Source organism: Macaca thibetana, chromosome 13 (assembly GCF_024542745.1).
Source record: "Macaca thibetana thibetana isolate TM-01 chromosome 13, ASM2454274v1, whole genome shotgun sequence".
Taxonomy (NCBI): Eukaryota; Metazoa; Chordata; class Mammalia; order Primates; family Cercopithecidae; genus Macaca; species Macaca thibetana.
The window spans coordinates 41,464,252-41,723,786 of record NC_065590.1 but is presented as its reverse complement, the minus strand read 5'-3'; the positions used below and the strand labels follow the sequence as shown (position 1 = coordinate 41,723,786).

Here is a 259,535-nt window from a genome sequence, read left to right as displayed (position 1 = left end):
CTCTTTGGTTTGCTTTTACTTAGTAGTTTAGTGGAATTCAAGCAGATAATATTCAACTTCTTAAGTTCCCTGCTTACACAACTTGAAATTCTAAAGGAGTCTCTAAAATGAAAACATCCCACAGGAAGTGATGTAGCTAAATTATGATTATCCATATTTTTAAAACAAATTACTTGTCTTTCAAATGTCTTTTTCGGTATGGGGTCAGAATCACGTGTTCCTTTTGTTAAAAATGCAGGCTCTTAGGCGGGGCGTGGTGGCTCATTCCTGTAATCCCAGCATTTTGGGAGGCCAAGGGGAGGCGGGAATCACCTGAGGTCAGGAGTTCGAGACCAGCCTGATCAACAGGACAAAACCCCGTCTCTACTAACAGTACAAAAATTAGCCGGGCGTGGTGGCAGGCGCCTGTAATCCCAACTACTCCTACTTAGGAGGCTGAGGCAGGAGAATGGCTTGAACCCAGGAGGCGGAGGTTGCAGTGAACTGAGATCAGCCACTGCGCTCCAGCCTGGGCAACAAAGCAAGACTCTGTCTCAAATAAAAAAAGAAAACCAAACAAAAAAAAAAACAGGCTTCCTTGAGCCCCACTCTGGACCACCGAATCAAGCCTGAGGGTTTGCTTGTTTTCCGACTCTTCCCCCACAACTCCCACACTCCTGTTGTAGGGGCTAAGAGGACAATCAGGCTTCAAAGTATGAACCACTCTCCTGGGCCCACACCTGCAGTGCCCTTCTTTCCTCCTCTTCCTGGGGAAAACTCCTAGAGCTTTTAGCAGATGGGTTCAGAAGTGACACAGGAAGCAGCCCTGGGAAGCCGGAACCACTTAGAGACCAACTGTTTAGGCAGTATGCTGACCTCTGTTCCACCTCCCCCAAATGGATCTTCAGTTCAAATGGATGATAAACACCTTTCATTAAAAAGGCAAATTCTGGGATGGTTAAAGCACCATCAGTCATTTACACATCCATTTGTATTAAAAGGAAGTCCAGAGACTCACACTGACGCCTAGGGTAGATTAGCGGCTCTTTGTGATTTAAGTGAAAGGAAGGTCTGTAACTTTGGCCTAAGGAGTGTATTGGAAAAGTGCATAGGTTCCTGAGGAAATTCAGTTTTTAGAGTAAGCTCACCTTGGCAGATGAGAGTTGAGTGCTGATAGTGGTAAAATAACCAAAGCAAACTGCTCATTTCAACATTCCTTTCTCCTCACTTCCAACTTGCAGTGTTCCCAGCTTCCTGAACTCAAGCTAGTACAGCTAATGCTACAAGTTTTAGCTGCTTGATACATGAAAGTGATTAATTATAGTCAGGCCAAGAAACCCACCTACCAGATGTAGCTTTACTTTTAGAGATCATGTATTATTTCAAGTTCCATGCAACTGACAAATGAACTTTTGGAGGCAACTTGTTGAAAAGTGGAAGTATTGAATTGTTCATGGTGACCAAGAGTCCATACATTAATGACTGCTATAATTATGCTTCTTATGATATCAAAACTGACATGGTCCCCTAATACAGAATGCAGTTCATAATGTAGATTTGGGGAGTGCCAGTGTTCACCACTTGTGTTTTTGAAACACATAGGTGGTATGAGGAAAACTATCTTCTGACTTTAAGCTACTATTTTTTAAATGGTATGACAACTTTATGTTTATTTCTTTTGGTTAATCTGACCAGTCTCAGAGTTGCATGAAAATGATCTTCATCGTTTCCATTTCATAGCAACTCTTTTATGCCTTAAACATTTTTTTTTTCTGTTCATACCATTCAAAAGAAGCTCAGATTTGTGGTGTGAGCCAACAAAAATCCTCCCTCAGGTGCTTCAATAACAGTAAGACAGGCTTCCTTGAGTATCCTAAATGAAAGCTTTGTTTTGTTGCACTTTTGAACAAATACGTGAAGAGAAAGATTTATGTAATGAAATTCCATGTTTTAAGAGTCTAAAGAGGATTGGATTTATGGTTCTTCCACCCCTATCCCCACCATGAAACTAGAAAACTTCTTGCTTTGGCCCAGATCACAAAAACCTTTGCTGCTCCCAAGTTCCCTGAACTGTTAGGACAAAATGGAATACTAAAGAGTACCTTAAACTCAGAAGGCATGATTTGCTAACTGGCAACCTAAACCAAATGGCAGCTCACACCACTAGCTGATTTTATTCAGAAGATAGGGCTAAAGGAGAAACTTTTCCCACTAAATTTCAGTACAGTTATTACTTTCAAGAATACACCCTGTTTTCTTCAGGCTCTGAGCTTGTCTGCTAAAATAATTAGCTGTGAGGCAGACGGGGAAAGAATTGCATCTGCAAAAGGCAGGAAGACAAGGTCAGGAGAAGAGGAGGCAGCTTGACTCACAGCTGCCCACCCTGCAGAGGAGCAGAGCTTGCCAAGAATATCCACACTGATTTATGGAGAAAAAATCAGGAAACCATTCACCCCAGATAGCTTGGATTTGTGACAATATCAGCGTAAACTATTTCCATTTAGACTGAGAATTCCGAGTCTCTGTGGTACTTCATCTTTTCCCGCCTTCACCCCTTCTTCTAGCATTTCTAGCAACACTCGGGCCAGTGATTCTCAAACTTTGGGGTGCCTGAGACTCTCTTGAGCTAACGACAATGTAGATACCTGGCCCCACTTCCAGAAATTGAGGTGACACTCTTAGGAAGGGGTCTTTTGCACTTAGAAAAACATGAATCAGAAACCAGGGAAATTTTGTAAGAATTAAGCTACAGACTAAATGATAGTAATAAAAATCTTGGTATGTTTGTCCAGAAGGTTTCACTTAATTGGGAGTTTCCTAAGAGAATGAAGGCAAAGGCTTTTCTGCCTGGGGACTCTTAGGACTCTTCGGGCTTACTCCGCAGGGTCTCACTGTGTACATTGTGAAAACTGGCCTTCTTCATTCTTGTGCCTAATCTTGCTCACAAAGGAACATGCTACCAGTCTCATCTGCTTCTACCAGTCTCATCTGCTTCTACCAGTCTCATCTGCTTCCAAAGGGCTTTGTTTCAGATCCCTTTTGGAAAAGGAGTGCATTTTTCTGCCTTGGTTTACTGCCTTTGGAGAACAAGAATGCATCTCAAATGTGTTTATTGAACTTTTCAAGTTCCTTGACTTTCTGCAGGCAGAGCCAGCCATGGTCTTCAGACTCTACGTTAATTAAGAGAGCTACATAGGAAGCAATGACAACAACAACGAGGACACAAGAAAGCAGTAATGGTCACCATTTATGAGTGTCTGTGAAGTGCCAGGCACTGTACCTTAAGCATTTGCCAGTATTCTCACTTAACACAAATAGGAATTACCACCACTTTATAGATGAGGAGACTGAGACATAAGAGGTAAAGTAACAAGAACAAGGACTCAGAGCTAAGAAGTTGTAGAGCCAGAGTGGAGCTCAAGCATCTTCCTGGCTATACAACCCTTGCTTCTCCAACACCCATTGATGGCTCTGTGTGGTGGTCATCGAGCCCTGCCCTACTTCAAAGCCTTGATCAGTTTAGAAGGCTGTCTTGACCCTGCCCCTCATCACGGGCCTTGGGAAAAGCACTTTTCCTTTGTGTGCCTTAATTTAACTCAGTGAGTCAAGTGCCCCAAGCCTGGAGTGGCTGGTGCCCCAAGTGCCATTTGAAAAGTGCTTTGATATGAAGTGTCCACAAGGGCTTGCTCTTCTGTTTATAGCAAACCATGTCCATGAAGAAACAAGTGGAAGCTCTGGGAGTGAACGAGTGAAAGGAATGTTGGCCACAGGCATTTGGATCTAGAGGAGCTTGTTGCGCTTTTAGGATTGATCAACTGAGCCTTTATTCCCCTTGGTAGGTTTAATTTTTGACCAGCAGGTGTACACTCTGGTCCAAGGCCCTGGATTTGGCTCAGAGCTTCACATATGAGTCAATGGAGTTTGTAAACTCTCCACTTGCAAGAGAAAGGCAAGAAATGGAAAGAATGACAGTTACTAAGGTTAGCAGTGGCCCCTGGAATCCAAGTGGCCCTTGAGAAGAACACTTGGGGAGGGGAAGCATTTGAATCACCTAAATCTCCTAAGAACTTGCCCTGTGTTTTGGGAACGCTCTGAGAATGGCGACTACATGAGCTAGCTCTCAGACCAGCTGTCTTCAGAGGGGACCACCTAACGGGAGGCCGACTGTAGAGGCTAAAACATGCAAGTTACCACCTAAGAGAGGTAACAACACTTCCATGCAGAACAGCTGTGTGTTACTTTAAAAGCAGCTAATTTCACTATCTGAATTCAAGGATGTTTCCCAGATCTCCATGCTGTGAATAGCAGTGCTGTTTGAGATGGCCATTATTGCTTACATCCTCCTCAAGCCAGGAGCAGAGGGAGGAGCCTGGATCTGGGTCTCCTGTCTCACTGCGGCAAGAGGACATGATTAGTGGTTAGCCTATCTCTAAAAGCCCTGGGGAGCAGAGTGTAGGAAGGAAGGAAGGAAGTTGTGTAGGATAAACAAAACAAAGCAAAACCCCAAAAAGCCGCAAGAAAGTACTTCAGATGTGCAAGAATCTGTAATTCACATACTCATGGGATAGTTGAGGGTTAGGACCTGGATTAAATGTTTTCACATGGAATGGGAATACCAAGAACAAAGCAACTGAAGAGTGGGGTGACTGGCTTGGTTTTAAAGAGTCCTGGAAACAGAGTCCTCTTATTGTTTCTGGATGTTTAGACACATCAAGGTCGACATATAAATTGTTTTAAAATATATCTGTTCTTCTCAGTCTCACATGAAAAAAAAAAGAAGGAAAATTATATCTAGCAAGTTTTACTATAAGATCATTGCTAATTTGCCTTTAGTTTCCCATGACAAGATTCAGTAGTTTGATAATCTTGTGGAAAATAATTCACTTTTTAAGAAAATGTGGTTTCAAAGAAGTGAATATACTGATAACTATGAAAGCCTCTCGAGTAAGGCAATATTTTAGAGTAACTGGACTGCTTGCTGCATGGCAACCTTCACAATTCAATGAGTTTTTTGTTCGTTTGTTTTTGTTTGTTTTTTGAGACAAAGTCTCGCTCTGTAACCCAGGCTGGAGTACAGTCACGTGATCTCGGCTCACCGCAACCTCCGCCTCCCGGGTTCAAGCAATTCTCCTGCCTCAGCCTCCTGAGTAGCTGGGATTACAAGCGTGCACCACTGCACCCAGCGATTTTTTTTTTTTTTAATTTTTAGTAGAGACGGGGTTTCACCATGTTGGCCAGGCTGGTCTTGAACTCCTGACCTCAGGTGATCTGCCTGCCTCGGCCTCCCAAAGTGCTGGGATTACAGACGTGAGCCACCTTGCCTGGGCGCAATTCAATGTTTTTAAAATAAAAAAGATTTGTCAGGGCTTATCAAACCTCAAAGATAGTTTTTTTGTTTGTTTGTTTGTTTTTCAATATCTTAATGTTCATTTAGATGGAACCAAACAAATACCTTTAAAAAGTAGGAGTGGCGGGCATTTTGGTAGGCTGCTAAATTATCTCAATATCAAGTGTACCAAGGATTACTAAGCCGAACTGTGTGCCGTAGTTGGAAGTGTTAGCCTTGTGCAGCTATTCTTGTGAGGGGCTTGGGGGCTAGCTCCTGTGGGAGCCGAGGAATTTTTTGCAGGTTTTGTTCATGTATATGTGTTAAATGAGTTTGGAGAAGATCTGTCAGGTTTAACTTGGCAATGAATTTTTTAAAAATCAGTTCATGACAATGTTACAGTTTGCACACAATAAGCACATTTGTAATTTCGTATGTATTAAATTGACTTCGTAGGAGACAAATATTTTTTTCCTCACTGGATAACATTATTTTGTCTTGTGTTAGTTACAGCCATTTGACCATAAAGTTTACCTGTAAGGGAGCTCGCGTTCCAGTCTCAAGTTAGAGAACTGTAAGGGCACTGGAGTACGGTTCCCTCCTTCCCTTTTTAAAGTAGCCCTCGACTGGCCGCGGTGGCTCACGTCTGTAATCCCAGCACTTTGGGAGGCAAGGCAGGCGGATCACCTGAGGTCCGGAGTTTGAGACCAGCCTGACCAACATGGAGAAACCCCGTCTCTACTAAAAATACAAAATTAGCCTGGCGTGGTGGCGGGAGCCTGTAATCCCAGCTACTCGGGAGGCTGAGGCAGGAGAATTGCTTGAACGAGGGAGGCAGAGGTTGCAGTGAGCCGAGATCATGCCATTGCACTCCAGACTGGGTGACAGAGTGAGACTCTGTCTAGAAAAACAAAAAAAAGAAGTGACATTTAAAAATTGCTTGTATTTGGCCAGCCAGGTGTGACGTCTCACGCCTGTAATCCCAGTGCTTTGGGAGGCCGAGACTGGTGAATCACCTGAGGTCAGAAGTTTGAGACCAGCCTGGCCAACATGATGAAACCCTGTCTCTACTAAAAATACAAAAAATCAGCCGGGCATGGTGGTGCACACCTGTAGTCCCAGCTACTTGGGAGGCTGAGGAAGGGGAATCACTTGAACCTGGGAGGCGGAGGCTTTACAGAACTGAGGTTATACCATTGTTCTCCAGCCTGGGCAATAAGAGCAAAACTCTGTCTCAAAAAAAAAAAAAAAAAAAAAAAAATTACTTGTATTTGCATGAAAATCACTGAGTTTCAAATTTTAAGTGTTCTTCAGAGTTCTAACATGCATCAGAACACAGAGTGCTATGATATTTCCCCAAGAGTATTCTGCGAGTCCCAGCTAGATGCCCTACATCCCAAGTGTGTTTTGTGGTTTAAAGAGTTAGGGAAATACTGCATAAACGTTCCCTGCAGCATATTGAAGTCTCAGAGATGTCCTACAGGAAGAAAACGCAGCCGACTTTATTCAGCGCAAGGGGTGTCTTTCTGTTTCTTCTCTCTATCTCTCTCTCTCTGTCTCTGTGTGTGTTTCCTTTCTCTCTCTCTCTCCCCCTCCTTCACTCCGTCTGTATCCCTCCCTCTCCCTCTCTGTCCCTCTTTCTGTTTTCCTTTCTCTTTCTTCCCCAACTCTTTCTCCCTCCCTCTCCCTCTCCACTTTTTTACCTCCCCTCCTCCTCCCACTCCTCTCTCTCTTCCCCTCTTCCTCACAGCCTCCCTCTGTGGCCCACCACCTGTTAGTACTATGCAAAGCACATTCTGGGAAATCCTGGTCCTAGCCAGTAGGACAGCTGTAGTAGCTATGGTGAAATTTCACATTTCTGGGCCCTGTTTCCTCCTTTGTCAACAACAGGTTTCCAGGTGCTAGGAATTGTCATCACTCACACTCCCTTCCTCAAGGGTTCGCTTTAGAACTAAGATTCAAGGATTATAGATGTTTTCAATATACAGAATAAGCTGTAGAATGTCAAACAACAGCAGATAGGAGGAGAGAGAAGACTATAACTGACAAATACATTAGACTAATGAATGCAAAGAAAACCTAGAAACTGGGAGGTTATTAGTGGACATTGGCCATGACTTGTGGCCACCAACCATCATTTGAATTCTCTTACCATGATTAGGGATTTTTCTACATTACAAATCTCGCTTCCCTGAGGCGGAAGTCAGCAACTCACCCTTCTAGCTTTTCTTGTAGCAAAGATCTGCCCATTAGACACTCCCACTCCAGAAGCAGGTACCCAGAGGAATTGTTTCCTAGCCAGGGGTCACCACAGGCCTGGGGTTTTGAAGCAGAGCTGGGCAAGGCGGCTGGTATTCAGTGCCCAGTGTCAGAGGTGTGAGTGGCAGAGACGATGTCCAGGAGGGGAGGTGGCAAGAGTCACTGCTGAAGGCCCACAGCATGGTTGGGCCTTGGTCCTGACTGGAGGTCTTCCAACTGGACTCTGCGGCCCTCCTGGAGATTCTGCAAACTCCTACATATTCTTTCCTAGTTTATTTCTGTCTAAATCATCCAGGGCAGGGTTGGCTTTGTTGCTTGCAGCTAAGACTCTGACTAATATAGGTAAATGCGGACAATATCTGGCTGGGATGCAATTCTGTCTTAAGGAAGCCAGTGCTTGGCAATGAAAGACACTGGATAGTTCCAAAACATTTAGTTCAGCAATATAGAGTGTGTTTATTCTCTCACGTGTCCAAGGTAAGAGCTCTATATGCACATGTAGCAGGGGCTCAATATTTATCAAATTCAAGTCAGCTTTCTCAAAAGAGAGGTGCCATTCATTTGTTCAGTCCCTTCATCCAGTGAAATGAGATTCTGACTTAAGATTTCCTTCGGAGCAGAAGGTGAAAAGAGCAGACAGTGAGCTCAGCTATATCCTGCCAAGTTTGTTTTTGCACCCTATGAATATGGTAGGATTAATGAAATCCCAAATAAACTTCCAGGAAAGATGAAAGAATTTATAAATGATAATGATGTAAAGTAAATTCACACTAGGGTTTTCCCCTTTCTGATAGGAGCTGAGGGTGGGGGAAAGGAGGGGACTGGTAAAGGATCAGGATTTTATTCATGCCTTCTCTGAAATAAAGCAGAAATGTTAGACACCAAGAAAGCCACTCTGAAAAGTATTTTCCTTGATCTCAGGAGACCGTGGAATTATTTATTTAATCAATCAACAAGTCCAAGATCAAGGTGCCAGAAAAATAAAAAAAATATACTGCAGGGAAAAGGCCAAAAAATAAAAAAAATAATAATTAATAGGCTGGGCGCGGTGGCTCAAACCTGTAATCCCAGCATTTTGGGAGGCCGAAGCAGGTGGATCACATGAGTCCAGGAGTTTGAGACCAGTCTGGCCAACATGGTGAAGCCCCATCTATACTAAAAATACAAAAATTAGGCTGGGCGCGGTGGCTCAAGCCTGTAATCCCAGCACTTTGGGAGGCCGAGGCGGGCGGATCACAAGGTCAGGAGATCGAGACCACAGTGAAACCCCGTCTCTACTAAAAATACAAAAAATTGGCCGGGCGCGGTGGCGGGCGCCTGTAGTCCCAGCTACTCAGGAGGCTGAGGCAGGAGAATGGCGGGAACCTGGGAGGCGGAGCTTGCAGTGAGCCGAGATCGCGCCACTGCACTCCAGCCTGGGCAACAGCGTGAGACTCCGTCTCAAAAAAAAAAAAAAAAAAAAAAAAAAAAAAAAAAAAAAATTAGCCGGGTGTGGTGTGCACCTGTAATCCCAGCTACTAGGGAGGCTGAGGCATGAGAATCACTTGAACCTGGGAGGTGGAGGCTGCAGTGAGCCGAGATCGTGACACTGCACTCCAGCCAGATTGACAGAGCGAGACTCAGTCAAAATTCATTAATTAATTAATTAAAAATTAAATAATCAACAAATATTTTAAATCCATTACCTGATATGGGCTTGGCTATCTGAGGGTTGCTGTAAAAAAATATTGAAGCAATATTTAGTTTTTCTGAACCATTTGAGAGTAGCTTGACACATCATGCCCTGTTACCTCTTAACACCTCAGTATATATTTCCTAAGAACAAGGATATTCACTTACATAGCCACAGTTACCAACTTTGGCAAACTTAACATGGATGCAATTTTTTATGTTCTACACTCCATATTCCACTTTTGTGAATTGTCCCATTAGGGCCTCAAAGCAGTTTCCCTGTCCTTTGCAGAATTAAATCCGGCATCACATACATTTAGGTATATTCCTTTTGTTTTTGTCACTCTGGAACACTTCCTCAACCTTTCTTTGTCTTTTATAACAGTGAAATGTTTGAAGAAGAGAAGCCAATTATCTCATAGCACAATCTGGGTTCCTCTGATGTTTTCTTGTGATTAGGTTCAGGTTAGGTAGCTCTGGCCAGAAAACTGGATGGTGATGTTGAGCAATGTCCATCTGTTAATGCTCATTTCAGTCACCTGGTCAAGTGTGGTCACATTTCTTCATTGCCAAGTTACCATATTTTCCTCCTTGCAATTCATAAGCAAGCTGTGGGGTGATGTACTCTTGTTTTTTGTTTGTTTGTTTGCTTGTTTTGTTTTGAGATGGAGTCCTGCCCTGTCACTCAGGCTGGAGTGTAGTGGCACCATCTCAGCTCACTGCAACCTCTGACTCCCTGGTTCAAGAGATTCTCCTGCCTCAGCCTCCTGAGTGGCTGGGATTACAGCTGTGCACAAACACACCCAGCTAATTTTTGTATTTTTAGTAGAGATGGAGTTTCACCATGTTGGCCAGGCTGGTCTCGAACTCCTGGCCTCAGGCAATCCACCTGCCTCAGCCTCCCAAAGTGACGGGATTACAGGCGTGAGCCACCGTACCCAGCCATATACTCTTGTCTTTTAAGGGACTGGGACATACCATATTAATGGAGGCTACAGAGGGCTGTAGTGAGAACCAGCTCAAACAGTCCTCACTCAGTCATTCTCTAGCCGTGTGACCTGGACGAATTCTCTAACTTCTCAGAGCCACTGTTCCTTTTCTGTGAAATGGGATAATAATATTTCCTCCCATTGTTGGAAACATAAGTAAACATGTAAGATACTTGGCTCACAGGAGACATTCTACAATGCGAGTGTGCTTCTCATTCGCCTCTGCTTTTTTTTTTTTTTTTTTTTTTTGAGATGGAGTCTCACTCTGTTGCCCAGGCTGGAGTGCAGTGGCATGATCTCGGCTCACTGCAACTTCTGCCTCCTCAGTTTAAGCGATTCTTCTGCCTCAGCCTCCTGAGTAGCTGGGATTACAGGCACCCGTCACCATGCCTGGGTAATTTTGGTAGTTTTAGTAGAGACGGAGTTTCACCATGTTGGCCAGGCTGGTCTCTAATCTCAAGTGATACACTTGCCTTGGCCTCCTAAAACGCTGGGATTACAGGTGTGAGCCACCGATTCGGGCCTTCTCTTCTGCGTTTTAAAGTTACTTTAACTTTGTGCTTTTCTAAAATAGAGATGGGGTCTTGCTATATTGCCCAGGCTGGAGTGCAGTGGCTAGTCACAGGTGCCACCATAGTTCACAGCAGCCCTGAATTCCTGGGCTCAGGCAATCCTCCTGCCTCAGCCTCTCAAGTTGTTGGCACTCAGGTAGCACCACTGCACCCAAACTTGGTACTTTTAAAGTTACTTTAAAGTCCAAAGTCAAGGACAGTGGTTTGTTGATCTCTTACTATTGTTTCTAGTGCTATGAATGGACATCAAGGATAAGCGAATCATACAATGCGACCTATGGCAAGAGGTATGAGAAACCGGATATGCAACAGACGGCCTCTTTGGAAATGGCAGGAGCAGGGGCTAGAGGCAGCAACAAAAGCATCATCTTGAAAGGCGTCTTCATGCGCAGCTTGAGTCAGCTGTGAGGAAAATAGCCAAGGAGACACAAACTATGAGACTGTCCGTGCCCTAGGGTTCTCTGCAAAATCAAGGTCTCAGGGTTTCACCCCATTCCCTGACCAAAAGCCAGGAATGTGAGGCTGAATCTGCCCTACTGCCGATTCACCGTGTGTCTCTGGGAAAACCACCCATCTTCTCTAAGTCTCCATTTTCTCATCTGCAAAATGAGGGGTTTTGACCAGATCTGTAGTTCTCAATCTGGGCTGTGCATTAGAATCATTAGGGAAATTTTTTGAAAAATTCTAATTCCTGGACCCATCCCCAGACCACTTGAATCAGAACCCAGATTTTAGAATTTTTCAAAAATTCCCCCAGAGGATTCTGCTCTTAACCGAATGTGAGAACCACAGACCTAAATAATCTTAAATAACCTTCCTAGATTTAAGTTTCTATGAATCCATGAATGGGATATTCTGAGGAACTGAGTTTTCTGATGAACTTAGAATTCACCACCAGAAATTCCTTTTTGTTTCTATTCCTATTTTTGAAAACTCTTCTAAAGTGGAAAAGTTTAAAAAATCTTGAAGGTCCTTCCTACCTTAAAGTTTCTATGACTACATGAGAAGGATATTTGGAGGAGCTAAGTTTTCTGGTGAATTTAGTACTTACTAGTTTAGCACCAAAAATTCCTTTTCATTTTTATTTCTATTTTTGAAATCTTTCCTAATGTGTAAAATTCCAACCTCCTGTCTAGGGAAGCAGGGACAATAAATTCATAACACGGAGGCCACCACATGCTCTCTTCCCTTGACAGGGCAGACATTACTAATTGATGAAGACACTGACCTTCCAACTTGCCATAAAAATCCATCTCACCTCTAGGCAGCCATAACCAATCAGTCAAAGCTGACACTTGAAATGAAACTGATTTGCCATTTTGGGTTTGGTGAATTTAGCTCAGTATTTCTTTCATAATGGGGCCTCAAAGGCAAGATTCCAAACAACCCTTCCTCCACTCCATCCTCTCCAAATACACCGGGCTGTAGGACAGGTGGTGTGGGGGCTGTGCTGAATGTATACTGAGTTCAGATAAACTTTGGGTATAAATAAAATTTTTATAAAATATGTTTTGCTGCCATTTACGTCTTTTACTTAAATTTAATACAAAGAAGCCAGTTCTAGGGAAGCAATATGGCAAGTAGAGTAGGAGCCCGGGTTCAAATCCTGACTCTGCCGCTCACTAGTTGGCACATTTTGGACAACTTCCCTAAATTCTCCTCTCTGTGCCTCAGTCTTCTCATCTATAAAATGGGGGCTAATAATAGTAGGGTTATTGTGAGGTTTGAATGAAATAATAGACCCAACACCCAGGATCTGACACACAGGGAACTCAACAAACCTTACCTATTTTCCTTGCTAATACCATACATTGAGGGCTTCATTAAGTGATTTATGGCAAATCAAAATTGCATATAGGTTAGAAGTAGTAGAAATAATAGTAGCGGAGATAATAGAAATAGCTATATTGTGCCCCATTTGCCAGCCCTTGGGAGGGAACGAGCCTGCATCCACTCCAAGTGTCTGTATCCACCCAAAGTGAGCGCCTTGACATGTGGTCTTGGGGGAAGCCTCCACATCTGGGGTGTGGTCATGTAAGCTTGAAGCACTTAGCAAGAGCTGTGGTGGCCCAAAGGGGGTGTTTTGAAAATTGTCATGTGTGCTTTTTTTGTTGACTCTGCCATTGGCATTTAGGAATGGGGAGGAAGCTAGATGTCCTGCAATGTGTCCCAGACAACGAAGAACTGTCTCATGTCCCACGTGACTTTCAAATGTTCCCCTAGCCTAAACTCACTACAAATGTAAATCAGCAATACTTAGAACACAATGATCCTGAAAATAACTTGAAAGAAGTTACTTGAAAAGGCCAGTAATTTAGAAGACCATTCCATAGATTTTTTTTTTTTTTTGAGATGGACTTTCACTCTGTCACTCAGGCTGGAGTGCAGTGGCGTGATCCCAGTTCATTTCAACCTCTGCCTCCCAGGTTCAAACAATTCTCCTGCCTCAGCCTCCCTAGTAGCTAGGATTACATACAGGTGTGCACCACCACACCCAGCTAATTTTATATTTTTAGTAGAGACGAGGGTTCACCATGTTGGCCAGGCTGGTCTCGAACTTCTGACCTCAAGTGATCCATCCCCCTACTCAGCCTCCCAAAGTGCTGGGATTACAAGCGTGGGCCACTGCACCTGGCCTATAGAGAAAAACTTAAATGGAAGAAACATCTTGTCTCGAAATGATTAACTTACTCATGTTGTGCTGGTTGCCTGCTCTATCTATTGAGCATTTCTAATTACAAATTTTACTGAAAAGAGTTTCAATACAGTAGAGAGTTTACTGTACAATGAAACCAACTGAAAATAAGAAACAGATTTGAGATTTATTTAAACAAATTTTGAGCCAAATATAAAAGAGCAAACTCATGAAATGCAAGGATCTCATAGGTTGTTTTTTTTTTTTTTTTTTTTTTTTTTTTTTTTTTTTTTTTTTTAATTTGAGACAAGGTTTCACTCTGTTGCCCAGGCTGGAGTGCAGTGGCACAATTTTGTCTCACTGCAACCTCCACCTCCTGGGCTCAAGCAATTCTCCTGCCTCAGTCTCCTGAGTAGCCGGGATTAACAGGTTCATGCCACTGTGTCCGGTTAATTTTTTTGTGTGTGTGGAAATGGGGCTTTGCCATGTTAGCCAGGCTGGTCTCAAACTCCTGAGCTGTGGTGACCCACCCACCTTGGCTTCTCCCCAAGTGCTAGGATTACAGGCGTGAACCACTGCGCCTGGCCTGAGAAGTTTTGACACAAGCATGCAATGTGAAATAAGCACGTCATGAAGAATGGGGTATCCATCCCATCAAGCATTCATTCTTTGAGTTACAAACAATCCAGTTACACTCTTTATTTTAAAATGTATAATTAATTTATTATTGACTGTGGGCTGGGCATGGTGGCTCACGCCTGTAATCCCAACATTTTGGGAGGCCAAGGTGGTTGATCACTTGAGGTCAGGAGTTCGAGACCAGCCTGGTCAACATGGTAAAACCCTGTCTCTACTAAAAATACAAAAATCACCTGGGTGTTGTGGTGCACGCTTGTAGTCACAGCTACTAGGGAAGCTGAGGTAGGAGAATTGCTTGAACGCTTGAATCAGGAGGCAGAAGTTGCAGTGAGCCGAGATCGCACCACTGCACTCTAGCCTGGGCAACAGAGCGAGATTCTGTCTCAAAAAAAAAAAAAAGAAAGAAAGAAAAAATTAATATTGACTATGATGTGGCCTCTTTCAAATCCGTCCTCATCGTCCTTTGTTTCTCATAGGATACGGCCCCCAGGTTATTTTAAGTGCTAGAGACTCTCTCCAAAACATACCCTTATCCCAGGCCAAAAAACGAGGAACCACAGTGATGCTTTATTTTGCAAATAACCCCAGCTCATTTATGACTTTGAGTCTGTAGCTTGTTTTAGTATATTATAGGTTGAGTATCCCTTATCTGAAATGCCTGGGATGAGAAATGTTTCAGAGTTTCTGAATTTTGGGATATTTGCACGTATATAATAAGATATTTTGGGGAATGGGACCCAAGTCTAAACAGAAAATTCATTTATGTTTAACATACACCTTATACAGATAGCCTGAAGTTAATTTTATATAACATTTTACATAATTTTGTGCATGAAAAATAACATTTTGACTGTGTTTTGCCTGTGACCCATCACATGAGGTCAGGTGTGGAATTTCCCAGAGTGGCATCATGTCAGCACTCAAAAAGATTCAGATTTTGGAGCATTTTGGGTTTTGGATTTTCAGACTAGGGATGCTCAACCTGTATTTCTATTTTAAATAAGGTTATTTTGTTCTTTCTTTTATATACAGATAAGTGTTCTCTGTTATTACTTGGCCTAACACTAATTTTTAGTTTTTATTCTAACGTCCATTCATACCTCTGCTCTTTTTTTTTTTTTTTTTTGAGACAGAGTCTCACTCTGTCGCCCAGGCTGGAGTGTAGTGGCGCGATCTCGGCTCACTGCAACCTCCACCTCCCGGGTTCAAGCGACTCTCCTGCCTCAGCTTCCCAAGTAGCTGGGACTATAGGCATGTACCACCACGCCCGGCTAATTTTTTTTGTACTTTTAGTAGAGATGGGGTTTCACCGTGTTAGCCAGGATGGTCTCAATCTCCTGACTTTGTGATCTGCCTGCCTTGGCCTCCCAAAGAGCTGGGATGACAGTCATGAGACACTGCTCCCAGCCTTTTGTTTTGTTTTGTTTTTTGAGACAGAGTCTTGCTTGTTGCCCAAGCTGGAGTGCAGTGGTGCGATCTCGGCTCACTGCAACCTCTGCCTCCTGGGTTCAAACGATTCTCCTGCCTCAGCCTCCCAAGTAGCTGGGATTACAGGCGTGCACCACTACGTCCGGCTAATTTTTGTATTTTTAGTAGAGATGGGGTTTCACTGTGTTGGCCAGGCTGGTCTCGAACTCCTGACCTCTGGTGATCCACCTGCCTCGGCCTCCCAAAGTACTGGGATTACAGGCGTGAACCACCACGCCCGGCCTGTTCTTTTATTTTTTTATTCTTCTTGTACAAATAGCTTCTGATCTTCTTATTTCCCTTAAATCCAAACCCATTCATTATCATTAGGCGCAGGCCTCTGGTGGCTTCATTGTGTCCTGCTGTTCAGCCATGCCTGAGCATTTATATTTTAAAGTACACGTTATTTTATTATTTGTTATCTTTTTCTATCTCTCCTTTAGGTTAAAGAAGTGATTCTCAGCTGTGGGTATTTTGTCCCACCTCACCCTGGGACACTCACTTTTGGTTGCCAGAACTGGGGGTGAGGTGCTTCTTGCATCTAATGGGGTGCTGCCGAATGTCCACACAATGCACAGGACAGCCCCCTCACAAGAGTAAAGGGGCCCAAAATGTCAGTAGTGTTGAGGTTGAGAAACCCCGTGTTAGGGTTAGGGTATTACACCAAATTTTAAAAATGTGTGGCCCAGCACGGTGGCTCACCCCTGTAACCCCAGCACTTTGGGAGGCTGAGGCACGTGGATTACCTGAGGTTGGGAGTTCAAGACCAGCCTGACCAACATGGAGAAACCCCATCTCTACTAAAAATACAAAATTAGCTGGGCATGGTGGTGCATCCCTGTAATCCCAGCTACTCAGGAGGCTGAGGAAATAGAATTGCTTGAACCCGGGAGGCGGAGGTTGCGGTGAGCCGAGATCGCCCCATTGCACTCCAGCCTGGGCAGCAAGATCAAAACTCCGTCTCGAAAAAAAAAAAGTGTATAGAGAGGTGATGTAGTCCATGAATTTCATTTGGGATGTTAAAGGGAGTTTACAAAATATTTATTATAAAAAGTTATAAACCACGGGCATAAATCAAAATAAGAAGTAGTCTGGGTAAACTTTGGATTCCTCACTTTCACCACAGCCCTTGAACTCATGTAAAGAGAAAATAACGTTGGAAAAGTGTTCTGTCCTTTCATTTCACATGAAAGCCGGAGGTCAAATGTGAAACTCCGGTGTTTCTGAAGTACAGAGTGTCCATCTTTCCAGCTGTATTTCTCCAGTGTCTTCCACCAAGCGGCCTCATTTCAGGTAATATTTGCTCTCTCCCAGTCTGATGGTGACTGATTAGGGAACACCCACGGGAGTCTAAATTGCTCACAGGATTTGGTAGAAACCACTACAGTTTCAGTCACCACCCAGCCCTGGGTCTTTATCACAATTCCTATCCTAGAGGAACACAGCTGCACGAAGGCACCAAGGACTTCCTCCTCATGCCACAAACATCCTGAGAAGAATGTCTCAGAATTATTTCAAGGTGTGGCACTTAGTGTTGCCAGCACGTGGGAGAAGCGAGTTTGTATACCGTACCATTGAGCACACATGCCTTCTCAAGATGCATGAGGAGGACTTCATTACAAGTGGCGTTAAACAAATGGAATGGAAAATTCCAGAGATTGCAAAACAAAACAGGGGTAAGCAGAGATACTCTCTTGTTGCAGTATTTGGACCCAGGTTCCACCACTTACCATGCTCTGTGGCTTTGGACAGAACCTTATCCTCTCTGTGCCTAGATGGATGTCCCGTTCAGTGCAAAGGGGATCATGACGTATGAAGTGACTAGCAGGTGTCGGCGCACAAGTTGTGCTGCTAGTTTCTTTGGGTTAATAAATCCACTTGAGGCTATACTGTATCTCAGTAGGATGGGCCCCGCCCATGTCAGACCTGGAGCATGCTTTCCATGAGTTACTTATGGCAGCTCGGTTAGCACTGGGGAAGGCTCCAGGCCTTAAATCAGTCAGCCATGTACTTTGAGCTACCTGGGGGCTACTCAATTAGGGACTGGCTTTGGACCTTCAAACCACTTTAAGAGATGGTAATTATTAGCACTTGCTATGTGCAGGTTGTCTATGCATCTCATTTTATTCTCATGAGATTCCAAAATAGAGTGCCACTGCCCTGCTAATGCGCGAGGAAAGTGGGGCCCAGAGCAGCGAAGCCACTGCCCAGGCTCACAGCAGCAAGGAGCGAAGGAGCCAGGGCAGGACTGAGCCCAGGCACGGCCTCTGAACCTGGTCAGGGCTTTATCCCCTCCTTCTGGAGAAATCGCTGCCAAAGCCTGCTCACACACCTCCTGGGCAGGGGAGGCGAGGTAAAGCCAGTCGGTCCTTCTCCGAGACTTCCAACTCACCGGACCTGGAGCTCGTCCCGCTCTCAGCCCAGCGCCGAGTCCCCAGGCCTTGGCTGCCGGCTACCACATCTGCTTGGCGAAGAAATGGGTGGGGCCCAAAGAGCAGATTTATGTAGTCCCCAGCGCCTTGGGCTCCATCCCAGCCGCACAGAATTGGACGGATGACAAGGATAAATGTGTTTGGCTCCAGGCTCCACTGAGGATTTATTTAGCACCTGCAATAATACAAAAATCACTGTGCTGCAGCGCGCCAGGCACCGCATGGGCATGCGGGGAAACGGGAGTCGGTAGAGGGGAAGACCCTCACCGCCTGCTCTCTAGCTGCTTTCAATCTAGCTGTGGGAAAGAGATGAATCCCGCAGCATCTCAGAGGAGGAGGGAGGTGGGATGTCTTTGAGATGAGGAGCCTGAGAGGTTAAGTACTTTGAGGTCACACAGCTAGTGAAGAACCAAACAAGAGCTGCCGATTTATTGACACTTAGCATGAGTTTTTGTTGTTGTTGCAAGCATAAGTGAAAAAATAAAATTTAAAAGCACAGCTAAGCAACGCAGGGGAAAAAAAAATCACCCCAAATCCCACCACCCAGAGTTAGCCACCGACACCCTCACCTCCATGCGTTTTCTTTCCTTGTGCAGATATGCATGAACATGTCTACAGTGCGCACGTCCTTATTTTACCAAGCTCGATACTGCACAGTATACCGCTCAGGAACCTGCTTATCTCCTTTCAGATGCAGATCACCTAGTTTTTTCTTTTTTCTTTTTTAGAGACAGGGTTCTTGCTATAGTGCCCAGGCTGGTTTTGAACTCCTAGGCTGAAGCAGTGCTCCCACCTCAGCCTCCCAAAGTGTGGGATTACAGGCAATAGCCACCAGCCCACCCTGCATCAGCTATTTAAATGGCTCCCCACTGCCGCTGTGGAGTTCAGCAGGGGCTGCCCGTCAGGCAGGGAGAAGGAGGCCTTTCCAGGATGATTCTCTACCCTGGAGGCAGCGTTGGGCTCCTGGAAGGAGGAAAACCTCCAAGCCAGGCCTCAGGAGGTAGGTGGGAGGATGGGCGGGCTGCAAGCACATCCAGAGGGAAAGGCTGGGCCTGGTGAGACAAGTGTTGGGGGCTGGAGCAGAGACTGAAGGGAGCCGTTTTGGGTCTGGGGGGTCCAGGGGTTGGCAGAATGTAGAAAAGGGTATGCTTTAGGGTTCCTCTAAAAGATGGAAGGAACTGGCAAGCCTTGGCCGTATGGAAAGGATAAGTCCCGTCTCTGGGTTCTTTAGGTAACAAAAGCAAATGACCCCTGCAGCTTCCCCACGCCTGTTCAGAAGGCGCTTCAGCCAGAAAAAAGGCAAAAAAGCAGCGTTTTCCCAAATGTGTCCCTGGAAAGACAAAACCCATAGAAGGGGTTCACCAGAAAAAAGGCTTTTAAAAAAAGTGTGAGAAATGAGATGTACAGTCATTCCATCTCGGAGAATCACAACGCACGGAAACTCACCTGCAGCCCTGAGAAATAAGAGATCCGCAGAACCTGGGTTTCCCGTTTATTTTCTCGGGCAGCTCTCACTGCCTATGGAATTTCCCTCGTGCTCCTGCCCAGTGATGTTGGAGAAGACACTGCAGTCACTGGGCTGGGCATCTCCCCCATCAAGGCAGCCTCCTTAAGATCACGGGAAAGCCCCAGGCCTCACTGTAGGTTTACACCCTGTGTGCCCAAGCAGCCCTGAGAGAGGGCAGAAGTCAGTGATCCCAGGTCTCTTCCAGCTTCAGCACTCTATCCTGTTTCTGCAGCTCATGCCAATCAAATCTCACTTCGAGGGAATATCCATGGAGTGTGGCAACTTGGGGCAGTCATATTTGCTGGATAAATTTACTTATTTAATTCAACAAATATTTCTTGAATTCTTACTATGTGCCAGGTACTGTTCTAGGCATTGGGGATTCCAAAGTCAGTAAAATAAAATCTGGGGGAGACAGACTACAGACAAATGTAATAACTATATCATGTATATGTCAGCTAAGGACTATGGAGATAAATAAAGTATGGTAAACAAAAAGTGTGGGTGGAAAGGCTGAGAGAGGGATACTCTGTTAGATAAAGTGATCCCGGAAGCCTTTTCTAAAGAGGTGACATGTGAGCAGAGACTAGGAGGAAGTGAGGGATAAAGCCAGGCGGAGATCCCAGGGCCGAGCATTCAGGCAGAAGAAACAGCAAGGGCAAACGTCCTGAGGCAGGAACCAGGAGGAACACGAGAACATTGTGGCTCAAGGGAATAAAAGAGGGGGAGCGTGTTAGGAGATGAGGTCAGAGTGAGTGGGGGCCAGGTCTCCTAGGACTGGAAGGTCAAGGTAAGAACTTCAGATTTTTAGTCAGAGATGAGAAGCCAGTGGAGGGGCATAATGTGAGGTACAAGGAAGAATTTCTGCTTTTTTTTTTTTTTTTTTTTTTTTTTTTTTTTTGAGACGGAGTCTTGCTCTGTTGCCCAGGCTGGGGTGCAGTGGCCGGATCTCAGCTCACTGCAAGCTCCACCTCCCGGGTTTACGCCATTCTCCTGCCTCAGCCTCCTGAGTAGCTGGGACTACAGGCGCCCGCCACCTCGCCCGGCTAGTTTTTTGTATTTTTTAGTAGAGATGGGGTTTCAACGTGTTAGCCAGGATGGTCTCGATCTCCTGACCTCGTGATCCACCCGTCTTGGCCTCCCAAAGTGCTGGGATTACAGGCTTGAGCCACCACGCCCGGCCAGAATTTCTGCTTTCTAATAGGGATAAACACTTTTCTAAGTGGGGAGAGTCTGCTCTCTGCCTTTGAACATAATATAACTTATGAAAAGTAGTTGAATTTTCATTTGATGGTTGAAGAACTTGCAAGGCCTTGGGACTGGTCATCCATTCATTGTGCAGACACTTATTCAGTACTCCAAGCTCCCATCTGCCATGGTGGCAAGGAATTTGATCTCAGTCATATTTCAAGAGGCAGGTCTTCTTTTCACCCATGGCTACATATGAGTCCAGCAACTTACAGGTGCCTCGGAAGGGAAGGGTCTCTGGTCTCCAGTCCATCATGGATAATGCAACTTTATGCTCATGGTCCAAGTCCATTGTTCTTTTCAAAGGCAAGCAGCTCTATCCTCCATAACCAACAGGGCTTCCAAGATCCTTCCCTTGGGTCCAGGACCAAAGCTCTAAGAACTCAGTCTCCTGGTATCTACTCACCACCCATTGGCAGTCGGGTATTGGTGGATGCTGCATGCATGGGTGAAGCACCGTCACCTTTCCTCAAACCTCTTATAATCTTTGGTCCAACAGACAAGTACACCAGCGTTTATGGTGGGGGAGGCTGGGCTCTGCTGGTGCAGTGGGATAGAACATAGGGCTGTTTTCCTTATGAGAAATAAATCAAAGTAGGGTACACAACTCCATGTCTTAAGTTTTTTATTATTTATTAATTTATTATTATTATTATTATTTTTTGAGACGGAGTCTTGCTTGGTCACCCAGGCTGGAGTGCAGTGGTGCGATCTCGCTCACTGCAAGCTCTGCCTCCCAGGTTCACGCCATTCTCCTGCCTCAGCCTCTCGAGTAGCTGGGACTACAGGCGCCCGCCACCCCGCTCGGCTAGTTTTTTTTGTATTTTTTTAGTAGAGACGGGGTTTCACCGTGTTAGCCAGGATGGTCTCAATTTCCTGACCTCGTGATCCGCCCGCCTCAGCCTCCCAAAGTGCTGGGATTATAGGCGTGAGCCACCGCGCCCCGCCTATTTTTTTTTTTTTTTGAGACGGAGTCTTGCTCTGACCCCAGGCTGGAGTGCAGTGGTGCGATCTCAGCTCACTGCAAGCTCCGCCTCCCGGGTTCACGCCATTCTCCTGCCTCAGCCTCCCGAGTAGCTGGGACTACAGGTGCCCGCCACCACGCTTGGCTAATTTTTTTTTTTTGGTATTTTTAGTACAGATGGGGTTTCACTGTGTTACCCAGGATGGTCTCCATCTCCTGACCTCGTGATCCGCCCACCTTGGCCTCCCAAAGTGTTAGGATTACAGGCGTAAGCCACTGTGCCCGGCCCTATTTTTTATTTTTTGAGACGGAATCTCGCTCTGTCACCCTGGCTGGAGTGCAGTGGCTCAATCTCGGCTTACTGCAACCTCCGTTTCCCAGTCTCAAGTGATCCTCCTGCCTCAGCCTCCCAAGTAGCTGGGACTACAGACATGTGCCCCCATGCCTGGCTAATTTTTTTTTGTATTTTTCGTAGAGACGGGATTTCACCATATTGCTCAGACTGGTCTCGAACACCTGACCTCAATTGATTCGCCTTCCTTGGCCTCCCAAAATGCTGGAATTACAGGCGTGAGCCACCATACCCAGCCTTAAGATTTTTTAGAAAGAACTTGCAACTCTGGGTGATGGGAATCAGGCAGGGGCAGGTTCCGACCGAGCCCTGCAACCTCACCTGGACCCTTCCGCCTAGGAGGAAGACCCAGGTCACCTTAGGAAGCAGGAATGCCGCAATGACCTGCCGCAGTGGAGATTTGTCCTCTTCTGTGTACAACATTCTTTCAGTAAAGGGTATGGTGTCAGCTGGCAGCATTGCTGCAGCACTAATGAAGTTTAGGAAGTGCTTAGCTGAAAAGGGCACGGGTGGGATAATTGAATTGGTGTCAGACACATAATGGTTTCGAGAGTCTTTTCTCCCTCATTTGATAAGAAGAGCCCTTTCCCTCACATCCTCCATAAAAGCTCAAGGAGAAAAGGATGTTCACCCAGCTATACATCAATCCTGTCTATTGACTACGAGTTTTGGGAAATCATATGGAGAAGCATACTTTTTACGAAGGCTTTGGGGACTGTTAATAGCAGGCTGGGCAAAGCACAGGAAGAGGCTACGAATGAGTGTTTTCCACAAGACGCTGCCAGGTGATAAAATATTAAAACCATTACCAACACTAGCGCTTCAAGGAATGGTCTTAATGATTCTGTCAGATATCTGGGTCCTGTGGTCAAATGGACAGTGAGTTTTTTGGGCTTCATCAAAAATAGCTTACTGGGTACCAGGTTCTGTGCTAAACTCTTAGACATTTTCTCCTTTCATCTTCACAGCAACCCAAGAGGGAGGCGCTATTGTTATCACCACTTCACAGATGCAAAAACTGAGGCTTGCCCAAGATCACACAGTTATGATGTTGCAAAGCTTGGCTTGAAATCTAAGATTGGGATTCCAAAGCCAATTCCAATGCTTTCCTTCTTTACTTCTCTGATTAAAAAACGTAAAGGTGGCCTGGCGCAGTGGCTCATGCCTGTAACCCCAACACTTTGGGATGTGGAGGCAGGAGGATCACCTGAGGTCAGGAGTTCAAGACCAGCCTGGCCAACATGGTGAAACCCTGTCTCTACTAAAAATACAAAAAAATTAGCTGGCCATGGTGGTGAGTGCCTATAATTCCAGCTACTTGGGAGGCTGAGGCTGGAGGATTGCTTGAACCCAGGAGGTGGAGGTTGAAGTGAGCTGAGACCACGCCATTGCACTCCAGTCTGGGCAACAAGAAAGAAACTCCATCTCAAATAAATAAGTAAATAAATAAATACATAACCTAAAAGAAAACAGACTACATCCATATACGGTTTAAAAAAAAAAAAGTACAAGAGCTTACAATAAAAATTAACTCTCTGTCCCACCAGATCCAAGTCCAGAGGCAACTACCGTTACTGCTTCCTTGTTTACCTTCCGACTATAGAGAATACACACATAGATGTGTACACTATGGTCTACGTGTATATATATAAAATGGGTGTGCACTGTCCACACTGTCTGTACCTTGCTTTTGGCACTTGACATTTCTTGGAAGGCTTTAGCAAAACCTAACAAAGAGAGCTGCCTGATTTTAATATGGCTGAATAATGGTTCATAGTATAGATACAGAGGCACTTAACCAGTCCGCTCCTTAGGGACATTTAGGATGTCTAGATTTTTGCCATCAGCAACTATGCTGCAACGGTCATCTTCAGGGAAATGCCCCTGCACACGTGTGTGAGCAATGCTGTGCTTTTAATAATAAGAGCAAGATGATACCCCAGGACGGGTGGGTTCACTGGCCAGGTCACTAGCTCAGAGATTTCACTTGTAGCATCGCCAAGGCATTGAGGATGGCACCAAGAAGGCCGTGCAGGCCCTTGGCTTTGGGATATTCCATATGAACGACCCTCCAGGTTTGAGATACAGACCTGGGCACCCCAGGGACATTTCTGAATGTAAACAAGAATATGGATAGCAGGGGTTCCTCTTTCCAGCCGCCATTTCATCCCAGCACCCTTAGGGCAGCCAGGAACTGTAAAGATTGTCTGTGAAGACTGTTGCCTGGGCAGATGGGGACCTTCATGCCTGGATCACCGAAGGAGGCATGGACCAAAGTCCAGAGAGTTGAAGTAGCTTGCCCAAGGCCACACACAAGGTGGGGAGGACCTTGGCTCTAGCAGACCTGCACAACAGAGGTTTGTCTCGTCTCTGGTTGGTACTAAGTAAGGCTCAAGGATATCCTGATGCCCCCTCTAGGCCCAGGGGAGTGGGTGCAGTACCAATGAGTAGTGCCCTTGTCACTATTTCTTTCTTTCCCTCCCTCCCTCCCTCCCTCCCTCCCTCCCTTCCTTCCTTCCTTCCTTCCTTCCTTCCTTCCTTCCTTCCTTCCTTCCTTCCTTCCTTCCTTCCCTCCCTCCCTCCCTCCCTCCCTCCTTCTCTCTCTCTTTCTTTCTTTCGAAGGAGTTTTTGCCTGTTGCCCAAGTTGGAGTGCAGTGGCATGATCTCAGCTCACTGCCACCTCCACCTCTTGGGTTCAAGCGATTCTCCTGCCTCAGCCTCTTGAGTAGCTGGGATTACAGGTGCCTGCCACCATGCCTAGCTAATTTTTATATTTTTAGTAGAGACAGGGTTTCACCATGTTGGCCAGGCTGGTCTCAAACTCCTGACCTCAAGTGGTCTGCCTGCCTCGGCCTCCCAAAGTGCTGGGATTACAGGCGTGAGCCACTGCGCCTGGCCTCATCACTATTTCTTACATAAATTCCCACTATTTTTTTATTAGTCAGGATAGTATATGGTGGTAACAAAATTTCGGGTAACAAAACCCAAAATTGTACTGGCTTATTACCAAGATTTATTTTTCACTTAGTCATTCACCCCCAACTCAGGGCACTCCTGTCAGCTGTCCTCCCTGTGGTGACCCAGTGACCCAATCTGCTTTCATCTTGTGGCTTGCCACCTCAATGGGTGGCCTCTAGAACTGCCCTGGGGGAGGGGCACATTGCTGGGACGGGGTATGGAGGATGCAGGCAGATCACACACTGACCCTCAAATGTCTCACCCAGGTCACTTACAGCCCACTGGCCAGAATTAGTCACGTGGCCATGCCTAACTGCAAGGGACTTGCAATGGCAGAAAGGGGTCTCCTGGATAGTCTTGAGCAGTATGTGTTTCTGCCAAGCTCCTGGGCTGGTGGGGCTGGCAAATATGGGCTGCTTTAAGCAGGGGAATGACCACAGGTCTGTGGGGAGGTTGTTAACAGTAGATTTGGGGACCAATATTAGCTTTCAGGTGCTACTCAATTGCTAATTCATCTGCAGGGGTCATTTATTTTTCCTAACCATCTTAATGTAAAACAAAACACACATACACAGAAAACCTCACAAAACAAATGTAGAGTTTAAGCTGAGTAAATAAATACCTCCGAAGGCAAGAAGAACTTAATCATTTTAGTTTTTGGACTCAGTGCTGTATTTTGCCGTAGCATTTCTAACATAGCTTTGGAAAAGTGAAGTTTTGAATTTCAGAGGTATAATATTCCACTTTTAAACAGAGGGCTGTCTAACCTCAACAGCGAACTTGCAGTCTGCCTGTGACCAAGGAGTGCGGAAGTCCTCCCTTCTCACAGTAGATGTTAGGTTGGAAGGTGGGGTTCCCGGGGCCGGCTAGCCAGTGGCCTGGGAAGCAGCTGAGAGCCTCTTCCATTTTCACTAACTGTGGACTTGGTCTCTGGATCATCCTGCTTCTTAGGCCCTGGTGCTCCAAGAGAACATTGAGTTTTCCCCGAGAGGCCACCACACCCACCGTGTGGCCCCTCCTCCCGGCCAAGCTGCAGCCTGGAGGTCAGCCTGACCCTCAGGGACTCCCAGCTCTGGGCAGAAGCCTCATCACCCCTGCCAAGGTATGTGTCAGCCTCAAGGCAGCACACAATGTTTTGGTAACTTGCAGAGGCTGAATCCTAGAAAGACCGCGTGTTCCTGGCCGCTGGACGCCAGCCTTGGTGATGCTCTCGCCCCCGCCCCGGAAGCCCGATGCACCTGCTGGGAGTCAGCACTGGGCCAGGCCTTCCAGCCAGCTCTGCCAGCACATATTTCTAGGCTCAAGTCAGACTTGGGAAAGCATGGCCCTCTCCTGGCTCCACATACTGCTCCCCCTGCACCCATGGAGCAGCTGACCCAGTTTTTGGTAGAAAAATGAAAATCTTTACCAGTCAGATGAGAGGAGAGGAAGCAAATGCCACGCTGCCCTAATTTAGCCCAGACACAACCCTCCTTCTGAGGAAGGGACGAGGAGCTTGGGCCTTCTCACTCTCTCTTTTCAGAGCATTTGGAACAAACTCCCAAAATACCAGAGGCTGAGTGCAAACCTCCTTTGCTGTCATCAAGAGGGAGGATGAATCATGCAAAACACGCAATTTCTATCATCCCAAAATACTGCATATATACTTACATTTAGTGTCATTTTACATGTGCAAGGTATTTTTTTAAAAAATTCTTTTCTCTTTCACTCCCCCCCCCCTTTTTTTTTTTTTTTTGCTAAACCAAAAACACCAGCTGTAAAACCCACTGCTTCCTTCCCCGCCAAGTCTGCAGTGGCAGGAGGCGGCGGCAGCAGACAGCAGGGCCCCCTGTGCTCTGAGTCAGGCCTCCCTCTCAGTGGCTCCCTGCCTGCAAAACAAACTTAAAAGCTGGTGAATGGGACGCAGGGGCCCACAAGCATGCTGGGAGGCCTGAAATATTTGCAGAGGCACACACTGTTCGCAGAATGAAAGGCCACTATGTAAATATCTGGGCCCGGGGTGAGGCGAGGCATTCTGAAAGTGGCTTTTCTGTTTGTCGCATCAAGCCGGCGAGGAAGCAAAGGCATTCATTCAAAAACATCACGCAGGAGCCACACCACAACTTCCTGGCCCCAGAGGGTAGACTCAAAAGGGACCACAGCTCTGAGGCCTGTGTTTCAACCTTTCTCCTTCACTGCACGTTGCACAAGATGATTCTGTGACAGCCGACAATGTCAGCTTTTAGGGATAGGCAGACAGGATCGATTTTCTCTACTTTGGCAGGGAAAAGGCTTTTTTGGAAGACACTCAAAAGGCAACCATAGTTACTGATGGAGCATGGCAAGCATGAGACAGAGGCAGCTATTACCCAGGCTTGACAAAAGAGGAGAAAACGTGGGATGGATTTTGCATCAAGCCCCAAATATTAATTCCACAGACCCGAGGATGAGTGTAGAAGCAGAGCAGGCACACCTGACACCCCTCACGGCATCCCCTTCAGATTCCTGGGAAGCCTCACAGAAACAAGAACCTGGTATCAGCTCCCTGAAAGACGACACCATGAGCCAGGCAGAATGTTCCCCAACCACACTGTCCCGGTGATGCATTTAGAACATTCTTGGATTTCACACCATCCATGTTGCCCCCTCCGAGCCAGAACGGGGCAGACAGCCCCAGGAAGGAAGGAAATAGTTTTGTTTCACTCAATCTCTGTCGGTGATAGTCTTCCACTTGGGCAGGAATTATCGTCTAGGTCAGACAGAACCCAGTTTCATCTTCTCTTTCCACCTCTCTCCAAAGCAACAAAGACTGCGACTTCCAGCATACAACAGAAAGAGAGAGAGAGAGAGAGAGCACTAGTTGAAGACACACATCGTATTTTTCAGGTGTTTAATTGCTAGAGGAAGTATCTTCAACAGTGGTAGAAAGGGGAGGGTGCTAACAGTGGCTGCTCAAAGAAGCTATGTAAACTACATTTGATTCTCTAGTTTAATCAGAGATTTTAAGAGCTGAGCAGAAGATTCAACTGTAGGCTGGCTCAGAAATACCCCAGATAATGCTCACCAGGCATGAACATCTGAGCTAGGCGGGCGTAGATCCACAAGCGGAAGCTGCCAGCACCCAAGTGGGAGGCTTAGGACAAGGCATTTGCCTTGTCTGATGGCCAAGGCCAAGCCTGGATAGAAGGCTCTCCACGCAACGGAAAAATACCAACAAGGGGCTGGAGAAAAGATAGCCTGAAGGGGAGAAAACTGCCCTCAAGGGCCAGAGGTAGCAGATCTCTCTGAACATTACTACTCTGCAAGAAACAGAGGCTCCTCTTAGATAACTGCAATTTAGTGTCCTCTGAAAGACACAAGAAGATATGGTTTCAATGGAACTGGCCTAAGAAGGAAGGGGAACAACAAAACAGTCTAAGACAAGAGATACAAAGGGAGCTGTCTAAAATAAGAAGGCAATACAAAGTAACCAAAAATAGAAGACCAGAGTCAAAGCTGCATTTGAAGAGAATGAGAGCAGTATTGACTACAAAATAGCCTGTTAACCAAAGAGAGGGAAAGGCCACACACTTTGTTCTCAGGATCTCTGTACACTCTTAAAAATCACTAAGGAGGCCAGGCACGGTGGCTCACGCCTGTAATCCCAGTCTTTTGGGCGGCCAAGGCAGGAGAATTGCTTGAGCCCATGAGTTTGAGGTTAGTGTGCTATGATTGCACCACTGCACTCCAGTTGGGGAGACAGAGGGAGACCTTGTCTCAAAAAAAAAAAAAAAAAAAAAAAGACAAAGAAACAACTATATTTTCCAAATAAAAAATATTTTAGAGAAGAGAATTACTGGCTTATATTTTGAAAACCTCTTTAATTAATAGAAGACAGCTGGATTCTCGTATCTGCTTCTGAGTTCAATCTGTTGTAATATGTTGTTTTGGTTGAAGTATACGAAGAAAACCTGATCTTAGATATGTTGTTGGAAAAGGGAAGAGAGTTTTAATAGCCTTTTGAGAGATCCTTGTAGGTAGTCTTTGATACTCTGCCAAAACTCATAGGTGATAGTTTCTTAAAGGTTAGTTGTGGGAGGTTGGGCGTGGTGGCTCACGCCTGTAATCCCAGCACTTTGGGAGGCTGAGGCGGGCAGATAACCTAAGGTCAGAAGTTAAAGACCAGCCTGGCCAACATGGCAAAACCCCATCTCTACTAAAAATACAAAAATTAGCTGGGCATAGTGGCAGGTGCCTGTAATCCCAGCTACTCGGGAGGCTGAGGCACAAGAATCACTTGAATCCGGGAGGTGGAAACTGCAGTAAGCTGAGATTGCATCACTGCACTCCAGCCTGGGTGATACGAGCAAAACTCCGCCTCCAGAAAAAGAAAGGTTAGTTGTGGAATCTAAAACCACATCACTTGGTTACATCAAAATTCATTATGGGGGCTGGGCAAGGTGGCTCATGCCTGTAATCCCAGCACTTTGGGAGGCCAAGGCGGGAGGATCACTTCAGGCCAGGAGTTCAAGACAAGCCTGGGCAACATGGGGAAACCCTGTCTCTACTAAAAATACAAAGATTAGCCAGGCATGGTGGTGTGTGCCTAGAGTCCCAGCTACTAGGGATGCTCAGGCACGAGAATCACTTGAATCCGGGAGTCGGAGGCTGCAGTGACCCGAGATCGCGCCACTGCACTCCACAGCCTGGGCGGCAGAGTAACACTATCTCAAAAAACAAAACAAAACAAAACAAACAAAAAATACTAAAACAAAAACCCAACATTCATTATGGGTCTTTCACTCTGAATGGATCTTTTACCCATGCATGATTTTTTAACAGCAATACATTGGTCATTTGGAAGATATTGGCTCTATGAATTATGTAGATTTGAAAGTTGACACGTTTCATTTTCATTATACAATATATATTTAAAAATCACATTTCCTTTGCTCTTGTCTCCCAAACTGGAGTGCAATGGCATGGTCTTGGCTCACTGTAACCTCTGCCTCCTGGGTTCAAGCGATTCTCCTGCCTCAGCCTCTCGAGTAGCTGGGATTACAGGCACCTGCCACCATGCCTAACTAATTTTTGTACTTTTAGTAGAGACGGGGTTTTGCCATGTTGGCCAGGCTGGTCTCGAACTCCTGATCCGCCAGCCTCGGTCTCCCAAAGTGCTGGGATTACAGGCGTGAGGCACTGCACCTGGCCAAAACCGCATTTCTTAATGTCACCACCAATTTCATGAAAAAAAAAAAAAAAGTCTATTGGGAAACTGTCAAGACAACAGTAGCAGATACACATTTTACAAAATTCTAATTTTTGCTTGAATGCTCAGATTTTGTCACTGACAACAAAACTGTCAGTTGTCTCTTTGAAGTAATAGGCTCAGTTTGCTCATTTTTTTGAGAACGTGTATGCCAAATACCCCTTCCTGAATAACCATACAAGATAATCATAATGACAGTCCATCACTCTTTCAAGTAAAAGTGGTGTCCCATGACAAAAGCAGTTACTTCAGCTTGCAACTCAAAACAATTGCACAAAAGCTTTACTTCAAGACAACAATACCTAACTGTGCAACAGAAGTGCTTTACATATATATTCCATTTTGTCACACAAAATATTAAAAAGATATTTTTAATATATCTTTTTATTTTAAAACTCAAGGGTCAATATGTATTAAAAGTATTTATTGCTTCATCAAGTACATTCTTTTTTTTTTTTTTTTTGAGATGGAGTTTCGCTCTTGTTGCCCAGGCTGGAGTGCAATGGCGCAATCTCAGCTCACCGCAACCTCCGCTCCACAGGTTCAAGCAATTCTCCTGCCTCAGCCTCCCGAATAGCTGGGATTACAGGCGTGTACCACCATGCCCCGCTAATTTTGTATTTTAGTAGAGATGGGGTTTCTCCATGTTGTTCAGGCTGGTCTCGAACTCCTGACCTCAGGCAATTCACCCGCCTCAGCCTCCCAAAGTGTTAGGATTACAGGCGTGAGCCACCACGCCTGGCCTGTTTCATCAAGTACATTCTTAAGTGAAACCGGCATTTTTTTCTAAGAACATGCAACGATTAGACTAGCAGAGTTTGGTAGCCCGCTTTGACTAGCGCTAAGTTTTACCCTTCGTTGTTTCTGCATCATCAATGTAAATATCAACACAGTGGAAAAAATCAAACACCGTCTTATTAAGATGATTTTAACCTCAGGGATTTCCAGGGGTCTCTCTGCAGACCACTCTTTGAAAAAGAGTACTATAGCAAAAAAAAAAAAAAAAAAAAAAAAAAAAAAAAATATATATATATATATATATATATATATATATAATTTTAAAGAGGACAAAGTTAGGAGTATAATTTAATAAAAGGGCAAGATGCAAATGATGAGCAAATACAATAAATACGGAAGACTGGAGAGTCAACCTATGAATTACATAACCCAAAGGAAGAAACTTGAACTGTAAGGAGCAGGAACAATCATTGAAGGCCGGGCATGGCGGCTCACATCTGTAATCCCAGCACTTTGAGAGGCCAAGGTAGGAGGATCGATTGAGCTGAGGAGTTTGAGACCAGCCTGGGCAACATAGTGAAACCCTGTCTCTACAAAAATAATTTTTAAAAAAATTTAAAAAAAGAAGAAATCATCAAAGACATACTAGAAAAAAATTCTGAGTTAAAAATCTGATTCTATATATGAAAGGGCTCACTGAGTTTCAGGAAAAATTAATGCCATACACAAGCCAAAGGGTTTAATAACAAGATCATCCACGTTTAAAAAACCATTACTGATGAACAAAAACTGGTCAACACTCACACAGGTCTTTTTCACAACAGTAAATGTCAAGAAACAAAGGTCATCTATACAGGACATTCAGAGGGAAATGTTGGCCAAGGATTCTGTATTCCACCAAGTCATTGGGTGTGTGTGCATGCAACAAGAAGACATTCTGGCTTATGCAAAGCTCAGAAAATAAAAATCACTTTTGTATTCTTCCTGGGTACAAAATCCTCTTGCCCTTCCAGTCAACTCATATTCACTGAGAAGATTAAAAATGCTGAGTTCACTGCTGACTTCGGACATTAATGGGAATGCCTTACAACCTTAAGAGGAGAGAACACTCAAGAAATTTACTCTGAATTCATTGGAGAACTCAAGGAAATGGATGAGACATATATCCATTTAACCAAATGTTTGGGCAGTTATCTTACCTTTTTCTAATTGGATAAAAAAGTTTTTTCATGTGAAACTGTAAAGAAGGATAAGGTAAATCTGTATGTATTCACACGCAAAGATGTCCAGGATATATTTTTAATTAAAACAACATAAACAGCTTTCAGAGCAATCAATATAGGTAGAATACATGACCCTATTTTAGTTCCCCTCCAAAGGGAAAACACACATGTACACATATACAAACACACACACACATACATCTATGTATAAATGCACAGAAAAAAGTCCAGAAGGACACAGAGTGGTTACCTTTCATGTGACAGAGGAATGTCAGGAGTTGAACTGTGTCCCCCTCCTACACCCCAATAAAATTCAGAGGTTGGAATCCTAACCTCCAAGACCTCATAATGTGCCTATTTGGAGATAACATCTCTATTTGGAGATAATAAAGTTAAAATCAGGTCATCAGAGTGGGCCCTAATCCAATATGACTGCTATCCTTGTAAGAAGGGGACATTGGGACACAGAGACATGCACAGAGGGAAGATGATGAGAACAGGCCTGTGCAACCCAAGGAGGGAGGCCTGGAGCACATCCTGCCTTGGCAGCCCTGCAATACCCTACTTTGGACTTGCAGCCACCAGCCTGCGGGACCACAAATTTCTATTGTTTAAGCCACCAAGTTTGTGGTATTTTGTTATGGCAGCCCCAGCAAAACGAGACTGGTATTTTTATATTGTATGATATTTTACTTATTTATTTATTTAGAGACAGAGTCTTGTGCTGTTGCCCAGGCTGGAGTGCAGTGGCTTGATCTCAGCTCACTGCAGCCTTCGCCTCCCAGGTCCAAGCATTTATTGTGCCTCAGCTTCCTAAGTAGTTGCGATTACAGGCGTGCGCCACCACGCCTAGCTAATTTTTGTATTTTTAGTAGAGACGGGGTTTCACCACGTTGGCCAGGCTGGTCTTGAACTTCTGACCTCAAGTGATCCACCCGCCTCGGCCTCCCAAAGTGTTGAGATTACAGGCATAAGCCACTGCACCTGGCCTGTATGACATTTTAATAACTACATATGTTACTTCTATAATCACAACCCCTTCTTAAAAAAAAAAAAAAAGAGACATAATGAGGGGGAAAGGGTACCAGGTATGATCATTACATAATAACTGCCTTTTTCCTCCTTTATAAATACACATGCTTTCCCCCACAGCACCAATAGCACCAGGGGCTGCTCCAGCTGAGGAGACGGGGCAGGCCCTGTTTTGCACAGTCACAACTGGCATCTGTTCCTACAAAATGTTAACAGGATCATCTCCCTTCATTCCATGCGCCTAGTTCAGTGCTTAACAAAGGAAGAGTCGTTTTTCTAACCATCTCACCCCACGAATTGGAAAGACCACAGGCTTGCAGAGAGGATGACTACATCGGCGGGCACTTTCACGAGCATCCTCCCCACACCCCTTGCCCCTGCCATTCACACAGATGGCCCTGTGAGTGCCTGCTCCAATGCCACAATACACAACTAACAAAACCCAGCTTGTGAGGCCTGTAAAATAGAACTCCTCTAACAATACTTTTTCCCCTGGGAAGCGTCCTGCTTTTCTGGGAGGTGTCCACCATCCAGGGGAGTGGGTGGTGGACCAGCATCAGGGCAGCAGCAGGGAGGAAGAGCAGAGGCTTGACTTGCAGGAGGCAACCCCCAAAGGCCAGAAAAGCGGGGTGGAAGGTTCAGGCAGGCAGTCCTCTGGAGACAGTGCTCCGATCCAGGACAAGTGCCGCTGAGCAGGACACTGCCCTCTGGGTAAAACTGCTCCCACAGAGGCCACTGGCTTTTTCCCAGTTGCATGCATTGGCTCCCAGAAACCCAGCCAGCCTAGTGCACTTCTGCAGCCCTCCCTGGAGCCATGAACATCCCTGGAGGGGTTGGCAAGAAACTGAAATCAAATTCAGATCAAATAGAAGTTAAGAAATAGAAATCTCAACACACAGGATGTAGATCTAAATACTCACAACATATTGATAATGCGCTTCAGCCTCCTGTGCCTTGAAAGAGGCTGTTCTCTCGAGTTCCCGATGTTTCCTCAGGGCCTCAGAATAAAAAAGGGACTGAGAAAAGAACCAGCATTTTTGGAGCACCTGCTGCGTATCCCACTGTAACTAAAGCATACCGTTTAACCTTCATGCCAGCTGAGGGTAGGTATTATCCCACGTGTTAAATCTGAGGAAACTCAGAAAGGTGAAGTCACTTGCCATGGCAGAAAGGCTGTCCAGCGACCTTGATGGAGTTAGGTGTAGTCGGTCCTCTGTATCCATGTTTTCTGCATCTGTGGATTCAACCAACCTCACATCGAAAATATATTCATTTAGGCCGGGCGCAGTGGCTCATGCCTGTAATCCCAACATTTTGGGAGGCCAAGGTGGGTGGATCACCTGAGGTCAGGTGTTTGAGACCAGCCTGGCCAACATAGTGAAACCCTGTCTCTACTAAAAATACAAAATTAGCTGGGTGTGGTGGCGGGTGCCTGTAATTCCAGCTACACGGGAGGCTGAGGCAGGAGAATCACTTGAACCCAGGAGGCAAAGGGTGCAGTAAGCTGAGATCGTAACACTGCATTCCAGCCTGGGCAACAAGAGCGAAACTCAGTCTCAAAAAAAAGAAAGAAAAGAAAATATTCATTAAAGTGTTTTAATAGAGGTTAAGAAAAAAACAAAACAGGCCGGGAGCAGTGGCTCAAGCCTGTAATCCCAGCACTTTGGGAGGCCGAGATGGGCGGATCACGAGGTCAGGAGATCGAGACCATCCCAGCTAACACAGTGAAACCCCGTCTGTACTAAAAAATACAAAAAAACTAGCCGGGCGAGCTGGCAGGCGCCTGTAGTCCCGGCTGCTCGGGAGGCTGAGGTAGGAGAATGGCCTAAACCTGGGAGGCGGAGCTTGCAGTGAGCTGAGATCCGGCCACTGCACTCCAGCCTGGGCAACAGAGCGAGACTCCGTCTCAAAAAAAAAAAAAAAAAAAAAAAAAAAAAAAGAAAAAAACAAAACAAAAAAAGGGCCAGGCATAGTGGTTCAGGACTGTAATCCCAGCACTTTGGGAGGCTGAGGTGGGAGGATCTCTTGAGCCCAGGAGGTCAGGACCAGCCTGGGCAACATAGTGAGACCTCCATCTCTATGAAAAAATTTAAAAAACAGTTAACTGGGCAAGGTGATATGCACCTGTAGTCCTAGCTACTCGGGGGGATGAGGTGAGAGAATCACTTGAGTCCAGGAGGTCAAGGCTACAGTGAGCCATGATTGTGCCACTGCACTCCAGCCTAGGTGACAAAGTGAGACCCTGTCTCAAAAAAAAAAGGGGGGGGATGGTTGAACATGTACAGACTTTTTGTTGTTGTCATTATTCCCTAAACAATACAGTATAACAACAATTCACATAGCATTCACATTGTATTAGGTATTATAAGTATGATTTAAAGTATACAGGAAGTGGGAGGTCGAGGCTGTGGTGAGCAGTGTCACACCACTACTCCAGCCTGGTCAACAGAGTGAGACCCTGTCTCAAAAAAAAAAAAAAAAAGGATACAAGAAGGAGGATGTGTATAGGTTATATGCAAATACATCAGGGACTTGAGCATCTGTGGATTTTCTATCTGCAGGGGGTCCTGGAACCAATCCCCCATGGATACTGAGGGTTACTGTTCTCTCTCTACATGTGCTTCCTCACTTGTAAGGTGGAAAAGAATCCCGTATTCCGCAGAAAGTTAAACATGACGTTGGTGGTATGCCTAGTTCCTGGCCTAGCACATAGGACACCAAAGACAAGCTATACTTGAGACAGCCTGAGGGCACCCCAGAAAACCAGACGGACAGGATAAAGCTCTTTTTTTTTTTTGAGACGGAGTCTCGCTTTGTCGCCCAGGCTGGAGTGCAGTGGCCGGATCTCAGCTCACTGCAAGCTCCGCCTCCCGGGTTTACGCCATTCTCCTGCCTCAGCCTCCCGAGTAGCTGGGACTACAGGCGCCCACCACCTCGCCCGGCTAGTTTTTTGTATTTTTAGTAGAGACGGGGTTTCACCATATGAGCCAGGATGGTCTCGATCTCCTGACCTCGTGATCCGCCCATCTCGGCCTCCCAAAGTGCTGGGATTACAGGCTTGAGCCACCGCGCCCGGCCGGATAAAGCTCTTGACTGTCGCCCACTTGTCAAGGCCACCAGCAGGGAGGGAGGGAACAGAGGCATCAGAGTGAGGCCTGGTTCAGGAGTTGGCTAGCCCAGCTCAGCCTGGTTCAGCCCTTGCCTCCTGGGACCACAGGTTACCTGTTACTCACCCTAAGCTTCAGTTGCTTAACTGTGACACAGGGATGACAGGAGAGCCCTGTCTTGCAGGGAGCATGAAGGCAAGTGAGCTTGCAGGACTCTTTCCCCACTCCTCCACGTCCTCCTCTCCCTTCCTAACTTCCAGCGTCTCTCCATGCTTCTTACCTTTGCCAGTGGCTTGGGGAAATCACCACCTCTAGGAAGAGTTAAAACTGAAATGATACATAGGGCCCCTCCTATATATCTCCTTTTAAGGGCCCTACTCCTTTCTCTAGAGAAACGTTTTTCTGTGACCCTCAAAAGACCTCATACTTTATTTCCTCCTGGGGATTGTCACTGTAGCTCTGGAGCATCCAAAGAGTCCATTTGGAAAAGGAAAGTGGGCCAAAGAGAGCTGCTCGGAGGGGACCAAGCATCTTACAGTGTTAACTGTTTTCTGCAAGAAATTGTCCTCCAAACTACACACACACACACACACACACACACACACACACACACACACACACACACACACACACACACACACACACACTCCTGGGGATTGTCACTGTAGCTCTGGAGCATCCAAAGAGTCCATTTGGAAAAGGAAAGTGGGCCAAAGAGAGCTGCTCGGAGGGGACCAAGCATCTTACAGTGTTAACTGTTTTCTGCAAGAAATTGTCCTCCAAACTACACACACACACACACACACACACACACACACACACACACACACACACACACTGAGGTTCAGCAGGGATCAGTGGAAAACAACTTAGAGGAAGTACAGCTGTTCCCTCGGAGGAGCGCTCACTGGGGAAGCCAGGCCTAGGAAGAGGGGGTGTTCCTGGGCGGTGGCCTGCAGCCTTCCTTTCACTGAGGCATCCGAGCCCAAGGAGCTGCAGTCTCCCCTTGGGAATATGACATAACCATAGGAGGAAAGGGCCTTGAAAAAACAGACTGGTGTCCACATGTCCTTCGGCACAGGAAGCCCTGTCCCATCCTGTATGTGGGAACTCCAAGATCTGCCAACGCTCTAGCATCACCCCGTCTCCAGCCAGACAAATACCCCAAAGCCAGCGATCTGATAGGATGTGTTTATATTTACACGGTACATTTTAAAGCAATGGCTACATTGGTCATACATATTAGAAACCATAAAAAAAAGTTAAGAACTAAAATGTACATCATACACTTGTATATATATTTTTTACACAGAGGTAAAAAGGCTTATTATAAAAAAATCAATACAACAGGGTTTTTAGTATACAGGTAAAGAATGAATTATGCTTCAGGCACTTTAATTTGTTAATGTGAGCAAATAGCTTGGGGGGTCGGGGAGGCTTCTGGACAGAAAATCTTTTGGTTAATGTTTTGTTACCACAGATACAAAAATAAAATCTGAATAATTTCTCTCAAATGATTGATGTCAGTATGGCAAAGCTGACTGGGAAAATACTACACACTGTCCAGCTGCAGTGTGGCAATTAGAGAGACGTATTTACATAAATGTCCCCATGGCTGTCTTTGTGCCCTTAACCGATGCCTTCGCAAACCAAAAAGTATACGTGGAGTAAGATTTGCTAGCATAACTCTTAAAAGGGTGGAAAAGGACAAGGGGTGAAAGGAGAGAAACAGGTTACAACTAAATAGAGGTGACAAACAAAAAACTGCCGGGATATGTGCGTTCTTATTGAAATAAATAGGGGCACTCGAACTGAGGTCTAAGGAAATGAACATTAGTGTTGTGCTTTGTAGAGAAGAGACCCTAGAGAAAGACCCCAAGGAGGTGCCTCTGGGTCGGGGGCAGGTGGTCTCTCAACAGCACTGGAGGCTGGCTGAAGGTTTTCTAGATGTTCTCCAGGCATGGATGAGGTTCTCTTTTCTTCCATCAATCCAGATGGACAGCTCTCTGCTCCTTTTCCAAACTGGAAAGCCTAAACCAGTTACTCCAACGAATGAAGACGTCACTAACAGACTCATAAGCACACTGGGTATTTACACCGGTAATCTACTAAAGAAACGTGATGAGCTTGCGGACGAGCTGGAAACAGCCCCAGGAAGGTGAGCACAGCTAGCACTTGCCCAGTATGATTGACAGACTGGAAAAAAGTCCCTTTCCTTGAAGACTGGTGTCCTGTGTGCAATAAAGGAGTGGGGAAAGGAAGTGGGGAGCAGGCCACGTCTTCGGATGGCCGTTACCACAGAAAGATAGTGGCAGGAAGAACAGCCGGCGTCCACAAGCCCGTCCCCGGTGGTCTCCACGAGGTTCTGATTGTACTATGCTAGGTATAGGTAACCACTCTTCACTTTTCTTCTTTCTTCAATAAGAAGATTTGGCTAATCCTTGTGACATATTAGAAAAATACTCTTTTCCAGCTATTAGAAGCCTCCTCAGAAGCCTCCTCCGTGGCAAGGCGACAGGCAGAACCAGTTGGCTGACCTAACCACCTGTGCACCTAAAGTGGCGAGTCTGGGTTTGGAGTTGCAGGAGAAAGACACTTAGGCATTGGAAGGGTTTTTACATATGGCCTTGTTTTTTCCCCAAGTATAAATGAGGAATTTGGTGATGTGAAATCGAGTCCAAAAGGAAAACAAAAACATAAACCCATGAAGAAAATGCAACCCACCACTCTTCATGACATTTAAAAATCCCCTCTCCCCATTAATATAAAATAGCCAGGGGTTGGGGGGAAGCTCCCTATGGTTTTATTCACCATAACCTTCGTGTTTCTCAATTGGAACTTGTTCGTGGGAACACTGGTTTGTGTTTGAGGAAACTATTTGGTTTGCAAAACAACAAGCAAAATTTCTTACTTCACTAGTATCCTATTCTAATATTGCTAAATTTTTAGAAGTGGTGGCAACACAATTTAAAAAATGGTCTACTTTAGGGGTAACGGGGAGGCTCATAGAAACCTGAAATCCCCATTCTAGCCCTGGTCCAAGAGGATGCAATGCAGTTTAAGGAATTTTCCTGATTCTCACAAGTTAATCTGAAGTTAAGGCTCAATTCTCAGTCTATTACGGGTGAGTGTTTTGCATCAGTGAATCATTTCAACAGATTTTGGGGGGGCAGAAAATGATGATGGGCTAAAGATAGAAACTGCAGCTTACATGGGAAATTTGGCTTTAGAAAAGTTAAAGCGATATTGTTTTGTGGTACAAGTTTGTTAACTAGCTCACCTCCTATACATAATAACTGACTGTAGGCTGAGATACTTCTGTTGGGTTTCATCATTCTCACATCCCATTTCCGCAGAACCAGATGCTTGCTAGCGACAGGCAAGGTGAACCAAGAGAAAGAAAGTCTTCGACGCTCTTGGAAAAATCAATTACAAAACCCACCGAAAATCAGCAGTTCCAACTGCAGACTCCTTTGAACTGGAAGAGGCGGGGGAGGAGGAAACAGGAAATCAACACATGGATGAGACAGTTAGCTTGGTTACAGATTGTTAATAGTACAGGAGTCTGTGGCGAAGGTTCCTTCCTCAGAACACTGTGCGAGCGTGTGTGTATGGGTGTGGCTGCTGCAGTGTGGGCGGCGGGGGGAATGGAGAGTCTACCCGGCAGCGTCCCTGGCTGGAATGGTGCCTCAAGGTACCAGGGAGCTGGGAGGTCTCTTGCCCTCCTCGCTCCTTGGAGTGGAAGGGAGCGGGGGAGAAGTTGAGGGTATGTAAGAGACGAGTTCCCCTGTGGCTGCGGATGGAGGAGGGAGAAGGGAGGGAAACTGAGTCACGCGGCCGCTTTGTGCTTCCCGCCACAGCACCTACACATCACTCCGCAGTGGTAGCAGGCCCGAAGGGGCAGGTAACAGCACATACAGGGGGCCAGGAAAGACAAGGCAATAAGAGCCATCCACCGGAGGCAAAACTTCTCGTCGCTAGTATCGCACGAGCAAGGGTCTGTATAGTCTCCCTCGGGGTCCGACATACAGTGATAGAGCATGCTGTCCGCGCACCACATGCAGCTCACCCGGCGGATGCAAGTTCTCACGGAGTCGGGCGCGTCCTGGCAGTGACCCCTGCGGTTCTCCTCGTGGTTGAACATGTCCCTGCAGTACACGCACCGCGAGCGCTCTCCGTCCTCCTTCCGCCGCCGCGACTTGCCCCGGGACGGCTGCGTCTTGATCACGCTGCCCCCGCGGCCTTTGGGGTCCTCACCGAGGCCAAAGTCTGAGGAGTCCACGTAGGGGTAGTTGTAGTCGTGCTTGGGGACCTCGCCCTTGGCGAAGCGCACGTAGGAGGAGTCCGCATCCTCTGAGGGGTCCGGGTACTTGCCCCTGACGGGCGCGTGCCGGTAATCCTCGTACCCCGTCATCCAGATCTTCTCCCGGGGGTTGATGCGCACGATCTCCTCGTCGTCGTCCGGGAAGCTCACCTGGCGGTAGGGCCTTGGCATCGGCTGTCCCGTGAGAGAGGAGACATTATTTTACAGCAGTGGCCAAAAAACCAACATACAAAAAACAAAAAAACCCCACCTTCTCCCTCCCTAGTCGTCCAAAATGCACCTTTCTCAAGAACTCCCCACGGTGCTCCGTGAAGAAACAGACCCCTCCTGAAACTACTGAATATCCTGTCGCCCAGTCAAAGATGTATTTCAAAGAGTCTCAATCCATTACTGGGCCAGGAAATCAATTTCGTGGGTTGAGACAGTATTTTCCCTTTCTGGTGACGCACTGCCATACAGGCAGGGGAGTGTGCATATGGCAGGGGCACAGTGTGATGCGTTCTCAGGAGCATGGCACACTCAGATCAAGAGGCAGAATAGGACCTGTGCCCCAGAGTATCTTCCGCCTCCCTCAGGGCCCTCCTAGCCCCAGTGTGAGGGCTACGCTGACTTCTAAAGGCTTGCAGTACTTTTGCCTATTTTTGTACAGTATGTTCTCTTTTGTAAGGCTGGCTTTTTGAAAATTGAAATAGAATAAGGACACTGGAGTGCCATACATGTTATAAGGTTAAGTCCTGTTTTACGAAACTTCATTATCCATATGTGCACAGTATGTCCACAAAGGATCACAACAGGAGATGCATTTCTCCCTGTGGGTCTCTCCTTCAAGAGACAGGGGACACTAGGAAACACAAGGCTCACTCTGTCATCTGGTTGGGAAGATAAGATGCAGACAGGAGAAGGATAGAGTGAAGGCTCCGGAAACTGTCTGAAGTTCCACTCCTGCCAGGATGTCACAAATAGTGAGAGGCCAGACCAAGAGTCACACCCTCTAGAAACCTGCAAATCTAAACTGCATTCTCCCTCAGGGTGGAAGAGGCTTTTCTCTGCAGTTAGTTCTGCTACAGGCTGCAACCCTGCCTTGTCCACAGCAGCAGACAATGAATAAATATTTATTAAGTACATGCACATAACCCTGGCTCACCCAGGGCCTCTCAGTGGAGGCAGAGAACTGAGACTTCTTGCTTTTGATGCACTTTGGGCAGGAAGGCTTTTCAGGGGCTGAGGAACGTGGCTCTGGAGTGGCCCACTGCAGTCAAGTGCTGACATTTTCTAGCTGGTACCTAAGACTCAGGTTCCCTTTCTGTCAAACTGCATAGGATTGTTTTGAGAATGAAGAGAAATAATCTACACAGGGTGTCAGCTCACAGCCTCGCTCACAGGATGAACGTGATACCTGTCGCCATCACAGTCATTATCATATTGTTATAGACCTGATCATGTGCTTATTAGATTTACCCATCACTTCCTGCCAGAGGGCAGCAGGGCCATGTCCCACACAGTTTGCCTTAATTCCTGTCAAATTCTTGGTATCAGAGTTGCCTAGATTTTTGAAACTCACGATTCAGAAGGATTTCAAAACAAATCTCGGAAACTGACACAGGCTTTATTAATTCTTTATTTTGGACAGTAAGGAAAGTAAAAAAGTTAATTTCCATCTACTGATACCATAATGTGATTTTTATTTATTTATTTATTTATTTGAGATGGAGTCTCGCTCTGTTGCCCAGGCTGGAATGCAGGGGCGCAATCTCGGCTCACTGCCAGCTTTGCCTCCTGGGTTCATTCTCCTCCCTCAGCCTCCTGAGTAGCTGGGACTACAGGCACCTGTCGCCATGCCCAGCTAATTTTTTGTATTTTTAGTAGACATGGTGTTTCACCGCATTAGCCAGGATGATCTCGATCTCCTGACCTCGTGATCCACCTGCCTCAGACTCCCAAAGGGCTGGGATTACAGGCGTGAGCCACTGTGCCCGGCCAATAACGTGATTTTTAAATAGGACATTTTAATCCCAAAATACTAGGAAGCACAATCTAAAATAATTTTTTAAAAAAGAGTCAAATCTAGTTTCATGTTAAAAACAAAACAAAACAACTAACTGCAGTTTTTTCTCATTTAAAAGCAGCCTAGTGGCCACAGCACCCCACACAGGCACCAGTCCATGCCCCATGATTTGGGAACTTGCTCTGCAAAGCAGCCACTTGGTAAATATTTGTTGAACTACTGAATTCTGAGCTCCAGCTACATCTGCCTGAGCAAGACTGGGCCTGTAGCCTGTAAGGCTGGGGGTCGAGCCAAGTCTGCAGCATTCCTTAGTCCTGATTGTGGCTCTGGGCTTCCACACAAGCCGGGAGGCCCTTTGGACAGAGGAATGCAGGAGGCAGTGTAGCCCCCTGGGTGAGAACAGGCTTGGATTTGAATCTCATTCCATCAGATACTCCAACTCTCTAAGCCTCAGCTTCCTCATCTATAACCTGGGGCGGCTAATGACTTGCCTTGTGGGGCAGTTTCTGAGGATTAAACCACATAAAGCATATAAAGGGTTTGGCAAGGTGTCTGGCACACAGAAAACACTGGATGAGGCTGAGGTGCCACCACCAATGCCACTCTCAGTATGAAGTGGGGGTAAAAGCAGGAGAGCAGGAGAGGCCTGTGGTCATGGAATTTGGCTGAATAGGAGGGGAAAGAGGCCATTCCAAAATCAGAGGCACCACCCTGATGCCCTCAGAGGAACAGGGCTCTCTGCTCACCTGATCGAGGTGATAGTGGTCCGTGGGGTATGAGTCGTGGAGGTGGCCCAGGGTATAAATCCTCCGGTGCTCACAGGATGTGGGAGAGGAGATTGTCCGAGTAGGTTGCTCTCTCTTCTGAGAGGAATTAGAAGAACTGTCTGTAGCTGTCTGTGTAGAGGGAGGTAACCAAGAGTCAATTTAAAAACAACAACAAAAACCCCATGTACCAAACCTAACATGCACTATTCAAATATTACGTATTCCCCCGTTGTGACATCTTGCTGGTCTTCCCAAAATATTGAGCTTGTCTTGGCTACAACAGGAGGACCCCTGAATGGCTAGATTGTCTAAACACAATGTGGCTGGCTCAACAGGCAGAGAAGCCCAGCCACCAGACCCTGGAAAGGTGGCTTTTTCTTAAATGTGGGAATAGTGACCAGATGCAGGGGAAAGGCTGGATATACCAGGCGCCCCAAAGGTGTGTTCTAGTTTGATCAAGAGTGGTTACCCTGGCCAGGTGTGGTGGCTCAGGCCTGTAATGCCAGCACTTTGGGAGGCCGAGGCAGGCAGATCACCTGAGGTAAGGAGTTCAAGATCAGCCTGGCCAATATGGCAAAACCCTGTCTCTACTAAAAATACAAAAATTAGCCAGGCATGGTGGCAGGCGCCTATAATCCCAGCTACTTGGGAGGCTAAGGCAGGAGAATTGTTTGAACCCAGAAAGCAGAGGCTGCAGTGAGTTGAGATTGAGTCACTGTACTCCAGCTTGGGTGACAGAGCAAGATTCCATCTCAAACAAAAGAAAACAAAACAAAACAACAATAGCAACAACAACAACAAAAAACGAAACATAAACAAAAGAATGGTTATCCCATTTGTGGCCCTGGCTGAGAGGTATTATGGCAAGCTGGGAAGATGCACAGAGGCAAAAATGAAACCCACATGTTTATACTGGGGGGAAATCTCCACCTGGGAGAGTCTCAGAGGTAAGGATACCTCTGGGGTATCTTGAGTACTGGATTTCCAGGAATAAATTTTGTATCTTTGGGGTTGGGAGCAAGACTTGGACGTCACTTTAAACTGGAAGTGAGATGGATGACTGCATAGAAGAACAAAGGCCACCTCTGTGAAGGGTGAGTACAGAGCTGTTTTGCCCACTAGAGATGTCAACTTAAGACTGGAGTCTCCGTAACCATGTCTTCGGAAGATGATTAACTATCAGTGCGCACTGTACAAGCAGATCCCACAGGCCCCCAGTATACCACCTGATATGGTTTGGCTGTGTCCCCACCCAAAACTCATCATGAATTTGTGGGAGGGACCTGCCGGGAGGTAACTGAATCATTGGGCAAGTCTTTCCCGTGCTGTCCTCCTGACAATGAATAAGTCTCAGATCTGATGGTTTTAAAAAGAGACGTTCCCCTGCACAAGCTCTTTTTCTGCCTGCCGCCATCCGCGTAAGATGTGACTTGCTCCTCCTTGCCTTCTGCCATGATTGTGAGGCTTCCCCAGCCATGTGGAACTGTAAGTCCAATTAAACTTCTTTTGTAAATTGCCTACTCTCCAGTATGTCTTTATCAGCAGCCAGAAAATAGACTAATACTCTCACCTGAGACACAACCGAGCAGGCCAGGTGACCCCAGGTGGTGGTCATACTCCACAACCCTCTGGGCCCAGGGGCTATCCAGGGGCCTTGTTAGATGCAGCTGGCAACCATCTTTAAAACCAGGGCCCCTAGAATTGCTACCCTTCCTTCTGCGTGCTTAGAGTGACATATCCCTCTACCCTCCACAATTCCCCAACTAAACAGATGAAAAGAAAAGGTTTTCCTGATATCTAGATGCTCTCTTTCTGGCAAAGCTACAGGAACTTTCCCTTGGTTATTGTTTTTTACTTGTATATTCCTCTCGTCTCATTTGCATATATATATATATTTAAATTTATTAATTTATGTATTTGAGACAGGATCTTGCTTTGTCACCCAAGCTGGAGTGCCGTGGCACGAACACAGCTCAAGTGATCCTCCTGCTTCAGCCTCCTGAGTAGCCGGGACAATAGGTGTACACCACCACCCCTGGCTAATTTTTGTATTTTTTGTAGAGATGGGGGTCTTGCCAAGTTGCCCAGGCTGGTCTTGAACTCCTGGGTTCAAGTGATCCTCCTGCTTTGGCCTCCCAATGTGCTGGGATTACTGCCATGAGCTACCATACCTGGACTTGTCTATTATTTTACATGCTTTTGTTAGCTATCATAAATCATTTTAGGGACAAGATCAAAACAAATAGACTTATAAAAGTTCTTTTTATCCTCCTCCCATTTATAAAGTAATACATACTCAGAAAAATAGCACAAGAATTTAGGAAAAACACACCTATATTTCCATTATGCAACACAAGCACTGTTAGTTTTTAAACCTTGGTCCACACGTGCAGCATCTCTCTGGGGACCCAACCCTCCTGGATTTTTCTCTACTTGGGTTTGGTCTATGCCATGCATGGCTGATGCCTGTTTCTGATCCCCCAAGCCATGGTGACTAATTTCAATATGAACACACAGTGCTCTCTGAAGCAATATAGAGAGATTTTTGACAGAGAGGTCAGAAAAGCAGCTGTCTCCATTTCTGTAATCAAGATCTAAGGGTCCTATAAGCCTTGAATCCTGGCACTGGTGTGGGGAAAGGACTTGTCTGAGGATGAGAACAAGAGAAGCCACCCTTAGACCCTTTGAGCTGCTGGATCCAGCCAAGCCTGAATCCTGATCCACTCTAGGATGTCCCAGTGATGAAAACCAATTCTCTTGTAACTTAAGCCAGAATATACTGGGTTTGTCACTTGGGTGCACTTTCCCTTCACTTTAGATTCCTTCCTGTGGCAGCAGTCCCACAGGCACCACACTCCTGGCTTCTCTCTAGCCCTTACTCCTCCCCAGCGTCCCTCCTCTTCCTCGCAAACAGCTCTTCTTGGTGTTGTATGTGTGAGTGCTAATGGTGTGCCAGGCCCTGAGCTACATGTGGACACAGTTCCTCAGCACAGCCAGCAGGTCACAGGTAAAATATCATCTCCACGTCACACACTGGCACTAAGGGACTCTGAGAGATGGGGAATCCAGGCCATGGCAGCACAGAATCACTGGCAGAGCTAGGACTGAAATGCAGCCTCCCTGACCACAAAGCCCAGGGAGATTTCTAATAGGCCCCACACACTGCTGCCTCTCACACCCAGGTAAGTCCACTTCCAACTCCTACGCTGAGAGGTATTTTGTTGAGATTAACACAAAACACAACTTCTCCAAGTCACAAGGCACACCCTGCTGTATACAAACCCAGGAGATGAGGAGATGATGTCTCACAGTACAAAGGTTACTACAGATGTCAATAAATACCTCTGAAATGAGTAATCAGGGCCCTTCAGTGTGATTCAAGTCTCAAGAGTTAAATTCTTATCCAACAGTCACGTTACAGTCATCTATTAGGTTAGACGTTACCCTTGTATCGAACATTGTAATACGCTCTCAGTACTTAGTTCTCAGAAACCCAGTTAACACATCACGGTCACCACTGTGTTAGTCATCTGTTCACCCTAACCCAGCCTATTTTCTGTGACCCATGTTTGGGTTAATAATGTGTAGAAAGTCCTTCTGAGAAATGAGGCACATCCAGCTTTTCCTAGGACTCATGAGTTGATCAGAAACGCTACCTTCTGATACTCCCATCCCACTTCCCCAACCCTCCCTCCCTGTGCAGCCTCTCTCCCTGCACAATCCGTGTAAAGCTCCCTAGACATTTGTCAGAGGATGTGAGACTGAGAAAGGCCTTATCCGATGAGGAATTTCTACAGTGAAGCAAGAAGGCCAGAAGAACTTGGGAGGCACGTCCACAGTCTACTACCTCCTGAGGGCAGAGCTGAGGGTGTGTCCTAGCTCAGCCTGCAGCCTTACAGGCCCAGTTGTTCAGGGCCATCTGAACTCCGGGAATGCTCCACTGGAAGCCAAGGCTTATTTCAGATCGATGCTAACAGACGAACCTTACAAAGCAGCTAGTGTGACCTACAAACAAAAGGAATGTACTACCAGGGCATCTCCAAGAAAGGCAAAGGGAAAACAAATCTTCTTTTACCCTCATGCACCTCTGAACTGGCTCTCCTGTAACTCTGCCCTGGTTTCCTTGGGCTGCAGAAAAGCAGCCCACCCGAGGTATGCACATACCTAATACACAAGCAAGATTCTTAAACATCTCTCTGTTATTTCTGTGCACAAGCTACTGACACCTACCAACCTACCAACCTGAGAGCTGTCACCTTCAATCAAAGACTTGGCAATCGCATGCTCCCAACTGTATCTACACTCGCCTTGCTCTCCAGTGGGGGGTCTATGAACTGTTAGGGCTTTGAAGAACAAAAGCAGAGGTCCTCTGTGACTACTCTGTGTTCGGGGACTTCAGGCTCCTAGGAGGCATGACTGCAGCATCCTGAGAGAACAGGTCAGAGTGGGTGTTTAATGTCTCCTGCTGTGGACAGGAGACATTATGTCTCCAGGCTGGCATTGCCATCTGGGCCCAGCTGACACTGGGAGGTCTTGTGCACTATGATGCAGGGAGCACAGCCCTTGCCACCTTCAAATGTATCCTCTAAAAACTCTCTTGCCTCTGCGTTTGACTCTGACTCAATGTCAATGCCTGTTACTAAAAAGATGTCCAGCTGGGTGCAGTCACTCATGCCTGTAATCCCAGCGCTTTGGGAGGCTGAGGCAGGAGGATTGCTCAAAGCCAAGAGTTCGAGACCAGCCTGGGCAACAAATCAAGACCCTGTCTAAAAAAAAAAAAGATGTCCAATTAAGAAGCGTGCAACCTAATATGAGGCACTAAACAAAAGAAATGCAGGGGAGTATTACAATGCTGAAAACAACAGGGTCTCAGCTCAGGCAGACTACATTTGAATCATTCTCTGCTAATTATAAGATGATTTTGGTCAAGTTAATGTCTAACTCCACTTTTTACATTTGTAAAATGGGGCCAAAATCTTCCTTGGGGTTATGGCAAAAATAAAATGGGATTTAAAATTTCTATTATATATGTTTTTGAGACAGAATCTTGATCTGTCGCCCAGGCTGGAGTGCAGCGGCACAATCTCGACTCACTGCAACCTCCGCCTCCTGGGTTCAAGCAATTCTCATGCCTCAGCCTCCTGAGTGGCTGGGATTACAGGCGCGTGCCATCACGCTTGGCTAAGTTTTTGATTTTTTTAGTAGAGATGGGGTTTCACCCGGTTGCCCAGGCTGGTCTTGAACTCCGGAGCTCAGGCAACCTGCCTGCCTTGGCCTCCTAAAGTGATAAGCCACCACGCCTAGCCTAAAAATTTCTGTTTTAAACTGTGACTGCTGGTATATGAAAGTTACTGATTCTGTATGTTGATTCTGTATCTGGTTGTTTTGCTTAGCTCCCTTATGAAACTAGATTTTTCTAAGTAAATCATTTTGCTCACAAAAGATAGTTTGGTTTCTTTTCCTATATACATATATTTTTATTTTGAGACACTCTCGCTCTGTCACCCAGGCTGGAGTGCAGTGGCGCCATCTCGGTTCACTGCAAGCTCTGCCTCCCAGGTTCACGCTATTTTCCTGCCTCAGCCTCCCGAGGACTACGGGCACTCACCACCACACCTGGCTAATATATTGTATTTTTAGTAGAGATGGGATTTCACCTTGTTAGCCAGGATGGTCTCGAACTCCTGACCTCATGATCTACCTGCCTTGGCCTCCCAAAGTGCTAGGATTATAGGCATGAGCCACTGTGCCTGGCCTCCTTTTCAATATTTATACCATCTTCTTATCTCATTGCATCTTTTGCCAGAGCTTCCACAACATGACATAGAAAAACAGAGGTGACAGTGCCCTGCTTGTCTTGAACCTGACTTTGATAGAACCACTTCTAATGAATTTCTATTAGATATAATATTTCTAGGTAATTGGAGTGATTATAAAGTTCCAAAAGTTTCCTTCTATTCTAGATTGCTAAGGATTTTCACCAGATATTAGATGTTATTAGATGATTTTTCTGTCCACTGAGATGATTACACAATCTTTTGTCTTTATTTTATCAATATGTAAATTAAACAGCTTTTCCAACATAACCTTTCTTTGCATGCCTCAGATATATTCTACTGGTCTTTCATTAAATTTGTCTTACTAATATGTGATGTGATGTGATGTGATTTATTTTTTGAGACAGAGTCTCGCTCTGTCGCCCAGGCTGGAGTGCAGTGGTGCAATTTTGGCTTGCTGCAAACTCCGCCTCCCGGGTTCAAGTGATTCTTGTGCCTCAGCCTCCTGCGTAGCTGGGACCACAGACACGTGCCACCACACCTGGCTAATTTTTTATATTTTTAGTAGAGACAAGGTTTCGCCATGTTGGCCAGGCTGGTCTCCAACTCCTGACCTCAGGTGATCCGCCCACCTTGGCCTCCCAAAGTGCTGGGATTACAGGCATGAGCCACTGCACCTGGCCCACTGTCAAATTTTTCTATGGTTACTATAAAAACCCACATACTTTGAGTAGCAAATAACAAACTCTGTGTGACCTGGTTTCTAAAGCCCTCTAACAGGGCAGTGAGCTGAGACAAGCCTTTGATGAGGGAGAACCCAGACAGGAGAGAGTAAGAAAAGAGAAGGGAAGGGTGTGAAAGCAGGTGTCAGAGGGTACAGAAATGAAAGTGGGCACTGCCAACATTTAAAAAAACAAGAAATAGGGACAGGGCTGGCCTGTCCAAATCCTCTACGGTAGTAAAAAAAAAAAAAAAAAAAAAAAATCCATCCCTGGCTGGGTGCGGTGACTCATGCCTGTAATCCCAGCATTTTGGGAGGCCGAGGCGGGCAGACCACGAGGTCAAGAGATCGAGACCATCCTGGCTAACACGGTGAGACTCCGTCTCTACTAAAAATTCAAAAAAATTAGCCAGGCATGGTGGTAGGTGCCTGTAGTCCCAGCTACTCAGGAGGCTGAGGCAGGAGAATGGCGTGAACCTGGGAGGAAGAGGATGCAGTGAGCTGAGACCGTGCCATTGCATTCCAGCCTGGGTGACAGAGCAAGACTCAGACTCAAAAAAATAAAAAAAAAAAAAAAAAAAAAAAAAAAATCCCATCCCTTCCCAGAAGGGTTTTTGGGTTTGGGCTGGGTGCTTTGTGGGATGTGGGCTCAGACACAGAAAGTGACCACGTTGTTGGGGAGATGCCACGTGGTACGGGCAGAGGCAAGGCCAGGTGGGCAGTCCTCATACACCAATGGGCATGGGCCTCAGAGCACTGGTCAGGGTCAGGTGGTTCCTCACAGGGGTGTGCCTGAGATGGGTCACAGCGTTCTAGATTGGTAGACCAGAGGAAGAAAAGGGGGCTCAAGTTTATCAGTGAACATCTGATCAACATCTTCAAAAAAGAACAGGCTTCCAGTGGCCGGATTCTACAGACACAGGCTGTACTTATTTTGAGAATTCAGATATTTCCCGTAACTCTGTTACAGAGTTTGACAACAAATGAGAGCAACTCCATGGAGCTTCAAAACATGAGACAGAATTTAAAAAAAATAATAATTGACCTTAATGTTATGATGGCTTGACAATAAATCAAAATCTGAGTGCAAAAGACACTGGGCTGAAGGTGCCTGGGCTAATAAACTGGCAGTTTCCCCAAGGTCAATGCTGCCTGGTTTGGGTGGGAATTGGTCTGAATGGAGAAAGCAGACTAACAGGGAAACACCTCAGGTTAAACCTGAGCCAGGTCCTTCCTGCTGTATGAGCCTTTTTTGTACAATATGATCTCTTGTTCTTGGAAGCTTGGCTACCTTTCCCTTTCTTATGGAGGGACCTTGAGTTTACTGGGAAATTCATAAAGAAGCAAGTGCAGTGGCTCACACGCCCTGGGTCCAAGAATGAGCCTTCTTCAAGTAGAAGGCCACCTCTCGGACCAAGGGAAGCTCAAGGAGGGAGGGAAGGAACCACCAGGCCAGACCAGCTGAGGAGACAGGTTGCTTAAATTGTCCATTCTGGGATGGAATCCTGGCTGCTGACCAAGGGCTTTTTGGGGACACTTTCTGTGTCTTCAGGATGAGCTGGACAGATTTCAACGTTCACATTTCGCAGGTCTTTTCAGTACTATGCGCATCCCCTCAAGTCCCCTGGGTTTTCCTGCTAAACCTTTGCTTTCCAAGAGCAGGTAGGGGCAGAGGACAAGGAGGCAGCAGTTGGCAAAAAGTGCTATGGGAAAGAAAAGGTGTGCCTGGGCTGTTTTCTCAAGGACACTTGGGATTATTATCAAGGGGCACCTGGTTCACAGCCTTCTCAAGTAGGATGCTCCCATCCAGTACATGGGTGAGACTATTAGAGGGCTGGCAATGTGTAATTTCTTCCTGCGTCTTAGGGATGGAGATAAAAGGGACAAACCCCTCCTCTAGAGAGGCAAGGAAACAAGTACAGCCACTTCATCATCCTCATGTTCCCAGGAACACAAGGGCTGACTGCAGAAATCACAATGTGCAAAGAGCCAAGCCTTCTCTGACCAGCCCGTCTGGGAGATCAATGGGCCTACATGTTTTGAATAGGGCCATAGAAAACAATGTTAAGAAATGGCTTAAGGAGCTAGAACACATCATCCAGGAATCACGTAGCACTGCTAAGCAAAAACAGCACTATACAGAGAGATTCGAAAACCTCAACTTCAGGCCAGGCCAGGAACCTTGGACAAACTGTTTAACTTTTGGGGGCCTCAGTTTTCTCATGTGTAAAATGAGGGGGTTGCACTAGATGATTTCCAAGGTCTGTTTGAGCCCTAACAATTTCATGTGCAATGCTTCTCACCTGCTCCTAAGAACATTACAGGTTAGAGGAATTTGACTAAGCCTGTTGCTTAGTTGATTCAAGAACCACGGGATTAGGACGGGTGCAGTGGCTCATGCCTGTAATCCCAGCACTTTGGGAGGCCAAGGGAGGGGTGGATCACCTGAGATCAGGAGTTCAAGATCAGCCTGGTCAACATGGTGAAACCGCATCTTTGTAAAATACAAAGTATTTTGTATACAAAATACAAAATATCTTTGTAAAAATACAAAAATTAGCTGGGTGTGGTGGCGGGCGCCTGTAATCCCAGCTACTCAGAAGGCTGAGACAGGTAAATCACTTGAACCCGGGAGGCAGAGGTTACACTGAACTGAAATCATGCACTCCAGCCTGGGCGACAGAGCAAGACTGTCTCAAAAAAAAAAAAAAAGTTACAGGATTCATTTAGATTGATTAAGTAGAGTTTCTGCCTTATCTGCAGATGCTACTGCTATTCTGAATTTTTAAAGGTAGCTAACTAGTAGTTACGCACTACGTTTGCATTATTTTTGCTGCAATCTACCGCCAAAATACATCTCAATAGCTGATGTAACCAAAGCAATATTCTTCCTTTTGCAAGGGGTTCTCATTTTATATATAAGTATTTACAACTCCCCCCGCCCCCTATATATATATATATATTCATTCCTTTCTTAACTTCAGCCTGAGTGTCTCAGAAGACTACTGGCTCAGACTGCATAAGCTACAAGATTTTCCCCGCAGGTCTACTAGGGCTGAGAAACCTGCAATCAGTCCTTTCTCCTTTGGCAAACAGGAAGTCATCTGCCATTTTGTCAACAGGTCTTTGGGAACAGGTAGCTCCAGCTCATCTGTCCTGAGGGCCTGCATTGGTTCCAGGTGTCCTCTTTCAAAGAGGCAGCAGATCAGGAAGTAGGCCAGACTTGTATTCTTTCACAATCCCAGCTAGCAGGCGGTTTGAGGCAGCTGCTGTCGGGGCTTTGGGGGAGAGATGACTCTGACCCTGTTCTAGACTCTAGGACATCATCCTCTCTCTAGGACCTAGAGGATTCTTTCATTGTGAAATTAACAACAACAAAAACCAACCAACCAGCCAACGAACAAAAAGAAATGGGGTCTCACTATAGCCCTGGCTGGTCTCAAACTCCTAGGCTCAAGTGATCTTCCTGCCTCGGCCTCCCAAAGTGTTGGGATTATGGGTGTGAGCCACCACGCCAGGTCAACAAAAACAATTTTTTAGAAGTTTTGTTTCTTAAAATTTTTTTTTTTTAGTTAGGGTCTTGCTCTATTGCCCAGGCTGGAGTATAGAGGTACAATCACAGCTCACTGCAGCCTTGACCTCTCAGGCTCAAGAGATCCTCCCACCTCAGTCTCCTAAGTAGCTGGGACCACAGGAGTACATCACCAGGCCTGGCTAATTTTTTTGAAAAAATTTTATGTGGAGACAGGACAGGGTCTCTGTATGTTGCCCAGGCTGGTCTCAAACTCCTGGCCTCAAGCGATCCTCCTACCTCGCTCGGCCTCCCAAAGTGCTGGGATTACAGTTGTGAGCCACCATGCTCGGCGTCTAAATTTTAAAGTTAGATGATACGTTGATATGAAAGAAAAGGACTCTAAAAAACCCACAGTTTAGCTTCACTGGAGGGACTGAGGGGCTGGGAGCAGGAAGGCTGGGTTTCAGGTAACCCTGAATATATACTCTGTATGAATTAGTAAAATGGAAATAAAAGTGTCTCACTGTCCACAGCTTAAAAAGATGAGATGATATATATGTAAATGAAGCAAGACACAAGTGGTAGGGCTTGCAAAATGCCTTTGGGCTTCCTGAAACTGAGAGCATTCCAAAGCTTTTATTTAGATCCTTAGACATTTAATTAATGTAGCCACTATAGGTATTACATGTTGATAAAAAGATCCTCCTCTTACAGTGTAATGTGAGCTTGAGAGTTATTGTCATTTAGAAGATAAAGGAGTCCCCACCCATCTTCTGAGACCTTCTTCTGACACCCCATGCAGTGATGGGTCTCAATCAGTAGTTGTTACGGGATGCACTGCTCCCTGGGGTCGGAGGGCTGCCCTCCCGAAACATTTTTGCTTTTCTTAATCAACCACCATAGATCAGGTTCACTAAACTCTGTAGAAGTAATTTATATTTTCAAACTATTTTCTCTTTTACTTGTCACCCCTTCCCTCCTTTGCCCCAATCCCTTACTTCTAAAGGTAAGGACACCAGAAAATATTTTTGATCAACTGATCTTCTAAAACGAGACTGAGGCTTTCAAGCAGGGACAGGGGAACCTCAGACCTCCAGCAAAGAGATGACTGAGGTCTTAAGCCAATGTACCAGTTTAAATGCACATCATTTAGGCAGCTTTTCTGCAATAAAAGGAATCTGGTATACTGACAATGTAAAACGTACTGAAACTTAGTTAGATAGCTATTTCCTTTTCTTAAGCTTCTCTGAAAGGCAGCAAGCAGTTTACGGGCTCGCGTTCTGGGAGAGCAGTGTGGAACTGAGGACAAGTCACTTCATCTTGCTGAGCTGTGGTAGCTTTATCTGCAAAAATGGAAGTGTCGATCTGTACTCACAGGGTAGCTGTGAGGACCAAATGCAGTCACGTATGCAGGAGTGCAGTGCGAAGTGCCAGGGACAGTAATGGTTCCACATCACTGTCCCTTTCCTTCTCCTCCCCTTGGGCCAGTGAATGGAGACTCAAAGGAAATATGTCCATCCCAAGAAGGCTTTGAGTCCAAAGCACAGCTAACTAAAAGCAGAATCCAGTTTAGAATGCAGGCCTCTCTTCAGACTCCAAACACAGGGATCACACGCCACCTCACCTTTAAGAAAACACTCCTTAGAAAGCCAGTCGATGAACCCCATTCATTACAAAACTGGTAGATCTGCCCTCAGCTTTAATGTTTGTTGGGGATCGAGTAGGTAGAAAAAAAATCTTCAAGAAAAGGAAGATGTTGTATTCTTGCCCTTTTGCTTCTGTAAATGAAACCTTGATAAGTACAAAATTCAACAAATTCATTTTTCCACTTAAGAATGAAAAGAAACTCAACTTGCAAATACCCAAAAGCCCATCTGGGGCAAAACCAACATTGTCTCAGTACTTTGGTTTTAACTATGTGCTCTATCCATGCTGTAGACAACACCTGAGGTGGATGGGAGGGGGCTGGGATGTCATTAGACACAACTGCTCTGAATAGCCAGACAGTCAGAAAATGCAGCTTGTAATAAACAGCATGTCAAGGGTTCAAGCATAGGGCATGAGGAAGGGCCAAGCTTTCCAGCTAGGGCAAGACATGGCTAGAAGGTGATGCTGCTACAAAGGACAGGGCATTTTTTCCTATGAGGAGGAATACTGCCTACCTGAAGAAATAAGGTATAATGAAAAACCAAAACATAACCTGGCCAGGTGTAGTGGCTCATGCCTGTAATCCCAGCACTTTGGGAGGTCCAGGCAGGTGGATCACCTGAGGTCAGGAGTTTAGGACCAGCCTGGTCAACATGGTGAAACCCCATCTCCACTAAAAATAAAAAATTAGCTGGGCATGGTGGTGGGCGCCTGTAATTCCAGCTACTCAGAAGGCAGAGGCAGCAGAATCACTTGAACCTAGGAGGTAGAGGTTGCAGTGACCAAGATCGTGCCACTTCACTCCAACCTGGGTGACAAGAGCGAAACTGTCTCAAAAAAACAAAAACAAAAAAACCAAAACAAAACACCATCACCACCACCACCACCACCACAACAAAAACATAACCCAAATACCAGCCCCTTTCGACTGGCTTCTGGGAAAGCATTAAGTGCCACACAAAATGCTGTTGAATGAGTCTTCTCAATTCTGCAAAGGATGGTATGCAGTTGGTACCATTCTAAGTGCACAGAAGTCAATTAATTATATACGATGGATGTCTGATGGTGCCAGGGCTTAATTAGGAATCCCGGTTGAGATGGGCTGCCCAAATCCAGAAACAAAATACTTTGGTGGCAGTAGAAACTTGGAAGGGGGAAAGAAAAATCAAAATCTTATATATGGTAGAGGTTTCCCATGGTCATGCTTCTAATTGTTATTTTGAGGACTTGGGCAATAGGTTCTCTAGAAGCGCAAACCTCACCATTATGCAATACTTACATGTAACAAACCTGCACATGTATCTAAAATATACCCTGAATCTAATAAAATAACAAAAAAAGTGAAAAAAGAAGAAAAGCTGCCAGACGTTGTGGCTCACGCCTGTAATTCCAGCACTTTGGGAGGCTGAGATGGGTGGATCACTTGAGCCCAGGAGTTTAAGACCAGCCTGGGCAACATGACAAAACCCTGTTTCTATTAAAACTACAAAAAAATTAGTTGAGTGTGGTGACATGTGCCTGTAGTCCCAGCTACTTGGGAGGCTGACGTGGGACAGTCACCTGAGCCCAGGAAGTTGAAGCTGCAGTGAGCCATAATCATAACCTACTGCATTCCAATCTGGGCAATGGGGGTAAGACTCTGTCATAAAAAAAAACAAACACAAAACTATACAATTATTAACCCAGGAAGATAAAAACAGCAGCGATTAACTGGAAAGCTTGGGAGATAGTGTTGGCTGCTCCTCCACCATGAACTAGCTGTGAGATCTTAGGCAAGTCACCCATCTGACTCTGAGCTGCTTCTGCAACTGTGTCTGTAAAATGAGGCAAATCCTACTTCAGTGCTAGAAAGAAGGCTGGAGCAGATGAATTCACAATCCTTTCCAATTCCAAGATCTGTAACTCTAAGCACTTGGTACATCTACTGCTACCCTTGCCTCCCAACAAGCCAAATACTTCCAGCTAACTCTCGTCACTTACCCTACTTCTAATATGCCATTATTTACCAGGTAGATGTCCTATTTCCTAACATGAGGCTGAGAAAACAGTGGCGGCCACTCCCGGGAGCGCCCGGGGCCACAGACCACCACCTCTGCTGAGTCCCTCGAATCTATCTGAACCCTCAGATGGCGGAAATCAGGATGGCTGGAACTCATGTGTCTCTCCTCACTCCTCCCTTGGCAACCCTTCCACGAAAACCCCCTCTCATTCTTCTTTTTAAAAAATCAAAGCAGTGCATATATGCCGTTTAATGAATCAAACAGTAACCCCTTGTTTCAGCCCTCCCCATCTCAGCTTCTCACTCCCCAGAAAAACTCATTTTCGATTCTTGTGGGGCTCTTTCTTCTGGTATTTCTCTGTTTTCAAAATGTCATGGTTTTGCTTCCTGATTTTCAGATGTAGATGCTATTTGAGGGCTTTTTATTATGGAAGATGAATACTTGGCTAATTTATACACCCACAAGTATCTTCCTATAAAGCAACTATTTCCCTAATCCCCCAGATTCAGGGCCATTGTCCGGCCACTCAGCACAATGGCAGCTGAAGCAACAACGCTCGACACAGACTCCAGTTGAGCCTGCTCTCCGAGTACGAATATATTGCAGCCGCATTCTCCCAAGATCACTTAGAAATTATCCTTGTCCATCTGAAGATGCTAATAAAATTTAGAAACAATTTTAGAATTCTGCAGCAGTAAATAAACTACCAGGTTTTAACGGACCAAATCCTACCCACAGGAATTTAGAAATTTGTTCATTAAAGGACCAGAAAGCCTAAAACCTCTCCAGTTCTCCATAATCAGCCAGTTTTTCTCTACTCCCATGCTCCATTCCCAATTACCTCCTTGCCCAGCTCCAAACCCTCACCCAGTCCCCAACTGCAGGGCCCTGGGAGGAAGCTGGTCCTAAGCTGGAGAGCAAACCAGCTCAGCTTATCCACAGAGCTAAACTTTTCATAGCTCAGGTTTACCTGGGCCTCCTCAAGACGTGTCAGTTATAGACACCCAACAGGGGAAACAGACTTCAGGGTCTTTCAACTCCATGCCTCTCAAGTCTCCCCAGCTCCGGAGTAAAAGAAAAGCTGTCTGGAAGAGGCACCAACAACCGTATGCTAACTCTTGGCAACGCCAAAAAACTCCCCAACACGGAATGCTGAAATTTTTTGTTCTTGTTGTTTTATATTCTTTGCATTATTCAACTTGTAAGTTTGTACCAAATGGTTCAGATGCGGGAAAGCCGTGATGCACCCATATTTAATGCCGGGGTACACCCTTGCCTCTTAGGTGTTTGTGCTCAATTGGATTCACCTCTACAATTGAGGTCCCCCACAGAGCAGAGGGGCCGAGAAGGGACCTGCTGTAAGGGAGAGAGTAGATGGGAGGGCAAGAAGATGCCTTAGCAGGCTTATCATGAGTGATGGCACTGTGGGCTCAGACCCTAACTGTGGATTGAGCAGAGACACAGCTAAAAGAAACAACACAAACCTTAGAATCCCTCAAAATCACCTACCTTTAAATAGTCCCTGAGGATAACAATAAAGCAAATGAATAAAATATGAAAACCTATGATTATTATATATACTATATCCATTCATCCAGCCCATTTCATTTTACCTATTTATTGAGCAACTACAGAGCAAAGCTTTGCTGGATTGTAGAGACTACCATGATGAATTACTTGCCTATAATCTAATCAGGGGAAGATTCATTCGTCCAGCAAATAAATTGTGAAAAGAAAACAGAAAGGGCAGGCTTTCAACATACCAAGTGCTATGGGATTTTAAAGAAGAAAGAACAATCATCATTGGTTAAGGAGAAATATAAGGAAACATGAAGGGAATAAAGAGCCCAAAACTCAGAAGGAGACTCCAGCAGGAAAGATGTGATCACACACCAAGCTGGGGTCAGTGAGATGGAAAGGAGCGGCACGGGAAGACCGCAGAGGCAACGGTGCAGGCAACGGGCAGCAGAGCATTTGCTTCCGAGGAGTGCAACACAGTTTTAGCATCCTGAGAGGTCAGGACAAGCTCGTCTGAGGGATAACCATGAGAGCTGGGAAAGTGTGAGCAGAGACAGCCATACTTTGTGAGCATCCAAGTCCAAACAGCCACTCCACAGGGCGGCTGGGGATGCCTCTTCCCGCAGGCTTTGTTAATGTAGAATATTAAGGAGTGCTTTGCTCTTGTGTATCAATATCCTGTTTTCCTCCTCAGCCACAGGAATCTCCTGAAACAGCGGGAAACCTCTGGCTCCAGCAGCAGAAACAGAAAAGCTACACACCTGGTTCCTCATGTTCCAACACTAAAGGTTTTCCCACACACATGCTGTCCCCTCAGAAAATTGTTGTCATTCTGATCCATCATACGTTGTAGGAGAGTCTTATCCTCATTTATACCCTATGATAAATGAGTTCCAAGTTCTAAATATCTGTCTTACCAGTAAGTTTTAGAACACAACCACACTTTGGGAAGCTGTCGACTACACGTGAGCTAAAGCAGTGCTCATGTTCCTGTCTCCTAGGTTCCAGACATTTTATTACCTCAGGACAGAAAATCTAAGGACAGGGAGCTCATAAAGGAAGGGGGACCTGGTTTGTAAGTCCCAATGACCCATTTTCCCACGGAATGTGTTCCTAAGAGTCAATGGCCTAATGACTGGGCTTTTCTAGGGAAAGGAGGTACTATTGTTAATAGGTCCTTGTTTGTAAACAAATGGAATGAAGGCAATTGATCACAGACACCACAGTCTACACAGAATACAAGAAATTAAGCGGTGCTCTTTCTCCAGTGAGTATGCAAGTGCCTGGAAGCAGCAGGGCTGCTTCTAAACTTTCTTCCAGGCATTTGGTGTTAGCCTAGAGTAGCACATGGATCCCCTGTGGATTAAAGGACAAAACCAGGAGGGATTCTGGCTTCCATCATCCCTTTCCCTCTCACCCTCTTCTGATTCTATAAATCACTTCTGGCAGGTAGCTGGGAAGCAGCTGCGAATGACAGGCTTGCTCTGGAGCACAGGAAGCCACCTTTAACCCGCCTGCTGTTGTTTGTCTCTCAAAATGTGACAAAGGAACAGATGTAAGCAACATGCCAACTGTTGAGAGGATCTGCTTGGAGCACTATAGGAAGCCTGTTTGGAGCCACACCACACCAGCCAATCCAAGGAAGGACAACTGAGTTCATTTCCTGAAACCCCCTCGGCACACTCAGTTCAAGTCAGATTGGGTCGTCAATGCTCAGGCTACACACCATGCACACCCCTGCTTCCACCTTTGCCCATATGGCTCCCAGGTCTTGAAGCCCCTTCCTGAACCCCATTCAAATGCAACTGAGAGGTTCAGTCCAGCCTCACCCCCAGCGAGGACTTTTTTGATCCCATGCCCCTCCTTCATCTCTCAACCAGACTACTTTTCACAGTCTGTAAGCCTCTCATGGGTCAGTCTCATTTCTGGAAAACATCTTGTGATCTCTTTGAGGGTTGGAGCCATGGCTTACATACCTTTGTATTCCCAAAGCAATGGTTTTTCAAATCACCAGTTGCAAACCATGAGTACAATGGAAGAAAGTTTAATGGGTTGCACCCAATATATTAAAATATAAAATAAAAACCAGCTTACAAAAGACACTCCTGGGCAACTGGGAAACTATGAAGTGGATATTAGACAACACTATGAAATTCTTATTAATTTTCTAAGGGATAGTAATTGTGGCATGTTTATGCAGGAAAATGCCTTATTTCTTTTATAAATTATTTTTATTAGACTTTTTTTTGGGAGCAGTTTTAGTTTCACAGCAAAACTGAGTGGAAAGTAGAGATTTCCCCTGTCCCCACACATGCAAAGTCCCCCATTATCAACACCACCACCACAGTGGCACATTTGTGACAATCGATGAAGTACACTGACACATCACTATCACCCAAAGGCTACGGTTTACATTAGGATTCAGGTGTTATACATGCTACAGGTTTGGACAAATATATAATGACACGCATCTGCCACTACAGTGACATACAGAGTAGTTTCACTGCCCTGAAATTCCTTTGTGAACTTCAGGGGATACATGCTAAAGTGTGAGAGGTGACTTACTTTCAAATGGATCAACAACAAAAATATTTGTGTGTGTTTAAGCACACTCTTGCACAGATCAAGCAAATGTACCCAAATGTTACAACTGCTCAATGTTAGGTGTAGGGTATGCAGGCATTCACTGCACTTTACATTTTTCTGTGTGCTTGAAAAGTTTTATAATAAAAAATGGAAGAAAATGAAACAGAAAAAAATCAGAATGCAGAGGATGAAATATGATTTGGTTTAGGCATCTATTGACATATGTGTCCTGGGTCACAACATACATATATTTCTTATCGTAGGTGAAGGCCCAGAATTTGAAAATGCTGTCCAGGCTGGGTGTGGTGGCTCAAGCCTATAAACCTGTAATCCCAGCACTTTGGGAGGCTAAAGTTGGAGGATGGCTTGAGCCCAAGAGTTCAAGACCAGTCTAGGCAGCACAGCGAAACCCCATTTTTGAAAATAAATAAATAAATAAATAGGAAAGAAAAAATGCTGTCCAGCGTAACTTGCTGCTCTAAGCACACAGCAGGCAGGCAATGAACTATTTGTTAATTAACTTCTAGAAGCACAGGATTTAATTGAAGCAGCAAGCTGAGAAATCATTCTGCTTCCAGTTACATCCCATTAACTCAAGCTGTGTCAAAACAGCTAAGCCCTTTCCTGCGTTAGCACATTTGGGCCTAACCTTAAGTCAGCCTTCAGGCCTTTCTTATCAGATGTTTAATTACTCATCAGGAAAGATAGTGCTGGCTTTCCCCCTTGATGCCAGGGAGGGAAGCCTGTTCACAGAAGACTCCAAATAGGGCAAGCAATTGTTCTTGTTTGCCTGGGATTGAGGTGTACCCCAGGACTAGGGACATTCTGTGCTAAAACCAGGACAGACTTGGGCAAACCGGGGCAGCCAGTCATCCTAAATCTGAGCAAAGACTTTAAGAACCTTGGACAGACCTGAGAGAGCTGACAATGCTGTGCTGTGTGGCAGATGACACCACTGCACCGTAAGCAACAGGGACAGACCCAGCCCAAGAAAAACTGTAGTAAGACAGAGATCGCTCTGATGCCGTCCAAACAGCAACAGCAAGCGCCACATTGCAAAGTGTGCCTCATGCCCTTAAACAAAACCTTTCTCTGATTATTCAACAACTAATCTGGAAAGCAAAGGACAAAGGAAACTTACTGTAAAAACGTCATCATCTCCAAGCTCAGCTTCATTATGGATGGTGGAAGATGATGTTGTTGAACCTAAAAAGACAAAAATGTCATAAAAAGTGTTTCCCAAGAGGATACATCAAATCCAACCCTTTAAAAAAGGACATTTTAATAAAACCACATTCCATTCTTTTTGCATGTGAATTACCAGCAGAAATAAGTTACCTGGGAATTGAGTGCTTTTAATTTACTTTTCTTTAATTGATTTTTACCAGGATGCTCCCTAAATTAACTTTGCCTGCTGTTGTTCCCAATTAATCTCTCAAACTTCTGCACTGGCTGCTACAGAATAAGCACACAGAGAGGCACCGTGGAGGAGGGGAGAGGCTGCCCGCTCCTCTGAGGGACATGCATCGAGCCCAGCCTCTGTAGTGACCCTGAGGTCCCAGATGTGTAGTGGGAAAAGCACTGGACAGGGAACCTCTAAGTGAGACCTGCCACAATCTCACTGTGTAAACTGTACTTAGCGCCTCTGGTCTTTTCATCTACCAATGAAGGCATTTCAGCTCAATAGCTTGTATGGTTGTGTCCAGTTCTGAATTGAGATATTCTATTTCTAAATCCCAAATTGTGGGCTCCCTTCTAAGGGGACACCTGTGCAAGGGGGTTTTCTCTTGCAATACCAAGGCATCAGTGAGTTTGCTTTATTTTTCCAAGTCAAAATTACAGCTCTTGCTAAAAAACCCTCCTTATTCCATCATGGAACCAAGTGGACTTTAAAGTTCAATGTATTTACTTGTTCACCTTTTTCTTCATTCTGGTATGCGAATCAGGTACAACTGCCCTACTTCCCCCCACCACCCTGAATAGCAGACAATAATGCATGGATCAACTTAATTGGCCAAAAGAAGAACGTATTTAAAATTGCATCAGTGACAGGTATACCAAAAGGGAAATTTATTCTCTCTCTTTTCCTTTTCTTGGTTAGATCTTTTAAAATATGCATTTAGAAAATACTTTGTTGGCTGGGCGCGGTGGCTCATGCCTGTAATCCCAGCACTTTGGGAGGCTGAGGCGGGCAGGTCACGAGGTCAGGAGTTCAATACCAGCCTGGCCAACATAGTGAAACCCTGTCTCTACTAAAAATACAAAAATTAGCTGGGTGTGGTGGCGGACGTCTGTAATCTTAGCTACTGGGGAGGCTGAGGCATGAGAATCGCTTGAACCTGGGAGACGGAGGTTGCAATGAGCCGAGATCGCACCACTGCACTCCATTCTGGGCAACAGAGTGAGACTCCGTCTCAAAAAAAAAAAAAAAAAAAAAAAAAGAAAATATTTTGCTATTACATGAAATTGAAATTAAAAGAACTGCTCAGAAATGATGAGAAATACTTAAATTTCCAATAAGAGACTGCAGGAGAAAAAACAACAGTTCCATAATATGCTCTGTGCAACTCCTATTGGTCTTTCAGGAGTTCTCTCTACTCCGAATTACTCCATTAAACCAATATTCAAGGAAAACTGGTGGAAAAAAAGCTAGATGGAATGTATATAGAGAAAAAAATTACAAGTAGGAGAATGAAATGTGGTGCAATTAAGTACATGGACACAATGTGAACGTCTATCAATAATATAGGAGCTGTTTTTTCTCTAAACATGAAAAAGCTATGTTTAATAACATTTTAAATATTTGCCACTTATGTCAGACCTATAATTTGAACACTGGTTTTTATCATCTCTTTTTGGCTATCTCATAGTTGTTTATGGGTTCATGTTCTAGCTAGACTTGTCTTACTACTGATTATAATGTTAGGTAATTTGTCTTTTAAGACTGGCTTTTTTTCTCTTCCCCCAAATCCACAATGAAGAAAATGACTTCAGAACACTTTTATTTCTTAAGCAAATGAAACACACATTCTTTGATGATTAATTTCCCCAAGATCTGAATTTGGCATTAATATGCCTTGCTTGATATTTCTTTCTTCATAGCCCTGTCTATGGCTTCTTTAATGCTCTGATTTGATATCTGGATGTGCTGCAGTGGAGAATTTTTGTGTTTGCATCTGTGGACTCTCGCCAAGTCCACTATGAGAACTGACTGCCCAAGGGCCCTCCAGGCCATGATCAGATGTAACACAATGCCTACTACTCACTTACCCATAGACCACGGCCTAAACCGAACCAGGGCTCCAGAGGTCACAGATCCCTTTCCTTTTCAGTGGCAGCCGTACACCCTGGGCCTCTGATTACAGGAGGACAGTGGGTAGGCCAGGAGCCGTCTGGGCCCGCCAGAATCCATACTCTACTTCTGAGCCAAGACAGACCAGACCAAAGCCGTTTCAATAGTCAGGACAAGGTGAAAGCAGTCAAAAATACATGCACATGGAAATCCAGAACCTGCCTGTTTGTGTTTTCACAGCAGAGTCCAAAAATCAATTGGGATTACTCCTTACTCTGAAACCCATCTCCTTTTGCCCGCATTGTCACTTTAATTACTCTCCTTGGATATTCCAAAAGTTTTGGCATCTACTGACCTGGCCCCAAACCCTCCCACAAATAAACCACAAATATATGATGGCAGACTATTGGAATTAAAAAGAATTTGGAACATTTCCATAGTCCCACTAAGAATGCAGTGACAAGTTCAATACCTTCTATAAGGTCTTCGATTGCTTTCCTTACTCCCCTGTCAAAGGCTCGGGCATCAGCAGGGCTTTGGAAAGTAAGTCCAAACTTCCTATTATCGACCTTCCAATGATGAAACGTTGGATTGGCTTTGGTGTAGACCAAGTCCTTTCTTACATAGCATTCCAATACCACCTGAAGGATGGAAACACACAGGCTGGTTACTAGTGGAACAGCCATGATGATGTCTGGTTACAGAAGTCTAATTAGGAACCATCACTGGTGGCAACTACCAAAATCCCTCCAACCCCTGCCTTCACATATCTGTGAGTCTCTCCAATTGGAAAGAAGGCTTTGCTTGGCTGCTGACCATCTGATCTTCGCTGCTTCCCACTGTCCTGGCTGTACCACTTCACCACTCTCTCTTCATCACAGTCATTCCTCTTCCTCCTGGCCCCTGGCTACAGGGCACTAAGCTGATGCCCAGGTCTTGGGTCTTTGCTGTATTTCAGATTACTGCTTTCATGTTGCGGTCTTTGTATTGATGGCCATCTAGCTTCCCTCCCCTAAGGCTCCAAATTCCAAAAGTTGAAAAATCAACTTTACTCTAAAATTTCTCCTCTTCCAACTTCTGGCAATGCCAATCCCTCTCTACTCTTTTTCTCTGGCTCAACATCTCTGTGGTTATCTTTGCCTCCTCTGCCTATCCCCTGTATTATTAATCACCAGGTCCATTTCATTTTTCCTTCAACAGCTTTTATATCAACCCCATTTCAGTTGCTGCCACACTGATCTGCATCTCTATTAACTTTATGTTTGGATTAATAGAACAATCTTCAAGTTTCTAGCAATTTAGTCTCAGAACTGGCTTTTACTGAGTTATAATGAGTAGACTGATCTTTTTATCTCTAAGATGGAAAGAACACCAATGTTATCAATGAGAACAGGAACATGCTCTGAAAACACTGAATAAATGAGAACCCTAATTCACACTCATTGTCCAGTGTATCTTCCCTGTCAAGTTTTACTCTTACACGTACTCCAGTTCTCCTTGTCATCTTCACAATTTAGTACCTGATTTCAAACTATTTTCTAACAGTTTCATGTATATTAGTCTTGTTCCCCTAACTAGCCTACAAAAAGTCAAGATTATAAAATAACTCCCTGTGTGTAACACAGTTGATAGAGATACTAGAGTTTATTTAATATTATAGATAATATTGCAATAATTTGAAAGTAAACTTCGTTCTTTATTCATGAAAAAACTCAAACTCCTTAAAATGTTTATTCCTATGGCTTCATTACAAACACCGTAACGATTTTGCTAAGTTTTAATAGCCCAATCTTGTTCTGGCAAAGATCTGCGTTTACCACAATGTGATCTTATTAATTTAGATTAAATGAAGGACAAGAGTAAAGACCTGCCTAAATTAGTATACACGTAAATTAGAGAATACCTTTAAATAAGTATAAATTCTAAGAATAGATCAAAGGAAAAAGAAGGAGGCCAGTAGAGTGGCTCATGCCTGTAATCCCAGCACTTTTGGGGGCTGAGGCAAGAGGATCACTTGAGCCCAGGAGTTTGAAACCAGTCTGGGCAAAATGGCAGGACCCCGTCTCTACCTAAAATACAAAAATTAGCTGGGTGTGGTGGCGCACGTCTGTAGTCCTAGCTACTCAGGAGACTGAGGTGGGAGGATTGCTTGAGTCCGGGAGGTTGAGGCTGCAGTGAGCTGAGAAGGTGTTGTGCCACTGCACTCCAGCCCAGGTGACAGAGTGAGACTCTGTCTCAACAAAAGGAAAGAACAAATGAAAAATAAATTAAGGGTTGCCTAATGAATGTTCCCTAACTTAATAAAAAAATGAGAATAATATTCAAATTGGTATATCAAATAGTAGTCCCAAGCAGTTAACTTTATACATTGTATTGAGATCAGACAACAGTCCCCTCCCATAAATCTATTTATGATTAAATTGCTTATTATAGCCATTTCCCCCTAAGAATAGCACAATGATTAAATGTCAGCCCAGCCCCATTCCACATTAGGAAATCCAAATAATCAAGAATTTAACTAACAAATGTTATCTATTTTAGAATTTAATAGTCTCAATTCAAAGTCTCAAAATAAACTTTTTGTATTATGAAAACAAAGACTCCTAGTTTCTCCATATTTTCGGGGTGAAAAAAATTAGTCTTTGGTTGACATTTTCTAACTCTGAAATTATTCCCAAGGTACATTTTCTTAGAAAAGTTTAGGTAAAATGACCGGGCACAGTGGCTCATGCCTGTAATACCAGCACTTTGGGAGGCCGAGGCAGGCAGATCATGAGGTCAGGAGATCGAGACCATCCTGGCTAACATGGTGAAACTCCATCACTACCAAAAATACAAAAAATTAGCTGGGCGTGGTGGTGGGCGCCTGTAGTCCCAGCTACTCGGGAGGCTGAGGCAGGAGAATGGCATGAACCCTGGAGGCGGAGCTTGCAGTAAGCCGAGATTGCGCCACTGCACTCCAGCCTGGGTGACAAAGCGAGACAAAGCGAGACTCTGTCTTAAAAAAAAAAAAAAAAGTTAAGTAAAATAGTTCAGCCACTTAAATTAAGTGAAGAGGGAAATCAGATACCATCTCTTTATCTCCTCTAAAGCAAACTTATCATATGTATCTAAGTTTAAAGACAAAAATGAAAAGGTTTAGATGCTTTAATCTTCCCAACAGATATAAACTCTGCTGAAGTTTTGGCACACATACAATTAGACGCTAACTTAAAACTTGAGAAAGGCTTTAAAAAATACCCGTTTAAATAAGATGCATAAGGAGAAAAAACGTGATTATGTTCTTGTTGGAGACTTAACAACTACACAAGAAATACATGTTGTGAGAGATTTAAGTATCAGCTGAAGCCATGAGAACTCCATTCCTACTCATCTCTCCCCTCCCTGTCAACATCTCTCTCTGTCCAGTTCCCCACTGTCAGTAGAGCAGGCATAATCCCAGTTTCCGTTTTGTGGCTTTTTACATATACACAGGTAAGTTTCTGCGTAAGGGTAACTGTGTTTAAATGTAGCCACACCTATAAGTTGTTTTTAACTTGCTTTTTATTTTCCTTAAAAATATGTCATACAGATACAGGAAGGTAAAAAGAATTGTTTAATTAGTCTGTATGGATGTATTAGATTTATTCAACCATTCTCCATACTCACGGGCATTTATGTCAACGAGAACTGGTCACCTTGAAGACAATGCTGCAATTTACATCCTGATCTATATTTCAAGTATAAATCAGAATTCTAGACAGCTTCCTGGTACTTAAAGCCTCTTCTAATGAGTCAGTGGCAATATTAAGAAATGTAGTTTTTTTTTTTTATATTAATGAGTCAGTGGCAATATTAAGAAATGTAGTTTTTTTATATTACCGAATAAAATGTATCAACATTTGGAACATCTGCTTTACTCAGTGGAGCATTATTTTTCAGGTGACCAGTGCATGATGTTACAAAATCAGGGATGAGGAAAAGATCTATTGAAAGTGAAAGATAAACCAGTGGGTTGTAATGTAACAGGGGATGAAAGGTTCATTGACAGGTTTCAGATTCCACGTGGTTGAGTTCTAGTGTAGTATCAAAGAAGAATATCTACAATTGTCTGAAAAGGCTATTAAAATATTTCTCCCCTTACCAACTCCCCTTCTCTGTGAGTAGCTGAATTTTCTTTATATATTTCAACCAAAATAATGTATTACAGATTAAAAGCAGGAGCAGATACCAGAATCCAGCTATTTTCTGGTAAGCCAGATAGTAATGAGATCTTTAAAAACATAAAGCAATGCCACTTTTCTCATAATTACTTTTGTTCTGGAAAAGTTATACAGTTATTTGCCATAAAAATGTCATTTATAGTAACAATACTGTTTAATTAAAAGTTTTAAATGTTTTTCGTTTTAATTTCTAATATGGTAAGTTATAAATAGCTGTAACTCACCAAACCAAAAGCTCTTTGAGGTCCTAAATAAAATTTTGGAGTGTAAAGGGATCCTGAGACCAAAAAAGTTTAAGAACTGTTGCTGTCCATAAATCTCTGTGTGTTTAAGTCTTTTTCTAAAGGATAGTGTTCTAGATGTGAACTGCTAGGTAAAAAGATATGCACATTTAAAATTAAAATCCTGCCAAATTGCTTTTCAAAGAGCTTTGCCAGCTCAAATTCCCACCAAATGTTATGTGAGAATGCTCACTGACCTACACATGGGCAACGCCTGGAATGATCAACCTCTTAGATTTTGGGTTTAGTCTCCATAAAGAGGTTTCTTGCAAGATTTGTTTAATCCATCTAAAATGAGATTCAACTTAGAAAATTTTAATTTACATATAATTTCTCAGGCTTGACCGTCCCCAGCTTACTAAAAAATGATCTGAATAACTACTTGTGAATGGGTGTCTGGAACAGAGACTTTTCCCATAGAAACAATGGTAGTTAAGTTCACAGCCCTCAATATGTAATGAAACAAACTCCCACGATGTGCTGAATTCTACACCTGCACTACATTGTAAAAACTGACAACACTGTTTCTACCAGAAAGAGCACTTCATGCCCTAGTTGGAATACTGGGAACTCTGATACCATCCATCCAATATATCCTAAAAATAATCTTCATCTTTTCTTTGCCATTCCACCTTTTAGAGGGGGGTTCCTCAATAACTCACCACATTTGCAGAGCTCCCATGTGGGTGCATAGTCTCCAGTGGGCACTAGCGTTGCATTAGAGAAGCTTGAGAGGCCAAAGGAAGAGTTATCATATCTCTAAGGAGAGAAGGAGAGGGAGAGAGGGAGGGTGGAGGGTTGGGGGAGAGAGGGAGGGAGACTGTGTGCGTGTGCTCGTGTGTGTGTGTGTGTGCGTGCGCAAGCATGGGCATGGATATGCTGGGTATGGGTGAGGGGAGGGTTAAATACCACTCAGTACAGGAATCCAGAATTTCCCAGAGTGTGAAACAGGCAAGGTAAGGGATGCAAAGATGGAGAAGTACAACAGGACATATGGGTGTGTGATTTAGGTACCAGTGAATATAAAAGCCCACAAGTGTGGAGTCAAGGAATGTAAAGTGGACAGGAAAAGGGGGTGGGGAGATGGAGAAACATGATGGGGGAGGGGATGAGGCACACTTTTAGGATAGCACAATCTATGTGTACACTAGCAACAAACAACATAAGTTGGTCCATGACTCAGTGGGGGTGGACAGAGGACTGGACTGCCCTAATAGTATGCCGAGTTAGTGTGAAGGGACAGGCTTGATTTTGCAAAGAAATGAGCTCAAACGCCGGCTCTGCTGGTGACACTGCCCGTCCCATGCCGAGGACGTGGCTCACTTCTTAGAGCATTGAGTTTCCCCACTACAATGTGGAAATAGTAGTATCTTCCTCCTTCAAAATGGTGTAGGAATTTAACTGAGGTTAATTTACTTAAAGGACCTGGAACAAATGGTGAAAGTTTACTATGCACTAGTGATGTCTTCAAAGTGACCAGATTAGACAAGCTAAAGGACCACTTTAGGTTGAAGTATTCTACGACAAACCATAGAAATACCAGGAAAAAGTAGCTCTAAAAATATAACCCTTCAGACAAGATAATCTGGTAAAACAAAGAATAACCCTAAAAACAAAAAGACCAAAGACGTGGAAAAAATTTCTCTATATATAAAAATAAGAACTAAAGGGCAAGCAACAGATTATAAAAATATACTTGCAGCAAATATGACAGATGGAGATTCATATCTTTATTATGCAAGAGGGCATACACATCAAGGAGAAAAATAAGGCCCCGATAAGTAAATATACAAAGGACATCAACAGATAATTAATTCACAGTTACAACTGTTTAACAAACAGAAAAACATTTTATCTCATTAGTAAGCAATAAGTATTATACATATATTATATATATGTATATTTTATATCCCTCAATGTGTTAAAGGAAATTCTAATACCGGTGGCAGCTCCTTGCACATGTATCAAAAGTCATACAAACATGACCTCCTAAATTATTCCAAAAATATAATAAACGTGGAAAATTCACACGGGTGTATTCCTAACACTGAGATGAGGGGAAGAACCTTAATATTTGACACTAAGGAGGTGGTCAAATAATGAAACATCGAACTGATATCAGCAACATGGAAAATTTCATATGAGAATGTTAGGGCAATGCTGTTTCATGATAGTCTTGAAAGAGAATGTTTAAGGCAAAATAAATGAGATACACGACTGTTTAAAAATATGGCTGGGCACAGTGGCATGTGTCTGTAGCCCCAGCTACTCCAGAGGATGAGGTGGGAGGACCATTTGAAGCTTAGGAGTTGGAGGCCAGCCTGGGCAACAAAGTGAGATCCTGTCTTTTATTTTAAAAAGTACAAAATGGGAAAATTACATCAAAGGGCTAAGGGTGGTTGTTCAGTTTTGGGGTCAGAGTGACAAGAGAATCAAATACTGGTTCCAGGCCCCCAAAACAGGCCACTAAGAACAAGGAATCTTTCTGAATCATAATTTCTTCGATTACAATTATACAGGCTGCTGTAAGGATACAATGACAGATCTAACCGAAGGGCTGGATTGTACTTAGTACTTGGTAAATGCTAGATAAATGGTAGTCATTTTACTTTTTATTGGTAATGTAGTTACATTGCTTTTTATTGCAAAAATGTTATAAACAAGAATGTTTTCATTATTCGACTATTATATACGGTATTTCCTGAACACTTTTTAAAATTAGCTGTCTTCTCCCTTCAAATTTTCAGAAATGAAATCAAATGTGAAAATAACATTTCTGTTAACCCACATGTAACATTTACAAATTGTTCTGTCTTATCTATTTTGTAAATTTTTTAAACTATAAGAAGTGCTTGCAAAAGAAGATTAAATTTGTACACTTAACACATAAAACCCAACAGATGCTGCTGTAAAGGGTCTCAAGTGCAACACTGACATATTCTTGTGGTGTCTTTGCATTTTCTCTGTGGGATCCTGCACAATCCTGCACATTCTGAATCATCTGTTGGCTTCTGAGTATACACTCCATGATCAAATACAGATAGAAGTAGTGTTCTTCCATGTTTAGGGCCATTAATTTAAAACAGATTTTGGACGTTCAATTTTCCTTCCTACCATAGATTCCTTCATAACATAGAACTGAACATTTGAGTTCCTCCACAAGACTGTATATTATGAAGTATCAATCCCCCACCCTTGGGAGACGATGATTACTCTCCAAAGTATTTATCTATAAGCATGGATAATAATTTATAGAAGTATGGGCTGGGCGCGGTGGCTCATGCCCGTAATCCCAGCACTTTGGGAGGCCGAGGTGGGTGGATCACCTCAGGTCAGGAGTTCGAGACCAACCTGGTCAATATGGTGAAACCCTGTCTCTACTAAAGATACAAAAACTAGCTGGGTGTGGTGGCGCACACCTGTAGTCCCGTTACTCAGCAGAACAACAGCTTGAACCTGGGAGGCGGAGCTTGCAGTGAGCCGACATCGCGCCACTGCACTCCAGCCTGGGTGACAGAGCGAGACTCTGTCTCAAAACAAAAAACAAAAAACAAAAACAAAAACAAACCAAAGTATGATACCACTACTTTTACTTTCTTTTTCCATGCATGTTTTATTCATTAGGGCATGAAATAAAAGCTAGATAAACATTTATTTATAAATAGCCTAATGTCAGATGGTACCTTGCCTTTGTATTTTACCTGCCACCATCCAAACCTCAATGGCATGCTCCATGAATAAACTCTACATTTTTAAAACACTGACTTCACAGCTCAGTACAATGTGATTCATAATAATAAAAGAGTACACTTTTGTTTTGAATACCTTTTTACAATGTTAGACATCTTAATCAAAGATGCAAATAAAACAGCCAAATATACTTCTAAGCATCTCAGATAAAGCGTGTGGCCAAAAGAGACTTTGCTGGAAAGGACAGTCACATTTTGCAATTTGGCACCAGCTCCGGGGTTCTAACTTTTGAAGCTTTTGCAAGAGTTTGAAGTCAGAGAAAGGAAGAAAAAAATACGTTAAGGAAGGAGTACTATGATTTAACGTAAATAAAGCAGTTGTCACTAATTTAACCCACGTGATGTATGTCTGCCATTACCAGTTTGTCTTTCTGTCGTTCACCATGGATGAGAAAGCCGCTTCGTCCATTGCCTTCAGGGTGCATGACCTTACAGACCCCGACACGACTGATCCCGCCTCCTTCCTGTGGGAACCATCCCCCGCTGGAGTCATCTCTGGTCATAACCACAGCCTTGACACGCACAATATAGCTGTCACTAAAACGACAACAACAAGAAGAATGGGGCATGACAATGGTCTAGTAGTTGCAGAACACGTTTCACAATGCAAGGTGACCACCAGTCAGCACGTTTTTGGACTTATAGAAAGAAATCTATGCCTGGAGGCAACCTTAAAAAGTGATCCCTCTCAACTTTTAGGGAAAAAACAAAACACTTAAACTCAATGTAAAAGTACATTTTTAAAAAGATACCTAGTAATTAAAAATTACTTGTGATCAAAAGATTATACAGGCATAATATTCTCCAGTTTCTAGGTGTCAGTATTGATAAATGAGTTGATTTCTATAATTTAGTATCTTTAGGTTGGAAAGACACATGCCTATTTTGGTTTTCCGTTTTTGTTTTTGTTTTTTTTTTTTGAGACGGAGTTTCGCTCTTGTTGCCCAGGCTGGAGTGCAATGGCATGACCTCAGCTCACTGCAACCTCTGCCTCCTGGGTTCGAGTAATTCTCCTGACTCAGCCTCCCAAGTAGCTGGGATTACAGGCACCTGCCACCATGCCTGGTTAGTTTTTGGTTTTTTTTTTTTTTTTTTTTGAGACGGAGTCTTGCTCTGTCACCCAGGCTGGAGTGCAGTGGCCGGATCTCAGCTCACTGCAAGCTCCGCCTCCCGGGTTTATGCCATTCTCCTGCCTCAGCCTCCCGAGTAGCTGGGACTACAGGCGCCCGCCACCTCGCCCGGCTATTTTTTTTGTATTTTTTAGTAGAGACGGGGTTTCACCGTGTTAGCCGGGATCGTCTCTCGATCTCCTGACCTCGTGATCCGCCCGTCTCGGCCTCCCAAAGTGCTGGGATTACAGGCTTGAGCCACCGCGCCCGGCCTCAGTTTTTGGTATTTTTAGTAGACATGGAGTTTCACCATGTTGGCAGGCTGGTCTGGAACTCCTGACCTCAGGTGATTCACCCACCTTGGCCTCCCAAAGTGCTGGGATTACAGGCATGAGTCACCGCACCTAGACTACAAACCCATTAAGAGGGTATTAAGTTTTCAACCCTTTAAAATTAGTTGAAAATGAATGACCAAGTTTTAACATTTTATAAAGTCAAGAATCTTATTTAGCATAAAATAGGATAATCTACTTGCAAATCATAAATTCACCATGAAATCACATATCTAGGTAGGAAAATATTTCAATTCCAATAACCCTTTACACATTTGTAGTCTTCTGTTTATGATTTTATTTCTTCCAGTCTAAAACCTCAATTTCACAATAAGTTCTTCTGTACATTTGCCAAAAATCCTTTTTCTCCCCCAGAGACCAACTCTAGCTTCTTTTCATTCTTCATCACTTTTGGGGGAAATTTATTTGGATTTTTGGCAAGGCCATTACATTCTCACTTGCTGTTTTCTTTCTTTGGATAGAATTCATTTTTACTCATTCAAACATATATTTGCATCTTGCATATGCCAGGCGTTATAACAGATTCTCGGGAAACAAAGCTGCAGAGTAACAAAGAACCCCCCTCGTTCCCTGGGCCTCAGGGAAGACGCCCTCAGCCCGGGCACTCAGAACTTGGCCCCCGCAATTGGCCAGAGACGTGGAGGCAGTGCCCCATAGCCCTGCTCACCTCACTCACCGCTAAAGGCAAAGCCACCAGATTTTCCATGACCCCCTACGGCTAACCCTCCACTGTCACCCAACTGACCTCCCTTGGCACCCCAACTCCAAGGTCTACCATTCCTTTACTTCCTCATCCCCTCCTCTGATCATTCCTTTCATTTTTTTTTTCACTGCGGTAAAATATGAATGGTATAAAATTTCCCATTTTAACCACTTTTAAGTATACAAGTTCAGTGGCATTAATTATACCCACACCGTTGGTCAACCATCACCCGCATCTACCTCTAGAACTTTTCATCATCCCAAACTGAAACTCTGTACCCATGAAAAATACTAACTCCCCCTTCCCCACTTCCCCTACCCCTTAGCCCCTGGCACCCACCATTCTACTGTCTTGTCTCTATGAATCTGATACTCTAGGTACCTCATATAAGTTCCTTTCCCTTTCCTAACCTAAATTAAAATGCACTCTCGGCTGGGCCTCTGTGGCCCATTCTCCCAGGGCTGATTTCTGTCTCCCCACTGCACCCTGCTGGGCCGAGATGTGGGTATGGTGCTTGCCACTGCTGCAGACTGTTCAGCCTCCCTCCAGTGTGAAGCTCACACCCTGACCATGCCCCCCTCACAACCCTTCTTCGGTCTTCCACAGACCTCACTTTCCTTCATCCTTTGAAGACTTCAGCAACCAGGCACACTGACTCTCCATATCTCCACCATGATCCCTGGCCCGATTCTTGATAATTTCATTATTGACTCGGAGGATCCCTCCAATTCCCTGGCCTCTCAATTTCTGGGCCTCTTTCCTTCCAATGCCCTTGTCTTACAACCAACTTTAGCTGTTCATGCCCAGGTCAACCGTGAATCTTGTCATTACCAACATCTGCAACACCTCCATAACTCAATTGTAAGCATCCTGCTCTCCGACCACCTCGTAACTTTGCAGCTCTCTCCCTCCAGACTCTAATAATTCTTTACCCTGTTGGGGCCAACAATCTATTGTTTTGACCACTTTTGCCCTCCCCCAAACGCCACATCCTCAACTGATTCTCTACCCCTCCCCTTGCTTATTGCCATTGCCTGGCATGACCCCAGTGGAGTTAAATCCTATCATCTACCTACTCCGTAACCCCACCCAGGCTGCTGAACATAGTGCAAGGGGAAAACCCCACTCTACTATGCTCATAGGACTAGTTTGAAAGCCATAAACACTACTCTCGAGTGAGTCCTTAAGTGCCACCTGGCATCCTGCTACATTTCCCTGATCTGTCCCCCAAAGACAACTTTACACGGCCTCCTACCCCCTCACTCTCAGATGATGGATGAAGTTGCTTTAGCTTCACTGAGAAAATAGACAAAATCACAGGAGACCTTTTGCCTGTGCCCACCACCATGCCTACGCTTTGTACCAGCACTCTCTCTGCCCTTCCTCCTGTAACTGTGGTTAAGTCATCCATGATCCAAGTTAGGACCAACTTCCTCCACTTAAACACCTTCTACATACCAACAGTTCCCAAATTCACATTTCCATCCAGGTCTCTTCTGTGAGATTCAGTCCAGTAGAACCAAGGGCCCATGTAAAGTCTCTACATAGGTGTCTAATATGTACCACAATCAACATGTTTCAGGTTGAACTCTTGGTTCCTGACACCTCCTCATCCTTCTAGTTCTCTCTTTAAAATATATCCAGGATCCACTTTTTACCACTTCTACTGACACTGACCTGATCCAACTGTCATCACCTTCCATTGAGATTGCTGCAATAGCCTTCTAACTGGCATCCTTGCTTCCATGTTTGCCCAACTTCACCCAGAAAATAGAAAGGTAAGTCAGATCACTCTACTCAAACCCTCCAGTGGTATCACCAAGCAGAAGTCAAAATCTGGACCTTTTATCCTACTCCTCTTCTTGTTCATTCCAGTTTGGTCCCACTGGCCTCCATATTAAGCATCCTTCTACTTCAGGGCCTTTGCACTTGCTATTTCTTCTGTTCAAACCCTACTCCTCACATACCAACTGGGTTCATTCTCTTATTTCACTTAAGTCTCTGTCCAAGGTTATGTCAGAGAGGACTTCCCTGCCCACTCTATATAAAGCAGCATAGCACCCTCTACCCCTCTTAAATCTTCTCCCCCTGCTTTGGCTTTCTATATGCTACTAAATCAATGCTTGCTCAATAAAATATCTGCTTGCCTACCAGAATATAAATTCTACAGGAGCAGAAGCTTTGCCTTTTTTGTTCAATTCTATATCCCTAGGGCCTAGAATGGTGTCTTACATGTAATATGTTGCGGAATGAATAGGGCTAAATTCACAATATAAACAGGTTTTTAAAAAAATTATCTATAGCAGGCTGGATGCAGTGGCTCATGCCTGTAATCCCAGCACTTTGGGAGGCTGAGGTGGGCAGATAACCTGAGGTCAGGAGTTCGAGACCAGCCTGGCCAACATGGTGAAACCCCGTCTCTACTAAAAATACAAAAAATTAGCTGGGCTTGATGGTGGGTGCCTGTAGTCCCAGTTACTTGGGAGGCTGAGGCAGGAGAATAGCTTGAACCCCAGAGGCAGAGCTGAGATCACGCCACTGCACTCTACCTTGGGCAACAAGAGTAAAACTCCATCTCAAAAAAAAAAAAAAAATCTATAGCTAACAGAATTCCTATAAAAATATACAGTGTTCAATACTTATTTACTTATGAACCACAATTACTAAATTGGGATCACGGTATTTTTCCATTCATAAAAATCAAAAAATCATGTAGAAGTACATATAAAAATCATAGGACACACATGTACATATAGGACTAATCCAACTATTTCAGGATTCAACATGCATATTCCCTTAGATTAAGAACCTTCTGTAACATTTATTTAGATTAACTGCATACAATTTGAGAATATCCTTTTCCCCCAATCCCATTTATTTAAAAAAAAAAAATTAAGGGTCCTATGACTTTTAATTCTCGAGTGTGCAACACAGCTTTCTCAAATCTTCTATGAGTGTACTATGGGTTCATCTCAACAGGAGATGGCCAAGGTGAAGAATTGAAACTCTGTGCACCTCTTGTTAAAACATGCTTTTACTTTTTTTGTTTTGCAGCTGTGTGCTGTTCTCTGTTTCTTTGAGGGGATTAAGTAAACATGAAAAAAGAGAAGTCTGCATTGCTTATGTTAGTGCCATAAACTTATTTCCAAAAAGTACCCATTTATTACAGAATTTAAAAATACCATACCCTTCTGTGTCCAGACTACAAGGCTGTTAACTCTGGCCTTTGCTTGCACTCTGAGGCCTCCTCCTTCCTGCCTCAATGCCTCCTATCAAGTGCCTTCTCCAGGGTATAGACTTCTCTGTGATGGGATTTGGGGAAAGGGAGGCTCAGGGGCAGAAGCCCCCTTTGTCTCCTCCGGCAAGAGCCCCGACAGCCAGCATTAACTGAGGCATCTGGCTATTTAAAACAAGGCGGGGGATAAAGTGCTGCACTAAAAGCTGCAAAGGATGTCTGGATAATCCAGCTGCATGGCTGCATGCCAACTGCTTCCTATCCATGGTGTATTTACGTTACTCAGGCACTTCACCCCACCCAGCACAGAAATGACAATGAACTTCACTACCAAAAAGGTATAAAGGAGGAAACTCTCTTCCCACCTTCCCTCCCGCTCTTTCTGGAAAGAATTAAACAACATCTGTTTAAAACAGATGCAGGGTTTGTTAGTGGGGGGGATGGGGCAGGAAGGGCAAGGGCAGATTAGTTTTAAAAATTTGCACAAGGAAACTGCTGCTGGTATGCCTTAGAAAAAAAAATGTCAAAACATGCTATCATTGTCAAAAATAACAACATTTTAAAAGAATGCTTCTGAAATTAACAACTGCTGTAATGGTGTGGATCTAGTGAAGCTCCAGCCAAGGGTCCAAACCCCAACTGAATGGAGCCCGAGTGTCTGAACTTGAGCTGAACAGCCCCAGTAATGTTATTACAAATCGTGTTGGACGGCCAGCGCTCAATACCATATTCTTTAGGTGTGTTATGGGCAAAAGTGGCTGGACTGAGGATCTTCCACTGAAATGTGGTTTCTTTATGGAAAAAGCTTTGTGTTCCCAACACGTGGACTTTTTGTAAAAACAGGACTTCCTGTCCCGGGATCACGCAATATGCAAAAGAGGCAGGTAACATCGTAAGGCAGGATAGGAAGGCAGAGAAAAAAACGCTTTCAAAACTGGATTAGCATCTCCACAGAAAAGTTTTAGACCTCAGCCTTTATGTTCTAAGTGTTCTCCAGTTTCAAAGCAGGCCCTGTCTGGGCCACGTTAACAGATGTAAACCAAGGAACTGGAGGAGATGACGGCGAGGCAGCACCGGGTCTCACAAAGAATGTGTGCTCCAGGGCCAGGCGGCCCCGAAGTCACCCAGTCCTCTCAGGAGCTGAAGAAACCTCTTTTTGAGCTTCGGTTTCCTCCTTTGCAAAATGAATAGGGGATTCACCCTGCTGGCTGAAAGCAGTGTTACAGATTCAGACATTTGGTAAATTGCAATCATCATCATTTTTGCTGAAAGCCTACCTCAGTGACAGAAACAGGTCTTTGAAACACGAGCTTCCCTGGCCACTGAGGAGTAGGTTTCGAATGCCTGCCCTTTCTAGCGATCAGAGAGTGGAGGGGCAGGGAAGCTGTCAGGCTCTTGACAGTAGGAGGAAATTTGACATGGACCTCCAGCAACTGTCATGAAAGGTTAGGTTTATAAAGACCAGGTTTAGTTGTCCACTGTAGGCATACCTGTAGAGGAAAATAATGCCGTCCACTGTCTGTGAGCTGGCCCTCTGCTCCTGCCCTTCCCCATCGGTTTCTTTCAGGGATGGAGACTGGGACTTTTACCTCCCCCATAAATACTTCCCACAGCCAACCCTTATCTGATTACACGGCTCCTTTATCTCTCCATTATGCTCAACATTAGATTCACTTCCTCCCAGCCTCTTCTCCACTTCACCAGACCTTGAGAGGGATTAGCCAAGATCCCAGCCTCTTCAGCCCAACTCCCAGACGCCAACTGAGCCAAATATAACACCAACTTCTTGCAGGGAGCCAGGCACATTCACTTTATTTTAATCACATCCCCCGCCCCCGGTCTTCCTCGTGCTTATAGATTTATACAGGCTCTTTGATTTCATCGAATTATATGTTTAAAATATTACATATGTGTGTATGAACTATATGTGAATATAAAATATATATAACTAGTTATCTTTTTTAAAAAATCAACAAAATACTTCAGTAGAATCAAATGTGTTGAGAAACTGAGGGTACTGGTCATACTTTCTATTTGTTAAGTCAGGTGGTGGTTTTGTTTTGTGGGTGCTGTCTTAAGTATCAGCTACTCAATAATTTTTTGAAAGCGGACTGCCCTGGTTTTGGAAGTTTATATATTCTGAACTTTATGGGCAAGGAAAGTTAACATAACGTAATTTTATGCATGGTGGTAACATGATTTTCTGCTCTGTACAAGCCCCTGAAGGTAGAACACTTGCTCTACACGCTATAATGGCCCAGAAAATAAGGCCTTTGTGTTAACTACCAAAATATGTACTGTTTGTGTGGTTAGGTTAGGCCATTACAGAAAACAGTGTTAACGAAAGCTCATTAATGCCCACAGTAGAAAGACTCGATCCAAAGATGCCAGATCTCGCAGTAGCTAATTTTGGCAAAGGCCATCAGCTCTTCTCTCAAACACGGATGAGCAGGCACTGTGAGGCAGAGAAGAGATTTTCTGAGCATTAAGTGTTTGTTTCATAAAGGGAACCAGTTTGCATGATATAAGAATTAGGGAAGGTGAAAAGTGGGCTAAGATCACTTAACAAAAGGCTTCTCCACAGTTATTTAACATCAGTGAAATCAGCCAACGAATACACTCAATAGAGAGTACCTTTGAAACTGCCCTACTCCAGCTTCAAAGTATCTGCTAGTAAAAGAACCCATGTACTTAAACAGGGACTAACACTTTCATGTGAGCTCAGAGTGCCAGGGCACTATGCTCTGACCACATTTACCAAGAGGACTAAACAGGCTCTTCACTGTGTCCCTGCTTTTCTGAGGTGCTGTAGCTAATCTTGCTCATGCAGAGTAACTCCTACCCTTAGAGGACTACAACATAGCAGCCGGGCGTGGTGGCTCAAGCCTGTAATCTCAGCACTTTGGGAGGCTGAGTTGGGTGGATCACGAGGTCAGAAGTTTGAGACCATCCTGGCTAACATGGTGAAACCCCGTCTCTACTAAAAATACAAAAAATTAGCCGGGCGTGGTGGCGGGCGCCTGTAGTCCCAGCTACTCAGGAGGCTGAGGCAGGAGAATGGCTTGAATCCGGGAGGCGGAGCTTGCAGTGAGCTGAGATCGCACCACTGTACTCCAGCCAGGGTGACAGAGCGAGACCCTGTCTCAAAAAAAAAAAAAAAAAAAAAAAAAAGAGGACTACAACATAGCTTTGGTTTTTTGTTGTTTTGTTTTTGAGACGGAGGTTTGCTCTTGTCGTCCAGGCTGGAGTGCAGTGACGCGATCTCAGCTCACTGCAACCTCTGCCTCCCAGGTTTGAGCAATTCTCCTGCCTCAGCCTCCTGAGTAGCTGGGTTTACAGGTGTGCTCCACCACGCCTGGCTAATTTTTGTATTTTTAGTTGAGATGGGGTTTCGGCATATTGACCAGGCTGGTCTCAAACTCTTGGCCTCAAATGATCCACCTGCCTCAGCATCCACTGGGATTACAGGCGTGAGCCACCAGGCCCAGCCAGCTTTGATTTTTAAAAATATGTTATCTTCATTATCAACTTATGTATTTTTTAAATGGCATGCAATGACTTTTAGGAATGGAACACTTATACAAACATGGTACCTAAAAGCTGTGTATAGGAGGTGGCGGTGGTGGTCTTTGCTTTACAATGACTGGGGATATAACCTTCATACAGAAACCAATTAGGCTAAAAGCCAGGGGTCCTGCTTATGTGCAGAAGCCTCAGAAGGGGGATAAATAGGTTTTCCTTCTCCACTCTGTTGGGCTCAGAATCTGTGAGTAAAGCCAGTAAGTTCTGCTGTCCTGCAAGGTCACTAGCGCCCTCTGTGTCCAAGTTCTACCCTCTCCTGAAGAGGAGGTAAGGGGCATGTCCCTCCTCATGCCTTGGATAAGCCGAGCATCTTTGTTGTTGTTCATGCTACCTAGCTACACCGAAGCATATAAATAAACCTCTCACCCACACGCTATTTTCCAGTGCACATATTAAAAGAGGCCGTTTCCTCCATTATCACGGAAGATACTGGTCAGCATATAAATGATTATTAAACTTAATAATTTATCAATCATTCTTCAGAACCAGTACTAACAAGTCAAAGTTTGCTAGGCTTGGACCTCTAGTATTTTAGTTTTCCTAATGAAATTTTAATACAGAAATACTTCTTTAAAAATAAGCTGTGAATTCCTATTTTTATAAGTGAGCAATTCTGATTCAAAATATATGCCCATACCTTGTTTAACATACGGTGCTGATTTAGCATGCTATGTGCCTCTATACTTTCCTTTAAACCTCAGTTTAAAGGAGAATATTATAGATTTAATATTTAGATAATACAGATTTAACTTATCACTGACGTTAAATCCTAATTTAAATATAAATATTTCCCCATCTCTGAGTGCTACCTTACACTTTCAGGTCACCAGAGCCAGAGCAGCATGTATACTGCACATTCTGGCACATTATCTTGCACCTGCCTTGCAGACATCCTTGGGAGTGGAATGGATGCTCTGCCCAGCTGTCCCTAGTCAAGGGTACAAGGCAGTGTGCCATGCACCAGTCTGGCCTCCTTCTTTCTTTCCTGCTGTGTCCTGTGACCCACAAGGGCCACACACACAAAAAAGGAAATGAAGCAAAGACACAAAGGAACAAAGATCAGGGCTGGAAGTTAAACACGTAAGCTTTACAGAGGCTTAGGAGCCTTTGAGGAAGTAGTTGGGAAAATACCGGCAGGCAATTAGGGATCCTCTGACATCCCCCGAGTCTGGGAGCCCTGAGTGACGGTTCTGGTGAGCTTGAAAAACCTACTGTGGCAGATGGAAGTTGGAGTGACTAGTGCCCCATCACCTTCTCAGAGAAAGCCCCAATTTTAGGGGCAAATCTGCATGGACTGTAAATAGAAGGTGGTGATACCCATGGCATTAGCAATGCCCAGGCACACTGGAAGTTACCTCATAAAATGTTGGTTTTCTGGTTTCCATTTCAGCAAGATTGACAAAGTTATATTAGACTCACTCCACTGTACTGTGTTTAAAACGCAATTTTAAATTTCACCTCTAAGTGTTTATCTCCTGTAGCTTGAACACACATAAATCCTGCACAGGGAAAAGAGTGATTTGGCTGGATTCTATCTACAGTGCTCTCATGAAAAAAAAAAAAAAAAGAAAAGTTTTAATAAAAACCTTTTGATTTTATCAATACTTATTTAATCTATCAAAAATATATTAAGGATGCCACTATATTTGTTTTTTTTTTAAACAACAAAATCTTTCCAGCATTTCAATTTAGTACTCACATTTATAAACCACAATACTACTAAATATATATAAGATGACTGACCACTTGTAATTGGGACATAATAAAGATAAAGACATTAAGGTTGTTCAACCTAAAACCCTAACATGGGGCAGTTTTAAACATGGGCAACGAAGTGTTCGCTGAAGTAAATCTCAGCTTCAGCACACAGGCAGGCAATTTTAGGAGTAATGTCTAAGACAGATTTTTTAAAAAAATGGCTCCTGGGCAACTTTCTCTTGTCAATATGGTCTTCTTGTGCAATTACCTCTTGAGGTGAGTAATGTACCTGGCCCAGAAGAAGGAAAGTCCAGCAGACGGCTGAGGTCAGGCCTGGGGAGACTGGCAGGACAGGTATGGTAGTTTAGTCATTGATTATAATCAGCGAAGAATGGAACAACTTTTTCTTGAAGTTTGAAAACTCTTTGCTCTAATCCTTACTAATAGCAGAAATTCTAATTTTCTCACCCTGGGGGACCAGGGAACTGGAGACTCCTGGGCATTTGCCTCTTAAATCCTTGGTGGGTTTCCTGGTCAACCAGTTAGGGGCCTCTGTATCAGTTACATATCTGTGCAGCAGATAAATCACCTTAAAGAAGGCTCTACAATGTATTTAAAATTATTTTTGAATTCTAAAACATTGGCTCTAGGAATTAACCTCATACTATCCTCCAATAACGACAACAGCAGCAACAACAATACATCCTTTGATTTGAAAGTAAGTGTAACAGAACTGTAAAATCTAAACAATTTTACAATTCCACTAAATTCAATAAAGTTAAAAATTTGTTTTAAAGATTTCTTTCTTTAAAGCCCAGCATCAAATAATTATCTGCACTGGCCCAGGTGAAGATAACACAGGTATAAAGTGGATGATTCAGATTTAGGTTCTTCCTCAAAAGGCATAGGTTCTATAGGTTCTCCTATGCCAGACAAGCCTTCCAAACCCCAATGGACATGTTCCCATGTCCTCTTTCCTTTTATCTGTCATACCCAAAGATCCTATCTGCTGAAGACAGTTATTGAAGTAACAAGATAAACATAGACATGTATATGTGTTTTATTGTAGTAGCAAATCTATTAAAATGTTATACACAGCTTCTCTAAATGTTAACACAAATCTTTTAAGGTTCTTCAAAACGTTTTAGGGTGCAGGGTGCAGTGGCTCACACCTGTAATCCCAGCCATGGCGGGTGGATCACTTGAGGTCAGGAGTTCGAGACCAGCCTGGCCAGCATGGTGAAACCCAGTCTCTACTAAAAATACAAAAAAGTAGCCGAGTGTAGTGGCAGGAGGCTGTAATCTCAGCTACTCAGGGGGCTGAGGCAAGAGAACTGCCTGAACCTGGGACGCAGAGGTTGCAGTAAGCTGAGATCGTGCCACTGCACTCCAGCCTGGGCGACAGAGAGAAACTCTGTCTCAACAACAACAACAACAACAAAATATTTTAGGAAATCATGGGAAGATTTTACTGTGAAAGTTTGTTGACATTCAAGACATGTGTCAGAGGTAGTTCTGAGTTTTTCTCAAAACCACCAAAACACGAATGGCTCTGACATGAGTAAACTGCTTAAAAAAGTAAAATTTAGGGCTGGGTGTGGTGGCTCACGCTTGTATTCCTAGCACTTTGGGGGGCCGAGGCAGGTGGATCACCTAAGGTCAGGAGTTCGAGACTAGCCTGGCCAACATGGAGAAAGCCTGTCTCCACTAAAAATACAAAAAAGTAGCTGGGCGTGGTGGCGGACACCTGTAATCCCAGCTACTCGGGAGGCTGAGGCAGGAGAATCGCTTGAATCTAGGGGGTGGAGGTTGCAGCGAGCCAAGATCACGCCACTTTACTCCAGCCTGGGCAAAAGAGTGAAACTCCGTCTCAAAAAAAAAAAAATTTTTTTTTACTTCACTCCAACCAAAAAAGAATGAACGAAATGGTCTATCCTAAAGGGCTGAATTTCAGGGTGATTACATGGCCTGAAGTGGGGCTGAGGGAGTACTGGGAGGTGAGAGGCCAAAGTCTGAATCTAGGTTTGTGATTTTGCTTTTATTGTCTGTCTGCTTTACTGAGCCTGAACTTCTGGAGTTCATAATTAATCAAGATCGAAAGATTACCATCTTAAAGCAAACAAAATAACCCACCCCTGAAGGACCGTTTCTTCTACTTTTTATTCCAAAAGCAGTAATTTTCTGACTTTCCCTCTGTTTTACACACACTTCCAAAAATGGTATTTGTGATCCACATTTAAACCCCAAAGGCCAGCTAACAGAAATGTCAGATTACTAAACAAAATTAACTCTCACCACATTAAAGTGTGCATGTGATAGAAAAATTGGTACTTCAAAAAACAAATGGCAAAGGAGAGTTGTTTAAAGTTAATAATTTCCAATTTAGGGCTTTAAATGGCAGCCCTTGAACTCCTATGCCTGACTTTCTCAGAATATTTTTTGCTTTCTTTCACATTATTGGAGAAAACAAAGGAAGGGAGTACTTAATAACCCACCTGTTGAAATGTCTAGGAAGAAATGCCATGATATTTGCAACTTACTTTGAAATGCATTTAAAAAAACATAGAATCATGGATGGAGATAGATGGATAGATATGTGTATGATAAAACAATAATAGCAAAATGCTAATTGCAGACTTGAGGTGGTAGGCATATGGATGTTAAGCATATACTTCTTTGAACTTTTCTGAACACTGAAAATCATAAGTGTCGGGAGAGTGAGAGAATTTGTAGTGTTATGATTGATTTCTAAATGGAAATCAACGCTAAATCTATAAGATGCTGATAATGGTACTAAACAAAATCTGATTACTTTTCTTTCTGCTATTTAGAATGCAGTTCCCTCCACCATTTTTTTTTTGTACCTGCTATCTACCACCTGCCCTCCACCCCAACGTAAACCTAATCAGAAGGTCAGGAAATGACTTTACCACACTATGTTAATACCAAATTCTAAACCTACAAAATCCTTTACAAGCCAGCCCTTAATAAGACCTGTTGTCTGGCCGGGCGCGGTGGCTCACCCCTGTTATCCCAGCACTTTGGGAGATCGAGGCGGGCAGATCACCTGAGGTCAGGAGTTCCAGACCAACCTGGCCAACATGGTGAAACCCTGCCTCTACTAAAAAAATACAAAAATTAGCTGGGCATGATGGCGGGCACCTGTAATCCCAGCTACTTGGGAGGCTGAGGCAGGAGAATTACTTGAACCTGAGAGGCAGAGTTAGAAGTGAGCTAAGATTGGCCGGGTGTGGTGGCTCATGCTTGTAATCCCAGCACTTTGGGAGGCCGAGACGGGCGGATCATGAGATCAGGGGATCGAGACCATCCTGGATGGTGAAACCCCGTCTCTACTAAAAATACAAAAAATTAGCCGGGCATGGTGGCGGGCACCTGTAGTCCCAGCTACTCGGGAGGCGGAGGCAGGAGAATGGCGTGAACCCGGGAGGTGGAGCTTGCAGTGAGCCGAGATCGCGCCACTGTACTCCAGCCTGGGCGACAGAGCGAGACTCCATCTCAAAAAAAAAAAAAAAAAAAAAAAAAAAAGCTAAGATTGCATTACTGCACTCCAGCCTGGGCGACAGAATGACTCTGTCTCAAACAAAACAAAACAAAACAAAAAACCTGTTCTCAAACAAAAGAAGGTGATAATTTAACTCAAAGGGGAGGGAGGAAAATCAGCAGATCATCCTAGCAATAATAAGCTGTAAGCTGACAGGATTTTTAAGAGCCTGTTTATATTCCCACAGCTCCACTGGAAATGGATGCCCTCTCAGACGGCAAGAATTACTAATTCATTTAGTTCCTTTTTTTCTAGGATTCTGCCACCTCCCTCATTAGAGATGGAAAGCTAAACACACAGATAAACAAACAACACACAGTCAAGGCACCTGTTCTCCCTGAAGCATGCTGCACGGCTTCACTTCCCTCCTGAAGAGTGGAATAGAGGTCAGCCCGAAGGCAGAGTTCAGGTCTTCACATTAGTTCCACCTCTTAAGCTATTAATACAAAGAACTGTGGAGACCATCTACGCTAGACTCCTCTCTCACATGGAAAATTAAAATCCAGACTGCAGAAGGGACTTGTTCAAGGTCACTGACATTAGGGACAGATGAAGGACTAAGACCAGTCCCTGTGACCAACCCCTGACCACACTTTTGAAAGGTCCTCATGTGGTGGCAGAAGTGCCTATATTCGAGTTAGGTGCTCTGGAGGATAAGTTATTCCTTATCTTGGTCCCTTGAAATTTACTGGATAGGCAACTGATTGTGAAAGGAATTCTAAGGAGAAATGAAGAGGTAACACTGGCAACACAGCTACATGAAAAAATCACAGAGCAAGAGGGTGATCCTACTCATCCTGCCACAGTTTCACACCAACAGAGGTAATTCCTTTTTGGATCTGTTGTAATGAGTGCCATAAGTCAGGACAGGTGACCTAACCTCCATTACACATCTTCTCACAACTGGGTGAGGCACCTCAAACTCTATTACTGAGTTTCAGTTTCCTTATATGTAAAATGAGGGGTAGAGACCACAAATGACTTTTGAGACCCTTTCAACTTTGGTCCCTTTTTACGCTTTGTGTTTTAAAAAAATGGCCTTAAAGTCCTTTAGTTGTGGCAGAGGGCTTAGCAAACTTAAGCCACTAAAACATCCTACAAAAGCAGATCAGAAAACTTCCAGCAGTAAAATGCAACTGAGAATATATTTTGGGTAGAGAAAAAACTTGAAACCACAAAGACCTGAAACCACGACAAACTAACAGATACATTCTCTGAGTGCCACTGTTATTACACAATTATGAAGTTTCCAGGAGCGAAACTGGTTTATCCAAGTATTTTGAAAAAGCAAGAAAATGATGAAAATTGAGTTTTAGTAAGTTTAATAAGATCCTCTGAGGGGAAAAAAAAAAAAGGTACAACCTGGTCATCTAACTGGTTTTACACATTCACAGATGTGAGATCCTCTTTAGCCACATGGAAGAAAAACCCCAAGACATATTTATGGAACAAATGCAGACCAAGAAGAGAAGAGAGATCTGCCCTTTTTCTCCCAAACAGTTGATTCTATCTGCCTTATCAGTTGACTCAACATGAACTCCCCAGCCCCAATCTTTACTACATTCAGACTGAAAAGGAGAAAATGTTAGGAAAAGGTAACAAAGCAATTGTTTAGCTTAAAAATAGGGAAAGACATTTCTTACAGACCTCTGATAAACCAGCTCAGTGCACATCAAGTTGCAACTTAGGTTTAAGTTGCTTCAATGTGACAAATAATTTCTGGTCCAAAAGTAAATCGGTTGTTTGAAATTGGAATGTATCTTCCCTACAGAAAAAACATAAAATGGTGAGCAACTGGGCTCCCAATTCAGCCCTCGAAAGCCTAATCAAGGTGGAAAAATATTCCCAAATGTTTCAACTGCTTACTGACAGTCTCCTTGACAAGAAGCCTCTTTCCCCACTGCCAGCAGGAAAGGCCAGTTCCGCTCAGCTCTTGCTGGGTTTTGGTCAAGGGTTTTCCTATCTAGGGGTGGGGTGAGGGAGAAAAGGTAAGGAGGAGGAATTCTTCTTAAACTTCTGATTTAGGCTTCACTTATGGGGATCCTCAGAATGTGGCACCACTGAATCTTGAATGGCTCTAAAAGATCCGTACTGATGTTATTTTACAAATCCCAACTTAAGTGTTACTGGGGAAATTCTTTCCTTTTAGGGTCACAATGACTGTTGGCGAGCAATTAAGGCAAGTGTCAGGCTCATAGGATATAATCATGATGCAGTGGATTCTTAGCTAGTTGACTACACAGAGGGACAGGATTTGTCCTACAAGCGCAATTTCCTTCCGAGTTATAACAAGACAGAGCCATCCACTCAGTACACATATTTCCCATGTTACTTTCCTGACATAAAAGAACCAGGCAGCAAGGATAATGTAAAGGCCAACTAGCTACCAACCTTCCTCACGGTTTTAACACGTTAGTCTTAAAATATTTTTTCATTTATAAGGAAGTAGTTTAAAGTACTTGATTCAGAAAGAACCTTCAGGAAATACTAGAGCTATCTCCACTTCCCAAAGTCAACTAGCTTGTGGAGGCACTAGAAGGTATTTTATGTCAAGACTCATGATTTTCACAGATAACTGAAACCCTTGGTGGCTAAGCTGCTGAAGATGGGCTTTCCCGGCCATCACCAACATGTTTGCAGCAGGGAGCCCAACCAAGCTTTGTCATGCAGTCTGCGGTGGTTAAAGACCACTGCTGGCTGGGTGTGGTGACTCATGCCTGTAATCCCAGCACTGTGGGAGGCTGAGGCGGGTGGATCATGAGGTCAGGAGATCCAGACCATCCTGGCTAACATGATGAAGCCCCGTCTCTACTAAAAATGCTAAAAATTGGGCCGGGTGCGGGGGCTCATGCCTGTAATCCTAGCACTTTGGGAGGCCCAGGAGGGTGGATCACCTGAGGTCAGGAGTTTGAGATCAGCCTGACCAACATGGTGAAATCCTGTCTCTACTAAAAATACAAAAATCAGCCTGGTGTGGTGCTGGGTGCCTGTAATCCCAGCTACTCGGGAGCCTGGGGCAGGAGAATCGCTAGAACCCCGGAGGCGGAAGTTGCAGTGAGCCGAGGTTGTGCCACCGCACTCCAGCCTGGGTGACACAGCGAGGCTCCGTCTCAAAAAAAAAAAAGAAAGACCACTGCCCAAGACAGGGCAACCAAGTGGCTACTGCCAACTTCTTCCACCAGAGAGCTTTACTGACAGGTGGAAGGGCCCCCGACTTAATGTCGGTCAAGAGGAACAACTCTCGGCTCATTTTACTCACTGGTGTGCTTCAGCCACTTCCCAGGACTAACTTCACACTGTTTCATTCTCTGGGAAAGTCACAGTCACTGAAAGCATCCTGGATATGCCATCCCCTGAAAACTGCTGCACACCCAGCAGTGAGTTGCTTGTATATATGGAAGCTCTTGTGTTAACTTTTTCTTGTGTGTTTGCATATAGGGAATTAACTTTAACACTTGTGGTCCATACATACCATGGAATTATTCAGCCTTAACAAAGAAGGAAACATTGTCATATGCTATAACATGGATGAATCGTGAAGATTTTGCAAAGTGAAACGTCAGTCACAAAAAGAAATACTGCATGATTTATTTCGCTTACACCAGCTATCTAAATGTGACTAGTCAAAGTCCTAGAAACAGAAAGGAGAATAGTGATTGCCAGAGGCTGGGGACTGGGGAGGGGAGTAAGTTGTTGTTTAATTGGGAAAGAATTTCAGTTTTGGATGATGAAAATGTTCTAGAGATCTGTTATACAAACTTGGATATAGTTAACACTACTGTACTGTACACTTAAAAATGGTTAAGATGATATATGCTATGTTATGTGTTTTTTACCACAATAAATAAAGATAATCTGTGAAACAAAGAGAGGCTACTTAAAATAGATAAAAAACCTCAAATTTAGAAATGTTGGGTTTAGCTTAGGAACATTTCTGCCGTCCTTAAGAAGTAAACATTCACTTTGGGAGGCCAAGGCAGGAGGATCGCTTAAGCCCAGGAGTTTGAGACCAGCCTGTGCAACAATGTGAGACCTCATCTCTATTTTTATTAAAAAATTCTTTTAAAATAAAAAAGGAGTAAACATTAACACTATTTAAAAAGTTAACTTTCCCCTAATTACAAAAGTAACACATGTCCCCATTATGCAAACTACATACATCACAATCCTCCCTTAAAAAACATTCTTCTATACTATGAGGAGCAATTAACAAATATGCAAGACCTTCTCGAGGAAACTATAAAAGGAAGATCTCATGCTTCAAATTTAAGTGTAAATGTTGGCTTTGCTTTGTTCCTTGGGGTACCAGGCAAATCATATATAAGAAAAACACAAACATTTCCTTTGGTACTGGTTTTACTGAGACAAAAATGGCTTTTCTTACAAAATCATTTCAAAGAAGAACAGAAGAAAGTTAAACAAAATAGATTTTCCCCAAATTGTTAGCTCTGACAAATTCCTCTAATCCCTTACAATGTCTACACCACCAGCAACAGAATACACCAAAATATTTTTCATGATTAGTCCCTTTTCGTCTCTAACCTCAGTTGTAAAGATTAAACACACAGATTATGAAACACTCACACATAATCACAAGAATTTCCTAACAGTTCCATTTCTTCTACATGGGGGTTAGCAATGTTTTTTAATATTACTCAAAGCAGGAAAAAAGGGGCTGTTTTATTTTTCTTTGGAACAGGTTCCTGCCAGATTTTGCACATTGCAGTTCTTTGGCGACGTGATGAGAACACATGCCCACCCACAGACACTAATTTTGCTCTTCACCCTTCCCAAGCAGCCTTTATGACACATGCTGTCTGTGCTTCATTTAATGGAATTCAAGAGGCCCAGTCAAACAGCAGAGCCCCACAGGGCCAGGGCAACAACAGGCAACCCATCTCCTCCACTGGATGGGTACAAGGAACATGTGTTTAAAAGAAGACAACAACAAAAAGCCACATCTAGCTTGGACATCTCTAATCTGAAGAATCTTTACAAATGAATGAATTAACACTGAAAACTAAGTCATCTCTTCGATTGAAATCAGGAAAGAGATAGTAATCTTGCTGTAGTTCCTATACACTGAACTCTATGAAGACGATGCAGCTAACTCTCTGAGCTGCTCTCAGATGTGCAGTACAGAAGGTATTACTCTCATCCCAAGCCAAAGGCTCTTTCTAAGAGGGCTGAAGTGCCAGCCTGCTTCTGCAGCACTTGCTTTCTCTATGGTCATCATCTGTTTTTGTTTGTTTGTTTTTTGAGATGGAGTCTTGCTCTGTCGCCCAGGCTGGAGTGCAGTGGCACTATCTCGGCTCACCGCAAGCTCCACCTCCCGGGGTCACGCCGGACTCCTGCCTCAGCCTCACCAGTAGCTGCGACTACAGGCTCCTGACACCACGCCTGGCTAATTTTTTTGTATTTTTAGTAGAGACAGGATTTCACTCTGTTAGCCAGGATGGTCTCGATCTCCTGACCTCGTGATCTGCCCACCTCGGCCTCCCAAAGTGCTGGGATTACAGGTGTGAGCCACTGCGCCTGGCCATCATCTATTATGAAGAAACCTTGGCAAATAAGAATCCAAGTGGGTCGGGAGGCCAAGGCAGATGGATAACCTAAGGTCAGGAGTTCGAGACCAGCCTGGCCATCATGGTGAAACCCCCATCTCTACCAAAAATGCAAAATTAGCCAGGCGTGGTGGCGCACGTCCGTAATCCTAGCTACTTGGGAGGCTGAGGCAGGAGAATCGCTTGAACCAGGGAGGTGGAGGTTTTCTGAAACTCCATTTCAAAAAAAGAAAAAAAGAAAAAAGGGCCGGGCACAGTGGCTCACGCCTGTAGGGAGGCCGAGCTGCAGCATTTGCTTTCTGTATGGTCATCATCTTTTTTTTTTTTTTTTAAAGGTTTGAGACCAGCCTGACCAATGTGGAGAAAACCTGTCTCTACTAAAAATACAAAATTAGCTGGGTGTGGTGGCACATGCCTGTAATCCCAGCTACTCGGAGGCTGAGGCAGGAGAATCGCTTGAACTCGGGAGGCGTAGGTTGCAGTGAGCTGAGATCGTGTCATTGCACTCCACCCTGGGCAATAAGAGCAAAACTCTGTCTTAATAACAAACAAAACAAACAAACAAACAAATCCAAAAGGGAATGCACACGGTTTGCACAACTATGCCACATATAGCTCAAGACAATCCAGGTGGAGTTGACGCAACAAGCTGTCAGCAAACGTATACCCAGAAGAATGTTCAGGGCTCACAGAAGTCCATGCTAGTTTGATAAGAGGGTGATCATCCATCCCATTTATACATTTAGGAGTTTATGTTAGAAGGCTGATCCACACTTGTCTCTGGCTTTTCTGAGCTACACAGGAATGTTGCTATTTCTAGATAATGATATAAGATTTACCTACAAGTGTTATTAAACCCAACCAGTATGTAGGCATAATGACCATAAACTCCAGATGTGGGGAGGACAATATCACAGCAGACAGTGAGCAATGGACAGCAGGCAATAGACAGGCCAAGCCTCCTGAGGCAGTGATCATCACGACCACGCATCCATAAACCACACATCCGGACAGCAAGGACAGACTGCAGACTCCATAACAAACAGGTCTCCCTCTAAATACAAATAAGGATGTTTAAATGTTGGTAAGTGATCTATACTAATTTTAAATAAACCTGTTTTTATAAAATGTTTATTGAATTCACAATAGCTTGAGTCTTTAGAATATAATTTTAGTAAGTGCTAAAAATCTGCAAGCCAGCAAAGATTGGGAAAAACTGTTCCACTAAAATATCTTGGACACTCTTAACCTTTCAGGATTCAAATGCTCTCCCTGTCACTCTCCCCAAGAAAAAGGAAAAACAAAAATCTTTTGTCCAAGGTTATGTCACTCTACTTGGCTCAGAAAACATGGCCACCAAAACTATCAAATGGATTTTTGAGTAGAGCAGTTCTTTCTTGATTTCCATCCAAGCAGAGTTAGGTTTTGAAGAACCAAAAAGGAATAGCTCAAAGTTGCTTATACACAATAGCAATGAGTGACTCTGGATTGTAGACTCCAGTAAATCTATGAATAAAAGAAAACCCAGGGAGGAATTTATCTCCAATAACAATGAATCCCCACTAGGGCGGGAATTAAGAGAAGAACTGGACTGGGCTCAGATCTGAAGCGCTTTTAAATGTAACACTCCCCAGCACATTGCTCTGAGCATAGGCAGCGTCTCACTCAATATCTATTGATTGCTTCCAAGTTGAATGATATGAGACCTTTGGAACTGGCCATGGCTCTGTATTCCTTTTCCCTCAAAAGGGAAAGAAGGCATCTAAAAACCACGTGGTTCCTTTGGACTGATGGCTCACAGCGCTTAACAGCAAGGACGCCTCTGAGGCGTGGCAGCCACAACCCTAGGAGTGATTATCACTGTCCAGTTTCAATGGTCAGTATACCCTCTGTGTAGTATAACCAAAGCTAACAGAATATGGTGCTCTGGAAAGAATGTGTACAGGACCTAAGCGAGTCCCAACCATACACATCAAAGAAAAACAAGACATTTTCACAGAAAGTGTTACTAAATCAAGAACTTTAAAAGAATTTTTTTTTATCCCTGACTATAATCATTTACCATAGGCCTCAAGGAGAAAAAAAATGCTATCATGCAACCTAATGTTTCCGTGAAAGCACAGGAAATTAGCTATTCTGTCTTTAAAATAAAACAAAATTAATTTATATTTTTCTAATGAATGTGATAAAGTGAACCCTAAGTTGAGTGTGGCATTCACCAAAACTGTAAGAAAACAACTCGTTTACTATAACATGGCAATAACATTTTTAAAGTAGCCTTCCTTTCACAACTTAAAAAAATGTTGTTAATAAAAAATGGCCCTCACTTTGAATCTGAAGTATTTGTTAATGTCACCAAGTGCTATTATTAAATATGTACTATATATGCATGTATACACATATAAAAATAAGCACTACAGATGTGGGCAGGAAAATTCTTAGCAAAACCCCCACATATTTCAAATACTGTTCTTCCTCATTATTGTCCTCTACCATAATTAGCACGTTACAGCATAACAGGTGGCTTTCATTTATAGAATGCAAAATTAATGAAATTTGGAGATGGTCTTGTCTCCAAAAACAAATTGGCCATTCTATAAAAAGTACACCCCTTAATCTACAAAACAAACAGAAACAAACTCCCTTCATGCTGGCTTTCCAAATTATAGGAATTTCTGAATGTAGTTAAGTAAGTAAATTGAACGCATTTTCTGACAGCTTAAAATTCATACACTTCAAGGAAAACAAGTCATTATTATGGGCTTTATAAGAAAGGGGAAGAGAAACAAAGATTGCCTATTTTTCCAGCTTGGTAACCCCAGATCTCTTTAATGCTCTCTGAGTGATAACAGGATTTACTGCTATACACTGGGCTGCTCCACAAATGCTAAATCTTAGGCAAATTTGTGGGCAGTTGTGTTATAGGTCCTGACCTAGCCATTCTGGACAGACAGACCAGGAAAGCATAAATAGTACTGCTATAAACTAACTATAGCATCTGTCCCTAACAAGCAAGACTCACAAAGTATTTTTTTAAAATATGAGGAGACACTGAATAGACTGTCAACACACATAGGAATGTTTTATACACTCAAATAAATAAGATATGTGCTTTAACTAGTCAGACATTGTTTAAATTTAGTGGGTGAAGAAAGAGAGAGGGTCAGACAGGCAGACACGGCCTCCCAATTATGCAGAATGATCCTTCAGATCATGTGAACGCTATAATTAAATGTTGCTACCAAATCCCCACTACCCTTTCTCCCACCTAGAAAAAGTTAATGCATGAATTCAGTATGAGCAAATTGTGATTTATAAAAAAACACAAAACAAACAAAAAAACCCACCCTATTCACTCGGTAGGGGAATAAAAGCTTTCTTGCATTAAGTCACGCATCTTAGGGGTAGGAAAAAAGCACAGTACTGAAAGAAATCCAACATAACACAACAGTAATTATTAGACCACCTCCTTCAGCTCACCTCTGCTTACTCATTTTTTTTAAAGCTCTACACTACCCACCCAAAAGGTATACCATCTCTGCAAGCTGTTTCCTAGGCAGCATCTTTTAGATTCAGGACTTAATTTAAAAAAAAAAAAAAAAAAAAAAAAAAGTCTATCAGAACATCTAAGGAGAAATTTGTTTTCAGAAAGAGGGATGAGGGGGTAAGAGTCCTGTGTCTATCAACAGACCAGAGGTTACCTATCTGTCCTTGCACGTGGGCACACACAGACACAAACACATACACACCGTGGTCTTCTACAACTAGGATAATTTTTCTCCTTTAAAAAAATGCTAAAAGCAAGCACCAGAAAGGTTAAGCAGAAGAGAACAATGAAAAAATAAAGTTCATGTAAACAGTAAGCACGTACCTGCCAGGCGATGCCATTTCCTCTACATTGTGGAGCCCGAGTGCTGGGTGTTAGCATTATTGCTACTCTAAAGCTTCCGATAAAAATGGATCGTCTCTTGCTGACCTGAGAACCAGCTGGCTGCCTGAGAAGTGGTTTCCCCCATATATGATTCAGTCTCCTTGACAAATATACTGCATTGTACTGGATGAGTCATCCGAGGGTTAGTCCGCATTTTATAGGCCTGTTGTGTCATTACTCACATTCAACATCCTGCTTCTCAAAAGTGGAAACTGGAAGCCTGACAGCTGACAGATGCGTTTTCCAATTAAAATATTGGTTAAAAAAATTCCTGTAAGTTATGATTATCAATCATTGATGAGAGGATGAAATGCCCAGGAAGCAAATGGCACAGTTCAATACCTGAGATTACATTCTGGAGAACCACAAGTGCAAATTCTTCACCCGCCCCCAGCCCCAAAACAAAGAATTTTGTACAAAGTTGAGAGCAAGGATCCCTCTCTTTAAAGTTATCAGCTGAAGGCTGGGCGCGGTGGCTCAAGCCTGTAATCCTAGCACTTTGGGAGGCCGAGACGGGCAGATCACGAGGTCAGGAGATCAAGACCATCCTGGCTAACACAGTGAAACCCCGTCTCTACTAAAAAATACAAAAAAAAAAAAAACTAGCTGGGCGAGGTGGCGGGCACCTGTAGTCCCAGCTACTCGGGAGGCTGAGGCAGGAGAATGGCATGAACCTGGGAGGCGGAGCTTGCAGTGAGCTGAGATCCGGCCACTGCACTCCAGCCTGGGCGACAGACAAGACTCCATCTCAAAAAAAAAAAAAAAAAAAAAAAAAAAGTTATCAGCTGAATTCATGTAGGCATGGACTTAATGATTCTTGTGCTGTGAGGTGACCCAGCTGCAGAAGCTATGTAAAAAGTACACATCAAAATGTTGGTCCTGGATTAATTGTATAGGTGGGATAGTGACATTGTGTTTATAAAATGTCTACTTTTTAAGAGAGGCATGTTGAAGTATGTTAGGGGTAAAATGATACGATATCTGGGGTTTCTTGTGAACATTTTAGCAAAAAAATAAATAAGGGAGGGGGTAAAGAAATGTGGCAAAATCTTGATAAATGGTTTCATCTGTGTAGTGCATATATGCAGGTTGACTGTATTTCTCTTCTTTGAAGTATCTTTGAAAATTTTCATAACAAAATGTTTTTAAAAATTAAAAAATATTTTTTTCCATCTAATTTATACCTAAACAAGGCACTTTTCTAGTTAGGTATAGAGCTACCACACATGTGAGTGGAGGGCACCATTTACACAGTGCGGCCCTGTGGGTGTGGGAGCTGAACTTGAACTTGAAGTTGTTTCTGCCTTCCAGCTGGGAGGTATGATACACGTGTCCTATGGCTGTTGTGAGTGTTGCATCAACCTCCTGAACAAGCGCCTAGTGCCTTCTCCCAGGGCGATCTGGTGATCGTTTCCTTATGCATTCTCTGAGGACACAAGCCCTGGCTTCGTTCGTGAGCTCAGTGTTAACATTATGAAGTAGAGGTGACTATATCCAGCTTCCTTATAAGGTTTTGGAAATGCTCCATGAGAGGTTATGTAAGTCACATCCATAGTCTCTTAACCAACAGGTCCTTTGGTAATGTGGCACAGTGTTTGCTTGAATCACTTAATGTTCAAATTGGGTGTCTTAAACCATCTGGAGGAGGAAGAGCTTTGATTTAGTGGCTGACAAAAAAAAGTCCAGATATGGAAGCTCCAATGTATGTGAAATAAAACCACTGTTGAAACTGGCTGTCACTTTAAAAACTATCCACATTGATGCGCTGTGAAAACATGACAAGTCACCACAGGAAACAAAATACAGGGGTCACTAAAGCCCAGAGCTCCTGCATGGCCTCCTTAGTCCTGAAACTTAAAAACGGAAGCATGTTTCAGGCTGAGGTTCCCACCTCAGCAAACAGCTGACTCTAATTCTTAAAGGACCCTGTCTAATAGGACTTCAAACTGGCTCCAAATGGCCGGGACAGTCCCATCCAACATCAAATTACAACCCACTAATCCAGACTGATTAGGATTGCCTGGGCCTGAACTGAAGACTTCCTTGGATTTGACAATTCTTTCCTCATGAGGACTGCAGGCTGCAGCCTTATCAAAATGTTTCCTTGAAATTTTATAACCTTTCACACACCTGAAAAGCATAATTTACCTTAATGCAACAGCTAGAAATGGGGGAAATTAATAAACTTCTAGTCTAATTTGAGTTTCTGTGGTATTTTGGAGAAATAAGTTCACAGTTCATTGAAGAATTTTATAATTCAGATTTCAGTAATGAAAAATACAAAAATAATAGCAATAATAATGTGTGCATACATGCACACACAATAAGGTAAAGACAGTAAAATGGTAACAAATGGGGAAATGAGTCCTTCATACTGTTTTTGCAACATTTCTGTAATTATGAACTGTTTCAAAATGAACTTAAACATTCACAAACACACAGGAATGAATATATATAACCCTTATTCCTAAAAAAATTAAAAAAGAGATTATTGGGTACAGTGGCTCATGCCCGTAATCCCAACACTTTGGGAGGCTGAGATGGGAGGACTGCTTGAGGCTGGAGACCAGCCTAGGCAACAACGTGAGACCCTGTCTCTACAAACAATACAAAAAGTAGCTGGGCATGGTGGTGCATGCCTGTGGTCCCAGCTACACAGAAAGCTGAGGCAGGAGGATAGCCTGAACCTGAGAGGCTGAAGCTGCAGTAAGCTATGTTTGCACCACTGCACTCCAGCCTGGGTGATGGAGCAAAAGACCATGTCTCAAAAAAAAAAAAAAAAAAAAAAAAAAAAAAAAAGTTTTTAAATGTATTTAATAATCACCACAGTTACTGCTGCTGACATGCCCACCCATTTGAAAAATCTTGGACCATAAAGAAATTTACCAAAATGTTAACACTGGGAAATGCCTCTGGGTTTGGGTTTCTCAAAGGATATTCCTTATAAACATTTTTATAAGGGGAGACACACACACACACACACACACAGAGAGACACATTTTGGGAAAACATCATACTATATTCTTGAGAATATTGTTCAAGTTTTTCTAGGCTTGCATTTTCCAAACTTATTTGACCACAGAATCCCCACCCTCAACCCCCATTACCATTCCAACGAGCCTGAAGAAAGAACTTTGGTGGTGATAGCATATGGGATACTTTTCCCCTGATCTTTTACTTTTACTCTAAGTTTTCTTCACTCATTGTAACAACAAAGACATGGTTCCTGCTGTCTTTAACAGACATTTCTGTTTGGTCAACTTGCATGCTAATGATACCAGTAGTTAGAAAACAACTTAATTATGCAACTTTCAGTCTCCCCTGACCATACTAGTGTGGTCTGTGCCACCAGCAGCTGAGGAGCCTGCACCTGTGTGCAATGGCTTGGCAGCTCATGCCAGCGCTGGGCCTGGGTGAGGCCATTCCAAGGAGTAGTATAGCTTGCTGCAGGCCTGGCTCTACCTCACTATTTTCAGAGCACGGTGTCTTAGAACCTGGAAACCAGCCTGGACGTATATGTCTTCTGCCTCTGAGCTCTCCAGGCCTTCATGTATTCATTTCCTAGCACTGATCCTTGGCAGGTAAGAAGCAAAATTAGCTCTAACTGTAAAGCAAAACTTTAGCTATATATGTATATAACAAGTCCAAATACTGGCTACAATCAGGATCTAAAAGCAAATGTGGATATCAATGATGCAGGTACTATAGGCTGACTGTATTGTGTAGTGGTATAAAGCATGAGCTTGGAGTGAAATTTTCTTGGTTCAAAATTCAGCCTTGCCCACACTTAATGTTATTTAACTTTTCTAAGCCTTTGCTTCCTTACCTGTAAAATGGATACAACACTATTAATAATCTTACAGAATTGTTTTGAATGATATAAATGCGACCATTTGCAACAAGTACTTAGCACAGAGCCTGGCCGCATACAAAACACTCGTCAATTTATGTGAACAACAATGATAATGACATTAGTAAATTTTATGAATTTAGACTCTCTCAGAGGTGGGCAAATTATGGCCAGCAACACATTTGAGTGTTTATATGCTGTCTATGGCTGCTTGAGAGCTACAAAGGCAGGCCTGAACAGCTGTGACAGAAACCATATGGTCCCCAAAGCTGAAAATATTTACCATCTAACTTTCATAGAAAAAGTTCGTTGACCCCTGGTGATCAACATTTGGGTGAATAAAGAACCAGATCTTTTTCCTATAGAAATGTTGATTGTTGATACCTTATTCCCCTCAATGTCTCAATTTAGAATCAGATACAAGAGTGTTATTTATGGTGATTTGGTCCACAGGAGCTGTAGTTCACGATTTCCTTATAATGCAAAACACATACATAGCTTTCTGTCTCAGGCACTGTATCTACAGTGCCTGAGGTTGCCTGCTGGTCTTTCCACCTCCCCTCTTCCCTGACCAGCCCACTCAGAAAGGACCTCCCCTATTTCAGAGTCCAGTGACTCCAGCTGAAGTGTATGAGTCCACCGCCATCTTCCCCTCCCCCGAAGTCACATTTGTGCATTATGTAGAAACCACACATGTCCCCAGAGGTGGAAGCAAGAGGTGAAAGATGATCTGGAAGAGGCATGCAGGAAACTAAGCAAACAGAAATGAAGGATGCTTTCAAGGGGGTTGAATAGCCACACACAGGATTAACAAGGCAGTGAGGACCTTCAGAAATGAGGGCTACAGCCACACTGTTCCTGCGCATAAGAGCTCAGTAAGGGAGAAAGAGAACCAACCTAGAAAAATGAAGAACATGCCTCAAAATCAGGTCCCAAGACATACCCCTGCATCCAATCATACTGCATATTTTCTTTGGCAGGAAAGCTTGTTTATTTGGGGGAAATGAATTCACAGCATTAATGGATAATGCAGGTGAAGGAACTCCTGGGACTGGTCTCTGGGAGGGGAAATTTGAACAAAAGAAACCATTCTAGCTGCCTTCAGTTATGTTCTCTTGAAAAAAAGAAGTCTCAGCCAGCTGTTTGAACAGATTAAACTGGGGTGTACTTAGATATACAGTGTCTTTCTGGTGGTCACTTGCTGCCTTACTGGCAAATATCAACATCTTTGAGAAGTCAATCCAATAGAGAAATGCCTGTGTTAAATACTGACGAGAATGATGAGGGCCGGTCAAGGAGGCAGGGGAGGCAGATGATTTCTATTGTTACCTGGTAGAGCAGGACTTCAGAACACACGGTGACAAATCTTCCTTGAAGCTAAGTCAGTTTTCAGCTATGTTTCTTAAAGTGTAACAGGCTGGCAAGAGAGGTAAAATAAAGCTCTCTCCAAAGCTCAGGGTTAATTTGGGGATGTTCAGCTTGGCCAGAGCCAGAAGACCTGGCTCTCGCAGATGAAATGCGTATGGGTTATTATGCCAAGTAGACTGAAAAAAAAAAAGTAAGAGGCTCAACCGGGCTTGGTGGCTCACGCCTGTAATCCCAGCACTTTGGGAGGCCGAGGCAGGTGAATCATTTGAGTTCAGGAGTTTGAAACCAGCCTGGCCAACATGGTGAAAGCCCGTCTACTAAAAATACACAAATTATCTGGGTGTGGTGGTGGACGCCTGTAATTCCAGCTACTTGGGAGGCTGAGACAGAAGAATCGCTAGAGCCCAGGAAGTGGAGGTTGCAGTGAACAGAGATTGCACCACTGTACTCCCTCCTGGAAGACTGAGTGAGACTCTGTCTCAAAAAAAAAAAAAAAAAAAAAAAAAAAAAAGGCTCTATAATGCAAGGATCTTTCAGAGCTAGGATTGTGGTTTCAGCCCAGGTTTCTTTAGAGAAAGGAAAAGGGAACTCACATTCTCCCAAAGCCCACTCTGTATGGGGTGCTCCATGGGGTTCTATCATCACACCCATAAATTTTGTTCCTGGACTGTGTGGAGGGAAAATAGGGGGTTGGATTAGTACACAGGCTTTGTCTAGATAGTCTGAGTTTCTCCTACACAGTATGTTACACAAATGCAGCAGGACTGATGAGAGAGGAAGAATCCAAAATACATCAGAAATATGGGAAAGTCACTCTGGGAAAGCATGGGAAGAGCCAGGGGCTTGATTAGCAATGACAGGCAATGGTTGGGGCATTCAGGGTGCTGATTATGTGGCTGAGGGAGGCCAGGTGTCTATGAGAGGAGACCAGTTTCCCCTTCAAGTCTGGCAAAAGAGTGCTGAGGACCAACCAGGACAAGGCCTGGCTTCAGACCTGGTTGCAGACAGACCAAGTCTAGATCTAGAGGTGGAATTTGAAGTTCAAGGGATTGGGTTAACTGAAGTCTTGGAAATGAGATAAAAGGAGTTAAGGAGTGATCATTTAATGTATTTAGCACCTGACAGGCTGAACAATGAAGTCTGAACTTGAAATCAGCTTAAAGTTGAATGGCCTATTCCTTAAGGTGCACTTGCACCAAGAGGATCATTAACTGGACTAAGCATGCTAGACCCAAATCTGCCACTCAGGCCAGCTCAACCCATTCTGCTGTTTCCCTACCTCTAAGCCAGAATTAGACCTGAAGCTGCTCTGTACAATTCTAAGAATAGTCTTCAGTGGAGAAATCTATTACTCACCTTGATGCTGGCCACAAAAAACTTATCCAAGACAGATTCCTAGCTAAATAAACCTTTCACATGGAAGCTATCTGTTTGTCAGAAGCCCATACAGCTGTGGACATGGAAATGTCTTCTAAGAACCTTCAACGATACTTTGTAATCATTCCCCTAGGTAAACAGCCCACAATTAATGGAGTTAGACATCTTGCAAGTTTATTCTATTGAGAGGCAGTAGCTTTGGCCTAGCTCTGCCACTAGTTATACAACCTGAGGTAGAGTCACTTAACTTCTTTGTGCTTCAAATTCCTTGTCTAGAAAATGCAGGGTTTAAACTAGTTTAGTACTTGAAGCTCCAACACAGCAAAATGAGAAAACTGCCTAATAATAAAAGTACCCCATAAAGAAGAGGGGAGTGGAAAGAAAGCTGGGCACTGTTGGTGGATCAAGACCAACGGATTGGGAGGAAAGCTATGTCCCTGATGCTGGATCTAAGAGACCACACAAAACTCACACACCAGTCCAAAAGGATGTGGATCTTACCCCAAAGCTAGAACTCACTTTTCCTTACAAACAAACATTAGTCAACAGCAGCAGCTAATGTCAACATTAGTTATGGTTATATAATATGCAAGCACTGAGTTATAGAATTACACTGGACTTTTATCCCAGAAAAAGACCCAAGATAGGGAGACAGAGTCTACAGCACAACCTCTTCTGTCTTCATGGTAATTGGTACCACAAAACAGCATTTTGTTATGACCTGCATGTCATCTTTACCACTGGACTTGAGATTCTCTAGGTCTTTTCTTGTTCATTTTTCCTTTTGTAGCTACGCATTTGGCACATGATAAACCCACGGGAGACTGGGTTTCTTCATTCATTCAACAAACACACATTATCCTTTATTGGCTTCTACAGGGGGTAGAGATAAGGATTATATGAGGGGAGAAAATGACAATAGCAAACTTCTGTGATGTGTATTTTTTTCTTCATTACAAAAAGAGATAAATTCACTACAGAAAATTTAGGAAATGCAAAGAAAAACATTCACCTGAAATACATCTAGGCAGAGGAATGTAAGAGTCTTACAGGCATCCACAGTATGTGAGGCACGTTTGCTGACTTAACATACTTTTCGCCACTGAGATCCATTTAAAAAACTACTGGAAAATAATATTCCCCTGTTTTTCTATTTATTCATTCCTGATAAAAACAAAAGAGATAGTGCACAGGGCTTAGCAAGATTTTATTTTCTTCTGCTTTCGTTCAGTTCCCCAGAGGGGCAAATAAATAATTTATGAGGTTCACACCTTATGAACCCTAGACTTTAACTACAGAATTAGAAGGGCTGCCTGGAATTCTAAACTGGACCTTAGAAATACCTAGGTCCAGACCAAGCATACTTGATGGAAGAGAAAATTACAGCTGTTGATCAAGTTCCTTGTACAAATTTAATTGCAGGAGGCAGAACTGGGCCTGATTCTAAATTCATTGTTCTAAATTCTAAATTCATTGTTCCTTACTAAGATTCTAAATTCAGATTGTAAACTCATTGCTCCGTACTAAGAATCAGCTACCTAACTATAACCAATCCCAAAATTCTGTCACAGTTAACTTTGTGGTTTCCGATGATTCCAGAATTAAAAGTAGATGATCACATCTAGGATATTTACCTGGATGAGAATTCTCAGGTGGTAGGTTAAATAAATCACCAGCAGGGCAGCCAAAGTTACTAAACACTTGAAAGTTCTTTCTGGCTCTGCCACAAACATTTTAGCTCTATCAGAAATTTAAAAAATAGGCCAGTGAATGTGAGCCAGGGCTCACTGGTTAATAGATGGGAAACTATCAGATAAAGCATACAGACCACTGACTTGGGGCCCAACTTCCTGCCCATGGCTCACCTGCATTCTGCATAGGGGAGGCATGTGTGGAGAGCACCCAACTTGTTTCGAGTATCTCCTCTTCTCAGGTATCCCCAAGAGAGAGCCTAATACAGCTTGCTGGGAGAGGGGAGAGAAGTGGGGATCCAAAGCACCTCACCAAGAAAGAAGCTTGCTGTATCTGGCAGCTGAGGGCTTTACAGGGGAGTCTCATAGGTGCACAGTTACCCTTCCCAACTGAACAATGCACTCAGCAAGAGACTGAGAACATGTAGAGAGTAGAGGCCCTTCCTCTGAGGAACACATACCCTGGAGTTGGCTGAGATTTGGGGACCCCTGTCCACGCACCTTGCCACCCCTGACGTGCCTCAAGCATTTAAAGTTGCAGCACATACTCATTTGTCAACATGGTTCCTAAATGCCAGCCAATGACTTCATCTGGCACTCCATCACAGGAACATTAACCCTACCCAGCACTGGAGGAAGAGGCGAAGGCTTGTATGCTGGTCTCAGGTAGCTGTGACCACATGTGATTTCCACTGCGTGTATAACCCTATTCAGAAGGGACAGAGATCTGTAGGAGAGATAACAAGTCCCTGATCGAATCTCAACTGACCAGCACTCATCCTCAGAACAGTACTCACTATAGTCCTAATTCAAGGAAGAAAGGGGCCAAAGGAGGAGGGCTTATCCATTCTCTTCATTGAGCTGCCATTAAAAGGACAGTTCTCAAGTTTCATTAAAGTAAGTGTCAGCTGGCTAAGAAGAAACAGTAAGGGGAATGGACAACCAATGTGGGCTCTACTTATTCTGTAGGTAAAAACCTAATAGTAATGCACAAACTGGAATAAAATAGAAGAGGTAAATTTGTGGCAGAGCCGAGAATAGATCCCAAGTGTCCTTGAATTTCATCTTTCAGAACACTTTTAAACAAGGTTCACTCTCACAGGTTCTTTGTTTCAAGTTTCCCCAAAGATCTTCTCTGCCTCTTTCTCCACTCAAGATGGAGAAAAGAGTTCCATGGATTTCATTTGTTTGTTTCCCATGAGCCCTGGAGGAATTGCCCCCGATGCTAAGAATGTGCCGAGTGTGAAGAGCAAGTCTTAACATTTGAACATTCCAAAGCTACTAGGGTGGGACCAGTTCAGCTCAGAGAGATTTTGCTACCACTCAGGACGAGCAGGAAATAAACACAAACATACAGATGATATGGTGCACAGAATGCCAACAGGTAAGCAAGAGTGCACTGAGAGACTGAGGTGGGAGAGGAGGCCATGCCTTTGCTCCCTATCCTCCCACTGCACCTCCTCCAGAGACAGAAGACAGAACCCCATTGTGCTGTGGGACATAGGCACCTGCCTTCCCTGTTCCCTACAGTTAAACTTTAGAGGCTGTCAGCTCAGTTTATATTTCAGGGTGAAGAAGGGGAAAAGACCACGGGCTCCAGGAGTCAACCACGTATTTATAATCTGTTGTTGAGGAAAACATCATGGGAAGAATAGGGCATGCATTCCATGGGCTGGTTACATGGGTCCGTTTCAGAGCAGATTCTGGACTGTTTAAATGTGGATAAGCAGTGGTCAGAAGCTTACAAAACAGATTAACTGGGGCATAATAAAGCCATTAATTTATCTGTACAATGTAAAAATAGATGCATTTTTCTTTTTAATTTTATTCACTGTTCTGTATAGGTATCACATTGATTTGATTCATAAATCAAAATACAAAGGCGTACTCCCACCATCCCATCTGCCCCATTCCTTCTCCTACCACGCATGCCAGTGGTACCCACTTTGCTTTGTGTATCCTTCTAGGGTTTATGCAAATATAAACATGTATTCTCTCACAACCTCATCTCACAAAAAAGGGGTAGCAAGAATGTTACTCACATGTTCGAGACCTTACTGTTTATCTCTTCCCAGTCTTTCCACATCAAAAAAAAACCTAATCCATTTTCTTTTTATATCTGCACCATATTCCACTATGAGGATGTACCATGACAATTATTTAACTAGGTGATTATTAATGAACATTTAGTGTTTTCCAAACTTTTTGCTGTTAAAATAATCCTGTGATAAATAACCTTATACATTAGAGTTGCCTTTACATATTAAGATGTTTGTTTACTGTTCTGTAACCATCTGACCATGATACAGAGAAAGAAGAAAATCTTGCAACTGCAAACCCATCTGAAATCAAGACAAAGCCCTTCGAAAGAAGAGAAAAGCTACAGAAAAACAAAACAAAATTTAGATTTGTTGGGTTAGATAATGAATGACGCATATGTGGTAGCACTGGATTGGTATTTGTGGAAGGAGTGATACAGTTTGATTATTTAGGCTGCCCATTCTCCATCCTTATCTTCCTCTTGCCGACCCCCTCAAAGCCTCATCACCCATTCAAGCTGTAGCGTCTGACTCTAAGAAATTCTAACAGCATTCGATCTCATAGAGGGGGAACACTGTGGCAAAGCATTGACTGATGAGGTGGCAGGTGTTACCTCAGAGGGCAGAAAGCCACCCCCTCCTTTCCTGGTCATCGTCTGACCTGAACCCAGATGCCCAGCTGGAGGTAAGGCTGCACAGAGCCATCTGCACACCAAGGAAAACAGGGCTGTGTGGGTGTTGGCTGGTCTTTCCATCAGAACACAAGTCCTGGGCAACTCCCTAGGTAACTGTCAAAGCAGCAGTCCTCAGTAGAGACCAGAGAGGAACCCAGGAGGCAGTCCCAGCACTTCTCAGACACAGCCTCTAGCAAAGGGGCAGGAAATTCTGTCCACGGAGCTGACTCATACTGTCTTTCCACACGCATCCTGAAGGTTCTATTCTAAGTTTACCAAAGGGAACATGCCTTTAGGCAGAAGCAGAGCACAGAAGTGGTTGTGGCTGGGGCTTCAATTAGTATTTCCTCTGTAACATGTCAAGATCCCACCAGAAGGGCTAAGGAAGGAAGGAGGAGAAAGCCCATCCAGTAAACATCAGCTGAGCCAAATTCCATTTACACTTCTTTTCAGAAGTGCATATGCATCATTACCTGTGTGTGTACACAATGACAGTTTAATTACCCTGGGGTTAAAGTCAAACTACTAAAAATGAGTAACACTTGTTTGGGCTTTAATTGAAAAAAACCCAATGTATAAAGGTATTTTTCAGACAAACTGGAGAAAATAGAACATGAATTTGGTATTAGATGAGATTAAAGAATTACTATTAATTTTCTTAGGTGCGATCATGGTATTGTGGTTCTTGTTTTAAAGTCCTTATCTCTCGGAAATACATACTGAAGTATTTATAGATGAAATTATATGCCAGGGATTTGCTTTAAAATACTGCAGTCCACCCTCTCCATATGAGGAAAAGTGTGTGTGGTGGGGCGGAGGAGACATGAATGACAGCTGGGTGATGAGTACATGGGGTGTGGGCATATACTATTCTATCTTTATGAATGTTTCATAGTAAAAAGGAAAAAGGGCTGTTATAATGGCTATATGCCACTGAGACCTCACTAGTGACCAGAACAGGCAGTGTGGTCCCACAGGGGTGACACTTCTGTCCTGTATGATCCTCAGATGATAGAGTTGGTGACCGCACAAAAGTCAACCCAGTAAGTAACTGCACTCGATTTTACATTCCATCAGCTAACACACTGGTTCTCAAATGTGGCTGCACGCTGGAATCACCTGGGAGGTTTATTTTTGTTGTTTTAATTGGTGCCTAATTTAATTGTTTGGGGTACAGCCTGAATTTCTGGATTTTAAAAAGTTCCCCAGTAATTCTAATGTACAGTGAAGTTTCAGAATTAGTACTCTGAGAACCTAACATAATAGTTCAGGAAGATAGCAAGGGTAAGTGAGTGAGAAAGGACAGGGACAGCTGGATACTCTCTGCTCGGGCTTTCCTGGGACCCCCCTGGCCTGATTTTCTGTCTCTCTAGGGCCTCCAAGTCTGGCGTCCAGGCTGAGCATCCCTAAATTACCGGTGCAATCAAAGATGACACGAGAGCTATAGTAAAAACTAGGGACTTGGCAAACAGGTTAAAACCAGAAGCTGGACCTACTTTAAAGCCAGATGAGAAGTGACTCGTTATCAGTATCAGGATTGCAGGCCGGGCACGGTGGCTCAAGCCTGTAATCCCAGCACTTTGGGAGGCCGAGACGGGCGGATCACGAGGTCAGGAGATCGAGACCATCCTGGCTAACACGGTGAAACACCGTCTCTACTAAAAAATACAAAAAAAACTAGCCGGGCGAGGTGGCGGGCGCCTGTAGTCCCAGCTACTGGGGAGGCTGAGGCAGGAGAATGGCGTAAACCTGGGAGGCGGAGCTTGCAGTGAGCTGAGATGCGGCCACTGCACTCCAGCCTGGGCGACAGAGTGAGACTCCATCTCAAAAAAAAAAAAAAAAAAAAAAAAAAAAAAAAATCAGGATTGCAGTGGATACCAAGTGTTCCATTGACTGCTCCCCCTCACCCACCTGAGCATTAAGTGCTAATGTGCATCTTGCTGAGAGCAGCTTATGTTAGCTACAGAAAAACTCCTGTTTTAAGAGGCCGAGGGGTCTTAAGCAGTGAAATTTGTCATAGCTGCTGAGTACTGGGGCCCTAACAGCTGGTCTTATTCAAGCAAAGAGGAAGTAGAATTCTCTTAGGACTGCAAGCCTCTCCTCACAAAGAGACTGGGGCTATTTTCCTGTGGCAGGTGGCATACTCTGATGAGCAACGATGAGCCTCTGCCTACTTTCTTGTGGCAAAAAGATAGATTCTGGTGTCATTCTCAGAGCCTGGGAGAGGTGGAACACTTGCATCTGTTGAGGCCCCTCATCTATGTAACTCCTATGACCCTCCCTCCTATGACAACCCTGAAGTGTAATCATGTTTCCATTTTACAGATGAGCGTAATGAGGCTCATGAAACCTTAGTTACTATGCTTGAGTCAACACCACAACAGAGAGCAGGGCTGGAATCTGACCCAGCCGAACTCCAAGGCACTACACTTTTTCCATAGCAATGTCCTCTAAGAGATACTTTAGGTTAGAACGAACATGGCACCTCTTATTTCCACCTGTAGGAAATAATACAAAGGTTGCTTGGTCACACATCCTCCTAGTGAACCTATTAGTCATCATGAGCCTTGAACTTTGCTTTATCATGTTCCATGGGGACATGCATTCTTCCTCCATCCACCCCAACTGGGTGTTGCTTTCCAGCTACCCTGGCTGCTCTGTCCATGGCACTGTACAAGGAGGCTGAGTGCTTCTTACACACCCAACTCTAAAGTCCTTGCTGAGGCAAGGACTCAATACCAACCTCAGGGTCCTTCCCTTGACCTGCACTCACATATCCAGGTTTGAATTCTGTATATAAGGTATAAAGAGACCTAGTGAGCAAGTCAACCTAGGTCAAAAGTCAGGTTTTGGACTCTACTCCTTGGATGCAGAGAACCTTCTCTGTTACTGACCCCATTCGTAGCTATGCCAGCCCCAACGACAAGGTCAACTCAGATGCCAGTGTCACTTAATACTGTAGGTATAAATAAGATACATTTTTACTCTCCAGACTCAACCTTGTAGATCTTAGTCAAGGCTGCATACTCATCCCCAAACCCCTGTCATTAAAGCTTTTGCCCCAGGAGACTCTACTGGTGTTCCAGAGACAGTATCAGAAGTCAAAAGCTACCTGGAACCTTTCTTCTGGAACTGCCTTCAAGGCTAGTCAATCATGAATGAGCCAGCCATTAAAAAAAAAATTCCATCCTTACTATTAATTAAGCACCATTTTTTAAACTTTAGTGGATCAAAGCTTGTTCTGGACTTATTTACCAAACTTAGCTCTAATAAACTTAAAAATCTACCTTTACAAGATAAATACTTACTAGTGCCAAGTATGGCCCCCACTTTCTCTTTTTTTTCTTCTGAAAAGAGTTCCACAAAGGCTTCTGAAAATGTTTCCAGCAAACGGCTGTGAGATCAAGCTGAGAGAGGAGTCTCCTGAGGTGAGGTCATGGCTTTGAAAGATACAACATTCAAATACAAACGTATGTGTTCAGATGCAAAGGTACATGCTCTGATGTATGTGCCTTAAAACAACAAAAAATTCAAGCCACATGATTATATCTTCTATTTTATATAGGATTATGCTCCATCAAAGAGCATTAAATGGCTTTAATGATATTAATGACATTGACGTGCCAAGTACACTTCGCCTTTATGTGTCCTCTTTAATTCTCATTGCAGTTCTCTGAGGTAGGCGCTCTTAGGATCTCCATTTTAGAGCTGGGGAAACTGTTGCCCAGAGAAGGAGTAGCCCAACCTATGAAGCCATTGAGAGGTCAAACCAAATAGGCAGCCTGATTCCAGACAGACACGGCTCTTTCTTACCCCTTTGCTCATTTCTAGACCTCACCAAGTTAGTCCAGCAAAGCTCAGAGGCGCGGTGCTGCTTAACTCTTAGCTCAGCTGGTTTGGCAGCCCAGAATTTAACCCTCCTTTGGTGCTGTGTCCCAGCCTGCACCAGCAGATGTCTTGATAATAAACAAATGCTCATACAGAATGGAACGGTAACATACATGGGCTGGTACAGGCAGTGCAGAATGACACCTTAACAGTTAAACACTCGGCGGCTCTAAAGCAGCATGGCCCAAGTTGTGTTCCCTGCCCACCAATTTCTAGCTTGGTCAACTTATTTCATCTTTCTAACCTGCAGTTTCTCTATCTGCAAAACAGGAAAGCAAGAGTATCTCCTCTGGGGCATCTTGGGGTTTGTCATGCCAGTTAGCTGCACATGGCAAAAAGCACTTTGCATAGTACCTTCATACAGCAAGCACTTAATACATGTTGACACGTATGGCAATTATTCCAGCAAAGGTTCAGTAGATGACAGACAGCAGGGTGGGCAAAATGTGGTAAAAGCAGGGAGGTGCCTCGGTGCAGGGCCGCTCCACTGGCTGATGACAGAAGCCCTCAGCACGGGTGCCTGAGCAGAGATCTCACTGTGTAATATCCTCTAGCAAATGGGAACTGTGCAATTCAACAGGTTCTGCCTGGACCTCTGAAGTCAACATGAGAGTCCTCCTTGCAACAGGGAATTACTTGGGGGCTTTCAGACACCAGTGGAATTCCCCCCACCACACACACCTTTTTCCTAAAATGCCAGCTTGACATTAGGAGGTCGGTTGTGGGTCTGCACTTCTGTACTTCTCAAAGCCCGAGTTTCCTTGGTTTCACATCCACCTTGTGTTTTCCCAATATATGTCTGCGCTTGAGTAACCACTCCAAAGGGAGAAGGGAGGGGGAACTGGTCTAAAAGGGTGGCTTCCCAGTCTTTGCTGGGTGGTTTCTGAGATGGTCCTGCAGAGGAAGGGTTAAAAGGCAGCTACTGGAGCAGCCTGACCTGTGGGCAAAAGAACAATTTAAACAAGAAAATAAAATAAAACAATAGCCCCTCTGGACACCATCACCCCCACAGGTCCCATGTGGGACAGAAGGGAAGAGTTCTGCATTTAAAAAAAGATTTCCAGGAAGAAGGCTGGTCCAGGAAGAAGGCTAAGAAGAAGAGGAAGAAAAAAAAAAGCCAGGAGGGGTGCTTTGGAAACGATTTTTAGAAATTCTTACTGCTGTTTATTAAATTATTAACTTTTTGCCTGGAAGCAGGTTGTCCCCACCCACCGCCCTAGGCAGTCCACAGTTAAGGCGGGGTCACCCCCTCAGCCAGGCCACTAAGGAGAGGAACCTCTGGGAATGTACTGGTTTCAAAGCCACAACTGGCAGCTGAACTCACAGCACAGACTAGCGGCACTGCCTACAGAAATGGAACTTGAGTCACGTACAAAATTTAAAATTTTCTACTAGTTACATTTAAAGAGTAATTAAAAAGCGGGTGTCATTAATTATAACATAGTTGACACAACCAAGATATCTAAAATATTTTTGTTTCCACAGTAACCAAAATAAAATAATCATTAATGAGATACTTTACATTCTTTTTTTTTTTTTTTTTTTTTTTTTTTTTTTTTGTAATAAGGCTTCAAACCCAATGTGTATTTTGCACTTTTGGCCCATGTCAGCTCGTACTAGCCTCGTTTCGAGGTTCAACAGCCCAGGTGGCAAGGACTACATACTTGACAGTATGGGTCTAGAAGCCACGGTGTGGTGCAGTAATTCTCAGTGGAGTCACCTGGATCTCCAAGGTGGAGGGGTGCTGCCTTGCGGTGGTGTGTTTGAAAAATGTGGCATACCAGCCCCACCTCGGAAGGCCTTAGTAAAAGGCAGCTGGCCTTCCTCCAAGTTCCGCTGCGGCACAAGCCGCCACCCACGCAGCCCGGTCACCACCGCCTCTCTGCAAGAGTCATACAAGAAGGCTTACGTTTTAAAAATACACCAGCATGCTAGCTTGGGGTTTGTAAGCACAAAAAGTAGGAGAGCAAGGAAGGGCTCCAGAGGCAGGTGGACCGGGCCTAAGAGTAAAGCGCCCACGCCCGCTTAACTATCCTTGTCTGTCAGGTCTGAACTCGGCCCAAGCTTCAACAGAGGTTTTCCCTCTTTCTCTGTGCTGTCATGAGCACCAAGTTCACTCTCGTTCCCTTGTCTATAAGGGCAGGGGCCCTGTTTCTAGTTGCAAGATGCTGTAAGAACAAGTGATGGTCCAATGAGGGGTATTTTGATGGTCCAATGAGCTCTTCAAAGGAGCAGAATTTCTTTAGCTAATCTCCCCTGTGGTATTCAACAGGGAATTTAAAATATCCTCAAATAGGGCCCACTATAGCTAATACTTTATATCCTTAGGATTCTGGCCAGAAAGAAGCTACCTTTCACCTGGAGGAGGGAGGCTGAGTGTCCCTCAAAACCCACCAAAGGCCGCTCTCCATCGATAGTGGGTTCCCTATGTTCTGGGATAAGGCGTTCTGGTTTAGCCTTACTTGCTGTGGTGCCTAATCGAAATCTCTCTAAGGAGGAGTCTGACACACCAGTATGGAAAAGTTCTCTTATCATTTGGAGAATATAATTTAGGGCTGGGTAGATAAACATGTACAGGAAATACTTCTATAGAGGTCTTGATCCTCTGAAGATTAATAACCCATGGAACTGGAGCCCAGCCTCAAACTCAGAGGAAATAGGCAAGTTATAAAAACAGGAAGAACGGGAAGTTTATTTTTGGATGAATATTTGTTCTAGCGAAGCTCTCGATACTGACAAAAACCTTGATCTGCAGGTCATTTGCTGCAGCTGAGCAGCTGCAGTGCATGTTTCTACAAGCTGTCCCACCAGAGATTTCCGGGTCTTTCTGGAAAGAGCCTCGCCCCACTCCTGCAAAACATCTGCCTCGCTGCCACTGGCTGAGAGACTTCTTTCTCCTGCATTCTTGATGTGCGGGATCTGCAGCTCAGCTAGAAGCCTCAGTCACTTGCAACGGTCCTCTCGGCCTCCTTCCCAGTGCCCAGAGCCAGCCTATCTCCACCAGGTGTGTGAGCTGTAGCTGTCGGAGTCTGTCCCAGCATGGTGTTATCAGCCTCCCTCGGTGGACTGCCGGCCTCCCTGGTCTCACAGCCTCCAGTGCCCCTTCTCCCGACCCTGTCAGCATACTTTCCATGGCTCCCTACTGCTAATGGAATAAAGTCAGATGTTCCCAAGCTTGACGGGCAAAGCTCTTCACAATCCAGCCAAATCTACTTTTACAGTCCCATCTCCGTAGGCAGGACCAGCTGCATGATTTGCAGGGCCTGGTGCAAAATGAAAATGATTTGTGGAGCCATCCTTAGCTCAAAACTTAGTAAGAATTTCAAGACAGTAACAGCAGAGAATTAAACCAAGTGTGGGGCCCTTCTGAGAGCAAGCCTGGTGTGGTAGCATAGGCTGCAGGCCCATGTGGCCGGCCCCTTCCCCACACCTCCCTTAGACCGACCCCAGAAGGCAGATGCTACCCCCATGGAGAAAAGCCCTCCTTACCTCTTCCTCACTGCAGTGAAACTCATCCTTTCCCTCAAGGAAGACTTCAAGACAAGAAAATCGGTTTCCACCCTGGCGGGTCCCCATTCAGAGGCACTCTCTGGCCCTGATTTACAGTATGCCTACTCATTTGCCTGTCTCTCCTGCACACCTCCATTCACCAGGAGTTCCAGGCTCCTGTTCATTGCCTCTTCATTTCTGTGCCCTCCTCTCCACCTGTTCAGAACAAAACTGGACACACAATAGGTCTGCTATAAATTTCTATGGCATGTTCACTAGAAATTTTGCTTTCCACTTCTTTTTTTTTTTTTTTTTTTTTGAGATGGACTCTCACTCTGTCGCCCAGGCTGGAGTACAGTGGCACCATCTTGGCTCACTGCAACCTTCCCCTCCTGGGTTCAAGTGATTCTCCTGTCTCAGCCTCCCAAGTAGCTGGGATTACAGGCGCACCACCACACCTGGCTAATTTTTGCGTTTTTAGTAGAGACAGGGTTTCACCATGTTTGCCAGGCTGGTCTCAAACTCCTGACCTCAGGTGATCCGCCTGCCTCGGCCTCCCAAAATGCTGGGATTACAGGCATGAGCCACCGCGCCCGGCCTGCTTTCCACTTCTAATGAATACTTACAAAGCCTCTTATGACTTTGCTGACTGATTAAAGGAAAAATTAAAAATTTCCTAAGATTTTCCCTTTACATAAGAGGAGATGCCCACGCCCTCTGGGGAGCTGGAGGGCGTCTGAACAGGAACTTCCATTAACCGCCATTGTGAACCGGGCTACCCAGACACAAAGGCTGCCCATGTTGTCTTTGGCAGTTGCTTCACAGGTAACCACGCCAGTGCCGCGGTGGAGGGGCGGCGTGGCAGAGGGATGGAGTTAGGAGAGTCAGCATGACCCTCGTTCACCTTCCTGGTCTGATACAGTGGTGGGCAGAAACCAGAGAGGAAGAAGGTCATCTCATGTTTGATCCCCTACCCAGTGGCACCAAGAAGTAGAAGTAGAAGGAGAAGGGCAAGAACCTGGGGTTTTCGTATCTAGAAACTTTAAATGAGCTCTCGTTTCCTTGGAAATCATGACCTTTTCAGGGAAAATGCTTGTGGGCTCTTAAGTTCCTTTAGAGCAAAGTGGTAGAAGAGACAGACGATGATCACCACTCCCCCTAATAAATGTAGACCTGCTTTAGTGTTTTTCAAGAGGAAGAAAAACACTGGACATCCCAAATAGCTTCCTAAAAATGTTCAGGTAAAGTTGATTTTTCCAGCAATTGTTAACTGATCATGCCCATGGGAGATGGTGAGGCAGAGAGGGGGGATGATATTGTATCAGAAAGCACAGGCCCGGCTGTAATCCCAGCACTTTGGGAAGCGGGGGCAGGAGGATCGCCTGAGGTCAGAAGTTTGAGACCAGCCTGGCCAACAGGGTGAAACCTCGTCTCTACTAAAAACACAAAAATTAGCCGGGCATGGTGGCAGGTGCCTATAATCCCGGTTACTCGGGAGGCTGAGGCAGGAGAATCGCTCAAACTGGGGAGATAGAGGTTGCAGTGAGCCGAGATTGCACCATTGCACTCCAGCCTGGGCGACAAGAGTGAGATTCTGTCTCAAAAGAAAAAAAAAAAAAAAAAGCACAGGCCTTCACTTCATGTGCCCTCTGGTATCAGAAGGTCTTCACCAGATTTAATCAAGGGACCTTCTTACTCCTACAGGGCATTCAGCAACCACAATAGTAGCAGCAGCAGCTAACAATTATGGAGACAAGTATTCACTAGGTAAGGGCCAGGTCATGTCCTCTCTGTCGTACCTCTCATGGCATTGGTATCATCTGTACTCTTTTTGTTTACATGCTTCTATGCATATTGTGTATCTCCCTCTTAAGAATGTAAGGTCACTTCTGATTATGCAAGACCCAGAACAGTGCTGTGAACATAGTAAGCTAGTAATGCAATCATGAATTTGTCAAATATATATCATCTTCATCCTTACATTTTTATAGAGGAAGAGAGATCAAGTAAAGCTCGGACTAACTATATAAGGAAGGAAATTTCAGGTTTGGGCTCTTCAGCTGTCATTCTGTATATTCAGAGCACTCCATTGTTTCAGAGGTCTTGGACATAAAGGCATCTTTTAAAAATAATGTCTGTAATCCCAGCACTTTGGGAGGCCGAGACGGGCGGATCACAAGGTCAGGAGATCGAGACCATCCTGGCTAACACGGTGAAAACCCGTCTCTATTAAGAAATACAAAAAACTAGCCAGGCGAGGTGGCGGGCGCCTGTAGTCCCAGCTACTCGGGAGGCTGAGGCCGGAGAATGGCGTGAACCCGGGAGGCGGAGCTTGCAGTGAGCTGAGATCCGGCCACTGCACTCCAGCCTGGGTGACAGAGCGAGACTCCGTCTCAAAACAAAACAAAACAAAACAAAAAAAATGTCTAGAGACCCAGCTTTCCCGCCACACTTCACCCAGAACTCACATGGATGACCAGCTTTCTACATATGGCTAAGAGCTATGTTTTTGTTTTTGTTTTTTAAGTTGAAGCTGGTTTTAATGTTATAGAAAAACACTTCAACTGTATCCAGTGAATACCCTAAGCACCTAAAACCCCAAAGGGGAAGCCGGTGGGGCTCTCGAAGTGTTGACGGAGTGAGTTTAAGGCACTATCTAAATGCCTTGCACGGTGTGGGCTGTGTGGGAGGTGCACAGTGAGTGCTGGCTCCCTCTGTTGGGGTCACAGAACACCAGGGGCGGGAATTCTACATGGCTGACTGGAACAATCTCCTCAGCCACCTCTGCCTTAGTCTGTACTGCCGCTCTCGCACTTTCTCTTTAATGAATACAGTCACTGCTCTACAGCGATGCCCACCACACAAGGAATCCTATTCACAGAGGTGTCGTTTCCATAGCTGTTTTACAGTCATTTGTAACATGGATCAGCTGGTTTTCACAGAAAATAATGGTAAGCACAACTAGGTCTCAGTTTATTTAGCAGAGAGCAACAGCTAAATATATCCAATTCTGATACTAATAAATGAAAAATCATAGCAAAATAGTCAAAACATCTGTAAACACTTCTCAATTATTTCGGCAGTAACGAGGGCCTACACTGGAAAGGTTAGGTATTTGTGTGCATACTAACTCCAGCGCGAAGATACTATAGAGTTTGGTTAAAACAAATTTAAAAATTTAAATATACAAATGCATTTCCAATTTAGATCTAAAGACTATGAAACTAAAAATGCCAATTTACCATAAACATATTATATATACATGTATATGAAAGGAAATGTATACACACTGAACTCCCAGGGAGAGCAAATTCTTTTTCTTTCTTTTTTTTTTTTTTTTTTTTTGAGAGTTTTGCTGTGTTGCCCAGGCTGGGGAGCAGTAGCATGATCTTGGTTCCTGCAACCTCCTCCCACGTTAAAGTGATTCTCCTGCCTCAGCCTCTTGAGTGGCTGGGATTACAGATGTGCACCACCATGTCCGGCTAATTTTTGTATTTTCAGTAGAGATGGATTTTCACCATGCTGGCCAGGCTGGTCTCGAACTCCTGACCTCAAGTGATCCGCCTGCCTCGGCCTCCCAAAGTGCTGGGATTACAGGCGTGAGCCACCACGCACAGCGGAGAACGAATTTCGAAAAGCCACCACGATGCAGTCATGCAGCTCGCGTCTTCAGCTTCAGTACATCACACAGCCACACAAAGAGCTGGGCCAGCACCTCACCCACACGCTAGGTTCAGTCTCTTATTTTAATACAGTGTGTATGGGGAAAAGAAAGTTCAACCTGAGTGAATCCAGTGCTTATGAAACTGAATATGAGCCCTCAAGGTAAAGATCGCATGTCTCCTATTAGGGGCCGGGCCAAAGACATTATCAGTGCCCTACAAATGACAGTGAGGTCATGCCAGCCCTGGGCGGCATGTAGGCAGGGCCGCCCTGCCTGCCCAGTGCCTGGCTCCCAGCTACAGTACCTGCTCCTACTTGATCCTGGGCCTTGAAAAATTAGCCAAGGCCCATGGGTTTATGGCTCCATTTTCAGTGACTTCTTAAGCCCGTAAGAGTATGGTAAGTACAGTGAGGGTGGCTGGGAGATGTCCTGGTCTCCTACTGCAGGGTTCATCCTGTGCTCTTAGGGGCTGTTATCAATGGGGCAGGAAGTCCCTCAGTCCCCTCCAATGATTCTTCCAGGGCAGACAAAGGACCAAAAGCAGGAAGGGGGTGGTGAAAAGCAATTTTTCCCCAAAACACACGCGCGCGCACACACACACACACACACACCCCAACTAAAAACATTACTGTTGTGTTCACGGATGTTTCCTAGGTACCCAAAGCAAAACCCAAACCCTGAGCATGTGGTTTCATATTATAAAGGCCCTATTCTTTAATTAAAATGGTCTTTCTCCATCTCACTGTAGCCCATCCCCTCCTTGGCTCAGGGGTAAATTGCTCTCCCGGGCAGCCACACAAGCCACCAATTCAGCCAGTATCCACAGGGAAAGCTGGCGAGTCACTGAGATTCGAAAGGTTCAACAGGTGGGGGTCAGGGGAGAGACCCTGTATTGGGAGGGGCAGGCATCAGGGCTGCAGGACTCCTGCCTGTCCCCATGCTCTGGCCTCTCAGACCCCAGCCCTCTTTCCTCTGAAGGATGAAAGGCCCTTCCCTTCACAGCTCTGTGCTAGTGTAAGGAATCCATCTGGCCAGCCCAGAGAGTTCAATTCTCCCTTGTTCTCACCCCAAAACCCCAAGAGATGCCTCATTTCCTCTTCCAGAGAGAGCAATACAAAGATATGCTCGCCTCTTTTTTTTTTTTTTTTTTTTAAGGGAACATCTTGTCTTGGGGAAGCACAATCTTTCCTTTGAACATGAAACATTCTAAAGACACCCTACTTTTACGGAGGAGAAAGAGTTAATTTTTCTACATTACTTTTCCTCTTACCCCTGAAGCGTGTGTTGGGGGAGGAAAGAGGGTGACACCTACTTTTGAGAAACATAATAGATTCTGCGAAACATAACACACACAGTCCAAATTTAAACTTCGTTTTAGCTTAAGCATCCCAGTCCCCACAAGGAAGTATCCCAAACTTTGTTGTGTTATTTGTTAATTAACAGATTTCTAAGATTTAAAAGCAAAAACATCACCCTTATCTAAAAAGAAACGTAGATGTGGTGCTTCCACCTCATGAGTGAGGAACGCTGGTGCCCTCTCATTGTTCAATTCATGTGACAAAACAAACAATTAACCAGAATTTCTGGCATCGTTCTCAGAATTTCTGACAAGTTCAGACAATAACTAAAGGTGTGTCTTTTTGATACAGAAATGGAGTTGCTCTAACTTGAATGATGGTTAGGAAGATCTGTGCCATACACAGACTTTGAAGGAGTGAGAAATTTTGCAGGAGTAAAACGACATTATTTTAAAAAAATTGAAATGCATTTTTAAAAAATGGAAAGTAAAGCAAGTTTGCCGAAGACGTGTTTAAAACAGGTAAGCAGGCCGGACGCAGTGTCTCATGCCTGTAATCCCAGCACTGTGGGAGGCCGAGGTGGGTGGATCACGAGGTCAGGAGTTCAAGACCAGCCTGGCCAACATGGTGAAACCCCATCTCTACTAAAAATACAAACATTAGCCAGGCATGGTGGCGCGTGCCTGTAATCACAGCTACTTGGGAGACTGAGGCAGGAGAATCGCTTGAACCCAGGAGGCGGAGGTTGCAGTGAGCCAAGACACCACCACTGCACTCCAGCCTGGCAACAGAGCGAGAGTCCGTTTAAAAAAAATAAATAAAATGAAATAAAATAAAATAAAATTAAAAAAACAGGTAAGCAAAAAAGAATAAACCCACCACCCAGAGATAATACTGTTAACAAAACAATGAGGAAGTGTGAGGGTCTTTGTCGAGCAAAGTTGAGGATGGACACCCTGATATACATCACCCCCTTCCTATGTTTGGATTCTTCCTGAAATTCACAGAGACCAGAACCCTCAGAGAAACTTGTGACACCTACAGAAATGTTTGATGGTCCGGGCAGAGGAGCCAAAAACACCTTTCCGAGAGGAAGGTGACTGATGGGCCAGACCTGGCAAAATAAAAGAAAAGGAGAAGTGTTTCCAGAAATAACCAAGACTGCACCTGGAACCAGTCCTTTGCCACAAGACCATGTAGCAAAACTGAAAGAACTCTATCACCAGAGAACAGTAACTCTGCCATGGAAATCCCCGCCTGGCTCCCTCCCGACAGGTGGAAGATGTTTCCTCTGTGTAAGGTCAAAGGCAGTCCTGGCCATGACCGTGGGGCTGGAGTGAGCCTGGCCAGCCCAGAGGCCTGGCGTGGGGAGTTAACAGCATCGTTATTGTTGAGAGGGGCAGCAGCAGGAGAGGCTGGAGTCAGGGATCTATAGAGATGCAGGTGGTGGTCAATGGCCCACACTCTGGATCTGAACAGACTGAGATCAAATCCAGATTCTGTCAAGGGCTGTGTGGCCATGGGTGAATTACTCCATCTCTCTATGCCTCTATAAATGGGGATGCAACAACACTATCTACTTCACAGGGTTGTGATGATTACAGTGTGAACCACCAAAAGCATTTAGAGCACTACGGGCTACATGTAAACGCTATTTAAGTCTTTGCACATTTATTCTTTTTCTGTATTTTCTAGAACAAGTCATATTAATTTTATCATCAGAAAATCTACTCCCTGGGCCAAGCGCAGTGGCTCATGCCTATAATCCCAGCACTCTGGGAGGCTGAGGCAGGTGGAGCTCAGGAGTTTGAGACCAGCCTAGGCAACGTGGTAAAACCCCGTCTCTACAAAAAATGCAAAATAAAATTAGCTAGGTGTGGGGGTGCATGCCTGTAGTCCCAGCTATTTGGGAGGGTGAGGTGGGAGGATCGCTTGAGCCTGGGAGGCAGAGACTGCAGTGAGCCAGGTTCATGCCACTGCACTTCAGCCTGGGTGACAAGAGTGAGACTCCATCTCAAAAAAAAAAAAAAAAAAAAAGTCTACTGCCTGACTACCACACAGTCCCCATAAGCTTGTCACTTTATCTTTGGCCCTTCCTTTCAAATGGGCACAACCTCATTTTAATGTGTACACACACACACACACACACACACACACACGTACGTCATTAATTGTCCAGAGTAGGACTTCCAGTGCTAAAACCAGGGCAGTACCAGGCCAACTGGAACAGGTGGTCACCTTAATATAACATAAAAGAAGAAAGAAGAAAACAAGAGTCATGCCAGTAACACCACAGCTCAGAAATGATGGACCCATGCTAACATTGTGATGTGGTGCCCAAAATCCTTTTGCTATGCATGTTTTAGGCAAATTTTAGGCAAAATTTGGATCATGTTATGTAGGCAGAGCTCTATATCGGGTTTTCATCCAGTTTTGTATTGCCTATCTTATTAACATACCTTAAAAGTACCATTTTCCAAGGCTGCATAATATATAAATAGTATGTTCCATGTGGCTTAACCATTCTAAAAGGTTCTTATCAACAATTTCACTCACAAAACTTTAAACACTGCCCATAAATGTGTTTTCACTTGACTATTAAGTTTCTAGAGCAGAAATTTTTAGACAAGAGGATGAATTTTGTTTTAAAAAAGTATTACAAGTTACCAAACTGCTTTCCAGAAAGGGTGCACTAAATACTACTCTCAACAACAGTGCATGAAAAATGTTCCCTCACCAAAACCACAAGAGCATTTTAAAATATTTTTCTTTTTGGTAATAATAACAGTTGAAAAGCTGCTATTATGTTTTCATTGCATTAAATTTGTAGGGTTAAATATTTTGTACTATATTTATTTAGCCAATTATATATTTCTTTTTTGTTAGCCTGGTGTTTTTTAAAAAAGTATTAAGTTATCTGTTTTCTCCTGGTTGTCTTTGTCTATTTTTATAATCTCCTGAACTCTTCATAGTTTTATATTAACTCTTTATACCATAATGGACGCAAATTTTACATATTTGTTATATTTGTCTGTGATACTGCACAAACTTATGTTTCAACATTTATCAGTGATTTCCTCTGTCATTTCTTCCAAAATTTCTTTTTTTTTTTTTTTTTTTTGAGACAGGGTCTTGCTCTGTCACCTACACTAGAGTGCAGTAGTGCAATCATGGCTCACTGAAGCCTCAAGCAATCCACTCAGTCTCCCAAACACAGGTGGCCACAGGTGTGCACTACCATACCTGGCTAATTTTAAAATTTTTGTAGAGACAGGGTATCATTATGTTGCCCAGACTGGTCTCGAACTCCTGGGCTCAAGTGATTCTCCCACCTCAGCCTCCCAAAGTGCAGAGATTATAGGTGTAAGCCACTAAACCCAGTCTCTTCCAAAACTTTTATGTGTAGACAACCCTTCTTCCTTTAGAGATGAGTTGAATATCCACCTACATGTTCTTCTAGTTGAATTTTTATTTTAAGGATTTCGTTTTTTTAGCATTCATCTTATAGTCTTAAATTGTGAGGTCAAGCTCTACATTAGAAAATCATAAAGCCCGTGGTAAAATGGAGTTGTGCTGAAATGAGGAAATTGTTAGAAATCAAACCACGGGATACAAACTAGGGATTTGCATGAGACCTACTCTCTGTAATGAATCAGCTCATTAAAAAGCTGTACTTGACAATGAATAGGATTAATCAGAACGTGCCAGGGACACTCAGTCCTTCTCCTTCTCCAAGCCCTTGTCTTCCTAAGTGTTGTTGGGGAAGACTATTGAGAGTGGCAAGGATGAGGGACAGAAGCAGAGGTTAGCACAATATGAGGAGGGGGACCATGGATCCATCAGACCTCCACGAACTAGAGATTCTACCTGCCACTCAATAGTGAAAAAAGGAACTTCCAGGAGCCTGTCAAGAGTTTAAAATAGATCTCTCCTTTTCAAAAGGCAAAAGATCATGGAACTAGCTATTTTTCCTATAAAAAGTTGTTGCTACAGAGATAAAAATAAGGCAGTATGTTATTTTAAATAATCCTAAATGTAGCATTCAACCACTTTTAGATTCCTGCACAGAGATAGATGGAGTACTGTTGTAAAAAATACCCAGTGTTGCAAATGTGGCATCTCTCCCCAGCCTGACTCTCCACCTGCATTTCCAACCTCTACTCCCTTTCCCAAAATCCAGAGCTGAAAATTGCTATTTTATGCAATACCTGTTTAGTGATTAATTGTAAGGTTTTTTTTTTTTTTTTTGAGATGGAGTCTGGCTCTGTCTCCCAGGCTGGAGTGCAGTGGCGTAATCTCGGCTCACTGCAACCTTCGCCTCTCAGGTTCAAGTGATTCTCCTGCCTCAGCCTCCCGAGTAGCTGTGACTACAGGCGTGTGCCACTACTGCCCGGCTAATTTCTGCTTTTTTAGTACAGACAGGGTTTCACCATATTGGCCAGGCTGGTATCGAACTCCTGACCTAAAATGATCTGCCTGCCTCTGCCTCCCAAAGTGCTGGGATTATAGGTGTGAGCCATTGTGCCTATTTTTTTGTTGTTGTTTTTACACTTTGTAATAACGGTCATTATAAAGCGATTTACCAGAAATAAGAAAGACTTATTGGTGTCTCCTGGTCTCTGGTCCCCTTCTCAAAACAACTATCTCAAGAATTCCCTCATACTAGGGAAACATGAACTATTTTCTTGGAGAATTCATTTATTCATTCATTCAGTAATTGTTATTGCCAACTGTGAGGCTACTCTTGATAATGGAACAGAAACCCACAGTGGAATCAAAGCTGTATTCCAGTTGCAGCTCTGGCACCTACTAGCTGGGGGGTCTTGAGCAAGCTCCTAAACCTTCTGAACCTGGGTTCGTCATTACTGAAATGGGGCTAAAACTACACAAGTAAAAAATGAGGACTACTAAGGATGTGTGAAAAGTACTAAGGCAGGAAAATTGTAACATGTCAATGAATAGCGGCTGCTACTTGAAAAAAAGCTTTCACTGTGCCCAGTGCATCTCTGGATGAGATGTCTCCCTCATATGTAAAATTTTTAAAGTCCAGCAAACAATTTAAATTCTCATTTCCTCTCAGGTAGCTAATCTGCTAGAAATAGACCAACCACACAGTTCAACAACTATGCAATTACACATCATTTAGTTTAGGAAGATGATGCCACAGATGCATCCTCACTTTTCAAATTCTCAGGCACCTGGCAAAGGATGCTGCTTTTAGAGATCTGCCCTCCATCGGGGTGGCAGCTGGCGCGCCCGGCACGGACCACTTGGATAGAGGCAGCTGTGAATGGACAGGAACAAGGGCTTAATGGACCTTCCATTTCAAAGCAGCCTTAATGAACACAAAAGCAGAATGAGAAAGGCCTCTGGGTCAAATCTAACGGAGGGGAACATACTTTATGACAACATGTTTCACAGATGCTAGATTCATCGGACCCACTGCAACGGAGAGGACAAACACATGCCCTGCCCCCTCCCTGGTGCTTACAAACACCCATCAGGACAGGGCTTTGTCCGCTGTGTGTGCACCTCAGTCCCAGGCCTCCTTGCTTTTCTGCTACGGTACTAAGATTGCTGGGAGCCATGAGAGGTTTTGCTTACTATTTCTATTTCCCAGGACACCAAAGTCCACTTCCGAGATCACAGTGAGGTGCAGGGAGGGTTGAACACAAAGGACTAGATATTCAAGTGCTAGCTAAAAGGACTTTTTGTTTTTATATGAAGAGAAAGTAAAACAACAACTGCATTTTCACATTACGCTACTTCTGTCTTTTTCTTAGGCAAATGTATGCTAATTGTAGTGATTTTTATCCATTTTCTGACCGAGGAAAATAGGAGACTGCCGTGGGTTGTAGCACGGGTACAAGAGATGTCCGGTGGCTAGGATTTGCCATCCCCAGTCATTCCTCTCCATCACCCAAGCTAACTCCTCCCGAGGTATCCAGCCCACTGACTGTTCATCCCCGTGTCCCTGTCTGACCCCTGTCATTCCACTGGGCCTCGGATCTAAGTGTTCCACGATCTCCAGCACTTCTTGCTCCGTGGCCCCAGTTCCTGGCCTCCACACGCTCTTCCCTTACCAACATTAACCCTCTACGGATTTTGTCTATCACTAGGTCCAGCCCTGACACCTGCCTTCAGCCCCAGATGTGGGCAGAATGTCCCAACCTGACCTTCAAGTCTGTGTGTGGGGTTGAAAAGGAAGAGGACTTTCCCCCTTCGCCTACTCCCCAGGATTCTCCCCACAGCAGTACCCTACACAGTGGAAGTTAGAAGCCTCTGCCCCAACTGAACCCCAACTCCCTCACACTCATCCATTTAGCTCAACCCCAACTCCCTCACACTCATCCATTTCTTTCTACCACACCCCACATTACCTGTCTCTCATGGCTTCCTGTCGTGTCCTGACTTACCTCTGCCTCTGACCTCAATTCATCTTGCACATCATATTCGATCCACTTGTAAAAAGTCATTTGAGGTCTCTAAATGTGTACTTGGTTTACTTACGGGTAGAAGTGGGCATCAACAGCACCTATCTCTTAGGGCTGTTATGAGAATTAAAACAGGTTGGGGTATCGGGCACCTGGGATAGTGTCCAGCACACAGTCATGAACTCAAATATCAAATATTTTTGCGGTTACTGCTGGACGTCCTGCTGTGGCCACGTCACACTCCATTGAAAACCTTCAATGGCTCCCTGCTGCTTACAGAGTAATTAGCTGAGGACTCAGGGTCCTTTTATTCCATCTGCCTCAAGTAACTTTATTTCCTAAACTTTACCTTTTCAAACTACTCCTTTTTCTCTTCAAATATCTTTTGCTCTGGCTATAGCCTGCTCAGTTCAAATTTGGAACTGAACTGTCTTGGGTTCACATCTCCACTCTAACCACTTATGAGCATTCTTGGGCAAGTTATTTTAATGCTGCAGGCCTTAGTTTTCTTACGAGGAAAAAAGTTTTCTTACGAGGAGGATTAGATGGGATAATGTGGGTGAGGCCTCAGTCAAGGGCATGGCAAATATTTAGAACGCAGTTAAAGGTTGATTACTCTTCCTCTTTTCTTTTTGTTTTCTAACTTTTGTGCTATATCTCTGCCTACAACTTCCCTCTCTGCACAGATAAGCCTGTCCTTCAAGGCTCAACTCAAATGTCACCTTCTCCATGTGGGTCTACTTGAAACCCACCCACTAATCTCCTTCCCCCACCAAATACCTACAGTGCATCATGCTATTCTTGGACACAACAGCAAAAGCTCCCGTGTGCTTGCCCTATGTCCTATACTTGACTGACAACATTTGTGGACAGGCCCCACGTCTGATTCATCTTTGAGTTCTCCACAAGGTCCTGCATATAGCAGAAACTTGGTAAATATTTGCTGAGTGAAAGAACAAATTTTTGGAGCAAAGGCAGGAGGGAGTTCCAAGCTTTGAAGACTAAGGAACCAGCACTGTAGTATAACTGAGCAATAGGACAGAGATGGGTTTGTCCTGGGACATACTAGAGAAGTAAAGAATTTTTTTATTCCAAAGGAGCAGTGAAGCCAAACTATACAAAGTGAAGTGAAGTCAGCTTCCCCTGTCTCCTCCAAGTGAAGCATGGCCGCCTCCCCAGAGCCAAGGGTGGCTGCCATTTTAAACAAATAAGTCACCCTGCTCTGATGCAAACAGCCCTCAGTGCTTCAGTCCTGAAGGGAGGGACTCTTGTATACCATGCACTTGAAAAATTAGATCTTTGTTTCCAAGAGGCTATTCTAAACTTCTAACCAGGCCTGTCTGCTTAGCAATTCACTCCTTAAAAGCATGTGCTGGTAGCAAGTACAGCTGCATTCTTAATCACTTACACCCCACAACCAACTAAAGATAGCTTGAGGAGGTCTGCCATATGCCAAATTCTTCTTTTAAATAAGAACACAAGAATCGTTCATGAAAAAAAAAAGAATTCAGTCATGGCCATCAGAAAAGGGAAAAGGAAAAAGATTTGACTTTTCTCTCCTTGTTTTGAATGAAATACCAAAGTAGAAAAATTTTGATAGAGAAACAGATACACACTACATCTTGGCACCAGCCTTACATATCTGCATGGCCTGGCCTCTGAGACCCCTATCACAGTATTTACTCCTGAGTACCCTGAAAATGACTCATGCTTGTCAGAAATTAGCCACAGACAGCGCCAAGTAATAAACCCAGCACTCACCGCCCCCATCCTGAACAAATGAACAGGGTTAACTTTTCTCACTGGCAACCAGAATGGGTTGTAGCTTATGACATGTCTCTCTTTTTCCTTTTTACCTAAACCCTACTAATCACTCAAGGCAAAGCTCAATTTCTTTCTCTTCTGTGAAGATTTTCACAACTACCTAAACAAGATAATTTCTTGGTCCATCACTAGGTCCAGCCCTGACAACTGCCTTCAGCCCCAGCTGTGGGCAGAATGTCCCAATCTGACCCTTCAAATTTCTACAATCTGTTTCTGGCATCACTTTTTTTTTTTTTTTCCCTTTACTCACAATACAAGGTAACATATGTATAATCCACAGACCCAGGCTTTTCAAAGAGATTGCCCACTTCCTGAAGACAGGAGCCCCATCTTAGCTAGACTCCTTCAGACATATCCCCCACTCCAAAGTACCTGAGCTACATGGATGAGTAGAATCGATATTGTGAAAATGACCACACTGCCAAAAGCAATCTACAAATTAAATGCAATTCTCATCAAAAGACCACCATTATTCTTCACAGAACTAGAAAAAAACAAAATCCTAAAATTCACATCCAATCAAAAAAGAGCCTGCATAGCCTAAGTAAGACTAAGCAAAAAGAACAAATCTGGAGGCATCACATTACCTGACTTCAAGCTATATTATAAGGCCATAGTCACCCAAACAGCATGGTACTGTATAAAAATAGGCACACAGACCAATGGAACAGAATAAAGAACCAAGAAATCAACCCAAATACTTGTAGACAATTGATCTTTGACAAAGCAAACAAAAACTTAAAGCAGAAAAAGAACACCCTATTAAACAAATGGTACTGGGATAATTGGCAAGCCACATGTAGAAGAATGAAACTGGATTCTCATCTCTCACCTTATACAAAAATCAATTCAAGATGGATTAAAGACTTAAATCTAAGGTTTGAAACCACAAAGATTTTAGAAGATAACATTGGAAAAACCCTTCTAGACATTGGCTTAGGCAAAGACTTCATGACCAAGAACCCCAAAGCAAATGCAACAAAAACAAAGATATATGGGACTTCAAAAGCTTCTGCACAGCAAAAGAAATAATCGACAGTTAGCAGACAACCCACAGAGTGGGAGAAAATCTTCACAATCTATACATCCAACAGAGGACTAATATTCAGCATCTGTAAGAACTCAAACAAATCAGCAAGAAAAAAAAAATCCCATCAAAAAGTGGGCTAAGGACGTGAATAAACAATTCTCAAAAGAAGACATACAAATGACCAACAAGCATATGGAAAAATGCTCAGCATCACTAATTATCAGGGCAATGCAAATCAAAACCACAATGAGATACCACCTCACTCCTGTAAGAATGGCCATAATCAAAAGATCCAAAAATAATAGATGTTAGTGTGGATGTGGTGAAAAGGGAACACTTTTGCACTGTTGGTGGGAATGTCAACTAGTACAACCACTGTGGAAAACAGTGTGGAGATTCCTTAAAGAACTAAAAGCAGATCTACCATTTGGTCCAGCAATCCCACTACTGGGTATCTACCCAGAGAAAAGAAGTAATTATACGAAGAAGATACCTGCACACACGTTTATAGAAGCACAATGTGCAACTGCAAAAATATGGAAACAGCCCAAATGCCCATCAATCAATGAGCAGACAGAGAAAATGTGGTGTAGCTGGATTCACGCCTGTAATCCCAGCACTTTGGAAGGCCAAGGCGGGCGGATCACAAGGACAGGAGATCGAGACCATCCTGGCTAACACGGTTAAATCCTGTCTCTCCTAAAAAATACAAAAAATTAGCCAGGTGTGGTGGCACGCGCCTGTAGTCCCAGCTACTCGGGAGGCTGTGGTAGGAGAATCACTTGAACCTGGAGGCAGAGGTTGCGGTGAGCCGAGATCACGCCATTGCACTCCAGCCTGGTCAACAAGAGCGAAAATCTGTCTCAATAAATAAATAAATAAATAAAATAAATAAAAAGTGTATATATATACACACCATGGAATACTACTCAGCCATAAAACGAACAAAATAATGGCATTTGCAGCAACCTGGATGGAACTGGAAACTATTATTCTTTTTTCTTTTTTTTTGAGACGGAGTCTTTCTCTGTCGCCCAGGCTGGAGTGCAGTGGCGTGATCTCAGCTCACTGCAACCTCCAGCTCAAGTGATTCTTCTGCCTCAGCCTCCCGAGTAGCTGGAACTACAGGCGCCTGCCACCACGCCCGGCTACTTTTTGTATTTTTAGTAGAGACAGGGTTTCACCATGTTGGCTAGGCTGGTCTCGAACTCCTGACCTTGTGATCTGCCTGCCTTGGACTCCCAAAGTGCTGGGATTACAGGCATGAGCCACCGCACCCGGCCTGAACTGGAAACTATTATTCTAAGTGAAGTAACTCAGGAATGGAGACCAAACATCATATATTCTCACTCATATGTGGGAGCTAAGCTATGAGGATGCAAAGGCATAAGAATCATACATTGGACTTTGGGGAGTTAGGAAAAAGGGTGGGGATGGCAAAGGAGAAAAGATTACACTTTGGGTACACTGTACATTGCTCAGGTGATAAGGGTACCAAAATCTCAGAAAATACCACTAAAGAACTTATTCATGTAACCAAACACCACCTGTTCCCCCAAAACCTATTGAAATATAAAAATGAAAAAACAAAAAACAAAAACCCCCAACAAAGTACCTGAGCTAATGTCAGCACTGCAGGGTATACACAAGTGTAATGAAGGTCCAGTGAAGGTACTGATAATCCTTCCGACATCAAATTCAGTGATTACCTATTAGCTTTCCGAGGTTTAGCTCTCATATTATTCTGGTCCCTCCACAATCCTCCCCCTCAATCCTTCTTAAATAATTATATGACACTTTTAACTAAGTCAAGATTTGGTGATAAAACTTACGATTATATAAATATTCAGGGCCAACCTTGGAATAGTCTATGGTTATATTTTCTTTCTTGTAACTTTCTGCTTTATTCCTATATTAAATATTGCCTCCCTGTTTACTTTTGCTTCATTTCCTATGTGTGAATTATTGTTTCATCTACAAATGGGGTCAGAAAGGAAAAAAAAACCAAGTTTTCAGAGAAACTGAAATACTATTCTCTCAGTAAGATCAAAAGCATTTTTGCTTGATGCCATCCCTTCTGGGACCATTGGCCCTCCATCCCCCATCTTTTTTTTCCCCCCATAGGTTACAGGGGTATAGGTGGCATTTGGTTACATGAGTAACTTCTTTAGTGGTGGCCCCATGTTCCATCTAGGCCAACTGCTCTGAGGGCCTCAGTGTGTGGTCTGGGGTATGGGGGTTCTTCCCTTCCCTTCTGTTCTGTGTTCGTCCCTATTTCCCAGATTCTGTGGGGTTCTCTCTCCTTTTTCTTTCCTGCTCTGATGGTATGTCCTTTCACGTCCTGTTTTTGGTTCAGTCTTGAATCTGGAATCCAGAATTCAGGATTCTGCAGCAAAAACTCCAACTATCCCACCTTCAGCTTTGCACCACCCACCCTGGAAGGCAGTTCGGTTCTAGCTTTCCCTGCTCTGCTAAATCCACACGCTGGCCTTCCATCTTACAAAATGTGGTTGGTATTTCTCTGGGAAGTTTCTGGATTTATACTGTTTTTATTCCTTATCGTCATTTTTAAATTTTTATTAGTTTTTTTGAGACAGAGTCTCACTCTGTCGCCTAGGCTGGAGTGCAGTGGTGCAATCTTGGCTCACTGCAACCTCTGCCTCCCAGGTTCAAGTGATTCTTCTGCCTCTGTCTCCTGAGTAGCTGGGACTACAGGCGCACCACCACGCCTGGCAAATTTTTTTTTTTTTTTTTTTTAAATTTCTTAGAGATGGGGTTTCACCACATTGGCCAGGCTGATCTTGAACTCCTGACCTCAAGTGATCCACCCGCCTCAGCCTCCCAAAGTGCTGGGATTACAGGCATAAGCCACCGCGCCCAGCCCCTTATTTTCATTTTACACAGTTTTGGGAGGAAGCAGAGATATATTCACTTGTTCAGTTTACCAGAAGCCTGCTGAATGGGAACTTGCAGCTTAGCAAGAAGACCCCCAGGTGACTCACATGCATATCAAATATTTACAAACAGAATTACAGTTAGTTGCCATGCCTCATACCATTTTTTTTTTCCTGGTAGCATCAAGTACAAAGACTTGTAAGTAGTGAGAGCTCAAGAAGTATTGGCCGGGCGCGGAGGCTAACGCCTGTAATCCCAGCACTTTAGGAGGCCGAGGCAGGCAGATCATGAGGTCAGGAGATGGAGACCATCCTGGCTAACACAGTGAAACCCCGTCTCTACTAAAAAAATACAAAAACATTAGCCGGGCATGGTGGGGGGCACCTGTAGTCCCAGCTACTCAGGAGGCTGAGGCAGGAGAATGGTGTGAACCTGGAAGGTGGAGCCTAGCAGTGAGCTGAGATGGCGCCACTGCACTCCATCCTGGGTGACAGAGCAAGACTCCGTCTCAAAAAAAAAAAATAATAAAAAAAAATAAATAAATATTTATTACTTACAGTTGGTCAATATTTTAGTTAACTACATGCTAACATCTAGACTACTCAGATTATAAATTATAAAATGATGAGAATATTAACATACACATACACATTAATTTGTCTTACGTAATTCTAAAGGAACACAGGTTTCATCACCAGGAGGATCAGGTATTTCATACAGGCTTGTCTGTGCAGGGATGCCAGGAGTTTGAAACCAGCCTGGGCAACATAGCGAAACCCCATCTCTACTAAAAATACAAAAACTTAGCTGGGCGTGGTGGCACACGCCTGTAATCACAGCTACTCAGGAGCCTGAGGCACGAGAATCACTTGAGCCCAGGAGGCAAAGGTTTCATTGAGCTGAGATCGGGCTACTGCACTCCAGCCTGGGAGACAGAGTGAGACTGTCTCAAAATCAATCAATCAATCAATCAATCAATCATGCTATTGGGGATCTGGATCACTGAGTGAAGGGTGGTGCCATCTGTCAAGTCAGGAAAGGCTGGGTAAGCGGGCTGCCCACTGTAGGGGATAAGTTCTCTTTTGAATATTTAAGTTTAGATGCCTGTTAGACAACCATATGGAGATACTGATATAACTCTGGAGTTCTGAGAATGGCCAGGCTGGAGAAATCAATCTGAGAGTCATCTGCACACAGATGGGATGTGAAGTCACAGGATTAGATGCCATCCAGGCAGGCCGGTAGAGGGAAAGGAGAAGGGGGTAGCACTGAGCCCCTGGGGTGCTCCAGAGCCTAAAGCAGGCATAGTGAAGGCACAGGAATTCCTACCAGAGCTCATATGGAATCACAGCATCTCAAAACAAACTAGAAGTTAAACTCACACCTATGTAATTGCCTGAATTGGATTAATATAATTCCACAAAGAGCTGCGTCTGAAGAAATCCTCTGACAATTCAGAAATGTTTAAAATCAATAGGCACGGTACAGTCACGTAGAGAATCATAATTAGGGTTTTAATTTTACAAGACTACAGAAGATTTGCTTCATTATTAACAAAAAAAAGGGTTACACAACGATGAGCACATTTGGTTGAATTGAGAAAGAGAAATGAATCTATGTTTGGGGCATTTTACACTTCTGCCAAAGAATTTATCGGCACAATCTTTCAGCCAACACTGAACTAATAACATCTGATTTACATCCAGAAGCCAAAATACATTCCCAAAAGCCAACCAAATACAAAGCTTCAGACTTCACCAAAGGTCCACAGTGAATGCTGAAATGTCCAAGCTCAGGAGCGGCTATAAACTCGGCAGTACTACATGAACCATGTGCAAACCAAACAACAGCCTCCTCAGGAGACAACTATTAAATATTTCCAGAAGGGGTTACAGATAGTACAGTCAACATTTAGAATAAGATCAGATAGACATCCATTTCCTTTAAGAGACAGGGTCTCACTCTGTTGCCCAGGCTGGAGTGCAGCGGTACACGCATCAAAGCTCACTGCAGCCTCAAACTCTTGAGCTCAAGTGATCCTCCTGCCTCGGCCTCCTGAGTAGCTGGGACTACAGGCGTGTGCCACTACACCTGGATAATTTTTTTAAAACTTTGTGTAGAGGTGGAGTTGCCCAGGCTGGTCTTCAACTCCTGGGCTCAAGCAATCCTCCCGCCTTGGCGTCCCAAAGTGCTGCGATTACATGCATGAGCCACTGCGCCCAGCTGGGACAGACATTTTTAGGACACAAAGAAATCCTCAAAATACTAGACTAATTGAAATTTCATTAGCGTAAATGTGGTCCAAGGAGTAGCAGCATGGGCAGCACCCAAAAGCTGAAGGAAAAAGCACCATCTCAGGCCCCACCCCAAGCCTGCTGAATGGGAACCTGCAGCTTAGCAGGAAGACCCCCAGGTGACTCACATGCATATCAAAGCACTGGTCTGAAAGGATTAGAGCTCAGGTGCTTGGTACTGCCTGTTCTGAGCCATAATCAGGTGAATATAATGCTCAAAATTCTATACACAACACTCTACTCCAGAAGCAGCAGCAGAATCATTTCCTAAAAAGGAACAATTGCGGCCAGGTGTGGTGGCTCAAGCCTGTAATCCCAGTACTTTGGGAGGCTGAGGCAGGTGGATCACCTGAGGTCAGGAGTTAGAGACCAGTCTGGCTAACGTGGTGAAACTCAATCTCTACTAAAAATACAAAAATTAACTGGGCATGGTGGCGGGTGCCTGTAGTCCCAGCTACTCAGGAGGCTGAGGTAGGAGAATCTCTTGAACCCCCAGGAGACGGAGGTTGCAGTGAGCCGAGATCACGCCACTGCACTCCAGCCTGGGCAACAGAGTGAGACTCTGTCTCAAAAAAAAAAAAAAAAAAAAAAAGAAAGAAAGAAAAAGAAGAAACATCTGTGCTAGTAATGTTCTCCTTAATTGTTTTAAGAATTATGTGTAGGCAGGCAACCATGTTAAATAAAGGGAAAGTCTGTAATCAAATATACTCACAAAGTTAACCATATATATTACATGTATTAGTGAACTGCATGGAAACTAGGTATAAGCGCAAGTATATACTACTTCTCTATGGCCAAACCAAGTTGTTTCAAAATCTCCTCTCATCTCTTTATTGGATGGCTAAACAATCTCAGTAATGAGCTTCTCAGGGAGTTTTCTCTAGAAGCACATAATTTAATGCAGATATTCATTCATACCATACCCTATTCATTCATTCATTCATTCATTCAGCAGATACTTCTTGAGCCTCTATTATGGCAGGCACTGAAGACAGCAATGAATAAAACAGGCAGACACCCTGCCTCCTACTGTGCAGAGAGAGGGGACCTGGGGTCCCTGGGAGCTGGAGTGTCAACAGACCCCCAACTTTGGGACACAAGATCCAAGAGAAGGCACCTAGCGAGCAAACAGGACAGGCTGTAGGTCTATAAAAAACAAGTGTCTGTTTCTTACAAATGAGGGCACAGCCCAGTTATCAATGTACTACCTCCCCAGCATGAACAGACCACCTTTCCCTTCTGCCAAACAAACAACCCCCTTCCCCCCACCCAACAACAGCACATCCCTGGGCCCTTTTATGATCTAACTTCACTTAGCTCCAGGCACCTGCTCCCTAACAGGCCTTTCATTCCTCACTTTCCCTCCTGCCTTGTGGCTACATCTGGCAAGGTGTTTTTCTTCTATCACACGTTATAAACACGTTGTAGAGATTATTATAAACAATAATGATGACAATAATGACAACTTGCTAATATTTACCGTGTATTTTCTTATGTGCCAAGCATTAGCTCATCTAAATGTATATATATCAGCCCATTTTCCAGGAGAGAAAATTAAGGCTTAGCGTTTATGTAACTACCCTACGTCTCATGACCAACAAATGGCAGAATCAGGACTTAATGACCTTCTTATGGTACTTTCCACCTTGGTGGAGAAGAGCACAGAGATGACATAGTCATCGAGGTGATACATAGTGATAGTAATAGAGGAAGTCCCTATCCAGGGAGTTACTGAAATGTCCTTTTCAACCTTCCTTTCATCATTCAAATAGCAGTTCACAAGGACCAATTGCCGTAAATAATCCTCAATTTTCCTTCTTGCTTGGATCTTATTTTATTCTGATCCCAAATATTCCTAGCTAAAATGTTTAAGGCTGAGTCTTTCCCCCCCCTCTCATCACGCACTCATTATAAATGCAAATAACTGTGAATGACTGTCCAAACGAGCAGGACAAAACTCCCCCAATTAAGTCCAATACACACACCTGAACTTAATGGGGCTTCAACGCCCCCAGAAGATTAATCAGCACCGTGGGGCTCCTGAGAACACAAAGGCTATTTTGTGGGAGTGATGCTGCACTGCAATCCTCTTTTCTGTGATTACACCTCATTTTATAACAATGTTCAGACATTTGGTTTGAGCAAGTATAGTAATTACATTTCTCACTTTGAACTAATTTAAGCAGCTACATCTGAGCTCCTCCACAAGTCCTCAGGCTTACCCGCCCTTCTCCTCCCACCCAGAGCACTCCTATTTGAGAAGACCCGGACTTCTTTGCTAAGTGACTGTTCCCACTTTCTGTCAGGCACTCCGTAATTCAAACCTATTTCTCCAAGCTGACCCTCTTGCAATGGGCAGAACATCCCCACATTTTCTTCCCGGCACTCATTTGAAGGAGCCCTGTAGCAAAACAACCAGGCAACCAGACTCTCTCACTATCCAACTGTTTACCTCCCCAGGCCTCAGCATCCTCATCTGTTAAATGGTGCTCCTGGCCTCTATGTTGGTGATGACACTCCTTTGGGCTGAGAGTGCTGCCATGAGATCGTAAGAGCGAACCACCCCACGGTGGCAGGTCCTTCAGAGCCACAAAGACCCTGCTAGAGGCAGAAAATTCTGCCGCATGTGCCCTGCAAAGAAAATGCTGAGAAGCCAGGATTATTATTACTTGACACCCAAACTTACCATCCACCAACTTTCCAATCCTCCCACACCATTCTTGTAATTCACTCTTTATAGAGGTCGAGAATAAATGGAAATGTTCACAGAGAGCAACACCAACCTTTCCCCGCAAATCAAAGAGCCTGGTTTTGCTAGGCAGGACCCATTATTTCATCCACTCATGTTTGTGCACTCAAGTTTGTTTCTTTTAGAAAGGCAGTGACAAGGAGCCTCGCTAGTTGTAGAAATAAAGTTGGTCATATACTCTTCGTGCACCACATGTGAGATGTCCTGACATTCCATCTCTGGGGAGATTGTGGGAAGTAGGGGTGGAGATGAAAGGTTAGGGGCAGAAAGCAACTCACACTTCACTTTCCTTCTGCTTGGCACATCAGTCCACCTTGGTGTACACAAGAGGCAGGCTAAAAATAGTAACATTGTTTTCCTTTCCACCCTTGCAGGGAGCTAACCTGCTCCACCAGAATGGCCTGATAAAGGGAGCCGCACTTCCTTAGAGATAAAATCCACCTTTCCTGAGAGCTCAGCCTTGAGAGCGAGGCAGGGCCCTCCACCAAGCTGCCTGTCCTGGAGGCTCAGGCAGGGCTCTGGTCCAAGTTACCGGACAGTGGAAAGTTTAGTCTCTTTCTCAAATGGGGTGCTGGTTCCTTTATTTTTGGCTAGAAGTTCCATAACACAAGGATTCTGACTTCACAGCTAATGTGAACTGACAATGAAGACTCCCAAACCACAATAACTTAACAGGAAACCGAGGTGGCTGCAGGTGTGTGTGTGTGTGTGTGTGCGCACGCGCGCGCGCGTGTGTGTTGTGTGTTTGTGGGAAGGATGATTGATACCTATGCCTGAATTGAAGGAAAACAACATATGCAGGGAAAACCCATCAAATGACAATATTGGGAGGCATTTTGATTGTCTTCATCAAGTCAAGATCCACGAGGGGGTTCTAATCTATTGCTGTGTAGCCATGAGAGCTGCAGGTAAATCAAGAAGGTGGATGTACCGCATGCAAACTTCCTCTCTGCAGGGGGTGTGAGGTGTTGCGAACTTAAAGCTTATCTCATTCTGAGTCTTCATGTCAAGGACTGTCATGCACACCCCTGTTCACATGCCTTGGAAATCTAGGTTTGGGTGTCTTAAACCAAAAGATCAACTCTCTCCAGCTGGACCACTTGTCCTTTCACCCGTGGAGACACTGTATCCACTCATGCCTGCATGCACACTGGTAGACAGGAAAGGGTGGGGAAGGTGGAGCACAGGGAGCCTCCCCATAACTCCAACTGGAGGACAGTTCTCTCTTCTGCTCTTGGGAGAGTCTTAAAATACTAACATGACAGAGTGCAAAGCTCTAGCTATATTTTTACTTCTCAGAACAAACAACAACAAAATATCAAAAGCTGGGCAAGGAAGCCAGAGGTCTACAGGAGCAGGAAGAAAGAATGTTATCAAAACGATTATGACATGGTCCCTGTGTCATGTCATTCCCCAATAGGCCACCAACCCAGGCTATCTTCCTTTTATCAGTCTGATTTCAGCTCCTCACAAAACCAGTCCCTTGAGCTTCTCTCCTGGCTTGCTGGTTCCATCTTAAGGTCTTATCAGAGGAGCGAGATCCTTCCCTTCTGCCCGGACGTGGGTCCTTTCAACAAAGCTTTAGGCTGAAACTGCTTTCCAGACACCAGTAATGATCACCCGGCATGTAGTAGGCACCTCAAATGTGTCAGACACTGCTGAGGACACTTTCATGTGCTACATTTAATTTAATCCTCACAAGCCTCATACTATGAGTCCTATTTGACAGACAAGAAAGCTAAAGTTTGGGAAGATAAATACGCTGTATAAGGCAGAGTCAGAATTCAAAATCAGCTCCCCTGGCTTTGAGGCAGAAGCTGTTTTCATGACGCCACAGTGATTCCTGTAGGAATTCCCTGTATCCCTTCTTCTCTGAATTGATCACAGAACTCCATGCAAATTGCTCGGACTAGAACCAGAGCCCCCTTCCAATGTCCGTATGTACAATCCCAGTCGCCAGTCACAGGAATTAGTCAACTATATAAGGGGAATTATAAAGTTTTTTTTTTTTTTTTTTTTTGAGATAGAGTCTTGCTCTGTTGCCTAGACTGGAGTGCAGTGATGCAATCTGCAACCTCTGCCTTCTAGGATCAAGCGATTCTTCTGCCTCAGACTCCCGAGTAGCTGGGACTACAGTCACACGCCACCATGCCCAGCTAATTTTTATATTTTTAGTAGAGATAGGGTTTCACCATATTGGCCAGGCTGGTCTAAAACTCCTGACTTTGCGATCCGCCCGCCTCAGCCTCCCAAAGTGCTGGGATTACAAGCGTGAGCCACCGCTCCCGGCCCTGAAGTTCTTAATAGCCCATAAATATTGCCCTAATTCTGCCTTTCATCATAACCCTTATATCCTATAGTCCTTAGCCTGTGTGAGACCACAATTACCTGTAGATATCTCAAAAGTCACAGATGTCATTTACAGATCACCTCTTCATCGACCCCAGACCTTTATGCACATGAATCAACTGACTTAATACAACAGCCCAGAAAAGGAAGTATTATGATCCCTTTTTCTATATTCAAGGACACTGAGGTTTTTGAAAGGCTCAGGTAATTTAACCCTGGTCACACAGCTAATAAGCAGCAAAAAGAAATTCACACCCAGGTCTGTCCTAGTCTAGAGGTACTGTCTAACACCGTAGCAGCCAGCAGCCACAAGTGGCACTGAGCACATGAAAATGGAGATGTGCTCCAAGTATAACATACAAGTGGCATTTTGCAGGTGTAGTACAAAAAAAGAATGTGAAATACTTCATTAGCAATTTAAAACATTAACTGTTGAAATGATAATTTTTAGATACACGAATAGATTAAAATTAATTTCACCTGTTTTTATTTACATTTTTAACACCCCTATCAGAACATTTAAAATCACATATGTGGCCAGGCGCAGTGGCTCTCGCCTGTAATCCCAGCACTTTGGAAGGCCGAGGTGGGTGGATCACCTGAGGTCAAGAGTTCGAGACCAGCCTGACCAACATGGTGAAACTCCATCTCTACTAAAATACAAAAATTAGCAGGGTGTAGTGGCAGGCGCCTGTAATCTCAGCTACTTGGAAGGCTGAGGCAGGAGAGTCGCTTGAACTCAGGAGGTGGAGGTTGCAGTGAGCCGAGATCACGCCATTGTATTCCAGCCAGGCAACAGAGTGAGGCTGTCTCAAAAAAAAAAAAAAAAAAAAAAAAAAAATTTACGTATGTGGCCTGTGTTGTACTTCTATTGGACAGCACTAGTCTAAATCCTACGAGTTTACCAAGAAGTTCTACTGCCTCCCTATAATAACACAGCTTTTAGCAATTTACATCTCATGCACTAATTAAAAATGAATAAAGCCACCTTGACATTCTCACTTCTAGGAACAAGAATTTTGTTTCCTGGAGAGACTGATTTGAGTGAATAAAATTCCAGTCTCCTGGAAAAAAAAAAAAAAAAAAATTTTGTTTCCTGATGAAGACTTTCAAGAGTAATTTTAGGCCAGGCATGGTGGCTCACGCCTGTAATCCTAGCACTTTGGGAGACTATGTGGGGGGCCAATATGGTGAAACCCTGTCTCTACTAAAAATACAAAAATTATCTGGGCATGGTGGTGCCTGCCTGTAGTCCCAGCTACTTGGGAGGCTGAGGTAGGAGAATCGTTTGAACCAGGGAGGAAGAGGTTGCAGTGAGCCAAGAGTGCACCATTGCTTGGCAACAGAGTGAGACTCCGCCTCAGGAAAAAAAAAAAAAAAAAAAAAAAATTAAATGCCAAAAAAGAAAAGTACAACATGTTATGCAAGGCCAGGCATAATGGCTCACGCCTGTAATACCTATGCTTTGGGAGGCTGAGGCAGGAGGATCACTTGAGGCCAGAAGTTTGAGGCTGCAGTGAGCTTTGATTGTGCCACTGCACTGCAGCCTGGGTGATGCAGTGAGACCTTGTCTTTTAATTGAAAAGAAAATGAACAAGCAAACAAACAAAAATCCTTCATGTGCAGGTGTCAAATGATCTGCAAGCAGCCTACACAGGGCTCTCTCTCTCTCAATCTCTGTCTCTCTCCTGCCCGTGCTGGGTTCTTTAACATTGTTCATGGCATCTGATTATACCTCTCAGGCAGAATCTCCTTTTAAAATCATTACTTGTACTCGCCATCCCAGTTCTTAAACTCACTAGGTAAAAATGGTTCCCAATCAAAAAAGAACCTAGCTTTTCTCTAAAGGATGAGGCTTTTATAGATAATCAGTTAGCCTGAAAGATGTAATGCAGAGGATCTATCATGAGACCGGAAGGAGCCTATTGTACTTCCAGACTTTTCCTTTGGAGAGCGGTTCTCAGCGCAGGGCAACCAACTGCCATTGGGACAGGGGTCATGGTCTGCAGAGGAGGACCTCAGGTTCTTTGCACCTCAAGCAAACACTTTCCTTCACTGTGGAAGGTTTTCCTTCACTGTGGAAAACCTATCAGAGGATGTGCTTGACCTACTGTAATTGCTAACTCTAAGGTTTAGTTATCTTTCAGAGTTTTCCATTTTTATATTATAATCATCATCTGCTGCAGCAACTACCTTTAAAAGAAAAAAAAAAAAGTTTGCTTTCCACGTACCAGGTGCTGTGCTGAGCGCTTGACCCACATTATTTCATTTAATCCTCCAGCAATCTTTTGAGGAATTACTTTCTGTACTTTCTGGACCCAGGCAAGGCTCAGATTCAACAGCAGGCTCTGATAGCAACATTGAGGGACACCGAGCCTCTCTTTGCTTCTTTCCTAACATTGCTGTGATATCCCTGCTACTTGCAGTGGGAGGGCGACTGAATTGGTTGCAAAAGTGCTAATATGGCGTTGTTTAATAGTTACTTAAATTACATGCTTTTAAACAGCACTCCACATGATGACATGACAAATGGTACTTATTCCTATATGCTGAAACGGGCCACACATGCATAGGTTGTGTGAAGTAAATGGCTTGAAGGGACTTGTGAAATTAAGCTACAACAGGGGACAAAAGTGAGGGATGGAATGTTGGCTTGAACAGCTCACTTCCTTGCTTTAATTGGCTTCTATCTTAGTGTTAATTGACTTTGAGGTAAGTGGCTTTCATACAAATCAAGGAAAGCTAACCTTTGGAACGCTGGTGACTTGTTGGGTAAATATGTCTTTATGGACTTCATAAAATTCAGATTGTGTAAACACATACTCAGGAACTATTAAAAAAGCACTGGGTGGCTGGAGTAAGGCACAGAGGTGGCCTTTAGGATTGAGTACTCCATAGTTCAACATTTAAGAAAATGAACAGCAAGACCAGGTGCAGTGGGGCTCACCCGTGTAATCCTAGCACTTTGGGAGGCCTAGGTGGTCGGATCACGAGGTCAAGAGATCGAGACCATCCTGGCCAACACCATGAAACCCTGTCTCTACTAAAAATACAAAAAAATTAGCCGGGCGTGGTAGTCCCAGCTACTCGGGGAGGCTGAGGCAGGAGAATGGCATGAACCCGGGAGGCGGAGCTTGCTGTGAGCCGAGATGCACCACTGCACTCCAGCCTGGGCGACACAGTGAAACTCCATCTCAAAAAAAAAAAAGAAGAAAAGAAAAAAAGAAAATGAACAGCAAGGATGCAATGACAATTTAGGAAGTAAGTCTCAAACTGTGGATGTAGGCAGAGGAATCACCTGGAGATTATTTCAAAAATGCAGATTCCCTGGACCTCATACCCATGCAGGCAGATTCAGGAGGCCTGGGTGGGCTGCAGACACCTGTATTTTAACAAGCCCTCGGGAGTACTGACTCTGAGTAGGTGGCTTAGGACCAGCTTCAAGAAAAAATGATTTTGAAACCATCCCTACAGGGTTCACAAGAACTGCATGCCAGATTCTGGATAGAAATACAGTTGTAATTAAGCACTAATCGGGCTGCACTCTGGCCCACTTCCTTGTTGCTAAAAGTCACCTAGCACTAGATATTGACTATTTGCAATCCCATTATTCCTAGAGGTAGATTTCTGGCATCAGGGTCATGTGACCGTTTAAGAGTGGATTTGCATCCCTGTTGTTCCTGTAGACACGATCTCTGACATTAGTCAGAGGCTTTTGTTTAATGATCCTTTAAGATGTTTTTCAGAAACCAGTTTGAAGACCCCCCTCCCCAAGAGGAATGAGATCAGTATGAGAATACAGCTTCTTCATCTCCTTGCCCCGAGACTTTATGCTGCACTCTTTAATCAATCAATGATCTTCACACTTTGGCCCACTCCAAAACCCTTAAAAATCCTAGTCTCAAACTCCACAGGAAGATGGATTTGAAGTTTCCTCCCATCTCCTCATTCGGCGGTCCTACAGTTAAACTTTTCTCTGCTGCAATCCTGTGCCTCATTGCATTGACTTAAGTGCACATCAGCAACTGTCCTATTATGGTCACAATTTTGGCACTATAAGCAGATCATTCACCTTCTTCCCTGCTGAAGAATACCACCCAGGGAATACAAAGACCAGAGTCCTTCACCTAAGTGGGCTGATCCTTGGAACAGGAGGAACTCCTTTCCCCATCCTTGCCTTGGAGCAAATAAATTGTCCAGAAAGTGATCATACTGACACTAAGAGGACCTTCTTTTTTCCCACCCCATCTCAAGGGGAGAGATGTTTCCCCTCTAAGGCCCAGGTGCCATTGATGGTGACCAACATACTTTCAAGAGAAAACCAACGCTGCAGGTTTCATAAGGACAGCATGCATTTTCCATGCCAACAGCCTGGAGCCTTTACCCTGACGGTGGCCTCAGAGTCACCCCAGACTTTACAGGGAGGCAAATACCCACAGTGCATAAGAGGCTGCGGCCTCTGGAAAAGCATCGCATTTCTGGGTTCCCACGTTATGAAGAGATGTGGTTGTATCTGTCCACTGATCAGGAGACCAGGATAATGTCTGGCCAACAGAAGAGAAGAAAGGACACCCTCTGTGTTGTGTTATCTGCAGCGCGGTCAAAACAGCAGAGAATTGGTTGTCGCTGCTGCAGAGGACAGTGGTTCCACAGAAGAACTCGCTGACTATTAGAGCTGCATACCCAAGTCACGGTGCAAGTGGGACCCAGGCATTCCACATCAAGCACACGTCCAAACATAAGCTGCAGGGCCAACCAGTGTGGTAGGACAGGGCATCCTTCTCAGCTCCCTTGATTTGCATATTTTCTGATCCTGTGTTTCAGTCCCTGTGGGGTCTGAGTGCTTCCATCACAAATAGCCCTAACTCCAAAGCTTATCAGAGTGGTTCATCACGACATTTGTTTTTTCTACTGAACATACAGATTGCCAAATTTGGTGACTTTAGTATTCCCCAAGGCCAGAAAGCATCAAATCTATAAACAGTTTATGAATGAGTATAAATTTTCAACAATCAAGAATGAGTACTTGTTGGTAAGAGTTAGTGTGTGTAGTTTTATTGAAAAAGTCACAAAAAACTCTAAGTTGTTAATATTCCCACTCTAGGGATATAGCGTCCCAGAAAACGCTAACAATCCAATTTACACCAACATGCTACTAGTAAAACTACTTAAAGAGAGAAACATTAAGTCTTAAAAAACAAAACAAAACAAAAAGGTGGGGGGGTCGAGCATTTTCAAAGAACAATTTGTTTTTTCACAGGCATGCACTACAACACATACGCATCCTTGAACATGTTTGTTTGAATTAAGTGATTCTTAATTTCATCTGCTAAATGCTGAATTGTCCCTTCTCCAAATAGGGGAAAGGAGGAAGGGCTGCCTTGTTTGGTTTTTACACGTGTGTGAATACTACCTTTTTCACATTATCATCACCTATGATCGGTATAACCTCTGAAGCTCCTATTCTTGCTGCCCTCGAGAACCACGGAGGCTGTGGATGTGAAGTGCTTGCCCAAGGGACTATCAGTTGTCATGGAGGAGTCTTTCTTCAACCTTGGTCCCCTGAATGTCTGGGATCATCATCCCCACCACCCACAACTAAGACCCAGCTCTGCTGTTTGCTCTACTGCCAGGTAATTCAGACTTCTAGAGCATTCTCAGAGGTTCCAACCCCTTGTCAAGATGCACTGGTACTACAGAAAGTAATGTATATGCTTGGTGAACTGCAGGAACCTTAAGGAGATGCAAGACTTTGGCCATTACTGGAGTAATCGCAAAGTTGATCTTTAAATTTCTGTGAAGGGAGCTTTTGGGGCGGGACAGGGAGAACAGAGTTGCAGAGGGGACTAGGAAGAAATTGACTGGGAGCTAGAAATCTATAAATAAGGATGTAAATAGGAGAGTCAGCTTCTGGGGAGTATGAGCCAGATAGTTGTGTCCAGGATTCCATTTTTCAGGAGGGAAGTGTTTCTCTGAGTTCTTATAAAGTCATTAGTTGACTCTGTCCCGTGTAAAAAAATTTTTTTTTTGTTTTGGTAGAGAGAGAGTCTTGCTATATTGCTCAGGCTGGTCTTGAACTCCTCTTCTCCTGTCTTGGCCTTCCAGATTGTTGGGATTACAGGCATGAGCCATCACAACTAGCGTAAACAAAATGTTTTAATCATATTAAAATATACATAACATAAAATTTACCACTTTAACCATTTTTATACAATTTAGTGGCATTAAGTACACTCACACTGATATGTAAGATTCTGTCCCATTTTTATGTATGCCCTTCACATTTTCTCCTAAGACATTAAAACAACTTTTGGGCCTTCCCCACATTTGCACGCAGTGCCACACTTTGGGTGACAAGATACAATCTTAAAACCTGGCATCAGTCTTTGTTAGAGACATCTGTTTTAAGTGAATGTATTTTTATTTCTAGGTAAAAGCATATGACTTTATAGCTCTGCTTTCCTTTAAATTCAAGCAAATACCAATCCTATGTTAACAAAGATTTGTCCAAAAAAAAAAAAAAATTCAAATACAAGGAATTATTCCTGTTTCCTGTAAAGTAACTGGCCCCCACTCCACCAAAAGGGGGCAACGTTTTAAAGCACCTCTATATTTATTGCTTTAACCATTAAAATAGCTAAATTCATATCCTAAAGGCATCTGTGTTATATCACCAAGGAAAATTTCTGAAAACATTAATAGACCTTTTAAAGTTTCAGCCAAACCTTTAAAAATAAAAATAAAAACCAGTTATAATTTTGGACCGCTGTAGGTGATTTTATTTTTATTTTATTTATTCAAAGAGACTCTTTGGATCAACAATTAGAATTTATTTTTTATTGACTCTTACGATTCTCTTCATATGTAACATCCATTTGGTATATGCCTCCCTGGGAGGTTATCGGTCACCTAATTTGAAATGAGAAAGAACAAAGGGTGAGAGGGAAGGAGCAACATTCCTCTCCTCAGCTCACTAATATGAATGTGTGTCATCTTTTAAATACCACCCAGTATGACAGATAAATCGTGATGAATTAATGGGCAGAAGAGAGAGAGAAGGATCTTTAAAAAGACTAGCTGCTCCCTGGTCAATACTGCCTAGGTTGGCTGCAACCTTCTAGGTTTGATTGGGTGTTGCCCCTTCCAAATCCCGATGAGTTAAAGCATGTTAGAATCTCTTGGATTTTTAAAATATCAACTCAGGAGGATGGGAGGATGGGGGTGACATTCAGATTCAATCGGTCTAGGGATAAGAAAGGTTAAGATGGGAGAGATGAAGAGTGTTGTTTCTCCTTGGTGACATCCCCAAGCAACCTCAGATATGTTCTTCCTTGGGGCCTCTGGTTTTGTTGCTAAACTGTCCTTGTTAAGACAGTTGAGGGGGTGTCTATTTCAGGCTGCATGCCAACCAACACACTGCCCAGGGAGGGGATGGGAAATGAACCACACACATCTACTGTTGTACTGCTCCATCCTGAACAAGAGAGTGTGGAAGCGTGGGTCTACAGGTAAGCCATTATAACCAAACTCCCCTCACTGTTTAGCCTCACAAGGGATCCTTTATGCTAAGAAGAATGCCCAGCTGATGCGGATTAACAAGAAAAGCAGAGGGGAGGGGGTAGTTGGAAGCCCAAGAGAAGGAAATTTTTTAAAAAATACAAGTTTCCTGTCCTACACAAGCAGTATGAATCTTGTTATCCCAATGGAAGTCCTTACGGTAAAATCTAGTTTCAAAGCAGGATTGGGAAATGGATCAAGCCTTACCATGGCAAAGCTGGGTGGGTGTCCTCCTAGGCGTCTGTGGGACCTTGGGATCTCTGGATAGTGTGTCTTGGTTTGGGGACTATTTTCATTCTGTCTCAAACCTAGGTTTGTACATGCCCTTGGCCATGATACTTCTTCCTAGCTCTGTGATTCAGTACAGAGGACAAGCCCCACTTTATTTGGAGCTAATCTATGGTGCAGTGGCCTTATAAAAACTTAAGAGTAAAAAGCTACCATAAAAAATGCTGGTTATATGTACGACCAGACAGTCAACAACTCCTTCTCTCTCTTTGCTATAACAGCACCTGTTGGCTTCTAAGTGCACAGAGTTCTCACAATAATGTGCCAAAACCGCCACCCTTCCCATCCTGGCACCCACCTTCCCCCACCCCAGGAGACCTGCATATCAGATATTACTTCCTGCTGTCTATGACCACACCGCCTTGGCAGTTAACATCAAAAGCAAACACATGGGGAGAACAGAAGGCGCTGGAGCAGGGGAGGAAGAACAAGCATAGGTAATGTTTCATAAACATTTTTCTGGTGCCCAGGTGCAAAAACCTTGGAACTTCACATGTATTTCAACTGATCATCTAAGGACCCACCTTCTCTCTCCCAGGATAGTGAGCTGGAGGCCCTTCCCTGCCTCCACTCCCAGTGCTCCTGTACCTGGAACACAACATGCAGAAACCAAAGCTTAAGACCCAGACCCCTCCCTACCATGTTCAGGAGAGCTACTACACAAGAACAGCATCTGGGAAGCTCATCTACCTCCAACTCATGCAGGGTGTGACCAAGGCTAGCCATCTGTTCAATGCTGGTGGTTCAACATCTACCTGGGCCACCTTTTTCTCAATTAATTTCCACCATCTTTTTCGTATCTCCTGATGGTTCAATAACTCAAAGTAGTTGTCATGAATGTTTAACACAGTACCCAAAACAGGCCTGGAACCAGATGATATCTCATTGATGTAGCCCAAACTAACTAGCTTTGTGACCCTGACTTAGTCACTCAGCCTCTCCAGATTGCAAATTAGGTGTGAAAAAGAGGGAGCTGCGCTGGTATTTTCCTAAGATCCTCTCTAGTTCTAAAAGGTTATGGTCAGATGGAAACCATTTTACTTAAACGAGAAAGGGCAAAGCATTCACCACTTCGCTGATGAGTGCTGTGAGAAGTAACAATACTGAAACCAAACAAAAACAAAGCTTCACTTGGGTAATTTTAGGCCGTATGTCTAATTTACAAAATAAGTTGGCTAATTTTGTTCTGAATTTCACAGCCCCTTTGACCATCTTCACCAACAACCACCTCTTCAGAACATAGGTTTCTTTTTTTTTTTTTTTTGAGACGGAGTCTCGCTCTGTCACCCAGGCTGGAGTGCAGTGGCCGGATCTCAGCTCACTGCAAGCTCCGCCTCCCGGGTTCATGCCATTCTCCTGCCTCAGCCTCCCGAGTAGCTGGGACTACAGGCGCCCGCCACCTCGCCCGGCTAGTTTTTTGTATTTTTTAGTAGAGACGGGGTTTCACTGTGTTAGCCAGGATGGTCTCGATCTCCTGACCTCGTGATTCACCCGTCTCGGCCTCCCAAAGTGCTGGGATTACAGGCTTGAGCCACCGTACCCGGCCAGAACATAGGTTTCTATATCCATGCTCACTGCATTTAACTAAAGTCAGAGAGAAAAATCCAGCTGAGATCTGTCAGACAGAATTATTAGTGGTCTCCCTGACTCCATACTAGCCTGCACTCTAACTAATCTGTTTGATTCTACCAACATATCACTTTATCGTCTCTTTGTTTCAAAGTCTCAACCAGCTCTGTTCTACTCAAAGAACAAAAGTCCAAATACATACTTTGTCAGCCTGGCTGGTACTCAATATCCTCCCAAATTTAGCCTCAGCTGACATGACCGGCTTTCTCTGAGCTCCCCCAGCATAAACTCAGACATGCAGTGTCCCTATCTGTGGAAGAAACCTTTGGACATGAGATGTCTCCTCTCCACCTTGCTGACCTGTGTCCTCCCCCAAATACTACCATCATCTTTTTCTGAGTCCTCAAAGACTCAAGACTCACCTTGTCGAAAGTGAACTCTCCCCTGGCTGGTGCAGTGACAAGTATTTCTTTTCTCTTTCTTTCTTTTTCTCTCTCTTTCTTTCTCTCTCTCTTTTTTTTTTTTTTTTTTTTTTGAGACAGGGTCTCACTCTTTTGCGCAGGCTGGAGTGTACTGGCACAATCTTGGCTCACTGCAACCTCTGTCTCCAGGGTTCAAGTGATTCTCATGTCTCAGCCTCCCAAGTAGCTGGGACTACAGGCGCCTGCCACCACCCCTGGATAAGTTTTTGTATATTTAGTAGAGATAGGATTTCACCATATTGGCCAGGCTGGTCTCGAACTCCTGACCTGAAGTGATCTGCCCGCCTCAGCCTCCCAAAGTGCTGGATTACAGGTATGATCCACCGCACCCGGCCTTTAATTTCTTATCAATTTTTTTTCTATTTAAAACAAGAATATTATCCTTATAAGAAAAAAGTTTTTGGCTCAAGCCTGTAATCCCAGCACTTTGGGAGGCCGAGACGGGCGGATCACGAGGTCAGGAGATCGAGACCATCCTGGCTGACACCGTGAAACCCCGTTTCTACTTTAAAAATACAAAAAACTAGCCGGGCGAGGTGGCGGGCGCCTGTAGTCCCAGCTACTCGGGAGGCTGAGGCAGGAGAATGGCGTGAACCTGGGAGGCGGAGCTTGCAGTGAGCTGAGATCCGGCCACTGCACTCCAGCCTGGGCGGCAGAGCGAGACCCCGTCTCAAAAAAAAAAAAAAGTTTTTTTTAAAAAATATAAATTCTGCTTGCAACATTTAGAATGAAAAGAGTCCTTCAATATTACTTTATTATTCAATCCCTTTATTTTAGAGATGAGAAAACTGAGTCTAGGGATGCTGACTATCTTGCTCAAGGTCACACAGCAGGTCAGTGGCAGACCTAAGTTTTCTGACTCCCATCCCAGAACTTACTACACTTGGCAACCGGGTACCTATCTTCTTTAGACTTGGTATCCACATTCAAGAGCTTTTGGTGTTGAGTGTATCCTCTTTTCCACTTGTGCACCACACAGACAAGGTATCCACACAAATGCTAACTCCAAGAGTAGAAAGGGGACAGAACTGGAAGACAGAAGATTCACTACCCTAACTCTTCCTCCTTTAATCAGAAGACCCAACTTTATACCTAGTCTCTAGGTTAGACTCACTTGCAATTCCCCCCATCCAACTCCAACTAAACGTCCTCTGCTTTCCTTCAGACCTTCCACTAAATCCACTCTAGAGTACCAAGGCACCCTCTGTGTATTCATCCCTCACCCCCAAAGAGTGCCCACACTTACGTTCTTATATCCAGAATGCGGTTCATAACAATAATTCCCAACTTTCCAAGCACAAGGACTCAAAGGGAAAAAATTCAGGGAGCACTTCCCTTCACAGGGATTATAGTTGTGTGGGGGGGTTTTTTTTTTTTTTAATTAACTGTTGAGCCAAGAAAAATATATGCCAAACATCCACTGTGAATTCAGTAGTATTTTCATAAGGTTGTATTTTATTATTCTATAAATGTAGCTACATACACTGAAAGACAGTAATACATGTACTTGGGAGACTTACGTATTTGGTTCACAAAAATGCATGGAGTGCATATGGTTTCCCAGACACTTGTTTGGAAACCACTGGGTGGTAGCAACAGTTCAAGACTTGCAGATGAGATATGTAAATGCTGGGGAGAGACCTTAAGTTTTAGTCACCTTCCTCTGAAAGAAAAATATGACAGCCAGGCCAGGTGCCGTGGCTCACACCTGTAATCCCAGCATTTTGGGAGGCTGAGGCGGGCAGATCACTTGAGGTCAGGAGTTCGAGCCCAGCCTGGGCAACATGGTGAAAACCTTCCTCTACTAAAAATACAAAAATTAGCCGGGCATGGTGGTGCTTGCCTGTAGTCCCAGCTACTTGGGAGGCAGAGGTGGGAGGATCGTTTGAACCTGGGAGGCGGCAGTTGCAGTGAGCCAAGACTGCACCACTGCATTCCAGCCTGGGCAATAGAGCATGACTCTGTCTCAAAAAAAAAAAAAAAAGGAAAAATATGACAACCTAATGAAGATACAACCAGAGGGTCTATGGTTAGTTTCAGATTCCCCATTGTACCCACCTCCGTGTTGGAGTTACTGACAGCACAGGCCTTTGTATTTTTAGTACCTCTTTTGGGGGGAAACAAAGGGGCCTCTCACTTATTTCAGTCCTCTAGTTTATTCTTGTCTTTCCCAGCAAAGCTGCGTCAAGTAGAAAACCCTATTCCAATTCATATTCCAGTCTCTTTCCGATTTCTCACCAGAATTATCTCTAAAGAGTAAGCACTGACAAGTGATGGATAATTTGCATTTTAACCCTATTCAAATTTGGGTAAATGGTTTAATATGCATGCTAATATTCCATCATTATTCCAATTAAGGAAACTATTATGTTAAAGTGTTTAATCAGGAGAATTAGGGAGAACTCCAGACACCTAAAATTAACCTCTAATAGTCTTGACATTCATTTCATTTAAGTGCAATTTGCCAAGCTACAAGCAACTCCCGCTTAAGACTTCTGCTTAGGCACGTGGGGATTCCTGATAAGAACTAAAAGCAATTCATTTCCTAACTACATTGATGTCTAAAAGAATAAACTAAAAGGGCCACAATACAATCAAATTCCCAAGCAGTCACATTCCAAGAGATTTAAACATCATCATCTTGATTCCCAGTAACAACAATGCTCTTTGCATCAGAAACAACACAACCACTTCCTCTTTCTCTGACCTTCTCAGTTTAATTACTTCCTGTGATTTCTTCTAGGGCTGAGCGCCCAAGCTTCCCAGGGCGGCAGCCTTTCCGTGCATACATGACTGATTTGTCTGGAAGGTGCAGAATGCCAGCTGACAGTCAGACATTACACACACAGTTTGGGACTTCACGTTTCTTTTTAAGTGATGGATCTCATGGGTCTTCTGGCATTCACCAAGAACTCTTTCAGCCATAAGAAAAGAAAAAATTCTTCTAGTACATTTCTATCTAAAATCAAGCTGTACCTCAAAGTTGGAAGTCCTGCCAAGAATGGGGAAGGGCAGGCACCTGATGATACCTCTCAGTGCATGAGCACCACCTTCTTATCAAATGAGCCTCTTCAGCAAACATTCAAAATGCCAAAGATGTGAAGTCATCTTTTTATTAGGGTCTGGACAATGAAGACAAACCATCACAGCCATGGATAAGCCCATGAACCCTCAGTGGCATCATTACTGGGAAGTTTGTTAAGAATGCAGAATCTCAGGATCAGAATCTTCATTTTACCAGATTTCCCCAGGGAATCCCTATGTAAGTTCAGGTTTGAGAAGGACCGCTACAGGATGCTCCCCTCAAAAAAGCAAGGCTACAATGCAGGTCCAGGTATTGGACATATTGCTCTCACAAGCTTTCCATCAGGGGTAAGTTGGCTTACTCTTTCCAAAACAAGTATTTGTAGAGTTGCTGTTTATATCTCAGTACAGAAAAGGCCACCTGGATGGGCACTGGCTCCCTACTTCATAGAAGAGCTGAACAGGAATGCGAGGAAGAAATGTCACTGCATAGTTGTGAGGTGTTTACAGGATTCTAAATGAGTTCTAATTTCATTTGCTCAACAGTAATATAAACCAAGCTATTCAGGCAACACATTTTTTAATACGAGAAAACTGAGGCCCTGTGAGGTTGTAACCCAGAGTGTTGTTCTACAGATGTTAAGATTTGAAGTCAAAGGACCTGGGTTAAAAATAACAAATCCTGCTGTGTGTGTGACCCCAGGCAAGACAGTGCCCTCTCAGAATCTTTTCCTCACCTGTGGTATGTGGACACTTGACTGTTGGACATATTCCACCCATGCGTGAATGTGTACGTGCCTGTACGTACAACACACACACACACACACTCACACTCTCTCTCTCTCACCTTCACTCATTCTTTCTCTCATACCTAAAAACGACTTGAAAAGCTTGCTTGTTCGAAGATTCTGGCAAGGGCCTGTAGGTCCTTTGTCAATGCTGTGCATGAAGAGTTCCCCTCCCCAAATGAGAACCCCAACACTTCACATTTCTAGTTTGCAGCTCTAGGAGGAACCCAGCAGGAAGTAGGGGAAGAAAATGGAAAACAACTCTAGTAATCAGTCAGTCAGTCATCAAGAGGGCCGTCCTCCCACCTTAAAGCAGATGAAACTGTCTAGCACCCTAGAATATAAGCGCCCTGAGGGCAGGGACTTCCTGAGCCACAGGTCTGGTATTGTATGGCAGGCTAGGTGCTCTATATTTGCAGTAAGTGAATGGCATGTGGTAGGCATTCAATGGCTAGTGGCTACCTCTTCTCTGGCTGTACTTCCACTCATTTATTTTATCCAATACAATAATTTATACATAATTTTGCAATTGGGGCCTAAGTACATTCTAATTCAAGTTATTCAGATTCATAGTCTACCACACTCCAAATCAACACCTATAATCTAGTATCCGCGATTTTCCTTAGTACAAAAGACATCTTAGAATGGACGGTAGGGTCTTCAAAGGTTTTTTGTTGTTGTTTTTTGTTTTTACAAACAGCAGAGTACTGTTCTGAAATGTGCTCACACACAGATCAATGAGAAGGCAACCATTATTAGGCCTCCAGGGCCAGAGGTGAGCTGTTGAGCCCAGGCACATCATTTTAGCAAGGCAGATTTGCTTTGGGAGTCTGAGTCTGAGCAAAATCAAACTTGACTTAGCCTTTAAGCAAAGGGGAGAAATCTAATAACTATATTAAGACTACAGTCACACGTATGCTGCTTTAAAAGATCTATAAAAATGAGTAAAATTACTGGGATGTTGACAAATTAAACCTCTAGTCTAGCGCTACATCTGTATTCCCACTCCATCATCCATTTTATTCCTTGGCTGGAAAAATAAAATGAAACTCCAAACATGGCATTCAAGTGGACAAAACATGTCATAAGCCAAGTGACTCCTAAGAGGATGGTCAGTTCCACCCATCCCCACCAAGCCTACTGACTTTTGTTTTAGAGACAATTTGAATGCTGTTGGTAATAAGATTTCTAGACCACATATCAGGAATGGCACAGGGATAGCAGGGGAGCCAAGGATGCTACTACAGGTAGGTACTCTTACCCTAAGAGAACAGACAAGCTATAAAACTCAGAATCTCAAAAAGCACAGCTAACTGGGATCACTGAGTAAAGGGGCCAATGGTCAGCTGGGCATCATTGATTATCACAGTACAAAAACTACCAGGACAGCATTAGAAAGCCAAAAGAAACAGTCAGTCTTAGAACATGACTTCTAAATCCTAATTATCCTCCCACAAGCTCCCTGAGGAGCCTTGAGCAAGTCATTTCAGCTCTCTAAGGTATAAAGTGAAAATCTCATTTCCTGCCTTGAAAAGTTCATGGATCTCCTCTGCCTTGTAAATTCCGAAAAGAACACCTTATTACATGATGTGAGACAGACCTGGGGTAGATGGATGCCACTGAATCTCAATTTATCAGGTGCTGTGCTAAAATGTTTTACCTAGGCTACCCCATTTACACTTTTGAGATGGAGTTTCGCTCTCGTTGCTCAGGCTGGAGTGCAATGACGCGATCTCTGCTCAGCACTATCTCTGCTCGGTGCAACCTCTACCTCTCAGGTTCAAGCGATTCTCCTGCCCCAGCCTCCCAAGTAGATGGTATTACAGGCATGTGCCACCATGCCCAGCTAATTTTGTATATTTAGTAGAGATGGGGTTTCTCCATGTTGGTTGGGCTGGTCTCGAACTTCCGACCTCAGGTGGTCCGCCCGCCTCGGCCTCCCAAAGTGATGGGATTACAGGCATGAACCACCATGCCCCGCCCATTTCTACTTTTTAACAGCCTATCAGGTATACAGCATAATGAACTTCACTTACATTAACCCAGGGCTGGTGGCTTAGGATACTTAGCAGGGTCCCTTTGTGGGGGAAGAGGTATGGTCTCACTTCAAAGTCCATGATTCTTCCACTACCATCATGGCAGCCTCTCCTTTAGTAGTTTTGAAAAAGCAACTCAAAGTCTTTTTTGGATATAGGTATCCAAAAAAGATAATTGTTAAATTATCTTTAAATTGCGAAAAATTGTTAAATTTTTATACAAGGTACAATTATTTTTTCAATTACTGAATATTTACTTCAACCAATTGATAAATGTTTACAGAAAGCCTACTATGTGCTCAGCATTCTACCAGGCCATGGGTATGAGGGTTAATAAATTATTCTCACGGGGCATGGTGGTGTATACCTGTGATCCCAGCTACTTGGGCGGCTGAGATGGGTGCACTGCTTGAGCCCAGGAGTTCAAGGCTCCAGTAAGCCATGATTGCACCCCTGCACTCCAACCTGGGCAACACAGCAAGACCCCATCTCTTAAAAAAAAAAAAAAAGTAATAAAAGCAAAAAATAAAGCTATTCCCATGCCAGGTGCAGGTGGCTCTAAAAAAAAAAAAAAAAAAAAGTAATAAAAATAAAAAATAGAGCTATTCCCATGCCAGGTGCAGGTGGCTCATGCCTATAATCCCAGCACGCTGGAAGGTCGAGACAGGAGGACTGCTTAAGGCTAGGAGCTCAAGGCCATCCTGGGCAACATAACAAGACCTCATCTCTACTAAATATTTAAAAATTAGCCAGGTGTGGTGGCGCATACCTACAATCCCAGCTACTCAGGAGGCCAAGGCAGAAGGATTGCTTTGAATACTCCAGCCTGGACAACACAGCAAGACCTTGTTTCCAAAAAAAAAAAAAAAAAAAAAAAAAAGGCTATTCCTACACCTAGAAAGACAGATGGGCCAAGTTTCTCTGTGCATTCTCAGTTAGTATGTGATGCAAATACAAAATAAACAGTGCGTATCTGAAAGGTCAGTACTGGAGGCCAGAGCCAAAGCAAAGCAACAAGAAAAAGAAACAAAAGGAATAAATAATGAAAATGGAAAGACAAAAATGTCATTACCAGATGAACAAATGAAAGTCAATTAAAAAATGTAACTGATAATTAAGTTTAAGCATTTATAAATGGACCACAGGAAATATATCGAAGAACAAAAACAACCAGATCTAAAAAATCATTATTTCAGGACACAGAGGAGCCAAAACCGTACCTTTTAGAAGCTTCCAATATTTGTCCTAATCTCTTCCATTCCAAGTGTTAAATGCTAAGGGTGAAGTCAAAATCTGTTTCTTTACCTTTACCCTCTAAGTGCAAGTAAACACAGAAAGTTTGTTTTTAAATAAATATTCAACTACCCTTTGCGAGTAGCAGGAAGAACATAAGCACAATTTGATAATATGTGTGCAATATGCCACATGTGAACATAATGTTGATAAAGGTTACCTGAGAAAGGGAAATGGGTAGTTAGGAAACAATTGTTACTTAATTTAGCAAAATCCTATGATCCTGGCCTGACTTTCCTTCCATGACACAGGACATATGTCAAGGTGTAACAATCCTTCATGCCTACCCAGGGCAAGCATATAAAAAAACATATTTTGCTCCACGGGGCACTGGAGCATCAATATAAAATATTTCTTTTTTTTTTTTGAGACAGAGTCTTGCTCTGTCGCCCAGGCTGGAGTACAGTGGCGCGATTTCAGCTCACTGCAACCTCTGCCTCCTGGGTTCACGCCATTCTCCTGCCTCAGCCTCCTGAGTAGCTGGGACTACAGGCGCCCGCCACATTTTTTGTATTTTTAGTAGAGACGGGGTTTCACCGTATTAGCCAGGATGGCCTCGATCTTCTGACCTCGTGATCCGCCCGCCTTGGCCTCCCAAAGTGCTGGGATTACAGGTGTGAGCCACCAAGCCCAGCCCAAAATATTTCTTCTACTTCAAAGTCACTAAAAGCCCTAGAAAATGCCTTAAAAGCACCATCAATGTTCTAGTCTTAAATAGTAATTTTTAAATATTTCTAAGAGTAAGTTATCAAGTTTATCGATATGACGGAGTCTTTTTTAAAAACTTGGCCTAATTCATCTTAGTAAAAACAAGCCCAAACAAATAATCACATACACCAAAATTTTCTGGTCTGCCTCTATTATAATCTTGTTCAATTTCTGAAAATTTTGCCGTTAGATTGTATTTGTGCTCAGCTGGCAATACAGGAATAATGCCAATATTGGAGTTCATTGGCACAGCTGTATCCACCCTCAAGTGTTAAGACTCCGACAGAACCCTGCAGATATTGCAAATTGTTAATATTGTGACTTCTGCAGAGGTTCTCCTGCAGAGGCACAGAAACAGGCCCTGTCTTATTGTGCTCAAGATTTTCTACTTGTCAGTTCTTGCAACAATAATGGAATCAAAGTTGGTTTTGAGTTACCAATGACAGATCACTACCACCAGATAGTTCTGCGCGGAATTTCCACAAAATACCAGAGGCTTCATGGTTGAGTTTCTCAGAAGGAGGCTTATGTATACCCTAAGTTAACCAAATACAACATTTGTAATTATTGTATTAGTCAGTAGAGATGAAATAGCACTTTAAAATAATTAAATCCATTATTTTATTCAATAGACATTAAGCAACCACAATGTGCCCAATGGTGTTGGTCCAAAACTAGGCATTTGAGAAGTAACCTTGAATCCAAAAAGCTCATATTCAGATGCAGAATGTAGCTTGGTATAAGCCTAACTTGAAATGATAATTGCCATATAGTGCAGGGAAAAAAATACTACACACAGGCATCAATTTTGACTTGGATTTTGACTTCAACTTGATTTTGACTGGGAGGAGGGGTTGTGGTGGGAAAGTCAAAAAGGACCACCCAAACGCAATGGCTCAGAGATGGCTGGGGGCATAAGCAGAATGTCACCTACTGGAGAAGTGAAGGAAGAAAGAAGAGAATTTCAGAATAAAAGCAAAAGTAAGCAAATTGCTAAGGCAAAACAGTTCTGGGTATTGCTACTGATCCACTTTGTATATATTTTACTGGTTAAAAGGACAGGAAAGCAGAGGGGACCAGCTTTAGTCAGAAAGGAGGTTGCACTTGCTAATATTCCCATGGAAACAAACCCAGACCACCACCAGCTGATGGAGCTTAGTCCACTCCAGGTCTACTACTTCACTAGCTGTTCAGCCTTGCACTAGGCACTTAACTTTATACTATGACAGGTCCTAGCTTACAAGCTCCTTAAGATCTTTCCAGTTTTTTTTGTTTTGTTTTGTCTTGCTTTTAACATTTTTTTTCCTTAAGACAGGGTGTCACTCTGTCGCCCAGGCTAGAGTGCAGTGGCACAATCACAGCTCATTGCAGCCTCGACCTCCTGGCCTGAAGCCATCCTCTCCCCTCAGCCTCCTGAGTAGCTGGGACTACAGGTGTGTGCTACCACACCTGGCTAATTTTTTATTTTTATTTTTTGGTAGAGACAGGGTCTCACTATGTTGCCCAGGCTGGTCTTGAACTCCTGGCCTCAAGCCATCCTCTGGGCCTGGGTCTCCAGAAGTGTGGGGATTTTCTGAGGAATAAATCAATATTCTAATTCTGCACAGACAACTCCATATTTTTAACATTTAAGGGTTCTACTCATGTACAGTAGAAACATACCCCCTTTTTAAGGCTAACACAAAGAAAATGGATCAATACTCACTGTATCAGTTTAATTTCCACAACTGTTATTTCAGTTAATGTAGATCTAACATTCCAACAATAACCAACTCTGAATCTGCACTACTCCCACTATCTTTAAGGTGTATCACAGAATTCTCAAACCCAAATTATTTAAATCCATTTTAATTCAGTATGCCCCTCATGCTTCACAGCATTTTCTGGGAAGATAAGTGAAGTGAGAAAAATTATGGCAATGACAGATTGTCACCAATTCAGAAGAATAATGAACAAGCATGATTGGCAGAAAGGCTGCGAGCTCTGAGTCAGAACGACTGAGGCTGGACACCCCCACCGGTTCACAGTGGTTAGTTAAGAGCACAGAGCACTTCCTGAACCCCGCTACTGGAGTGCTCAATTCCCAGCTCCTTCAGTTACTCATAGCATGACCTTGAGCAAAGGATTTCACCTCTCTGTGCCTCACTTCTCCCAGTATTTAATAGAGATAATAATACTATCTACCTCGCAGGATTTTTAAGAAGACTAAATGAATAAAGTGCTTTTAAAAATGTTTGCTTTCTCAGGCAGCTAACTTGACCTCGGCTTTCTCATCAGTTAAATGGGGTAACACCTTCTTCACAGGGTTATCTGAAAATTAAGCTGAGCTTGAAAGAAATCTATCTCAGTGCCCTGCAGAGCCACACAGGACACCTGTTTTATGCCTAGTCCTGTACTATAAGCTTTACATAGGCTATCGCATTTAATTCTCAAAGCAGCTCCACAAAATAGGTAGTGTCTATTACCATTTTGTCCACTCCATATAAAACCAACATGACATACAAAAGTAAACTGCCTTAGATCATAAAGTGATAAAAATGGCTAAGCCTTAAGCCTTAAATATATGTTACAAATGCATTTAACTTGGGGTCTTCTATTGGTCTCTGGCTGAATAACCAGTTATAAAAGACATTTTTGCAGACAGTTCAGGCAGAGTGTTAAAGACATCAGGGAATTATTAATTTTGTAAAATGTGATAGTAGTATTGTGGTTTCACAGAACAGTATTTTTATTTCTTGAGAAGTAAGCTCAATTATTCAGGTACAAGAGTCCCAATGTCTGCAATGTCTTTGAAACGGTTCAGCAAAAATACTTATGCCTGTTTTATTAATGGGAAACCTTTCGACGTTAGGAAAAATATGACTGAAAGGGAAGCTGCAAATCCATTCCCAGCAAAGAGTGAGTTACAGAGAAGAGTTCATGAAAGGAACAAAAGAGAAAGCTGAATGGCAGCTCGATGTCTCCAGGGTTAGAGCTTGGTTCAGGAAGGTTTATCTTGTCTGCGAATTTCCAAGCCATTCATAGCCATGATCAAATGCTTTAATTTTTAAAAAACTTCCACTCCTATGCGCAGAGGACGACTTACAATAGTTTGCTGATGCTCTTTACTTCTTAAATTATATTTTTAAAAGTCTGTAGAATTGTAAATTTTAACATGCATTTTTGTGGGGGGGGGGAGAACGAAAGACAGAATGGTCAATGTATTTTCTATATGCAAGATATCTTTTGGGACCATCGTCAACAAGAGCAAAGAGAGTTTCCTGAATTACCGTATATTAGAAGAACTTTAAATTGACATGGAAAACAACATTAGAAAACAAAACTGTTTTTAAATTAAGCACAGTTTTACCATTTGCAAGATTCTGATTTACTGCATTCTGATGCTAAATGAAACATATTATCTGGACCATTCCACAAAAGCTTTACTATATGTAGACTATCAAGTCTATTTTACCAAAAGTACAAATACATCTTCCCTAGGTCTCCAGTTTGATGCCACAGTTCTCTTAAGTAACAACCCCTGCCTGGTTCCAAAAGGTATCTGAGAGACCTCAAACATAAAATCATTACAAGAAAAAAATAGAACAAAATTCACCCAGAGTAGGAATCTAGCAAGAACCTAAGCAAATATGGCTACCTTAATCAAACAATAATTTTAGCTCTGGACTTAAAGACAGTGGCAGCAAACAACACCTGAACAACAAAAAAGCAATCACAGCAAGCTCTGTAATTCAGAGAGAGAAACCTTACTGTCACTAACACTTAAAAGGAATTTTTCAGATGCGTCATTACACAGGTACGTTGAACATAATAATAGACGGTAGCTACCATGGCAGTTTACAGCCCACGAAGTCGCTTTCTTCTCAGGCATGTAAAGTCTCGTGCCAAGGTCATCACATTAAAAATAACCCCTATAGCCCATTTCTTCAGTGGCTAAGATGCCAAGGCTTTCTCAGCCTCTAAGTGAAACTAGAACTCCTCAAATATCTATCCTCTCAACTGGACTTGTGACAGCAGTGGAGGCTGCAGCTTCATGCTGAACTTGCTCTGAGAGCCTAAAATGGAACTATTCTTTCCTCGCTGGTGATCCCACTCGAAATCCTTCTGCTTTGGATAGCAGATGGAGAAAGATGCAAGGCTGACAAGCTGCCACAAAAAGGGCCAGGTCAGGCCATTCCCAAGGAGTGGAGCCAAGGTAGAGCGGTCAAACCTCTCCAAGAATCTGCAAGGCCAGAGCACAGCAACCAACCTCACTGCCACTGCTGCTACTCTGTGTGCAGGTACAATCGAGGGCCCATAAAAATACTGATTTATTGGCCACGTTCAAAAGGCAGCAAGGCCCAGCAGCATAATCCTTCTCTATATTTCAGCCCTAAAAGCGCAACTTTTTTTTCATTTTACCATTTTAAGATGCTATATACGAAGACAAAGCAAAACGTCTGAAATAGAAACACCAGCAGATGTGGTGGGACATCTGCGACAGGCACACCAGCAGGGATCCTCTCCTGTGACGGGTGTCTGGAAGATCAGGGGTTACTGCAGTCAAAGTTCCCTGGGGACTCACAGGAAGGAAATTGAAATTCCTTTCCCCAAACAGCAGCCCCATTCCCGCCCAGACTGGCAACAGCAGACGCCAAAGGATAAAGGGGGTATATTTAATAAAGTGAGTAGATTTCTTAGAGTAGAGCACAACACTGTCACCTGCTGCAAGAGACAAGCCTCCCTGTCGCCCAGCCCTGAGTCACTTCCCCTCCCAGCACTCTTGAGGCCCAATGCCTGCGGGGGGCAAAAGACCTGGGGCCTCTGGAGCACGCCTCCCGCAGCCCGCACTCCCCTGCTAAGACGCGCGCGGGGCCTCCCTCCAGGGCGCGTCCCCGCGGCTGCCAACCGGCTCTTTGAGCCCAAGCCCGCGCCGCCACTACCTTGGCTAATGGCAGCACTGAATGAAAGGAACCGATGCAGACTCCGGATTTATGAATGTGCAGGGGAGGAGGGGAGGGATATCATGTGACAATAAAGGAGAGCGTCTTATTCACAAAAAAAAAAAAAAAAGTGGCTGGTGGCGGGCACAGCCACTGAGCAGCAGCGGCGGCCGCCGCGCGATGACCGCTCGGACCCCAGGCAGAAGACCTGAGGTGTCGGGCCCCGCGGCCCCGCCCCCGTCGCACCCGAAACAGAAAACGCCTCGGACCAGGAAGAGAAAATGCCAAACTGGACCCCTGGACCGCGAGGCAGGAGGCAGCTGCACCTCCGCCCCGGGCTGGCGACAGTCACGGGTCCCGCGCGGGGCTGCCCGGGATCCCTCCGGCGGAGCGCCCCAAGCATTGTTCCCCTCGGGCCTGCGGGCCGGGCACAAGCCCGTGCACGCGCACCCGCGAGGACACACACACACACTCGCCCCCAGAGCGCTGCCCCGCACGCCCCCGCCTCACTCGCCTAGGTCCGCCCCGAGCCGCCTGACCCCGCAGGACGCGTGTGCCGACCACAAGCGCGTGCACAGGCACTCACGCACCGCGGGGCCCCTCGGGCGGCTCCAGCACGCCGGCCCGCGCGGGGACCCTGGCGCACCAGACCCCAGCGCAGCCCGCGCCCGTCCTCCTCTCGCTCCGCCGTGTTTTTTATGAATGAAAATGTGGTATGCAAATGAGAGCGATTCAAGAAAACGAAATGGCGGAGCCTAGGCCCCAGTGGGCTCAGGAGCGGACTGCGGGGCTCGCGGCGCGGCGGGAGTCACAAAGTCACTGTGCAAAAACCCACCGGCCCCGGGAAGCCGGAGTGGGGGTGTCAGGTCTTCCGCTCCAGCTGCCGAGGATTTCGGGGGCGGGGGGGTGCTGTGAGTCCTCGGAGAGGGAGCGGGGACCGCCCGGAGGTCACCCGCACGCCCTTGGCCCCTGGGGCGGCCACCAGCCCGCCGACCCTAGGCGTGCGCCCGCCAGCCCGCAGCAGTTTTTGCCCCCTCCTCACTTCAACAAGCAAAGAAGCCTCGCGTCCCAACCCCGACAGGTCAGCGAGTCGCTGCACCCCACGCCAAGTTCACCCAATAAGCGTCCCCGCCCGCATCCTCAGCCCCGGCCCCCACGCTGCCCCCGCGGGGCACCCTCGTCCCACCCCGCGACCAAACTTACTCGTCCGGGTGTGTTTCTTCGGTCATTTTCTTGTTCACCTAGACGCCTGTCCCGCGGCGGGCAGCTTTGCTCCCTTCATCTTCCTGTCCGCTCGCCCCCCTTCTTCACATCTCCGGAGATCGCCTGATTTGGGGAGGGGGGGCGGCTAGAGATGGGGGCGCCGCAGCAGAAGGGGAAGCAGGGAGCGGGGTGAGGTTTGGGGGAAGGGGTGCAAAGGCAGGCTGCAAGGGGAGTGAACGCCGCAGCGCCGTGGGGAGAGGCGGGCGGAGGCTCCGGGGGCTCGGGAGCGGGCAAAGGGGGCGAGATTTGGGAAGGGGACGGCGGTGGGGGAGAGCAGGAGAAAAACAAGCGCGCCTTGGAGCGGCGGGGACTGCTGCGAGGAGGAGGAGAGCGCCGGCCGCGGGTGGGGGGACTCGGTCCGGGGTCGCCCCCGGGGGGCCGGGCCAATCACGGTTCCGGGGAGCGGTCGGCGGCCGGGGGAGGTGCGCCTGGGAGGCAGTGCAGGGCGCCCCGTCCGAGCCCCATCTCTCGACTCTACCGATTTACTCCATATTGGATTCTCACCGCCGCCAACAGGAGGAGGAAGTAGGGCGGAAGCGATGACGTCTTCCCAGCGGCCAGAGGTGGTGGAGTGCAAAAAGCTTCCTACTTGCGACCGAAAAAAACGGGAGAAAAAAAAAAAAAAACTTTGTCCCGCCTACTGAGCACGCCCGGCTTCCTCTCCCCCTCCCTCCTAGCTTCCACTCCCGGGGGAGCCGCGGAGCCGAGTTGTTTGCTTTCGCCGCGACCGTCTGGCTCCGAATCCTCCTTGATTAGGGCTCCGGGTTTTAGGAAGCCCGAGAGGAGAGAGGAGGCGGGAGCGGAGGACTCTTACACATCTGGCTCCCGTTTTTGCCCCCTCCCTCCTTCCAAACCCCAAGATTAAAAATCGGGGGGTTGGGCGGGGGCGGAGATGCGAAACTCAAGGGAGGGGAGGGAGTGAAACAGCTGAAGAGGTGCTCAGGCTCAGAGGAACAACTACCCCCACCGCAGGGTGGGAAGGTAGGGGCGGCGCAGGTGCCAGGGGCTGGCTTCTCTAACCCAACCCAACCAGAAAGGAGAGGGGGTTCGACTTTACCAAGGTTCTGAAAGGCAGAGGCTTTTCCGTTTCACGTGAATCTTGTGATTTTTTTTCCTTTTTTGTCTCAATAGAGGAACGGATTTTTGTTTTGTTTTGAGATGGAGTCTCGCTCTGTCCCCAGCCCAGGCTGGAGTGCAGTGGCGCGATCTAGGCTCACTGCAACCTCCACCTCCTGGGTTCAAGTGATTCTCCTGCCTCAGCCTCCCAAGTAGCTGCGACTACAGGCGCGCGCCACCACGCCCAGCTAATTTTTGTAGTTTTAGTAGAGACGGGGTTTCACCGTGTTGGCCAGGATGGTCTCAATTTCTTGACCTCGTGATTCGCCCGCCTCGGCCTCCCAAAGTGCTGGGATTACAGGCATGGGCCACCGCGCCCGGCCAAGGAACGGATGTTTTTAAGAATCATTACTCGTGCAAAGCCCAGCACAGCCCAGAAACGTTTGCATTTCCGTAGAAATTATGGAAATTCTCGCGTTAAGAGGCAGCCCCGGCCGGGCGCAGTGGCTGACGCCTGTAATCTCAGCACTTTGGGAGGCCGAGGCGGGCAGATCACCTGAGGTTGGGAGTTCGAGACCAGCCTGACCAACATGGTGAAACATCGTCTCTACTAAAAATACAAAATTAGCTGGGCGTGGTGGCGAGTGCCTGTAATCCTAGGTACCCGGGAGGCTGAGGCAGGAGAATCGCTTGAACCCGGGAGGTAAAGGTTGCGGTGAGCCAAGATTGCGCCACTGCACCCCAGCCTGGGCAACAAGAGCGAAACTCCATCTCAAAAAAAAAAAAAAGAAAGAAAGAAAGAAAAAGAAACAAGGGACATAGTCCCTATCCCTTGCTGCTCTCCAAACATAGTAGACTTTTCCATCCTCTTGAATGTCCACGGGACAATCCAGATATGATGTTAACTAAATAGCAACCACTGAACATCAGGTTAAGAGATTAAATATTTGCCTCAGGCTGGGCGCAGTGGTTTATGCCTGTAATCCCAGCACTTTGGGAGGCCGAAGTGGGCGGATCACCTGAGGTCAGGCGTTTGAGACCAGCCTGGCCAACATGGCAAAAACCTGTCTCTACTAAAAATACAAAAATTAGTTGGGTGTAGTGGTGGGTGCCCATAATCCCAGCTACTCCGGAGGCTGAGGCAGGAGAATTGTTTGAACCCAGGAGTCAGAGGGTGCAGTGTGCCAAGATTGCACCATTGCACTCCAGCCTGGGCAACAAGAAGAAACTTTGTCTCTAAATAAATAAATAAATGCCTCACATTTAGTATTCCTAAAATTTACATGCATCTAGGAGCCACAAATCCTCCAAAAAGTTTCACCTTGAGTCAGGGAGAAACTGATGGTTTACTCCGGGCTTTGTGCTTATCACAGCCATGATCTCTGCGGACATGGAGTGGGGTTCACACTGGTGATGTGTGATGGTGGGGAGGGCATGAACCAGAGGATGGAACAGCTTAGTTCTGGTTTTCTCCTAGCAGTCCTGAGACCCCAAGTGAGTTTCCTTATAAAACAGGAATAACAAGGCCAAGCTTGTCTATCAGTTTGTGAGGTCATTGAGAGTTGGTGAGAAAGTACTAACCAAAGCCAAGATCTCATTGTCCTTTAAATCCCCAGAAGGCTAAGGACTCACCTTTGGCCATGGTTGCTCTCACCCAGGTCTCACCTTTAGCCACGGTTGCTTTTCTCCCTGGGAGTGCTGAAAGAGATCCCACCCTGTTATTCCTGAACTTCCCAGAACACAAGCACTTACCCATGTCAAAATTATCCACCCTATGGGCATCTCTTGGGCTCCACCCTCCAGTTTCAAGGTACACAAATGGCGAGGTGGCAGGCGAGGTGATTATTAATTTCTGCAGGTAGGCCAGCTCTATGAGCAGGTTAAATTGGTGTCATCACCACTCATTCAGCCAGCTCTCAGCTAATATCTGTGAACGACTGGCCCAGCCTATGGACCAGGTTGCCAGGGGAACAATGGTAAATATTCTGAGGTGCAGAAGTCCGCAAGTCCCCATTGGGATCACCTGGTGCCATACTCCAGCTGGGCTATCTCAGGTAGGACCTTAGATCCACTGAGCCTTGGGTTCAGTGTCTGTTGTGTGGGAATAATACCCACAACATAGGGTTGCTGGGAATCTTAAATGTGCTATGCAGATTCCTGGTAGCTCTTTGCTCTCTCTGGCAAGTTGGTTTACCAAATGCCCCCTCCACTCTGTCCTTCATGTTCCTTTAAATGAAGCCTGCCAGTTCTCTGCTGCCTTGTTCATCACCCAAAAGGGGCCTTTTGATGGAAACATTACTAGCAGGTCACCTCTTGGTCCTCCCCATCAATTACCGTGGTTGAGGTAAGTCTGACTCCTGCAGCTCCACAGAATAAATGAGGATATTGGGCGAATAACTCGGATACGCCTGTTGATCTGAACAACAGGGTGTTATCAAAGTCCATTGGATTGTTGCTGGAACAGGGGATATCACAGATTTAGGGCTTTAATTGAATGTCACTGCTGAAAAAGCTAAGGACCCACATCCCTGTCTCCCCAAAACCAGCAGAACAGGGGGGCGCGGGAAGCTCTGAACACAAATCAATAGTGTTCAGTCAGAGTAGGATCGTAAAGCTTCAAAAGTAATATCGATCTGCTCACAACTTCACGCAAACCCAGCGGAGCCCCCAGCAGGTCCCCCACCTACAAGCTTCTCAGTTCCGAGTCCTGGGCGAGGGAGCACCCACACCCGGGCCCTTCCCGCGGGCTGCCCGGAAAGCCCGGAGCGCGGAGCCGGAGCGACCCTTCGCGGCCGGGGACGGGCATGCTCAGTAGCCCCGCAGGTCCTGTTTCACTGGGAAGCCGGCCGCGGCCCCCACCCCTCCCGCCTGTCTCGGGCGCCAGGAGAAGCGGACATTTTAGCCTCCTCTGCAATCCGCACTCGTTCGTGTCCTTCTCCCCCTCTCGTCCGGTAGGGCCGGGAGTGTAGATTTCCCCAGGGGCGGGGGTGGGATCTGAGTAATCACTCGCCCTCCCCCCTCCCAGGGGCGGGGAGGGGGTGATTTAGGGAGGACTCCACGGGGCCCAAAGGTTCGCGCCGCCCCGCCGCGGCCCTGCCCCCAGAAGCCCCCAGCTGCCGCGGCGCCCCCGCTCCCCGCCCCGCGAGGCGCGCGCAGCTGCGCCCGGGCCTGTCCTCGCCTCACCCCCACTCTGCCCCTTCGGTATTTCTCAATGACCGGCGCTCCGAGGACACTTCCGACGCCGGAGGGAGGGGTTGTCATTAGCGCTCGGTTTATCAGTTCCTTCCGGTCTCCCCGAGCTCAGCCCTGAGCGCGGCGGGGCCGCGCCTCGGGCGATCTGATGCCTTTATTATGATGTTTAAGTAAGCAGTCGTGTGTGCCAAGTGAGTTTGTAGCCCAACTGTCTCCCCCAAGCCCCACTGGCAGGAATGGAAACCCAAGCTCTCTCGTAATGCAGGGGATGATGCAAACTTAGAAACTGACCCGGCGCCCGGGAATGAGGCCCCCCCCCGCCCCGGGCGTGCGGCGGCCCAGTCGGGGCATGAATGGCTGGAGCCGGATTGCATAATCTGCGCGGTATAAATAGCCGGCGGGCGGGCAGCTGACGCTCTCGGTTGTGCCGTTATCGTGCAATGCTTCATCCCCGGTGCCGTTCACTCCCAGGTCGTTTTCTCTTTCAGCTGCAATGCCGGAATTTTAAATAGAGATGAAAGGCCCCTGCCCCCGCCTCCCTCCTCCCCTGAGTTCATGTATTATGAATGAAACGCCAGCCTCGCTGCTTCCTGAGGTGCTCCACTTCAGGTAGGAGAGAGGCTCAATGTCAGGGCAGCTGGCTACCAAAAGTTGGGTGTGTGCGCGCGTTGGGGAGGGACGGAGAGCAGGAAATAATTGACAGACTGGGAAACATTCTTTTCGAGAAAATGTAACCGCTCAGGGTTTGCCTCTGGAGTTTCAGTTTACAACTGTACAAGCCTCAGTCAATTTAAGAATGGATTATGCAAAGGGGCTTTCGACTGCGGCTTGCTCGCCCTCACACCCTAGGCCGCTGTCTGTGGAAAGTGCTATTTCATTCAGAGGAGCTAGTTCCTGCCCTGCCAGGGAGACAGCACACATCCCCTCTCCCGTCTCATCCCCCACTTTAAGATGAGCCCTGAGAACCCTTGAGGGTCTATAAAAAAAGCGAATGCTGGTCACTGTAGCCATTCTCTAGTTCCAGAATCTTGGAAGCCTCAGCGAGGTCCAAAGCTGAGTAGGTTTTAAAACGTATTTTTTTTCCAACTGTTTTTCAAAAATAGGTAGTCATTTTAAAAATTAAAGGATGCAGCAAGTTTTCATCTCATAAATACCAGATTTCAACTTAATTTTTTAACATAAAAATGGCCCGTTCTTCACAAATGAATTTCTGACATGTGAAGGGCAATGGTCAAAGTCATGATTTTTTTCATTGGCTACCCATTGCTCCAGTCTGCGTTGAAAGCACCAGGTCTCTATGAGGCAGTGGGGATACAGAGGTGAAGAAACCCAGACTCCTTCCCTCCAGGGATTCGGTCAGCTGGGGCAACAGGCATGTAAAAAACACATGGGGTCACGAGGTAACAACTGTAAAAAATGGAGGAAGCAGAAGAGAAAACAGGGGTCAGGGAAAGGAGGAAAGGATCCTTGAAAGATGCTGGGAGTGCCCTTAGATAATTGGAAGGGAGGGATCTCCGGGATAAAGAGCCGGGTTACCACAAAGGCCCTAGGTGTGAAATAACATTGGGGGTAGGGGGAAGGAGGTGCGGGAAAGGGTGGAGAAGGGTAGAAGCCAGGTCAGGGAGGTCACACAGGCCTTGCTGAAGAAGGTTACCCTTTATTTTGAAATCATGGAAGCTTTTGTAGTCGATTCACTGCTGATCTTTGTCTAGTCCCAGATCACTGCAGTGGCTCCCAAAGTTATGCAAATGTGGGGCAAGTGGGCATCCATTGTTATGGGATTGGGGCTTCAAACCAAATTCACAAACTGACAGCTCCTAGGCCAGATAAGGCCCCAGACAAGTTTTGTTTTGCCTGTTTTTTGTTTGTTTGTTTTTGTTTTGTTGTTGTTATTTTTAAATCAAGCTAACAGCTTAAAACCAGAATATTTCACATAAAACTCAATATTTTTGGCTCCTCCTGAAAAAAATTAAAGACTTAGCAACTGTGAGTGCCAGATTTCTGCGGGGTAACAGTCAATGGTTGCTGAGTGGAGGCTGCCCTGTCTGTCAGGCTTCTGGTTCCTGGAGGCATTTGAGCTTTTGACCCCTGGCATAACAGGATGTTTTGTGACGGAGTGAAGGCCCCACTCTGAGACCCCAGGCAGGTAGAGCTTGTCCCTGGGTAAAGCAATTTGCATGAGGAACGCTGGGCCTCTTGGGAGGCCAGTCCCCAATCTCCTTACCAAAGACACTGTATTCTACCTAGGTGGGCCAGGCACACTGGATTAGAATGGGCCTACCCACAGCCCGCAGGCAGGGAGCAGTGAGGCTCCTAAAATAACAATGAACACTGATCCCAACTTGGGCTCTGTTTCTAGGGAACCCAACCTAAGAGAACTAGGCTCTCTCCCACCAGGGGAGCTGGAGGGGTTCAAGTGATCAACTGAGCAAATCACCAAATTTGTGGTTTTACAAGTTACATAACCAAATAGTTTAAGCAGGGAATGCTAGACTCAGGTTTTATACTTTAATAGGTTACTCTAGGTTTGAAGGATGGTTTGTTGGGAGCAGAGCAAAGACTGGTGTGGGAGAAATTTTCCTCTTCCGTGACAGAAGTAACAGTGCATGATAAAGCACAGTGACAAGGGCCATGGAAAGAAGTAACCAATTCCAAAGACACAAATGGGGGAGAAATGACTTGGCTTTATGATCTGTTAGATATGGGGGCTCATGGAGAGGTCTAGAATAAATTCCAAGTTTCTTTCCCTTTTCCTTGGGAAATTGGGTGTTTTCTGGTCCCTTAACATGGTTACGGTAATAAGTGGGGAGTAGGAAGAAGGCTGGGATCACTCAGGATGGAGAGACACAATGGGCAGTTGCTGCCACACAAGTCTGGGACTCACACAGTAGGTCAGGGACTGAGGGATATAGATAGGACAAGACCGAGTGCAGCAGATCCTGGAGGTGGAGATGGGGAGACAGTTCCCCGAATACATCATTTGAGCAACTGGATTCAATCTTGCCTGAAGCCTGAGGATGATCTGGACTTTCAAGATGTAAAAGCCAATATATTGTTTTTTGCTTGAGCTAGGTTGAGTTGGGCTTTTGTCAGTTGAAGCCCCCAACATTCTAACCAACAAAGTAGAAAACCATACTTTGGATAGTGAAAAAGATTGAGAGGAACTAAGGAATGGAACATAAGGGGAATTTTAGAATGTGTGTTTGCAATTTAACACAGGGACATCTGGGGTCTTTGCCAGGGAGTTTCATAGAGACTCTGATTTACTAGAACAAACTTCTCCCAGGAAGTTAGTCAACACTTTATGGGTTGCACTGTCCTCTCTTTTCAGTCTCAGCATCCTACCATCGCTACCTTAATTCACGTGTTCACCTCCCTTCTCACTCCTAAAAACATACCTCATTTTTACTACCTTTATTTCCCATCCCTTCTGTAAAGACCAAAGCTAGGGAAAGAAGCTTAATAATATAAGAGAATCAGAGCTTTTAGAATAGGAAGAAAATGGGCCGGGCGCGGTGGCTCACTCCTGTAATCCCAGCACTTTGGAGGCCAAGGCGGGTGGATCACAAGGTCAGGAGATAGAGACCATCCTGGCAAACACAGTGAAACCCCATCTCTACTAAAAAATACAAAAAATTAGCCGGGTGTGGTGGCGGGCGCCTGTAGTCACAGCTCCTTGGGAGGCTGAGACAGGAGAATGGTGTGAACCCAGGAGGTGGAGCTTGCAGTGAGCAGAGATCCCACCACTGCACTCCAGCCTGGGTGACAGAGCGAGACTCTGTCTAAAAAAAAAAATAGAAGAAAATGAAGGATCATATATTGTGGAAACTCTGACTTCAGTAAATCAAACATCTTACCCAAGCTTTTTGGAATGGAGAAATATTAAGGAAGAAAACAAAATACAATATGATATGGTCCCTGTATCTGTTAGCTTTTGGTGTATAACAAATCACCACAAAATCTAGTGGCTTAAAATGATGAACATTTTACTGTTTCTCGTGAGTCTCTGGTCTGGGCTGGCTCAGCTAGGGCTGGATGGTCTAGGATGGCCTTGCTGATGTATGTTGTGATTGGCAAGCTGATTGCTCTAGTAGGGCCTGAGGTAGGCCAGCTCATCTCTGCTCCACATGATCTGTTATCCTCCAACAGGTCACCCTGAACTGCATCACATGGTAGTGGTGGCAGGGTTCCCAGATCAGCAAGAGAGAACAAACCCCAATGTGCATGTACTTCTTAAGCCTCTGCTTGCATCACATTTGTTATTATCCCATTAGCTAAAGAAGTCACACTGTTGGCCGGGCACGGTGGCTCAGGCCTGTAATCCCAGCATTTTGGGAGGCCGAGACTGGTGGATCATATGAGTTCAGGAGTTCAAGACCAGCCTGGCCAACATGGTGAAACCCTGTCTCTACTAAAAATATAAAAAATTAGCTGGGCGTGGTGGCAGGCACCTGTAATCCCAGCTACTCGGGAGGCTGAGGCAGGAAAACCGCTGGAACCTGGGAGGCAAAGGTTGCAGTGAGCTGAGATCATGCCATTGCACTCCAGCCTGGGTGACAAGAACGAAACTCCATCTCAAAAAAAAAAAAAAAAAAAAAAAGAAAAAAAGAAGTCACACAGTCAATCCAGAGTCAAGGAGTAGTGAAATAGATTCTCCCTGTTGATGAGAAGAATAGCAAAGTCATATCACAAAGGATATGCATATAAGATGAGAGGAATTTGTAGTCAACTTAATAATCTACTTCAACCTCTAACCCAAATTTTACAACGTGGAAAAGGATATTTGTTTTTTGTTTTTGTTTTTGGTGGGTTTTTTTTTTTGTTTGTTTGTTTTTTTGAGATGGAGTCTTGCTTTGTCATCTAGGCTGGATGGAGTGCAGTGGTGTGATCTCAGCTCACTGCAACCTCCACCTCCTGGGTTCATGCAATTCTCCTGCCTCAGCCTCCCAAGTAACTGGGATTTCAGGCATGCACCACCATGCCCAGCTAATTTTATTTTTAGTAGAGATGAGGTTTCACTATGTTGGCCAGGCTGGTCTTGAACTCCTGGTCTCAAGTGACCCACCCGCCTTGGCCTCCCAAAGTGCTGGAATTACAGGCATGAGCCACCATGCCTGGCCTGTTGTGGCTTTTTTTTTTTGAGACAGGGTCTTGCTGTGTCACCCAGGCTAGAGTGCGGTGGTGCGATCTGGCTCACTGCAACCTCAACCCAGGCTCAAGTGATCTTCCCACCTCAGTATCCCTAGTGACTGGGACTATAGGGGGTCACCATCATGCCTAGTTAATTTTTTAAATTTTTAGTACAGACGAAGTCTTGCTATGTGGTCCAGGCTGGTCTTGAACTCCTGAGATCAAACAATACTGCCTTGGTCTCCCAGTGTTGGGATACAGGTGTAAGCCATCTTGCCCAGCCAGGATATTTGTAATAATAATATACATTTATCTCACATATGATATATTGTATTCTTACATATACAAATATAAAATATAAACATGATACATATATAAGTACATGTATCATGTATTTACAATAAGTATATTTTTATATAGATACACTATTTCTATATAGGAGTACTGTTGATGAAATTCACTTTTCCCTTTACAGTCCCTGATTTGTCCAATAGAATTTAATGTGAACCACAAATCCAAGCCATATAAATATCCCTGAGTCAGTCTTTGGAAACCTAAAAGCAAGTCTTCATTTTCTCCTTTGTGAATGAGTTACAACAATCATAAGCAACACTGCCTCCCACCAGCATAATTAGCAGTGGGTGCCAAAGGTATATCCAGCATTATTCCAACAAAGTCACCTTGATTATAAAATTTGGACTCTTGAGTTCCCGAGTTATGGTTTGGTGTTACTCTATCTGTGTGATCATAATTGAGTTACTAAAAGCAGTAACTAAAACTGCTTAATGTTTAGTAGATTTGTGCATGCTATAAAATTATTCTCAATTACTTTAATGAATCAAGAAAGAGTCCTTACAAACTTCTTATACTTGCCCTTCTCTGTCAGCTTGAAAATCCTATTTCTGTTATGCTTACATCTTAAAATAGGTATGTTCCTGAAGAGATCTGGGCAATTAAAATGTTTGTAAACCAAAGCACATTTTAAAAACACTAGGGAAGCTTAACTATTTAGGGTTACTTTAGATTGGATAATTTGGAAAAGCAAATAATCATTCCTGAATTTGTTCATAGAACTCATATCTTATGTATAGTTTTGGGATTAGTTAAAGCAAGGCTCACCTGTGTGCCTTTTTGATGATGACAGAGGTGGTACTTATAGTGATGATGGTAGTGGTGGTGATGATGGTGTTGAGAGATAGCAGTGGAGATGGTGATGGGAAGGGTGAGGATGGTGATAGTGGTAAAGGTGATGTTGGTGGAGATAGTGAGGATGATTTTGGAAATGATGGTGGTGGAAGGATCTGAGATAGACACTTCTAGTTTGCTGCAGTGGTTTCCCTGTGGTCCGTCTACCAGATTTCAGGCTATACAGATAGCTAGGGCAAATGCATTAGAAAAAGGAATAGAAGGCCGGGCAAGGTGGCTCAAGTCTGTAATCCCAGCACTTTGGGAGGCCAAGGTGGGTGGATCACGAGGTCAGGAGATCAAGACCATCCTGGCCAACAAGGTGAAACCCTGTCTCTACTAAAATACAAAAAAAAAATTAACCGGGTGTGGTGGTGCATGCCTGTAGTCCCAGCTACTCGGGAGGCTGAAGCAGGGGAATCGCTTGAAGCCGGGAGGGAGAGGTTGCAGTGAGCCAAGATCACGCCATTACACTCCAGCGTGGAAACTGAGTGAGACTCTGTTAAGAAGAAGAAAAAAAAAAGAATAGAAAAACAGCAAGTCACAGAAAAGAAGAAAAACAGGTAAAGTATATGATGACATTCCCGCTAGGCCAGAGTTCCCCAGAATGCCAGGAGGGGCAACCAAGTACTCTTCCTTCAGGCCTCATTTGGATATCACTTCCTCCAGGAAGGCTTCTCTCATCTCACCTCAACTCTCCAATTACAAGGCTTGTACACCCTCTCCTCTGTCCCAGTCCTCTCCATACCTTTTGGTAATTGCTCTTCTACATTTCCTTCCTACTAGATTGTAAGCTTACTGAGGGCAGGGAACACATCTTATTCTCTCTTATTCAATCTTGAGCCACTATGGCACATAGTGCATGCCCTGTGATGCTTACTGAGTAAGTGAATGACAAGCCAGCACAACTTGCCTTCTTCTTTCCCTGTAAAAGTGTATTTTGCTCCAAGGCATCAGAGAAAGTATCCTGAATGACTTCTGGAGTGTTCTTGCCCAAGGCCCTGGGCTTGCTCCTGTCAGATAACAGGCTGGGAAGGTGCTCCAGCTGATTTTATAGCATAAAACCATGGAGTACAGTACTAGAGTTCTAAAGGACATTAGGGAACTACCTGTTTTAAGATGAGGAAACTGGGGCCCAGATAAGAAAAGTAACTCAATTATGATCACACAGATAGAGTAACACCAAACCATAACTCGGGAACTCAAGAGTCCAAATTTTATAATCAAGGTGACTTTGTTGGAATAATGCTGGATAAACCTTTGGCACCCACTGCTAATTATGCTGGTGGGAGGCAGTGTTGCTTATGATTGTTGTAACTCATTCACAAAGGAGAAAATGAAGACTTGCTTTTAGGTTTCCAAAGACTGACTCAGGGATATTTATATGGCTTGGATTTGTGGTTCACATTAAATTCTATTGGACACTGCTGGTCTAGGGCAATAATGATGATAATGGTAATCCCCTTCTCTGGGCCAGCTCTTGATTTTCTTCTTTTAACTGGGCGTGTTTCTTCTTTTAACTGAGCGTAGTTTTTTCCCTGTGCTTTTCCTTACACTGAACTGTCAGTATGGCGAATAAAATGTAGGAAAATGTCTGCTAGGAACAGACATTTTGGGAAAGATTTGAATCCCTGAGAAAAAGAGAGATGAGTGAGCAGAAATGCCACCACCCACCCCTTCCTGCCTTTAGAAGTTCTTGTGTGAAACAGTGATGCCAGGAGCTACCGGGAGGGGAAAGCCATGGAAGTCAAAGGAAAACTGACCTAGAATCCTGAAATTGTCAAGATAACTGACATAACCAGTCTTGGAAACCACCTATATCTGGACTTCACATTATGTGAAGTAGTAAGCATTTATTATTTAAGCCACCTTTATTCTGTGTCTTGTTACTTTCAGCCAAACTAAGTGATTCACACAGCATGGCTTCATTGTGTGCATTCCTTGCTCTGCAGGGTTGTAAGTAAATCTCAGTCTTCCAGCAGCGGGTGCCTGGGCTTGGTTTGCCACCTTGCAGAAGAGGACTAAGCAGCAGTTTTTAGACATATCTCTTTGAGATGTCATCTGCTGATATTTGTAGGCTGAGAAATTTTTGGTGCTTTTGTGTAACAACTTAACATTGGGCAATCTACAAAAATGTAAAAACCTCTAGCCTATGTATGCTTACAAGCATGTGTTATATGCTTGTAACATATTGTTGCTTTACAAAACTCAGTGGTTTTGTTCCATTGTTATTTGTGATTATAAAATAACATAAGCCTTAATTAAAAAAAAATAAATAAATAAAAGCCAAGTGCAGTGACACACATCTGCAGTCCAAGCCACTCAGGAAGCCGAGGCAGGAAGATTGCTTGAGCTCAGGAGTTCGAGACTAGCTGGGCAACATAGCAAGACCCTGTCTCAATTTTAAAAAAAGAAAAGTAAAAAGAAATGTAAGCCTTGTTCACTGTATAAACAGTTAAAAGTGTAAAAAAGTATCGAGAAAAGAATAATATCCCAGTAATCTCACCACTCAGATATAACCCTTGCTAATGGTTCTGACTTTCCTTTCCTCTCCTCCCCGCTCCTCCCCCCTCCTCTCCTTTTTTTCTTTTTTCTTTCCTGATGGAATCTTGCTCTGTCACCCAGGCTGGAGTGCAGTGGCGCGATCTCAGCTCACTGCAAGCTCTGCCTCCCAGGTTCACACTGTTCTCCTGCCTCAGCCTCCCGAGTAGCTGGGACTACAGGCACCCGCCACCTCGCCCGGCTAATTTTTTATTTTTAGTAGAGACATGGTTTCACCCTGTTAGCCAGGATGGTCTTGATCTCCTGACCTCGTGATCCGCCCGCCTCGCCCTCCCAAAGTGCTGGGATTACAGGCGTGAGCCACCGTGCCCGGCCTCTTTTTTTTTTTTTTTTAAAGAAGTTTCGCTCTGTCGCCAGGCTGGAGGTAGTGGCATGATCTCGGCTCACTGCAACCTCCTCCTCCGGGATTCAAGCCTAAGCCTCCCGAGTAGCTGAGACTACAGGCGCATGCCACCAGGCCCAGCTGATTTTTGTATTTTAGTAGAGACAGGGTTTCATCATGTTGGCCAGGATAGTCTCGATCTCTTGACCTCGTGATCTGCCCACCTCGGCCTCCCAAAGTGCTGGGATTAGAGGCGTGAGCCACCGCGCCCCACCGGGTTTTTCCTTTTTGAGAGAGGGTCTCGGTCTCTCTCCCAGGTTGGCGTGCCATGGCACGATCTTGGCTTACTGCAGCCTCTGCCTCCCGGGATCAAGCTATCCTCTTGCCTCAGCCTTTCAAGTAGCTGGGACTACAGTTGTGTGCCACCATGCCCGGCTAATTTTTGTATTTTTTGAAGAAATGGGTTTTTGCCATGTTGCCCAGGCTGATATTTAACTCCTGGGCTCAAGTGCTCTACCCGCCTTGAACTCCCAAAGTGCTGAGATTACAGGTTTGAGCCACCGTGCCTGGCCATGTTTTTACATTAAAAAAAAAAAAAAAAAAAAATGGGGGGCTGGGCTCACGCCTGTAACCCCAGCACTTTGGGAGGCTGAGGCAGGTGGATCACCTGAGGTCAGGAGTTCAAGACCAGCCAGACCAACATGGTGAAACCCCATCTCTACTAAAAATACAAAATTTGCCAGGCATGGTGGTGCATGCCTGTAATCCCAGCTACTTGAGAGGCTGAGGCATAAGAATTGCTTGAACCCAGGAGGCGGAGGTTGCAGTGAGCCGAAATCACACCCTTGCACTCCAGCCTGGGCAACAAGAGCGAAACTCCATCTCCAAGATAGAAAAAAAATTAATTTTTAATTTTTGTGGGTATATAGTAGGTGCATATATTTATGGTATACATGAGATATTTTGATACAGACATGCAATGCATAATAATCGCATGGAAGGTGGGATATCCATCCCCTCAAACATGTATCTTTTGTATTATAAACAATCCAATTATACTCTTTTAAGTTCTTTTAAAATGTACAATTAAATTATTATTGACCATAGTCACCCTGTTGTGTTATCAAATAATAGGTCTTATTCATTCTTTCTAACTAATTTTTTTACTCATTAACTATCTCCATCTCACCCCCGCCACCCCCGACTATCCCTCCCAGCCTCTGGTAACCATCCTTCTGCTCTCTGTCTCCATGAGTTCAATTGTTCTGATTTTTGGGATCCCACACATAAGTGAAGACATGCGATGTTTGTCTTTTTGTGCCTGGCTTATTTCACTTAACGATTTTCAGTTCCATCCATGTTGTTGCAAGTAACAGGAGCTCATTTTCTTCTATGGCTGAGTAGCACTCCATTGTGTATATGTACCATATTTTCTTTCTTTCTTTTTTCTGTGTGTGTGTGTGTTTTTTGTTTTTGTTTTTTTTGAGACAGAGTCTCACTCTATTGCCCGGGCTGGAGTGCAATGGTACGATCTCAGCTCACTGCAACCTCCGCTTCCCAGGTTCAAGTGATTCTCCTGCCTCAGCCTCCTGAGTAGCTGGGATTATAGGTATGCACCACCATGCCCGGCTACTTTTTGTATTTTTGGTAGAGACAGGTTTCACCATGTTGGCCAGGCTGGTCTCGAACTCCTGACCTCATGATCTGCCTGCCTTGGCCTCCCAAAGTGCTGAGATTACAGGTGTGAGCCACTATGCCTGGCCTTGTACCATATTTTCTTTATCTATTCATCTGTTAATGGACATGTAGGTTGCTTCCAAATCTTGACTATTGTGAACAGTGCTGCAACAAATATAGGAGTGCAGATAGCGCTTTAATATACTGATTTCCTTTCTTTTGGGTACACATCTAGCAGTGGTATTGCCGGGTCATTTGGTAATTGTATTTTTAGTTTCTTGAGGAACCTCCAAACTGTCCCCATAGTGGCTGTACTAATCTACATTCTCATCAACAGTGTACAGGGGTTCCCTTTTCTTCACACACTCACCAACATTTGTTATTGCCTGTCTTTTGCTTACAAGCTGTTTTAACTGGGAATAAGATGATATCTCATTATAGTTTTGATTTGCATTTCTCTGATGATCAGTGATGTGATGTTGAGCACCTTTTCTTTTCTTTTCTTTTTTTTTTGAGACAGAGTTTCGCTCTTTTTGCCCAGGCTGGAGTACGGTGGCATGATCTTGCTTACTGCAACCTCCACCTCCCAGGGTCAAGTGATTCTCCTGCCTCAGCCTCCTGAGTAGCTGGGATTACAAGTACACACCACCACACCCGGCTAATTTTTGTATTTTAGTGGAGGCGGGGTTTCACCATGTTGGCCAGACTGATCCACTTCAGGTGATCTACCCACCTCAGCCTCCCAAAGTGCTGGGATTAGAGGTGTGAGCCACTGCGCCCAGCTGAGCACCTTTTCATATGCCTGTTTGCCATTTGTATCTCTTCTTCTGAGAAATGTTTATTCAAATCTTTTGCCCATTTTTAAATTGTATTATTAGATTTTTTTCCTATAGCATTGTTTGAGTTCCTTATATATTCTGGTTATAAATCCCATCTCTGATGGGTAGTTTGCAAATATTTTCTTCTATTCTCTGGGTTGTCTCTTCACTTTGTTGATTGCTTTCTTTGTTGTGTGGAAGCTTTTAAACTTGATGTGATCCCATTTGTCCATTTTTGCTTTGGTTGCCTGTGCTTGAAGGGTATTACTCAAGAAATGTTTGCCCAGACCAATGTCCTGGAGAGTTCCCCTAATGTTTTCTTGTAGACATTTCATAGTTTGAGGTCTTAGATTTAAGTCTTTAATCCATTTTGATATGATTATTCTATACAGCGAGAGATAGGGATCTAGTTTTATTTTTCTGCATATGGCTATCCAGTTTTCCCAGCACCATTTATTGAAGAGACTGTCTTTTCCCCAGTGGATGTTCTTGGCACCTTTGTTAAAAATGAGTTCACAGTAGGTGTGTGGATTTGTTTCTGGGTTCTCTATTCTGTTCCATATGTCTATGTATCTGTTTTTATGCCAGTACCATGCTGTTTTGGTTACTATAGCTCTGTAGTGTAATTTGAAGTCAGTAATGTGATTCCTCCAGTTATGTTCTTTTTGCTTGGGATAGCTTTGACTATGCTGGGTCTTTTGTGGTTCCATATAAGTTTTAGGATTTTTTTTTCTATTTCTGTGAAGAATGCCATTGGTATTTTGATAGGAATTACATTGAATCTGCAGATTGCTTTGCACAGTATGGACATTTTAACAATATGGATTCTTTCAATCCATGGACATAGAATATGTTTCCTTTTTTGTGTGTCCTCTTCAATTCCTTTTATCAGTGTTTTTTTGTTTTCATTATAGATATCTTTCACTTCTTTGGTTAATTCCTAGGTATTTAATTTTATGTGTGGCTATTGTAAATGGGATTACTTTTTTAAATTTCTTTTTAAGATTGCTCACTGTTGGCATGTAGAAATGCTACTGATTTCTGTGTGTTGAGTTTTTCTTTTTCTTTTTCTTTTTTTTGAGACAGGGTCTGGCTCTGTTGCCCAGGCTAGAGTGCAGTAGTGTGATCTTGACTCACTGGAACCTCTGCTTCCTGGGCTCAAGGCATCCTGCCACCTCAGCCTCCCTAGTAGCTGGGAACACAGGTGTGTGCCACCATGCCTGGCTAATTTTTTGCACTTTTTGTAGCGATGTTGTTTCGTCATGTTGCTCAGACTGATCTTGAATTCCTGAGCTCAAGTGATCCACCCACCTCGGCCTCCCAAAGTGCTGGGATTACAGGCATGAGCCACTACTTCTGGCTCTGTGTACATTTGGTATCCTGCAACTTTACTAAATTTGTTGATCAGTTCTTGTTTCTTTTTTTTTTCTTCTTCTTCTTTTTTTTTGAGACGGAGTCTTGCTCTGTTGCCATGCTGGAGTGCAGTGGTGTGATCTTGGCTCACTGCAACCTCCACCTCCTAGGTTCAAGTGATTCTCCTGCCTCAGCCTCCCGAGTAGCTGGGACTACAGGCACACACCACCACGCCCAGCTAATTTTTGTATTTTTAGTATAGACCGGGTTTTACCATGTTGGCCAGGATGGTCTCGACCTCTTGACCTCGTGATCCACCTACCTTGGCCTCCCAAAGTGCTGGGATTACAGGCGTGAGCCATCGTGCCCAGTGATCAGTTCTAATAGATATTTTTGTGTGTGTGCAGTTGTTAGATTTTTCCAAATATGAGATCATATCATCTGCAAACAAGGATAATTTCAGTTCTTCCTTTCAAATTTGGATGCCTTTTATTTCGTTCTAGTGTCTGATTGCCCTAGCTAGAACTTCCAGTACTAAGTTGAATAGTTGTGGTAAAAATGTGCATTTTTGTTGTGTTCCAGAGCATGGAGAAAAGGCTTTTAGTTATTCCCCATTCAGTATGATACTAACTTTGGGTCTCTGCTAATGTTTTAAGTGTGTATCTTTATAGTCTTTTTCTGTATAGAAAGTATAATTTTAATAAAAATAAGATCATGCTGAACATACTCCTATATAGCCCCTTAAAAGAAAAACAACTCAGTGGTAATATGCAGAGGTCCTAAATGTCTTGGCAGCTATGACTTGACACCTTTCTCTTTAGTCTTAATGCCACACATGTATAGAGCTTTTCACAGACAAGAAAATAGTTTTAAATACATTATTTTGTTATTTTGTGCCCCCACCATAACCCATCTACACTTCTACAAATAGTGAACTTACTTGCTTAACTGGTTTTCTTTACCAACTAAATCATGAATTTCTGAAGGGGGTGGGGAAAGCAACTATCAAATAACCTAAGTTTTATACCCACATAATTATATCTGTCAGAATGCCAAGTGCATATAAAGTACTCAGTACATATTTATAGAATGCACAAAAATATGCTTGTATAGTTTTGTTTTGTCATGACTGTAATTGTTCTGTTGGTAAATTTACACTACTGTCTCCATTGCAATTCTCATTTCAAGCTAGTTAAGATCACACAATGATTAAAATCACAAAAGAAAGAAAGAAACATTATCACCATCAGCATCATCATATGCTTCACCATTATAAACCCTTTAATGGTTCTGGACTTTAAGGTTCTGCCTATAGGTTCTGCCTGCTAGTTCTAGACGTGAATTTTAAGCATTGAAGTTTTACCCAAATCGGAACAGCTCAAAGATAAGAGGAAACTTCGTCAGATATTCCAATATTTCAATAAGCCTGATATTTTTTGGTGAGCTGATTTAAAAAATTCAGGTAGCAGGCCAAATGTGTTCACTTTTACCTTGATACTTGCCATCATATAATCTCCACTTTCCTATCTCTTCTTCCTCATTTCCATTTCCTCCTAAACCCACTGCAGACCAGCGCCTGTCCTCACCACTTCACACAAGCTGCTCTTTGGTCAAGTCACTTCATCTGGTTGCCAAATCTGCCAGTCTTTCTTCAGTCCTTGGCTTGTCACTTAACAGGGCTGACCACTTCTACTATCTTGAAACTCTTTGATCAGTGACTTCCGTAACCCCAACTTCTGGTTCCTCTTTACCTCTCCATTCATTGATTTATTCAGCAAAAAATTTAACCGAGTACTGGTGTTAGATATTACAGTAAAGGTATGCAATCATATTAATAAAGCTGGTATTAATTGAGTGTCTTACCAAGTGCTAGGCAATGATTCAAAAATTTAAACACTGTATATGTTTACATGTGTGAACTACTTTAATCTCACTAGAACAAGGGACAGCAAACCTTTTCTTTAAGGGCCAGATAGTAAATATTTTCAGCTGTACAGGCCATATGGTCTGTGTTGCAACCACTGAACCCAACCTTTGTAGCATGAATGTGGCCATAGATAATACATAAACTAAAGGGTGTGGCCATGTACCAATAAAACTTTATAAAACAAGTGACTAAGTTTGGTCAGGAGCTGTAGATTGCCAACTCCTGCACTAGAATCTATCTAAGTTCCACCAGGGCAGGAATTTTGGTCGGTTTCAATATAGAAAAATAAATGCTCAGTTAATATTTAATGAATAAAGGCTCTCTTTCTAAGATAGGAACTATTTGAATCCCCGTTTTATAAATAAGGCAGCCAAAGCACATGGTTAAGTAGCATGGCCAATGTGACCAACTGAATTGGCAAATCCAGGATCAAGACCCACATAGTTTGACATTAGGACTTGTATTCTTAATCACCGTACTGTACAGTGGTGACACAGAGAAGCTTGTCAGCTGTTCTCTTGGAAGTGGGAGTGGGAGCCAGGAGAGGTAATTTTAACTGGATCTTGAAGAATGAAGAATTCACCAGGAAGAAAAGTGAGGAGAGAGAGAGGCTTTGCATTCTAGCATGTGGAAACTGCAGGTATAAGAAATAGATGTCTGATACAACATGGTATTATGAGCAAACTGGCAATAAAGGAAAAACATTGCTTAGGGAATGCACTCAATTTTCAGCAATTCACATGTCTAGACACAGGGTTTGAGGTGGAGAGTGGCAGAGATGGGCTAAAGAAATATGCCGGGGGCCTTGTGTGACATGTGGATGAATTTGGATTTTAACTTGGTGGCAGATGGGCTACTGAAATGTTTTGAGCATGGGAAAGAATGACCATATTTGCATTTTAGGTCAATTTTTAAAATTACATTTTATTTTAAAATTAGATGATACATGCATATTGTACAGCCTTCAAAAGCTGAAAAGGTCTTCTTCCTGCTTGTTTCCACTACCCAGTTCCATCTTCCAAAGGTGCCCACTGTTTCCAGTTAGAAAGATGACTTTCGGCCAGGTGCAGTGGCTCATGCCTGTAATCCCAGCACTTTGGGAGCCCAAGGTGGGTGATCACCTGAGGTCGGGAGTTCGAGACCAGCCTGATTAACATGGAGAAGCCCTGTCTCTACTAAAAACACAAAAAATTAGCTGGACGTGGTGGCACATACCTGTAATCCCAGCTACTCGGGAGGCTGAGGCAGGAGAATCACTTGAACCCGGGAGGCGGAGGTTGCAGTGACCCAAGATCATGCCACTGCACTCCAGCCTGGGCGACAGAGCAAGACTCCATCTCTAGGAAAAAAAAAAAAAAAAAAAAAGAAAGAAAGATAACTTTCACTATAGTGTGAAGAATGGATCAGTCCTGGGGCCATACCAATCTCTTGACAGAAGGTCACAGCTCTCAGATGTCTCCAACTTCCAGTAATACCTCCCTCCTCACCACTTCCGGCCTTGAGATGGTATCTCAGTCACTAGCCTAGAGGGCTGTGCTATCCCTATGGTTCCCCTCCCCATGCAGTCTCACCTTCTAAATGGGGGTAATATTGCCTCTAAAGGGGTGAAAATTAGTTTGGGGGAGCAAAACAATCTTAGATATGAAAATGGTTTGTTGGCCTCCAAAGCTCAACCCCACTCACCAAAATTTTGTTAAGGGAAATTTAAATGTTTCTCTTTAGGATGAAATGAGACAATGACAAAATGTTGAGCAACACTGCCCTATACCTTTGTAAATAGTTCCTTGACTAGATCCTTTTCAAATGACTCAGGCTGAATGTGCACCTGTTTCCGCCCAGGTACCTAACTGATCCAGGAGATAATGGGATTCAGAGGCTTGGATAGAGGATGGTGATCCATGTGATCATAGAGAAAAGGCGATGTAACATCTTGGGAATAAGTGTGGACTGCTGGGATTAGATCCTGGCTCTGCCATTTACTATTGGCTGTGTGACTTTAACCCCTCGTTGCCTCTGCAAAGTGGGGGATAACAATGGTACCTGTCTCCTGGTTTTGCTCAGGATAGTGCTCAGTGTATGTTAGCTACTACTCAAAGACTCAGATGGTAGAGCATTAAAGGAGGAGGGAGTTTTGCAGGAGGTTGGAAGAGCTAAAGGTTTAGAAGTAGGATTGAGGAATGTGGAGAAGGCCAATACCACTTTCCATGCCTATGGGTTGTGGGGCATGGGAAAATGAGTAGCATCTTTTCCAGAATTCAGCAAGGGAATCATGTTCCTTAGGGATTACAGTCACTTTTCAGTTAAGGCAAGGAATGAGCCAGAGGTTAAAAGTGGAAAGAAGTTTCTATACAATTGAATGAAGGCAGGGCACAGAGGAAAGATCTGGGAAGGAAGAAGGTAGAAGGTGGAGAGGAAGCCCAGAGCAGGATAACAGATTGGAGATTAGGGTAAGGGAGAAGAGACCTCTGGAGGCAGGAGCACTGCACAAGATGGCTGATCAGGGCTGAGCAGAGCAGGAGGTGGTGAACTATGACCGGATCTAGCCAGCTGCTTATTTTTGTATAACTCACAAACTAAGAATAATGTTTACATTTTAAATGGGTTTTTGAAAATGAATTTTAGAATATTTCATGATACATGAAAATGATATGAAGTTCAATGTCAGTGTCCATAAATTGAGCTTGTTTGTATCATAGCCATGCCCTCTCATTTACACATTGTCAATGGCTGCATTCCCTCTACAACAGCAGAAATGAGTAGTTGCAACAGAGATTGTGTGGCCCACACAGTGGAAACTGTTGGCCCTATTGAGCCCTTTTTAGAAGTTTGTTAGCCGGGCACAGTGGCTCATGCCACTTGTAATCCCAGCACTTTGGGAGGCTGGGATGGGCAGATTGCTTGAGCTCGGGAGTTTGGGACCAACCTGGGTAACATGGCAAAATCCCATCTCTAAAAAAAAAAAAAAAAAAAAAATTAGCCAGGCATATCAGTGTGCACCTGTAGTCCTAGCTACTCAGGAGGCTGAGGTGAGAGGATCGCTTGAGCCCAGGCGGTAGAGGTTGTAGTGAGCCTTGTGTTCGTACCATTGCATTCCACCTCAAAATAAAAAAGAAAAAAAAAAATAAAAAAAGAAATTTTGCTGGCCCCTGTTCTAGCACATCATTCATAGTCTGCAATACGAATGGCACCTCCAGGAGTTGTGCAACACAGATGACCTGGCTCTAGGAGCATTCAGTTTGGATAGTGATAAAGGATTACAGTGAGGAGAAGAATGGATGGAATTAAATGGCCTCAAGGCTCTTTTTGGAATGTTTGCACAAAGTTGTTTTGTTAGAACAAAGCAAGGCTGTCAGCCTGGATTCAAGCCACCACCTCTTGGCTGATGAGGAGCTAGGTGTGGTAGACACTTCCGGTTGCCCATGCAATTTTTGTTTCTCCTTTTGTTCCTTATTAACAGAAGGATGATTTTATCAAGGTAGCAATGTACCCTGTTAAAAATAATAATCTCAATAAGAAAAGTCCCCAAAGAATGATGGGGACATGTCAATAGGACACAGAGCCAGCTTAAAGGAGTTCCTAGTGGTTAATCTGGGACAATTCCATGTTAAAATAAATTATGATAGTAATGGGTTGTCACCCATCAAATAGAATAAAAATCTTTGAGTCCATACGGAAATAAATGAGTAAGTGGAGAAAGGAAAGCTTTCCGTATGGTACAAGGCAAACTAATACATATAGAAGGAAAGACAGAATTAGAAAATTACCATCTTATTGTTTCAGGCAAGACTTATCAATGGATGCTAAAACTAGTGGGTGAAGGTTTGATGAGAAACATGATATTTATATCATCTCAAAGCCTCTCCTCACAGATTCTTGTTAATTTCAAAGGGTAAAATAGGAACTTTATAGTAGAGAAATCTGACAGACACGACCTTACCACCTTAACCAAGTGATCAAATCTAATATCATTAGTAATAGAACAAGTCAAAATAGGGTACCTTCTGCTATGATGCGTCGAGAAGGATGCAGCATCACTTCTGTGGTATTCTAGCCAAAAATACCTAACCTGAATCACGAGGAACTGTCAGACAAACCCAAATAAGGGATGTTCTGCAAAGTAACTGGCCTTTGGTTTTCAAAAATACCAACAACATGAAAGGCAAAAACATATTGAGGAACTGTTTCATATTAAAGTAGACTAAAGCAACATGACAACGAAATGCAATGTTTGCTCCTGGATTGGTTCCTGGACCAGAAAAAAAGCTTTTTCTTTGCTACAAAGGACATTAGTGGGACAATTGGCAAAAGCTGTAGATTAAATCATAGCATTATATCCATGTTAATATTCTGATTTGGATCATTGTACTGTGGTTATGTAAGAGAAAGTCTTTATTTTTAGGAAACACATACCAAACTAGAAGTAAATGAGCATCACGCATGCATGAGAGAGAGAGAGAAAAAAATGATAAAGTAATTGTGGTAAATGTTAGTATTGGGAAATTTTGGGTGAAAAAATACAGGAATTCTTTGTACTACTTTCGCAAATTTTGTCTGTTTGAAATCATTCCAAAGCAAAAAGTTTTCAAAATACTCATTTTCCCCAGGTACTCCTGCAGGGAGATATTCGTATTCCCAATCCTGTCCAATGGGTTGTAGTTTTTAGTCTAATGAATCGGGCTTATCAGAAAATCATTGTTTTTCCTCATAAAAGGGGAGAGACTTGGCAAATGCCTTTTGCCCTTTGTCCTTCCCCTTCCTGCTTGGAATAAGAGCTTGATACCTGGATGTGGAGCGATCATCTATGATTATGAGGACAGAAAGAGCTGGAAGTAGCACGGGTCTTGATGGCTTCTTTGGGCATCAGCCTTGGACTGCCTGCCTCTGGATAAGAAGTCTGTTAGTCCACTGTAGTCAGGTTTCTGTTATATATAGTCAAATCCAACTCCAACTGAGCTAGACTGTCTAAGGCTCCCAATGGTATTTACAGTTTTGAGTTTGTGTGGCTTGACTCCTCAATCTCCTTCACAGGCAGCTGCTTCTGGCTGCCCCTCACGTGTGGGTGTTCTGCAAGTTTGGGTCCTCGGCCTTCTCCTCCCTCTGTGGTCTACATGGGCTGCCTCATCCACTCCCACTTACATTTAGACTCTGATGATTCTAAATTACCATCTTCACTTAGGATTTTCTCCTGGTTTGCAGAATACGTATTCAGCTACCTAGTGGATGTCTATGCCTATGGTCCATATTCACTTCAACAGTTACAAAGCTAAATTGCCTTTCAGCTACACACACACAGACAATCACGCACACATCCAGCCCACAATGTAACCATTTTCCCAAGCCAGAAAGGCAAGAGTCATCATCCTCTCTTCTTCCTACTTTCTTACCCCCTACATGCAATTAGTCATCCAGATCTTGATGACTCTACCTCCTGAGTAGTTTCCAAATCCATCTCCTCTTCTCCATTCCCATCAGGTAGATCTGTCACTGGTATTTTTTATTAACGTTTTAAACAGTCTCCCTGTCTCTGTCCTTTGTTCCCCTAACAAACTGCCATCCATTATTTTCCAACATGCGAATATGATCACCATACTCTCCTATGTAAAAATTTCCTACCACTTCAACTGCTAATGGTAATTCCTGCCCCCCCGCCACTCCAATTCCTACTATGGCGTAACAATGCTCATAGGATAACCTCTTGGCTGCCCTTCTGTGCCATTTCTCAATGAAGGAAGGACTGTTGACTGACCCTGGCTGGTTTATTGTATTCTCAGGAGGCAAATTCTCCCAAGTCTCCATAAACCAGTGATCTTCCTTTGGCCCCAACTGTCTCTTACCACAGCAAGCTGTACCTCACTTTATTCCAGGCCAAAAGACCTGCAGTGTTCTTTTACTTGTCACGAAAATAAATTTTATACATTGATCAAAACGAAGTGTTCAGGCCACTGTGTGTGATAAGTGAGGGTTGAACACTGCCTGAATCCAACAGACACTATTCATACTACACTTGATCTTAACCAAAAGGCGAGAAGCGATAACAAATACCATTCATACGATGAAATTTTAATCAGTTTGTGGTAGCCCAGGTAGGCAAGCTCCAGGAATGTTTATAATGCGACCTGGCCCCACATTATTGGTCTCCTGTCTTGGCTGCTTTTGAGTTAAACAATCCTGGGCTCCTGGGACTGATTCCCACACTTCCTGAGGCAAGCTGCCGGGGTTAGGGTGGAATGTGTGATTAAGAATCTTTAGCCACAGAGCAGGAAACAAGGGTACCCAGCTTTGGAGGCACCAGCCATTCACCTTTTCCCTTAATAACCTTCCCCATCCTGTTCTAGCAATATACTTTTTTCTTTTCTTTTCTTTTCTTTTTTTTTTTTTTTTTGAGACGGAGTCTCGCTCTGTAGCCCAGGCTGGAGTGCAGTGGCCCGATCTCGGCTCACTGCAAGCTCCGCCTCCGGGTTCACGCCATTCTCCTGCCTCAGCCGCCCGAGCATCTGGGACTACAGGTGCCCGCCACCACACCCGGCTAATTTTTTGTATTTTTAGTAGAGACGGGGTTTCACCGTGTTAGCCAGGATGGTCTCAATCTCCTGACCTCGTGATCCACCTGCCTCGGCCTCCCAAAGTGCTGGGATTATAGGCATGAGCCACCATGCCGGCCTACTTTTTTTAAAAACCCAGATCAAATGGAACCCATTAAAGGCAGAGTTAGACATTCCTCCAATGAGCAGAGTTAGACAGTCCTGCTAGAGCTTCTGTGGTATTTATTACACTCTGATACAATTATGTGTTTGCGTGTCAGTTTCCCAGCATTTGGTTTCTTTTAATAGCATCCAAATGCAAATCTTACCTTTTTTGTTTGTCCTTCTATCAGCATACAATAGAGCCTGACATAGAGAATAATCAGTAAGTATCTATTGATTGATTAAATGAATTGATTTTTTTGTTTTTTTTTTTTTTTTTTTTTGGTTCCAGGTAGAGTGTAGTGGAAAGAGCCTAGACCCTGGTACTATTCCCACTTCCTCTGCTAACTTGCTATGTGACCATAGTCTCTCAGCAGCTCCTTCACCTCATCAATGAAGTGGAGTCAGTACCACCCACTTTAGAATAATTTTGAAGATTAATCTTTTGAAAATTAAAAGTTAATGATCATTTATCCGTTCAATTGTAGGGATATGCTGAATGCTTCTTATGAGCCAGGCACTGTGGTAGGTTCTAAGGCTATAACATTGTCTTTTCCTTATAAAGCTTTTCAATCTAGCAGGAAAGACAAGTAATTAAGCATCTGCAATAAGATATAGTGAAAATTGGAATAGGAGAAGACCAAGGTGCTATGGGAACATACAATAGGGGGCCCAACTTAATCGAGGGGTTAGGAAGGACCTCCCCAAATGGTATGAAAGAACTGTAAAGTACTATACTCATGTCAGGTAGGATGTTATTACTATAGTAGAGACTGCCCTTGAGCTCATAGGAGGAAGCCATCACACTGTGGAGAGTGAGGCTTCCTGGAAAAATGGAGTGTTGAGCTGGAACCAACTTCCTTTGATGTTGCTGAACGATCTTCATTAGGAAGATGTGCCCTTCGAATGGTGTTTCCAGGATCAGAGATGGATCTGTCTTCATCTGTCCATACCCCAACTCACCTTGTTGCTGTAAGAAACTGAGCCCTCCAGTTCAAGAATATAAACCACAGAGAGGGGACTACTGAAGGGAAATCTAAAAGGCAGTGATGTTTCTAGGCAAGGCATCTATGGAAAGCTGACTTCCGCCTTCAAATGCATCTGGAATCCAACCACCTCTCACCACCTCCTCTGTAACCCCCTGTCTAGACCACTCTCATTGGTCACTAGGCTTCAGAGACCTTCAGACTGGTCCTCCTGTTTCCACCCATGCCCTCTTAGAATTTCTTCATGCATATTCCAGCTCCAAATGTCTGTGTTCCTGCTTTGGGCACACTGAGGTGAAGAAGACCAGTGATTTGCCAAGGAAAGAAGGGCTTGTCTGAAAGAGTCGGGAAGGAAATTTATGCTCCCTTAGAGGATGAGAAAACAGGGGTAGGGGCTGCCCACCTACTCCTCAGTATCAACCTGTAGTAGGTAAATAAACAACACCAAATAAGTCTTCCTCTGTTGTTTTTGTATTAAAGGATTTTCAGATAAGCCACTGCTCCTTGACCCTTTCCCAGCCTCCCCTCCTCCACATTTCTCAGACATTCCTTAAGTTGTCTCCTGGCTACAAACATCCCATCTCTCTGCCCCCTCATCTCTTTCCTAGCCTTTTCCTGACTCACCCTTCACAGTCTCTTCCAGCAGTGCACGAACATCCTCTTGTCTATCAAAGTCAACTTCCAAACAGTCATCATGGTGCACCAGACTGGAGGAAGGAGGAGAGGAGCCAACACCCTTTTTGGTCAGCTCCTGAGTATGCTGAATGGACACTCAGTGTGGGTTTGCAGGGAGGATTTTTAACTAGGCCCAGGATTCAGACATGCAAGGATGTCCTGCAAGGATGATCTATTTCAGGTTGTGGCATTTTTCTTTTTTCCTTTTTTTGAGACGGAGTCTCGCTTTGTCGCCCAGGCTGGAGTGCAGTGGTGTGATAATGACTCACTGCATCCTCTGCCTCCCAGGTTCAAGTGATTCTCCTGCCTCAGTCTCCCAAGTAGCTGGGATTACAGGCATGTGCCACCACACCTGGCTAATTTTTTGTATTTTTAGTAGATACCAGGTTTCATTGTGTTAGCCAAGATGGTCTCGATCTCCTGATCTCTTGATCCACTCACCTTGGCCTCCCAAAGTGCTGCGATTATAAGGATGAGCCACCGCGCCCGGCCAGTTATGGCATTTTTCAAATGACAGCAAAGTAAGGGACAGAGACACCATCCTTGCCAAAACCTTCATTTTTTTCTTGCCCCCAATTTTTATTCTGAAAATATTTCAAATCTACAGTTAAGCTGAAAGAAAAACCCCACAAAATTAATATATTCTTCACCTAGATTCAGCAGCTGTTAACATTTGCTTTCTCTGTCTCCCTTTTTTTCCCTCTTCCTCTTACGAGATAGCTGTCTGCCTGTCTATGTATGCATGTATCCATCCATTTCTATAAACACACATATGACACACAATGTGACAAACCCTTTGAAAGTAAATTGCAGCGAACTTGACATATCATCTTAAACACTCTATCATGCATTTCCGAAGAATAAGGCCATTATTTTTCTGACGTAGCGTGATATGATCATCACACTTACAAGATTTAACATTAGTGCAATACTACTACTACCTAAAATATAGTCCAGACTTTTGTAGTTGTCCCGAAAATGTCTTTGAACACTCCCCCTGCCACCCTCAAATCCAATGAGGGATCAATAATATCTTATTTTAGCCTAGAAACTTCCAGGGCAATACCAAGTTTGTGGGAGGCAATATGGTTCCCAGAAAGAGGGCTTTGTAGCTGTATACAATTGGGTTCAAATGTCAGGTTTTTCCCAGCTATGTGCCCATGGACAATTATTTCACTTTCTCACCTCAGTTTCTTCATATAATGGGAATGCTGTTACCCAGTCTAAAGATTTTGTAAGGATGAAGAAGATGTAGTTTTCCTGCTTGTCAAGTAGTGGGCACTCAGGGCAAGTTGCTTCTCTGGAAAGAGAAGCAGAGAAGGGAACTCAGCTGGGTTATATAAATGGCTGAGAACCTGTGATGCAGTAGCTAAACAAATGTAAGTGAGCTTACTACATCAAGGTTAAGACATTTAAAAAGTATTTCCCCTGCTCACCGTAGGCCTATAGCAAATGCCTCTTGCATATTGCATATTACATATTGGAGTACAAATTTTGTGGGGGCAGGGATTTCCTCTGTTTCATTCAATGTTTTGTTCCCAGTATCTGAAACACAGCTCATTAGACAACTTTTGAATGAATGAACAAGTGAATAAATACATCTTACCCAGTAAGTTACCACTTTTATGTAACTCAAAAATGTGAGCCTCTACTCTTCACTACCTTTTCTTTTCTCTCTCTCTTTTTTTTTGGAGATGGAGTCTTACTGTGTCACCAGGCTGGAGTGCTCCAGGCTGGAATGCAGTGGTGCGATCTCGGCTCACTGCAACCTCTGCCTTCTGGGTTCAAGTGATTTTTGTGCCTCAGCCTCCTGAGTAGCTGGGACTACAGGCGTGCACTACCACACCCAGCTAATTTTTGTATTTTTAGTAGAGACGGGGTTTCACCATGTTAGCCAGGATGATCTCGATCTCTTGACCTCGTGATCTGCCCGCCTCGGCCTCCCAAAGTGCTGGGATTACAAGCATGAGCCACTGTGCCCAGCTTCTTCACTCCCTTTTCTAGAGTTGACTTCCTCTGACATAAGGTGGTGTATCTGTCTGTTACTACTACAGTTACTCTAACAAGTTATTCTGAAGCTCAGTTACTTAAAACAACAATCATTTATTTTCATGCTCAAAGGTCTACAGTTTGGGCTACAACTTGGACTGAGCTAGGCTAGCTCTTTGCTTTGGGCTTCAAGCTCCAGGTTGGATCCAGTTGTGTTTCTTATGTCCCTCGCCCTCCTTGGACCAGTGACATTCAGTCTCTTCCCTTTATCTCATTCTGGGGCCCAAGGTGAAGGGTGCGGGTGTGGGGATGTGGACATGGTCTCTCTAAGCTGAGTTGACTTTTAGGTTTCCCTCAGCACATAGCTGCAGCACAAATAGTCATTCTTCTAACAATTTCAATGGGCAATTTTTGAACTTGCTAGACGGACATATGCCTACACTTCACATTCCCTTCCCAAAGACAAACACGATTTCTTACAGGCATTATAAGTTACTAGGAATAAGAAGGGAGTGATGTACCTCTTAATGGATGTTCTCTTACTTCTTGAACTTTCTGGAAGGGACTTGACTAAATTCTTGGCCAAGAGCTCTTGTTCTCAGTTTTCATGGAAATAAGAGCAGGGAGTGGTGTATTCTCTAAGTTAAACCTGTGTAACAAATCATGGTAGGATGAAGAAAAAACAGTGTGGCTACAACAAACCTTTGCAGTTCTTCTTCAGCCCTCCATCTGCATCCAGGCTTCCTCATGCCACCCAACACCGCTATGTCTTATTGCAGATGACTTTGCTGCTGAGATGATTAGACAGAAGGCACTGCAGCCTCTCTGTGCATGTCCCATCTGCCATCTTGTCCATATCTCCATCTACCTTTGCTTTCTTCCATTTTCCTGTCCAAGGCTAATCCTGACGTCTCTGTTAAAATATCATCCCAGATTTTCAATATACCAAATGACCCCCATTCTCTCTTCTATCTTCAATCTCTTTCTCACCACATGCTTATTTCTTTGGCCATTTAAGCTTCTTCCCTTTGAAATAAAACAAAACAAACTCAAAAAAACCTAGCCAGGCATGGTAGCTCATGCCTGTAGTCTGAGCTACTTGGGAGACTGAGGTGGGAGGATCGCTTGAGCCCAGGAGTTTGAGGCTGCAGTGAGCCATGATCACTCCATCCTGGAGTGACAGAGTGAGACCTCCCTCTATTAAAAAAATAAATAAATAAATACAAATTAAGAATCCCATGCTTGATCTCGTATCTCCCTCTGGATTCGGCCATACAGAGTTGTCTATGGGAATGTAACTGAAAAAGGAAGAGGACTCCTATGGGAAATAGCAGTCCTTGGGAAAAAAAGCTAGTTGAGAAAGAAGTTGTCAGATAATGAGACAAATGTATTATTGTTTGATGGTGAAGGAAACAACCAACAAAGAATTAGATCTAATACATGAGTTCAGGAAGGTTGCTGGTCAACGTATAAAAAGTAATAGCATTTATCTATATAAGCAATAACCTCCTAATAATGTAATTAACAATATGAGAGGGTGGATGCAATGGCTTAGGCCTTTAATCCCAACACTTTGGGAGACCAACGTAGGAGGGTTGCTCGAGCTCGGGAGTTTAAGACTAGCCCAGGTAACATGATGAGACCCTGTCTCTATTAAAAAAAAGAGACAAAAAGAGAGAAAGAGAAAAAAAGAGAGAGAAAGAAAGAAGAAAGAAAGAAAGAAAAAGGAAGGAATGAAAAGAAAACAAAGAAAGAAAGAAAAATTGTTTAAAAATATGAGAACGTTCAAAATGGTCATCAAAACCCACAAAGTATGTAGGAATTAGCCTAACCAAGTGTTATGAGCTGAATTATGGTCCTGGTCCTCCAAATTTTATATGTTGAACTCTTAGCCCCCAATACCGCTCAGAAGACTATATTTGGAGGTAGAGTTTTTACAGAGGCAATTAAGTTAATGTGGGGTCATTAGGGTGAGCCCTACTGCAATATGACTGGTGTCCTTATAAGAAGAGGTGACTACATACACAAGCACACATAGAAGACCATGTGAAGACTCAGGGAGGAGAAAGTCATGTACACCAAGGAGCGAGGCCTCAGAAGAAACCAACCCTGCCAACACCTTGACCTTGGACTTCCAGCCTCCAGAACTGTGAGAAAATCAGTTTCTATTGTTTAAGCCACCCAGCCTGTGGTACTTTGTTATGGCAGTCCTGGCAAACTAATATACCAAAAATATACAAGACCTCTGTTGATGTAGGTTTGAAAACTCTCAGCAAGCTTCTTTTTCCCATTTCTTGTCCTCCCTTCCTATGCTATTTGGTCCTTAGCCATTAGATGGGGCAGAGTAACGTGGCCTTCTCCTGGGCTTGGGGATGGGAGCTGGTGACAGAGTGAACGAAACAAGAAAAGGTAGAGGGGTGTAGAACAGCTGTGTTCTGTATAGAGAGTGGGGTGGAAAACCAAGGAATCGATGTTATGGATGAGCTTTGGGGAATGGCTTCCTAGTTTCCTTTTAAATTTTCCTTGACTAAAATATAAAGGCACTTACAGGTTGTATAATCCCCACTCCTTCCTTTCTTCTGGTGGCAATAATACATGTGAAAGTGCATTTCTTCTGGCACCTACTTTCCCTTTGTTACAAGGCAGGGAGCCTTCTCATTCAATCTGGAGCTGTGTTCCTGTCATTCTGAACAAAGTAGATTGTTTTCCTTTCCTATAAGCAGGGGCCATCTGGTGAGAGGGCATTTGGCTTGAGCTTGCAGAAGGAAGCAGCCACCCAGGTATCCTACCTTATGCTTGAAATGCCATTGTCAGTGATAATGACTAATATTTATTGAGCACTTATTATGGTGTCAGCACTGTTTGAAGTATATCACATGTATTACCTCATTGAGTCTGCCAACCATCCTATGAGATATGGCACTATTAATATCAAACCTTTTTTAGGGATAAGGAAAACTAGATACAGAAAGGTTAAGTAATTGGTCTAAGGTCTCTCGCTGGCAGCTGGGGATGGAAGCAGGATTGGGACCTGGGAAGCCTGGCTCCCGGGTCTAGGCTGGTGTTTACTACACTGAATTGTCCCTGGTATTTAGACTCTGCACTGGGAATTTACCTCTGTAAATGTCTTCTTTTTTTTTTTTTTTTTTTTTGTGCAGCCGTCTACACCGAGAAATTGATAGGGAAATCCGTTTTCAGTCATTCACACTGCCATGTAAATTAGATTCTCAGATGACTTCATGTCCACTTGAGAGTAGATTACCAAGATGCTAGAAGTTTTGCTATTGAGGAGAATGTATTTCACACACGAAATTAACATTCACTGGGCTCCAAGTGGGATTTGACAAGTGTTGTTTTATAGAACCCTCCCAATGGCCCTGCACAGTAAGAATTAATTACCTTACTTTTATGTTAGAAGGAAATGGGTGTCTCAGAGGTTGGAGCCCAAATCTGGTCCCTGAGCATTCTCGATGGCTGCTTGAGGCCCTCTGACATTTGTGGCTGGCTGGGAAGACACAGAGGCTTCTGGAGGGGAGTGGCAGGATGCTAAAGCCAAACGTCATAGTTTTGTGCAGTTCCGGGTCTAGGAAACACAGCTGGTTTTATTCAGTGAAAATAATTGCGGCAGGCCAGTGTCTCTCTACCTCTCATGGACTTTCTGTGCTACAGTGGAAGATGGGTATGTAGCAATATGTTCTGTAATTGCAATTTAGTGCCACAGGCCTCCTGAACCCTCCACCTCCCAAGCAGGGGCATTTTAAAAGTCGAGGACAAAGAAGAGAGAACTAGAGCTAATTTATAACTTTAAAATCTTGTATTATCTTTTCTATTTGCCTCCAGTCTTTCAAATACATATATCCCAAATGCATCAATTTCTATGCCTCTTGACTGTGAAATCTACAGCCCGCCACCCCCTACACAGACCATTCTTCGTTTTGTGAATTAACTTTATCTGCTGTGCATTTCAGCTTATTCTGGAAACCTCTGCTTGGGATTGCCGGCTTCGGCTTTTTTCAGAGGTCTAAAGAAGAGGTGGTTCTGGCAGGTGCAAGCTTTCTGATGTTTCGGCCTACAAATATGTGAACCGAAGTCATGTCGATTTGCATTTCTGGATTAGCAACAGATGGTAGTTATGAAATAACTGACTATCTGACAGAGAGGCCCCATTGGAAGCAGTATGGGAGCAGATCCACGCTCTGCTGTGCAGTTATCACTTGGTCTAACTCTTCTTTCAGAAAATATTCTCTCTGGAGGAGAGAGGCCTCAAATTGCAGATCCCCATCCAGGCATTGAAAAGGCAGCGTACAACCCTCCTTTTGTAGGCACCTCCCAAAATAACTTTCAACAGGATATGGCTTGTTATATTAGTTCTGTAATTTTATTTTCCAAATGATGCTTGTCTTTGAAGCTTGGCTAGGGGAACTGTAGCTAAGATTAAATGGGGTTCAATGTTTTGTGACAATACTTCCTTAGATTTACATGACTTTTAAAAAATAGATACTTTTTTTATCGTTTAAAATCTGTGACAGAGAATATTGGGATTTTCTGTCCTGCCATTTGTTTCCCACATTTGTTATAAGTAATGAGCACCTCTTATTTGTCAGACCCTGCACTGGCGCTGGGGAAGACACAACGGTGCGCAGAAACCAACCAGCCTCTAATTGCAAAAAATTTCACAGCCCAGTGAGGAAGCTGACATTAATCCAAGGATCACAATGCAACTACAAAATGTGCTAAGGAGGCAAGTGTCTGGTGCTAGGAGAGTGTGCAATTTGATATAGTCTGAGAGGTCAGGGGATGGATGTCTAAGCCAGTGAGGGGAACAGCCTGTGCAAAAGCCCTGGACTGTGTCTGGTACTGGGACTCGGCCAGTTAGGGTGAGCAGAACAAGGGAGGGGTAGGCGGTGAAGCTGAGACTGGAGAGGCAAGAAGTGCTAGACCATGAGGCTTTTGCAACATTTAGCCCCCAAGCCCCACCCACAAAGATTCTGATTCAGTTAGGAGAGAGGGGGAGAGATATGGGTAGGTTTTTTTTGTGGTTTTGTTTTTGTTTTTTTGTTTTTTCACTCTGTCTCCCAGGCTAGAGTGCAATGGCATGATCTCGGCTCACTGCAACCTCTGCCTCCCAGGTTCAAGCGATTCTCTTGCCTCAGCCTCCCAAGTAGCTGGGATTACAGGCATGTGCCACCATGCCCAGTTAATTTTGTATTTTTAGTAGAGATGTGGTTTCTCCATGTTGGTCAGGCTGGTCTTGAACTCCCGACCTCAAGTGATCCGCCTGCTTCGGCCTCCCAAAGTGCTGGGATTACAGGTGTGAGCCACTGCGCCAGGCCAGATATGGGTAGTGTTTTAAAGTTCCTGAGGTAAAGCAGCCAGGGTTAAGAATCATTAGCCTGGACTTACTTGGTCCATATTCTAAGAGCTGTGGGAAACCACTGAATTGTTTGTGGCAGGACAAACAATTCAGATGTACATCTTGTGTCCTCAGGATGTCTGCACATATATACACTGAAAATTACTAGGGTGGACCCAGAAATCTGTATTACCGTGCTGCATGATAATATCAGAAGCACTGTCAATCTGAGCATTGTTTGATCAAACAGGAAGTAAATAGATAAACCCAAAAAGTAGACCACTTAGATGATCCCATTTCAATTTTCTTTCTTTTTTTTTCTTTTTCTTTTTTTTTTTTTTTTTTTGAGATAGAGTCTTGCTCTGTTGCCCAGGCTGGAGTGCAGTGGTGTGATCTCGGCTCACTGCAAGCTCCGCCTCCCGGGTTCACGCCATTCTCCTGCCTCAGCCTCCTGAGTAGCTGGGACTACAGGTGCCCGCCACCTCGCCTGGCTAATTTTTTGTATTTTTAGGAGAGACATGGTTTTACCGCGTTAGTCAGGATGGTCTCGGTCTCCTGACCTCGTGATCTGCCCGCCTCAGCCTCCGTAAGTGCTGGGATTACAGGTGTGAACCACCGTGCCTGGCCTCAAATTTTTTTTTTTTTAGACAAGTTCTTGCTCTGTTGCCCATGCTATAGTGCAGTGTCACAGTGAACTGGGGTTGTGCCATTGCTCTACAGCCTCGACTTCCTAGACTGAAGTGAATCCTCCCGCCTCAGCCTTCTAAGTAGCTGGGACTACAGGTGCATGCCACCATGCTTTTAATTTTTTTTTTTTTTTTGGTAGAGATGGGTTCCCACTGTATTTCTCAGGGTGGTATTGAACTCCTGGGCTCAAGTGATCCTTTCACCTTGGCCTCCCAAAGTGTTGGGATTATAGGTGTGAGCCACTGTGCCCAGCCTTCAATTTTTTTTTTTTGCTTTAACTTTCTACTGTTACTTCCAATCCCCCCATTCTTGCTCAGACCCTCCACTTAGAGTGGTAAAGAAGGCCTGGTTGTGTCCCTTTTACTACTCCCTGTGGCTTCAAAACTTGGAAGACTTGGTTTATACTGAGGCAGTTTCCAAAAAGCACTACTTTCAGCAACAACATCACTTCGTATTTACTGTGCACAATGGGCAGAGTAAATGAAAGAAATTACTTTAATACATGAGTGAACCAGAATATGCTATGTATAGGACCATGAACAAGAAGATAGCATTAATACTTGAGAAGAGTGTCTTTTAGGAAGGATGTGTTCAGGATTTTCTCTCCTTAAACTGCCAGATTCCCAGAGACCAGACCTAACACCTACCTCCACATCACCCATTTATTTGAATTCCTGAAGCATCAACGTTTCCAAAGTAAATTAACCAGGCATTTTACTGGTCTCTGCAATATTGGACACTTTAGTTAGGATTCTTTGCATCTTCAGAGCACTAGTTACACAGACACTGTAAACTCTCTAGGGTGATAAGGAGGAACAAAGGGCACCAAATGCTTTCTTCTTTGTGTGGATAAGGAAACTGAGTGGTTAAGTGACTTCCTTAGATGGCTTTTTAGAAGGGGTGTCGGAGTGGGGAAGGGAAGTCAGGGACTCTGGGCTTCAGTACACAGCTCCAGCCATTTGGCCTTATAGGCGTTCATCTTTAAAGACCAGAAGATGGTGAACTTTTTTGAATGACTTGTCAGACAGATGGAGTGATGGCTTCCAGCCATGGAACTCACTCATCGTGGATGGCCGTCAGGGTTAAAAGTTCTATTTGCAGCCCTCTCCCATCAGGTTGTCATTCTGTGTGTGTTTTATCCCCCACTAGTATGGATCCTAACTGGCTTGGTTGGCTTGGATAATGGCATTCATCCTCTGCTCCCTGGGGCGTCAGATCACATAGGGGTAAATGTGTGGGCACTATGCCAGAGCATAAGCTCAGGAATGGTGCTAGCTAAGAGCAATTTCTGTTGACTTATCTAGAAATCATGCCCTAACATCCGTTAGGATGCCAGTGTATTTTTCTAGGGCCAGAAATTGACCAAATAACCATACAAACCTGCTTCCTCCCTATTTCCGTTTTCTTGCTATGTTATTGTTCCATCCACTAGGGAATGAATGAAATATCCGCTCAAGTGGATCTCTAAATAAATAAAAATAGAATAGGAAATCCATGTAGTGCTTACTCTGTGCCAAGATCTCTTCCAAGTGCCTTACATACATTCTTAACTCATTTAATCCTTACAGTTGCCCCCCTGAGATGGGTACCATCACTATCCCTGTTTTGCAGATGGAGGCACAGAGAAGTTAAATTATTTGTTCAGGATCACACAACTAGTAAACAATATAGCTGAAATTTGGATCCAGGCAGTTTGATTCCAGACTTGGTGTTCCCAGTTACTTCCCTAATTATCTTCTTTATAAAGGGTAAATTAAACTGAAATTTCATTAGGCTGATCAATGCAGAACTGTAAAAAAAAAAAATGAATAAATACACTGAGATTCCAATCTTAATTTCACTATACATATATATATCTACAACAGGTTATCATATGGACAACAGCAAAAAATTCGTTTGGATGTTACCTACTAATAACTGGAAAGTGCACTGTTTGAGGGCAGGGGCCTCTAAGTCCTCCTTGTAGACCTAATACCTTACATATAGTAAAAGCTTACTAAGTATCCCTTGAATGTTATGCAAAAGCATTTGGAAAACTGTGAAATACTGTGAAATATTGCTACACATGCTTACATATACCTATATCTCTAGGCCAAGCAGGACTACCTATATTAGTATCTCTACCATTTCCCTCTCTCTCTCTCATACATGTTTTTTTGTTTGGGTTTGTTTGTTCGGTTGGGTTTTTTTGAGACAAAGTCTTGCTCTGTTGCCCAGGCTGGGCTGCAATGGCTCGATCTCGGCTCATTGCAACCTCTGCTTCCTGGGTTCAAGTGATTCTCCTGCATCAGCCTCCCAAGCAGCTGTGATTATAGGCATGCGCCACCACATCTGGCTAATTTTTTGTATTTTTAGTAAAGATGGGGTTTCACCATGTTGGCCAGGCTGATCTCAAACTACTGACCTCAAGTGATCCGCCTGCCTCGGCCTCCCAAAGTGCTGGGATTACAGGCATGAGCCACCATGCCCTGCCTTATAATGCATGTTTTGTACAGACATTCCTCAACCCCCCAAGCTTTGCCAATTATTCCTTAGTTGCCCCTTATGGCAGCTGTATGTAGCAGAATGTACCCAGCAATAGTGGCTGGCAAGTCTCGATTTGCTGATGTACTCCTCTCTGCCCTTCCTTCCTCGCCTTTCTCACCAGCTTGATTCCATGCTTTTTAAAAAAAATTAACTTAAAAATTATTTTCAGTGATTACAAAACAGTTAAATTGCTTTAAAGCAACACCACTGTCATTACTGCATTAATTGGCAATGATTTGAAATATAAGGAACACAGAACTTTCAAGCATTTAAGAAAGGGACTCTCTTATCAACATGATTTCTCTTCAAACGTATGTTTCAAATGGAATTCCAGTATTTACTTATTTATTTATTTTTTGAGACTGAGTCTCACTGTCACCCTGGCTGGAGTGTAGTGACGCAATCTTGGCTCATTGCAACCTCCGCCTCCCACGTTCAAGCAATCCTCGTGCCTCAGACTCCCGAGTAGCTAGGATTACAGGTGTGTGTCACCACGACTGGCTAATTTTTGTATTTTTAGTAGAGACGGGGTTTTGCTATGTTGGCCAGCTGGTCTTGAGCTCCTGGCCTCAAGTGATCCACCCACCTCAGCCTTCCAAAGTGCTGGGATTATAGGTGTGAGCCACCGTGCCTGGCTGGAATTCCAGTATTTATAAAATTAATTTTATAATCAAAACCAGGACTGGGCACAATGACTCATGCCTATAATCTGAGCATTTTGGGAGGCTAAGGCAGGAGGATTGCTTGAGATCAGGACCTCGAGACCAGCCTGGGCTACATAGTGAGACCCTGTCTCTAAAAAATAAAAAATAATAATAACTAAAAAAGAAAAAAAAACCCCGAATCCAGTTTTTGTTGTTTATGCAGCCATTTATAAGTGGATCAACCCACTTGTGAAGGAGCCAGATTTTTGCTAGTACCTGGTATATGTATGACCATGAGCCTCATGTTTGTATTGTCCAGGATAATCATTATAACCAACCATCTCTTACATCAGTTAACAGTGCCCTAACTGCAAACTTAGCTCTTAGGGCTCTGGTCCCAGACCTCAGAAGGAACTGACCTCAACCCTGTGAAGCTGTGAGAGCCAGGAAGATACCTGAGCAGGATGGTGGGTGGTTTCATGGCCTGAATGTCTTCGTCCCCCAACCCCAACATTTATATGTTGAAATCCTAATCCCCATGTTAATGGTTAGGAGGTGAGGCCTCTGGGAGGTGATCAGGTCATGAGAGTGGAATCCTCATGAATGGGATTAGTGCCCTTATAAAGAGACCCCAGAGAACTAGGCTTACCCCTTCTACCATGTGAGGACACAGAGAGAACCAGGAAATGGACCCTCACCAGAATCTTCTGGTACCTTGATCTTGGACTTCCCAGCCTCTAGAACTGTGAGAAATAAATTTCAGGTGTTTATAAGCCACCTAGTCCATGTTATTTTGTCCCAAACGGACTAATAGAAGTGGGCTCCAGAATTAAACTTCATCTGCTCTACGCTGCCTGCTTCATGCCCTCAGAGATAGCAGTGGCACCGTCCTGAGGCTATTGGAGAAATGTGAGAAATGGAACACAGCCAGGAACAGGGGAGACAAGCACAGACGGGTAGGCCTGACACCTTTCAGACTCGGAAGTGCCTGCCAGCAGAGACCAACATCTTCTCAGCTAAAAGGTCAAACTTGCTCCAGACAGCTTGAAGGCTTCCCAGGTATGATCTTAAGACTTCATCTGGCTGGGCATGGTGGTTCATGCCAGTAATCTCAACACTTTGGGAGGCTGAGGCAGGAGGACTGCTTGAGGCCAGAAGTTCAAGACCAGCCTGGGCAACATAGCAAGACCCCATCTCTACAAAAAATTAAATTAGCCAGGTGTGGTGGTATGTGCCTGTAGTTCTAGCTACTGGGGAGGCTGAGGCAGGAGGATCACTTCAGCCCAGCAGGTGAAGGTTCCAGTGAGCTAGGTTTGTACCATTGCACTCCAGCCTGGGTGACAGAGTGGCACTCTGTCTGGAAAAAAAAAAAAAAAAAAAACTTCATTCCAGCTGTGTCTGTCTCATCCATACCCTGCCTCTGATTTCCCCTTGCTCATCAACTACAGACAGCCACATTACTCTCTACCTCCCTGATTTTTGCCTGCTTGGTTGTGACAGTTTTGGGTCAGCCCTGAGGCTTCCACTCAGAGATCTTTAGTCCTCTGACCGTGCCTTTTGCTCCAATGTATATACCATCACGATTTTACATTTACATAGGCTAATTTATGACAGCCAGTACTTACGTAGCATTTACTTTGTGTCAGGCACTTTTGTAAGCACAAAATTATGTTTACTTAGAGCAGAGGAAAGTCATGTTTCCTCAGATGAGTGCATCAATCCTGGACAGCTTGTTAATTACAGAAATCCCAGAGTTTCTGATAATAGGTCTGGAGTGGTGCCTAAGAATTTGTGTTTATAGCAGTGTTGATGCTTCTGGTCCAGGCACCATACTTTCAGAACCTGTGTTATAGAATGTCAGATAACCTGTAGGTGGACTTGTTAGAAAATGCTCTTGTATGACATTGGAAAGACATGCAGTAATCTTTTTTACTTTACTTTCATCTTGGATGGTTTTCCTTAACAGAGGAAAAGCTGAACTGAACTATTCATTATAGTTTTCTTTCAAGGGCTGGATATTGATCATAGCACTCTGGAACTGGAGTATCAGGTGTTTCTTAGGGGCTTCAGCAATTGGACTTTAGAGTGGAGGGAGAGGCTAGGGAAATGCACCACCACAGGTGAGTACCTGCTATGTGTCAGGCACTGTATTGGGCACTTGGCTGCCATAATTATCTCATGGAGTCAATCACTCAGTGGCGTTGGTATTATTCTCCCATTTTGCAGATGAGGAAACCATGACCGTGGCTTAGAGGGCAGAGGGTCTCCAGCAGGGCTTCCCAGTTGGTATGCTGGAATGCATAATGAATGTATGCTGAGCTATTGATCTTCTCAGTGCTAGTGGTGCTGGGATGGGGCCCAAGGTGCCTGGAGCATCCTGCCCCTGTCAGTTTACTCCCTGGGTACTCTGGCCACAGGACAGACCCTCAATGAGCTCAGATCCAGGGGTAGATACTGCTCCTCTATCCTCTGACACTCACAGCTCTGCCGGTGAGGGGCAGGACTCAAGGAGTCCTCAGGAGCCTGCTCATGGTCAAGGGCAGCATTCCTGGAGGTGGAAGGCACTCAGGATTAAGGTTGAGGGGCTACACTGGTAAAAACCTTCTGGGTACCTTTGGGGAAAGTAGACTCCCTTTCAGGTATGGAAACAAAAGTTCTCTGATGATGCTTGTGCACCATACCTTAGGCTACAGCTAAGAGAAGGGAAAACAGGACCCTCAGTCATTCCAGCTCCGTAGAGCTGCCTCTCAGTGAGGATGAAAGGTTGTCAGACTTTGTCCTTGGTGAACTGTGACAGAACTGAAGATTTATGACCCATATTTTAATAGTTTCTTGATTGGATGGTTGGAGCTCCCTATAATCTTTATCTGCTAGCTAAGTAGTTTGTGTCTGCACCAGGCCCAAATGCTGTAGCCAGACTCCTGGAGAGTCAATGGCCATATATGTTGGGGAAAGGCTTAAGTAACTCAATTGACTTTCAGTTGTTGAAAGCATTGATTTTTTTTTAATTGCACTTATGGTTTAAGACCCAAAATAGCTTTGGACAATAGAGCACAGGTTGCACTATTAGTTCTTTAGACAACTCTTGACATATTCTGCCCTCTAAAAGGGCCAGTTACTACATTGGTTAATATATTAGGAGCTTCCAGTTCAGGCCTAAGATTTTCATTGATATGACTTGAGGACAATTGATGCTTAGATTCTTCCATTGGGAAGGTAACTTCAGGAGATTCTCATGTCTCCACAAAGGTTCCAGGAGATATTCTGCACAAGTAAGTCATGTCTGGGGAGTTTTGCAGCCTCTTCTGTTTTGAATGTGATCTGTGATCTGCTGGCCTTTTCTGTTTCCCTAGGGACTTTTGCCCTCAGAAACTTGCTACCAGCTTGTGCTGTGGGGAAAGGAAGGCATTTTCCAGGGAGACCAGTCATTCTTCATGTTTGTATAGTGCTTTCCACTCTTTAGTGTTACAGAGAACATTAAAATATTTTAGGCTAATCCTGCTTTTAGAAATGAAGAATTGAGGTCTAAGGAGGCTAAGTGATTATCCGAAATGTCACAACAGGAGGCAAGGCCCATGATTATAAATCCAGGGTTCTTGCCAGGATACAAGACTAATCTATTTATGCGTAGGGGATACAGGCTCCACTAGGTCCATTGAGACACGCTCTTATTAAGTTTATACAGGTATGTTACTTCTCTGCTATCTTCATGTGTAGGACTGGGGTAGGGAGACAAGGTCACACTCAAATGAGAGTGTGGGAGAGCAACCACAGCTCCCTTGCCTCTCCTGTGGCAGGTCCGAGAAGGCTATGGAGAGGTGCCCCTTTTCCCATCATTCCCCCCAAGTTGGAAAGGAGTTCAGGAAACCAAAGCTAATGGAATCAATGTTAAATAGATTAGCTCTTTCATTGGCTTAAGTGGTCCAGCTGAAGAAATGTTTGGGAACAAGATACCAGAGAGGCAAGGTACTTACACAATTAAAATATAAAGAATATAAAGATTGTGACTGAGTGGCCTGTCTCTTTGAGGTGACTGTTAAATGAAGGGCAGCCGTATGTACTGACAAGGTAAAACCAGAGCTGGACAGTAACTGAAGTGGTAAAAACAGGTTTCTGTTCATGACTATCTCACTAGGGGAAAAGAGATCACAGTATAGAACTGGATTCAATTCTGAATACGGCATGGGCAAGTGGGAATTTCTAGCCAGGAGCAGGGTGGGGGTTGGCAGGTGGGATAAGGGGGACTCTGGCTAACTGAAGACAGGGCAGGATGATCAGACATCACCTGGGGATGGTGGAGGATGAGGAATCCAATCAGATATGAAGAGGGATCAGATATGGAGGGTGGGGGATTCTGGCTAAACCAATTTAGCCAGGTTCTTGCTAAACTTGTCTTTACAAGGAAGTGTACAGATAAACTTAGGAGAAGATTCAGGAGCCTGACTAAAGTTTGGTCAAACAAAGCATCTTTGTCAGACCAAATATGGGAAAGGAAGAATATAAAGGCTGGACGGCATTCATTTTGACCCAAACATATAGGCCACAGGACTAGCACTGATTACACAGATCCACCTTAGAGAAGAGAGGAGGGCATTTAATAGCTTCCTGTGAATGAGTTCTGCAAAGGTTTACAGAACATGTACTGTGTTCCAGGTGTGGGTGTATGGACATGAATGAAGCCTCATGGCCCAGTCTCTATGAGTTCTCAGTGCAACAAGAGATGAGAACATGGGAGCTGGAGGGGAGGTGGTAGCCAGGGTGAGAACTGGTACTGTGAGCTCAGTGGGGGTTGAGAGTGAGTAGGGCTGTCCCCTGGGGCAGGGCAACTGTGATCTCATTACATCTGCAGCCAGCAAGGCTCAGTTCTGCTGTGGTCTCAGAGGGATCACCCTATAGTATCTCTTGGATTCACTCTTCCCTGTAAATGGCTTTCAGGTTCATAAAGGTACTCAGTTGGGTTACAGGAGTCAGTAGACTTTACCCCATACCCACTCCCAGCTCAGAATCTAAGACATTGTTTTAGAGATCCCATTTTCAGCCAAACGTCAATATGTCTGGTCTGACATCTGAAGATTATTTGAAATCAATGGCAGTAATTTTCCCATCCTTGGAAGTATGTTACCTAAAAGGTCTTGCTTAAAGCAACTTCCATCCAAAGTCTCTTTAATAAGAAAAGCAGCTGATATTTCTTGATCACTTAGTCTGTGACAGGCATTATATATGCATTAGCTCATTTAATCCTCCCAACATCCCTATGGGTAAGTCCTATTATTACCCCCATTTTACAGGTAAGTAACTGAGGCTAAGAGGGTACATGAGTAGCCCAAAATCACACAAGGGGGAGGTGGCTGAGTGGGGATTTGTAACTCCTGAGCCCATGCTTTGAGTCCAAGCTGCTTATCACCACATTAAACTGGGTCTTTATCTGAAATAATGCAACACCCAAAGCAACTTCATGTTTCAGGGATTCTCAGAGGAGTAGAAGGGGCTTCTCAGCCTTACAGAAGGATGAAGCTTGGAGGGAATTATGCTTACCATAATGTTTATTATATACTTTATAGTTTGAAAATGATAATAATAAAGATTCTCATACAATCTTCATGAAGGGAAGGCACACATCCATAATGTCCAAAGTGGGAGAAGCCACAGGCCAATTGTAGTACATCCTTGGGTGTAATTAAAGGAAAGGCAGCAATGAAGTGGAGAATAGTTTCCCTATCTATGAGGTGGGAGGAATAACAGTACGGCATCTTGCTTTGTCACCAGGCTGGAGTGCAATGGTGCTGTGTCTGCAGTTTGTTCCTGCCGGTGGGTTCGTGGTCTCGCTGACTTCAAGAATGAAGCCGTGGACCTTCACGGTGAGTGTTATTGCTCTTAAAGGTGGCATGAGCCCAAAGAGTGAGCAGCAGCAAGATTTGTTGTGAAGAGTTAAAGAACAAAGCTTCCACAGCATGGAAAGGGAACAGAGTGGGTTGCCAGTGCTGGCTGGGGTGGCCAGCTTTTATTCCCTTATTGGCCCCTATCATATTCCATTTCTGTCTAACTAGAGTGCCCTTTTTTCAATTCTCCCTGCGATTGGCTACTTTTAGGATCCTGCTGATTATTGCATTTTACAGAGCGCTGATTGGTGCATTTTACAGAGCGCTGATTGGTGCATTGTACAATCCTCTTGCTAGCTACAGAGTGCTGATTGGTGCATTTTTCAGAGTGCTGATTGGTGCATTTTACAATCCTCTTGCTAGCTAGAGTGCTGATTGGTGCATTTTTACAGAGCGCTGATTGGTGCATTTTATAATCCTATTGGTACCTACAGAGCACTGATTTGTGCGTTTTTATAGAGCGCTGATTGGTGCATTTTACAATCCCCTTGCTAAGACAGAAAAGTTCTCCAAGTCCCCACTTGACCCAGGAAGTCCATCTGGCTTCACCTCTCAGTGAGATCTTGGCTCACTGCCACCTCCACCTCCCAGGTTCAAGAGATTCTCCTGCTTCAGCCTCCTGAATAGCTGGGACTACAGGTGCCTGCCACAACGCTTGGCTAATTTTTGTATTTTTAGTAGAGATGGGGTTTCACCATGTTGGCCAAGATGGTCTCCATCTCTTGACCTCGTGATCCACCCACGTCTGCCTCCCAAAGTGCTGGGATTACAGGTGTGAGCCACCGTGCCCAGCCCTTTGTCTATATTTTAAAAGATGTAGATCAAACTTCAAATAATTTTGATGCCCATTATGGGGCCTTTTCAGGGTCTGTTCAGACACCTCTCTTGCTTGTTTTTGGGGAGAGCCCTTTCTGAGTTTAATGGCTTCAGTAACTGGAAAAGGGGTCAGCTTATTTCCCTCGAGATGTAAATGAAGCCCTTGAAACCTGGACTCCTAAATTGGCCCATTTTGAGGTGGTTTTTTAGGACTTCTTTGTCTAATGATAGTGGGAAGGTTTCAGACAACCCAGAGAAGGCAGGTGGGAGGGGTTTGGTCTCCAGATGCCATCTAGAAAAGGGGCCCCACCCTCCTGTGATCTTTCTAAGAAGACCTGGCAAGACTGAAGAACCCTGGTCGCTTCCTCTTGTATGTTGTTTGCTTATCTCCTTTCCATTTCCTTTAGATATTAGCGGTAAAACACAAGCAAGTACTTTTGAGAAACAGGCTGACCTAATACCATTGTTTATTTTCTTCAGCTGTGACACCCAGAGAGATGGTGCTAGTCCTCACAGTCATATAGAAAATTAGGACGTAGGCTCACACTTGTAATCCCAGCACTTTGGAAAGCTGAAGCAGGAGGATGAGTTGAGGCCAGGAGCTTAAGGATGCAGTGAACTATGATGGAGCCACTGCACTCCAGCCTGAGTGACAGAGCAAGAATCCATCTCTAAAAAAAAAAAAAAAAAAGAAAGAAAATTAGGATGTGATCTAGAGATTCAAACACAAGTCTGCCAAGGTTTGTTCTTATACACTTTCCACACTAGACCACTTGCGTCTCAACAGAGCACTTCTGGACATCATAGTTACCAGCTCTGGATGTAGAGCTAGACAGACCTGAGTTCAAATCCCTTTTATGGGTTGCATGACAGTGGAACCTTTTATGACTGTGTTAAAACCTCAGCCCCCCACCCCCAACCCCCAACTCCTGTAAATGTGGGGACTGAAGGAGTTGATCTATTTAAAAGCTTAGCACAGGTACAGCCTGGTAGAGAGTAAGTCTTGAGGAGATGTCAGCTGTTCATATTATTTTTTGTAAGTAATTCAAAGAACAAAGAAGTGTATTTTGGGATTTAAGGGGGTGGAATCTGATGGTTTTTCAAGTCCACGTCCAGGGAGTTTACTGTCTTCTCACCTCATTTGGAAGCTGCTCAGAACCATCCTGACTCAGAACGATCCTATGAAAAAATTGAAGTGTTTCTGCAGCACATAAAATCCTGGCAAATATGTGGCAATAACAACTGGGTTAAGGAAGCTGGACTCCTTGATATACCTTTCCAACCAATGGAGATGGCATAGTCACCAAGAAAAGGGAAGTGGCTATGTGGCAGCCACTCACCCACTGGGTGAGACTTCTGTGTTGGAGGGTGACTAGGCTGGAGCCAGTCATGGTGTGCAGTTCCACACACAAGTCATTGCACTTAGGAAGACCTAGTTTGCAGGGAAAAGGTTTTACTCAGCAGATGAAAAGGAGCAGAACCTCCCATGTTGCTTACTGCCTCAGGGAAAATTGTGTAGTCCTGGAACCCATTACAAGGCTGTAGCTCTGACATCCCCAGGTGCTGGCCAGTAAGTAGGTTTCCCTGACTGTCTCTAACCTGGTTTATAAAGGAAGTCAGCCCTCTGGAATTTCTGACAGGTTTACAAACACCCAGGTTCAGGTAGGGTAGAGAAGCATGCTGGGCAGCAAGGAGTCCTTGTCTTACTGAGAGAATTTGCAGACCAGGAGGAAAGGAAACCCAGTAAAGAGAAATGCATCCCTGGCACACACAGGAAGCTTGCATCTGACCACAGGAAGGCTGGAATGCCACTTGGATTTCTCAAGGAGGGTACAAGCATCTCCTGCTCATTGTCTCCTTTGTTATGAAAGTATGTAGGGGATCAGCCCAAACCACCTGAAAAGAGATAGGATTCTATACCCAGATAGGCCACATGTCCAGGCTCAGGTGCATGTGGGGATTCAGGCTCCAGGGAGGCTGACTTGCGTCCGGTGCCTGTCTGGTCTTTTCTCTAAACTGTGAGACAAGAGACAACAGTGGGACAAGACAACAGAGGGAACCCACCTGGCTCCTTCTAATTGCATTTATTACAAACAAGATGAGTGACGAGTTCAAGTTATAAGAAGTAGACTTGGAAGACAGCCTAGGATGAAGGTTCCCTTTTAACTCTTTTCTGACAAACACACGCTTAATAGTTAGGACTGATGCAAAGATCCCACCCTTTTCTCCCCACCTCCCGTTTTCCGGGCCCTGAGTAGTTGGAGGAAGAGTCTACAAAGCCAGATTATTTTTAGCCTTTGAGGCGAGGCTGATTCACCCCTCCCTTCGCCCCTTCCTTTGAAACGCACAGTCCTATTTATTCCTGGCCCAGCCAGGGCACCCTCGGGAGCTGCCCTTGAGCAAAGCTTGCTCAAAGCTGCTCCATCAGCAGGATGTCGGCCCCGGGTGGGGCAAGGAGTATGGAGGCGGAGCTGATCTGCTAGTACGAAGGGTTTAAAGGAATTTAAGGCCGGGCGTGGTGGCTGATGCCTGTAATCCCAGCACTTTGGGAGGCCAAGGCAGGCTGATCACCGGAGGTCAGGAGTTTGAGACCAGTCTGGCCAACATGGTAAAACCTTATCTCTACTAAAAATACAAAAAGTAGCTGGGTGTGATGGCACATGCCTGTAATCCCAGCTACTAGGGAGGCTGAGGCAGGAGAATTGCTCGAACCTGGAAGGCAGAGGTTGCAGTGAGCCGAGATTGTGCAACTGCACTGCAGCCTGGGTGACAGAGCAAGAATCCTTCTCAAAAATTAAAAAAATCAAAAAGTAAGAAAATAAAGGAACTTAAGTATCCGCTAGTTTATTCGTTTATCCAAGCATCGGTATAGGCAGGATCCTGTGCAACATTCGGAGGGGAGAAGGAGAACAAATCAGCGGGGTGTTGTTTCCAAGGAATAACTGATTGCTTAGCTAGACACAGAAATACCCTTTCTGTGATGAAAAATGCCCTGCACCACAGTTTTCATGACTACTTAAGAAGGGATGGTGTCTGTTTAAAAAAAAAATGATTGAGAAATATTTCAAACATGTGAAAAAGTGCAGAGTGCATTATAACTCATGGATATGGACTCTGAACACCCCTATTGAACTTTTGGTTTTAATGAATTGACTTACACATGTTTTTAAGGAATAAAACTTTAAAAATATCAGTCGAAGCCGCCCTGTGCTCTCTTCCCATTCTCCTACTGCATTTGAGGGGCTATATATTTTTCTAGTCCTTCACAAGTAGTCTCAAAGCAGCAAAAGGAATGGAAACTTGTAAATTAGCTACTTCCATTAAAAACACTCCTTTAACTTCTTTTTTTTTTCAATTAAGAACAATTATTATAGAAACGGGCCTTGCTCTGTTGCCCAGGCTGGTCCTTAACTCCTGGGCTCAAGTGATTCTTCCACCTTGGCCTCCCAAAGTGCTGGGACTGTGGCATGAGCCATCGTGCCTGCCCTCCTTTAACTTCTTCCTCTTCTCCAGGTTGGAAGCATCCTCATCTTCACCACCACTGTCACCACCATTATCAGTTCCCATAGCCACCACTGATTACAATGACGTTTCCAAGTCATAGACCCCTGGAATGGGTCCAGAATGGGCCTTTAAAATCAGAGTGGAGAGACCAGTCGCGGTGGCTCACGCCTGTAATCCCCGCACTTTGGGAGGCTGAGGTGGGTGGATCACTTGAGGTCAGTAGTTTGAGACCAGCCTGGCCAACATGGTGAAACCCTGTCTCTACTAAAAATATAAAAATTCCAAAAAACACAAAAGCCGGGCATGGTGGTTCACACCTGTAATTCTAGCACTTTGGGAGGCCGAGTCAAGACCAGCCTGGCCAACATGGCAAAACCCTGTCTCTACTAAAAGCACAAAAATGAGCCAGGTGTGGTGGTGGGCGCCTGTAATCCCAGCTACTCGGGAGGCTGAGGTAGGAGAATCGCTTGAACCTGGGAGGTGGAGGTTGCGCTGAGCCGAGATTGCACCACTTCACTCCAGTCTGGCAACCGGGCAAGAGTCCATCTTTAAAAAAAAAAAAAATCACAGTGAAGAAACAGAGACCCCAAGAGGTGAGGTGTCTGCATATTGACAGCATGTATACTCAGGTTCAGAAGCTGGGAAGGAGCTGTGTGACTGCCTAGAGGCCCAGCACTCCTGGCACAGACAGGGTGCTCCATAAACTCTCACAGTGTGATGGTCCCTGTCAAATCCTGCCCACAGTACACATGTGGTTAGTGCCCCGAACTTCATCCTAACCCATGAAAATCTATCAGGAAGGGTTCATCTTGTTACTTAATATAATGAATGGGACATTTCACATAACTTACTAACTATGAAAAAGTCTGCTTGGGATCTTTAAAACGGTGAAGTTGGACAGAAAGTTTTCAAGAGAAAGTGTTAGCTAGGCGATATGACACACACACTTGCCCCCCAAAACTAAAGAAAAAAGAGTATTAGAACCTATAATCAAACAATGTTTAGTGTAGTCTGATAAAATGCCAAGAAGCTAGCTGCCCTGGGGTGGTACCTCCCAGGAATCCAGGCTGGGCAGAGGGCCACTTGGAGGGAGGTAGGAAATAGAGCACAGGGCAGACAGATATTAGGCCCAGCTGAGAAGGGACTTCATGCTATGACTCTTGGCCGGCTAGTCACAGTGAGACCTAATGCAGAATGGGTGTTGGGCACTGCATTACATATACACATTCACTGCATCCTCCTAACAAACCTGTGAACCAGGAACTATTACATCACCATGTACAGATGAGGATACCAAGGCCCAGAAGGCTTAAGGAACTTGTTCAAGGTCACACAGCTAAAGAAATGGTGGGGCTGAGGTTCTGTAAGGCTGGTGACCCCAAGGCCCATGTCTTTTTTTTTTTTTTTTTTTTTAATGTATATAACCTATAGGGTGTGCGCCTATAGTCCCAGCTACTCTGGAGGCTGAGGCATGATTGGGCAATATAAGGAGACCTCTGTCTTTAAAAATAAATAAATAATTTAAATGGAGGTATAATCTACATAAAGTAAAATTCACTTTGTTTTGGCAGTGTACAATTCTATGAGGATTGACAAATGAAATACAACTTTGTAACCCTCACCACCGTAATAAAGATATAGAACAGCTCCATCACCCTCAAAAATTCCCTTGCGTCCTTTTGTAATCAATCCCTTCCAATTTTTTTTTTTTTTTTGAAACGGAGTTTCCCTCTGTCACCCAGGCTGGAGGTCAGTGGTGCAATCTCGGCTCACTGACTGCAACCTCCGCCTCCCAGGTTCAAGCGATTCTCCTGCCTCAGCCTCCCAAGTACATGGGACTGCAGCGTGCACCACTACACCTGGGTAATTTTTGTACTTTTGGTAGAGACAGGGTTTCACCATGTTGGCCAGGCTGATCTCAAACTCCTGACCTCACATGATCCTCCTGCCTCGACCACCTAAAGTGCTGCGATTACAGGCATGAGCCACTGCGCCCAGCCTCGATCCCTTCCTTCTATTTGCCCCTACCCCCTGTATGCCCAGCGGTCAGTTTTCTGTTTGCTTTTTAGTTATACAAATGGAATCATACAGCCCTTTGAGACTAGTTTCTTTCATTTAGCATAATCTGCATACATCCATCTTTTGTTCTTTTTTGTTGCAGAGAAATATTACATTGTATGGATGTGCCTCTGTTTGTTTATCCATTCTTCGGGTGAAGAACATGTGGGTTGTGCCCAGTGTGGAATGAATAAAGGTACATAAACATTTGTGCGGTTTTCTTTTCTTTTTTCTTTTTTTTTTTTTTTGAGACAGAATCTCGCTCTGTCGCCCAGGTGGGAGTGCAGTGGCGCGATCTCGACTCACTGCAAGCTCCGCCGCCTAGGTTCATGCCATTCTCCTGCCTCAGCCTCCCCAGTAGCTGGCACTGCAGGCGCCTGCCACCACTCCCGGCTAATTTTTGTATTTTTAATAGAGACGGGGTTTCACCGTATTAGCCAGAATGGTCTCGATCTCCTGACCTCGTGATCCGCCCGCCTCGGGCTCCAAAGTGCTGGGATTACAGGTGTGAGCCACCGCGGCCAGCCAACATTTGTGCAGGTTTTCATGCGAATGTAACTTTTCATTTCTCTTGAGTAAATACCTAGGAGTGGGATTGCACAGCTCGTGCTTCTAGCTAGCCTTCAGGATGTTGTATAACTAGATACTCAGGACTTTGGTAGATGTCAACAGCCCCCTGCTGCCAGAGAAGGACATGGAAAACAGGAGTTTTTTTGTTTTTTGTTTTTGTTTTTTTTTTCACACACTTTTGAAAAACTCAGAAATAAGTTTTTGTTCCAGTACTCAGATTTTTAATATATCAAAATAAGTTTATAATTTATAAAACAGTTAGTTTTGAGCTTAAAATGTGAATTTTGATCTGTGATGAGTGCTAAAAACTGAAACACTACTTTTTTTTTTTTTTTTTAACTACTTGCCATCTTAGTTTCCCACTCAAGATAAAACTCAACCGTTACCATGCGTGACACATATATTTCTGGATGTTTTCTGTCGCTTTGAAAACGATTATGGTCAGACCTAGGTACTCAAACAGAAGAAGGTATAGATGAGGTTTTTCTTTCCTTCTCTTTAGAATTCTGCTCTTTCCTCTTGGGTTTATTTTAACTGGAATCCCATCTTTCTCCCACTTCCCCACCCCCCTCCCTTCTTCTCACCTATCATCTGCTTTGGAAGAAGGAGCTGGATTCTCAAATTGAAGACTCCTTGCTATATTTGGTTAAAATCTTGATGTTGGGTTGAGGGCACTTAGACATCAGCCAAACCACGTCACCCCACTTTGTGTCCTGAAGTGTGTATATAAGAAGCGTGTGAAACATCCCACTTCTAATGAAACTGATCTTCCCATTTTTGCATGGTGAGTCAGTGGTCCTCCCACAAGATGAGTTCTAGTGAATCAACAAAATGAAACAGGATTTAGTGAAAAGAATTCACCTGCTATGCCTATCCACTGTAGATAGAGGGATCATCTTCTCCTCCTTCTATGGGTTGCATGAGGACTTCTCAGACTCAATGCCTGACTGGTTACAACAGAAAAGGTTCACGTGCAGCACCAACAGAAGATGGGATCTAAGGAGACCCACACCACTGTGCCCTACTGGGTCACTTTCAGAAGCCAAGTGATATCTTTTGAGATTCCTGAGTACCTTAGCTGAGGCACCTATAATAAAAGACAAGTTAACAAGAAAGAAGCATATTCAGGCTGGGCGCAGTGGCTTGCGCCTGTAATCCCAGCACTTTGGGAGGCTGTGGCATGTGGATCACCTGAGGTCAGGAGTTCGAGACCACCCTGGCCAACATAGTGAAATCCCATCTCTACTAAAAATACAAAAAAATTAGCTGGGTGTGGTGGTGGGCGTCTGTAGCTTCAGCTACCTGGGAGGCTGAGGCAGGAGAATCACTTGAACCCTGGAGGCAGAGGTTGCACTGAGCCGAGATCACACCACTGCACTCCAGCCTGGGCGACACAGTGAGACTCCATCTCAAACAAATAAATAAAAAGAAGCATATTAATTTATTTAATGCATTTGATGTAACATGGGGCCTTCAGAAATGAAGAACCGGCTGAGCATGGTGGCTTATCCCTATAATCCCAGCACTTTAGGAGACCGAGGCAGGCAGATCACCTGATGTCAGGAGTTTGAGACCAGCCTGGCCAACATGGTGAAACCCTGACTCTACTAAAAATACAAAATTAGCTGGGTGTGGTGGCACACGCCTGTTGTCCCAGCTACTTGGGAGGCTGAGGCAGGAGAATTGCTTGAACCCGGGAGGTAGAGGTTGCAGTGAACCGAGATCACACCACTTTACTCCAGCCTGGGCAACAGAGTGAGACTCTGTCTCAAAACAAACAAGCAAAAAAACAAATGAAGAACCATGAAAGAGGGAAGCTTGTGTGTTTTTTTTTTTCTTTTTTTTTTGAGATGAAGTCTCACTCTATCACCCAGGCTGGAGTGCAGTGGCATGATCTCAACTCACTGCAACCTCTGCCTCCCAGGTTCAAGCAATTCTTCTGCCTCAGCCTCCTGAGTAGCTGGGACTACAGGCGAGTGCCACCACACCTGGCTAATTTTTTTGTATTTTTAGTAGGGACAGGGTTTCACCGTGTTGGCCAGGCTGGTCTTGAACTCCTGACCTCAGGAGATCTGTCCACCTTGGCCTACAAAGTGCTGGGATTACAGGCGTGAGCCACTGTGCCCAGTCAAGCTTGTAGTTTTTTTTTTTTTTTTTATGTTTAGGTTTGATGAAGAGTGGCCAGTCATGGAGAGGTATGATTGGACAAAGGAGGTAGGACCTAACAGTAATCCACTGGGGGGAATTTAGCAAGGCTCATTTGTTCAAATTATTCTCTGGGTCTCTGTGTCTTCAGCGATAAGGACATTTCTTTCCTTCAGGCATAGGGAGGGCACCTCTGGAATTAGGGTATTTATTTATTTATTTTGTGACAGAGTCTCACTCTGTTGCCCAGGCTGGAGTATAGTGCTCACTGCAACTCTGCCTACCAGGCTCAAGTGATCCTCACACCTTGCCACCATGCTCAGCTAATGGTTTAACATTTTTATAGAGATGAGGTCTCACGATGTTGCTGAGGCTGGTCTTGAACTCCTGGACTCAAGTGATCCTCCCACCTCCACTTCCCATAGTGCTAGGATTACAGGTGTGAGCTGCCTCGTCTGGCCTGAATGAGGGTTTTATGACCTATCAACTACTTTTTTTTTTAAGACAAGATTTTGCTTTGGCGCCTAGGCTGGAGTGGAGCTGCACCATCAAAGCTGCAGTGTGCAGCCTTGACCTTATGGGCTCCAACAATCCTCCATCCTCAGCTTCCTGAGTAGCTGGGACCATAGACGTGCACCACCGTGCCTGGCTAATTTTTTTATTTTTTTGCAGAGTCAGGGTCTCACTATGTTGCCCAGGCTGGTCTTGAATTCCTGGCCTCAAGCAGTCCTTCTGTCTTGGCCTCCCAAAATGCTGGGATTATAGGCATGAGCCACTGCACCTGGCCCTTATGACCTACTTTAGGAGAATGTAAGAACATTCTTTTCTGGTCTGTTTCAGGGGAGAAGGTCAAGAAAAGGTCAGAGAGACTTTCCCGCTTCTGCTGTTTCCTTAAATGCGAAGGTGCCATATTTTGGGGTAGTGTGTTCTGAACCCCATCACAATAAAATAATGAGGTGTTGAGTTGGCTACCCCTACGCAGAACCTTCTGAGAAGATTTATGAAATGCATCTCAGGAACATCCTAGGGTCAGGGGAGAGGAAATGGGGAAGCATTTACCCTTCTGCTCCCGGGCCCCAGTGGGCAAAGATTGCCCCATAGGCATCAATACACTTGTATTTGCCTCATCTAGGGCAGGGTGTGGGGAAAGCCAGGGGCATGATCCTTACATAAACTTGTTGGTTACACAGTGTCACTTCAACAGCGCCTGGTATCTTGCTGAAGAAATGGCAAACTATTTTTAACCTCCTGGGACTTGGATCCTGGGACTTGCCTTCCTATAGCCCTGGCTATAAAACTCTATAGGACGGCCGGGCGCGGTGGCTCAAGCCTGTAATCCCAGCACTTTGGGAGGCCGAGACGGGCGGATCATGAGGTCAGGAGATCGAGACCATCCTGGCTAACACGGTGAAACCCCGTCTCTACTAAAAATACAAGAAAATTAGCCGGGCGAGGTGGCGGGCGCCTGTAGTCCCAGCTACTCGGGAGGCTGAGGCAGGAGAATGGCGTGAACCCGGGGGAGCGGAGCTTGCAGTGAGCCGAGATCGCGCCACTGCACTCCAGCCTGGGGCACAGAGCAAGACTCCGCGTCAAAAAAAAAAAAAAAAAAAAAAAAAAAACTCTATAGGTGCCGCAATGTAAAGCTGGTAAGAATGGTGGTTGTGGAATATCTATCTGAAAGGAGCCTGGGGGCAGCCATCTGTTTGGGACTTGGGGTAGGTTGTGAAGAACAGACATTGTGTTTACTTAGATTGTATATGTATTTGGGGCACGCTGAAGGAATATGAGGGGCTGTTAGCTCTGAACACAGCCACCAAGAGCAAGACCTGTGGGCACAGTGGCTCATGCCTGTAATCCCAGCACTTTGGGAGGCTGAGGTGGATGGATAACTTCAGCCCAGGAGTTTGAGATCAGCCTGGGCAACACAGACTCCATCCCTGTTTTTTTTTTTCACTTCTTATTTTGAGATGGGGTCTCACTCTGTCGCCTAGGCTGGAATGTGGTCGTGCGATCTTGGCTCACCGCAGCCCCAACCTCCCGGGCTCAGGCAATCCTCCCACCTGAGCCTCCCAAGTAGCTGGGACTACAGGCATGTGCCACCACACTCGGCTAATTTTTGTATTTTTTTTTATAGAGACAGCATCTCACTATGTTGCCCAGTCTGGTCTCGAACTCCTGGGCTCAAGCCATCCTCCCATCTCAGCCTCCCAAAGTGCCAGGATAATAGGCATAAGCCATCATGCCTGGCCCATCTCTATTTTTGAGAAAATAAATTAAAAACAAAAAGAGTAAGATTATTCTTGAGCAAATTCTGCCTGAGGTAGCCCAGAGTCTTCAAGGCTTTCCATGCCTGATTTCTCCTTACAAAATGGTGCAGAGTATTTGGCTAGGCTGTCTCTCTTTCTTACCCAGAGTGCCAATCTCTCCTGCCCACGCCCTCACTGGGGTGAAGGGTGAAGGTAAGCACTGAAGAAATCCTCTCCCAGCACAGGAGCTGTAAATGAGGTCTCAGTTGCCAAGGCTTCAGGGAAATGTCTTCAGCCCCCAAAGTTTGTGACACTCCTGAGTTCCAAGCAGTGCAATCCAAGCACAACAGTAAGACTGGCAGTTACACAGTGTCTTCTGGTGCCAAGTTTTCAGACTGGGGAGCCACAGCGGTCACAGGCGTCATCTTAATCAATCAGCCCTCTTAGACCTGCAGGAAGGGTGACTTGTTCAGTATGTGGTTTGTGTACTTTATCCATGTCTTGGCTTGAAAAGTAGTCGTGAATTACCATGTATCTACAATCCTCAGCCATTGTCTCTTGAAACTTGGTTTCCCTCCTGGTAAACATCTTTTTCAATCACACCCTTCGACTCCCCAGTTGTTCTGACCTGAGGAAAGGTGGGGGAGGCAGAGTGATGAAGAGAATCACCTGGTATCTCCTGGCTTTATAGCTTTGCTCATGTGCCTCTCCCCTTTCATTCTCCCTCTCCAGCCCTGCTCCCAGCCAGCAAACTCCCCTCATTCTCTAAGCCTTGTTTTTCCAGGGCAACTGTCCACTCCAGTTCCCAGGGGCCACCTTCTCTGAAAACATGGCACTTCTCTGCTCAGTGCACTTGGCCATGAATCAGCTGAGCCTGATGGAAGCTCTGGTCTTGTCATTTATCTTTCCAGGCACTTCTACCTTATCTTTGTCCCTCTCCCACACCCTCTAGTAGACGGTAAGCTCCTCAAATTTGCTTTAATTTGTGACCTCCACAGGTCCTAATTCAGTGTCTTAGACACAATTAAGAATCAATAAATGAACAGAAAAAAGTTACATGACAGTGTAGGGAGGGACACTGTGATGGCCTCTGTCTCCATTGGGTCTTAAACATGTTTGAGAAATTGGCTGATCTCTAGCATCAAATAATGAACATTGTACCGGTGCTTGTCAAGTTTGCTTGCTACCGTCTTCCTTCCTTTCACACCATGATTGAATACCATATGTAATATGCAGTCATTAAGAGTGTGAACTTCAGAGAGAGACCACCTTGGTTCAAATCCCAGCTCTTCTGTGTGACCTTGGACGAGTGACTTAAACTCTCTGAGCTTCATTTTTCTCATTTGTAAAATGAGGATAATAATAATAGTGGTGGCCTCTTAGGGTTGTCATGCAGATGAGATGAGGTAATTCACAGAAAGCATTTGGCAGGGTGAGTTCTCAGAGAAATATGGTTTTTGGCTGTCTGTGGGGAGCTCACCATCCAAAAGGAAAATATACATTAATGCAACTATGTGTTTTAAGTTGGGTGCCCTCAGAAACTGGCCTGATGATACAGATTTGAGTGCAAGTCGTGTATTTGAGAGGCGACCCCAGGAGGCACAGGTAAGGAAGAGGGGAAGTGAGACAGTACAGGATACATTAATGAGCAGGTTCCCACTGTGGACACTCAGGTTCAATCCTGCCGGGGACCTCTGGGAGACTGCAGAGAGCAAACCTCAGAGTTGTCTCTCCTCTTGCCAAGGGCAAGAAAATTGGGGTCTTTTTCATCACCTCCTGTTACTCATTGCTTGAGGGTTGCTCCCGAAAGGTTTCCTCCCCTGTACTTTCAGGACACTCTCCCCAGGCAGCCAAAGACAGTTCTTAGGCCAAGAGTCAAAGATGCTTGCAGAAGAAAGCCTGGGGTCAGGGTCATGGTCCCACTGGACCCTGTGCTGGGGGGAATCTCTGGATGGGGCATCGACTGTGGCAGCCCTTGTTCTGAGTTCTGCTGTTATCCATAAGAGTTGGTGGAGAAAAAGTATAACTTTTTTGAGATTGTTCAAGGGGAGGGTTTAGGTGTGGGGGCATATGCTTCTGAAGAAAACCCTGCTGCCTCTTTAATGACTTGATTGTCAAGTGGTATCTCTGAAATCTCAGCACCCACCAAGCCCTTTCTCCACAGAGGTTCAGCTCTGGAAGTGCAGAGACTCTTGCCTGCGCTGGCTGGAGGACGGCCCCACCCTCCTTATCTCACTGAGATTTTACGACCCTGCTATGTGAGCAGCAGTGCACAGCTGGGGCAGGAAAGAGCAACCTCACAGATTCAAAAAGGATAATGCTGCTTCCCTCACCTTCCCCACTTTTCAAAACTGGAAATAGCAGAGGCAAGGGGAAAAAAATGTGCAGAAAGCACAGCAAATTGGGGGAAAAGCTGTTGCAGTTTTGCCTTTGTATGTTCCTCATTAAGGTTTGCCTTTTTCCTGCCATGATTGTCTCCAGAACTTATGGTTGAAAGGAAACGGGCTTGTGAGTAGAGCTGGAGAGAAATCAAGAAGTTATACTGAAATAGTCGTGGCAAAAAAAAAAAAAAGATGAAGTCAAGAACTCTTCCTTATTCCACAGGGAGTTTTAGAGGGCCCACGGGGGTCTCACAGCAAGTCTGACTCCTAGGCATAGCCAGACCAGGAGGTACAAGACAAAGTGACTTAAAGGTGCTTGTAAGAAACCCCCAGGCTCACAATTCCTCACACCTCATACTCACACTTACATCTTTTCCCTCCTGGTTCATTTAAAGCTTATTTTAGCTTTTAGCTTTAGGTAATTTTTCATACCTGCAGTTTTGATTTTTATTTATTTTTATTTACGTGTTGTTTCTTAGAGACAGAGTCTCATTTTGTTGCCCAGGCTGCTCTTGAACTCCTGGCCTCAAGTGATCCTCCCACCTTGGCCTCCCAAAGTGTTGGGATTACTGGTGTGTACCACTGTGCCAGGCCTGATGTTTTACATTCATCTTTGCCTCTATCTGTGAGTGTACTGGGTTGAGTGTTGTCTCCCCAAAATTCATGTCTACACAGAACCCCAGAACGTGATCTTATTTGAAGATAAGGTCTTTGCAAATTTGTTAGGTCGGTGCAAAAGTAATTGCGGTTTTTGCAATTACTTTCAATAGCAAAAACTGCAATTACTTTCGCACCAACCTAATAATTAGTCAAGATGAAATCGTGCTGGATTAGAGAGGCCCTCAATCCAGTACGGTTAGTGTCTGATAAGAAAAGGGAAATTTGGACACAGAGACACAGATACACAGGAAGGAGGCCATGTGAAGTTGGAGGCAGAGATTGGAGTAGTGTAGCTGCAAGCCAAGCAATGCCAAGGTTTACCTGCCACCCTTAGAAGCTAGGAAGAAGCAAGGAAAGATTCTTCCCTAGACCCTTGGGAGGGAGTGTGGGCTTGCCAACAGCTTGCTTTCTGACTTGTAGCCTCTAGAACTGTGAGACAACACATTTCTGTTGTTTGAAGTCACCCAGTTTGTGGTACTTTGTTTTGACAGCTCTGGAGAGTAATCCAGAGTGGAAGCCACCTGAGGGCAGGGATGATGGTTTATTCATCTTATGCCTTTCTGCATTGTTTAGTTCCAAACATGGCTGACTCAAGACGTTAAAGGGAGCTTCATAAAAAGATGTTGCTGGAAGATGTGGCTCTTTCTAGCCTGACTACTGTCACAGCTGTAGAAATGAGGTTGTCAATCTGAGAGCAGGACTCTGGGGTTTGTGGACTAGGTGGTTTCCTCTTGGGAGGACAGGACAGTATTGGGGAAGGGAAACACTCAAGAGGGAGCTGATGGTGACCCAAGACCTCCTGAATCTGTCTCCCAGTTGTGGCTAGAGCTGGCCTGGTTTCTGGGCCCCCACATCTAATTTTGTGGATTCCATGGTGGCTCCTGCCTGTAATCTCAGAACTCTGTGAGGCTGAGGTGGGTGGATCGCTTGAGCTCAGGAGTTTGAGACCAGCCTGGGCAACATGGTGAAACCCCATCTCTACAAAAAATTACAAAAATTAGCTGGGTATGCTGATGCGTACCTGTAGTCCCAGCTTCCCAGGAGGCTGAGGTGGGACGATTGCTTGAGCCCAGGAGGTCGAGGCTGCCGTGAACCCTGATAATGCCACTGCATTCCTGCCCGGGTGACAGAGCAAGAGCCTGTCTCAAAGAAATAATAATGATTATTCTGTGGATTCAAAGAGACTCAGACGCTCCTTCTATGAGCGGGGGCAGATCCTCGGGCATCCAAGGTCCTGACCGTGGATTGCCCCAGCTGGTCTCCAGAGGACTTCTGAGTATCGCCATGGGTGGGGACAAGAGGGTGGTGGGTTGGGGTTGAAGTCAACTTTAGCAAATAGCTCATTGTTCTCTTTCACCCTTCTGTGAAAGAGGATCAGAAGTTCAGGGCATGGCTCTAAGGAAGTTCCTGGCAGCTCTGTTGATAGTAGCAAGATTTTGGAAATGACCCAAGTGTCTGACAATAGATGATTGGTTAGATAAGGTATGGGTTAGCCAGACATTGGAATTTTATTCAGCCATTAAAAATGATATCATAGATGATTGTTTATTGACATGATAGGAGGATATCCTCTATGGAAAACACATATAATACTTTATACTTATGATATGTGCAAGATATATATATGCAGGCATAGGAATAAATCTACAAGGGCATAAGAGCAAGGTCTTAGCAAGGATTTTCTCTGGTTAGATAATGGATGATTTTTTCCTCTTACAGTTGGGGGATATATTTTTGTAATATAAAACAAAGTTATTTTTGTTGTAAGAAATTCTCCGGGCCGGGCGCGGTGGCTCACCCCTGTAATTCCAGAACTTTGGGAGGCCAAGGCGGGCAGATCACCTGAGGTCAGGAGTTCAAGACCAGCCTAATCAACATGGAGAAACCCCGTCTCTACTAAAAATACAAAATTAGCCGGGTGTGGTAGCGCGTGCCTATAATCCCAGCTAGTCGGGAGGCTGAGGCAGGAGAATCGCTTGAACCCAGGAGGCAGAAGTTACGGTGAGCCGAGATCATGCCACTGTACTCCAGCCTGAGCAACAAGAGTGAAACTCTGTCTCAAAAAAAGAAAAAAAAAAAAAGAAATGCTCCTGCAGGCCAGGTGCAGTAGCTCATGCCTGTAATCCCAGCACTTTGGGAGGCCGAGGCAGGTGGATCACCTGAGGTCAGGAGGTCGAGACCAGCCTGACCAACAAGATGAAGCCCCCTCTCCACTAAAAATACAAAAATTAGCCACGCATGTGGCAGGTGCCTGTAGTTCCAGCTACTTGGGAGGCTGAGACAGGAGTATTGCTTGAACCCGGGAGGCAGAGGTTGCAGTGAACAACTGTGATCGCACCACTGCACTCCATCCTGGGCAACAGAGTGAAACTCCATCTCAAAAAAAAGAAAACAAGAAATGCTCCTGCAGTATTCTATAGGTTGTGCCATGAGCGTCCTCCTTCCTTTTCTCTTATGAGAACTCACTTCTCTGCATTTTTTTCATAGTATTGGGCTCTCTTTCTTAATGTGTCAACAGAGAGTCATGGCAGCAATGCAGAGAAAACCTTGTTACCAGGGCAGATGTAAAGTTTACCAGAAGCTTTTCCAGCCCCTTGGGCACCACCTCTTTGGTGCTGAGAGCGGCTGAGCTCACCTGCGATCGTTTCCTTCCTTCTCTGCCCTTTCTGCTGTGCAGGGTGGCTGGGACTTACCCGACCTCCACCAACCCTGACCTTCCAGCCTTGAGTCCACTTCGCATTCTCTCTATTCAGTCTCATCTTGCTTGAAATACTAAACCATATCCCATGTCTCCAAATATTGATTTTTAAAAGCTATGTTGTTCCACTGCAGTTCAACTCAGCCAACATTTATTTTACTGCTTATTTTGTGCCAGGCACTGAGGCAAGCTGTTGGGTAATAATGATCACCAGGACAAGGGTCTATGGCCAGGAAGGGATTGGAGCTAATGGAGCATCTATTAGGTGCCAAGCCCTTTGCTGAGGACCCTGTATACATTCTCACTTTTAATTTAATCCATACAGCAATCCTCTGAGTGAGCACTAGTATTTTTATGGTACAGATGAAAAATGAGGATTAGAGAGGACTCACTACTTGTTTAAATAGTGATGGGGGATTTTAAACCCAGTTCTGTCTGACTCTACCACTGCTATTCCTACTACCACTCTACTCTAACTAACTTAGAGCCCAAAGTTGTTTCCTTTACACAGTGCTCAGTTAGCAATAAATAATAATTTGCTTAACTATTCCTTGCTTGGAACAGCTGGCTATTTTTAAGTATTTCTGAGTCTGAGAGCAGCCTGGCCAACATGATGAAACCCCGTCTCTACTAAAAATACAAAAATTAGCCAGGCATCATGGTGGGCGCCTGCAATCCCAGCTACTCGGGAGGCTGAGGCAGGAGAATTGCTTGAACCTGGGAGGCAGAGGTTGCAGTGAGCGGAGATCACGCCATTGCACTCCAGCCTGGGTGACAAGAGTGAAACTCTGTCTTAAAAAACAAACAAACAAAAACAAACAAACAAAAAACTTACAGATACATAGACATCATGCATGTGTGAGAAAAAAAGACAAAGAAAATACACTAAACATTAACAGTTACACAAGGGGAGTAGATTGGGCATGGGAGACGTGAGAAAAAAACTTTTACTTGAAAAAAATAGACAATTTTTTAAGAGCAGTTTTAGGTTCACAGCAAACTATAGTAAGAAGCTACAGAGATTTTCCATATACCTCCTGTCCCCACATATGCCCAGCCTTCCCCACTATCAAAATCTGCACCAAAGTATATATTTGTTACAAATGGTGAACCTACATTGCACATTATCACCCAAAGTCCATAGTTCACCCTAGGGTTCACTCTTGGTGCTGTACAGTCTGTGCATTGGAACAAATGTGTAATGACATGAATCCACTGTTACAGAATCATACAGAGTAGCCTCACTGCCCTAAAAATCCTATGTACTCTGCCTATTCATCCAGGCAACCCCTGCCCCTGCCAGCTCCTGGCAACCATTGATCTTTACTGTCTCCATAGTTTTGCCTTTTCTAGAATGTCATATAGTTGGAGTCATACAGTATGTAGACTTTTCAGATGGGCTTTGTTCATTCAGTAATATGCATTTAAGATTCCTTCGTGTCTTTTCATGGCTTGATAGCCCATTTCTTTTTAGCATTGAATAATACTCCATTGTCTGGATGTACCACAGTTTATCCATTCACCGACTGGAAGTCATCTTGGTTGCTTCCGAGTTTTGGCAGTTATGAATAAAGTTGTTATAAACATTCATGTGCAGGTTTTTGTGCGGACATGTTTTCAACTCATTTGGGTAAATACCGAGGAGCACGATTGCTGGATCATATGGTAAGAGTATGTTTAGTTTTGTAGGAAACTGCCAAACTGTCTTTCAAAGTGGCGGTACCATTTTGCATTTCCACATGCAATGAATGAAAGTTCCTGTTGCTGTTCATCCTTGCCAGCATTTGGTGGTGTTACTGTTTTGGTTTTTAACTATTCTAATAAGTAGGTAGTAGCATCTTACTGTGTTTTAATTTGAAATTCCCTGATGCACATGATGTTGAGCATCTTTTCATGTGTCTGTGTTCCATCTGATATCTTCTTTGTTGAGGTGTCTATTTAGGTCATTTGGTTATGTTAAAAAATTGGATTGTTCATTTTCTTATTGTTGAGTTTTAAGAGTTCTTTGTATATTTTGGATAACAGTCCTTTATCAGATATATCTTTTAAAAATAATTTCTCCCACTTTGTGACTTCTTCTCATTCTCTTTAGAACTTTCTGTTTTTACTTTACATATTTCAGTATCGTTTGATTTTTTTTCCTTGCAAAGGGCATACTGTGCTGTTTGTGAGTGCCTTCCAATGCATTCAGAAGCATACAAATAAATAAGGTTTTTATCAGCAGTATAACTGCTTTTAGAAGGATTCCTGGTAAAAAGAAAAGATTTTCCCCAAACAGAGCCCATGTTCTCTCTTGGCCCTGCCAAGAGGAGAGAACAGTAAGCATAATGAATAACTCCCACTGGAGGTAAGGAACTTTTTAATAGCTTGTGTGTGGTTATGACTGTGTCATATATTTCAGAGTTTAATGACTATATTATACATTTATAAGTCTGATACGGGCTTGGATAAACAGGAGAGTCTCTGCCTCCCTCAGAAGAAATCCTAATGAATTGGATTCCCTTTGGCTAAAAGAAAAAACTGGAGCCAGCTGTCTCAGTTGGAGAGAGCAAAGAGAAAGGTTAGAAAAAAGGGAACATACTTGAGGCTGGAAAAAAGACATTTGGCAGAGGATACACTTCTTCAGCTTGTGGACTTCTGTGGCCCTTATAGGAAGAAGCTCCACATTTATTCTAGTCAAAGGCCTTGGATCCCAGACCAATTGCATCATAAACTGATTGTGTGACTTGAACAAGATACTTAGTTGTTTTGAGCCACAGTTTAATTTGGAAAATGCAGATTCTAATAATAATAGTAACTATCTCACAGGGTTGTTATGAAAATAAATGATCTTCCCTTTCAGAGTGCTTTGTAAAGAACTAAATGCTTGTTCTAATGTGCTATGCAAATACTTTCTGGCTATATGGACAAACTGCGTTTGCATGCCTGCTGTGTGCAGAGCGATGGCTACACAGAGAGTAATGGGTGTACAAAATGGATATATTACACAAATGATAACATTATTATTATACAAGATAATGCTTGGTGCTTACCCTCAAGAAACTTACGGACAGACCAGGCACAGTGGCTCACGCCTGTAATCCCAGCACTTTGGAAGGCTGAGGCAGACGGATCACAAGTTCGGGAGATTGAGGCCATCCTGGCTAACATGGTAAAACCCCATCTCTACTAAAAATACAAAAAATTAGCTGAGTGTGGTGGCGTGCCTGTAGTTCCAGCTACTCAAGAAGGCTGAGGCAGAAGAATCGCTTGAATCCGGGAGGCAGAGGATGCAGTGAGCCGAGATTGCGCCACTGCACTCCAGCCTGGGCGACAGAGTGAGGCTCTGTCTCAAAAATAAAATAAAATAAAATAAATAAAATAAAATAAATAAATTTACAGACAATATAAAAAGAAAGGCTGGGTGTGGTGGCTAATGCCTGTAATCCCAGCACTTTGGGAGACTGAGGCAGGAGGATCACCTGAGCCCAGGAGTTCAAGACCAGCCTGGGCAACCCAGTGAGGCCCCATCTCTACAAAAATTTAAAAACATTAGTCAGGCATGGTGGTGCACATCTGTACTCCCAGCTACCTGGGAGACTGAGGCAGGAGAATCACTTGAGCCCAGGAGGTTGAGGCTACAGTGAGCCGTGATTGTGCCACTGCATGCCAGCCTAGGTGACAGAGCAAGACCCTGCCAAAAAAAAAAAAAAAAAAAGAATGGACAGGTATGTGGAAAAGATAGTTCCAATACTGTTCCAATACTGTTTCACTGTAGCTCATATCAGATAATTTACCACTTAAAAATATAGGATCATGGGCCGGGCGCAGTGGCTCATGCCTGTAATCCCAGCACTTTGGGAGGCCGAGGCGGGCACATCACGAGGTCAGGAGATTGAGACCATCCTGGCTAACGTGGTGAAACCCCATCTCTACTAAAAATACAAAAAAGTAGCTGGGCGTGGTGGCGGGCGCCTGTAGTCCCAGCTACTCGGGAGGCTGAGGCAGTAGAATGGTGTGAACCCGGGAGGCAGAGCTTGCAGTGAGCTGAGATTGCACCACTGCACCCCAGCCTGGGGGACAGAGCAAGACTCCGTCTCAAACAAAATAACAAAACAAACAAACAAAAAAATAGGGTCATCTGTGCTGTTCATTATTATAATAATGTTTGTCTCATCTTCCAAAGTAGATTGCAGGCTCCTTGCGGGTAAGGCCCATGTCTTCTTTTTCGTCCCACAGCAACTTATATGGAGTTCAGAAAAACCTTGTCTGTTACCATTTATGGAGGGCTCTCTGTCGACTAGGCACTTTGTTAAGATCTTTTTTTTTTTTTTTTTTTTTTTTTGAGATGGAGTCTCACTCTGGTGCCCAGGCTGGAGTGCAGTGGCGTGATCTTGGCTCACTGCAACCTTTGCCTCCCGGGTTCAAGCGATTCTCCTGCCTCAGCCTCCCGAGTAGCTGGTACTACAGGTGTGTGTCACCACGCCTGGCTAATTTTTTGTATTTTTAGTAGAGAGGGGGTTTCACTGTTTTAGCCAGAATAGTCTCGATCTCCGGACCTCATGATCTGCCCGCCTCGGCCTCCCAAAGTGCTGGGATTACAGGTATGAGCTACTGTGCCTGGCCGAGATCTTTCAGATATATTATATTATGGAATCTTTGAAACTATCCTATGAGGTAATTTTATTTTATTTATTTATTTTACTTTAGTTGAGACAGAGTCTTGCTCTGTTGCCTAGGCTGGAGTGCAGTGGCGCTATCTCGGCTCACCACAACTTCTGCCTCCTGGACTCAAGCGATTCTCCTGCCTCAGCCTCTCGAGTAGCTAGGATTATAGGTGCCCACCACCACACCCAGCTAATTTTTGTATTTTGTATTTTTAGTAGAGATGGGGTTTCACCATGTTGTCCAGGCTGGTCTTGAACTCCTGACCTCAGGTGATCCACCTGCCTCGGCCTCTCAAAGTGCTGGGATTACAGGCATGAGCCACCATGCCTGGGCTTTATGAGGTAATTTTATAATTTCAGTTTTACAAATGAAGAAACTGAGGCACAGAGTGGAATAGCTTTCATGAGGCCTCTCAGCTGCTGAGTGGTGGAATCAAAATTTGAACCTTGATTTATCTTTTCAACCTATATTCTTCTTTAAAAATAATTTTTATTGTGTATCTTTGAGGTTTACAACATGCTGTTATAGGATACAGATATAGATAGTAAAATGGTTACTATAGTGAAGCTGATTAACATATCTATCATCTCATAGTTACTTTTTTTGTGACAAGAGCAGCTAAAATCTACTTACTTAACACAAATTTCAGAGCAATGCGATTTTATGAACTTAGCCCTAATGTTGTGCATTAGATTTCTAAATGTGTTCATCCTGCACATCTGCTATTTTGTGTCCTTTGACCTACATGTCCCCATTTCCTCTCCCCCTCCCCCTTGCCATGGTAACCACTGTTTTATTCTCTGTCTCTGTGTAATTGAGATTTTTTTTTTTTAAATCCACGTATAGGTGAGATCATGCAATATTTTTATTTCTGTGTCTGGCTTAATTCACTCAGCACATGTCTTCTAGGTTCATCCAAGTTCTGGCGCAAATGACAGGATCTCCTTTTTTAAGGCTGAATAATATTCCTGTGTGTGTGTGTCTGTGTGTGTACACATCATATTTTCTTTATCCATTTGTCCATAGATGGACATTTAGGTTGTTTCTATATCTTGGCTATTGTGAATAATGCTTCAAGGAGCATGGGAGTGCAGATGTGTTTATGAGGTGGTGATTTCATCTCCTTGGGGTATTCACCCAGATGAGAAATTGCTGAAAAGCCCATATTCTTAACGACTAGGCTGAGAGTTTTGGAAATTTGTTGACTGGTTACTAAACTAATCTCGCAGCCTGGAGTACTTAGTGCTGAGCTTAAGAGGAGGTATGAGGTAAGGTATTAGAGAGCTCTGAGGGGTGACAGGGAGGTTTTGGGCTCTTACCATGTTTCTGGGGGACAAGAGGACAAGAGCAGATACAGGAACGCCCTGAGAGCTTTAGCTCTAGGACAGGCCCCTAACAGGACCTGTGACCTTTGCAAGTGAAACGCGGCCACTGCCCAACCTGCAGCGTGGTAGGAAGTGAGCCGGTGGATAAACACTCCAAGTTCTCTCTCTTTCACCCTTTGATTTCCTGCCACTCACATCGGTTTCATCCAACCAGATGCCAAAAGGTGAGGGAGTCAGCTCATGCTATCAGCAGCCTGGACGCAGAGCAGACAAGGATGAATCTGAGGGGCAAAGAGAGCATCCTCTGCCTTTATCCACAGATGTACTTAGAAACTGCTAGGAACACAATCCACGATGCTATCCATAGAGAAATATCTAAATAAACTGTGATGTGTCCGTGCTAGGAAATCCTAGGCAGGAGTTGAAAAGACAGAACAGGTCAATAGTTATGGTGTGGAGAGATTGCTGAGACCTGTTGTTGAGTGGTGAAGTAAACTGCAGAAAAATGCCTAGAGTAGGATGGCATGTTTGCAATACTCACCAACCCCCCAACCACATACACTATCATAAGTCTATTAAGGTGCAGCGCAGTGGCTCACGCCTATAATCCCAACACTTGTGCGGTGGCTCACGCCTGTAATCCCGACACTTTGGGAGGCCGAGGCGGGCAGATCACCTGAGGTCAGGAGTTCCAGACCAGCCTGGCCAACGTGGTGAAACCCCATCTCTACTGAAAATACAAAAATTAGCCGCGCATGATGGCACATGCCCGTAATCTCAGCTACTCTGGGAGGATGAGGCAGGAGAAACGCTTGAACCTGGGAGGTGGAGGTTGCAGTGACCCGAGATCACACCATTGCACTCTAGCCTGGGTGGTAAGAGCGAAACTTTGCCTCAAAAAAAAAAAAAGTCTATTAAATGCCCCATGTCTTTTATGGTATTTTGTTATATGTATATGTCCATATGCAAAGTTTGGAATAATATACATCAAACTGGTAAGAGTGGTTTGCTCTGGAGAGGTGGGAGGCGGTTCAAGATTCGGGGGTTGGTCAAAGGGGACTTCAGTTGTGGTAGATAGTACTGGCTGCTTAGTAACAGCCATTTCCCACTCACCCCCTTCTTTAATGCTAACAACTCAAATCTTGTTCAGGTATCAAAGGGCAGCATTGTGCTCAGGGAAGGTAGGTCCAGGTGTCAAATCATGATTGATCTAAGCCAAGTATGCTTATACCACTGCCCTTTGCCTGTGATTTGTCTAGGGGTAGGCATGTGACCTAGTCTGCTATTGACTATTTTTTTTTTTTGGCTTCCAATTCTGTTTTAATTTTGTTTCTTTGTATGTCTTTCCTTAAATATAGTCCATCACCTTGGCTCAGTGCATGTCACCAACAATTCTCCAAGAATTTCAGAGTTTGGACCTCAGTGGCGTGGCTGGCCCCAGATTATCTATGCAGGGAGGCCTGTACCTGTGACAGTCAGCTGCAGCAGGGGGCCGCCCATCTTCTGTGCTTTGTGGTACGTATCTGTGTCGCCAAAGCAGCGGCCCCAGTACAGCAAGCCTTCCTTCTTCTGCTCCTTCCAGCAGTTGTTCCAGAGGTTGGCGATATAATCATCTTCCACATTCTGTTTGACTGTTTGGAGGCTGGAGCCTGTGTACTCCTCGGAGAAAGTGCTCAGGTGATCAGTGACTCGCCTGTGATGTGGCCCACAGACAGTCTTGGGCTCAGACTGTAGGGTGGACTGCAGACCATGAGCTGGCTGAGAGCTGACACGAGGATGAGGGTGGGCATCGGCTGCACAAACACCCCCAGCCCGCCGCCACTCTGCTTCTCCCTGGGGCCCTGCCTTTGTTGGGAGGTATAGCGCATGCGGCCATTGCTGTAGATGTGGACTTTACTAGAAGGGAAGCCACTGCCAAAGAACATGTTGAAAAGGTCTTCGGGGGAGATGTCAACCTCAAAGCCACGGTGGAAGTCCCCTGCCGATGCCGGGCCTGGCTGCCCAGCTCCTGTTATAGCCGAAGTGGTCATACTGCTTCCTCCTTCTTTCTCTCTCTCTCTCTCTCTCTCTCTCTCTCTCTCTTCTTCCCTCCCTCCCTCCCTCCCTTCCTTCCTTCTTTCCTTCTTTCTTTTCTGACACAGTCTTGCTCTGTCGCCTAGGCTGGAGTGCAGTGCTCGATCTCAGTACACTGCAACCTCTGCTTCCTGGGTTCAAGCAATTCTCCTGCCTCAGCCTCCCGAGTAGCTGGGATTACAGACATGGGCCACCACGGCCGGCTCATTTTTGTATTTTTAGTAGAGACAGGGTTTCACCATGTTGGCTAGGCTGGTCTCAAACCAGCTGGTCTCAAACTCCTGACCTCATGATCTGCCCACCTCGTCCTCCTAAAGTGCTGGGATTACCGGCATGAGCCACTGCGCCGGGCCACACTGCTTCCTCTTCTCCGGGTTGCTGAGTACTGCATATGCTGCTTCAGTGGCGCCAGGTGCATGGTTCTTGTCTGGGTGGAATTTGAGGGCCAGTTTGTGGTAGGCCTTCTTCAGTTCCTCATCTGAGACCCCTCTACTCGCCCCCAGGATCTCATAGTAATCCTTACATTGCTTGACCCTTTCCACAGCTGCAACTCCTTCTTCAGTGTAGCCTTTGGTGCTCTCTTCTCCTCCAGCTTCACCATTGGCCTAGGGAGTATCGGTCCCACCTGCTTTCCTGTGGGTGGCATGGGTTGCATCTGTGGGTTGGGGTTAGTCACCAGCAGTTTGTGGTTCCTAGTTGAGGGACTCCATCGAGATGCAAACTCGCGGCATTGGGTACAGCCACTGTGCCTTCTGCAGGAAGAGGAGCGCCTGGTCGGGCTGGTTGCGCTGGATGGCCTTGAGGGCAATGCTGATACAGAGCTCGGCTTCATCCTTGTTGGATTACATGGCAGAACCAGAGTATGGAACCTGCTGGTGACTTTTAAGAAGTATTTTTGTTGTTGTTGTTCTAATAACAGACAGGGTATATAGTAGATGAAGTAAGTAGATGAAGATGAAGAGTTCTGCTTCTCCCTTTCCTTTCTGCCTTGGGATGGAGTTTTTGAAAATGTGATGCTTGGAGTTACAGCAACCATCTTTTGACCCAGGGGAAAAGGCCAGGAGAGGCCGGGCATGGTGGCTCACGCCTGTAATCCCATGACTTTGGGAGGCCGAGGCGGGCAGATCACAAGGTCAGGAGTTCAAGACCAGCCTGACAAACATGGTGAAACTCTGTCTCTACTAAAAATAAAAAATTAGCTGGATGTGGTCCGAGCACCTGTAGTCCCAGCTGCTCGGGAGGCTGAGGCAGGAGAAATCCTTGAACCTGGGAGGCAGAGGTTGTGGTGAGCCAAGATTGCACTCCTACACTCCAGCCTGGGCAACAGAGCAAGACTCCCTCTCAAAAAAAAAAAAAAAAAAAAAAAAAAAAAAGCCAGGAGAAATGGAGAAATGTAGAGACATCAGCTTAGCATCTTAATTTTTTTGTTTTTGTTTGTTTTGTTTTCTTTTTTTTTGAGACGGAGTTTCACTCTTGTTGCCCAGGCTGGAGTGCAGTGGCATGACCTCAGCTCACCACAACCTCCACCTCCCTGGTTCAAGCAATTCTCCTGCCTCAGCCTCCTGAGTAGCTGGGATTACAGGGATGTGCCACCATGCCTGGCTAATTTTGTATTTTTTTTTTTTTTTTAGTAGGGGGGGTTTCTCCATGTTGGTCAAGCTGGTTTTGAACTCCTGACCTCAGGTGATCCACCGGCCTCTGCCTCCCAAAGTGCTGGGATTATAGGCATGAGCCACTGCACTCTGCCTTTTTTTTTTTTTTTTTTTTTGAGACAAGATCTCTTGCTCTATCACTCAGGCTGGAGTTCAGTGGCACCATCATAACTCACTGCAGCCTCAAGCTCCTGGGCTCAACCCATCCTCCTGCCTCAGCTTCCTGTGGTGGAAACCACAAGTATGTGCCACCACACCTGGCTAATTTTTTATTTTTTATAGAGATGGGGGTCTGACTATATTGCCCAGGCTGGTCTTGAATTCCTGGGCTCAAGCAATCCTCCTGCCTCATCCTCCCAACCTGCTGGGATTATAGGCATAATCCTGGCCCACCCCAGCATCTTGATACCTTCTTTCTTTTCCAAAGCAGAAACTGTTTTTCTCCAAACTTATTGTTACCTGAGATATTTAAAAGCCTTTGTTTCTTAAACTACTGTTAGCCAGGTGTTCTGTTACAATAAAACACATCCTAACCAACATAGCAGTTTAATCTGAAGTGATGTATTTTATTTATTTATTTATTTATTTATTTATTTATTTATTTATTTATTTTGAGACGGAGTTTCGCTCTTGTTGCCCAGGCTGGAGTGCAATGGCGCTATCTCAGCTCACCACAACCTCTGCCTCCCAGGTTTAAGTGATTCTCCTGCCTCAGCCTCCCGAGTAGCTGGGATTACAGGTGCGTGCCACCATGCCTGGCTAATTTTGTATTTTTAGTAGAGATGTGATTTCTCCATGTTGGTCAGGCTGGTCTCGAACTCCCAATCTCAGGTGGTCCGCCCACCTCGGCCTCCCAAAGTGCTGAGATTACAGGTGTGAGCCACCAAGCCCAGCCCTGAAGTGATGTATTTTCTCAGTAGAATTTATTCATGCATTACTTGGGTAATTACACATTTTTTGAAGGAGGATAAAACCCCTTAGGCATTTGTACTTCATCTTCAGAGTTGACCTGATCCACCTTCTGCTGACTCTCTGACTCCCTCTACCCTTCGGGGCTCTTGTTTGCCTCTGCTGCTGGTCTCTGGGCTGCCAGCTGAACTGCTTTGATTGACAACTCAGGTGTACAAGACTTTTGGAATACACACTTTAGCCTTCCTGGGGCTGCTCCATCCTTCGTACTCCCTCAGGCTGGGGGACCTACTGTTTGGGGCTGCCCTTTCCACGGCACTTTCTTCAGGGAGGGACTTGCCGTTTGGTAACTGACCCCCCCTTGCCCCCACCACTTCTCTTCTGGGGAGATGGAAGAGCTGCAGCATAGGAGAAGCTGGGGAACAGGCCCAAAGCCAAGGGCCCCAGAGTCTAGGTGGGATTCCTTTGGCTCTGGCCCTGGGCCTGGCATCTGAATATTATAGAGAAACTCATTCTAGGTTTATCCAGGGGTTCTTGCATCACCTGTGATTTCTGAGGATGCTTTTAAATCACTAGTATTCACTGCCTCTACTGGAACTTCTGTACACTGGATTTTATTCCTCCCAGCTATGAGGGCTTGTGAAAATATCTTAAAGAGTAGAGTAAGTAGCTCGGGCAGGCTTGCATTTGCGGAAGGCCACCCTCATGGATGGAAGACTGGTGGGAGGCCCTTGTGATAGGCTGAGGGAGACAGGCTGAGGTTTTAGTTGGGGCCCAAGTTGGGGATGGAGGGGAGGAGATGGGTGTGTTTCCCCCTTCCCTTCTCTGTGGGCAATGCTCCACATATGGCGGCAAGGAAAGTTTTCTGCATTCTTCAAAGCATGAGGAGAGATCTTTTGGACGCTGTTTCCACGGGTGTTTCGGGGAGCCCTCTGTAATAAGGGTTCCCTTTGTGGCAGCTGGCAGTCAGTTCCAAGCTCATCATTTTGTTGCAGCAGGACTTGGCAAGGGCATGGGAGAACAGGACTTCTGCTGTTCGTTTTCCACTCTGAGCTCTGCACCCCTACCTATGACGGCTACCTCTTTCCTCCATCCCGTTCCAACTGTCCTCTTCCTGCTCGTTCTTTTGTCCAAACCTGTGGGAGGCTGCATTCAAGTTCACAGAAAAGGGGTACCTGTAGTCAAAAAGGGTAGGAGGTTGGGAGGAGAGGATTAAGGAAAAGCCAACTTTTGCCTCAGATGCCCGGCTGCTTTATTATGCATGCTTTCCTCTTTCTCACTGTTTTTTGGAAAGGCTGAAAATAAACACTTTTGTAATACTGACTTGTAGTTCACACTTTCCTGACAAGTTACTCAAACTGCAGCCACAGCCGCTTAAAGAGAAGCTTGACGCAAGCCTTATTCAGCAGGCACTTTCTAATTCAGAATGTTCCGAGGCAGTTGATCTTGCTACTTCTAAACTAGTGAAGGGACTGAGGAGGGGGCACATTGCTGAACCTGGGAGCCCTGGGCCAGCACTCACCACCAGCGAGTCCACCAGCATCTCTACCACAAAGTCAAGCTTTTGAGACTGCTGGGTCCTCAGGGCTGTTACTCAGCACACTTATTCAAGAAATGTCACAGAGTCATCAAAAATCTCACTTGGAAGAAACTATGAACATCTCTCAATTCAAGATCCTTTTTCTGTAGGCCAGAGAAGTGACTTCCCTGCTTAAAATGAACAGAACTATTAGTGGAGGAGCCAGGGATACAGCCGCAAACTCTGGAAACTTCCCATTGAGCCATGCTTTGTTAATTTCATGGATTTGATTTATTACATTTCAGTTTTTATCACAAAACCTTTCAAACACACACAAAAGTTGAGAGAAGAGTATAATGAACATCTATGTACCCGTCACTCGATGTCAGTACCGGTTGCCGATTCGATGTTGTCTTATCTAGTCCCCATTTTCCCCCACTGCAACCAGACAGACATCGTAACACTTTATCCACGAGTACAGCAATATGTGTCTCTAACAGAAAGCTTTAAAAAATACTGTAACCATAGTTACCATTATCACATCCACAAAATTAGCGTTATTTCTTAGTGTCATAATACCTTCGAACTCAGTTTTCTCCGGTTGTGTCAAAAATGTCTTTTTGCAGTTTGTTTAAATGAGAATCCAAACAAGTCCACACATTGTGTTCGTTGACATTTTTTAAGGGCTTTTATACTGTCATGGTCCCTCCCCTATACCTTCCCCATGCCATTTGTTTGTTGACATAGTTGGGTCATCTGTCCTTCAGAACTTCCCACGTTCTGAACGTGGCTGGTATATTCTGCTGGTGTCCTTCAACCTATTTTTCCATCCTGTTTCCTGTACATTGGTGCTGAAGATGTAGACAACAGTGATTCTCAGCTGGGGGAGACTCTGCTTCCCTCACCTCCCAGGGGACATTGGCAATGTCTGGAGACTTTTGGTTGTCACACCTGGGGGTGGAGGTGCTACAGGCATCTAGTGAGTAGAGGCCAGGGATGCTGCTAAACATCCTGCAGTTCACAGGACAGCTGCCCACAAGAAAGAATTGTGTGTCCCCAAATGTCAGTAGTGCTGAGGTTGAGAAACCCTGACCGGGAGACTTGAGATTCAAGTTTTGCTTTTTTTTTTGGCAAGGATATTTCATAGGTGGAATCGTGTACTTCCTGCTGCATCGTATCAGGAGGACACTGTGTCTGATGTTAAGGTGATGTTAAGGTTGATCAGTGGATTCAGGAGGTGTCAACCTCACACATCATAAAATTAGCCAAATGGGCATGTTTTGAGAGTAAAAGGGAGTGCTATTAATAGATGAAAACTGGGAATGTTTCTGGCAAACACAGACATGTGATTATCCTACCCATTGATTTTTCAAGAACTTTATTCATCTCTAATGAATTTTCTTTCACTTTTTCCCCAGTTTTAATCAAAGTTACATGGGCACATAATTTTTTTATTTTTAAATTAATATATTTTTAAGAGACAAGGTCTCACTCTGTTACCCAGGTTGGAGTGCAGTGCTTGATCATAGCTCACTGTAGCATCAAACTCCTGACTTCAAGTGATCTTCCCACCTCAGCTTCCCAAATAGCTAGATAGATGCGTGTCACATGCCTGGATAATTTCTTTTTTTCTTTTGTAGAAACAGAGTCTTGCTACGTTACCCAGCGTGGTCTGGAACTCCTGGCCTCAAGTGATTCTCTCACCTTGGCCTCCCAAAGTGCTAGGATTACAGGCATAAGCCGCCATGCTCGGCCCACGGGCACATAATTTAAAGAGCCACATAATTCTCCTACACTTGTTGCTGCAGTAATTTCCTCATTCCTCCCTATTTTCCTTTCCTAAGAGGCAACCACTTTCAATTCTTTCAGCTGATTCTTGTAATATTTATCCTCACACATCCTAATTTGCTTAAATTGCTACTTCATGGTTTTTCTGGTTTTGGCATTTTAAAAGGACTTCTTTCTAAAGAATATAATGTATCTTTCTGACAGTGCTCTCCAGCCCCCTGTACAAGCCTTTCTTGACCTTTCATGTTCTCAGAACAGTGAAATTCTAATTTTAGCTGTCTGCTTATATTTAAGAGTAGGGTATTAAAAAGCCAAATAGAGGCTCTGATCTTGTGAGTGGAGCTTGTTGACTGCTATCTTCCCCGTAGGGTTATCTGGCTCTGCTACCTCCAATGTCAGGATGTTTGAGTATTTCTTCTTGGGCCAGTAAGTCTTCCAGTCTTCTGCTCAAGGAGATAGACCTGGCTGCCAGGGTCCTGGGACCCAGGTAGGGCTAAAGAGCAGTGAGTCTCAGCATTCGTTCTGTGGACTTTCCTTTTTTTGTTGTAATTCCTTGCCATCAATGGTGCCCGCTGTCCTCCAGTCAGTCCTTAGAGGCTCCATTAACTTCCTCCAGAGAATAAACCTTAAGCCTAGTGGCAGGATTGTGGGAGGGCAGTTGCCCAGTTGCACAGAGTTGGGGAAGGCAGCTAAGGATCAAATTGTTATTTTTTTTAAAAAAAAACAGTTTTATTGAGATATAATTGACATAAAATAAATGTCACTTATTTAAAATGTACAATTTGATAAGTTTTGACATATGTATACACCCATGAAATTATAAACAGTCAAGATAATGAGCACCTGGGCATGGTGGCTCATGCCTGTAATCCCAGCATTTTGGGAGTCCAAGGGAGGAGGATGACTTGAGTCCAGGAGTTTGAGAACAGCCTGGGCAACAAAGTGAGACCTCCGTCTCTACAAAAAATTTAAAAATTAGCCGGGCATAGCTGGGCGCGGTGGCTCACGCCTGTAATCCCAGCACTTTGGGAGGCCGAGGCAGGTGGATCACGAGGTCAGGAGATCGCGACCATCCTGGCTAACATGGTGAAACCCCGTCTCTACTAAAAAAAAAAATACAAAAAATTAGCTGGGCTTGGTGGTGGGCGCCTGTAATCCCAGCTACTCGGGAGGCTGAGGCAGGAGAATGGCGTGAACCCAGGAGGAGGAGCTGGGAGTGAGCCAAGATCGTGCCACTGCACTCCAGCCTAGGTGACAGAGCGAGACTCCATCTCAAAAAAAAAAAAAAAAAAATTAGCTGGGCATGGTGGTGCATGCCTGTAGTCCCAGCTACTCAGGAGGCTGAGGTGGGAGGATCACTTGAGCCTGGGAGGTCGAGGCTGCAGTCAGTGAGCTGTGATCACCCCACAGCCCTCCAGCCTGAGTGACAGAGTGAGACCCTGTCCCCCACCTAAAAAAAAAAAAAAAAAGACAGTGAGCATATTAGTTGCCCCTCAAGATTCCGCTGCCTACTCAGGCAACTGCTGATCTGCTTTCTGCCACTAGATTGGTTTGCATTTTCTAAGATTTTATGTAAATGTAATCATATAGTACTTGCTCTTTTTAGTGGGGAGGGATTCTGCCTTTTTTCACTCAGCATAATTACTTTGAGATTCATTCATGTCGTTGAGTACATCAATAGTTCATTTCTTTTTATTGTTAAGTGGTATCTCGTTGGATTCATACACCAGAATTCGTTTATTCATTTAGTTGTTGAAGGATATCTGGATTGTTTCCAGTTTTTGGTTATTACAAATAATGCTGCTATGAACATTCATGTTCAGGTTTTCGTGTGGACATGGTTTTTCATTTTTCTTGGGTTAACACCTAGGAATGGAATGGCTGAGCCATATGGCAGGTGCATGTTTAACTTTTTTTTTTAGTTGAACTTTGAACAACATGTTTAACCTTTAGTGAAACTGCCACACTGTTCTCCAAACTGGTTGTACCATTTCATATTTCCACCAGCAGTGAACCAGAAAGTTCTAGGTTGCTCAACATCTTGCCAACATGTGATTTGGTCAGTCGCTTAAATTTTAGATATTCTAATGAGTATGTAGTGGTATCTCATGGTTTTAATTTGCATTTCCTAATGACTAATGATGTTGAGCATCTTTGCATGTGCTTATTTGCCATCTGTATATCCTCTTTGGTAAATCGTTCAAATCTCTTGCCCATTTATAAAATTTGGTTGTTTTGTTTTTTTATTGAGTTTTGAGATTTCTTTACATATTTTGGATACAAATCTGTTATCAAATGTGTGACTTGCATATATTTGCTCCTAGTCTGCAGCTTGCCTTTTCATTCTCCTAACAATGTCTTTCAAAGAGCAAATGTTCTCAGTTTTATTTCTTTTTTTCTCCATAAGAGATTTTAGAATCTTCCATAAATGTTCTTAATTTTGATGAAGTCCAATGTATTGATTTTCTTTTATTGATTTTGCTTTTGGTGCTGTTTCTAAGAAATATTTGCTTAACCCAAGGTCACAAAGAGTTTCTTTTGTGTGTGTGTGTGTGTGTTTCCTTAGATATTAATGGTTTTAGGTTTAGGTCTGTGATCCATTTTGAGTAAATTATTTTTAATTAATTTTCTTTCTTTCTTTTTTTTTTTAAAAGAGACAGAGTCTCGGCCGGGCGCCCTGGCTCACATCTGTAATCCTACCACTTTGGGAGGCCGAGGTGGGCGGATTGCCTGAGCTCAGGAGTTCATGACCAGCCTGGGCAACACGGTGAAACCTGGTCTCTACTAAAATATAAAAAAATTAGCTGAGCATGGCAGCATGTGCCTGTAGTCCCAGCTACTTGGGAGGCTGAGGCAGGAGAATTGCTTGAACCCGAGAGGCAGAGGTTGCAGTGAGCCGAGATTGCACCGCTGCACTACTCTAGCCTGGGCGATAGAGCGAGATTCTGTCTCCAAAAAAAAAAAAAAAAAAAAAAAAAAGGAGACAAAATCTCACTCTGATGTCCAGGCTGGAATTCAGTGGCACGATCATAGCTCACTGCAGCCTTGAAGCCAGGGCTGAAATGGTCCTTTTACCTCAGCCTTTGGAGTAGCTGGGACTACAGGGGAGTGCCATGTTCCTGAACCATTTTCAGTTAATTTTTTCTGTATAGTGTGAGATGGGTCAAAGTTCTGGGTTTTTTTTTTCTTTTTTGTACATGGATATCCAATTATTTCAACACTATTTGTCAAAAAAGACTGTTTTCCCCATCAAATTGCCTTTGCACTTACGCAAGTTACTGTTTCTTAGTCTCTAATCTATTTTTCTATTTGTCTCTTTTGAATTCAGTACCACACTATGTTGATTATTGTAGCTTATATTAAGTCTTAAAGTTACATAGGGTAAATTCTCCATATTTATTCTTCTTTTTCAAAGTTGAATTGGTTATTCCAAATCTTTTGCATTTCTAAATGAATTATATTTTTATTTTTTATTATCTTTTTTTTTTGAACAGAGTCTTGCTCTGTCATGCAGGCTGGAGGCAATGGCACGGTCTCAGCTCACTGCAACCTCTACCTCCCGGGTTCAAGCCATTCTCCTGCCTCAGCCTCCCAAGTAGCTGGGACTACAGGCATGCGCCACCACACCCGGCTAATTTTTTTCTTTTCAGTGGAGACGGGGTTTCACCTTCTTGGACAGGCTGGTCTTGAACTCCTGATCTCAAGTGATCTGCCCACCTCAGCCTCCCAAAGTGCTGGGATTATAGGCATGAGCCACCACGCCTCCCTCCACCCCTAACCCCGCCCCAAGTAGCAGTGGTGCGAACACGGCTCACTGCAGCCTCCACCTCCTGGGCTCAAGTGATCTTCCTGCTTCAGCAACCTCCCTCCACCCCTAACCCTGCCCCAAGGCATGAGCCACCGCGCCTGTCCCTAAATGAATTATATGATCAGCTTGTCAATTTTAAAAAACACATTGTTAATGTAAAAATGAATCATATAATGTAAAATGTAAATGTTTAATGTATACATATATGTATGATTTAATGTGTAATATAAAAAAATATAAAAAGCCTGCTGGGATTTTGACTTGGATTTATTATAGCTATAGATTAAATTGGGGAAAATTTACATCTAACCAAGTTCAGTGTTGGATATAAGTGGTAACAGCAGACATTCTTTCCTTGTTCTGATATTGGGGAAAGCAGTCAGTCTTTCACCATTAAGTATGATGCTAGCTGTAGGGTTTTCGTAGTTATCCATTATCAGGTTGTAGAAGTTCCCATCTGTTCCTAGTTTGTTGAAAATTTTCATCAGGAATGGAGGTTAAATGCTTATTTTGTATGTATTGAGCTGGTCACATGGTTTTCTTTTTAAATTTTTGTTTGTTTGTTTTTTTATTTGTTTGAGACGGAGTCTTACTGTGTCACCCAGGCTGGAGTGCAGTGGCGTGATGTTGGCTCACTGTAACCTCCACCTCTGGGGTTCAAAAGATTCTCCTGCCTCAGCCTCCCGAGTAGCTGGGTTTACAGGCACCTGCCACCACACGTGGCTAATTTTTTTGTATTTTTAGTAGAGATGGAGTTTCACCATGTTGGCCAGCCTGGTCTTGAACTCCTGATCTCAAGTGATCCTCCCACCTTGGCCTCCCAAAGTGCTGGGATTACAGGTGTGTGCCACCACACCTTACCTTTAATTTGTTAATATAGTGAATTAAATTGATTGATTTTCAAATGCTTTTTTTTTGAGACAGGGTCTCACTTTTTCTCTCTGGCTGGAGCAGTGGTGCGAACACAGCTTACTGCAGCCTCGACCTCCGGGGCTCAAGTGATCTTCCTGCTTCAACAACCTCCCGCCACCCCTAACCCTGCCCCAAGTAGCTGGAACTATGAGCATGTGCCACTGTGCCCGGCTAATTTTTTTTTTTTTCTTTTTTTGTAGAGACAGGGTTTCGCTACGTTGCCCAGGTTGGTCTTGAACCCCTGAGCACCAGCAATCCTCCCACCTCGGCCTCCCAAAGTTCTGGGATTACAGGCATGAGCCACCATGTGCAGCCAAGATTTTTCTTCTCTTTTTTCTTTTTCTTTCTTTCTTTCTTTCTTTTTTTTTTTTTTTTTTTTTTTTTTTTGAGACGGAGTCCGGCTCCGTCCCCTGGGCTGGAGGGCAGTGGTGCAATCTCGGCTCACTGCAACCTCCACCTCCCGGGTTCAAGTGATTCTTGTGCCTCAGCCTCCTGAGTAGCTAGAACTGCAGGCACGCCACCATGCCCAGCTAATTTTTTTGTATTTTTAGCAGAGACGGGGTTTCACCATGTAGGTCAGGCGGGTCTCGAACTCCTGACCTCAGGTGATCTGCCTGCCTTGGCCTCCCAAAGTGCTGGGATTATAGGCGTGAGCCACTGTGCCCCACCCTGAAATTTTTCAAATGTTAAACTAATCTTGCAATTCTGGGATAAAGCCTTCTTGGTTAAAATACATGATTCTTTTTGTATATAATTGAAATCAATTTGCTAAAATTTTGTTTTAAGAAATTTGCACCTACATTCATAAGTTTTCTTTTCTTTTTGAGACGGAGTCCCGCTCTGTCGCCCAGGCTGGAGTACAGTGGCGTGATCTCGGCTCACTGCAAGCTCTGCCTCCCGGGTTCAAGCGATTCTCCTGCCTCAGGCTCCCTAGTAGCTGAGATTACAGGCGTGTGCCACCACGTCCGGCTAATTTTTGTGTTTTTAGTAGAGACAGGGTTTCGCCATGTTGGCCAGGATGGTCTCGATCTCTTGACCTTGTGATCCGCCTGCCTCGGCCTCTCAAAGTATTGGGATTACAGGCGTCAGCCACCGTGCCCGGCCTAAGTTTTCTTTTCTTGCAATGTCTTTGGTTTGATTCATAGAATGCTGATCTCATAGGATTCCCCACCCCTCCCTTTAGCTTTCTGGAAGAGTTCATATAGAATTAGTATGACTTCTTTAAAATTTTGGTATTATTATTATTTTTTTCTTCTGCTTACTTCGAGTTTCACTTTCTCTTCTTCTGTAGTTTCTTAAGAAAGAAGGTAGCTATGGGCCGGGCGCGGTGGCTCAAGCCTGTAATCCCAGCACTTTGGGAGGCCGAGACGGGCGGATCACGAGGTCAGGAGATCGAGACCATCCTGGCGAACACGGTGAAACCCCGTCTCTAATAAAAAAATACAAAAAACTAGCTGGGCGAGGTGGCCGGCGCCTGTAATCCCAGCTACTCCGGAGGCTGAGGCAGGAGAATGGCGTAAACCCGGGAGGCGGAGCTTGCAGTGAGCTGAGATCCGGCCACTGCACTCCAGCCTGGGCCACAGAGCGAGACTCCGTCTCAAAAAAAAAAAAAAAAAAAAAAGGAAGCTGAGGTTGTTGATTTGAGCACTCTTTTTCTCCTACTTTAGACAGTTGAGTGCTATGGATTTCCCTCTAAGTTCTGCATTCCCTGCACCCCACCCATTTTGATATGTTGTGTTTTCTTTTGCATCAGTTCACAATGCTAATTTATCTTTGATTTCTTCTTTGACCCATGGGTTAAGAAGTGAGTTATTTAGTTTTCAAACATTTGGGTGTTTTTGAGATTTTATTTATTTGTTTGTTTGTTTATTTTTTTGTCCAAGAGGCATTTTGTTTGTAAATCTCTATTACATCTCTAGAAAAAGAATGCTAGAATTTTCCCTCTTGTGTGTTTTTGTCTTGCTTCTTCATGGTCCATGATGCCAGCTGAGGCTGTCAGTACAATGAAACCAAACTGGTGGGATGGAAGAAGATTACTCTGCCATTTTTCTGGATCTTTGAGTTGCACATCACATCTGGGGCTGATCACGCCACACTTGTTTAGCCTGCCTGTGAGGCAGCTCTTTGATCATCAATGATTTCAGTTTTGCCAATGTAACCATGCTTCATCATCACAGTGAAAAACTGGACGATGACTTCGGAGCACAGCCTAATAAGAACCTGAGTTCGTGACCTCTCTTTTCAGCATTGTTGATGCTCTTGAGAGCATCAGCCTGAACATTCATGCACACCATTGTGGCGGTGCAGAGAGATAAAGGAAAGAGGACGGGAGGGGAGACCACACAGTGTTATTGAGATATATTTTTCCTATTGATTTCATTTTGGTCACAGAGCATACTTTGTATAACTTGAACCCTTTTAAATTATTGAAATTCATTTTATGGCCCAGAATTGGACTATTTTGGTAAATTTTTTTTGTGTACTAAAAAAAAAAATGTATATTCTGCCAATCTTGGGTGGACCTGGAAACTTTCTCAAGCCAGTAAGCCGGGGCACTCAAAGAGCTCATTTTGTTTATTTCCTGTCTCTCAGGAATTGGTATACTTCATTGCCGTATACCCAATGTCTTCAGAACAACTGTTTCATATATTTGTCTATTTTATAAGTTGCATTTGATGGAAGAAGAGTAAATTTGGTCTGCTATTCCATCTTAGCCAAAGTGGAAGTCTCTTTGAACTGCTTTTTAATTGAGTTTTCAACCAATATTCCTTTGCTAGCCCTACCTTAACCTTCCACTTCCAGAAGTAGCTGGTACTGACTATTCCTGAGCCTTTTCGGTGTTCTTAGATGTCAGTTGTGTCGTTTCTTGGCTTTTCTCACTGCTGGTTGTGGAATCTAATAAATACTCTAGCAGAGTTATTAAAGCAGTGCTGACACTACACAGGGGACCCTGAAATTAGACAGTTATGGCTGGCTGAAACAGGACCTCAAACTCATATACCAACAAGGGCTCTCTAGGGAGAGAAAATGATTGAAAACATGGGTGCAAGATAACTGGAAGGGGTGGGGACGAACACAACTCAACTTGTTTAGACAACTCTGCTCCCATCTCCTGTGACCGTGGAAGAAAGAAGGCCTGGTGCTGCTGGATCTTCTAGGAAAGTTTCAGAGAAGCTGGAAACCCATAACTTTACGTAAAGTTACCCCTTCCTTCCTTCCTTCCTTCCTTCCTTCCTTCCTTCCTTCCTTCCTTCCTTCCTTCCTTCCTTCCTTCCTTCCTTCCTTCCTTCCTTCCTTCCTTTCTCTCTCTCTCTCTCTTTCTCTCTTTCTTTCTCTCTCTTTCTTTCTTTCTTTCACAGAGTCTTGCTCTGTCACCCAGGCTAGAGTACAGTGGTATAATCTCGGCTCACTGCAACCTCCGACTCCCTGGATCGAGCCATTCTCCTGCCTCGACCTGCTGAGTAGCTGGGACTACAGGCACGCACCACCACACCCAGCTAGTTTTTGTATTTTTAGTAGAGACAGGGTTTCACTATGTTAGCCAGGATGGTCTTGATCTCCTGACCTTGTGATTCACCCTCCTCGGCATCCCAAAATTCTGGGATTACAGGTGTGAGCCACCGCACCCAGTCCAGAATCACCTCTTAAAAAAATCTTGGCAACTCATCCAAATTTAAAAGAATGTCGAGGGCCAAATGAAAATCCACCTAAGGATGCGATGACAGCTCGAGATTTGCATCTCTGTTTCTCTTTCGCATTTTCCTGCTCCATTATGCAGGGATGTGGATATTCACTGGCCTTTGGGGACTGAGCGTGGGTGAGTCTCTATGGGTAGCAAGGAAATGGCAGACTTTCTATGAAAACCAACTGAATCATGGAATGAGAGAGCTGGAAGTGACCTTAGAAAAATGTGGTCAAACCCCAGGATGTTATGCAAGAAGCACCTAAGGCTTAGAAAAGTCAAGTGACTTCTCCAAGTACAAAGACTGTATTAGTTAATAGTTGGGCTGAGTCTGCATCTAGTTGCCTAGCCAAATTTTCTTTCTTCTGTGTTCCATGAGAGCAAGAGATATGTCAGTATCCTTAATGCAATTCTTGGTGCATAGTAGGTATTCAATGAATATTTGTTGAATTAAAAACATGTACTGAGTTGCTTTCTATAATATTAGCATGTGCTATCTTTATCAGTTAGGATATGGTGTGACTACATATAACAGAAAATCCCCAAAACATTAGCTCATATACAATAAAGACTTATTTATCTGTGAAAGAAATTTGGACCTTTAGGGTGACAACAATGTTCTCATCTCCTCTGGTTCTGTTTTACAATTCTTCGTGTATGGCTTCCATCCTTAAATTTATCTTATGATACTGAAGCTATAGCCATACAGCTCAACTAAATTCCAAGATGGAAGAATGTAGAATGCATCCATGGCAAAAGGTTTTCCTGGAAGTTCCACTCGACTTCCACTTAAATCTCATAGTTTGAAACTTAGGTAAGTGGCCACATGTGGTTCCAAGGGAGGTTAGGAAAAGGAAGTTGGATACATTGTCTCCTTGAATAAATCTGGGTTTTGTTAAAGAAAGAGGATGGAATGGGTACTTAGTAGGCAAGTAGCAGTATCCTCTGGAATTTAAGAGTTAATTATTGATTGAAATGTTGTTTCCTACAATTTTGATATGCACAATAATCAAAACAGAAATATGTAAGCTTTTAAAGATATTTATCAGAAGATATTCAAACAAAAAATACTGGTTTAGTTCAGATAATATTCTGATGTTCTGGTTAAATCATTTTAGAAAACTGGTTCTGTTTTAGCTCATGGTAGTTCAGTAGGATTTTACTGGTTTTCATGGAAAGCCTTTTGGATGAGTCCACAATTTAGAAAAACATAATGTTGTATTTCAGTTCAGTACTCGGTTTCAGAAATCTCTTTGAATTTTTGGTTCATAATTTGAGTCAACTCCAGTTCCTGGTTCTGATGTATCTACCCAAACCCTAGACATTTTGTAGTTATGGCTTAAAAACACAGACATGGGCCAAAGAACTGGTTTACACTGAGGCTGGAGTTTATTAATACTGCTTTTCTTATGTAGGAGCTAATAATCCTAATGGATTTGAATGACTCTAAATTTATCTCTGTGATTTGGCATGACTAAGGGTCTCACTCGTGATAGATGTGCCAAAATTAACACATTAGCCTGTTTTATACTTGTTCTATGATATAAATGCACCTAATTGAAAATGTCTGTTCTTACTCATAAGTTTTGCATTCCCATGGTTTGAGATTTCTTTTACCATGTTAGTTCTAGAACACTATTCTGGATTTTGTATGGTGTCTCAGAAAATATACTTAAAAATTAGAGGTTCAGGCCGGGCGCCGTGGCTCATGCCTGTAATCCCAGCACTTTGGGAGGCTGAGGCGGGCGGATCACAAGGTCAGGAGATCGAGACCATCCTGGCGAACATGGTGAAACCCCGTTTCTACTAAAAATACAAAAAATTAGCCGGGTGTGGTGGCGGGCGCCTGTAATCCCAGCTAATGAGAGGCTGAGGCAGGAGAATGGTGTGAACCCAGGAGGCGGAGCTTGCAGTGAGCCGAGATCATGCCACTGCACTCCAGCCTGGGTGACAGAGCCAGACTTTGTCTCAAAAAAAAAAAAAAAAAAATTAGAGGTTCAAGTTCTAATTTTTTTTTTATGGAGGCTAAGGAGGTACCATACAATGAGAGGCTCCTTCTCCAGGGAATCTTGCTCCGGGGATCAGGAACTGGGCAAAGGTGGCTCAGCACTGCCAGATATCTGGAGTACACTACAACATTTTAACTAGAAATTGGAGATCTGAGTTCCTAGGAAAAACCCTGATATGTACATATCAGCCAGTAACTTAAAAAATTAAAATCAACAAGTGGGTCACTACTGTGCTGGCCAAACAGTACATGTCTACAGGTTCAATTATTGAGCTGCTGGTTTTCAGGGTCTGATTTCGACACTCCCTATTTTTAATATGTCCTCCCTGTCCTCTTCTATGCCTTACTTGATGATTCTGCCCTTATTCTTTTGGATAAAAATATTGATAAAATATTTGAAAGTAGCTTCTTCCTTTTATTGATATCATAAAATTGCCTGTTATGATTCAAAATGCATTGCCTAAGATGGAAACTATATATATCTTCTCATTGTCTAGGAAAGAATAACTCAACAAGGAGATGATGGCAATGAGGCCAGGAACCCAATTCTCTGGGTATGACTGTATGCTTCTCTCATGGTCATTGGCCACCCCTGTGAGATTTATCTAGTCAAATTTGCACATGTAGCCATTGGTCATAAAGTAGAACGAGCAAGAGGCTGTAAACGATGCACTACAATCCATCTCACACTATCAACCTGGTAGAAGTCTTCATGTTTATGTGCTACTTATTTGTTTTCCAAAATGCATTCAACGAGTGGCAGCTGTGTATGTGCTAGATCTGTGGTAGGGTGACAAGTGGAATGTAGAGTGGGTACATACCCTCCACTGTACTTTACTTATTTATTTTCAAAATTTGAATTAAACAGAAGAAGCCCGTTGCCCTCTGGTCATAAGCTATGAGATGGTGAGCCTAGAAGCCACCAGCAGACATAGTTCCTTCATCAGCAGAAAGATGGTGTGAGAGAATAAAGCCAACATGCTGAGAGATGCATTATCTTTCTCCTGGATACTGCAAGGGCTTCCTGACTTGTCTTCCCGTTTCTACCCTTGCTCCACAGTCTACTTCCAACACAAAAACTGGAGTGATCTTTAGAAACAAAAGTCAGATGTCACCTCCTTGCTTAAAACCCTGTTTCAGGCCGCGAGTGGTGGCTCACGCCTATAATCCCAACACTTTGGGAGACCGAGGCGGGTGGATCACCTGAGGTCGGGAGTTCAAGACCGGCCTGGCCAACCTGATGAAACCTCATCTCTACTAAAAATACAAAAATTACCTGGGCATGGTGGTGGGCGCCTGTAATCCCAGCTACTTGGGAGGCCGAGGCAGGAGAAGCACTTGAACCCGGGAGGTGGAGATTGCAATGAGCCGAGATGGCGCCATTGCACTCCAGACTGGGCAACAGAGCGAGACTTGGTCTCAAAAAAAAAAAAAAAACAGCTAACACCAATATACATTTTCTATGTGCCAGGCATTATTATAAGTGCTTTATGTATATTCACTGATTTAATCCTCACAACAGCTTTATGAAGTTGGTGCTATTATTATCCATTTATTAGATGAGGAAGCTGAGTCATTGAGATAATAAGTAAACTACTCAAAGTCCAACAGTTAATAAGCATGGGGCCATAATTTAAACTCAGGCGTTATGATTTCAGAGTCCACTGAAATCATAATGAAAGGTTTTCAGATGACTTACTCCCTTCTATTATGGACCAGTCCCTGGGGAGACCTTGCTTCAGGCCTGGTGCTATCCAGTGTGCCGTCAGTATTTGGTGCCCTTCTCTCTCATCTCAGCCTCATTCTCAGGCAGCCTCTCTGTGTGTGGTGACCGCAGCAACGCTGGGTCCACATCATTTTCAGCTTCGAGTTTAGAAGAGAAAGAAGCTTGTGCCAATAAGTCTCAGGACTGAGTCTCAGTGATCCCAGTGGGGTGCCTGACTCATAACTGAACATTTCACCCTGGGGCCAGGATAGAATATACCGATTGGCCAGATCGTGGTCATGTGACAACCTGTTCAACTATGGGTTGGGGGATGGTGTTGATTTTGCATCACCAGAGCCATATAGGCCAAGAGTGGGTGAGGAGCTGTTCCACCAAATATAAACAGGGTGCTATTACAAGTAAAAGGATGGCCAGGCACGGTGGCACACACTTGTAATCCCATCACTTTGGGAGAGCAAGGTGGGCAGATCACCTGAGATCAGGAGTTCAAGACCAGCCTGAACAATATGGTGAAACCCTGTCTCTACTAACAATACAAAAAAAATTAGCCAGGCTTGGTAGCGGGCACCTGTAGTCCTAGCTACTCCAGAGGCTGAGGTAGGAGTATTGCTTGAACCCGAGGGGTGGAAGTTGCAGTGAGCTGAGATCATGCCACTGCACTCCAGCCTGGGTGACAGAGTGAGACTCCATTAAAAAAAAAAAACACTCAAAAAATCAAAAAGCAAAAAAGGGGGTGGATATTGGGCAAGGAAAAATACTGGATGGCCATTATAGGCAAGCACTGTGTTTTGTTTGTTTGCTTGTTTTTTTTGTTTGGTTTTGTTTTTGTTTTTCACAAATGAGGAACCTAGGGTTCATAAATGCTAAGTGATTTTCCCAGGACTATAGGCCTAGAGCATGGCAGGGCTGGGATTTGAATCCCAAAGCTTTTGTCTTGTCATAAGAAGACAAACTTGGCCAGGTACAGTGGCTCACGCCTATAGTCCCAGCACTTTGGGAGGCTGAGGTGGGCCAATCACCTGAGGTTGGGAGTTTGAGATCAGCCTGGCCAACATGGTGAAACCCTATCTCTACTAAAACTATAAAAATTAGCCGGGCATCGTGGCAGGTCCCTGTAATCCCAGCTACTCGGGAGGCTGAGGCATGAGAATCACATGAACCCAGGAGGCGGAGGTTGCAGTGAACTGAGATCTTACCATTGTACTGCAGCCTGGGGGACAGAGAGAGACTCCATCTCAAAAAAAAAAAAAAAGACAAACTGGAAATGACAGAAATGGTAGGTGTCAGGGTAGTCTTCGGAGTCCAGGGACTGCTTGGCGCTCTGTCTATTCACACCATCCCTTCTTTTTCCTGCCTTTTAGCTCAACCCTGAGGGGCTCCAACTCCAGGACCCCAGAACTGGTTTTCTTTAAGAAAGGATCCGGAAGGTGATTGGGAGGTGGAGGAGTGGAGCTTCCTTAAAATGGCAGACTCAGAGACCTAGAGGAGCCTTGCTTCTGTGGTCTAATTGGACTAATTTTAGGCTGTTCATTAGCCTCTGGCAATTATTTTTCACTCCAGAAATTCCCCAGTTTTATTTACACAGAGTGATTTAGCCTTTTCACAGACAGAATCATTTCCTTATATTTGGTTCTGTTTGAAAAAAACCTCCAGTCCCCAAAGCCTTCCAAAACGCTGGGCCGGAAGCTGAGCCCGGGGTCAAGTATCTGCAACTTCAGAGGCAAGGAAGGTCTGGGGGCTAAAAGTCACATAGGCAACAATTTTAAGCAGTTTAGGCCAATGCCCACTTGTTTCTTTCCCTTCTTTCCTTTCTCCCTCCATCCTTCCTTTACCTCCTTTCTTTCTGCTTAAAACCCCTCTGTTCTTTTTTTTTTTTTTTTTTTTTTTTTGAGACAGCGTCTCACTCTGTCGCCCAGGCTGGAGTGCAGTGGCCGGATCTCAGCTCACTGCAAGCTCCGCCCCCCGGGTTTACGCCATTCTCCTGCCTCAGCCTCCCGAGTAGCTGGGACTACAGGCGCCGCCACCACGCCCGGCTAGTTTTTTGTATTTTTAGTAGAGACGGGGTTTCACCGTGTTAGCCAGGATGGTCTCGATCTCCTGACCTCGTGATCCGCCCGTCTCGGCCTCCCAAAGTGCTGGGATTACAGGCGTGAGCCACCGCGCCTGGCCAACCCCTCTGTTCTTAATGTGGTTGGCTTATACTCCTTAAGAGATACTAAGCATCTATTAGAAGTCAAACATTTTGGGAAGAGTTTAAGAGAGGCTATGTTCTCAGTAAGATATCTAAATTTATCTTCACAAAGTTCAGCATAGACTGAAGATATTGAGTTTGTGCTATTTGGTAGAAGCTCCAAGGGCAGCACCTCTTGCCAAGAACACAACCAGGGCATAGCCAGCTCCATTCCAATTAGGAAGTTCAGGCAGCTGCTGTGAGCACCAATGATATCCATATCTTGATCAGTACCTTATGCTTGGCTTAGCATAGTGAGTGTCAGAAAGGGGTTTTATTAATTCAAGTAGTAGCTAGTAGCCTGCATAGTGAATGTGGGCTCTCAACTGGGTGAAATTGAAGATATTTGAGATGCGTGGATGGGGATAAAATACTTCAGAACCACTCACATAAATAGGGTAGAGAAATCTAGGAAGGCCTGTTGCCTGTACCCTCAGAGAAGGCATCAGAGACTTGATCCCTAACTGGTTCTACATGCAGCCACTGGTTAGGAGGATGTCTGGTTGCCCAATGCCACATATGAGGGTAACAGAGTTTTGTTTCTGGAATGTTGTCATATCTGTCTCAGATAAACTTTTCATATAAGACAGTGGCCAAAACACTTCAAAGGGTAGAGAGGTTGGGTTTCACGGCCCTTAAAGAACAGGCTTTATAAACTGTCTTTCATTTACTAGTTAATAAGTTCTTTTTTAGTGAATGTTCATATATGTGGCAGAATTTGATTTGAGATTTCCCATCAATGTCATGGGACACGGAGGGTGTGGGAAGCAGATAAACCTCACCCACCTCTAACCTCACCCACCTCCAACAGCTTCTTCAGTGACTACTGTTTCCACCAAACAGAACCAAAATTGTATATACTCAGATTGGCTTAAGTCTGTTTGCAATAACTCCTTCCATTCAGAGAATTTGCATTTTAGCTAGAAAGATGAATCTATTAGTCCATTGTCACACTGAAGATGGGCTACCCAAGATTGGGTAATTTATAACTTGAAGATACTACCCAAGATTGGGTAATTGATAAACAAAGGAGGTTTAATTGACTCACAGTTCTGCATGGCTGGAAAGGCCTTAGAAAACTTATAATCATGGCCAAAAGGGAGGCAGGCACCTTCTTCACAAGGCAGCAGGAGAGACAGTGAGCAAGAGCAGGGAAAACTGCCTTATAAAACCATAAGATCTCGTGAGAACTCACTCATTGTCACAAGGACCCTCATGATCCAATCACCTCTCACCAAGTTCCTCCCTCGACATGTGGAGGTTGTGGGGGTTACAGTTTGAGATGAGGTTTGGGTGGGGACACAGAGCCAAACCATATCAGTGAACAATTAGGGGAAAACCACACTTCAAACAAGGATGCCCATATAGCATACAATGTACAAGCAAGAACAGGAGGACTTCAGAAAGGGCAGAAAACAGTTGGTCAGATTTTCCTTCCTTTACTTTTGTGAGCTTTATTGAGGTATCATTTATATAACATAAAATTCACCAATATCATGTGCACAAGTTGATGAGCTTTGACAAATGTAGGCATTTGTGAACCACCATCACAATCAAGATGTAGAACATGTCTATCACTCCCACACAGTTCTTCCTTCCTAATTTTAGTCAATCTCCTACTCCCACCTCTTAGACCCTGACAACCACTGATGTGGTTCCGTCACCCTAGTTTTATCTTTTAGAAAAAATTTCACAGAAATGAATCATACAGTTTGTAGCTTTTGAGTCTGGCTTCTTGCACTTGGCATAATGCATTTGAGATTTGTCCATGTTTCAGCATATGTCAGTAGTTCATTCCTTTTTATTGCTGAGTAGTATTCTGTTGTATGGATGTGCCACAATTTGTTTATCACTTCACCAGCTGAGGTCAGAAGTTCAAGACCAGCCTGGCCAACATGGTGAAACCCCGTCTCTACTAACAATACAAAACATTAACTGGGCATGGTGGTGGGTGCCTGTAATCCCAGCTACTCAGGAGGTTCAGGCAGGAGAATCACTTGAACCTGGGAGGCAAGGGTTGCAGTGAGCCGAGATTGCACCATTGCACTCCAGCCTGGGCAACAAGAGTGAAACTTTATCAAGAAAGAAAGAAACAGAGAGAGAGAGAGAGAGAGTCATATTGTTTGTTTGTTTATTTATTTATTTATTTATTGAGACAGGATCTTCCTCTGTTGCCCAGGCTGGATAGAAGTGGCACCATCACAGCTCACTACAGCCTTGACCTTTTGTGTTCAAGCAATCCTCCCATCTCTGCCTCCCAAGTAACTGGGACTACAGGTATGCACCACCATGCCCAGCTAATTAAAACAAATTTTTTTTTAGAGACAGGGTCTTACTATGTTGCCCAGGCTGGTCTCAAACTCCTGGGCTCACGGGATCCTCCCACCTCAGACTCCCAAAGTGCTGGGATTACAAGCATGAGCCACCTTGCCCAGCCATATTATTTTTTTAAAGTGTCTGTACTCCCACCAGCAAAGTATGAGAATTCCACTTACTCCACATCCTCATCAGTGTTTGATATTGTCAGTCTTTTAAATTTTAACCATTCCAATGTGTGTATACACAGTGGTGTTTCACTATGGCTTTAATTTGCATTTCTCTATTGAATAATCACGTTGAACATCTTTGCATGTGCTTATTTTTCATTTATATATCTTTTATAAAGTATGTATTCATTTTTTTTGCCCATTTTTTCTTATAGAGTTATAAGAGTTTTTTTGTTTTTGTTTTTGTTTTGTTTTGCTTTGTTTTTTGAGACGGAGTTTTGTTCTTGTTGCCCAGGCTGGAGTACAATGGTGCGATCTCAGCTCACTGCAACCTCTGCCTCCTGCATTCAAGCGATTCTTCTGCCTCAGCCTCCTGAGTAGCTGGGGTTACAGGCATGCATCACCACGCCCGGCTAATTTTCTATTGTTAGTAGAGACAGGGTTTCTCCATGTTGCTCGGGCTGGTCTCAAACTCCTGACCTCAGGTGATCTGCCTGCCTCGGCCTCCCAAAGTGCTGGGATTACAGGCGTGAGTCACCAAGCCCAGCAAGAGTTTTTGATGTATTGTGCACACAGATCTTTTACCAGATGTTTGTTTTGCAAATATTTTCTCCTGGTCTCTGGCTTTCCTTATTGATTCCTTAACTGTCTTTTCTCATTCATTTTGTTTCTGAACTGTGTCTTTTCAAGAGTAAAATTTTAAGTTGTGATGAAGTTCAATTCATCGATTTTTTTGTGTGCCCTATTTTAAAGAAATCTTTGCCAACGCAAGGCTACTAAGATTTTCTCCTATGTTTTCTACTGTTTGTTTTATAGTTTTATCTCTTATGTGTAGGTTTATGATCCAATTTATTTTAATTTTTTGTAGATACTATGAGGTAGAGATTGAGATTTTCTTTTGCCCATGCCTATTTGATTCTCCCAGCTCCATTGTGACATTGTTGGATGTCTAGTTTTTACTCCATTGAAATGCCTGGGCAGCTTTGTAAAAATCAATTTGTCATATACATATAAATTTTTTCTTGACTTTCTATTTTGTTCTGATACCATCACTGCCTTTTCTACTATAGCTTTATAACAAGTCTTGAAATCAGATAGTATAATCTATCTTTGTTCTTCCTTTTCTTTAAAGCTGAGATTTAAAGTATAGGAATTTAATTTGGTCCTATATCTGGAATGAAATGAAATTGGTTCAGATTCCACCTTGAATGCTTGCTGGCTGGGAGATCTTAGCCAAGTCACATGTTTTACCTGAGTCTCACAATACTTCATGGGCTTGTGAAGATTAAATGAATGATTGAAAGTTTAAAACATGGGCTGGGCATGGTGGCTCATGTCTGTAATCTCAGCACTTTGGGAGCCCGAGGTGGGTGGATCACTTGAGGTTAGGAGTTTGAGACCAGTCTGACCAACATGGTGAAATCCTGTCTCTACTAAAAATACAAAAATTAGCCAGGTGCATACTTGTTATCCCAGCTACTTGGGAGGCTGAGGCAGGAGAATTTCTTGAACCTAGGAGGCAGTGGTTACTGTGAGCTGAGATTGTGCCACTGCACTCCAGCCTGGGCGACAGAGCAAGACTCCGTCTCAATAAAAAAAATAAAAAGAGAGTTTTTAAAATGTACTTTTAAAATGGTAAAGAGAGAGGCACATATCCCCAGATATGTTGTTATGGTCCTGGGAGTGGTTATTCTATAGACAACCCAAATAATAGTGCCTCCTTTCTTGCAGTGTTACAAAAATGTTAGCTGCCTATACTTACTGTACTTTCCCTACCGGGCCCTCCTGCAGAAGAATGAGAAATCCTTATCCCTTGACACTCTTGGCCATGTGACTTGCTTGGGCCAATCAGTTGTGAGTGGAAGTGACATGTCCTCTTCTAAGCAGAAGCTGTAAGAGTCATCATGTGTCCTTCACTTTTTCTTTTCTTCCTCTCTGTTAGATTGCCCCAAACCCCCATTTTTCTGGATGCTGTTCCTTGTTCACTTCCCTCTCCTTTATATTCATGGGTCCCTCAAGAGCAGCCATGTGCTTCCATGACCCTGCCACCCTGGTCTGAGATGGGCACCTGAGGGTTTGGGGGCAACGATCTGTCCCCCACAATTTTTAGACTGGAGTACAGCTAGTCAGGTCAATCTTTCTTCAGTGGTTGAAGCTATAAGCTGTACAGTTTGTGGCATTGCTTTCCACCTTGTGAGTTATAATGGAAATCTCTCATGTGTGGCTGCCCAAATCTTGTAAATATTTCCACATTTCAATAGTGCCATGTTTCATGAATCTTGTCACCTCAAGGTAGGTTCTAAAAACCGTAAACCAACTAGCCAACCTACAATTCCCAGCTTCCATTCCATTACTCTCAGCAAGAGAGTAGAATCATTGTCTAGGTTCTCCTAACCAGATAATCCTGTGTGGAATTTTGATTTGCAAATACGTGAGAAAGCAGTTTGGGTGAGTGGCTAGGGAATTGGTATCAGGTCCTTATTAGGTTAGTTCTTTAGCAGGGTTCTGGGAATTGTTCTAAGAAGACCAGCCTAAAACCTGTTTCTCCACACTCTCAATGATTCTGTGAACTAATCCAAGGTAGTTTTCAAAATACTTCACAAGTGGCACAGCCTGGGCCCTGCTGCACCTGACAGGGTGCTGTGACCAGGCAGAAGGGAAGTGGCTGTAAACAGCCAGTAGGACCGTGCAGGTGTACACAAGCTGATTGTCAGTCCGAGGGCAAATAATGTCCTTTCAAAAATCCTTTTCTTCTTAAGCCATGTAGATTTTATTGCCTACAGCCCAGAACCAGTTCTTAATGAAAGAGAAATGTAAGTTCAGTTCTCAGAAAGTGGTAGGGAAAAGGTGCAGAGTCCATCCCAAGGGGCCAAAGCCCTGATTTCTGTCATTCCCAAGGCTCAGCTGCATCTCTGTCCATAGCTTGACTTTTTTTCTTTTTTAAAGACAGAGTCTGACTTTGTCACCCAGGCTGGAGTGCAATGGCACTATCTTGGCTTAATGCAACCTCCCAGGCTTAAGTCATCCTCCCAATCTCAGCCTCCTGAGTAGCTAGGATTACAGGTACATGCCACCACTCCCAGCTAATTTTTGTATTTTTTTGCAGAGATGGGGTTTTTCCATGTTGCCCAGGCTGGTCTTGAACTCTTGGGCTCAAAACAATTTGTCCGCCTCAGCCTCCCAAAATGCTGAGATTACAGACATGAGCCACCATGCCCATTCCCACCTTTCTTTCTTTAAAAAGATGGAACATTAATAAATTAGATAAGAAAAATGAGAGTAGGGGCTGAGAAACTTCGGTTAAACAATGATTTATTTAATAAAGGAGCAGCACACATCAGAGAAGCTCTTCAATTCTGCTTAGAGGCGGACCCTGAAGGAGGGATTTGACTGCAAGTAAATTATTTAGGAAATGATTCTAGGAAACAACTGTAAGAGAGGGAGGAAGTGAGATGGAAAGGGAAGGCAGCCAATGAAATATGCTTTATCAAGCAGGTTACCAAAATGTGGAAGTGGAGCTTAATCTCACTTGGGAACTTGTAGAAAACACACCCACATATACTACCCAAGAGGTGAGGGAGCTGGGATATTTATACAGCAGCCCGGTCAGTCACTGGTTGAGGGCAGCTGGATGGTGGTGTGTTGGGTCATTATCTGGCAGAGTGGGTCCAGTAGGCAGAGAAAGCCCTTAGGGGAAGAGAGACAGGTTGGCAGTTGGAAGTTGGGCAGCTGCCCTGAGATGGTAACAGAGAGGGGAAAT

General features: G+C 44.2%; 1 protein-coding gene and 2 pseudogenes across 4 annotated transcripts; all 3 read right to left on the bottom strand.

Moving 5' to 3' along the window:
* Positions 1-37,502: 37,502 nt before the first annotated feature.
* Positions 37,503-164,044, bottom strand: SPRED2 (sprouty related EVH1 domain containing 2). Of its 4 annotated transcripts, XM_050754824.1 has the most exons (7): positions 163,793-164,044; positions 163,229-163,351; positions 73,068-73,245; positions 64,949-65,117; positions 62,326-62,390; positions 43,401-43,550; positions 37,503-40,823 (listed from the first exon to the last, which is right to left on the bottom strand). In XM_050754824.1, the coding sequence occupies exons 2-7, from the start codon at positions 163,252-163,254 to the stop codon at positions 40,155-40,157; spliced, it is 1,257 nt and encodes a 418-aa protein (XP_050610781.1). In that variant the 5' UTR covers positions 163,255-163,351; positions 163,793-164,044; the 3' UTR covers positions 37,503-40,154. The 4 variants fall into 4 exon arrangements, with proteins under 4 accessions (XP_050610781.1, XP_050610780.1, XP_050610782.1 ...); XM_050754823.1 differs by having other exon boundaries at positions 163,229-164,044; XM_050754825.1 differs by lacking the exons at positions 163,229-163,351; positions 163,793-164,044 and adding an exon at positions 96,386-109,206.
* A 68,380-nt stretch (positions 164,045-232,424) lies between these two features.
* Positions 232,425-233,918, bottom strand: LOC126933768 (dnaJ homolog subfamily B member 12-like; annotated as a pseudogene).
* An 11,640-nt stretch (positions 233,919-245,558) lies between these two features.
* LOC126934221 (40S ribosomal protein S15a-like) lies at positions 245,559-245,937 on the bottom strand (annotated as a pseudogene).
* Positions 245,938-259,535: the final 13,598 nt, after the last annotated feature.

Coding starts and splice junctions, on each gene's coding strand:
- SPRED2 (XM_050754823.1), bottom strand. CDS start 163,254: ATGACCGAAGAAACACACCCGGACGA. Junction 65,118..73,067: donor AACGACAGAAAGACAAACTG/GTAATGGCAGAC, acceptor TCCATCCTTCAG/GTGGTATTGGAATGCTATGT. Junction 43,551..62,325: donor GAGATGATGACGTTTTTACA/GTAAGTTTCCTT, acceptor CCCTCTACACAG/ACAGCTACAGACAGTTCTTC.